At 45.2% G+C, this 288,358-nt stretch overlaps 1 protein-coding gene across 3 annotated transcripts; it reads left to right on the top strand.

Annotated features, from left to right (window-relative positions):
- Positions 1-47,899: 47,899 nt before the first annotated feature.
- On the top strand, positions 47,900-285,130 carry LTK (leukocyte receptor tyrosine kinase). Of its 3 annotated transcripts, none has more exons than XM_073638809.1 (29): positions 47,900-48,113; positions 141,087-141,206; positions 144,856-145,008; positions 170,245-170,473; positions 198,478-198,617; positions 222,365-222,493; positions 223,313-223,459; positions 226,442-226,542; positions 229,336-229,493; positions 230,777-230,871; positions 231,107-231,205; positions 239,288-239,459; positions 256,350-256,500; positions 258,861-258,992; positions 259,508-259,664; positions 262,487-262,669; positions 263,163-263,261; positions 263,612-263,761; positions 264,873-264,983; positions 268,219-268,405; positions 270,208-270,298; positions 272,871-272,935; positions 273,813-273,942; positions 275,273-275,370; positions 280,839-280,931; positions 281,262-281,363; positions 281,829-281,963; positions 282,343-282,433; positions 283,090-285,130. In XM_073638809.1, exons 1-29 carry the CDS (start codon positions 48,056-48,058, stop codon positions 283,474-283,476), a joined length of 3,963 nt encoding a protein of 1,320 aa, XP_073494910.1. In that variant the 5' UTR covers positions 47,900-48,055; the 3' UTR covers positions 283,477-285,130. The 3 variants fall into 3 exon arrangements, with proteins under 3 accessions (XP_073494910.1, XP_073494909.1, XP_073494911.1); XM_073638808.1 differs by having other exon boundaries at positions 239,285-239,459; XM_073638810.1 differs by lacking the exon at positions 47,900-48,113 and adding an exon at positions 101,992-102,093 and having other exon boundaries at positions 239,285-239,459.
- Positions 285,131-288,358: the final 3,228 nt, after the last annotated feature.

The raw sequence follows: 288,358 nt of genomic DNA, 5'->3' as shown, positions 1-288,358 counted from the left end.
CTTGTAACAAAGTCACTGGTAAAGTACTGGATGGGAGATATGTATCACAGACGTTGTTAGCTTCAGTGATATAAACCTAGGGAAAATACTCCAGCATACTAAGTGCTGAGAGGGGTTAATCGGCCATTTTAAGGGCTAGGTTTTTATCTGAATAGCTGAAGAGCAGGTGGGAGGCTGTTCACCATATCTCCACCCCAGGGTGGAGTATAGAAGGTAAATAGTCAGCCTTCGGTGTTCGGTGTGCCTGGAGGCGAGTGCTCCAGATCTCTGTTTATATGAGTCAACTATAAACCTAGTGGTCAGTGTGAAAGTTGCAAGATTTCTGGTGTTTTTTTATATATAAATAGCGATATGAAAATAAAAAAAAAACATGATCATAAATCTTTAAAAATACTTTTAAAGGGAATCTGTCATCAGGTTTTCGCCACCTAATCTGATTCCATCGATGTATCACTTACTGGGCTACTTGCTTTAGTTTTGATAAAATCCCTGTTTTATCAGCAGGAGATTATCACTAGAGGACTAGTAAACCTAATGCCATGTACTCCAATCACGCCCCCACAATTGATTGGCAGCTTTTTGGCTATACACAGTGAACACAGAAAGCTGCCAATCAGGGGTGTGGGTGGGGCTATACAGGGTTCAGCCTTTAGAGTACTGCTAGATCTGCAGCAGAGAAAAAGTGATTTTATCAAAACTACAGCAAGCTGACCAGTAAGTGATACATCATTGGAATCAGGGTCTCTGCTCCTACATCATATTGCTTTCAGATGGGAGAAAAAAAACTGTGACAAATTCCCTTTAATATATTAAAATAAAAATCCACACAGTTTCAAACAATAGGTCATTTTCTGATGACACAGAAATCAGGTGTGTATAGAGTCTTATTGGCAGTGGAGGTATTCAAACACCAATAGGTATTCTACAAATACTCTACAACAACCCCAAATCATCTTTGAACCTCCATCATATTTGACTGTAGGTACTGTGTTGTTTTCTTTGTATAGGTAAACACCAATAAACTACATCAAACTACATCAAAATCCAAACTATTTGGTGAAGATTTGATGCTACAGATGTCCTTGCTGTTTCTGGCAGGGTTTCTGCACAGCTTTTTTGGTAGCAGCTTTTCTGTGTGTGAACATACTCCTGAGGGAGAAAAAGAAGGACCTCACAATAGCTTGCTTCTTTTTTTCTAGTATGATTTGCATTAAAACTTGCACATTTAAACTATGGAATTTACCTATCATTTATCTTGGTTAGGATGACAGAAATTTCTTTGTGCTTGATTTATTTCCCAGTTGCATGAATCTACCCAGTGATCAAAGTATGTTCGAAATAGAATTTCAGCACCTGACAACAGAGACTGGGAACACATTTATTTTTGTTGAGGTTTTTTTTTTTGCATCGGGCTGTCTGTTTGGTCCATGTATGTGAATACAGATGACTGATTACTGTTGAAAAGTAGTGAAATAAAGCTCACAGATATGAGCTGCAAAATGACGGAGACACGGCCAGAAAAAAATGTCAAACTCTGGACCTAAAAAGACAAGCTGACTAAGATATATCATATCATATCATATCTGTCATGTCATATCTCATATCATATCTGTCTTACCTATTTCATACAAGGTGTGATATTCAGTTAGGATGCTCCATACTACATGCATACCATGAAATTTTTGAGACGTATGAGAAAAAACAGACTGAGTTTTATCGTGATTTTCATCAGAGTTTCATCAGTTTTTATTTACTGATCATAAAAAGAATATTTCACCACCTTATCCAATCAGTCAGGGAAAAATGGACAGAACACGGATGGCATCTGAGTTGTTAGTTTTTTTCACAGACTCATAGACTTTCATGCCAAGTTTACTCTGACACTTAGTCCACAAAAAAATCACGGACATGTAAGCAGTTCCATAGACTGTCATAGATACTAATGCTATCCATGGAAAAAACAAATAGCACTCATATTTGAAAAATGAGAAACTGACCGATTATTTTGATCAAACTTTGATCAGAGTGTGGTACGAGTGTCAGTTTTTCTGGTACGTGGAAACGAAAAAAAAGTTTCTCCACCTTCTCCATTTTGACAGTCTGTCAAAATCGGACCGCACTTGGATTTTGATCCGATGCCTGGATCAAAATTGGATGTCTCCATGATTTCCTGTGGACCTTTTGGTCTGTGAAAAATCACTAACATGTGCACAGCCCCATAGAATACTATAAGTATGAGTGCTATCCGTTTAAACCACAGATATCATTCGTACAAGAACATCGGTTGTCTGAATGAGGCCTAAGGGTTCGTTCACACGTCTGATTTTCTCATACGAGAGCTATTTGTGGTTGTCACAGATAAGCACTCTTACTTATGGTATTCTATGGGGCTGTGCACATGTCCAATTTTTTTCCTTGGACCAAGTGATCCATGGAAGATGTCGGAAGACATGTCCGATTTTGATCTGAGGGTCGGATCAAGATCGTCAATGCAAGTCTATGGGTCCATGAAAAAAATTGGACCGCACTTGGGTGACATCAGAGTGTGATCTGTTTTTCACTGACTGTCAGAAAGGAGAAAGTGGAGAAACTTTTTTTTCCTCTTCACGTAAGAGAAAAACTGATGACACTCGGACCACACTCTGATCAAAGTCTGATCAGAATAATCGGTCTGTTTTTCTGGTATGTAGAAAATACTGATGTCTGAATGAACCCTAACACATTTTTGCAGATTACTCTGACAGATAAAGGACTTACATACAAAAAGGTAGAACACTTTTAATGAAGACTTTTTAGGAAGTTACTTATCTTTGCATTTAGGAAGCAAATAATAAAAACAATTCTATGCGAAGCCTAAGGTGTATGTGACATGCAGAAGTAGTGCTTTTGCAGAGTGTGACATGCAGAAGTAGTGCTGGTGCTTTAAAAGCATCCAGCAACTAGAGGGGTCAACACAGTCACAGGAGAAGGGGAGTGTTTTAGCAGAGCCCCAGGGGATGTTGGGGAAGTTGCTTACTGTCTGACTGGAGCCAAAGAGAAAGGTGGTGTGTGTGTTCTGTATCTCAAAGAAGCGTCCCTGCAAGTGAAAAGGATTCAAGTCAGGAGTAAAGCTAAGCACAGGTCAGGTAGAGTTCCGGAACTAACAGTGCAGAGTATTGTCAGGCAGAAAGATTAGGACTGGAAGAAATGGTGTCACAGGGATCATCTCCCTCAGCAAACCCTCCCTTTCCTCCATCTCACAGTGCTGTAAAGAATGCTGTGTGCATTAATGTGCCTTTGCATTAGAACTGTGCTGTCCTGTACTACTGGGTAGACTGTGAACTGCTGTGCTGCTAAGGAAACTGTACTCTTTGTCACTGGAACCTGTTGCTCATAAGACTTAACTTGCACTGGCTGTGCGGCTTCTTATTAAATGCTACTGTTCTACCGTTTATGAGGACATATGTCAAGTGTATCTGGTCAGCAAGTGAAACAACCTACATGTCTGTGCCTGAGGGTCAATACCCCTGTGTGTCTGAGAGAAGCTGCAGAACATGGTCTATGGTCGCCCTGAGTAACGGTTCCCCCAGGATTCCAAAGAATTCATGTAACCTGTCTCACCCCTATCTGAACCTAGCGGCGTGCGCATAACATGTATTAAGCGTTTAACGTGGCATAGTTGCACCAAAATTGTTTCCATTACCTGATAGAATGCAGACGTCTTAAAAAGATGAGCAACTGAAACGTACAGAGCTTTTCATTCTCCTATAATTGCACCAACATTTACACTAACCATCATTATTACCATCAAGACCATAGAACATTCACTCTAGATTTTCCCATACAAAATTTGCAAACATCCAGAAATGAATGTGCAACTATATTATTACCATATTTTTCCACATCTGCAAATTGCCTTTTAGTTTCTAATTCTAAATACAAAAACCAGGTCATTAATCACAAAAATGTCAAATTGAAAACTTTTCAGGAAGACCTCAACATCAAGCAGACACATTTGTGGTAGACTTCTATTCATGCTATTTAATTTCAGAATAATTTAATTGAAAAATCTCAAAAATTAAAAATGATGAAATACATGAAAGCATTTCTATGAAATTATAAAAGGCACATTAAACACAAATGTGGGATAGAAAGTAGGTCGTACCATCATTAAACTACCAATATGAAACAGAGGTATTCTGTAGATCCTTTATCCCTATTAGAGATAGATACAATGGATAAAAAAAGTCTACATGCCTCTGTTAAAATGCCAGTTTTTTTTTTATGTTAAAAAAATCATACCAAGATGAATAATTTCAGAACTTTTTCGACCTTTTAATATTGCCCATAATCTATATAATTCAACTGAAAAATAAACTTTTTGAATGGAAAAAGAAAAATAAATAACTAAAATAATGTGGTAGCATAAATATGCACCCCCTTAAACAAATCCTTTGTTGAAACTGTTTGAATTTATGACAGCATTCAGTTTTTTTTGTGTATGAGTCTATCAGCATGGCACATCTAGAATTGACAATCTTTGCCCACTTTTCCTTTCAGAAGCTCCAAATCAACCAGATTGTGAGGGCATCTCCTGAGTACAGCGCCCTCTTCAGGTCACTTGCAGATTTTCACTTGAATCCAGCTCTGGCTGAGTCTTTCCAAAAATTTGATCTTCTGACAAAGCCTGTCTCTTGTTGATTTGGAGGTATGCTTCGGGTCCATGTCATACTGAAAGGGGAAATTCCTCTTCATCTTCAGGTTTTTAACAGAGACCTGAAACTTTTTTTCCAAAATTGACTGTTATTTGGAACTGTTCATAATTCCCAAAAACCTGAGTTCTAGCTACCAAAAAACAGCCCCAAAGCATAATGCTGCCTCCACCATGCTTCACCAGGGGTATTGTGTTCTTTTGGTGATGCGCATTGTTGGTTTTTCACTAAACTTACCTTTTGGAATTATGGCCAAAAAGTTCAACCTTGGTCTCATCGGACATAACATACTTTCCCACATGCTTTTCACAAACTTAATGTAGGTTTTGACAAAAAATGGCCGGCCTAGGACTTTTGCTTCTAAAGAAAAGACTTTCATCTTGCCACCCTACCCCACAGGCAAGACATATGAAGAATTGGGGAGATTGCTCTCACATGCAGTACACAACCAGTACTTGCCAGAAATTCCTGCACCTCCTTTAATGTGGCTGTAGGCCTCTTGGCAACCTCTCTAACCAATTTTCTTTTTGTCTTTTTTATCAATTTTTGAGAGATGTCTAGCTATAGGTAATGTCACTGTTGTACCAAATTTAAGCCACTTCTTGATAACCATCTTCACAGTATTATATGATATATCTAATGCGGTTATAGGAAGTTTTGCCCCCAGCAGTTCGCCCCCAGCAATTTGCCCCCAGCAGTTCGCCCCCAGGTACATTTCACCCCCGCACATTTCGCCCCCAGGAAGATTCGCCCCCGCACATTTCGCCCCCGCACGTTTCGCCCCCGGATGGGGGCGAACTGGGGGCGATATGTGCGGGGGTGAGATGTGCGGGGGCAAAACATCCAGGGGGCCAAATGCTGGGGACGAAATATGCTGGGGCGAAATGTACCCGGGGCGAATTGCTGGGCGTGAACTGCTGGGGGCGAAACATCCAATTCCCATCTAATGCACTGGAAAGTTTTTTTGTACCTTTGTCCTGACTGATAACTTTCAATAATGAGATCCCTTTGCTGTTTTGTAAGCTGTTTACAGACCATGGCTTTTACTGAAAAATGAAGCTAAGAAAATGTCGGGAAAATCCTCCTAGAAAAACTTTATATGTAATTAATCAGAATCACTATAAATGATGGCATCTGTGCACTGAATACTATGTAACAAGAGTTTATATGTGATTGGTTAATTCTGAACACAACCACGTCTCCAAATATAAGAGGGTGTTCACACTAATACAAGCACATTATGTTCATTTTGTTATTTCAATTTCCCCCCTCAGAATGATTTTAGTTTGTTTTTCAATGGATTTGTACAGAGATGAGATGCAATTGAGGTGTAAACTTTCAGGTTTAATTAAAGGGGTTGAACAAAAATATACTGTGAAACATTTATGTAATGCAACCATTTTTCTAGAAAGCCTGCACATTTCAGGGGTTCAAAAGTAATTGGACAAAATGATTTTATCATAAATAAAATGTTAATTTTTAATACTTTGCAGAGAATCCTTTGTAGGCAATAACTGCTCGAAGTCTGGAAGCCATGGATGTCACCAAACTCTAGGTTTCCTCCTTTGGGGTGCTTTGCCAGGCCTTTACTGCAGCTGACTTCAGTTGTTTCATGTTTTTGTATTTGCTCTCATGAAGTCTTAGATACTGAAACATGTACTTCCTGGAGAGTGTTCTTCACTTGGGTGGATGTTATGAAGTGGCTTTTCTTCCATGAAAAGGATTCTGCGATCATCCACCACTGTCTTTCGTGGATGTCCAAGCCTTTTTGAGTCCACAAACTCACCAGTGAGCTCTTTTTTTTTGCAGAATCTACCAAACTGTTGATTTGGCCACTCCAACATTTTTGCTATCTCTCTGATGAATTTCTTTTCTTTTTCTTTTCCAGCTAAATAATGGTCTGTTTTACTTCCATTGAGAGCTCCTTTGGCTGCATGTTGTGGGTTCACAGCAACAGCTTCCAAATGGAAATGCCATACCTGGAATCAGATCCAGACCTTTTACCTGCTCAATTGATGATGGATTAATGAGGAAAAAGCCCATGCAGCCCATTAAGGAGCTTTTGAGATAATTATTCAATTACTTTTGGTCCCTTTAAAAAGAGTTAGCTACATATTGAAGAGCTGTAATTCCTAAACCCTTACTCCAATTAGGATGTGAATACCCTCAAATTAAAGATGAGATTCTGCACTTTAAGTCCATATTGAGTATATAACTGTATCTTAAATATGTTTTGGCAAACAGCTAAAGTGCCAAAAGTTGTGTCACTGTCCAAATATTTCTGGACCTAACTGTACATGGTGAACAGCCCATTGTAATCCAATGGATCTAATCTGTAGATTTTAAGTATGAAATCCGAGTCAATAATATTCATGCTATGGATTTTAATATCTGTAGCACTATTCCATGTAGTCAGCCACGTTTGTGGAATGTCGGATTCTAGTGTCTTTGACTGTCCATTCATTTCCCTATTATATAACCCTCATCATAGTGTGCAGTTCTGTACACAGTTTTGTGGTCACAGTTGAGAAATTATAATCAAATTCATTGCCAAAAATAATAGTGGCAGCTGACCCTGGAATCTCAGCCTTAATGACCAACTTCAAAGTCCGAGTTATTACCACACATCAGAGCTGAACAATTGTATTGCCTCATCTCCTGCGTCAAAGTGTCTTCTAAGAAGGTCCAAATGACTGCAACCAATCAGATTTACGCTTATAATCTAATCAGTGGGGCCCGTCCCACAGTAATGTCCCTTATCAGATAAGCTACGTGGTTTCATTAAGTCAATTTGTAGTATTTGAAGACTAATGTCGTGTAAGAGAGATGTAAGTTCTCACGTCCGTCTTAATAAATGACACATGTTTTTAATTATTTCACGCAATATTTTAGGTTTATTTTAATGCAAAAGACATCAGAGAGGAAATATAGTTTACATTTTAAATTTTTCCCAATATTACAAGTTATACTCTACGCAGGAACTTCAAGAAAGGGGCTCTGAAGATTTTGTGACTCGGGGGGGCACCATATTGGACGGAGAGAAGGAGTTCATACTCTCCCTCTGCTCCATTCATTGTCTAGAGTACTCAGATATTTGTGGCAATCCCGTTGACAATGAATAATGTGGAGGTCAAGCATGTGCATCTCCAGTATATTCAATACTGGGCTAAAAGAGACCCGTATTCGGGGTGCTGGAGCACCATGCACAGGACCGGAGTGGAGTCCCACTGGCTAGATTCGTAGCAATCTGCAAGTTATTACTTATTTTTCAGATAGGAAATAACTTGTAATTTTGGGAAAACCCCTTCAATAAAATATGCTTGCCACTATATCGAAAACTGTCCTGCTGTGTGAGTACCCCTCCCTAAGATTCCCAGCACCCTCCAAAGTACCATGTTACTAATCAGTACGTAATATTCAATCATTCTGATTGGAGCCGTTCAATCACCTCTGAATGGAGAAAAAAAAACTCGCTTTTTTTTTTTGCACTCTGCGGCTGAACTGCAGTACTAGACAAGGCCTACGGACAAGTGTGGCACTATTTCTAAAAAAAAGGAAAAAAAATAGTTTCCTTTTTTAATATCAGATAATCTTTTTTTATGTGGATTACTGCTACAGCATATGAATTTATAGCAGATGACCCCATAAATTTATGTGATAGTTTATTTCAGGTTACAACTCACCCGCTGACGTTTCCATCTCATTATTAATTAAGGATTTTGTGTTTTACCTGGAAATGGTAAATAATTGACTGGATTTAAAAGTATGTTCGATGTGTTTCCTAGACGTTAAATGAGAGAAACTTGCTAATCCCTTGCACCCAGCTCATTTATTTTAGTTTATCTCTGCCACTCCATATTTTCTCCTTAATGACCTGCAACACTGAGGAGACGTGAAAGAAAACAGATGTCAAAAGAGAAAAATAGTGCTGGTGATGGTCCTTCATCTTCATGACCATAGGCATACATTTAATACAGCCCGATAAGTGAACTCTGTATTACCCAGATGTGTTGTAAAATATAAACTCGCACATCATACCATTATCAGGACTAGTGATCTATCGGTAATGCACCTGCAGGCTCGGCAGGAGGACTTGGAATACAGCCAGATAAAGGAAACACGTTTGTAGCTAGTCTTATACTAGAATTTAGTTGATTTTCCTGCAGGGTTCACAATGCTATGATACATACACTATATGGACAGAAGTTTTGGCGCACACCTCTTAATCAGTGAATGGTTTTTCATTCAGTCCCATTACCCCCGGTGTATAACATCCGGATCCGCGCCATGTCATCTGCCATTACAAATATTTGTGAAAAAATGGGTCATTCTAAACAGCTCACTGATACCAGCATGGTCCTGTAACAACGGTCAGTTCATTACATTTCTTCCTTCCTAAATATCCCAAAAACAACTACGAGTGGCAGACCACGTAAACTTACAAAGTGGGGTCGCCGAGTGCGGAGGAACAAAGTGCATAAAAGTCACTCTGCTGACTCCATAACTGGAAAGTCAAAAGCTCTGCTGGTATTAACAGCATAAAACTGTGAGCTGAGAGCTGCGAGGCCGAGCGGATGCATTTAAGCCTTAGGCCATGTGCCCACATAGCGTTCTTGTAGCGTTTTTGCGGTGTTTTTACGGCCTTGAAAACGCTTGTAAAAGCATCTGCCATGCAAAGCAATGTGAATTCGGATGTGCTGTGCACATGATGCGCTAATTAGCGCACTGAATTCGCATTGCGTTGCAAAACGCAGCATGACTATTTCTACCGCGATTACGCCGCAAATTCGCGGCCATTGAGGAACATTGAAACGCAGCAAACCCGCAGGTATATGTGGATTTGCTACGTTTCAATTAAATTCAATGGCCATGAATTTGCGGCATAATCACGGTGCATGTGGTACCCAGGATGAAGAGGAGACTACAACTCCTCTTCATCCCGGCTACCACGCCGTGAAAAAAAGAAATAAAAAAGTTAAAAATAAAAAAAACCTGTATACTCACCTCTCCGGTCTGCTCCCGGCCGCGTCCTCTCTCCTCAGTGTCCCGCGGTGTACTGGCAGGACCTGCGGTGACGTCATTTAATCAGCTGATGGTCACGCGACCTCTGACGTCAGCGGTCAAGTGATGGTCGCGTGACCATCAGATGACTAAATGACGTCACCGCAGGTCCTGCCAGTACACCGCGGGACGCCGAACAGAGATCATGTGGCCGGGAAGAGACAAGAGAGGTGAGTATACAGGTTTTTTTTATTTTTAACTTTTTAATTTTTTTTTTTACTATAGATGCAGCATTTAAAGCATATAAGTTGGTCACACAATATAAATCCATGCCAGTTGCATGGATTTATATTGTGTGACCAACTTGTTAAGCACTTTTCCAAGTAATGCTCAAAATCGCTTGGAAAAGTGCTTGAAAAAAGGCATGCGAAAATGCATGGAAAAACGCTTCTCTCTGTCAGAATTTACATGCGTTTTTTTCTGCCATAGAGAGGCAAAAACGCTCTGCATCAAATCTGCATCGTGGGCACTAACCCTTACATCACCAAGCGCAATGCCAAACGTCAGATGGAGTGTTTTAAAGCAGAGACCACTGGACTCTGGAGCAGTGGAAATGTGTTCTGTGGAGTGGTGAATCACACTATCTGAAATCTGATGGACGAGTCTGATTTCGACAAATGCCAGGAGACGGTTATCTGTGACAGGCGGAGGATGGATAATATGGTCTTGTTTTTCAGGGGATTGCCTATTTCCCTTAGTTCTAGAGAAGGAAAATGTTAATGCCTCTGCACAAGACATTTTGGACAGTTGTCTGCGTCTGGCTTTGTGGGAACACTTTTGGGAAGGCCGTTTTTTGCTACAGTATTATTGTACCCCAGTGCTCAAAGCAAGGTTCATAAAGACATGGTTGGGGGATTTTGAGGTGGAAGAACCTTACTGGCTGCACAGAGCCCTCACCTCAACCCTGTTCTGCCCATTAGGGCAAAAGACGAGGTTAAAATTACTATTGTCACTTTAATAAGCTGTAATAATCTGTTAGTGACATCTAATGTGATAATAGCACCATCTGGTGACGTTTAATTGTATTATTTTTTTTGTAAAGCAGTCAATTGCATTGTGGGAGAAACCAATGCATTTTGGGTGAGAAGGTCCTGGTGAAGCAGTCATTTTGTAAGAAGCAGTCTATCAGAACAGCTGTGTAAAACTTTCTCTTGCATTATGTTAATAAAACTCCATTATCCGGGACAAAGTATATCTGGTATGTGAACAATCTCTGTCCTGTGGTATTGTGTATTCAGAACTGTTGCTAAATCAGACGGTGATTGTTACTAGGTCATGTATTCACATGTACAATATCCATCTTGCTGTGTGCTTTCATTGATAATTGTAAATGTCATTGTTATGTGATATTCTAAGCTCAATACTTATACCCGTTATTTGTGTTCTTGTAGTTTTACCACACATTCAAACATTGCGATTCTATACATCCATCTGTTGACCAATAAACAAGTTAGACTGCAGAGAATGGTCTGCTTATTTTGGAAGACTAAAAAGGTTTATGCTGTTTGTCAGATTGCACATCGTGAGAACGTGTAAGAAGACAAAACAGTAAAACAGATGCTAGTCACAAATGATAGTGGATTGGACTATACAGAGCCGCCATCATCCACGCTGTACTGCGTACGGGTATTGCAGCCGTCGCCATACAACCACAAGTAACGAGAGTGTAGCCCTCCAGCAAGTGCAATACAATTCAGACCGCGCTGAAGTCTGTTACTACCTGGACGCAGATCCACATAGAGACATTCAGCAGTCCGCATACAGACACGCAATGTCTACTTGCCGGGCATCTTCTGTAAGGACAAGATCCCAAGCAAGCCACTCTAACAAGTCTTCAATAAAAGAATTTGCAGTTCTAGCTCGTGCAGAGGTGGCGAAAGTCAGATCCTCCTCCACTGCACAAGAGGGCAACTAAAGCTAAAAAACAGGCAGATCAAGAAGCAGAGCGAGCATGCCTGCAGGCGTCTCTGGAAAAAGCTTGCAGCAGAGAAAAAGGCTGCAGCCACAATAGCCAAGGCAGAGTTCCTAGAAGCCGTGGAGTTTCTTGAATCTGAGAAATGCAGCAACGTACTCAGACAAGACCTAGATCAACAAGATCCAATGCAACGCATCTCAGAGTATTTCCACCAGCATTCCAGAACAGATTACAACCCTGATCCACTACATCAATCAACCTATACAGATTACCAGAGATCCTACCTTGAACTGCAGTACTACAAGCAAGAAAGTATGCAACAAAATGACGTGGGCCTCAACTACCATTATACAGAATAGAAGGTACAGCCTCCATTCCGACTTAAAGGGACACTCTTCACGTCAGAACAATCTTATACGGACTGCCCAAAGCCAGAAGTTCCTAACAGGTATGGTGATACACCAAACTCGCAGCATAACAACAGCACATCAGCTCGTATCAGCGATGACCAAAACCACAATGAACTTTGCTAAGTTCTTTGTGCGGCGGGAGCTGGTCATTATGGGACTTGTAAGGTTCACCGATTGTGCTGAGAGCTACAGGGCATGGCGAACCTCCTTCCAGAATACCATCAGATATTTGGACCTTTCCAGTAATGAGGAGTTAGATCTCCTGGTAAAGTGGCTTGGAAGCGAGGCTGTTCAACACGCCAAAAGAATCAGAGACATTAACATAAAGTATCCAGACACGGGCCTTAGTATGGTGTGTGGGAAAGACTTGATGAATGGTATGGGTCAATAGAAGCTATAGAAAATGCTTTATATAAGAGAATTGATAATTTTCCCAAAATAGTGAGTAAGGGTTACTGGACCATTGGCGTCTCTGCCTCCTGCCGGGCAGAGACGCCTTTCCCCTCACCGCCGCGGTCCCAGTTCGGCGTCTTCCTGTTCCCCTGCTGCTAAGGCGTGCACTGCGCGCAGCATCCCGGGCACTGTGCTTAGGGGACTCTTTAGGACGGCGCGCGCGGCCCCTTTAAGAGAGAGGAAGAGCGCGCGCCGTCCTAAAGAGTCCCCGGTCAATGGCCGGAGGACTGCCCCTATATTAAGCACCTCCTCCAAAATGGAGGTGCCTGTGCAAGGTTGTTGTTTGAGTGTTAACACTCTCCTCAGCCCTCAGGTTCCTTGCCTGCCAGTCTGTCTAACAGTCCTGCCCGCTAGTATGTCTCACAGTCCTGCCCGCCAGTCTGTCTAACAGTCCTGCCCGCCAGTCTGTTTATCAGCCATGCCCACCAGCCTGCCTACCCAGAGCACCTGACAGGTACCTGCCGTACCCACCTGCCCGTTTACCCGGAGTACCTGTCTGGCTATCCACCATACCCGCCTGCCTGTCTACCCGGATCACCCATCAGCCTTCCTGCCGTGCTCATCCGCTGTACCGGTGGGCTCCTGTCATCTGACCCGTGGGAGTCACCTGCTCTCACACAAGGTCGGTCCCAGAGTGGCACCTGGTTCACCTGCCCGGTCCCTCCTTGGTTCACGGAGTCGACTAAACCGCCGTGTGACCTGGGTCGGTCCGAGTAGGCACTTAGTTATGCCCTTCTGGTCCCTCCTTGCATCAAAGTGTAGAGCCCAGGGGGGGGGGATGGGGAGTACTCGGCTCCCGGGGCCGTACCCTGGGCCTCTCTTTTAAAAGGGTGGATGATTATGTTACTAAGTTCGTGACACCACCTGTGGTGTCTGGTGAGGATCACCAGTGCTGCGGCAGCCCACTGAAGCCGGTGTTAAGGCAGCTTGCGTGGTATAGCTCCCCACAGGTGGAGCTAGGCCTCAGGGCAGCGGGGATTTAAGGATGCAGGACAGATGGGACCCAGCCGAGTAAGAACAGGGACAGACACGATAGTCACTTCAGTACCTTTTACTGATGGAAATTCAGGCATGTTGGGAGCACTGTAGGGTGAAGGGTGCATATCAGGATCCTCCCCAGTGAGCGGGTGTAGGGCCTCCTGTTTCTTGCCTTCGTGTGGTAAGTTTCTGACCTGCCTGGAGCTAGGCCTGACGTGGTTTCTGTACTGCACTGGCTGACTTTGTGGTAGGGCTTTCTCTTGGAGCACGCGCTCCCAGCTTGCGGGGCCTCCTGGCTCTGTTACTTATCAGCTCTTAGGTGATCCTGGGACTTGAAGTCTTCCAGGGATTCCGGTTATGTCCTACTGGGTCCTAGAGATCCCAGTAAGCTCGGACCCGGTGTCCGGTATATGCTTTCTGGGGTAAGCTTGTACAGCTCCTCTGCCCCCAATGCTACTCACTTTCCTCTCGCCTTCGGCCACGCTCGGGCCTTCACTAGGCTATACTCACTAGCGGCAGCTTGCCGCGCTTCACCGATCTTATGGCGCCGGCAAACCTTGAGGTCTAACTGAGTTAAAACTGCATCTGGACTGGGCTCCACTGCAGGCTGACCTCTCTCAGACTTGACTCTCTGTAGACTCCAGACTAGACTGAGCTCGACTCTGTATTCAGGTCTGTACTTGCTGAACTCTCCAGAGGAACTAACTGCCTAGCTCCACCTTCCCTATTTATATCCCTAACGGGCTCCCTCTGATGGTCTGAGGTGGAAGGTGGAGGTGTGTGTGTGCTGTGGGGGCCTCTTGTGGAGGAATCCGTTAATGCACCCCTCTAGGATCTGTGGCTCCAAGCACAGCTGGGCGCCACAAAAGCACAGAGGTTCCACCACCCGGACCCGTAACAGTTACCAAAAGCTCAAAGAAATGAGCGACTTGTTAATGGAGGTACAGGTTGCTCAGGCAGAAGGAGATCTGCCAGGTTTGGCATTCCTGGACACCACCAGGGGTGTCAACCCAATTGTTCAAAAGCTCCCTTATAACTTACAGGAGAAGTGAGTCACACATGATTCCCGTTATAAACAGATTCATAATGTACCCTTTCCTCCTTTCACGGTGTTCGTAGGCTTTGTCACTCAACAGGCGAGGATTAGAAATGACCCCAATTTTGACTTCACTCTGTCGTGTTCCTCTGCCCCTGGTATCAAACCTTGTAAAACACCGGTGGCAGGCCACAAAACTAATATTACCTCCACAGGTTTTCCTGATGGAGCGGATAAATCTTCCTAAGAAAAGACCAAACCCAAGGATCTCAGCAAGCAATGTCCCCTACATAGAAAACCTATTTCTCTGCTAAAATGCAGAGCCTACAGAGAGAAGTCTCTAGAAGACCGCAATGGTTTCCTCAAAGAAAACATCTGCTTCAGATACTGCGTTACAACATCGCACTTCATCACGAACTGTGAAGCCAGTGTGAAATGCGCAGAATGTGGTAGCATAGAAAACAACACAGCTTTACACCCTGGACCACACTCATGGGCATCGTTGCAAATGGAGGAACGTGATGGAAAGCATAATGCACACTGACAAAGACACCCCAATAGTCACCTCTCAGTGTACAGAGATCTGTAGAGGACTTATAGGAGGAAGGTCTTGCTCAAAAATCTGCCTGGTCAGAATCTATCCGGCAGGCCAGCGAGAAAAAGCAATCAAGATATACGCAATCTTAGATGATCAAAGAAACAGGTCTTCAGCTAACTCCTTGTTCTTCGACACCTTCAACATTGCAGGCCCCGGCTCTTCCTACTCCTTGAAGACAATGTACAGGTGCTGTTGAGACATCAGGGAGGAACTGGTTTCGAAGTGTAGTCTATAGATGGTCAGACCTGTTTACCCCTGCCGACCGTATTGGAGTGCAATCAGATTCCTGACAACAGGTCTGAGATACCTACACCGGAGGTAGCGACACATCACCCCCCATTTAAAGGGTATAGCCCACCTGATACCAGAACTGGACCAATAAGCTCCGATAGCCTTACTCCTCGGAAGAGACATATTACAAGTCCATAAGGCTAGTGGACAGACCAACGGCCTCCAGAACCAGGGGCGTACATAGAAATCATGGGGCCCCATAACAGAAGCTCTAATTGGGCCCCCCTCCCCCCACAAAAATAAATATATATTTGTCTGTTTCACAGAAGAGCAGATCTCACAATTTTCCAGCCTTTAAATAGTAATTTTCCTCCTGCTGAAGTCCTAGATTCCTCTTTCATTGCCCCCATAAAGTATGATGCCAATAAAAATGCCCCCCAAACACAGTATGATACCCCCATGGTGCATTCCTCCACATTAGCCTCCACATGCACAGTATAATGACCCTACTGCGCCCCACCTCAACTCCCAGAGCAAAGTATGGTGACTAGTGATGAGCGAGCATGCTCACTACTGCTTGGTGCTCGCCCGAGCATCTCACTGCTTGAGATGCTCGGCGCTCGCCGAGTATTTCCATGTTGCTAGGGCAGGAACTCGGGTCCCCTCCCTGCATGTTTGGCGCTCTTTAGAGAGCCAATGAACATGCAGGGATTGCCTACCATGCTCTGTAATGCCGTAGCCATGTTGGTTGTGGGCATTACAGTGATTGGCTGGCCGCACAGCGTCATCAGGTCTATATCAGACTTGGCGCAGCCATGCTCGTCACAGTCACTCCGGATCAGACAGTGTAGGGAGAGCTGCTGCTGTGTCAGGGAGAGATTTGATCGTGTATTATGTAGTGTAGGGAGAAAAAACGTACATTACACATATCCATCTTAACAAACAGTCCTTCTGAGGACTAATCTATCTGCAGAGATATCAGGCAGGCAGTGTATATAGGCAGGCAGGGTATATAGCAGACTACAGTGCATATAGCACAAGAGGCTCCTTTCAAATTCTGCCTTCTGCTGCTGTTAGATATTTCTATACAAAGGCCCAGGTCTCTGGGGCCAGGAATACTTTTGTTTGGATCTTAATCCTCATTATTTGCTTAAAAAGCAATCCAGAGAACACCGTTTTTTCTGCCCCATTTGCTTGTTGGCACTGCAGAATACAGCCAGGTCCTTTCCATATTAGAAATCCAGCTATTTAAAACTGTGTTTTCTCCGTCAAACGGATCACATATACGTTGTCATAAAATACTACCATTTCTGGCCTCCATTAAAAATTTCCTTCAGTGTGTCAGAGATCCCAACAGGAGACTATCCTGTCCTATCTGCGGACAGTCAACTGCCGCCTGGACACGCTGTCTACTCCGAAGGTGTCCGTCTCTAATCAAGCAGCACCCACCCCGGCGGCACCCACTCCGGCGGCACCTCAACCCTGTGGCGCTGTGGCACTCGGCTTTGGACCCTGGCTTTCTGCGCCACCACGTTTCAATGGTGACCCTGTCCTATGTCGGGGCTTCATAAATCATTGCACGTTGCACTTTGAACTCCTGGCACACCAGTTCATCTCCGACCGGGCCAAGGTGGCATTCATCATGTCTCACCTCATCGGAGAGGCGTTGGCGTGGCTTAACCCTCTGTGGGAGAGAGGGGATCCTCTGGTGTCCGATCTCCAGGCCTTCCTCGCGGCTTTCAGGAAGGTGTTCGATGAACCTGGACGGAGATCTTCTACTGCCTCCTCACTTCTCCGACTCCGTCAAGGGAGCCTTTCTGTGGGATGGTATGCCCTGCGTTTCCGCACCCTCGTATCTGAACTGGCCTGGAATAATGAGGCACTGGTGTCCACCTTTTCGGAGGGCCTTTCTGGACGGATCAAGGATGAGCTAGCCGGCCGAGACATATCTCCCACCCTGGACGACCTGGTGTCGTTAGCTACCTGGATCAACATCCGCTTTCTGGAACGTGCTAAGTAGATGACCGGGAAGAGAAGACCTCCGCGTCTCACTCCAACCTTCCAAAGGCCTGTCTTGCAACCAGCAATCCACCGGGTGTCTTCTCCGGAGCCAATGCAAATTGACCAAGCCAAGATGGTCAAGTCTCGCCTGTAGACACGCCGTGCCGAGGGGAGTTGCTTCTACTGTGACAGTATTGAGCATCTGATCCGTTCCTGCCCGGAGAGACCGGGAAACTCCAGTGTCTAGGACCGCTCGGAGAGGTCGTAGACAGCAAGAGTTCTTCCTCTCCGTCCTTGACTCTGTCCGTTTCTGTCACCAGTGGTGAGACCCGCTTCTTCGAAACTGCCTTTCTGGATTCCAGAGCCGCAGGGAATCTCATTCAACTGGCCGTTGTGGAGCATTATCACATCCTTACCATACGTCTGGCTGAACCTTTGGCAGTTTCCTCAGTGGATGGGAAGCTTCTTCCAGAAACCATGTTGCTGGTCACTGAGCCTGTAACTCTTCAGGTGGGAATGCTGCACACTGCAGATCTCCTTTCATGTGCTGTCCGGTCTCTCTCATCCCCTCTTGCTTGGTCTGCCCTGGTTACAGAGACATGAGCCCGTTCTGAATTGGAGATCTGGTGAAGTGCTCCGTTGGGGTCAGGAATGCCATGAATCCTGTCTGGTTCTGGTTCGTCTTGCTCGACCCCCGTCTACGCCGGCTAACCTACCTGGCCTGCCGGCACCCTACTTGTCCTATGTGGACGTGTTTGACAAAAAGGAAGCTGAGACACTACCACCTCATAGGCCATATGATTGCCCCATCGACCTAATACCTGGTGCTTCTCCTCCTCGTAGGCGAATCTACCCCTTGTCGTTGGCCGAGACCCGTGCAATGTCTGAGTACATTGAGGAGAATCTTGCTAGGGGATTTATCTGGAAATCCACCTCTCCAGCTAGAGCAGGATTCTTCTTCGTCAAGAAGAAAGACGGCTCGCTTCGTCCTTGTATTGACTATAGGGGTCTAAACCAGATTACCATCAACAATAAGTACCCCCTACCTCTCATCTCAGAGTTGTTTGACCGCCTAAAAGGTGCGAAGATCTTCACCAAGTTCGATCTTCGGTGGGCGTACAATCTGGCCCGGATTCGCCAGGGAGATGAGTGGAAGATGGCATTCAACACCCGGAAAGTGTCACTACGAATACCGCGTGATGCCTTTCGGTCTCTGCAATGCCCCAGCTGTCTTCCAGGAGCTAGTTAACGACATCTTCCAAGATCTCCTGTACTCCTGCGTGGTGGTATACCTGGACGACATCTTGGTGTTCTCCCCGGATCTGCCTTCACACCGGAGGGATGTTCGTCAGGTTCTTCTGAGGCTCCGGAAGAATTGCCTGTATGCTAAATACGAGAAATGCCTCTTTGAGCAGACCTTCTTGTCGTTTCTTGGTTACATCATTTCTGTGACCGGTCTGCGCATGGATCCCGAGAAGGTGTCAGCCGTCTTAAAGTGGCCCTAACTGGAGGGATTGAAGGCAATTCAATGGTTTCTGGGTTTCACGAACTATTACCGCCTCTTCATTCCTTTTTCCTCCCGGACTGCTCCCATCTCTGATCTCATCCGTAAAGGAACAAATCCCAGGGAGTGGTCTTCCGAGGCGGAGAAAGCCTTCGTCTCCCTAAAACAAGCCTTCTCCTCCGCTCCAGTGCTACACCGTCCGGATTGCAACAAGCAGTTCTTCCTGGAGGTTGATGCCTCCGGAGCCGGAGCAGTGCTCACCCAGAAATCCTCGTCCGGGAGAATGGTAACCTGCGGCTTCTTCTCCAAGCTCTTCTCCTCGTCCGAGCGCAACTACTCCATAGGAGATCGTGAGATACTGGCCATCAAATTAGCGCTGGAGGAGTTGTGCTACTTGCTGGAGGGGGCTCTGTACCCAGTGGTCACCTACACCAGAGGTCCCCAACCGCCGGTCCGCGGACCAGGACCGGGCCGTTGGGGTTTTTCAGCCGGTCCGCGGGGAGAGGGGGCCCCTCCAGCCTCCAGCAGGGCCGCCATCAGGGCATGACTGCCCTGACTGCAGTATGGGGCCCGGCCGGTAGGAGCCCCCTCGGAGCCCCCCTCTTGTGCGTCTCTCTCCTCATGGGGCCCCCGGCCGCATGCTAAGCGCCGGGTCCGGGACATCTTAGCGCTGCGCTGCTGCGGCAGCACCTTCATGATTCCCCTGACTTCCGGTCATGTGACGGCGCCGTCACATGGCCGGAAGTCAGGAGAACCTGGTGTCAGCGATTTGGACGAGCGCCAGGATTCTGCAGGGATCGCATGGGGCTAAGTATAATGTGACACCCCAGGGGTCTGGTTGCCACAGTGATAGAGATATTACGTCTGAGAGCAGGTGGGAGGTCTCTTGGTCAGGGATCCTATGCATGCCACACCTCCTGCCCAGTCCTGGGAGGGGAAGAACTTCCCCTAGATAAACCTAGGGCTGAGGCAGGGTTAGTGAGTAGAGAAGAAGTAGAGACAGAGAAAAGAAGCAAATATAGGAAAAAACAACAGGAGCTCTGTGGGAGCAGTGTTACAAAGAGTCAGGGGCTGGCAGCTGCAGAGCTCGCCCTGACTGAGAAGATTTCTTACCGGACCCGGAGTCCGAGGCTGTGGGGACTAACTCCTACCCAGCAGCAGAATCCGTCAGGCAGGGGATTTCAGGTCCTCTGGCCAAGAAACCCGAAGGCACGGTCACACGCATGGGACCAGCACCGCCGTCGTGGAGCGGAAGCTACTAGAAGGCCCCGAGTCAACGGCCATACGGGTGAGCACCACACGGTACACTCAGGGACGTGGGCTACTTATACTCGCTTCTAGCAAGGTAGCCAGAAGAGTACAGTCAGTTTGGGAGGCCTACAACTCCGCCTGGCCAGGGGAGATCCCATCTGCTCAAGGACTGACCAGGCCCCAATCGCTAGCCAGTACTCCGGGAGGGTCTATCTTTGTCACCAGTAAAGACCCTGAACTACACCGCATCGTCTCTGAGTGGTTCCTGCTACCCCCATCATCCACGTCGGCTGCCCTGAGGCCATACCCCTCCCGTTGGGGGTTATACCATCTACGCTGCACTATCCTACCACCGGCCTCAGCGGTCTGCCCTGCAGCGGCAGCTCCATAGCTGCATTCAACGGGTGGCGTAGTCGTCCATCATCTACCGCTGATACAGCGCCACTTAGTCTGACTCCCTGGGCACGGACCGGGTCACCGCCACGAGACTACAACCCTCAACAGATCCGGCTTCGGGTAAGCTCCCGCGTGCGCAACGCAGCGCGACAAAGGCCCAGGGGCGCGTCAACTTTTGGCGTAGTCGGCAGGATCTCGTGCCCGCAACCACAGGGTACTGCGTGCCTGAAAAAGACTGTTCAAACTTACCTGTGGTGAAGATTCCCGCCATCCGGCGCCATCTTCCGCTTCCTTCCCGCCATCGGTGGAGTTTTACCGCCATTGGACGCCATCTTGAGGACGCCGCGCGGGAAGAAGAGGGGCGTGGACTCCGAAAGCGCGCGAGAACTGAAGCCCCGCCTCACGTCCGGACGTTGCGTAAGGTCCTGGAAGGAGCCCAGCAGACGCTGACGTCACAGGAGCGCGACGGAAGGTCCTCAACCCTGACGATCCACTGCGGAGCCGCGGCCTACGGAAGAGGATCATCGCAAGGTAGGCCACGGTCCACTAGGGGGGAGAAGGATGTCGGATACGGAGGAGAGCTTCAGCGCTCCAACCCCCGCCAGCGCCATCGCTGTTGCGGTCATGCCTTTCACCATGCCCTATATCCCGGGGGCAGCCTGGCTACCCCAGTACTCAGGGGAGTCACATACCCTGCAGGACTTTAGAGAAAAACTGGATAGCCTCTTCCAGGTGTACCCCCTCACAGAAGAGCAAAAAGTGAGCATCCTGGTGGCCCAATTAACCGGGGCAGCCCAAAGGGATGTAAAGTCCTGGCCACCTGGGGGGAGGACTGTCGCAGGGATGCTAACCCGGCTGAGGGACACCTTTGATACCCGCACCTCAGCCGAGATCAAGCTCAGATTCTACGGGTGCAAACAGCGGGCACATGAGAGTATAAGGGACTATGCATTAAACCTACAAGAAGCCCTGAGAGCCATTAAGCAGACCGACCCTGACGGCGTGGGAGACGAGGACAGGCTGTTGACTGAACAATTTATAGAGGGTTTATATTGCAATGCCCACCGAACCCAGTTGCGGGCAATGGCCTTACAGGACCCTCATCTGGGATTTGCACAGTTCAAGGACAGAGCCATCCGGGTGCTCCGAGAACCGGCACCAGGTGGCGTTGTGACCCACAGACGCCCCACTACCACTTACCACCAGGAGGCGGCGCCCTTGTCGGCAGGGCCTGTGGGAGCTGATGCGCAGGCTTTGAACAATGACTCGGCTCCAGACCTGCACCATCGGGTCCAAGAGCTAGCTAAAAGCGTTGCTGCGCTAACCCGAACTGTGCAGTCTTTACAGGTTTCCACTCCAGGGAAGATCCAGCTGGCATCCGGACCGGAGGACATCCCGTGGCGTCGACCAAGGAGGACCCCACCGGCCAGAGGAAGACCCAGCGACCGATACAACGAGGACGGACGACCCATCTGCCGCCGCTGCAATCAACCCGGACATATGGCAAGGTACTGTCCTTTAAACTGGCACAACCTAGGGTAGAGGGCCAACCCCTAGGAAAAAGATCATCAGGCCCATCGAACTGGCACGACAAATATGTGGGAGGACGTCCAGTCTTACCCGTGGTACTGGATGGCATTCCTATGAGTGCCCTACTGGACACCGGGTCACAGGTCACCACCATCCCGTACGTGCTCTTCAAGCAGTACTGGAATGACTCGGATATCACCCGCTACCCTGACGACGATTTGAGTATCATCGCCAGCAATGGTCAGCCCGTGCCACAGATCGGATTTAAAGAGGTGACCATTAAAATTGGTAGAGTTGAACTGGCAGCACAGGGACTGATCATTGTAGACATTGACAAACACGAGAGTCACCCAAAGATAACTCTAGGAACTAATGTAATTGAAAATTGTCTTGCAGAGGTGATTTTCCTTTTACAGCAGATTGCCAAGAACGCCAGCTCCGGCGAGCAGCGAGTGCTCCAAAAAGAGATCCGGGCACTGATGCGACGGCAACAGGTGGAACTCTCCGGCGGTGAGATTGGTAGCGTGAGAATGTGTGACCCTTTCCCTATTGCCATGCCCCAAAAAAGTGAAATGATGATTTGGTGCCGGGCAGCTATTGGTCTGAGAGGTAGAGATTACCAGGCAATGGTAGAACCAGTTTACTCAGACAGTAGGCCCACCATCTTGACAGCACGGGGGGTGGTTAATGTACGCCATGGGAGGGTGCCCGTTCGCATAATCAATATCGGGAAGAGGGAAGTGTACCTGCCCCAGTATGCCACGCTAGCCAAATTATATACCATTAACCAAAATGCTATACAATCTGTGGAACCCTTGCCTCCATCTCACCCGGAGGAAGGTAACGGCTCTAAGAAAACAATGGAGGACTGGTGTCAGCAACTACATTTGGGTACTGACTCCACTCCCTCACACCAGAAACAGGGAGTCTATCGGGTGGTTCAAGAGTACGAGAGAGTGTTTAGTAAACACCCGTTAGACTTCGGGCGAGTTAAGGGGGTAGAACACCACATCCCCACGGGAGACCATCCTCCCATAAAAGAGAGGTATCGACCCGTACCCCCTGCACACTACCAACACGCCAAGGGGATGCTTAGAGACATGAAGGAGGCTGGGGTGATCAGGGATAGCTGTAGCCCCTGGGCAGCTCCACTAGTCTTAGTCAAAAAGAAAGACAACACCATGAGGATGTGTGTAGATTACCGGAAAATCAACCGTATCACACACAAGGATGCGTACCCCTTACCAAGGATAGAGGAGTCTTTGGCTGCTTTAAGATCTGCTAACTTCTTCTCTACCTTGGATCTCACTAGTGGGTACTGGCAGGTTCCTGTAGCAGAGGCGGACCGGGAGAAGACCGCATTCACCACCCCGATGGGACTTAGCGAGTTTACCTGTATGCCGTTCGGACTCTGCAACGCACCAGGAACCTTCCAACGATTAATGGAGTGCTGTCTGGGCCACAGAAACTTCGAGACGGTCCTGTTGTACCTGGACGATGTCATCGTATATTCTAAGACTTATGAGGACCACCTGAAACACCTGGCGGAAGTGTTCGAAGCTCTGGCAAGCTACGGCCTAAAGGTGAAACCCTCCAAGTGTCACCTCCTGAAACCAAAGGTGCAGTACCTGGGACACGTGGTGAGCGCTGACGGAGTGGCTCCCGACCCTGATAAGATCACCGCAATTAAGGAATGGCCAAGTCCCTCCAGTGTAAAGGAAGTGCGGCAGTTCCTCGGGTTGGTAGGCTACTACCGCAGGTTCATCCCCGGTTTCACCAAAAAGGCAGCTCCTATGCAAGACCTCCTGATAGGCCAGTCCCGGAAGGCCAAGAACCAGAAGCCGCCCTTCAGATGGGAGAAGTTGGAAGAAGAGTCCTTCCGCCAGCTGAAGATGGCCCTCACGGGGGATGAAATCCTGGCGTACCCGGATTACAGCCAGCCCTTTATCCTCTACACCGACGCAAGTAACATCGGGCTAGGAGCCGTGCTGTCCCAGATCCAGCAGGGGAAAGAGCGAGTAATCGCTTACGCCAGCCGAAAACTGCGACCCACCGAAAGAAACCCTGAGAATTACAGCTCATTTAAGCTAGAGTTCCTGGCAGTGGTGTGGGCAGTCACCGAACGCTTTAAGCACTACCTCGCTTCTTCCCGGTTCGTCGTGTACACGGATAACAACCCGTTGACACACCTGGACACGGCAAGACTCGGTGCCCTAGAGCAGAGATGGATGGCCCGCCTGTCCAACTACGAGTTCACCATCAAATACCGGGCAGGACGCTCCAATACCAACGCGGACGCCCTGTCCAGGATGCCAAACCTACCGGACGTAGGAGAAGATCCAGAGGGACTGGAAGAAGTCGAACTCCCCGCGTTTCACCGTCATGGGACTATCCAGTATTCCCATCGGGTAAGGAGCAAGCAAGGCGCTACGCTTAACCCCTTACCTCACTACAACTGGGCGGAAATGCAGGACAGTGACCCTGCCGTCCGGCTGGTGAAGGAGATGCTGACTCGGCCAGAGGCTCGCCTTGACCCAGACGCTCCGGAGGAAGCCAAGCAACTGTGGGCAGAAAAGAGTAGACTGTTCCTTTACAAGGGGAAGTTGTGCCGCAGAATGGTTAACTCCCGGACGCATGAACTAATCTGGCAAGTAGTGGTGCCACGAAGAGACGCAGCCATGGTGATGGAGGCATACCACGACGGGGCTGGACACTTCGGATGGAAGAAGCTGGAGTTCCTGCTGCGCGAGCGGTTCCACTGGGTAGGCATGAGGGGAACCATCGAGAGGTGGTGCAGAGACTGTGGCCCGTGCAACCTAAGAAGGAAGGACCGTGCCAGCCAGAAGACTCCCCTGCAGTCCATCGTCACCCGGCAGCCGTTGGAACTGGTAGCCTTGGATCATGTAAAACTGACCCCAAGCAGAAGTGGCTACGTCTACGCACTAACTATCGTGGATCACTACTCCCGGTTCTTGGTTGTCGTCCCCGTCAAGGACTTAACAGCTCGAACAGCAGCTAGAGCCTTCCAGCAGCATTTCTGCCGTCCACACGGGTACCCGGACCAAGTGTTGACAGACCAGGGACCTGCCTTTGAAGCGGAGGTCTTCCAAGAATTCTGCACTCTGTATGGCTGCCGGAAGATAAGGACGACACCCTATCATCCGCAAACTAATGGACTTTGTGAGAAAATGAACCAGGTGGTAATGGATCTTCTGAAAACGTTGCCCCTGGAAGAACGCGGTCTGTGGCCTGAGAAGCTGCCCGATCTGGTGGACCTATACAACCACATCCCGGTAGGTTCCACCAACTGTACCCCGGCTTACCTAATGAGGGCGAGACCTGGTAAGTTACCTGTTGACCTGGAAATGGGAGTCCTGACACCCGAGGACACTTCACCAGAAGCAGACTGGGACACAGAGAAGCAGCAGCAGTACCGGAGAGTACAGGAGAGCGTGGAGCGAAGTCTCTGTCAGGCTAGGGAAAGACAAGAGAAAACTTACAACCAGTATGCTCCCGCTGTTCCCCTGGTACCCGGAGAGCAGGTCTTGAAGAGAAAAAGACGGCTCCACAAGTTGGACGACCAGTGGGAGAAGGACCCGTACACCGTACTGCCCTCAAGCCACGACAACCCAAAGGTCTGTACCATCAGTAAAGACGGAGGTGAAACCACAACCATTGTATCCCGGGATCACCTGAAGAAGTGTCCCGAACAGCTACGGAACCCTGAAGAGGAACAAGAAGACCCTCGACCCGTAGAGGAAAGGGAAGACATGGTTAGTACTGTGCTCGGAGACTTCCCTCGGTCTTGGACTCAAGTCAATGGCGCAGTTGTGGTACCCGTACTCACCTTCCTCCAACCAGCATCCCAAGCACCTATGGAGCGACAGGTAGAGCTGGAAGAGCAGCCGGTCCAGGAGGCAGAAGACTCCACACAAGCAGAACAGGAGGATCAACCCTCTGCTTATAGTGAGCCTGCCGTACCCCTAGTGAGCCAAAGAGCCGGTAGACAGCTGCCCAGTTTACCCTTGACAGCTCCTACACCCTGTAGTTCAGGGCTAGACAGTCAGCTCCGTAGGTCCACTAGGGCCACTAGAGGCCAGTTACCCGCACGTTGGAGGATTTGAAATGTATAAGTTGTTTTATTTGTGGTTACCTGTTTTTCTTGTTGCTTGTGTATAATTATGTGTTTCTAGTTGTTTATAGGAGTCTTTGGTGGATTTACCGGGAATCCTGTGTACATAGTTGGAGCGTAACCCAGGACGGACTAAAGACTGTTAAGGACTCGGGGCAGAACAGACCCCTACCGGGTTACGTCTCCCTGTTTTGGTGAAATGGACACCTTGCTTTCTTCAAAGACTGCACCCGGTTACGGACATGCCGTAACCACCTTTATGTGTTTCTTTATTGTATTGTTATTGTTATACCTTGTTATGTTTTTTCAAAAATATGTTTAGTCCCGGAGTACTAAATTTCACTAGGGGGGAATGTGACACCCCAGGGGTCTGGTTGCCACAGTGATAGAGATATTACGTCTGAGAGCAGGTGGGAGGTCTCTTGGTCAGGGATCCTATGCATGCCACACCTCCTGCCCAGTCCTGGGAGGGGAAGAACTTCCCCTAGATAAACCTAGGGCTGAGGCAGGGTTAGTGAGTAGAGAAGAAGTAGAGACAGAGAAAAGAAGCAAATATAGGAAAAAACAACAGGAGCTCTGTGGGAGCAGTGTTACAAAGAGTCAGGGGCTGGCAGCTGCAGAGCTCGCCCTGACTGAGAAGATTTCTTACCGGACCCGGAGTCCGAGGCTGTGGGGACTAACTCCTACCCAGCAGCAGAATCCGTCAGGCAGGGGATTTCAGGTCCTCTGGCCAAGAAACCCGAAGGCACGGTCACACGCATGGGACCAGCACCGCCGTCGTGGAGCGGAAGCTACTAGAAGGCCCCGAGTCACCGGCCATACGGATGAGCACCACACGGTACACTCAGGGACGTGGGCTACTTATACTCGCTTCTAGCAAGGTAGCCAGAAGAGTACAGTCAGTTTGGGAGGCCTACAACTCCGCCTGGCCAGGGGAGATCCCATCTGCTCAAGGACTGACCAGGCCCCAATCGCTAGCCAGTACTCCGGGAGGGTCTATCTTTGTCACCAGTAAAGACCCTGAACTACACCGCATCGTCTCTGAGTGGTTCCTGCTACCCCCATCATCCACGTCGGCTGCCCTGAGGCCATACCCCTCCCGTTGGGGGTTATACCATCTACGCTGCACTATCCTACCACCGGCCTCAGCGGTCTGCCCTGCAGCGGCAGCTCCATAGCTGCATTCAACGGGTGGCGTAGTCGTCCATCATCTACCGTTGATACAGCGCCACTTAGTCTGACTCCCTGGGCACGGACCGGGTCACCGCCACGAGACTACAACCCTCAACAGATCCGGCTCCGGGTAAGCTCCCGCGTGCGCAACGCAGCGCGACACAGGCCCAGGGGCGCGTCAATAACAAGTTTTATTTTTTTTTAAATACAATTAACTAGGAGTGGGGGGAATGGGAGATGCACATGGGGGGAGGGGAGAGATGAGAGATGCACATGGGGGAGGGGAGAGATGAGAGATCCACATGGGGGGGAGGGGAGAGATGAGAGATGCACATGGGGGAGGGGAGAGATGAGAGATCCACATGGGGGGGAGGGGAGAGATGAGAGATGCACATGGGGGAGGGGAGAGATGAGAGATCCACATGGGGGGAGGGGAGAGATGAGAGATGCACATGGGGGGAGGGGAGAGATGAGAGATGCACATGGGGGGAGGGGAGAGATGAGAGATGCACATGGGAGGGAGGGGAGAGATGAGAGATGCACGGGGGGGTGAGAGATGCACGGGGGGGTGAGAGATGCACGGGGGGGATGAGAGATGCACGGGGGGTGGATGAGAGATGCACGGGGGGGTGAGAGATGCACGGGGGGGTGAGAGATGCACGGGGGGTGGATGAGAGATGCACGGGGGGGTGAGAGATGCACGGGGGGGATGAGAGATGCACGGAGGGGATGAGAGATGCACGGGGGGTGGATGAGAGATGCACGGAGGGGGATGAGAGATGCACGGAGGGGGATGAGAGATGCACGGGGGTGAGCTGCACATGGGGGGGTGAGAGATGCACATGGGGGGGTTATGTTTACATAACTTTGTTGCCTTATGAAGGGCGGGGGGGCCCCCAAAAATTTCTTGCACAGGGGCCCACTACAGTCTGTGTCCGCCCCTGGGATGAAGTAAATGCAGCTGAACAGCAGCTGTCAGGACAGCTGCCCTGTCCTGCTGCAGGGCGTGATGGGGCCTCAGTGATGCGGCTCCTGGCACAGCACATTATGTGGGGCTCCTGGCATAGCTCCTGGCGGGGACCTGGTCTACACTATATGATAAGTATGCACTAAACTCCAAATCCCTCCATTACCCCGCCCCCATATGACCAAAGCCCCGCCCACCCCACCCCCTCCTTGCTGGGCCATGGAAAAATGATCTTGCTTCAAGCCGGTCCCTGGTGCAAAAAAGGTTGGGGACCACTGACCTACACTGACCACAAAAACCTCGCTTATTTGCAGAATGCCCAAAAGACTAAACCAGCGTCAGGCCAGATGGTCACTATTCTTCGCTCGATTCTGCTTTACTCTTCACTACCGCCCAGTAGACAAGAACATTAAAGCCGACGCACTATCCCGTTCATTTTTGTCTACCGACCAGGAGGAGGAGCCTCTACATATCATTGACCCCTCCAAAATAATGACTGTTGCTCCAATTGACCTGTCTCATCTACCTCCCAGTAAGACCTTTGTGGCGGTTCAGGATCGGAAGAAGGTTTTACAGTGGGGTCATTCGTCCACACTTGCTGGTCACGCCGGCCAGAGGAAGACATTTCTGCTCATTGCCCGACATTATTGGTGGCCCACCCTGCGCAAGGATGTTGTGAAATTTGTCGCAGCTTGTTCCTCTTGTGCCCGTAACAAGATACCTAGGCACCTTCCAGCCGGTCGTCTTCTTCCTCTTCCCGGGCCTTTCGCCCCGTGTCAACATATCGCAATGGACTTCATCACGGATCTCCCTGTCTCTGCCGGTTGTACTGTCATTTGGGTGGTCGCTGACCTCTTTTCTAAGATGGCCCACATCATTCCCCTGGCTGGTCTTCCGTCTGCACTGATGCTGGCTAAGGACTTCATCCATCACATATTTCGTCTTCACGACTTACCCCTCCACATTGTCTCGGACTGCGGAGTTCAAATCACTTTGCGCTTCTGGAGAGCCACGTGCAAGCTGCTGGATGTCTCCTTGGATTTTTCTTCGGCTTATCATCCTCAGTCCAATGGCCAAGTGGAGTGCATCAATCAAATCCTCACCAGTTTTCTTCGACACTTTGTCAACGCTCACCATAGCGATTGGGTTGAGCTCCTGCCCTGGGCCGAGTTTTCCTATAACAACCATGAGAGCGAGTCTTCTGCTAAAACTCAGTTTTTTGTGGTCTACGGTCAACACCCCCGGATTCCGTTTCCTGTCTCCTCTTCAGTGAACAATCCTGCCGCGGAGTCGCTCGTCAGCAAATTTTCTGCAATTTGGGAAGACACTAGCTCTGTGCATCTTCAGTCCGCGGAGCAGATGAAGAAGCATGCTGATAAGAGACGTCTGAATCCGCCTCTATTCCGTCCGGGAGACAAGGTCTGGCTTTCTTCCAAATATGTTCGCCTTAAGATACCATCTTACAAGTTGGGTCCGCGGTTCATCGGTCCGTTCGAGGTTCTGAACCAAATTAATCCGGTGGCTTACAAGCTGAAACTCCCAGCCTCCTTACGGATTCCCAACTCCTTTCACGTGTCTCTCCTCAAACCGGTTGTCCTTAATTCTTTCTCTGATGATCCAGGTACCACTCCAGCTCCAGTCTCCGCTGAGGACATCTTTGAGGTACAAAACATTTTGGCCACCAAGAGGGTAAGAGGAAAGACTTTCTTGTGGATTGGAAGGAGGTCTTGGGAGCCCAGGGAGAACATTCATGCACCTCATCTTCTAGGAAAATTTCTCGCGGGCTTAAAGTAGAGGGGGCGTAAAGGGGGGGTACTGTAGCATCAGCGTCTCTGCCCCTTGCCGGGCAGAGATGCCGTTTCCCTCACCGCCTCGGTCCCGGACCAGCGTCTTCCTGTGCTCCCGCTGCTAAGGCGCGCACTGCGTGCAGCTCCCCAGGCACTGTGCTTAGGGCGCGCACTTCTCCCTCTTAAAGGGGCCGCGCGCACAGTCCTAAAGAGTCCCCGGTCAATGGCCGGAAGACTGCCCCTATATTAAGCACCTCCTCCAAAATGGAGATGCCTGTTCAAGGTTGTTGTTTGTGTGCTAACACTCTCCTCAGCCCTCAGGTTCCTTGCCCGCCAGTCTGTCTAACAGTCCTGCCCACCAGTCTGTCTAACAGTCCTGCCCAACAGTCTGTCTAACAGTCCTGCCACCAGTCTGTCTATCTGCCAGTGCTCGCCAGCCTGCCAACCCGGTGCACCTGCCAGATTACCTGCTGTGCCTGCCTACCCGGAGCACCTGCCAGTGCTCGCCAGCCTGCCAACCCGGTGCACCTGCCAGTTTACCTGCCGTGTCTGCCTGCCTGCCTACCCAGAGCACCTGCCAGTGTTCGCCAGCCTGCCAACCCGGAACACCTGCCAGTTTCCTGCCGTACCCGCCTGCTCGTTTACCCGGAGTACCAGTCTGACTATCTGCCGTACCCGCCTGCTCGTTTACCCAGATCACCCGCCAGCCTACCAGCCATGCTCATCCGCTGTACCGGTCAGCTCCTGTCATCTGACCTGTGGGAATCACCTGCTCTCACACAAGGTAGGTCCCAGACTGGCACCTGGTTCACCTGCCAGGTCCCTCCTTGGTTCATGAAGTTGACTAAGCTGACGTGTGACCTGGGTCGGTCCGAGTAGGCACTTAGTTACGCCCCTCTGGTCCCTCCTTGCATCAAAGCACAGAGGTTCCACCACCCGGACCCGTAACAACTTTCATGGAGAAAATAATCCAGAACAGCCATTCTGAAATCTAACTCGTACTTCAAAATTTCGAAGACGTGGTGGTGCTTACCCATTTCCGGTGTGTATCATCCTAAGAAACAAGGTCAGATAAGAGTAATATTTGACTCAAGCGCCATATGTCAAGGTGTCTCATTAAATGATGTCTTACTGTCCGGCCCAGACCTCAACAACAGACTTCTTGGAGTACTTCTCTGCTTCTGTAGAGATGTGATGCCATTCATGGCGGACATACAACAGATGTTTCACTGCTTTCTTGTCAAAGAAAAACACAGAAATTACTTGAGGTTCTTCTGGTACCGCGACAACGATCCCTACAAAGACATCATAGAGTCTTGAATAAGGGTGAACATCTTCGGAAACAGTCCATCTAAACACGACTCCCTTCCAATTCAACAGAGCCTTGGTTTGCTCTGGGATTTAAACGCAGACACATTCACCTTTCAAATCAACAAGGAAGAAAAGCCCTTCACGCGCAGAGGTGTCTTGTCTGTCATAAACTGCTTATATAATCCTCTAGAATTTGTAGCTGCTGTTACTATCCAAGGTAAAATGATGTTAAGAGACTTCATCCAAGAGACGTCTGATTGGGATGATCCACTTCCCATTGAGTACAAAGAGAGAGAGAGCGCAAAGACCAATAGAGTTTTACCTGTAGACATAGGAATGAAAAATAAAAAGGTGGTGCTCACCTGGTTTGGTTGTGTAAGGACACAACCACCATAACGTATAAAAAGCAGCTGCAGCGGATCTCCAATGGGTGTCCCACAGGACCAGAATAAATCCAAAGGCGGTGAAAGTAGAGATATACGTCCGCGCCGCTGAAAGATCCTCAAGTCAGGAACATGTAATAATATCCTTGTTTATTGGTAAATGCCTACGCGTTTCTGGGTGTTCCACACCCCTTCATCAGGATATATCTGTTGGTGCCCTGATGAAGGGGTGTGGAACACCCAGAAACGCGTAGGCATTTACCAATAAACAAGGATATTATTACATGTTCCTGACTTGAGGATCTTTCAGCGGCGCGGACGTATATCTCTACTTTCACCGCCTTTGGATTTACTTCCCATTGAGAAAAGAGATCCGTGGGCAGGTTGGAGGAAGGCTCTCAAAGCCTTGTCCAGCCTTCATGTGACACGACCTTATGCTTCTGTGCCATCAACAGAAGTCAAAATACATAGACTTTGTATCTTCTGCGACGCCTCATTAAAAGCAATTGCAGCAGTAGCATACCTAAAAACCATAGACATCAAAGAGTGATGCCATATAGGGTTCTTTATCAGCTGGATGAAACTGGCACCACTCCGTGAACACTCAGTACCCAGACTGGAACTTTGTCCTGCTGTGCTCTCAGTAGAGTTGGCTGAACTCATCACGACAGCAATGAACCTAGAAATCTAAGATGTAGAGTTCTACACAGAAGGCAAGGTAATACTAGGGTACACTTGTAATGAAACTCGACGCTTTTATGTCTACGTCACCAATCGGGTGCTATTGATCAGAAGATGCACTTGTCCAAAACAATGACACTATGTGTCTACACATCATACTCCTGCAGACCACGTGACTAGATCTGTCGAACCGAGCCATCTGAAGGACACAAGCTGGTTTACGGGTCCTGCATTTTTATTTCGCTCAATGACCTGCATTATCGGATCTAACACATTTGAACCCAGATGATGATGAAGAAATCTGCCCTCGAATATCCATTCTACGCATAGTGACTTTGGACAAACCGAACATCAAACATGGTGATGTTGTACTCATGAAAGACAGCCAGTCACACCGGAACGAGTGGCCACTAGGCCTCGTCACCAAAACATTCCCAAGTAAGGATGGGAATGTACGCAAATTCGAAGTCAAAGTGAGGAAGTCTGGTGAGAGTAAACTATTCCTCAGGCCAGTAGCAGAACTTGTTTTGTTGCTTTCGCCAAAGGCGCCTAGCAGTGGCATCTGTTGATGCCAAGCGGGGAGTGTTCTGTTCATTAGGGCAAAAGACAAGGTTAAAATTACTGTTGTCACTTTAATAAGCTGTAATACTCTATCAGTGACATCTAATGTGCTAATAGCACCATCTGATGACGTTTAATTGTATTATATACTGTATATTTTTTTTGTAAAGCAGTCAATTGCATTGTGGGAGAAACCAATGCATTTTGAGTAAGAAGGTTCTGGTGAAGTCAATTTCTAAGAACAGCCTAGCAGAACAGTTGTGTAAAACTTTCTCCTGCATTATGTTACTAAAACTCCATTATCCTGGACAATGTATATCTGGTAAGGGAACAATTTCTGTTCCTGTGATATTGTGTTATACAGAACTGTTAGTAAATCAGATGGTGATTGTTACTAGGTTATGTGTTCACATGTACAAGCTCTATCTTGTTTTGTGCTTTCACTGTTAATTGTAAATGTCATACTTATGTGATATTCTAAGCTCAATATTTATACCTGTTATTTGTATTCTTGTAGTTTTACCACACATTAAAACATTGCAATTCTATACATCAATCTGTTGACCAATAAGCAAGTTACACTACAAAGAACGGTCTGCTTATTTTGGAAGACAAAGAAGGTTTATGCTGTTTGTCAGATTGCACACCGTGAGAACGTGTAAGAAGACAAAACAAACACAAGCCAACACATTTGGGATGAAATAGACGGGAGACTGTGAGCCCGGACCTCTCCTCCAACATTAGTGTCTTACTTCACAAAGCAGAATACTACTCTCAACATTGTCCCTTGCTATCACTGATCGCAGCGTCGGCAGGGGACAATGATGAGGGCAGCAATCAGCACCCAGCACTTAGGAAGAGCGCTAACTGTACTGCTGATTCCCAGGCACCGGTAGATGTGATGCTGATGCAGCACACCGTTGCCAAATGTATGTCAAAATGTATCATACATACGGACACATGTACACACGGACATGGATATCACCTGTATTGTTTTTTCCATTAGCGGAAATATCTGGACGTGTGAAAGAGGCCTAAAATTGCTTGTGTGCGGATTGCACACAAATCCGCTTTTTTCATGTATTTATTAATTTATACAGTTAGGTAGTTATCATATAGTATTTATGGAGGGACTAAAAGTTTGACATTTGCAAAACACTAGACACATTGAGTAAGGAGGTAAATGTCATAACCAGGTCAGCAAGGATATCCATGACCATATAGTGACACATAAGAAGCTGGATGGTTTTTTAGTGGCATGCATTTTTCATTGAATTCAATGTAGCATAAAAAATCAGTTCATTTATCCTGCAGAGTCCAAACTTCTATTATAAACTTTCACCATATCCTGTATGCAAGGACAGATTGTAGCATCGGCGTCTCTGCCCCCTGCCAGGCAGAGACGCCGTCCCCCTTACCGCCGCGGTCCTGCTCCAATGTCTTCCGGCCTCCCTGCAGCTGCTGCTGGTGCACGCAGCTTCCCTGGCTCTGAGTTTAGGGCGCGCGCATGCGCACTCCCTCTTAAAGGGCCGCGCACGCCATCCTAAAAAGTCCCCGGCCAATCACCGGAGGGCTTTCCCTATAAGAGGCACCTCCTCCAATATGGAGGTGCCCGTGCAAGGTTGTTGCTTTGTGATTCTTACTTTGCTTCAGCCCCCAGGTCCTCTGCAAGTCAGTCCTGTTCGCCAGTTTGATCTTCTGCTCAGTCCTCTAGCCTGTATTCTCTTCAGCCCGACAGTTTGTCTACAGTCCAGTCCACCAGTCTGTCTATGGGCTCTGACCGCCTGCTTACCTGGAAGCACCTGCCTGTTACCTGCCGTGCCTGCATGCCCGCTTACCTGGAAGCACCCACCTGTTACTTGCCGTGCCTGCCAGCCCGCTTACCTGGAAGCACCAGCCAGCTATCAGTTGTGCCGCCAGCTTGCCGACCCGGAACACTCGCCTGACTATCTGCCTAATCAGCCTGCTTGTCTACCCGGACCACCCGTCAGCGTGCCAGCCGAAGCTCATCCGCTGTACCGGTCAGTTCCTGCCTTCTGACCCGTGGGAGTCACCTGCTTTCATACAAGGTCGGTCCCAGAGTGGCACCTGGTCCCTCTGCTCAGTTCCTCCCTGGTTCACGGAGTCGACTGAGCCGCCGTGTGACCTTGGTCGGACCGAGTTGATACTTAGTCACGCCCCTCTGGCCCCTCCTTGCACCGCAGCACAGAGGTTCCACCACCCGGATCCGTAACACAGATAGAGTACCTCTTTTGCACAGTACTCCTTTGGACAGTCTGCTGGGTTTCTAAAGAATGAAAGCTGGGTGCCATAACAAGCCTTTAAAGGGGTTGTACCAAGTTTGGAAGTTATCCGGATAAAGGGATAACTTTTTGATTGTTGGGGTCCAACAGCTAAAACTGCTAATGATCCCGAGAACTGGCCCTCTGAAGAACCCCGTGTGAGTGGTGCTGGGGTTGATCATGCTCACCTCTTCTTTATTCATTCTCAACGAGAGTGTCGAAAACCAGCCGAACACTGCACTCAACTATCTCTGGCCGTCCTATACAGAATGAATGGAGCAGAGTTGTGCATGATCAACCACCACTCCATTCACATGGGAGCCCTGGTACTTGGCATCAGTGTCAGAACCCAGCGATCCAAAAGACATACCCTATCCTGTGGATAAGAAGATAACCTCCAAACTGTGAACAACCCTTTTAACTTTCTCTTTTAAAATCTATACATTGGCTAAAAGGTATCTAAATGTGAGTTAAGAAACTAAGGATCGGACATCTGTATCAGTGGACAACCCTTTTAGGAAAGTAGAAAAATATTACTGAATCTCGACCCTATTACAAACCCTTGGAGTCAACTGTTGCATTTGCCAAATTCCAGACGCCCCATCCATTTCTGATGCTAGATTTTATTGTTTCTATCTTAATAGAATTTTATAGTTATGTTATACACATTTCTATTTTATGTACTGCAGTGGACTGAGTTGAGAGTAAAATGCTCCAATGCTAATTAGCAGCCTGGCCTGGGTGAAAATCAATATACTACCCACATCCTCCAGTGACTCCAGGACCCTCCCAGTGCTCCTCCTACTTTGCTGACTATTAGTCCCCCTTAGTCCCTCAATAATAAGGTGCCCATAAAGTCCATCTTGCCTCCCCCAGTGTCCTACCTGTTGACCGTGTGCACTGTGAGAATGAAGAGGGACTACATAACTAGTAAGGTGGAGATGCTGAGCAGACGTTTTACAGTCAGACTAGAAGTGCAGCAGCAGTGATAAAAAATATGCAGAAAAGGAAAATAATTTACAAAGATTCTAGTAAAAAAAAAAGATTGGAGAAGGAAAGAAAGAACTTATGGGGGGGCTGACTGCAGAGGAGGCAAAGAAGCAAATAATGTAGATCTAAGATTTAGAAGAAGGCTGAGGAGGAGAAAGTGACAAGAAAATAACTGAAAAGCTGGGATTAGGACTTCAAAGCCTTAGTGCACACTTCCGTGAGGAGGAGAAAGTGACAAGAAAAAAACTGAAAAGCTGGGCTTAGGACTTCAAAGCCTTAGTGCACACTTCCATTGGGAGACTATGTTGGAGTTTCCATCATTTCCAATGGAATAAGTACAACCAATGAGGTCCATTGTATGTAATTTCTGTGATGAATCAAATTCCTGCTTGAGTTCCCGGTTATTCTGTTCCTACATCTGAACTGAAAAACCGAACCCGTGAGGTTAGTGTGAACCGAGCCTTATTTTAACAGCCATGCCATATTTGCCAATGGTACTGATTTTGCCTGATGAACAGGCAATCCTGGTTGTTTGGGAAGGCTGTTGGGCGTAAATGTACTGATTTATACCACTTAGAAGAATGCACATTTTATATTGAATAAGTTGTCCGGTGAAAGAAACAGGATAGGTGATAAGTTATAGATTGTGGAGGCCAACCGCTGGGACTATCACCAATGTATAGATTGTGGAGGCCAACCAATGAGACCTCCACCAATTGGCAAAATGGGCATGCCTGACTGGCAAGTATAGCAGTCATGTTTTTCGACAGGCCCATAGAGAATGAGTGAAACAGTGGTCAAGATTGTGCACTGCAGTACAAACAGTCGTGGTACAGAAAGAAGAAGAGAAGTGATATATGAAAATTCACTTGGCAATTTGAGATAGCATCAATAAACCCATGGGAACTCATCTTTGATGATAATAGGAGAAAATAAATATTTTTCCCTTTTTATATTGGCTGTCATGGCCTAAGAGTACATCGACCGCAGGGAGGTTCCATCGGTGGTGTGACAAAGTCACTGGCAAAGTACTGGAGGGGAGATATTTAGCACTGAAATTGTTAGCTCCAGTAATTAAACATAGGAAAAAGGTTCCAGCACACAAAGGGGTTAATCAGCCATCTTTAGTGCTAAGATGACATGGAAGCTGGACTCTAAAGCAGGTGGGCTAACCGGCACTAATGTATGGACTTGTTATTTTATGTTTTACCTTCTGCCGGACAAAGGCTGTATTTACGTTTCCCGGTGACGTGATTTATGAGGACTGCAATAAACCAGCCGCATCTTAAATATAAACGGTTCCTGTGTCCGCCTCTTTAAGAAGCCGAGTGAGTTGATCTACCACAGTGAGAATAAAGAAAGATATGAAAAAGGGGGCAAGAGTAGGGATGGAAGGGAAGGAAAGTTGAGATGTATCATACAGTGCCAGTTTGAGGCCAGTTCTAACCCAAAAGATAAAAAAAAACAACAAAGAAATCAAAACTGGAACTTCATGAATTTCAGGGGCTATCTTATAGTACAGAGTGCGCTAACTGCAGATAAGACAACTAAAATCTTTAAGAATCACAATTTTTTCTCTGTAATCACGACAACTGAAAGCTTGCGAAATCTTAAAAAGAGACTTTAAAGTCTTATGTCAAAACAATGGGGCAGATTGATCAAACTGTCTACATAAGAAATGTGTCCTTCTTGCACATAGAGAACAGCCACAGCACATCTTTAATTTTCCAAGACCACAATAAGAGAACGTGCACACGGCTCTACTACAGACGTCGGTGTGCACACCTGGTTTCTGAAGAGACGCTTCAGGAAAACGCCGGCGGTGTTTTTTTTCGACACGCCTTATTTGTCTTCTTTTTTTGTGTTTTTGCAGCGTCTTTACTGCTGGCGTTTTTTTTTATTTTATATATAAAATAGTGGCAACTTTCTAGTGTAAGCCACCTGAAGAATAGACCGGTCATTCCTTTTAGCCTCTTCACGTTTTCTGAAGCCTTAAGCAGTTAAAAGACGATGGAACACATCTTGGAAGTCGTTTTGACACTGCAGTGAATATTGCATTGTTTTTAATGTTTATTGAGCGCTTTTTCAGGTTTCAGGCAGAATCCGCCTAAAAAAGACACTGTGTAGACATAGTCTAACAAATAAAAGCGGATTTGTGATTAGATGCTGTAGGGAACAAATATTTTTATTTTTGACAATTTCATAAATCTCCCCAAATATTTTCCAAATTAAAAAAATAAATACATCAATACAATAGTTTAGAATTTTAATGCATTTTTTTATTTTTATACAAAATTAAAAACGTATTGAATAAAGTTAACTTCTTATTTTAACTAAGTTCACATAAATGCAGTAATGCATATTATGTTTTTGCGCTTTTGTACAAAAAACAATGTTTTGTGTCAGCAGATGTTTTGTTTTTTTGTGTGGGATGAGTGTTTTTTATTGGTACTGTTTTGTGGTAGATATAATTTATTGAATAGTTTTTATCCATTTTTAGTGGGGTGGGTTTTACGACACATATTATAAAGTATCAGTATGGATAGTACATTTCTTCGTTGTTATAATTGTAGAGGTACTGTTAAATAGAGATGAGCGGTGTTCGACTAGAACTGTTCGCCAATCTCAAATTCGAGCTGTTTTGGGCGGTGTTCGAGTCGTTCAACGAACCCGAACGATTTGCAAAAAATTCGGCTGTTCGAGGTTATGTTCGATAACTGTTCGTGCACCAAAAGCGTGTCCTGCATGTCTGGCGCTATTTAGAGCACCAATCATGCAGGGATTGTCTGCCACTCACTGTAATGCCACAGCCATGGTGGTTGTGGCATTACAGTGATTGCCCAAATCGATGGGAACAGTGCTCACAGTGAAACATGAAAAGCCGGCAATTCATCAGCGGCATACACCGGTACCCGACAATTTAGAACAGAAAGAATAGAGCTTCACACATAGATTAGATAGATAGAAACATGTCAGTCACATATATATGAAGTACAGTGACAGTGTTGCTTACTGTACTTGTCATTTAGTGTAAAGGATTTATTAAAAAAAATAATTGTGTTTTCATGCACCGTCTCTTTAAAAAAGCCGGCCGGCAATTCAGCAGCGGTACCCGACAATTTATAACAGAAAGAATAGAGCATCACACATAGATTAGATAGATAGAAACATGTCAGTCACATATATATGAAGTACAGTGACAGTGTTGCTTACTGTACTTGTCATTTAGTGTAAAGGATTTATTTAAAAAAATATTAGTGTTTTCATGCACCGTCTCTTTAAAAAAGCCGGCCGGCAATTCAGCATCTGTACCCGACAATTTAGAATAGAAAGAATAGAGAATCACACATAGATTAGATAGATAGAAACATGTCAGTCACATATATATGAAGTACAGTGACAGTATTGCATACTGTACTTGTCATTTAGTGTTAAAATAAAGGATTTATTTAAAAAAAAAATTGGCGTGGGGTTCCCCATAATTTTAGTCTCTAGCGGAGGTTAAGCAGACAGCTGGGGCAGATGTTTGAAGCCTGGGAAGGGGGTAATACCCACGGAGCTTCCCAGGCTACTAATATCAGCCCCCAGCTGAATACCTAGCCTTTACTAGCTATTAAAATGGGGGACCTCCCCAAAAAATGACATGGGGTCCCCCTATTTTAATAGCTAGCAAAGGCTAGGCAGACAGCTGGGGGCTGATATTAATAGCCCAGGAAGGGTGCCATGAATATTGGCCCCCTCCCAGGCTAGAAACACCAGCCGTCAGCCGCCCCAGAAATGGCGCATCCATAGGATGCGCCAATTCTGGCACTTAGCCTCGCTCTTCCCACTGCCCTGTAGCGGTGGCAGTGGGGTAATAGGGCTGGGGTTGATGTCAGCTTATAATGCCAGCTGACATCAAGCCCAGGTTAGTAATGGAGAGGCGTCTATAAGACACCCCCATTACTAACCCCATAGTCAAAGTTAAAAAAAAACCACAAACACCCAGAATAAAGTCCTTTAATTGAAATAAAGACACAATTCTTTATTGTTCTAAATTAAACCATACTTACCATCACGCCCATTCCAGCTGAAGCCAACGATCTCCTGCAATAAAAGTAAAATAATAAAGCAACATCATCCTTACCTTTCCATGGTTCCCACGGCAGCTTCAGCTCTGCTACATCGAGATGACAGGCTGGACCGCAGCAGAACGCTGCCATCCAGCCTGTCATCCCGCTGACACTGAGAAGCGCAGGCATGCTTGCGCTCTTCAGTGTCTCACTGTGTTCGACGGTGTTCTAAGGTGTTCGACGAACAGTTCCTCGAACATCCCGGTGTTCGACGAACCGAACCCGAACACTACGGGGGTGGCTCAACACTACTGTTAAATTCCTACCTGGACCTTCTCCAGTGACATCTACTTCTGACGCCAGGTGCTGCCGTATTCACTCTGTGATGATGGAGGAGACGTCATGGCCAATATCACTGGATGGAGTATTCACTTTCCAGTAAGGGATACTGGTGTGGCTGTGGTGCTGCCCAGCCAAACAGAATAGGTATGTGTGCAATCAATCAGCAGTAATAAGCTCCCTTCAGAGGCCAACAGGGCAGTACCGCACACCCTACTTAAACTGCTAGAAGTCACCAGGTATTGTGTTAGGTTTTTCTCATACATCTCTGGAGCTGCTGATTCTGATCCAGCTTTTTCATGACCTTGACTGTTCTGTAATCCATCCTGACACTGTATACCAGACAGACTGATTTCACTTTTGGCTGACCCTCTGGTATATGACCTCAGCTATTCCTTGGACTACATTTTTGTATCATGATTCTGTCATGGCTCTATCCCTCTTCTTAATGATCCAGTGTTATGCTCGCACCTGGACTGACTGGCGTGAGCGTGATTAGTGATCCCACTGTACCATAAACCGAGGAGTGCCTGGAGGGGCGTAACTAAGTATCAACCCGATCCGACCAAGGTCACACGGTGGCTCAGTCGACTCCGTGAACCAAGGAGGAACCGAGCAGAGGGACCAGGTGCTACTCCAGGTCAGACCCAGGTCACAGTTGTTGATCCACAACGGAGAATGCAGGAACAGGCAGGTTAGACTGGCATACAGGCAGGTGGGTATTGTCAAGTACGGCTGGTATGCAGACAGGTGGGTACTGGCAAGTACGTCTGGTATGCAGACAGGTAAGCACTGGCAAGCATGGCTGGTATGCAGACTGGTGGGCACTGGCAAGCAAGGCTGGTATGCAGACAGGTGGGCACTGGCAAGCACGGCTGGTATGCAGACAGGGAGATACTGGCAAGCACGGCTGGAGTACAGACAGGGAGGTACTAGCAGGTTGGAGCGCAGGCTGGATAGGATCCAGTACAGACAGGGAGACAGGTACAGAGCCGCAGATGCGGTAGACAAGCAGAGTGAAGCGAAACCGCTGGAGCGGAGGACAAGGCAGAGCAGAGAGGAACTGCTGGTGCAGTGAGCAAGCAGAGCGGAGCGAAAACCGCAGGTGCGGTGGGCAAGGCAGAGCGGAACCGCCGGAGGGGTGGACAAGGCAGAGCAGAGAGAAACCGCAGGTGCGGTGGACAAGGCAGAGCATAGTGGAACCGCCGGAGCGGTGGGCAAGGCAGAGCAGAGAGAAGCCGCCGGAGTGGTGGGCAAGTCAGAGCAGAGAGAAACCGCTGGTGTGGTGAGCAAGGCAGAGCAGAGAGAAGCAGCCGGAGCGGTGGGCAAGTCAGAGCAGAGAGAAACCGCCGAAGCGGTGGGTAAGGCAGAGCAGAGGGAAGCCGCCGGAGCGGTGGGCAAGTCAGAGCTGAGAGAAACCGCCGGAGCGGTGGGCAAGACAGAGCGGAGCGAAACCGCAGGTGCGGTGGACAAGGCAGAGAGGACAGGGCTCTGTTCACTTGGAACAGACTGGAAAATACAGGAAGATGGCTAGAACACAGGAGGAAGATACGGAGGAAGGGAAAAGGGACAAGCAGAACCAGATACACAAAACTCACAAATAGAAATACAGAGACAACGAGTGGGAGTTAGGTGCAGGTTCACATACTGCAGGAAAAGGGAAGCTACGGACATGAGACAAACAGGTAACAGGCTAGAATACAGTTCAGACAGGAACTGCTACTGCAATGAGATACAAGAACGAGCCTGGGTATACAGCCCCCAGAGTGGCAGAAACAGACTAGAAGTCACAGGTAACAGGCCTGGGTATACAGCCCCCAGAGTGGCGGAAACAGACTAGAAGTCAGAGATAACAGGTCTGGGTATGCAGCCCCCAGAGATGGCGGAAACAGACTAGAAACAGGACAGGACCTGGCAATTCAGTAGCAAAGACTAACTGAGTGAAGGTGATGCTCAGGCACCTCCTTCTGGGTGGAGGGGGTTTAAATATCCAGTGACTCACAGCAATAGGCTGGAGACGCATTAGGGGTGCGCCCACAGCAGCTATAAGAATCAGGAAGTAACTGGGCCGCCGCCCTAAGCAGTTAGTCAAGAGACATGCACACAGCATGAACTGGAGCACGGTTTGCAGGCCGGACTGACAGGTAAGATTGCGGTCTTGCATAGTGGGAGGTGGTGCACTATGCAAGCACGCCGCCAGGGATGTTACATCCAGCTAGTTTGTCAACTCCTGCTTCAGGCTCAGGCCATCAGCTACTCCATGTATGCAACCCAGGGGGCCCTGCTATAAGTCTATATGCCTGTATAGGGGTTAAATTATGAAGGACAGGGTTTCGGTGAAGAAATCCTCTTTGTTGTTCTTCTTTAATTTCCATTTGAAGTTTCCTGCTGATTAGATTTTGGTGCACAGGGGCTGGATTGTACTCTTGGTCTTCTCCTCCCTGTCTGTGATTCCCCGGTCCCTCCGCTGCCTCCGGTCTGTGATTCCCAGCCCCTCTGCCTGCCTCCGGTCTGTGATTCCCAGCCCCTCCGCCTGCCTCCGGTCTGTGATTCCCAAGCCCCTCCGCCTGACTCCAGTCTGTGATTCCCCGGCAAATCCGCCTAACTCCAGTCTGTGATTCCCTGGCCCCTCCACTGCCTTTAACTCGCCCAGGGGGGGGATATGGGGGAGACTCGGTACCCGGGCCTTTACCTTCTTTGTAGGATGTCACGGCAGTCGGCTCCCGGGCCCGTCCTCTGGGGTCACTCTTTAAAAGGGGTTTTGTTAACAGTTTGTCTCGTGACGCCACCTGTGGCTCCTGGTAATGGGCACCAGCGCTGCTGCACACCTCCGGGGGTGATGGGATAGCAGCTGGGATGTTTCTGCTCCCAACAGGTGGAGCGGGCCCCCGGGGCAGGGTTGATGGAAGGGATGCAGGGCGTTGTAGTGTAGGAGGGATGATGGCGCAGCGGCAATAACTGACAGAGACAGTGAAGTGCAGTCCTTTGATTTTACTCACAGTTGACAAGTTCCTCAGGTTACAGTGCACAGGTTACCGCTTCCCACGTCACGCTGCATTCACCAAGCAGGGGTTCAGAAGTCTCTCTGGCAATTCGAGAGTACTTATCGGGACCCCCTTCTATATGTTCCTTTCCTCAGCCAACTTCCCGCGCTGGGTCTCTCCCTCCTGTCCTGCGCCTCATAAACTGAGTCCCAAGATGGCATCCTCGGATCCTTCAGGGTAACCTGGAATTCCTTGATCCTACACGGCTACCTTTCTTGGCTACTCGAATGCAAGTATGGCAACTGCACCATAAAGGTCAGAAGCCTCCGGTTTCCTAGCCGAGACTTGAAGTAACACGACTAGCCCAGGGACCGGTTCCCTTCTTGTGGCCTGATCCCTCTGACACTTGGCAGATTAGGGTGTACGGGTGGCTTCCTGCTCCTTCTGTACCCCTTGGACCCCGTCAGTCACTGGAGCCTTCCTCCTCTGCTCCCCTCTTCTTCTCTCCTCTGCTGGGCCTCATTCACTAGGCCCACTCTGGAGCAGAGCTCCTGCAGAGCCCCTGCTCCTCTCACTAGACTCAGAACTCGACTCTTTTAGACCCAGAACTCCCCCCTTTTTATACTCCTAACAAATGCTCCCCTAAACTCCTTCCTCCACCTACACCCACTACTTGGTTCCCCCTCACTCTGGTTCCCCCCACTCCAGCCAGGGACAGGGCTCAGCAGAACACAGTGCATCTTGCCCTTCCAGCCGGCCTGGAGCAGTGTAGTGTTGGCTGCAGGTGTTAGGGTCCTGGGCTGTACCCTTTCCTTACCAGAGAGTGAGGCACCACCAGATGCAGTACCTCTGTGGCGACTGAACCCTCAGGGGCGCCACACTTTCAGTCTGTGATTCCCGGCCCCTCTGCCTACCTCTGGTCTGTGATTCCCCGGCCTCTCCCTCTGCCTTCAGTCTGTGATTCCCCGGTCCCTCCGCCTGCCTCCAGTCTATGATTTCCCGGTCCCTCCACCTGCCTCAGTCTGTGATTCCCCAGCCCCTCCGCCTGCCTCCGGTCTGTGATTGCCCGGCCTCTCCGCCTGACTCCAGTCTGTGATTCCCAAGCCCCTCCGCCTGCCTCCGGTCTGTGATTCCCAAGCCCCTCCGCCTGCCTCCGGTCTGTGATTCCCAAGCCCCTCCGCCTGCCTCTAGTCTGAGATTCCCCGGTCCCTCCGCTGCCTCCGGTCTGTGATTCCCCAGCCCCTCCGCCTGCCTCCAGTCTATGATTCTCCACCTCCTCCGCCTGCCTCCAGTCAGCCAGTAAAGGACACTTTCTATCACATCTACACTAACACCACAATGGTGACTATTCAGCATTCTAGAACAGTCTACTTCATTGTCGGAATAGACGTATTATTGATGTGTGAGCTGCGGCCACTCAAAAAAAGCATTTTACACTTTTCGACTCAAAACTCTTTTAATCAAAAATAAAATAGAATTTCTCTAGGCTGGAAAAAAGAACCAAAAACTTCTTTAATGTATGGAGAAAGTTTATTGCTACACAGCCGTTAACTAGCTGACAAGAATTACATTCTTGCTTTCAATGTACGAATTTGTACATGAAGGAACAATTGGCTGGAGGCGCTCCGATCCCACTGGACTAAAAACCGCTATAATAAAGTGAATTCTTGCTGTAACTTTCAAACTGATTTCTTTAGTTTTATTTCACATGTGGAGTTGTGGTACATTTTGTTTGGGAATGGAAGCACTGAGATTGGGGGATGGAAGTGCGCGTATAGGTTATATGTTCAAATGGGATTATAAGTGAAAATTATTCACTAGTAGTAGGGTTCCAGAGTTGAGACCCCCAACAATTGGACATTGACCTCCTATCCTATAGACATGGGATTAATGGAATAAGTGGGAAAGGATACATTTCAAGATCGTTTTAAGAAATTTGTCAATTGCTGTAAGCAATGTCTGCTATTCACCAAATGATTCCTGTTCACATACCACAAAATCATAAAGATCAACAATTATTTTTATGTTTGCATGAACGAATATTCACACGATGAACAAATGTTTGAGTGCCAGTTGTTGACCCGCTTCACCTGTTTACATTAAGCATTTATTGTGCATGCTCGCTCATTTGTGCTGATTATCTGCGTGTAAGTGGACCCTGACATTGCATTTAGGGATTACGTTTGGCGCATATATTAGAAATAAGATGTTCAACATTTGTACTATGGGCTGTTTTTTTTAAAGTCCTGGGGAATTTGTAGTGTTTTGCACTAAATTGTCTAAAATGTCACACATAGTTAATGAATTTGCGCAAAACAAAAATCCTCTTCATTTTTACCTTTAAGCTTTTTTGCAGCTTTTTAGCACAAAAAAGTCTCATGATCTGCTAAAATGTTGGAAAAAATTGCACATTTACATACATTCACTCCAGGGAGGAAGGGACGGAGGGGAGCATGTAGTACATTTACTCAAAAACTCAAAAACTTTGCAATTTTTAAAAAAGTTACAATTGAATCGTCCGCAAACATCAGGATACCCCAAACACTGCCCACAATGACGACCACAAAAATAAAAGGCGAACACGTATAAAATTGACTTTAGAAAGGCGTAAATTAAAATAAGGCACAGGTAAAATAAAAAGGCAAAAAAAAAAACACTAAAAAGATAGACAAAAAGAAAATGCAATAATGAATTGGGCTCCATGTGTATGAAATAGTATGCATCCAGATTTATATGTGCACTGAACTCCCGCCATAACCAAAATGTATAGTGAGCGGTTTATTTATTTTTTTTGTTCTTTTGTATTTATTAGTTCAGTTGATACATTTCTATACAGTTAAGGGCTTGTACACATGGCCATGAAAAAATGTGCACATGAAAAAATTGCAGCCTGCCAGACTTTGATGCCATATTCGAATCGCACTCTGCCATGCAAGTGAATGAGTTAATGGAAAACATCAGACTGCACTCGGATGGCATCTGAGTTTCAATTTTCACAGACTGACAGAATGGAGAAGATGGAGACATTTTTTTCCTCCATCTTTTCCGCATCCGAAAGAATCGGATAACACTATAATCACACTCTGATCAAACTCTGATCAGACAAAACCTAAGATAGAAACAAAATTAGCATATACCCTGCTGTAAGTAAATAGTAATAGTACATATAAATAACATAGGGTACTTAGTAAACACAGTTTTTGATCAAAAAAGCATAAAAACCATCCCACCACGACAAGGTGTACCCAATCGGGGCGGTCCTATACTCAAAGTTGTGTCAGACGACCTCAATGTAGATTGGGGCAGATCAGGACCCTGGTTCGATTGTTCAGACACCTGGCCATATAAATGAAATGCCTAGCTTAAAAAAGGGGGCCACACTCCTGTTTGTATAAAGTACAAGAAACTACAGCAAAACCAAAGAAATGAGCCGGAGCATAAGTTGGTATACATGCAACGTATAATAGCATGTTCACACTGGCCATTTAACAGGCAAAACCTAAGGCATTTAATTTACATAGCTTTGCCTGACACTAGGTGAGCTTTTAATACTCGAGGATAGGACAGTCCCAATTGGGTCACCTTGTCGTGGTGGGATGGCTTTTACATTTTTTAAAACAGTATTTACTAAGTATCCTATGTTATTTATATGTACGATTACTATTTCCTTACTTACAGCAGAGTATATGCTCATTTTGTTTTTTTCTTAGGTTTTGTCTGTTAAATGGCCTGTGTGAACATGCTCTTATATGTTGCATGTATACCAACTTATGCTCCTGCTCATTTCTTTGGTTTTGCAAACTTTGATCAGAGTGTGATTTGCAAAATTGACCCGATTCTCTTGCAGGAGAGAATATACGCTTGTGTGACCCTAGCCTAAAAGAAAGAAATACATACTGGTTAAACATATGCTAAAAAATACTGTGTCCAGAAACAAATACTGCAATACAGTCGGGTGTGCGTAATTCCTGCATTTACATTGAGATTGCATTCATTTATTCCTATGGTGCTGAGAAATAAAAGAACCACATTTGCCTGATCTCTTCTTTTCTAAAGGCACTGACTGCCTGTTTTAACAGTAATCACATCAGTGAAATCAATTCACTTTGGTCACATGAGGGCAGTTGTTTTTATTTCTCAGCATCTACAGGGGTGGAAAACAATGAGGGCTTTAGGACCTGACAGAGGATGACAGTATAGGGAGGTGTAGATGCATCTATAAGCCTGCAAGAGTTCCCAGGCAGCAGCATCAGTCCTGCTGAGGCAGAGAGGTAAACTGACACAAAGCACTGAGGATATATACTACAAAGGGTGGGAAGGATTTACCTGGGGACTCCCTGCAAGAAGCATCTCCAGATATGGGCTTCCCTTTCTCCATCCTCATCATCCAGATGTCACTTTGGGCTCTCTTGCTTGGTAAGAAAACTATTTGCATGCAGTATTTTGTTTAGATGCATAAGAACTGCATTCACCAGGAGGAGAAAGTTGTTGCAAACATTTAAAACAAATATTGTCCTGATTGTTACATTTGTAGCAATATTTAATTGGTATTTACAAATAAATGCAAGACAAGACATTGCCTGCTGCATGTGTCTCTGGTGTTGTAGCCCCATAGACTAGTTGCCCCTTGCTTGCCCCTAGGTCAGGGCACTGCCCAGCTAGTTACACTTGGATTGATGGAGACTCCTGTTGCTTGTAACTAGAAGCAGTGAAGACTCAGCAGAAATGTGCAGTGAACACTAGTGATCCTATGCAATGTGGGATGAGATTGTCCAAACCCACCTGCATTAGTCTCCTATGTATCATATCTGCAAAATATTATAAAGTATGATGATCCCATATAGAATGAATGGATGTTGTGCTGCACTATAAAATGATAATTTTCATATAAGCGAACAGAGGAACATTGACAGGATTAGGTAAAATGGATATAACACTGCCATTCATAAAACTGGTTAATGAAGCGGGCGGTTATTAATGCTTTCATCATGTGTTTGGTTGCAGTTGACAGTTGGATTGCTATATTATTATGATTATTGCTTCCTTCAAGGCTAATCAGCAGATTAGGCAAGAAATCCATATATTATTACAGTGGTAATAGTGGAATCACTATATGGTGATCCTGCCATGCCCATTTTAATGCCATCAACTGGGGCAAGATCTGGACATAAGAACCATAATATAATATATACAGTAGGTGATAAATTATGGTCACTAACTGCGCAAAAAAAAAGTAAATATATACCTATAAATGCATAATAAAATTATATATAAATACATAATAAATATATATATATACAAATACATAATAAATATATATATGTATCTATATATATATGTGTATATATATACCAATTTATTATATATATATATATATATATATATATATATATATATATGTATTTCTGCAGGGCTCCTCGACATTGACTCATAAAGGAAGAAGAATATCTAAATGTGTATAAATTAAAGAGGAAGCCTTCATGTGAAATATTTAGCAATTTGCACTGTAATCAATGATTATACTGCTACCTGTAATAAGAAAACAAGGGGCGGGGGGGGTTATAAATGAATATCAACTTTATATGACCATTGCGTAGATTTCCAGTATTAATGGTGCGTCCATGTGCTTTTCCTTTACCATCATACAAACTAATGTCGGATTGTGTTTGCATTGGATTCTGTATTTGCTGTTAGGTAAAATGTGAAATACTGAGTTTAAGAATTGAACACGGCTGCTGCAGTACCTCTTCTGAGCACCTAGAGGAGCTATATCTTCCTTCTGATTTTCTGTAGGGCAGGCAGAATATCTTTATGGAATATATGGACTTTGACCAGATATATCAGTATCATAAACAGCTCTTGTGTTATCCTGTCCATAGAAGACATGTGTGAACACGAGCAAAGATTTGTCTTCATTTATCATTTATTTCCATTCATGAGCAAGCAGAATATTGTAGATTTTAGGACCAGATACAGTTAATGGTGTGGGACCCCTTTTTCATTATTGCATAGAGTCAGGATTACAAACTGACGAGTAACATGTACCGAGATCTATGTAATGCTCTGTATCACTGGATGTGCTTCCATCCGGTTTGGGTACTATAGAATATTAATAAATTGGTGCCCATGTGATTTTTTTTTCTTATGAGACTGATCTAAATAGACAATTTTGTACAAATACAAGACTGGAGCGACACTGACCCCATTCAGTAAAGTCTTGGTAGAACACAGCTTGTCCACTGGAAAATCTCTTGCGTCCCTGACAGCAGTACCCCCTGTAGTGCCTGGATGATGGGCTCCTGTATGATACATCTATAAATTATTATTATTAAAAAAAATAATAATTAAATTATCAAAATGCAAATCATTCGGATTCACTGAAAATCTTGAAACTTGCAAAGTAACTTTTACCAACTCAATTCATGATACATACGTTAAGTCTTAGACGCTGCGGAGAAGTGAGATTATCCAATCAATACCGAGAGGTCCGATCCATAACCTTTGCCCCCGGGTGACAATATAACGATGGTCTCCATTTAGGTTTTAATGCAACTGATTGGCTGTAAAATCAGACATGTTTCAAAACTTACATCAACTAAATAGTATCAGAGAAACTCTGGAACTGGGAAAAATTGCCATTTGCCATTGACATTTGTTAAAATTTTACACCGACAACTAAAAAATGGGGATCCAGGGCTCCAAAGTGAATTTTGTTACAGGATTCCTCACCCATCATGTGCCATTTTATGGCAGAGGGGCCTTTTGGCCACCAGAGGCACTGTGGCTCAGGAGTGGCTACTACCTGTGCCCTCTCTATTGTTACACCCCTGATCTCATATTCTCCAATGTCTCTTATCATTAATGCAACTTGCAGCCACTCAGAGGCCAAAGAGGTAAGGGGGCCACATCCACCTCCAAATCAGGTGGAATTGTGCATTATGAGGAGCTATTGGACTGTAAGGGGCCCATATATTGTTCTTGCACAGGGGCCCCTTCTGTCTGTGTCCACTAGTGCTCATACCTACATGACCTCACAACCATATTATTGATGTCATATATTTAATTTCGCATGGCCAAGAACGCGGACAGTCTCAGCATGTGCATTTGTGTTTTATACTGTATTATATATGAGTAATTGGGAAACATTGAGGTGGACAAACATCAACTTTTTTTTATTACAAAACTATTATTTTTCTTTGCAAAAATATTTCTTTCAGTAAAAAGAGCCCGTCCTCTTCCATCTCGCAAAATCAAAGTTTAGTTAGTGGGCATAGCCACAACTTTTAGGCTACGTTCCCACCATGAGCTTTTGGTGCGTTTTTGATGCTGCTTATTTTCGCTGTGCTTCTTTTTAACGCAGCGTATACTGACCTGCGGTGCGAGTTTCATAACCACAACATGGCGATTTCTCTTGTGGGTACGCTGAGTTTTTTGTGCAGCATTTCCCCATAGACTTACATTAGGTGCGGAAATTCCGCAGGTAAAAAACACATACTCTGTGGACAGGGGACAATACAGCAGCTATCAGCTGGACACTATAGCTGACAACTTGATGCATCAGCCACGATCAGTGTTGGCACCGACCATGGCCGTTTAACCCCTTACATGCTGCTGTCAATAGTGACTACAGCAGCATCTAAATGATTAACAGTGTGCTGTTTCTCTGTTTAACCTCATCGGCACCCTGAGATCTTGATCGTGTGGTCCTGGTGTTTGCCATGGCAATTCATAGCCAAATAACGGCCTTATGGTCTGCCGGCTATAGCGGCCTGTTCAGAAGTTATCAACATTTAAGTGGTAAAAATACCGGTTAGGCCACTTTGCATTAATTCCTGAAATGTATCTGAAGGGTTGAAAAACTACCTGAAATCAATATTGAATATGTTGACTGATGCAGTTTTTAAAATGGTATGACTTTTGGGTGGTTTCCAACATATAGGACCCCCAAAGTCACTTCAAGACTGAACAGGTCCCTAAAAAAAAATAAGTTTTGTAAATTTCCTTGAAAAAATGAAAAATTACTACTACATTTTTAAACCTAAAATGCTAAAAGAATAAAAGAACAGTTTACAAATGGTGTTGATGTAAAGCAGACACGAGGGAAATGTTATTTAATAATGTTTTTTTGTGGTAAGACTATTGGGATTAAAGGGATAGTCATTCAAAGTTTGAGAATTACAACATTTTTTAAATATGTCAAATTTCTGATATTTTTGTAAATAAACACAAAACATATCGTCCTAAATTTATCATAAAATCTAATGTGCCTCGAAAGAACAATCTCAAAATCACTGGGATATGTTGAAGCGTTCCCGAGTTATTACCACATAATGTGACACTGGTCAGATTTAAAAAAAATTGGCCTCGTCTTTAAGGGGTTAAACTAGCACTACAACTCCCACAATCCTTAAGAAAGTGAAAGAAATACACTTTAAAAAATTCACTATATTTGCCTTTTTTTGGACCGTGTAGAAAATATAAGTCGTTCTGCCTCAGTTTACAATGTTTATTTCCTTCTATTTATTTCTTGTAAATTAAAAAAAGCCGATTGTCATTTTTGTGACTTGGACATAAGTGATAAAAGGATCTTTAACTCTTGGTATCACTGTCAGTACATAATGGTAAGATGGTCTATAGTAAAGAAGAATCGTAATTTCAAATGATGCAATGTTGAGGCTGCAGTAATAACTCCTAATTCCCACTGCCATGTTGTCTTTCTTTTCCTTTCTTTTATATTGTGGGGTCTTTTGTTGAGCCCACACTTGTTGAGCCCAGCAGAATAAAACGTTTTTAGTTTTTTTTTATTTCACCTCTCCGTTGCGGAGATATTAGCCATCAAAGTATTTGGCACCTAATGAGTTAACTTTAGTTAAGTCGAAGTGGGCGTTATCAGATAGTTTTCACTGGGGGCGTGCACTTCTCCTTGTATCTGATAACACCCCCTTGGACTTAACTAAAGTTAATTCATTTGGTGCCAAATATTTGGATGGCTAATATCTCCGCAACAGAGAGACAAAGTTTAAAAAAGAAAAAAAAAGTTTTATTCCACTCTGCAGCCAGTATGATATTGGGTGTCCAACTCAACATGAAACATTTGGTGAAAGGTTCTCAGCTGTGTTTTTCCTGATCTTTTTTTTTCTTGAATATATTAATACCGGAAGCCGCCAGAAGAATGGTCGGGTCACTCCTTTCTTTGAAGCTATACTAGACTGAAGCGGTTAAAAAATGTTCATAAAGATGGAAGTTGTTTTTTCATTACACTCTTTTTGCTGTTTTTGTAGCTCTTTTTCAGGCGGGTTCCTGGCAGAATCTGTCTGAAAAATACATTGTGTGCATATATATTACGGGGCAGAAGAGAGATGCCACCTGATCCTTGCCATTTTGCACAAGTCATACAAGTTATATAGTCCACGGGCGCCTTTTCAAGCACTTTTTTGGCACATGTGCCAAACATATTTTTCACTCGTGATGTAACCACAGTCTCATACTCAGGCCACGTTCACACGTTCAGTATTTGGTCAGTATTTTACATCAGTATTTGTAAGCCAAAGTCAGGAGTGGAGCAAACAGAGGAAAAGTATAATAGAAACACGTCACCACTTCTGTATTTATCACCCACTCCTGGATTTGTCTTACAAATACTGATGGAAAATACTGACCAAAAACTGAAAGTGTGAACGTGGCCTCAAACTGATAGTTTGTGAAAGTTTATGATTGACAGAGCTTCAGCTTATATGGTTCTTGGAGAATCTATGTAAAATACACATTATGACCACAAATTGTCAATGCACCATTCTTCTAAAGCAGGGATGTCAAACTCAAACACACAGGGGGCCAACCAGTATAATGTGCCCCCATAGTCCTCCATACAGAATAATAGATCCCACATAGTCCTCAATACAGTATAATGACCCCCATAGTCCTCCATATAGAATAATGGATCCCACATAGTCCTCCATACAGCATAATGTGCCACCCATAGTCCTCCATACAGTATAATGTGCCCCCCATTGTCCTCCATACAATATAATGGGCCCCACATAGTCCCCCATACAGTATAATGGGCCCCACATAGTCTACCGTACAGAATAATGGACCCCACATAGTCTGCCGTACAGAATAATGGGCCCCCCATAGTCCTCCATACAGTATAATGGGCCCCCCCATAGTCCTCCATACAGTATAATAGGCCCCCAACAGTCCCACATGCAGTATAATGGGCGTCACATAGTCCTCCATACAGAATAATGGGCCCCACATAGTCCTCCATACAGAATAATGACCCCACATAGTCCTCCATACAGGATAATGGACCCCACATAGTCCTCCATACAGAATAATGGACCCCACATAGTCTGCCATACAGAATAATATGCCCCCTATAGTCCTCCATACAATATAATAGCCCCCCCATAGCCCCCCATACAGTATAATGGGCCCACATAGTCCTCCATACAGAATAATGGGCCCCACATAGTCCTCCATACAGAATAATGACCCCACATAGTCCTCCATACAGTATAATGTGCCCCCCATTGTCCTCCATACAATATAATGGGCCCCACATAGTCCCCCATACAGTATAATGGGCCCCACATAGTCTACCGTACAGAATAATGGACCCCACATAGTCTGCCGTACAGAATAATGGGCCCCCCATAGTCCTCCATACAGTATAATGGGCCCCCCCATAGTCCTCCATACAGTATAATAGGCCCCCAACAGTCCCACATGCAGTATAATGGGCGTCACATAGTCCTCCATACAGAATAATGGGCCCCACATAGTCCTCCATACAGAATAATGACCCCACATAGTCCTCCATACAGGATAATGGACCCCACATAGTCCTCCATACAGAATAATGGACCCCACATAGTCTGCCATACAGAATAATATGCCCCCTATAGTCCTCCATACAATATAATAGCCCCCCCATAGCCCCCCATACAGTATAATGGGCCCACATAGTCCTCCATACAGAATAATGGGCCCCACATAGTCCTCCATACAAAATAATGACCCCACATAGTCCTCCATACAGAATAATGGTCCCACATAGTGTTCCATGCAGAATAATGGGCGCCACATAGTCCTCCATACAGTATAATGGGCCTCAAATAGTCCCCCATACAGTATAATGGGCCCCACATAGTCCCCCATACAGTATAATGGGCCCCACATAGTTCTCTATACAGAATAATGGGCCCCACATAGTCCTCCATACAGTATAATGGGCCCCACATAGTCCTCCATACAGGATAATGAGCCACACATAGTCCGCCATACAGAATAATGGGCTCCACATAGTCCTCCGTACAGAATAATGGCCCCACATCCGTCCTCCATACAGAATAATGGGCCCCACATAGTCCTCCATACAGAATAATGGCACCACATAGTTCTCCATACAGAATAATGGGCCCCACATAGTCCTCCATACAGAATAATGGCCCCACATAGTCCTCCATACAGAATAATGGGCCCCACATAGTCCTCCATACAGAATAATGGGCCCCACATAGTCCTCCATACAGTATAATGGACCCCACATAGTCCTCCATACAGAATAATAGCCCATATAGAGGTCGTGGTTCTTGTGTCGCTGGCCAAATATAACCACCCTGCGGGCCAGATTTAGCCCATGGGCCTGAGTTTGGCATGTATGTTCTAAAGAAATTATTCTTTTTCTTTCACTTGCAAGCATCTGTTCCCTTAATGGGTTGAAAATCGAGAAACAGAAAAAAAAATAACAAACCTTTTAAGAAGTTTGTGCCTTGTAACTTTATAGGCTCATTATAAAATCACAATACAAAAAGAATCATTCAAAAAAACGTCATTGATATTTTTTAGGAAAGTATACAAAGTTCTGGAAATGTTCTGTTCTTCACACTTTTAAAGTCGGATTCCAATTGAAAAAAAAAAAAAATGCTTTGAATGATGAATTTCCAGATGTCTTAAATTCAGATCCAACCTGCATATAATGTGCAAAATATTACAATGTTAGGAAGAAATTTTGTTTTGGTTTTACAAAAATGTTTTCATGTTTTCAGAGTTCACAACTTACAGTTATCTTACAAAAATGCCTTCCCACAAAATCGTGTACATGTGCGTCAAACAATGCCTGAACTCAAAGGGGTTTTCTGAGATCAGTACAAAACAGAAATAAAGTGTTGGAAATTGTATTAAAAAAAAGGGCTCCCAGACCTTCCTTTGTTTACTTTGGTGCAGCACTAGCGTCCTGTCTTTCCACGGGATGGGAAGTAATTTCTACACCAAGGTAAATGAAGACCACCAAGGAGCACTGGAATAGCAATTGCAGAGTAGCAGCAGGTGAGTATAGGGTCCATCATTTACTCACTTTTTGCAGTTCTCTTGACCCTCCCCAAAAACTTTACTTGTTTGTGACTGCGATTGTTCAGGCACAGAAGCTTTGTCCTATGATCATAGTGGGAGCATGTCAGGATTTATGTTGACCTTCTACAGTTTGACCAATAGTGGCCACTATTGTTCACTTATTGTGCTGCAGTTTACTTCTTACCACTGGAGGCTGCTGTTGTGTTCTTTAATTTTGCCAAGATGGCGGATTCTGAATCTATGGAATCCATCTCCTTTCCTGTCTGGGCCTACTTAAAGCTGCATGGATCTCTCACTCATTGCTTGAGTATTGTGTCTAGCTGATAGCCTAGCCTCTTGAACATTCTTACCCAGGCTGTTCTATTCATCTACGGATTGTTTCCTACAACTCCTTGCTATCTCCAAGAACTTTTACTACTGCTTGCTGTTCCTGCTTGTTCTCCTTCGGCCACTGGTTTTGAGCAGTACTATGCCAGTATCGTAACAGAGCATGGTGGTGATGATGGCAATTGATCCCGACCATTTAACCCCCTTAGATGCCGCTGTCAATAGTGACCACAAGATCTTTGTGGTTCTACAGAGGGAAGAGACTCCTTCTGTTACCTCACCACCACCCAGTCATGTATTCTGACCCCTCTAATTCAGGGCTCAGAAGATAGCAGCGTTTGGCTACACGCACGCCGGCACTGGTTGGATCTGCTTTGATTTCCAGTTAACTGTGCAGATTTCCCTTATTCTTTAGTTACAAGGGTTAAACTGTTCTGTTTGTCTCCTGAAGCTTTCCGTCCAGAGTGATCTCAGCTGTTCTGATTTCTCCACTCCCCTCTGATATAAGTAATCACCTCTTAGCTTGGGTAGCTACTAGTGATAGCTTACTATATCTTGGAATTGGTTTGGAGTTGTGAGCTATGGAAAAATTAAGTAGTTTAGGAGTCGTCTCCAGAGATTTCTGTTTGGAAGTTTGTCTGGTGTCTTCCATTTCCTTATCTCTCTTTAAGTTCACACATTGCATTTTTTTTTTCTGGACATTTTTGCTGCAGAAAAAACGCAACGTTTTATAGTCCCAGCAAGGTATATGAGAGTTCTGAAATCTCATCCAAATGCTGTTTATTTTCTCCTTGCAGATTTGAGCAGTTTCATATCTGCAGCGTTTTTCACCCATTCAATTGAATGGGAAAAAGCATTAAAAACTCCAGTATTTGCCCTAGATTTTTCTGCTGCAAGTACAGAATGTGTTTATATAGTATATACCCTAAAGATAAGAAAAAACAATGGCGGAATTGCTTTTTATGCCATTCCCCTCAAAATAAAATGTTATTTTTTATATACCCACTAATGGTTTTATTTAAAAAAAAAATATGACCAAACCTGCTAAAATCAAACCCACATCCACATGAGCCACATCAATGACAAAAGTTAAAAAAAAAAAGCTGCAACTCTTTAACATAGAATACAGCAAAATAAAACTATTTTTTTTTTCTCAATAAAATATGGCAATATTGCACAAAGGTGGAAAAAAATCCATATTTAGTACTGCAGTAATAATAAAACCCAAGAATAAAAGGAACACGTATGCTTCTTGATGAATGGCGTAAACATAAACTACAAAAACACTGGTGACTTTTTTAATTTTTTTCCCATTTCACCCCTTCAAGTTAATCAATAAGTTATACGTACCCTAAAATGGTCCCATTGAAAAATACACGAAAATAAAGCCCTCATACAGCTATGTCAATGGGATATATGGGAAAATGAATTTGGTATGGCTCTTTGCCGCAAAGAAATCAAAGATATTCTTGTGGACCTTAATGCCAGGATAGGATTGGTTCCTGGGGGGTTAATAGCTTGCTAATTAATCCATTACATTGCAGAATATTAACAGCAGGGTCACCGCATCACAAGCAACAGTCATTAATCAAAAGAATCCACATTAACAGTAGGAAACGTATAGAACATCATGTACATTTCTTACATTAATCCCCCCAATCGTACATAACCTGGGATTCTTCAATCATGGAATTCTTTCGATTTCACTAATAATCATGCATGTACCAACTAAGTATATACTCCGCCAGGATAAATTTATATAGAGAGAGTGTGCCTCTAATACAACTCTTTAAAAATAATCTGTCATCAGGTTTTTGCTACCCCATGATGTAGGGGCAGAAACCCTGATTTCAGCGATGTGTCACTTACTGGGCTGATTGTAGCAGTTTTGATAAAATCCCTATTTTATCTCGTGCAGATCTAGCAGTTCTCTGAATCCTGAGCCCTGAATAACCCCGCTCACAGCTATGATTGGCAGATTTCTGTGTTCACTGTGCATAGGCAGAAATCTGCCAATCAGTGGTGTGGGTGTGGTTATAAGAGCTCAGAAATATGCATGACTACATGGCAGCAGGTTTACTAGTCCTCCAGTGATAATCTCCTGCTGATAAAACAGTGATTTTATCAAAACTGCTGAAAGCAGCCCAGCAAGTGACACATCGCTGGAATCAAGGTCTTTGTCTTTATAGGTGGCAAAAACCTGCTGACAAATTCCCTTTAAAGGGGTTTAAAGGGGTTGTTCATTAGTATGATATTGATGTCCTATCCATCCTACATCAGCACCCCTTCCGATCACCTGTTAGCAGTACTGGCAGCAGCCGGATGTAAACGGAGTATATGGAGGGAACACAACCCTCCGTACACTGTTTAGTGGCCGCTCCGGGACATTGCTGATCAGCTCCTGTTCATATGAAAAGAAATGAATGGGAGATAAACTTCAGTACCCGGAGGTGGCACCACCTATCTGATATTGATGACCTATAGATCATCAATATCCTATTAGTCGAAAACTGTGATATTGGCACTGAGCTGACTGCAGCCTGGAAGTGGGTGATTGACTGCAGGCTGCAGGTGACACTGTTGTTATGTCAGTGGTACCATACTGTGGTGTAGTCATTCACTTCCAGGGGAACAGCATGAACATACATAGGCTCCTCCAAATAAAGTGCATACAAAATATACATTAGTGAGTCTGTGTTTTTTTTACCTGAAATTTCTCCTTGAGAATGGCTTACTTTGACTAATTTTGGTGAATGCTAAGGATTTGCCCTTGTTCACACCAGCCTGCTCAGCATTCAGTGCATACCTGGCATTATTATCACGTCTTGTTTTTTGCAGCTGCTATATTCCTGCTGTTATTCCAACTTATGTGGGGAAAATTGTTCTTCAATTCCAGCGCAGTAAATAAAAGCATTGTAGAATTGTAAGTAGACGCTCACAGTGCTGTGCAATAAAAGATCAATTACAAAGAAGGAAAAATAAAGCGCGTAAAAGCAGTAACAGCATCAGCCCATTACTCCGAGAAGAGCTTCTCCCCATTTCAATGGCCGGGCGTTAGTTCGTGTCTCCACAATCAGTATTTTATATTATTATGTTGCTGTCACCTTTCTCTCGTTGCCTTATCTATTGGTAAAAATCCTTATATTGGTAAAGGGGCTGTCTGGGGACAATAAAACTTTGCACAGGGAACAGAGTATGTAAAAAATAACAAACTCAATCATACTTTCCTCCTGGCACCTAAAGTGGGGAAAATAAGTATTCGATACACTGCCGATTTTGCAAGTTTTCCAGACCTCTCCGGTGTGTAATTTTTATAGTAGGTACACTTCACCTGTGAGAAACAGAATCTAAAAATAAAAACCAGAAAATCACATTGTATGATTTTTAAATAATTAAATTGCATTTTATTGCATGAAAATAGTATTTGATCACCTACCAACCAGCAAGAATTCTGGCTCTCGCAGACCTCTTAGTTTTTCTTTAAGAAGCCCTCCTACTCTGCACTCATTACCTGTAGTAATTGCACCTGTTTGAACTCCTTACCTGTATAAAAGACACCTGTCCATACACTCAATCAATCACACTCCAACCTCTCCACAAGGGCCAAGACCAAAGAGCTGTCTAAGGACACCAGGGACAAAATTGTAGACCTGCACAAGGCTGGGATGGGCTACAGAACAATGGGCAAGCAGCTTGGACAGAAGGCAACAACTGTTGGCACAATTATCAGAAAATGGAAGAAAACAAGATGACTGGTAATCTTCATCGGTTTGGGGCTCCATGCAAGATCTCGCCTCGTGGGGCAAGGATGATTCTGACAAAGGTCAGGAATCAGCCCAGAACTACATGGGAGGACCTCATCAATGACCTGAAGAGAGCTGGGACCACAGTCTCAAACATTACCGTTAGTAACACACTTCACCGTCATAGATTAAAATCCTGCAGGACACCCTGCTCATGCCAGCACATGTCCAGGCCCATTTGAAGTTTGACAGTGACCATCTGGATGATCCAGAGCAGGCATGGGAGAAGGTAATGTGGTCAAATGAGATCAAAACAGAAATTTTTGGTATCAACTCCACTCTCCATGTTTGGAGGAAGAAGAAGGATAAGTGCAACCCCAAGAACACTGTCCCAACTGTGAAGCATGGTGGGGGAAACATCATACTTTGGGGGTGCTTTTCTGTAAAGGGGACAGGACGACTGCACCATATTGAAGGGAGAATGGATGGGGTCATGAATCGTGAGATTTTGGCCAACAACCTCCTTCCTTCAGTAAGAGCAATGAAGATGGGTCGTGGCTGGGTCTTCCAGTATGACAATGACCCGAAACACACAGCCAGGGCAACTAAGGAGTAGCTCCGTAAGAAGCATTTCAAGGTCCTGGAGTGGCCTAGCCAGTCTCCAGACCTGAACCCAATGAAAAATCTTTGGAGGGAGCTGAAACTCAATGTTGCCCAGCGACAGCCCTGAAACCTGAAATATCTGGAGAAGATCTGTATGGAGGAGGGGGCCAAAATCCCTGCTGCAGTGTGTGCAAACCTGGTCAAGAACTACAGGAAATGTCTGACCTCTAATAGCAAACAAAGGTTTCTGGACCAAATATTAAGTTCTGTTTTTCTATTGAATCAAATACTTATTTCATGCAATAAAATGCTAAATAATTATGTAAAATCATACAATGTGATTTTCTGGATTTTTATTTTTAATTTCTATCTCTCATAGGTTAAGTGTCCCTATGAAAAACATTACAGACCTCTCCATTCTTTGAAAACTTGCAAAATCATCAGTGTATCAAATACTTATTTTCCCCACTATACATGGATCCAGCACAGACCGCTCCCTAGTGTGCGCAGAGACCAAAAGGGGTGATGTCACCATCCCACCAGCCACCAGATATCTGTGGCCGTGATAGGCTGCAGCGGTCAGGTTGCTTTCATCATAAAACATCTGATGATGTGCCTGCTGCTCAAGTCACCTGAGCACTGCAGGCAAATCATGGACCACAATGGTCCAGCGGATTATTTTTTTGTCCAGACATTCCCTATAAATTTTCTTGTTTTTTGTAGGTTTCTGTATCCCCCACTCATTTTAATGGAGAATGAGCTCATGCGGCCAATATTCCAACACAAAAGGCAAATAAGATGTCTTTGTTCCCTAGACTGGGAAGGGTATACCAACTGATTGTATCCATCAATCTGAATAATATGATATATCCAGAAAAAATGTACAACCGTACTCTGTGGGGGCAGAAAGGTGGTGAATGATGAAGAATTACACCGAGACCATGAATGTAGCTGCTCTCCTGCTCTGAGGACCTCACTCTGTTAGATCAGATTATCTCTAATTAATGTGTTAATGGATTTTAAATATACAGTATCTATATATAATCTGGGGCAATTTTTGCACCTACAACCCCACTCTGACATTAGCATTTATATTATTATTATTTATTATTATTATAGCGCCATTTATTCCATGGCGCTTTACATGTGAAAAAGGGGTAGAATACAAGAACAATTACAATAATCTTGAACACAATGTGACAGCGACTGGTACAGGAGGAGCGAGGACCCTGCCCGCGAGGGCTCACAATCTACGAGGGATGGGTGAGGATACAGTAGGTGAGGGTAGAGCTAGTCGTGCAGCGGTATGGTGGAGCGGTGGTTACTGCAGATTGTAGGCTTGTTGGAAGAGGTGGGTCTTCAGGTTCCTTTTGAAGGTTCCCACGGTAGGCGAGAGTCTGATACGTTGGGGTAGAGAGTTCCAGAGTAGGGGGGAAGCACGGGAGAAATCTTGTATACGGTTGTGGGAGGAGGAGATAAGAGGGGAGTAGAGCAGGAGATCTTGTGAGGATCGGAGGTTGCGTGCAGGTATGTAACGGGAGACTAGGTCGGAGATATATGGAGGAGACAGGCTGTGAATGGCTTTGTATGTCATGGTTAGGGTTTTGAACTGGAGTCTCTGAGCAATGGGGAGCCAGTGAAGAGATTGACAGAGAGGAGAGGCCGGGGAATAGCGGGGGGACAGGTTGATTAGTCGAGCAGCAGAGTTTAGGATAGATTGGAGGGGTGCAAGAGTGTTAGAGGGGAGGCCACAGAGCAGGAGGTTGCTGTAGTCAAGGCGGGAGATGATGAGGGCATGCACTAGTGTTTTTGCAGATTCATGGTTTAGGAATGTGCTTATCCGGGAGATATTTTTGAGTTGGAGTCGGCAGGAAGTGGAAAGGGCTTGGATATGTGGTTTGAAGGAGAGTTCCGAGTCCAGGGTTACCCCAAGGCAGCGGGCTTGCAGGACTGGGGAGAGTGGGCAGCCATTGACGTTGATAGATAGGTCAGTTGGGGGGGTTGAATGAGATGGCGGAAAGATGATGAATTCTGTTTTGTCCATGTTAAGTTTTAGAAATCTGGCAGAGAAGAAGGATGAAATAGCAGACAGACATTGTGGGATTTTGGTTAGTAAGGAGGTGATATCGGGTCCAGAGAGGTAGATCTGTGTGTCATCAGCATAGAGGTGATAATGAAAGCCGTGAGACTCTATGAGCTGTCCCAGGCCGAAGGTGTAGATGGAGAAGAGCAGGGGTCCTAGAACTGAACCTTGGGGGACACCGACAGATAGGGGGCGAGATGAGGAGGTGGTGTGTGAGTGGGAGACACTGAATGTCCGGTCTGTTAGGTATGAGGATATCCAGGATAGGGCCAAGTCTGTGATGCCGATAGATGAGAGAGTCTGTAGTAAGAGGGAATGGTCCACTGTGTCAAAGGCAGATGACAGGTCTAGGAGGAGGAAGACAGAGTAGTGTCGCTTAGATTTGGTGGTTAGTAGGTCGTTGGTGACTTTAGTCATGTTGTTCCAGTAGTTTTGAGGCATAGGGGAGAAGTGATATGGGGTGATAGCTAGACACAGAGGGTGGGTCAAGGGAGGGCTTTTTGAGGATGGGTGTGATTGAGGCATGTTTGAAGCATGAGGGGAAGACACCAGTTGTTAGTGACAGGTTGAAGAGGTGGGCTAGGGCTGGGATGAAGATGGTGGTAAGGTTTGGGATGAGGTGGGACGGGATTGGGTCAAGTTTACAGGTGGTGAGGTGTGATTTGGAGAGTAAGGAGGAAAGTTGATCTTCATAAATGGTGGTGAATGTGGTTTTGGAGGAGGAGGGTTGAGTAGGTGTGGGGAGGGGCTGTGGGGGCTTTAGGCAAAAGCTTTGTCTGATGGTGTCAATCTTCTGCTTGAAGAATGAGGCAAAGTCTTCGGCTGAAATAAGAGGAGAGGGAGGAGGCACTGGGGGATGGAGGAGAGAATTGAAGGTGTTGAATATTTGTTTGGGGTTGAGAGACAGGGAGGATATGAGGGATGCGAAGTATGTTTGTTTTGCTGCAGTGAGTGTGGACTTGAAGGTAGTGAGGGACTGTTTGAATGTGATGAAGTGCTCATGGGAGTGGGACCTTTTCCATCTATGCTCAGCAACCCTGGAGGCCTGTCGCAGTTCTTTAGTTAGGCTGGTGTGCCAGGGTTGTCTGTTGATTGTGCGAGCCTTGGTTTGTGTGAGGGGGGCGACCGAATCGAGAGCTGCAGCGGTTGTGGTGTTGTATAAAGTGGCAGCAACATCTGCATCATGTAAGGAACTAATGTCTGTAAGAGGGAGGAGGGATTCAGAGAATGAGTGTAGGTCAAGGTGTTTGAGATTTCTGCGAGGGTATGCAAGTTTGTGGAGTGGGGATTGTTGCCCCGGGTAGGAGAGAGAAGAGAATGTGAGTAGGTTGTGGTCAGAAAGAGGGAGAGGTGAGTTAGAGAGGTTAGATAGGGAACAGAGGCGGGTGAAGATGAGGTCCAGCGTGTGGCCGTCTTTGTGGGTGGGTGTGGAAGACCACTGAGTAAGACCAAAGGAGGAAGTGAGGGATAGAAGCTTAGAGGCAGCTGAGAGGGAAGTGTCAATGGGGATGTTAAAGTCGCCCATGAGGATAGTAGGGATGTCAACGGAGAGGAAATTAAGTAGCTAAGTGGTGAAGTGGTCAAAGAAAGTGGTGGTTGATCCTGGGGGGCGGTAGATGACAGCCATACGATATATCTTCTTATACTATACTCTATCTATTATCTATCTATCCTCATATCTATATATTATCTATCTATCTATCTATCGCTATATATATCTACAACATATCTATCTATCTATTCAAAAAATAGGAAACAGCACAAAAAGTGTTTTGGTGCAAAAAAAGCCCCCCAGGTACATACCAGTCCTTTAAGTATCCATGCAAAAATATGGAGGCAGCACACAGAATAGAATAAAGTTATAACATTTAATAGCCCATATGGCAACGTTTCAGTCCAAGATTGTGGACCTTTCTCAAGCATGCTTGAGAAAGATCCACAATCTTGGACTGAAACCTTGCATGGATATCTATCTATCTATCTATCTATCTATCTATACAGTACAGATCAAAAGTTTGGACACACCTTCTCATTTTAAGATTTTTCTGTATTTTCATGGCTATGAAAATTGTACATTCACACTGAAGGCATCAAAACTATGAATTAAAACATGTGGAATTATATACTTAACAAAAAAAGTGTGAAACAACTGAAAATATGTCTTATATTCTAGGTTCTTCAAAGTAGCCACCTTTTGCTTTGATGACTGCTTTGCACGCTCTTGGCATTCTCTTGATGAGCTTCAAGAAGTAGTCACCGGAAATGGTCTTCCAACAATCTTGAAGGAGTTCCCAGAGATCCTTAGCACTTGTTGGCCCTTTTACCTTCACTCTGCGGTCCAGCTCACCCCAAACCATCTCGATTGGGTTCAGGTCTGGTGACTGTGGAGGCCAGGTCATCTGGCGTAGCACCCCATCACTCTCCCTCTTGGTCAAATAGCCCTTACACAGCCTGGAGGTGTGTTTGGGGTCATTGTCCTGTTGAAAAATAAATGATGGTCCAACTAAATGCAAACCAGATGGAACAGCATGCCGCTGCAAGATGCTGTGGTAGCCATGCTGGTTCAGTATGCCTTCAATTTTGAATAAATCCCACGGTGGGAACCAGGCATGTAGAGTCCATCCGTTCACCTTTTCTGCATCGCACAAAGACACGGTGGTTGGAACCAAAGATCTCAAATTTGATCTCATCAGACCAAAGCGCCAGATTTCCACTGGTCTAATGTCCATTCCTTGTGTTCTTTAGCCCAAACAAGTCTCTCCTGCTTGTTGCCTGTCCTTAGCAGTGGTTTCCTAGCAGCTATTTTACCATGAAGGCCTGCTGCACAAAGTCTCCTCTTAACAGTTTTTGTAGAGATGTTTCTGCTGCTAGAACTCTGTGTGGCATTGACCTGGTCTCTAATCTGAGCTGCTGTTAACCTGCGATTTCTGAGGCTGGTGACTCGGATAAACTTATCCTCAGAAGCAGAGGTGACTCTTGGTCTTCCTTTCCTGGGGCGGTCCTCATGTGAGCCAGTTTCTTTGTAGTGCTTGATGTTTTTTTGCAACTGCACTTGGGGGCACTTTCAAAGTTTGCCCAATTTTTCGCATTGACTGACCTTCATTTCTTAAAGTAATGATGGCCACTCGTTTTTCTTTACTTAGCTGCTTTTTTCTTGCCATAATACAAATTCTAACAGTCTATTCAGTAGGACTATCAGCTGTGTATCCACCAGACTTCTGCACAACACAACTGATGGTCCCAACCCCATTTATAAGACAAGAAATCCCACTTACTAAACCTGACAGGGCACACCTGTGAAGTGAAAACCATTTCCGGTGACTACCTCTTGAAGCTCATCAAGAGAATGCCAAGAGTGTGCAAAGCAGTCATCAAAGCAAAAGGTGGCTACTTTGAAGAACCTAGAATATAAGACATATTTTCAGTTGTTTCACACTTTTTTGTTAAGTATATAATTCCACATGTGTTAATTCATAGTTTTGATGCCTTCAGTGTGAATGTACAATTTTCATAGTCCTGAAAATACAGTAAAATCTTTAAATGTGGTGTGTCCAAACTTTTGGTCTGTACTGTATATATATATATATATATATATATATATATATATATATATATATATATATATATATACCCCATATCTATCTGTATATATATATATATATATATATATATATATATATATATATACCTACCCCATATCTATCTATCTATCTATCTATCTATCTATCTATCGCTATATCTACCTACCCCATATCTATCTATCTACGGTATTTGTCTTTTTATCTATCATCTCTTATAACCTTGTGATATACCAGTGCAGGAATTCTGCCTTTCGTTTGAGAGACGTCAGATCATCCTCGGGGAGAATAAAGGCTATTGATGCTGGATTTCAGATGTGTCTTGGGAATTTCAGAGGAAGGAGGGATCAAAGGAGTATTAGATTCTCCCTTTCACTAAAGGCTCATGACTCACTTCAGACAATCCATACTAATTAGGAGCAGGTAGAGTCCAGGATATTATTTGTAGAAGACAACTGAGGAGGACAGTGAGATGGCCGCCCGTGTAACCCTTTCTCATGCATGGAAGACGTTTCCATCTCTTTTCTTTGATGGAGCAAATATGTAAGAGCAGGTGTAATGTAGGATTTTTGTACGGCTAGCTTTGTGAAATCAGTAACCTGAGCATCTCGATATTTTATGGCGAGACGTTAGTCAGTATTTCCAAAATATTTAAAAAGTACAAAGAAGTGGAAAACATCTACCTGGATAAGAAGAAGCGCTTGAATGCTGGCATCCTGGTCGTCCCTGTGACATCATGGCACGACATCACGCAAGGCATAGTGTTGTCGCGAGGGTCTAGTAATCACAAGACGCGACCAGGATGACCGCATTCGATTTCTGTCCGAGGAAGTTTGTAGTACCCTGGTTCCCCTGCCACTGAGTACTGACGTGGATACCGGACCATGGTCCTGTGAGTACTTGTTGCTCAACTCTACAAGCAAGCAATTACAAATCTTGTCATTCTTTTAACTCCCCGTCGGCTTTATACCCTTGCCCCAAACCCACGCCTGGTAGGTGCAATGCAACCTTTCTCCATTATTCCAAGTTAGTTTTTTAGCCTTGACAGATTGCTCAGCTTAGCCTTTCTCCTGTTATTTCTTTCATTCCTCCAATGTCATAATTTGATCCCTCTTCCCTAGATCCTAATTTCCTAATATGCTGCAGGAAAATCCTACTGCTGAAATTGCAAAAACTTGTGTAAACTTTGGCCGTGAATATCAGTATTGTAGAGATATTGTCATCCTTGACATCAGTTCTTGTAATTTACACGCACTGTAGGGTGCAGATGTAAAACCTCATGTAGGGTTTGTCAACCTTTAGGGACATTTTCTTTTCTTAAGTACAACTAATTGGGTCTAATAATCATTTCTGTAAATAACTGCACCATTTTTACGGCAAGAAGTTTCTACTTACAGTATATACACGCAGATTAGCACAGCGACAACTCTGACAATAGTCAATATGCACAAAACAGAAGCAATCATATTTTCTTGCGCCGTGAGAGCCTTGAATCCAACACTTTTCTCTAAATCATATGTTGCATTTATTCAATGTGCCGTTCTGCTTATTTTAGGGTTAAAATAGTTACTAAATGGTTTGTCATTTAGAGATATAAAGCTGCGTCTGTGTAATTAAGGTATGTAAATTGCAGAGCAATTTCACATATCATTTTGCTTTCACTGAAAATAACTTTTAGCTAAAACATATGTGACGCTCACAGCCCTCCCTGGGAGATGGGGAACTCGGAGCCGGGTCAGATGTTGGGGGGGAAGCAGTCGTGGCCTGGACCCGCTCCGTGCCCAGGGCCGTCACATAAAAGTAATGGGCTTACAGGGTTGAGTGGTTCTTATCGACTACGCCACCTGTGGTACCTGGTGAAGGCCACCAACGCTGCTGCAGTCCTCTGAGGCGGGATGTTGTGGCAGCCGACATTGATACTACTCCCCACAGGCGGAGCAGGTCCTCAGGGCCGAGACGAGGATGGAGGGAGTTGTAGTGTAGGTGGTCTGGTGCTGCGTGGTTCGGTGCAGTGCAGAAATAAAGAGTCCGGAGGCCATAGGGGTTGACTTCCAGGGTTTTTACTCACGGTGGAGAGTACAGCTGCAAGGCTTCTCCCTGCTCCTCACAGAGTTCTGCGGTCACAAGGGATGGGGGTCCAACAACCTCCGAGTAATTCAAGTGCTTAATCAGGACCCCGCACCAGCGTGTTCCTAAACTTCAGACCGAGTCCTCTCCTGTCTGTGTGTGTAGATAGGCCGGGTCTCCCTCTGGACTACGCTCAAAAAAAGGGTACGGGTGGCAGCTCCGCTCCTTCCGTTACCCGGTGGGATCCTCTGGGCCTGCCGGGCTTCCCTGACTAGGACATAAAGTAGCAAAGTTGGGGGCCGGTACCCCTCTTGCAGCCGGAATCCCTCTGACTAGGCCAGAATAGCGAGGACAGGTGGCGTATACCGCTCTGTCTGCATCCCCCTGGGATCCTTTTGCGGTGGAGCTACACTCCTAAGCTCCAGGCCTTCTTGGATATGGTCCTTGACCGGGTTGAGACATACTTTAACTCCAACCTGCCCCTCGACTCAAGGCCAGGGTACGAGGGCCGTGTCTCCATCCGCTGCAGGTTTACCCAGAAGCCACGTTCAGGGATGGAGATCACAATCAAAGAACCATGAGCCCAAGATGGCTGTGTATTAAATATGGAATATTAAGTGTAAACTAAATGTGCGTCCTCCACCTTCACCCACTACATGGTTCCCCCTATCTCTTGGTTCCCCAGTCTCCGATTTTTCCCAGTAGGGCAGCACACTAGTGCCTACTAGCCCCCTCTGGTGGAGAAGTGTGGTGTTGGATGTGGAGGTGAAGTCCTGACCATTGCACCGTTCTTACCTCGAAGGAGGAACACCACACCCCATTGAAGAGGTGCAGCATCCCTGTGGCGGTCGAACCCTCAGGGGCGCCACATTCCCCCCTGGTGAAACACAGCACGTCCGCGGGCTGCAAAGAGAGCAAAACCTGGTACAGTCTTTTTATATTTTTGATAACAGTAAACAATCTTCCCAATATGGGAGGCACTTCTCCTTTAACGTTACAAACTGCACAAGTTATAAAAGTATAAAACCATCCAGAGACATTATGCATAGACAGACGGGTAAAAGTGCAAGGACGAAGAGTCAGTTCAGAAGCGCGAGGGACCTGTCTCAAACCCACAACGTAGGCCCTGGGGTGGCTGCAGGGCATGAAGATCCCGAGTTGGACCTCCATGAAAGCCACTCCAGACAGGTTTTTCTTCTGAGGTCTGAGGTAGAAATAGCCGCGGTTTTACATAAAACCAATATGGAGCACCTAAAGAGATGCAAACTATTTACAGTTAAAGAGTCTGCCTGCTGCAAGTCCGCAGGGACAAATGTCTCTAGATAAACTGGGAGGAAAACATGGCAAACATTAATATAAACATAACAACTTTAAACAGGTTACCGCCGCCGGGGCTACTCAATCCAGGGGTCCCCACCGTGGAAAAGTCTCATTCCTCCCGACGGAGGCTGACCGGTCCTCCATGGCCGAGCGCGAGGGGGCATCACTCCCGGATACCTTGTGGACATCCAGGGCGTACCACCCCCGCACCCCGTGGTGGCGAGTGTATGTGACTATGTCACCCGGAAAGAGGTTCCGGCCAGGGTCCCTTTTTCAGCCACGGCTCGACGTCCCGCCGGCTGACGAAGACGTCGTGCTCATGCTGGGAACTCCGGATGAAGCCACACCCCGCCTCATGGTGGAAGCGGACAACTTGCCCCTCCACACGGGGGCTTGGACGGGTTGCCTCCTCCTGGCGGGCCCTGGACTTTGCAGCCTTGGCGCGCACCTCGAGGCGCTCGCAGCGAACTTCCCTCTGGCGTTGCTCCCGGCCGAGCTGGAGGATCTGCTGACGGCACAGCTTGCTCCTCCTACACGCTTCAGCCCGGGTCTCCCGGGGGAAGCCCATCAGGTCCCCCCCTGGTTATCCCAGGCCCACTCTTCAGAGGCCGGCCAGGTGACTGTAGGTGCGGGCAGCGGTGACAGCAGGGGCTACTGCGGGTCCTCAAGAAGTGCGGACCAGTCCGGGTTGGGTTCGGTGGATACCCCAGCAGACTCAGGTTCTTCCGAGTCGGGAGTTGGGAGGCAGTGCAGGTCCCCGCCGATAGCAGAGGCTTCAAGCTCCGGGGCAAAGACCTGCTCCCAGGTGACCGCATCGGGCAGCAGGTACTCGGTCATGAGGTCCAGGAGAGGCACTGTTGGCTCAGCAGCCGGGACAGGGGTATCACACTCACCCGCTCCTGGGCTACACGCTTCCTCTGTTGCTGCCTCCTCCTGTGCTGCTGCTCCTTGGTGGCGGGCCCGGATGCGTTGCAGTATCTCTTCCCCCCACGCAGCGGATGCCGCTTGCTGGGCCTCAGCCACTCTCCGAGCGAGGTCCGGGGTTTCCTGGCGGAGGAACTCCATATCTCCCGCTGTCAGGGTTATGCCACTTCGCTCACTGACGGGAGAAGAACCTCGGCCGGGTTCGGAAGGCTCTGATTGACTCGCTTCAGCAGCGTCCATGTCCGCTCCTGAGGATTGCAAGTCTCCAACTGCTATAGCCGCACCTTGTTGTTTTTCCATTCTCTCCTCTTTTTGGGGCGGCTCCAGGGCGGCAGGCTGACAGGCACGCCTTCGTACATCCCATCCATTTTGACGGGCATTATCCCGCGGATAGTCTCTGATGGAAGGGGCAGTCTGCTCTTTTGGAGCCATAGTGGAGCCTGGCCCACAATAGGAGGTGGTAGGAGACTGTCTTTTTGGTGCACTATGGCGTCCGTTGTTCTTGGGCGGGCGTCATTTTAGGTAAAAACTACAGTCTAAGGTGTAAGGCGCACAGTACCCGGTAGCAATGGGCAATTTCCTTCCGTTGCTGCGGCCACGCTATCCTGCCGACTACGCCAGGTTGTGACGCTCACAGCCCTCCCTGGTAGATGGGGAACTCGGAGCCGGGTCAGATGTTGGGGGGGAAGCAGTCATGGCCTGGACCCGCTCCGTGCCCAGGGCCGTCACATAAAAGTAATGGGCTTACAGGGTTGAGTGGTTCTTATCGACTACGCCACCTGTGGTACCTGGTGAAGGCCACCAGCGCTGCTGCAGTCCTCTGAGGCGGGATGTTGTGGCAGCCGACGTTGATACTACTCCCCACAGGCGGAGCAGGGCCTCAGGGCAGAGACGAGGATGGAGGGAGTTGTAGTGTAGGTGGTCTGGTGCTGCGTGGTGCGGTGCAGTGCAGAAATAAAGAGTCCAGAGGCCATAGGGGTTGACTTCCAGGGTTTTTACTCACGGTGGAGAGTACAGCTGCAAGGCTTCTCCCTGCTCCTCACGGAGTTCTGCGGTCACCAGGGACGGGGGTCCGACAACCTCCGAGTAATTCAAGTGCTTAATCAGGACCCCGCACCAGCGTGTTCCTAAACTTCAGACCGAGTCCTCTCCTGTCTGTGTGTGTAGATAGGCCGGGTGTCCCTCTGGACTACGCTCAGAAAAAGGGTACGGGTGGCAGCTCCGCTCCTTCTGTTACCCAGTGGGATCCTCTGGGCCTGCCGGGCTTCCCTGACTAGGACATAGAGTAGCAAAGTCAGGTGCAGGGGCCGGTACCCCTCTTGCAGCCAGAATCCCTCTGACTAGGCCAGAATAGCGAGGACAGGTTGCGTATACCGCTCCGTTTGCATCCCCCTGGGATCCTTTTGCGGTGGAGCTACACTCCAAAGCTCCAGGCCTTCTTGGATATGGTCCTTGACCGGGTTGAGACATACGTTAACTCCAACCTGCCCCTCAACTCAAGGCCAGGGTACGAGGGCCATGTCTCCATCCACTGCAGGTTCACCCAGAAGCCACGTTCAGGGATGGAGATCACAATCAAAGAACCATGAGCCCAAGATGGCTGTTTATTAGATATGGAATATTAAGTGTAAACTAAATGTGCGTCTTCCACCCTCACCCACTACATGGTTCCCCCTATCTCTTGGTTCCCCAGTCTCCCATTTTTGCCAGTAGGGCAGCACACTAGTGCCTACTAGCCCCCTCTGGTGGGAGAAGTGTGGTGTTGGATGTGGAGGTGGTGTCCTGACCATTGCACCGTTCTTACTTCGAAGGAGGAACACCACACCCCATTGAAGGGGTGCAGCATCCCTGTGGCGGTCGAACCCTCAGGGGCGCCACACATAGATGGCTCCATTCAGGAAAAGCATGTTGTATCATTTCCAGGTAGATCTTAGAAATATGACGTATAGGAGTAGGAGATAATATACAGGGAGCATGCGGGAGATTACAATAAGGCACAAATTTCAATCTTTCCTGAGAAGTGAAATGTTCCTGTGAGAAGGAAAATTAACTTAAAGGTTGTACAATGTCGCAGCGAAGTCCAGTGAATTTGAAGCCAAAATGCATATTGTTTTATGAAAGTGATGTAAACCGTCTGTCGACACCTCTGTTGTGAAGTATGGGTATTGGCTGGGATTTAACACGACTCCATCTATTATCTGGGAATGTGGAGTTTTCTGCCCTCAGTGGGCAAGAGGTTTACATCATATCAAAGACCAAACCAGGCCTACATTATGGATCTTGCCACCATAACAAAAGTGCCCTTTCCCTTGGACCATTCCATACCTCCTTGTTTTCTAACGGTGCCATAAACCTCTCTCCTAGAGCCTCATAGATGCAGCTTGAGCTTCAATATGGTGCCGTACATCCTTGATGTCAGAAGAAAATATTGGATAGATAAACAGGTCCTCCGACCATTTTCCAATGCTGAGTCCTCACTCCACCCTTGCTTCATTATTAGACAACCACTTGCCTTTTTCTCTGGCCCCACGGTCAGCCACAGCCCTCTTGGCCTCACCTAGACTTCATTCCCTAATCTTGATTTTGACCCTCGATTACACAGATCTTGACCTAGTTACTGCCTCATCCTTTGGATTTTTCTCCTAGCACCTGTCTTACTCTTGGCTCTGACCATTGATTGTCTTCTTGACTAGCCTGCTGTCATGTACTATGACCAACCTCATTGTAAAGACCCTTGGCTCCATTGCTGATTACATTACTGTTTTTTTAGCACCACTGCAGCCAATCTGAGACTTTTCTTAGGAACTAGATCTCAAAACTGTCCTGGAGAAAAGTCTACACCTCTTTGCGGTGTCTAATGTGAGGTCCCTTGGATTCCGCAAACTATCGTAGGCAGTACCAAATGGATTGAGGCTTTGAGAATCAACATTACCAAGACTATAACAGGCATCATATAGTGCAAGTCTAAAGAACTACCTTTGTAATTAGGGTGGTTTTCAACCCTAAACTAGTCTTTGGAAAGGCATACCCAAAAGTATCTTCAATTCATGGTTATTCCACATGTGATCGTCAGCAATAGCTCTTTTTTTGGGGGGGTGGCGGCTTTAGAGAAAGTTAACAAGTGAGGGATCATGAACGTGCCCCACACTATGGAGCAAAAGCTTCAATAACTGTCAGTGTCGAGCTCGACCCCATCGGTGATGTAGATTAGTCTTATACAATAATAATGTTTTCCCTTATTTTCTGCAAGATATTGACGTAAGAAGGAGCACTGGGAGGAAACTAAATGTCTAAAAATGGGAGAATTAGGTTTATTGTAGTATAACTAGTCTGATAATATATTGGTAAACTGTGTTGTCTCGTTAGCACCTCTGAGACTGAATCTGACACCAGATTGTTGATATGTAATCTGAGAGCAGCATAATAAGGGACAGAGATGCTGATTACTGCAATGTGTCACTTACTGAACTGCTTGATGTCATTTTCATAAAATCCCCATTTTATCTGCTGAAGAACTAGTAGTTCTCTGAATGCTGAGCCCTGTATAACCCCGCCCACACCACTGATTGGCTGCTTCCTGTGTACACTGTGCATAGGCAGAAATCTGCCAATCAGTGGTGGAGGTGGGCTTATTCTGAGCTTATGAATATGGAGGACTACATTATAGCAGGTTTACTAGTCCTCTAGTCATAATCTTCTGCTAATGAAACAACACGAAGCAGACCAGTAATTGACACATCACTGGAATCAGGGTCTCTGCCCCTACATCATGCACATCTCAGTTTAAGTGGAAAAAACCTGGTGACAGGTTTTCTTTAAGTCAAACGCATTCTAAAAAAATCTAAATGAAGTTCACTTTAGAATCTGTGATTGTTTCTAAAATTAACTTAATTGATTTCAAAGCAGGCACGATGATTCCTTCTTACTGTTTGCTGGGGTTGCTCATGCTGTAGGGAATTGTTCTTGGCTATACTATAGGATACTGCCAGCTGTCTACATTTTAAGGCACTATGGCTGAGTTTTCTATAAGGCACTGTGGTTTCCCATGTTATTGTCTGGCTTTGCAAAAGGGTATTGCGGCTGGCTATGGCACAATGACTATTGTGTAGGACACTGTGTCTGGCTATGGCATAGACTACAGCATAATGACTGGCTCTGTTATACAGAACTGTGGATGACTGTTATAGGACTGTGTATCTGACAACATTATAGGGAACTGTAGTTGGTTACTCTATAGGATTGTGTAGCTAATTATGATATTGAGCACTGTGTCTGGCTATGGTAACTGATTCTATGTCGACCTGTGTTATAGGGTACTGGGGCATTGTGTCTTACTATGGTGTTGGGCATTATGTTTGGCTATGAGGTTGGGTATTATGTCTGGCTATGTGGTTGGGCATTATGTCTGGCTATGAGGTTGGGTATTATGTCTGGCTACGAGGTTGGGTATTATGTCTGGCTATGTGGTTGGGCATTATGTCTGGCTATGAGGTTGGGTATTATGTCTGGCTATGGGGTTGGGCATTGTGTCTGGCTATGGGCTTGGGCATTATGTCTGGCTATGAGGTTGGATGTTATGTCTGGCTATGAGGTTGGGCATTGTGTCTGGCTATGAGGTTGGGCATTATGTCTGGCTATGAGGTTGGGCGTTATGTCTGGCTATGAGGTTGGGCATTATGTCTGGCTATAGGGTTGGGTATTATGTCTGGCTATAGGGTTGGGTATTATGTCTGGCTATGAGGTTGGGTATTATGTCTGGCTATGAGGTTGGGTGTTATGTCTGGCTATGAGGTTGGGCGTTATGTCTGGCTATAGGGTTGGGTATTATGTCTGGCTATGAGGTTGGGTATTATGTCTGGCTATGAGGTTGGGCGTTATGTCTGGCTATAGGGTTGGGTGTTATGTCTGGCTATGAGGTTGGGTATTATGTCTGGCTATGAGGTTGGGCGTTATGTCTGGCTATAGGGTTGGGTATTATGTCTGGCTATGAGGTTGGGCATTGTGTCTGGCTATGAGGTTGGGCATTATGTCTGGCTATGAGGTTGGGTATTATGTCTGGCTATGAGGTTGGGTATTATGTCTGGCTACGAGGTTGGGTATTATGTCTGGCTATGAGGTTGGGCATTATATCTGGCTATGGGGTTGGGCATTTTGTCTGGCTATGGTGTTGGACATTATGTCTGGCTATGAGGTTGGGCATTGTGTCTGGCTATGAGGTTGGGCGTTATGTCTGGCTATGGGGTTGGGTATTATGTCTGGCTATGAGGTTGGGTATTATGTCTGGCTATGAGGTTGGGTGTTATGTCTGGCTATGAGGTTGGGTATTATGTCTGGCTATGAGGTTGGGTATTATGTCTGGCTATGGTGTTGGGCATTATGTCTGGCTATGGTGTTGGGCATTATGTCTGGCTATGGTGTTGGGCATTGTGTCTGACTACTGTGTTGGGCATTGTGTCTGGCTACGGGGTTGGGCATTATATCTGACTATGGAGTTGGGCATTATATCTGGCCATGGGGTTGGGCATTATGTTTGGCTATGGGGTTTGGCATTATAACTGGCTATGGTGTTGAGCATTATGTCTGGTTATGGGGTTGTGCATTATATCTGGCTATGGGGTTGGACATTGTGTCTGGCTATGGGGTTCGGCATTATGTCTGGCTATGGGGTTTGACATTGTGTCTGGCTATGGGGTTGGATAATGTGTCTGGCTATGGGGTTGGATATTGTGTCTGGTTATGGGGTTAGACATTGTGTCTGGCTATGGGGTTGGATATTGTGTCTGGTTATGGGGTTGGACATTGTGTTTGGCTATGGGGTTGAACATTGTGTTTGGCTATGGGGTTGGGCATTGTGTCTGGCTAGTGGGGTTGGGCATTGTGTCTGGCTAGTGGGGTTGGGCATTGTATCTGGCGATGGTATAGAGCTCTATGTTTGGCTATGTTAAAGTGCATAATGGTTAATTATGTTATTGGGTATTGTGCCTAGTTATGGTACTTTGTCTAGCCAAAGTATAGAGCTCTGTGATCAACTTTGGTATAGGATAGTGTGACTGGTAGCCTATAGTGCTCTTTAATGTTATGGTATAGGGCACTACAGATGGCATCATTACAGCTGGCTTTGTTGTAGGGGCTGATTTACAGTGCGTGCACCACATATCCTAACCTTAAGGTTACTTATGGACAAATTGGAAAACTATAATAAATTATTATGATTACTAGCAGCCCGAGTTCCGACACAAATATGTTTCAGAAGCTAGAAAAGTGTGCTCTACATAATAACTACTAACTCAAATTACCCATGTCTATTCACTTTCAGCCTTTTTACAAGATAAACAACAAAGTTGTCATAATTAATAAATTAGTGAAACATTACAGAAAACAAAAATAAAATTTAGAAGATTACATAGACGTTCGCCAATTCAAAAAGTGAATTGCCCAGGGCAGATGGCGTGGAAATCTCTCAGTATGCCTTATCACCTTCAGCTGATCCTGTTAAAATCTCGGCCTCAAGAACATTCCTATTCAATGATGTTACAACTAATCGTGTACCATTGCAGAGTCCTCCTTTTGTATTCAAACTTCTCAACAACATAATAATGCTGCCCACCTTAAGTCTAAGGCAATGACTTGGCATGCCTGATGGGGTTAAGCTATTTAAAAATTCAATAGGAAAATGTTCCCTTTCATCGTCGTTATCTACAACAAAATCAGCTGATGTTTTTCTCGAACTCACCTCAACATTAAGCTCTTTATGTAGTGAGATAAGTGATTCATGTCTACAGGCCATAATCTGTGTATATAGTAGGACATATTTTAATATACCTACTTTAAGCCACATGAAACATATAAATCTAATAAATAACCAACATAGAAAATTAATTTGCAGAATGTTCAGTGAAATTTACATAGATTTACATATCATTTGCATTTCAACAAAGACCATTAAGCTGTCAGTAAGCTGGTTTTACCAACCCCTGACTTTCGAAGACACGTGTGAACTTTCTACATGTTTAAAAACCGCTCCCCACTGTGATAGTAAAGTACAACTCACTGATCCAAAAAGTGATGCCCGCCAGTACTGCGTCATGTGAAAAGGAATAATTGTGTCTATATTATTAAATTATATTATCATAATGAAAATACAAAAGAAAGCAATTATCACACGGGGTGAATACAGATGACGTTTACGTTAAAATTATTAATTCCTGTGTAATGGTTCTTTTAGCCCCAAATCAAAACTGGATTTCTTAAAGGATCCAACTCCTCTTCATTTTATCTCTATAATAGTTTGATTTATCCCTCGATTTTTTGCTGCATTCAGTTTCAGCGAGACATCAGGGTGCAGTTTCTTTATATTCCCCTCACTCTCATTATATCCATAAGTTGTGGGTTAAACTGTTACCTGGCTTAGTAAATGCCCTATTTGAGCTAATAAATATGAGTCCCCCATGCAAGACTTCCATCATGGGGATTCAGATGTTGGAAGTTGTATCCGCTCTGGAATCGGAGGAGTCATACAAGAACTTAGCCCTATATAATTAGACTAAAAATGACTTGTTATAGTTAATACAGATTTTGCATTAGGTCCAAAAAACTTTAATTTTTACATCTAAACCAAAGAGTTTTTCTCCCACTCTCTCTGGAGGATGCACCATGTGCACAAAACCTTGTCTGACCTTATGTTTTGCTGCTATAATGTCTATGAAACTGCTTCGCATAACCCATTGTCCTGCTATCTAGAATTAACAATTTGGAGGATTGAGGTGGAAGTACACAGCAGAACAGAGTGGGAGTGAGAGAAAGCAACCAAGTGTTCAGGGAGGGCAGAATACACAGGCTATGAATATAAAAAGAACAAAAGTCACTGTTCAAGAGGTACACTAAGCACTGATAGAGCCATTTATGAGTATGAGACCGATGGAGTCACTTTGGATTTCGTATGGCCTCCATCCTGGCAATGTTCATCTTTTTTAGATGTGCACAAAACCTTGTCTGACCTTATGTTTTGCTGCTGTAATGTCTGTGTAACTGCTTCACGTATCCCATTGTTCTGCTACTTAGAATTAGTAGTTTGGAGGAGGGAGGTGGAAGTACACAGCCGAAAAGAGTGGGGAGAGGGAGAAAAGCATCCACATGTTCAAGGAGGGCAGATCACACAGACTGTAGATAGAAAAAGAACACATAAGTCACGGTGCAAGAGGATGACTAAGTCCTGATACAGCCATTTAGTAGTATGAGGCCGATGGAGTCCCTTTGGATTTCATATGGCCTCCATCCTGGCAGTGTTCATCTTTTTCTTAGATGGACACAAAAACTTGCCATATTTTTGTGCACATCTGAAAAAAGAAAAATATTGCCATGACGGAGTCCACATGAAGTCCAAAGTTACTCCATTGGGGTCATAGTAGTAAATGGCTCCTTTGGGGTTTCCATTGGAATTCTATTTTTCAGGAATTCTGCCGAAAAACCCTGACAGTGCTCAGCGGAGAGCACTTTATATGTGTGAATCGAGCTTTTACCTGCTGTTGAACTTTCAGGTTGTTGGTACGTTTCCTTGAAGCCTCCAGCTGATCTGAGGGGGCTCACAACAGTGAGATACCTTTTCATCTTCTTTATGTACGGATATCCTTCTAATGTAAATTGATTGTCCAAAGAGAAAAGAGAGAATGCTTGCGTTTACATAAATATTCCAATATGGTCAAAAAGGTAACAAATAAATAAATCTTAAAATTGTTTGGAAGCGTTTCTACTTCATTAATGTATGATTTCTGGGAATCCAACTATTGGGAGCCTCAGGGATCCCAAAAATTTCTGAACAGAGCAGTAGAGCGCATATGTGATCACTTCTACGGGTTTACGGAATGGTCAGTCCTATCGAAGTGAATGATGTTGTGGTTACATGAATTATAAATCTATATGAGACACCTGGTCTGAGATCAGGAGTTGCCCTAGGAAACCTAGCGATCAAAGATTAATCGCTTAGGTAATAAATGTATTTATTTGGAATCCCCTTTAAAAAAAAATAAAGAAATAAGTATATGCCTTACATTGGATAGTGGCTGAAATATCATTCTTTTACTATTGTATGCATTGATAGTTTTCCTCCTATTATGCAAAATACAAAGCCCCATTATTTCATCCGAGTTCTAATTAGTTATGCTAATTTCTCATTTAATAAGGTTATTCATGGTCCATCATGCAGGAAGTTGCTTAAGGCTCGGAGATATTAATACAAACTGCCCATGTGTTTGTAAAACTTTGATGTAAGTGTTTTATATCATTACACAGCTCGGAGGAAAGTTCTACAAACCTATAAAACATCTAGAAGACCCACTATCAACAATGGTACTAAACCGCTCTCTTAAATTCAGAAATTGGGGATTTTAGCTGACGTCATTGGAATAAATATATCCACAGCTACGTTTTCTGTTAAAAAAAGGACTTGTATTCTATAGGAGCAGAACAAAACTTCAGATCCTTAAACACATGGTCGTAACAATTTTCAAAAATTTCATCTTTGGATATTTTCTGACAATGGAAACCTATTTCTGCTTCCTATTCATGTATTTGATCTCTAAGCTTTGCACTTGGGCAAATAAAACTTCACAAATGACATATATGAGCATCCAGGGAACTAAAATGTCTTATTTAGTTTCAAGCGGAGTGGATACAGTTTTATACGGACTTAGCTAGCCATAAGACTATCGATCAAATCAATAGAAATTAATTACCGTATATTGTTCTTAGACAAAGACCATAAGAGAAATTGCAAAGAAATTAAACAAAGTCTTCACTGAATTTAAAGAGGACCTTTCACCAGGTTGATCACGATAAACTGGCCACATCGTGGAATAGTGGCTGCAGACTTGAATAAAATGCAGTTTTTATTTTTTTTAATCTCTCATCTCCGTTGCAGAGATATTATCTTGTAAAGGTTAGGCTAAAGTTTATAATAAGTCCTGAGAGTCATCTCTGGAGCGTGTACTTTTTCCCTTGCATGATGTTGGCCAGTCGTAAGAAGGAGGTTTCATGCAGGGTGTTGGACTCACCAGGTGGGATGGATTCTCTAAGCCTCAGGTCCTGGTGGGCACACGGACCACGGGAGTTGAGGCAGCGAGTGGGAAAGCACATGGTAATGAGGACTTGGCACACAGAGGAATCTCAGGAACGGCAGGACGGATGAAGAGGAACCCAGCAGCGATGAATGCAAGCAAAAACACAAAAAGCACAGATGATGGAGCACACCAAACATAGGATTAGGGTCCCAATCCCAAGACATAGGTGTGTGTCTAAATGGGCCTTAAATAGGGCTAGGAAGATGATGTAATTGATCCACTCCAGGCAACTTGTAAAACCTGATGTGGAGCACAGCAGAGGGCAGCGGACCCAGGGGAAGGAGACAGAGCCCAGGATACCTGGGACAGATGTATAGCACAGGGAAAAAGAACACACCCCTAGTTAGGCTTATGTGGAACCCCAGGGGTCTGGTTACCACAGTAATAGCAATATTACGTCTGTGAGCAGGTGGGAGGTCTCCTGGTCAGGAATCCTAAGCATGCCACACCTCCTGCCCAGTCCTGGGAGGGGAAGAACTTCCCCTATATAAACTGGGGCTGAGGTGGGGTTAGAGAAGAACACAGACAGAGACAGAGACACAGTCTGGTCTGGTGTGGAGCAGTTGCAGGGAAAGTGACAACAGGAGCTCTGTAGGAGCAGGAGTGAGTGCCAGAGGCTGGAAGCTAGATAGCTCGCCTTGGCTGAAGAGATCTCACCGGACACGAAGTCCGAGGCTGTGGGGACTGTTCCATACCCAGCAGCAGAAACCGACCGGCAGGGGATTTCAGGTCCTCTGGCCAAGAAACCCGAAGGCACGGTCACACGCAAGGGACCAGCACCGCCGTCGTGGAGCGGAGGCTACCAGAAGGCCCCGAGTCACCGGCCATACGGGTGAGCACCACACGGTACACTCAGGGACGTGGGCTACTTTTACCCGCTTCTAGCAAGGTAGCCAAGAAGAGTACAGTTAGTTGGGGAGGCCTACAACTCCGCCTGGCCAGGGGAGATCCTGTCTGCTCACGGACTGACCAGACCCCGACCGCTAGCCAGTACTCCCGGGAGGGTCTATCTTTGTCACCTGTAAAGACCCTGAACTACACCGCACCGTCTCTGAGTGGTTCCTGGAGCCTGCGTGCAAATCCGCTATCCCCATCATCCACGTCTGCTGCCCTGAGGCCATACCCCTCCCGTTGGGGGTTATACTACCCACGCTGCACAACTGTACCACCGGCCTCAGCGGTCTGCCCTGCAGCGGCGGTTTCGTAACCGCATTCAACGGGTGGCGTAGTCGAACAATATAACAACTTATACTAAAATCCGCCACTGAGTTTGACACCCTGGGCACGGACCGGGTCACCGCCACGAGGACTACTACCCCCAACAGATCCGGCTCCGGGTATTCCTCAACATGGCCCAGGGGGCGCGTCAACTTTTGGCGTAGTCGGCAGGATCTCGTGCCCGCAACCACCGGGTACTGCGTGCCTGAAAAAGACTGTTAAACTTACCTGTGGTGAAGATTTCCGCCATCCGACGCCATCTTTTGCCTTCTTCCCGCCATCCGTGGAGTTTTCCCGCCATCCGACGCCATCTTTTGCCTTCTTCCCGCCATCTGTGGAGTTTTCCCGCCATTGGACGCCATCTCGAGGACGCCGCGCGGGAAGAAGAGGGGCGTGGACTCCGAAAGCGCGCGAGAACTGAAGCCCCGCCTCACGTCCGGACGTTGCGTAAGGTCCTGGAAGGAGCCCAGCAGACGCCGACGTCACAAGAGCGCGACGGAAGGTCCTCAACGCTGACGATCGACTGCGGAGCCGCGGCCTACGGAAGAGGATCATCGCAAGGTAGGCCACGGTCCACTAGGGGGGAGGAGGATGTCGGATACGGAGGAGAGCTTCACTGCCACAGCCACCGCCAGCACCACCGCTGCTGCGGTCATGCCTTTCACCATGCCCTACATCCCGGGGGCAGCCTGGCTACCCCAGTACTCAGGGGAGTCACATACCCTAAATGACTTCAGAGAAAGGCTGGATAGCCTCTTCCAGGTGTACCCCCTCACAGAAGAGCAAAAAGTGAGCATCCTGGTGGCTCAATTAACAGGGGCAGCCCAAAGGGAGGTAAAGTCCTGGCCACTTGGGAGGAGGAGGACTGTCGCAGAGATACTAGCCCGGCTGAAGGACACCTTTGATACCCGTACCTCAGCCGAGATCAAGCTTAGATTCTACGGGTGCAAGCAGCGAGCACATGAGAATATAAGGGACTATGCACTAAACCTACAAGAGGCCCTGAGAGCCATTAAGCAGGCCGACCCTGACGGCGTGGGAAACGAAGACAAGCTGTTGACTGAACAATTTATAGAGGGTCTACATTGCAATGCCCACCGAACCCAGTTGCGGGCAATGGCCTTACAGGACCCTCATCTGGACTTTGCACAGTTCAAGGACAGAGCCATCCGGGTTCTCCGAGAACCGGCACCAGGTGGCGCTGTGACCCACAAATGCCCTGCTACCACTTACCACCAGGAGGCGGCGCCCTTGTCGGCAGGGCCTGTGGAAGCTGATGCGCAAGCTTTAAACAATGACCCGGCTACAGACCTGCACCATCAGGTCCAAGAGCTAACTAAAAGCGTTGCCGCGCTAACCCGAACTGTGCAGTCTTTACAGGTTTCTACTCCAGGGAAGATCCAGCTGGCATCCGGACCGGAGGATATCCCGTGGCGCCGACCAAGGAGGACCCCACCGGCCAGAGGAAGACCCAGCGACCGATACAACGAGGACGGACAACCCATCTGCCGCCGCTGCAATCAACCCGGACATATGGCAAGGTACTGTCCTTTAAACTGGCACAACCTGGGGTAGAGGGCCAACCCCTAGGAATAAGATCACCAGGCCCATCGAACTGGCGTGACAAATACGTGGGAGGACGTCCAGTCTTGCCTGTAGTACTGGATGGCATTCCTATGAGTGCCCTACTTGACACCGGGTCACAGGTCACCACCATCCCGTACGTGCTCTTCAAGCAGTACTGGAATGACTCGGATATAACCCGCTACCCAGACGACGACTTGAGTATCATCGCCAGCAATGGTCAGCCCGTGCCACAGATCGGATTTAAAGAGATGACCATTAAAATCGGTAAAGTCGAACTGGCAGCACAGGGACTGATCATTGTGGATATTGACAAGCGCGAGAGTCACCCAAAGATAACTCTAGGAACTAAAGTGATTGAAAATTGTCTTGCAGAGGTGATTCTCATTTTACAGCAGGTTGCCAAGAACGCCAGCTCCGGCCAGCAGCGAGTGCTCCAAAAAGAGATCCGGGCACTGATGCGACGGCAACAGGTGGAACTCTCCGGTGGTGAGATTGGTAGCGTGAGAATGTGTGACCCTTTCCCTATTGCCATGCCCCCGAAAAGTGAAATGATGATTTGGTGCCGGGCAGCTATTGGTCTGAGAGGTAGAGATTACCAGGCAATGGTAGAACCAGTCTACTCAGATAGTAGGCCCACCATTTTGACGGCACGGGGGGTGGTTGATGTACGCCATGGGAGGGTGCCCGTTCGCATAATAAATATCGGGAAGAGGGAAGTGTACCTGCCCCGGTATGCTACGCTAGCCAAATTGTATACCATCAACCAAAATTCTGTACAGTCCGTGGAACCCTTGCCTCCATCTCATCCAGAGGAAGGTAACGGCTCTAAGCAACAAATGGAGGACTGGTGTCAGCAACTGCATTTGGGTACTGACTCCACTCCTGCTCACCAAAAGCAGGGAGTCTACCGGGTGATCCAGGAATACGAGAGAGTGTTCAGTAAACACCCGCTAGACTTCGGGCGAGTGAAGGGAGTGGAACATCACATCCCCACGGGAGACCATCCTCCCATAAAGGAAAGGTATCGTCCCGTACCCCCTGCACACTACCAACACGCCAAGGGGATGCTTAGAGACATGAAGGAGGCTGGGGTAATCAGGGATAGCTGTAGCCCCTGGGCAGCTCCACTAGTCTTGGTTAAAAAGAAAGACAACACCATGAGAATGTGTGTAGATTACCGGAAAATCAACCGTATCACACACAAAGATGCGTACCCCTTACCAAGGATAGAGGAGTCTTTGGCTGCTTTAAAATCTGCTAACTTCTTCTCCACTTTGGATCTCACTAGCGGGTACTGGCAGGTTCCTGTAGCAGAGGCGGACCGGGAGAAGACCGCATTCACCACCCCGATGGGACTTAGCGAGTTTACCTGCATGCCGTTCGGACTCTGCAACGCACCAGGAACCTTCCAACGATTGATGGAATGCTGTCTGGGACACCGGAACTTTGAGACGGTCCTGCTGTACCTGGACGATGTTATAGTTTATTCCAAAACCTACGAGGACCACCTGAAACACCTGGCGGAAGTGTTTGAAGCCCTGGCAAACTACGGTCTGAAGGTGAAACCGTCGAAGTGTCACCTGCTAAAACCAAAAGTGCAGTACCTGGGACACGTGGTGAGTGCTGACGGATTGGCTCCCGACCCTGATAAGATCACCGCGATTAAGGAATGGCCAAGACCCTCCAGCGTAAAGGAAGTGCGGCAGTTCCTCGGGTTGGTAGGCTACTACCGAAGATTCATTCCCAGTTTCACCAAAAAGGCAGCTCCTATGCAGGACCTCCTGATAGGCCAGTCCAGGAAGGCCAAGAACCAGAAGCCGCCCTTCAGATGGGAGAAGCTGGAAGAAGAGTCCTTCCGCCAGCTGAAGATGGCCCTCACGGGGGATGAAATCCTGGCGTACCCGGATTACAGCCAGCCCTTTATCCTCTACACCGACGCAAGTAACATCGGGCTAGGAGCCGTACTGTCCCAGATCCAGCAGGGGAGAGAACGGGTAATTGCTTACGCCAGCCGAAAACTGCGACCCACCGAGAAAAACCCTGAGAATTACAGCTCATTCAAGCTAGAGTTCCTGGCAGTGGTGTGGGCAGTCACCGAACGCTTTAAGCACTACCTCGCCTCTTCCCGGTTCACCGTGTACACGGATAACAACCCGTTGACACACCTGGACACTGCAAGACTCGGTGCCCTGGAGCAGAGATGGATGGCCCGCCTGTCCAACTATGAGTTCACGATCAAATACCGGGCAGGACGCTCCAATACCAACGTGGATGCCTTGTCCAGAATGCCAAACCTACCGGACGTAGGGGAAGATCCAGAGGAATTGGAAGAAGTTGAACTCCCCGCGTTTCACCGTCATGGGACTACCCAGTATTCCCACCGTGTAAGGGGTAAGCAATCCACTACGTTCAACCCCTTACCTCATTACAACTGGGCGGAAACGCAGGACAGTGACCCCGCCGTCCGACTAGTGAAGGAGATGCTGACTCAGCCAGATGCCCGCCTTGACCCAGACGCTCCGGAGGAGACCAAGCAACTGTGGGCTGAGAAGAGTCGAATGTTCCTTTACAAGGGGAAGTTGTGCCGCAGAATGGTTAACTCCCGGACGCATGAACTGATCTGGCAAGTAGTGGTGCCAAGAAGAGACGCGGCTATGGTACTGGAGGCATACCACGACGGAGCTGGGCACTTCGGATGGAAGAAGCTGGAGTTCCTGCTGCGCGGGCGATTCCACTGGGTAGGCATGAGAGGAACCATCGAGAGGTGGTGCAGAGACTGTGGCCCATGCAACCTAAGAAGGAAGGACCGTGCCAGCCAGAAGACTCCCCTGCAGTCCATCGTCACCAGGCAGCCGTTGGAACTGGTAGCCTTGGACCATGTAAAACTGACCCCCAGCAGAAGTGGCTACGTCTATGCGTTAACCATCGTGGATCATTACTCCCGGTTCTTGGTTGTAGTCCCCGTCAAGGACTTAACGGCTCAAACAGCAGCTAGAGCCTTCCAGCAGCACTTCTGCCGTCCACACGGATACCCAGAGCAGGTGCTGACGGACCAAGGACCTGCCTTTGAAGCGGAAGTCTTCCAGGAGTTCTGCACCCTGTATGGCTGCCGGAAGATAAGAACAACACCCTATCATCCGCAAACCAATAGACTCTGCGAGAAGATGAACCAGGTGGTGATAGACCTTCTGAAAACATTGCCCCTGGAAGAACGCAGTCTGTGGCCTGAGAAACTGCCTGATCTGGTGGACCTATACAACCACATCCCTGTAGGTTCTACCAACTGTACCCCGGCTTACCTAATGAGAGCAAGACCTGGTAAGCTGCCTGTTGATCTGGATATGGGAGTCCTGACACCCGAGGACACTTCACCAGAAGCAGACTGGGACACAGAGAGGCAGCAGCAGTACCGGAAAGTACAGGAGAGCGTTGAGCGAAGTCTCCGTCAAGCAAGGGAAAGACAGGAGAAGACTTACAACCAGTATGCTCCCGCTGTTCCCCTGGTACCTGGAGAGCAGGTCTTGAAGAGGAAAAGACGGCTCCACAAGTTGGACGACCAGTGGGAGAAGGACCTGTACACCGTACTGCCATCAAGCCATGAAAACCCGAAAGTCTGCACAATCAGTAAGGATGGAGGAGAAACCACAGCCATTGTCTCCCGAGATCACCTGAAGAAGTGTCCCGAGCAGCTACGAAACCCTGAAGAAGATCAAGAAAACCCTCGACCCGCAGAGGAAAGGGAAGAGATGGTCAGTACTGTACTCGGAGACTTCCCTCGGTCTTGGACACAGGTAAATGGCGCTGTTGTGGTACCCGTCCTCACCTTCCTCCAGCCAGCATCCCAAGTGCCTACGGAAAAACAGGTAGAGCTGGAAGAGCAGCCGGTCCAGGAGGCAGAAGACCCCACACAAGCAGACCAGGAGAATCGACCCTCTGCTTATAGTGAGCCTGCCGTGCCCCTAGTGAGCCAAAGAGTCCGTAGACAGCTGCCCAGCTTACCTTTGACAGCTCCTACACCCTGTAGCTCAGGACCGGTCAGTAAGCTCCGTAGGTCTACTAGGGCCACTAGAGGCCAGTTTCCCGTACGTTGGAGGATCTAAAGTGTTCAGACTGTTTTATTGGTATTTACCTGTTTACTGTTGCTTGTAAATAATTATGTTTTTTCTAGTTATTTTATAGGTGTCTTTTGTGGATTAACCGGAACTCTGTTGTATATATGTTTGGAGCGTAACCCAGGAACGGACTAAAGACTGTTAAAGACTCGGGGCAGGACAGACCCCTACCTGGTTACGGCTCCCTGTTCTTTGGTGAAATGGACACCCTTTTTGCTTCAAAAATTGCACCCGGTTGCGGACACTCCGTGACCACCCTAACGTGTTTTTCCTTATTGTATTGTTCCTGTTTATACCCTGTTATGTTTTCGAAAAATATGTTTAGTCCCGGAGTACTAAATTTTACTAGGGGGGAATGTGGAACCCCAGGGGTCTGGTTACCACAGTAATAGCAATATTACGTCTGTGAGCAGGTGGGAGGTCTCCTGGTCAGGAATCCTAAGCATGCCACACCTCCTGCCCAGTCCTGGGAGGGGAAGAACTTCCCCTATATAAACTGGGGCTGAGGTGGGGTTAGAGAAGAACACAGACAGAGACAGAGACACAGTCTGGTCTGGTGTGGAGCAGTTGCAGGGAAAGTGACAACAGGAGCTCTGTAGGAGCAGGAGTGAGTGCCAGAGGCTGGAAGCTAGATAGCTCGCCTTGGCTGAAGAGATCTCACCGGACACGGAGTCCGAGGCTGTGGGGACTGTTCCATACCCAGCAGCAGAAACCGACCGGCAGGGGATTTCAGGTCCTCTGGCCAAGAAACCCGAAGGCACGGTCACACGCAAGGGACCAGCACCGCCGTCGTGGAGCGGAGGCTACCAGAAGGCCCCGAGTCACCGGCCATACGGGTGAGCACCACACGGTACACTCAGGGACGTGGGCTACTTTTACCCGCTTCTAGCAAGGTAGCCAAGAAGAGTACAGTTAGTTGGGGAGGCCTACAACTCCGCCTGGCCAGGGGAGATCCTGTCTGCTCACGGACTGACCAGACCCCGACCGCTAGCCAGTACTCCCGGGAGGGTCTATCTTTGTCACCAGTAAAGACCCTGAACTACACCGCACCGTCTCTGAGTGGTTCCTGGTGCCTGCGTGCAAATCCGCTATCCCCATCATCCACGTCTGCTGCCCTGAGGCCATACCCCTCCCGTTGGGGGTTATACTACCCACGCTGCACAACTGTACCACCGGCCTCAGCGGTCTGCCCTGCAGCGGCGGTTTCGTAACCGCATTCAACGGGTGGCGTAGTCGAACAATATAACAACTTATACTAAAATCCGCCACTGAGTTTGACACCCTGGGCACGGACCGGGTCACCGCCACGAGGACTACTACCCCCAACAGATCCGGCTCCGGGTATTCCTCAACATGGCCCAGGGGGCGCGTCACTTAGACCAGGATTTCTCTTTTGAGATGTAATAATGGCATTCATTATGGGCGTAGGGTGTGCTTACTGTCCTGAGATGAAAGCTGGAAGTGTTTAGAATCACTCAGCTCAGCTCTATTCCGCCTCCCCCCGCACTGACCGCCTGGAGAGAAGCTCTGGTGGTGTTTGTACTCACACTCAGCTGTGCTTAATGCTACACAATAGCTGCAGAGATCAGGGCTGTCTGTCATTACATCTCACACAGGAGAAAGCTTATTCTAAATTATTTTGGGGTTGTGTTCTATTTTTCCCCTGCATTACGCCTCCTACTTATAGTAGGTCAGCCTCATGAAGGGGAAGAAGTACACGCTCCCAGAGAAAAATCTCTGGTGACACCCCCTTTGATTTATTACAAATTAGAACCTAAACTTTGCAAGCTAATATTTCTGCAACTGAGAAATTAAAATATAAAAATTATGTTTTATTTAGCTCTGCAGCCATTATTCCATGATGTGGTCAGTTTAACCTGCTCAAACAGGTGAAAGGTCCTGTTTAAGGAACCCTAAGTAAAGGCAAAAGACTTTAAAGTTGTAAAATATATTGATACCGCTGCACTTTATTTTTATTTTTCATTTGTTTGCAAAATTAAGCAACTTTTCAAATAATCTTCATTAAAATTGCCTTAGGTTTTGCTGCTGTAGTGTCTACATAACTGCTTAATATAGCCCATCTCCTGCTACCTAGAATTCACAACTTGGAGGGAGGTGGACGTACACAGTAGATCAAAGTGGGGTGTGGGAGAAAAGCATTCAAGTGTTCAGGGAGGGCAGATCACACAGGCTATAGATAGAGAAAGCACACATAAGGCAGGGTTCAGGAGGAAGAGGTCTCAATGGCTGTGTAGAGAGAAATCGAAGCACACACAATAATTTCCGCAGAAGGGAAGTGTGGAATCCTACACTCCTCAGTTTCACTGTCTGTCAGGCTAAGGGAGAACAGATCCCTCATGGGCTGCAGAAGGGAGAATTAGTCCAGGAATGAAGTTGTGTTAATACATGAGAGCTAGTGCAAATGACAGTATTCTGGACACATATCATGTACTACTGAAAGAGACACAAGCGCATGAGAAAAATCTGAAACTAGCAGCTTTGCAAACTGCATATTAAGTCTGAAAATGAAGTAACAAAGACTGCAGTCTAAAACCTAATCTACTTTTTAACTCAAGGAAACCATTTACATGTAAAAATTATTTTTCTTATGGAAAATGTCTCAGAAGCCTTAAAAGGAGGAAGATTCCTTAATAGCTTATATACTGTGAAAAAATAGCTCGCTATGGGAAATGAGTTCCTTTGTATAACAAAACCCACATTAAATCTATGGAGGTAATCACTTTAGTACATGAAAATGGTCTCCTCTACACTGACAGAAACCTATGCTAAAATGTTATAAGGTCAGGAACTTTAGAGCATAGGTAGTAAGAATCTCCGCCCCTCTCTTAATGTGTAGGTATGATCTAATACTGAAAATACCAGGGGGTGCTGAGGTAAGAAGAGGCTGCTCACACTGCTGTCCATCATATCTATCTGATCTAATACTGGGGATATCAGGAGTGCTCCTGTCCTGTTTTTCTGATCTAATACTGAAGATACATACAAGGCGAGTTAGAAGAGGCTGCTCACGCTGCTAACTACCTAGCCTATCCGATCTACTACTGGAGATACCAAGGGTGCTGGTGTAAGAAGAGGCTGCTCACACTGCTATTCACCATGTCTATCTTATCTAATACTGAAGATACCAGGGGGGCTGGGGTAAGAAGAGGCTACTCACGCTGCTCTCCCAACATGACTTTCTGATCTAATACTGGTAATAACAGGAGTGTTGGGGTAAGAAGAGGCTGCTCACACTGCTGTTCACCATGTTTAGCTGACCTAATACTGGAGATACCAGCGGTGCTGACGTAAAAAGATGCTGCTCATACAGCTGTCTACACTGTCTCTCTGATGTAATACTGGAGATACCAGGGGTGCGGAGGTAAGAAGAGACTGCTCACACTGCTGTTCACCATGTCTGTCTGATCTAATACTGGAGATATCAGGGGTGCTGAGGTGAGAAGAGGCTGCTCACACTGCTGTCTACCCTGTCTCTCTGATCTAATACTGGAGATACCAGGGGGTGCTGAGGTAAGAAGAGGCTGCTCACACTGCTGTTCACCATGTCTGTCTGATCAAATACTGGAGATACCAGGGGGTGCCGAGGTAAGAAAGAGGCTGCTCACACTGCTGTCCACCATGTCTATCTGACCTAATACTGTAGATACCAGGGGTGCTGAGGTAAGAAGAGGTTGTCTACCCTGTCTCTCTAAATGCTTAGGAACTGCTTTGATCTATACCACATACTGTCAAGAGATCTCCAGATAACAGCAGTGGAGCTCACAGGCATATGCTCACAGGCTAATGTAGTATTAACATTCTAGGGCAGGTTTCTGGCATTGTAACAAGATGGTGGTCATTTGTATGTACTATAAAAATTGCCTCCTTGGACAAAACAGGTGTGATTTGCTAATTAAGGGTATTTAGGAATTTGTTTATAATAACTTTTTCTTGTTTTTTTTTCTATTCCCAGAGAACCCCATTAATCACTTACCCTGTTTAATTCTTTTTGAGTTTCGCCCGCCTTGATTATTGCCCATTATAATCAGTTTGAACTCTGCTGCTCTGATCACTTTCACAGCTGAATACAACTCTGCCCTTTGACTTAAAACAGGCTTGTCATTTGTCTCCTGTAGATTGCTACATTAGGGTGCATGACCTAGGCTTCAGTCCAACAATGTCCTTACCTCCTGCAGAAGTTGAAGGGAACAAGTCAGGAGCTTAAAGGCCACCAAAGTAATTATTTTTAATTTGCTGTGAAGAGCAGTAAGAGACAAGTTTAAACATATCTTTCTGGCCACTAATAATTTTCAATTGCTGAGAAAATTAACTTTTAATCTTTATGTAAATAAAGCTGCAAGTGCACCGAGGTTGGGCTGATACCCTGCAAGTGCACCCGTTCCCTTCATTATTCCCCAGCTAAGGCCAATCCTACTTGACTGTTATCAGTAACATCTGTTCAGCAATGCTGATAAGTGATGTAGCATTGCTGATCGGATGTCATAAACCCTGTAAGAATGGAATTGGGTGGAAAAAATTCCTTAGGATCAATGCACAAGCTAGAAACTGGCCTTATGGTCTGTATTTGCAACCTCATTTTTATCAAGATTCAAAGTTGATTTTCTCAGCATTGGAATATCTATTCACCTGTGCACACAAGGCATCCTAGAAATAACTGAAACGCAATTGCTGGAAGGAATGGTCAAAAATTTTTGCATCTACTGGTTCATTCAAGAGGTCACATACCTTTTCTCCCTGCACTGTGGATGTGCTCAATAAATACATGGACAAAACAATTATTTATCAGTTTAGGTCAACTGTGTCTGTAATTGTGACTTGGATAACAGTCAGACCTCATTTTATTAGTAATCAATGCAGAAATATTGGTAATCCTAAAGGGTTCACTTGATTTTTCGTGCCATTGAAAATGGGTGGTTTCATTCTCTATTACAAATTTTGGGTAAATTGACTAGGCATTGTCCAAATAATATATTCCAATATTGCTGATGGTTCTGTGGCCCCATCATTAGATCCTTAGCATCTTTATTCGAGCTTGATTTAAGATAGTATTGTTTACTACGGAATGAAAGCATTGAGAGCATAACTCATTATTGCCATGGGTGTAGATAAGACGCCCAATGTACGGAGTTGGCAGCGTTTCTCTAATGCCGGTTTGAATCAATATCCTACTCAAGCAGGATTGCCAACATAAAGTGCTTCTTGATCCTTGGCAAGATGTCCAGATTTTTTTCTGATTCTTCTCCTTCAGCTAAGCGTTAGAGGACACCGCGCCAAGATAGAAGAGGAAGCTTATATTGACTAACATTTAATTATTCTATCGGGTTCTGTTTATTAGGTGATATGCCAGTTGTTTAAACTGCTATGAAAGGAGTGATATGTGATAAAGTACAGCATAGTCTCAGCCCGTTGCTGATAAAACATGACGCCTAGTCTTTCTCTCTGTGTGTTCAGGTGGCATTGTCAAGCTTTAGTAAATCAAGTGTGCCAAAGGATTATGCTCAGAGTCATAGCTGGTAGCCCTTTGGCTCCAGCACAAAAACTGAAACTTCCTATACATACCCAAAGCTACTGGTGTTGTGCTACCATAATGTTGAAGATCAGTTGTCCCCAACTCCAGTCCTCAAGAGACACTAACAGGTCATGTTTTCAAGATTTCCTTCGTATTGCCCAGGAAATGGAATTATTGGCCGTGCAGGTACTGCAATTATCACCTGGTATCACGCACAGTGTGGGAAAGACTAAATGCAACACAAAGGGATGAGGGGAGGGTAGCCCAAACACTAGGGAAAGGGGGAGTGGAGACCCCTAGGCAGATCTAATATCACCCTACCTGTCCTACCATCCCTATATAGGTTCCGCACCTACAGGAAACCTAATCCCTATATATCCCTAGAACTAGGTCCTAGATAGGGAGGAGGGGTGAACACTGGTCAGTCCCCACTATAAACTAAAGACAACATGGGAGACAAACAATGGGGGGAAAACTTAGCTTGAGCAGACACCAGAGAGATAACACCAAACGTCCTCCAAGGTCATTAGAGAGGAAGCTAGCCGACTGCTATTGGTCCAAGCTTCCACAAGGGAAAATGAGAATATCACCGGTGACTCCCTAAAGCAGAAAGAGAGTTTATAAACACCCAGATCAGGGTGTGTAAATCAGAGGAGGAGGGAGGTTGCCACTGGCTCCAAGAGTAAGAAGGATTAAGAAGGCGTCTGCAATGCCAAATGCAGTGACCTTCTGCAGCCAAATCCAGAGTGACTGCCTGTTACATCTGACTCACCCGTGACACCTGGGCAATACTAAGAAAATCCTGAAAACATGACCTGTTGGTGGCTCTTGAGGACTGGAGTTGGAGAACACTGTTCTAGATCAAGACTCACTGTATGATGCAATCAAATTTGGCAGAAGCCTTACTCAATGATAGCAATATTTTACCTATGATCTTTCGTGGCCATTTCAGTAGTGTTTGGTCATTGTCCACTAACAGATGATTGGTACAATGACTATTGTAGGAGGATCCTAATAATCTGTAGATTGCTCACAGTCTGTTCCATGGTGATCAAAGAAACAGTCAAAATTTGCTACGTTATAGTTACAGAAGTCATGAAACATTAAGCATCTGGAGACTCATCGCCAGTGGTGCTTTCAGGGCCTCCTTCACTGGTATCACAATAGGCTAAGGAGTTCTTGGAAGCAGTGGAGTGAAGATCGATGGTAGTCATACTTATCAACTATGAGTGATGGCCCTCTAGGAGGTGCATGACAAAAATGTTTCTTCATGCCATGCCCCTTTTGTACAAGCCTCTGTAAGCTTTTTCACGTCCCCTTTTATGCCCCTTTTTCCACCCCTAGATCTGTGATTTGCTGTTCGACAGGAGTGTAATACCTAAGAAAACTTCTAAATGTGCTGCTCTTGGAAGGTATTGGGACGCTTTTGGTGCCATCTCTTATGAGAATCTAGAAGGTCTGCCTTTTTTTGTGTGTCTCTTGGACGTTCTAGGAGTATTAGCGAGCATGGTATGACCTGATTCCTGATTGTCTTGCATGACTGTCCGAAAGGTAGTGGATTTGAAATGTTTAGTGGTACAGGTGGGTGAGGATAAATTGTGACAACTGGTAGTCCAGAGGGAAGGAATCAAGTTGACATATGATCCTTCCACCTCGACTTTTTTAAAGCTCTAATGCTGACACCATTTTTACCCTCACTTTAGTAGGACTTGATGCCTGTCTCAAGCAATATTCTCACTGACATCAGTCTTGGCAGCTATCTCTTGAGTATGATCAAAAGAGATCATAGGGGACCTGGACTGCTCTCACTGACTCATGCTTCCTGCTGCTGGGTCTTGACGTGGCTTATATTTTTATATTTTTCATTTACATCTAAGTAATACAGTCCTGGTGCTTTATTCATCATAATACACTCCATATTTTAAAGATGTATTACCGGGAAGTCATCGGAATCCACTCCATATTTTAAAGACGGGAAGTCAACATCAGTTCCTTCGCTTCTAAAAGAAATCCCTTTTGCAATGAATTGAAGGAGATTTATAAAATGATTTATTGCCAATTTGTGATCAGTTTGGTAATCTGAATTCTTTGCTAAAGCAAGTAGTCAAATTCACTATTTTAGTTTGCAGCCTGGAAAATGGTAAATTTTTTGTGATTTTTTTTGTCTGCAAATATTTTGCTGCCCTCCTAAAAAATATATATTTTTAGGGTAAATCCCAACGTACAACTTCTGCTGCACATTTCCCACATCTGAGATGCTGCAGCGATATGTGCAGTGACATTTATTGCAGCGGGTATGATTGCAAAAAAGGTAAGGGTGAGATGAACATTTTACCATTTACGCCGCAATAATATCCACAGAATATATTGACATGCAGCAGATCGCAAATCAGCAGCATTGGTCAATTTTACACTGCAGATATTTTTTGCATCGTGGGCATGAAATTTTTTAAAAACTCATGCAAAATGCTGACGGTGTAATGTATAGGAAAAAATTCAAACAATGTATTATATGCAGTGTTTTTCCTGCTAACACTCCAGTATTTGCAGCAGAAAAAAAAACTGCTACAAATACTCAATGTGTGCACTTGGCGTCTCTGTTCCATTTGCCTGATCTAAATGGTGCAGACAGATGGAAAGGATAAACAGACTTGTGAACAGAGCCTAAAGCCGGTCATACATATTGGAAGACTGTCAGCCAAACAATGCTTTGGGCGATCTTAGCCGACAGCTGTCTTGGCCATCTTTCCCATTCACAGAAGCTCTTGCTTGGCCAAAGCGTCTGAAATCAGACATGCCCAATCAGCATTTCCCCAGACGATTAGTTGGCCAGCGCCCCCCATACACATTAAAGTGTCGGCTGAACCCTTCAATATTGGCCAAGTCTTTAAGTCAATAAACTCTTAAGTCTAAAGATGGCCATACTCATTAGATGGTTGGTTGGCGGCAGAAAGATCGTTCGGCCAACAACCATTTCAACCGACTTCCCGAACACAACAGTGCTCGGTCAGCCGAGCGTTACTGTGTTCTCTATGAGAAATCCGCCAACCGACACGTTCTCTGGCACTTATCTCAGGGAGGACAATGCAATTGTGGCGCCCCTGCGGGTTCAGTCGCAACAGTGGTACTGCATCTCACCCAGAGGTGTGGTATCTCACTCTCAGGTAAGGAAGGAGTACTGCCCGGGACCCTAACACCTGCATCCAACACTACACTACTCCAGACCAGCAGAAGGGGCAAGATGTGTCGCTTCCTGCTGAGCCCTGTCCCTGGCTGGAGTAAGGGGAACCATGTAGTGGGTGTGGGTGGAGGAAGAAGTTCAGGGGAGCACTTGTTAGGAATAGTATAAAGAGAGAAGCCATCTTGAAAGGACAGATCAGTCTGAGAGGAGACGTAGAGGGAGCAGGAGCTCTGTAGGAGCCTAGCCAGAGAGGCCCAAGACTGAAGAGAGAGAGAGAGGAGCAGGAAAGGCTCCAGGAACGTGGAAGGGACCCCAGGGGTACGGGTAGTGCTGGAGGCCACCCGTACGCCCGAATCTACCAGGAGGTGGAGGGGTCAGGTCGCAGAGAGGGAACCGGTCCCTAAACTAGCAGAGTTCTTTAAGCCTCAACTAGGAAACCGGAGGCTGCAGTATTTCAGGTACTGCAGCCACAAGCCACATCTAATCACCAGAAAGGTGGCCATAGAGGACCCAGGGGACAGAGAAGACGTCGCCCGGCAAGGTCCGCGGCCACTGGCCTGAGACACTGGGTGTGAGGTGCAGGGAGATGGCCAGAAGGAACACACAGAAGGGGTTCCCGTCACGTACTCCGGAGAGACCTGGGAGTTTGCTGAACCCCCCCCCCCGAGTAAGCACAGGACGCCGTGGGAAGTTACTCTAGCACTGGTAACTGGAAGTCTAAGAAACCATGAGTAAACCCTGAGGACTGCACCTTACTGTCTCTGTGATCATTATCTGCGCCATCCTCTGCACTACACCATAACAGCAACATCTACACTGCCCTGGAGCTAAGCTCTACCTGTGGAGAGCTATACCAACTCTGCTGCATTCACACCAGCTCCAGAGGACCTGCTCTGCAGCGGCGGCTTCCTTTAGCCGCATACCACAGGTGGCATCACGAACTGTATACAAGAACTATAAATCCCCTGTAAATATCCCCCCTTCTGATTGACCGCCCTGGGTCACGGACCGGGTCACCGCCACTGTGACATCTCCCCTAGCAACGACCGGCCCGGCACCGAGTACCCCACGGCCCAGGGGGTGCGTCACAATCAGCATTCCGAAATAGGACATGTCTGATCGACATCAGTCGGCCAAATCCGTTGATATTGGTCGGTTCGGCCAACATAAGTCTAGTGTGTATGATGGGTTTAAGACTCAAGGAAAGAGAACCATGATTACTAGAGTTTACAATTTTGACCCAAGAGAACTGCAAAATAGTACGAAGTGAGTTGTCCACTGCTACGCACCAACAATATGTGAGAAAGAGAGAATTATAAATTATTCAGAATAAATTACTTATCTAAATATATAAAACATAGTTAGATAAATAGCTCTATTAGCGTTTGGCTAATAAAGTCCCCACTTGTTGCTTTTAAATTAACTGGAGTGCTGCCTTTCTTTGTTTTTGGTTGAATATTTAATGAGGACTGTGAAGCCTGGATCCTTACGCTTGCACCCACCATTGGATTATATTGTACTGTTCCAGTTTTAATTTTTTTTTCTATGTAAAAGATAAGTTTTTAAAGCAACCCCCCACCTTCAACCACACACTTAGGCTGTGTGCCCACGATGCGTTTTTCAAGCGTTTACGCTGCGGAATATCCGCAGCGTAAACGCTTGGGAAACGCTTGGTAAACCTTCTCCCATGGTCTCCAATGCAATTCCGCACTTTCAATGCCCATGCTGCGTATTTTTCCGCAGCGTTTATGCTGCGCTCAAAAATCCGCAGCATGTCCATTAATTTTGCGGATACGCAGCGTAATCCCCGCCATTGACTTGCATTAGAACGCGCCAAAGACTGCATCTGTACTTGCGTAATTGGCGCGTTCTAATGTGCGGATGGTACCCAGGTCTGGAGGAGAGGAGACTCTCATCCAGACCTGGGTACCATAGAATCTGTAAAAAAAAGAATTTAAAATAAAAAATAAAGATTATACTCACCTTCCGATGTCCTCCTGGTGTTTTGTCCACGCCGTCCGGTCTCTTGCAATGCTCGCGCTGTTGTGAAGGACCTGCCATGACGTCACTGAGTCATGTGACCCATCACCTGACTCAATGACGTCACCGCAGGTCCTTTACACCACCGCGAGCATTGCAAGAGACCGGACGCAGCAGAGATAACACCGGGAAGACACCGGAAGGTGAGTATAATCTTTTTTTTTTTTTTTTTTTAACATTCTTATTCTTTTTTTTAACTATTACTTGGTCACTCTACATAAATCCATGCTGGTTGCATGTATTTATATTGTGTGACCAACTTGTCAAGCACTTTTCCAAGTGATGCTCAAAATCGCTTGGAAAACTGCTTGAAAAAACACATGTGAAAACGCTGAAAAAACGCTTCTCTCTGTCAGAAAAAACGCATGTAAATCTGCATGCGTTTTTTTCTGCCAGAGAGAGGCAAAAACGCTCTGCATCAAATCTGCTACGTGGGCACATAGTCTAAAGGTACTGTCACACTTAGCGACGCTACAGCGATCCCGACAACGATACGACCTGGCAGGGATCGTTGCTGCGTCGCTGTGTGGTCGCTGGTGAGATGTCAAACAGTCAGGTCTTCCCAACGACGCAGCAACAATACGGCGACCCGCAGCGACCTGTATAACGATGCAACGCAAATGCACGCCTATGTGTCTCAGTTCTGAGTCGCCAACAAAGTCGTTGGTAAAGTGTCAAACACACCGATGCATGCTACCCAGCGGGACCTCAACGATCAAAAAAAAGTCCAGGCCATTTCGACACGACCAGCGATCTCACAGCAGGGGCCTGGTCGCTGCTACGTGTCAAACGTAGCGAGATCGCTGCTGAGGTCGCTGTTGCGTCACAAAACTTGTGACTCAGCAGCGATCTCGGGGGCTTAAGAAAATTCCCATTAAATGTATAATACATAGTTAAAATAACTTCTTTTTAATCTTTCTGACACTGTTCCTCTGAATCGTAGTCCTATGTTCATGTATGTACCATGGCTGCCAACATTCACTATGGACACTGTATTCTGGAAGTCTGATATGCAAATTGTCTCTTCAGAGAGGGAGAGGACTAGAACTCTAGTGCTACCTATAGGAAGTAGCTATTCTAAAAGTCAATATCGACCCTTTAACAAGCCTTGCAATATGACTTAGGATAAAAGCCAAACCAGAATTCCAGTTTGCAGACACTGTGTTTCGGGGTATTGCTCCTCATCAGTGCAACGTATGAGATCTGATTTGGCTGGGTGAGAGGCTAAGACTGGGATCTAAGGGGTAAGGTTTCTCCTTGTGGAGAGTGACATGCCAGGTCTGGCATGCCAGTATGAGGAGACTTAAACACCTTTGCGTGCTCCTCTGGGAAATTAAATATGCAAATAGTCTCTTCTGGAATGCTAAGACACACTTTTTATTCTAGGCTAGTAGAGGGGAGTTTCTCAAGCTAAACGATGCCCACTATTTTTTGGAAGTCTAAGACACTCCGCTGTACTCTTAGATCAAACCCGGAACATGGGGAGTGTTCTAGATTTCCAGAGCACGAGCTACATAGAGGAAGCTCTTAAAGGGGTTGTCCATTACTAGGACAACCCCTGCTCAATTTGAATGTTTGCCCCTTTAAAATAAAAACACCTTTTCTCACCTCCCCCGTAGTTCCAGTGGTGTCGGCACTCGCGTTCCTGGGGCTCACGTGATCTTGTTACATCACGTGAGCCCCGAGCCCAATCAGCACTGGCGTCACTGTCCCCCACTTTGGACATATAAGTAATCAAGAAGAGGTAAGCGGCAATCTGCAGTCCTGACTACCTATTGATTACTTATATGTCTGAAGGCGGGGACAGTGACCCCAGCCCTGAATGAGTGCCGGCCCGGGCTCACATGACATAATAGCCTCAAGTGAGCCCCGGGAACATGAGCGCCGACACCACTGGGACGGCACCAGCATAGGAAGTGAGTATAAGCATTTTTATTTTAACGGGGGCAAACATTCAGATTGAGAAGGGGTTTTCCTAGTAGTGGACAACCCCTTTAAACCCTTTTTGTATACAAGAAGGGAGCACAGAAAAACTGTACCAGAAAGAATAAAAAGGAGGTCACCTGGTATTCTCACTATGCATTATACATTTATTGGATACATTTTATTGTGAGGTGGAGGGTTGCTTTTTAAGGTATGATTTTTTGTATGTAGTCTGAATGAACAAAGAATGGCATTCCAGAGTGCAGGTGAAGCACGGGAGAGATCTCAAGAGACATAAATAGGAAATGTTTATGGGAGGACGATTACAGTCATTATTGGAACTGAGAGCATGGGTGAGTTGCTAAACAGACCTGAGTAAAAAGAAAATATCTAGGGGGATAAAGAATTTAATTTGGAATTGTTTTCTGTGTTGAATAAACAGCCAATGAGATTGATTGGCATAAAGGGGCAGATGAGTTATGGTAATTTTTTTTAATACAAAAATCAATTTGGTTGCTGATGTCATGATGAATTAAAGAAGATTCAGAGATGACCCCTATGACTATTTGGCAGTCTGCTCAGGTCAGGAGACCGGCCAGTTGGACTATGTATTGCGATCAAAGAAAAGTTTGAATTTGGCCAACAAACAAACAAACAAACCAAAATCAAAGTTTTCCTTCTTTAATTTCTCAATTTTCTCATCGTTTTTTTATTGACCCTGTACTGTATGAACTCAATATCCTTTAGTAATTTAGGGAGTATGTATGCAAAAATCGTGACATGTTAATAATGAGAAGATATACAGTGAAAGCTTTTAAAATACTGCCTGTCACGTTCCCTCGTGAAGGCCTCTCCATTGACCCCACGCACTTCTCTCAAAGGCTATCATGGTGCAAAGCAACACGGCAGTGGAGGCTGGAATGGAGGTCTGTCCTCTTCAGTGATGAGTCCTGCTTTTGTCTTGGATACAATGATAGCCGGAGATTGGTCTTGAGACTATGTGGGCAGCGAAATGAAGAAGCCTTCACAAGGAAACGTCACACCGGTCCTATTCCCAGGATTATGGTGAGGGTTGAGATAATATACATTAGCTGGACCTCTCCAGTCTTCACTGCAGGTGGACTAACAGCTCGGCGTTACATTGATTTAGTGGTGAAATCAGAGGTACGGCCATTTCTCCATAGTGTCCCAGGAGCCATTTTTCCACACGTCAGCACTAGGCTGAATGTTGCTTGTCCTACTTTGAGCAGCCTATGAAGTCAAAACTTTCTACCATGGCCTGCAGAACATTCCTTAGACAACCATTAATAATCTTATTGAGTGTTAGTGCGGCGCCTTGTGCACATGGCGCTTATACTCAATATTGAATTAATCAAGATGTTTTAAAAAAATATCTTTATATTTTTTCATAATTTGCAAATCAGTAATATGTATATTGATCATGTGGTTTCCATAATACAACAACTTTTTCGTCTTTGTGTTGCAATTTCCCAGAAATGTTCTGCCACGCTGAATGCGCCTGGGCATGTAAATCATCAAGATCCACTGCTGGCAGCTTCCTTTGAAAACGCTAACCAATGATGTCCCAGATGTGCTCGATTGGAGACAAGTCCGGAGATGCTGCAGGCCATGGTGGAACGTTTAGGCCACACAGGCTGCTCACAGTAGTACAAGAAACATGTGGCCTGGTGTGGTCATATTGAAAAAAAAAATAATTTGTTCAGCATTTGCATATCATTAATATGTAATAATTCCACAATTTTTCTTCTACATATGCCAGAATACCATTTTTCACTGCAATTTTAGGTGGTTGTCTCAAGAAGGTTTCACTGTAGTATATATACCACAAAGTTTTTATTTTTAAAACTATTTCTTTAAAGGGTACTTTGCTACCAGAAGTTCTTTTAATATGGCCCTGATTTAATATCAGGCTTTGTTTCATCAAGTGATGTCAATCAATAATGCATAATTCTTATCTGACAGTGCAATCAGATTAGTGAAATGCATATATATGTGGATATATAATAAGGCTCTCCGAGCAACATAGCTCACGTCCGTATGTTTTATTGAACATTCATAGATCAGTCAAGCGGAAGCAGACCCCGGTTATATATAGACTATACTCTCCTAGTCACTTTGCTGTCTAATAACAAATCCATTTATTGTCATTATTGAAGCATATTTTTACGAGTGACATTTCCTCCTGTATGTTGCAGCCTTTTTAATTTCACCCACGCATGCTATCTTGTGTTCTTTAGTTTCTCCTGCCTACTTTGTTCCTGCGTCATCTACAGCAGGGACATTTCTTAATTTAATTTCTGCGGCCTCCAACTATATGTTTCTCTAATGGCTCATTAAGGTGAAACACAAGAGAAAGCTATCACCTCCAGCCTGGTATGGTTTTCTTTTACATGCAAACACCCCCATCCCAATCCTCCCAAAAAATACTTCTGGTGTTATCCACCACTGAATAGTGTTACTTTTTTTTGACTATTTCCTTTTATTTTTTGTATATCAGTATAATAATAATAATAGTAATTATTATTATTATTATTGAATCAATGATAATAGATTATGATTATGTATTTGTATATAAGAATAATTATATTGTTATATCTTATTATTAATTATTATTATTATTTGAATAATAACTCACCACTGAAGTATTAACTTTTTTGCCTATTTCCTTTTGTTTATTTTTGTAGATTAATAAAATAATAATGCTAATAATACTTTTTATTATCATCTTATTATAATAATAATAATACTATTATTACACCTTTTTAACTGTTATTTAAATAAAACTAATAATCCACCACTGAAGTATTAAGATTTTTTGCTTATTTCCTTTTGTTTATTTTTGTATATTAATACAACTAGTATTATTATTATTATTTATAAGAATAATTCTATTTTTATATCTTATTCATTAATTTTATTTGAATAATCATTCACTACTGACGTATTAACTTTGTTTGCTTGTTTCCTTTTGTTTATTTTTGTAGATTAATAAAATAAAAATGATAATAATAATCCTTTTTTATTATTATATCTTATTATTTAGAATAATAATTATACTATTATTATACCTTATTAACTATTATTATTTAAATAATACTTATTAGTAGTAATTATTATATCTTATTAACTATTATTATTATTTAAATAGTAATAATCCACCACTGAAGTGTTTACTTTTTTGCGTATTTCCTTTTGTTTATTTTTGTGTATTATTATTATTAGTAGTAGTATTATTAGTATTATTATTGTTTAGTTTTATTAATATACAAAAATTAACAAAGGGAAGTAGGCAAAAAAGTTAACACTTCAGCGGTGGATTATTACTATTTAAATAATAATAAGTGTTAATAACATATAATAATTACTAATAATGCTAATGTATTATTATTATTATTTATTCTTATAAAATAAACAAGAGGAAAAGAGCAAAAAAAATTAACATTTTAGTGGTGGGTTATTAGTATTATCTAAATAATAATCATAGAATTATGAATAATAATACAAACATTTTCATTGGCTGGAGACAATTACTAGTTAGATTTCAAATTTATCTGATGGTCGATTTGTTGTCAGTTTGTAGTACACAGTAATAATATAGGTAGCAGAGTCAATGATTTTTTTTATTTTAAAGGCTTTATTTTCCATTTTTTTAAACATAGTGAAAGTATTAACAGTTTCAACCATTAGAATCAATAAGTATCAACAATGTCCACTGAAGCCAGTTCAATGTCTGACTTAAGATCAATATAATGTAGTTGCATAAAACAAATTAACAACAACTAAATAATCATATCCACATACTCAATACATACAATCACATACAAAACACACAATCACCCCTCCCCCGAAATGTCATTAACACCTTATGCAGACACATGATAGAACTGAACATACAGAAAGAAGGCTCTGCTGGGAATCCTATTGGGCAATGTCCGCTATTAATGGCCACCGTCCCCAGACCTTATCAAATCTATAAGCACATCTCCTATTTGTATTGAGGACTTTATATAGTGGAATATATTTATTGACTAGTTGCAGCCAGTGGAGCATACAGGGGATTTCCATGGATTTCCATGCCATTATAATTATTTTTCTAGCACAATAAAACATAAATCTAAAAATAAGTCTATGGTAGGTGCCATCAATAAGCTTCTCTCCAATACCCAGCAGGCACACTTTAGGGGACAACACCCTCAGGAATTCAAAGTGTTCACGAAGAAACAGAAGTAGCTCAGACCAAAATGGAAGAATTTTTGGACAGGACCAAATTAAGTGCGGAAAGCAGCCCACCGCCACTTGACAATGAAAACATACATCATCCAGAGCCATCACAAACCACCTCAACCTTGCCGGAGTAAGACATAGTTTAGACATTTTTCTCTGGATCAAACAGTGCCTAGTACCCACCACTGAGAAATAAAATGTATCTTCCACCTCTCCCCATTCCTCCAAGTCCTGGATATTCGCCAAGTCCTGGATATTCGCCAAGTCCTGAATATTCGTCAAGTCCTGGATATCCGCCAAGTCCTGGATATCCGCCAAGTCCTGGATATCCGCCAAGTCCTGGATATCCGTCAAGTCCTGGATATCTGCCACCCATTTCGCATAAGCCTTATCATAAGACTTGATAACAGTTGACTAGAGAAGAGAATATGCTTGTATTAGGGATTTAGGTAAATCAGAGGTCCCCAAGAGACCCTACAGTTTTGAAAAGCCTAGAGACACTGGTGCTTTTCCAAACTGTGCTCATGATGAAGTTGTATTTATAGGAACTTAGCGGTATGAAGGAATCCCATATTTAGCTTGGAAGTCCTCAAAGGTAAGCAATTCAGAGGTATCTGAGAAAATATGAAAGGTGAATTTGACACCATTCCTCGCCCAGAGGACAACATCAGGCAGAGAATATATATGTGGAAGGTGAGTATAAAACCAAAGCGGCACCCTAGACGACACCGGTGGCGTATCCAAGACCCTCGATATATTCTGTGCTATTGCCCACACCCTAGCTACTGTCTTTACAGGGGTTGGAGCTGATGAGACTGCATTATATCTATAGAGGAGGTTAGTTAACCCTTCATAAGAACCCATCAACGCTCTTCTGCAGTGACGGCATTGCCTATGTCAATATCCATCCACCATTGGGCGTACACTAACTTCGCAGCCAGGAAGTAAAAGAATAATGATCCATGATGTTTCGGCGCTTGCAAACTAGATAAACTTATTCTAGGGGACCCCCCTTGCCAGTAAAAGATACGCACCAAACTTTTCAAGAAGCGAAAAGTTCCTCCAGCAATCATCACCGAGGAGGAATGAAATAAATCTAAGAATTTAGGCACATATATAATTTTAAAGAGATTTATGTGCCCAATAAGAGTTAGAGCAGGGATGGACAGTGACAATTTGGGGCCCCTGTGCAAGAAATGTGTCTGGGCCCCCCTCCCTACCCGGCACGCCGCTTATGATTAGGGCAATCTGGTAATGGGACCCCTGGAGCCTTGGGCTACGGGCAACAGGCCAGCTTGCCCTCATTATTACCGCCCTGCAAGCAGGGGCAAACAAAGAAATATTCGTACACATATATCGTGCATACACACGTACACATATACCATACATAGACACATATACCGTACACACACACGTACACATATACCGTACATACATACACAAATACCGTACATACACAAAGATACACATATATCGTATTTTTCGGACTATAAGACGCACCGGACCATAAGACGCACCTAGGTTTTAGAGGAGGAAAATATAAAAAAAATGTAAGCAAAATATGTGGTCATGATGGACTGTTATGGGGGAGGGGGTCTGCAGCTGACACTGGTATTGGGGTAATGTCCCCCAATTCTGTTAATATCCTCCATTCTGGTATGTATGGCCCCTCCTTCCTGGTATATGTGACCCTCATCCCCATCCTGACATACGTGGCCCTCATCCTCATCCTGGTTTACGTGGCCCTCATTCCCATTCTAGTATGCATAGCACCCCAATCCCCCATCCTGGTATGCATGGCACCCTTTGATCTCCCATCCGGACATGCATGGCACCTCTTGATCCCCCATCCTGGTGTGCATGGCACCTCTTGATCCCCCATCCTGGTATGCATGGCACCCCTTGATCCCCCATCCTGGTATGCATGGCACCCCTTGATTCTCCCATCCTGGTATGCATGGCACCCCTCTTCCTGGTATGCTTGGCCCCCTGATCCCCATCACGCTGCCCAAAAAAAAATAAAAAGTCAAACTCACCTCCTCTCTCCTCCAGCGCTGCGTCCCGCTCTGCTGCCAACACTCTCACTGTGTGAGCCGCGCATGGCAGGGCGCACATGGCATCCCTGCCATGCGCCCTCACACAGTGAAGTGCTGTGCTGGAATAGTCACTGTTCCCCACGCCGGGACTCTGTGCATGGGGAGCAGTGACCATTCACTCTCTTCAACAGCATGCACACTATAGCAGCAGCGCGGCTCCTGCTGTGCTCGGCGGTCAGTGTGCCCGCTATTAAAGACCATGAATATTCACTACAACCCATGGGAGTGAGTTGTAGCGACAGTCTGGGCACACAGACTGCCGAGCACAGCAGGAGCTGCGCTGCGGCTACAGTGTGCGCGCTATTAAGGAAAATGAATATTCATTGGTCTCCACGCCCATGGGCATGGGGAGCAGGGAATATTCATTTTCTTTAGCAGCGGGTACAGTAGGTTGCAGCAGGCAGCTGCTGCCTCCTGTTCTCCTATCATGCCCCGCTACCGCTCCCCCCAAGCTCACCCACCACCCACAGCCACAGAACATATGTTCGGACTATAAGACACACACCCCACTTTCCTCCAAAATTTTGGAGGAAAAAAGTGTGTCTTATAGTCTGAAAAAACTGGTACATACACAAATATTTACATACACATATACTGTACATACACACAAACCATACATATACATATACTGTACATGCACACACATATACCGTGCATACACACACATATATACTGTACACACACATACATATACCATATATACATACACAACATATACATACACATAACATACATACACACATATACCGTACATGCACACAAAGCAAAAGGTGGCAACTTTGAAGAACCTAGAATATAAGATATATTTTCAGTTGTTTCACACTTTTTTGTTAAGTATATAATTCCACATGTGTTAATTCATAGTTTTGATGCCTTCAGTGTGAATGTACAATTTTCAAAGTCATGAAAATACAGAAAAATCTTTAAATGAGAAGGTGTGTCCAAACTTTTGGTCTGTACTGTAGATACACACATATACCATACATACATATATCATACATGCAGGGCTGGCGTCAGCACCCGGCGCACCCAGGCAAGTGCCGGGGCCCTGAGCAGGCGGGGGGGCCCACTCACCGTCGGGCACCACGGCGTACTATGGGACCCGTGAGTGGTGCCATGCGGTGCCGGTGCCAGTCCTTGCGCCCCCCCCCCCCGGTTGCTCAGGGCCCCAGCAGCCGGCGGCACAATACTTACCTCTCCCCGTGCCTCCGCAGTAGGTCCTGTCTCCTCCGCATCTGACTGTGACGTCTCAGGTGAGAGGGCGCGGTGAAGTCTTTACACTGCGCTCTCTCCTGAGCCATCACAGCGCAGAGCGGGAAGTTGCCAGTGACGCTGGAGCCCAGAGCAGCGGCAGCAGGTGAGAAGTGAGGTGAGTATTTGATTTTTTTTTTTATATGTATGAAGGCATGGGGCATTAATTGGGGGGGCGACATCCTGCATGGGGCATTATATGGGGGGGGGGTGACATCCTGCATGGGACATTATATGGGGGGGAGAGGTGACATCCTGCATGGGGCATTATATGGGGGCCCAGGGGAGTGACATCCTGCATGGGGCACCATATGGTTGAGGAGAGGTTACATCCTGCATGGGACATTATAAAGGGGGGAAGTGACTTCCTGCATGGGGCATTTTATGGGGGGGAGTGACTTCCTGCATGGGGCATTATATGGGGGGGAAGTGACATCCTGCATGGGGCATTATGTGGGGGCACAGCCTGCATGGGACATTATGTGGGGGCCAGTATCCTCTATGGAGTGTTATATAGGGGCCAGTATCCTGTACGCAGCGTTCTAAGGGGGCCAGTATCCTCTATGGAGCGTTATAAGGGGGCCAGTATCCTCTATGGAGTGTTATATGGGGGCCAGTATCCTCTATGGAGTGTTATATGGGGGCCAGTATCCTCTATGGAGCATTATATGGGGTCCATTATTCTGTATGGAGCAATACATGGGGCCCATAATACTGTATTAAGGGCTATGTGGGGTCATTATTCTGTATGGAGCAATATATGGGGCCCATAATAATGTATGGAGGACTATGTGGTGCCCATAATACTGTATGGAGGACTATACTGTCCAGTCTGTACTGTGCGAGGATTCGCCGGTTTCTGAGCTATTGTGGAATTTACAATAGATATCACTCATGTAATGTAAGAAGTGAAATCTTTGGCCTTGTACTATATATATATTTCTCTGCGGTATCTGTGCATCATGAATCGTGGTATGTGTTAAAGGGGCCACTGAAACTCTGTCGCCCGGGGCCCAGAAAAACCTGGAGCCGGTCCTACATATGTATGTTTATGTATGTGTGTGCATGTGCTTGTATATGTTTTTATGTGTGTGTGTATCTGTGTATCTATGTGTGTATACATAGATACACAGATACTCACACACACACATAAAAACATATACAAGCACATGCACACACATACATAAACATACATATATACATACAAAAATACTACTCTTGTATGTCAGGTGCTCAGATGAGTTGTGTAGGAGGTCGGCCACATAGTGCAGAGACCAGCAGGAGAGGGCTGCAGAAACCCCTGTGGAGGGTGGGGGCACAGCAGAAAAAAGACTTGTATCATCCCCTGCTGCGGCCGTGCTGTCCTGTGCAGTGAGCCTCCTCCTCCACCTCTTCTGTATGAGATGCAGCTGGGAATGGAATAGTGGAGGGAGCATAAAACGAGCAGTAACTCCTGCTTTTCCTCCACTATTGTCCCCTGTGTGACTACAGGTTAACACTCACCACTGGGACGCGCCATGCAGGAGAACAGAGGCTGCAACCAGTGACCGCTCTTACCAGTCTGGTGAGGAAAGCGGCGTCTCTCTCCCTGCCGGACACGCCCCCTTTTTGAAGTCTTGCACTCTGCGCACCGCGCTCTCCCTGCAGGACACGCCCCCTTTTTGAAGTCCTGCACTCTGCGCGACGCTCTCTCCCTGCCGGACACGCCCCCTTTTTGAAGTCCTGCACTCTGCGCACCGCGCTCTCCCTGCAGGACACGCCCCCTTTTTGAAGTCCTGCACTCTGCGCACCGCGCTCTCCCTGCAGGACACGCCCCCTTTTTGAAGTCCTGCACTCTGCGCACCGCGCTCTCCCTGGTTCTAGGTAATGGGTATCAGAATTATTGCGGGTGGGAGTGAGAGGGGCTCCATGCTGCTTGACACCGGGCCACTTTCACTCCCGCCCATAATGTTGACTGAGTGTCTCCACAGCGGCTGTGTGGGCTGCTGCTATGGGCAGTATGCGCCTGCCTGTAAGGGCCCCCCTCCACCTCCGGGCCCGGTGCAGCTGCACCGGCGGTATGTCCGCCCCTGAGTTACAGGGAGATTTTGCTTGGACTTGAGTTGCCTATCTGTCTCTGCTATTAGAGGATCAACATTTAATGCAATAATTCTCCCTTTTGAGAAACAATAACCCCCAAATACTTAAAATTATCAGTAACTGGTGCACAAACATGTTACTTCTGCGCCAATGAATTTTAAAGGAGTTTTCCATTGAAGAAAGAGATGTAATATCCCTTCACAGGTTTTTCCCTATAGATCGTTGCTCCTGTGCAGCCCCATTGACTTGTATTGATTTCCCTGCACTGTGGGCGGCCAGGAGCATCACCGCGGGAAATACCTGGGACTAAGAATCCAAAAACCAAAATTCTTTAACCCCTTCATGCTCAGAGGACCCAAAGGCCAGACCCATCTGATAAGAAAGTTATGGCATAATCTAGTAATATGATGGGATTTAAGATTTGCTACAGTTGAAAAAATCCCACAAATGTACAGTGATTTTCCAGAGAACGTCATCTCGCTTTGTAGTCATAGGCTTAGTAAGTAGCATAAAGCATTGCAAATGGCCATAGTCACGTTACATTTTTTTTTTTTAGTTATTGAGTTCTTTTTAGTACTGTATGTTTGATACTTGCATATTATTTTATATGAAATATATATTTTTTATTATATTACAAAATATTTATATAACTACATTACAAGAAATGCTACACTGCAAAATAATTAAATTGTATCCTTTTATACAAAGCGTGCCTTATATCATGTCTCGGATAATAACTTTGCTTAATGGAAATGATTTTTTTATGCTGTTATGATTATTAGAATTGTAAATTAGCTAAAGGGACCGTGTCAAAAAAACAGTTTATTGAAAAATATGCTCTTGTCAATTAAGTTTATTGACATAGCAGTGCAGAAGAAGCCATTCTCAATGTTTGTAAGACATAGTGTTTAACTCTGCGGTCCCCGACTATAAGTCCTGCTTCATTGTTCTTTGCACAAAAAACTACAGACAATAAATTTACAGACATTTTATTATCTATGGGCAAACTCCATGTTCACAAATGCAGACTTTCTGGAACTCAGAATTATTTATTAGGGCCCGTAAATAAAAATCACCGCTAATATAAAAGCCCTTGAGTTGTCATTTGCCAAGTGATTAAAATTTTAACTTTTCAAAATAATTTCTCTATTTCGGAAAACCAGGGTTTAACTATTTTGGCCTTTATTACAACTGTAACACAGGCTGTTGGTAAACTTTCCCCAAAGTTTGGCACAAGGTGTAGCTCCAGTCACATAGCAATATGTACCGAGATGTTTTAGAACTAATTTAGGACTAAGCTGTTTTAGAATTTATTTAGGACAGGGTTGGAGTAAATCTTACTTTTTTGGGATTGGACACCTTCCAACATTTCAATCTTTAATTGCAATATTTTTCAGCTTCACTACTGCCCAAAAAAACATCACCAGAGTAGTCAGGAAATGCCTATTTTTTTGCCAATTTGAGGTCCAGTCATCTGGATATTTGTCACGCAAGGTGTGGGAAAGACACAAAGGGAAGAGGGGGAGGTAGCCCAAACACTAGGAAAAGGGGGAGTGGAGACCCCTAGGCAGATCTAATAACACCCTACCAATCCTACCATCCCTATATAGGTTCTACACCTATCGCTGAGAAGGAAACCTAAGCCCTGTATATCCCTAGAGCTTGGCCCTAGATAGGGAGGGGACAGGGTTAGCACTAGTCAGGCCCCAATACAAACTAAAGCCAACAAGGTAGACAAACCAAGGGGATAAACTTAGCTTGAGCCGACACCAGAGGAGTAACGCCAACTGTCCTCCAAGGGCACCAGAGAAGAAGCTAGCCGATTGATAGAGAGCTACAAGCCTGCACTCAGGTACATAGAAATATCACCGGCGGTTCCCTTCAGCAAACTAAGAGTTTTTAACTCTCCTGCAAGTGTGTGTCAATTAATAACGGGAGGGAGGTCGCCCCTGGGTCTTAAAGCAAGAAGGATTAAGAAGGCTTCTGCAATGCGACGCACAGTGACCTTCTACAGCCAGATCCAGAGCGACAGTCTATAACACCTGACACACCCGTGACAATGTTCATGAAAAAGCAGGGCTGTTGGCAGATTTTCTACATTATTACAGGTGTAAATACTAATAGTACTGATTTTCCTTGCGGAGGTCCATCAGGTGAGTTAGAATACATTTTGGGGTGGCTGTAATCTGCTTGCTCAGTTGTGTAGGAGACACACGCGGGTGGTGTTTCTGGAGGAGAACCCTTTCCTGTAATCAGGGGCATTTTAGCACTGCTCACACATCTTTTATTTTTTTAGACTTACATTACTCATGAACTTTGTGCCTTCTGTTCTAAATTCCCACCGGCATCTTATAGATGTCTATATCTAAAGTGCTATGTCTCATGATATAAAGCAATGCTCCCTGGAAAAGTGTGAAAGCATAAAAGAGAGGAATTTTGTAAGCAGAGATACTAAAATGGGTTGGATAAAACATACAATAATTACAGCACTTCTTGTATATCTAAGCTGTTGCACCCCTAAAACACTACCAACATACAGTACAGACCAAAAGTTTGGACACACCTTCTCATTTAAAGATTTTTCTGTATTTTCATGACTATGAAAATTGTACATTCACACTGAAGGCATCAAAACTATGAATTAACACATGTGGAATTATATACTTAACAAAAAAAGTGTGAAACAACTGAAAATATGTCTTATATTCTAGGTTCTTCAAAGTAGCCAACTTTTGCTTTGATGACTGCTTTGCACACTCTTGGCATTCTCTTAATGAGCTTCAAGAGGTAGTCACCGGAAATGGTCTTCCAACAATCTTGAAGGAGTTCCCAGAGATGCTTAGCACTTGTTGGCCCTTTTGCCTTCATTCTGCGGTCCAGCTCACCCCAAACCATCTCGATTGGTTCAGGTCTGGTGACTGTGGAGGCCAGGTCATCTGGCTTAGCACCCCATCACTCTCCTTCTTGGTCAAATAGCCCTTACACAGCCTGGAGGTGTGTTTGGGGTCATTGTCCTGTTGAAAAATAAATGATGGTCCAACTAAATGCAAACCGGATGGAATAGCATGCCGCTGCAAGATGCTGTGGTAGCCATGCTGGTTTAGTATGCCTTCAATTTTGAATAAATCCCCAACAGTGTCACCAGCAAAGCACCCCCACACCATCACACCATCACACCTCCTCCTCCATGCTTCACGGTGGGAACCAGGCATGTAGCGTTCATCCGTTCACCTTTTCTGCGTCGCACAAAGACACGGTGGTTGGAACCAAAGATCTCAAATTTGGACTCATCAGACCAAAGCACAGATTTCCACTGGTCTAATGTCCATTCCTTGTGTTCTTTAGCCCAAACATGTCTCTTCTGCTTGTTGCCTGTCCTTAGCCGTGGTTTCCTAGCAGCTATTTTACCATGAAGGCCTGCTGCACAAAGTCTCCTCTTAACAGTTGTTGAAGAGATGTGTCTGCTGCTAGAACTCTGTGTGGCATTGACCTGGTCTCTAATCTGAGCTGCTGTTAACCTGCGATTTCTGAGGCTGATGACTTGGATAAACTTATCTTCAGAAGCAGAGGTGACTCTCGGTCTTCCTTTCCTGGGGCGGTCCTCATGTGAGCCAGTTTCTTTGCAGCGCTTGATGGTTTTTGCAACTGCACTTGGGGACACTTTCAAAGTTTTCCCAATTTTTCGCACTGACTGACCTTCATTTCTTAAAGTAATGATGGCCACTCGTTTTTCTTTACTTCGCTGCTTTTTTCTTGCCATAATACAAATTCTAACAGTCTATTCAGTAGGACTATCAGCTGTGTATCCACCAGACTTCTGCCCAACACAACTGATGGTCCCAACCCTATTTAGGGTCACCTTGCCGCTGGTGGGACGGCTTGTATACTTTTTTTGATCAAAAATAGTTCACTAAGTACCCTATATTTATTATGCAACTTTGCTTTACATTTATATATAATTATTGTAGGGTATGAGATATATTTTTGTCTTGCTTCTTTTTTGCTAGTGTGAACATGCCTCTGTTTCTTGTATGTCTGCCATCTTAGACCTCAGTTCACATTGTCTGGTTTTTTGACTTGTTTGCATTCTGTGCAATTTAAGGGTGTGGCATGCCCTTTGTTGAGCTGATTGGTATATATGTAGCTTACCACAGGCCTAGGTGGTCTGGAGTTGGGACCCGGTCCTATTTGTCTACCCTTTTATATGCATTACTTCAACTTTGATATACAGTAAGGTTTTTAATATAGGCAGTATAGGTACCGTCCCAATTTAGGGTCACCTTGCCGCTGGTGGGACGGCTTGTATACTTTTTTTGATCAAAAATAGTTCACTAAGTACCCTATATTTATTATGCAACTTTGCTTTACATTTATATATAATTATTGTAGGGTATGAGATATATTTTTGTCTTGCTTCTTTTTTGCTAGTGTGAACATGCCTCTGTTTCTTGTATGTCTGCCATCTTAGACCTCAGTTCACATTGTCTGGTTTTTTGACTTGTTTGCATTCTGTGCAATTTAAGGGTGTGGCATGCCCTTTGTTGAGCTGATTGGTATATATGTAGCTTACCACAGGCCTAGGTGGTCTGGAGTTGGGACCCGGTCCTATTTGTCTACCCTTTTATATGCATTACTTCAACTTTGATATACAGTAAGGTTTTTAATATAGGCAGTATAGGTACCGTCCCAATTTAGGGTCACCTTGCCGCTGGTGGGACGGCTTGTATACTTTTTTTGATCAAAAATAGTTCACTAAGTACCCTATATTTATTATGCAACTTTGCTTTACATTTATATATAATTATTGTAGGGTATGAGATATATTTTTGTCTTGCTTCTTTTTTGCTAGTGTGAACATGCCTCTGTTTCTTGTATGTCTGCCATCTTAGACCTCAGTTCACATTGTCTGGTTTTTTGACTTGTTTGCATTCTGTGCAATTTAAGGGTGTGGCATGCCCTTTGTTGAGCTGATTGGTATATATGTAGCTTACCACAGGCCTAGGTGGTCTGGAGTTGGGACCCGGTCCTATTTGTCTACCCTTTTATATGCATTACTTCAACTTTGATATACAGTAAGGTTTTTAATATAGGCAGTATAGGTACCGTCCCAATTTAGGGTCACCTTGCCGCTGGTGGGACGGCTTGTATACTTTTTTTGATCAAAAATAGTTCACTAAGTACCCTATATTTATTATGCAACTTTGCTTTACATTTATATATAATTATTGTAGGGTATGAGATATATTTTTGTCTTGCTTCTTTTTTGCTAGTGTGAACATGCCTCTGTTTCTTGTATGTCTGCCATCTTAGACCTCAGTTCACATTGTCTGGTTTTTTGACTTGTTTGCATTCTGTGCAATTTAAGGGTGTGGCATGCCCTTTGTTGAGCTGATTGGTATATATGTAGCTTACCACAGGCCTAGGTGGTCTGGAGTTGGGACCCGGTCCTATTTGTCTACCCTTTTATATGCATTACTTCAACTTTGATATACAGTAAGGTTTTTAATATAGGCAGTATAGGTACCGTCCCAATTTAGGGTCACCTTGCCGCTGGTGGGACGGCTTGTATACTTTTTTTGATCAAAAATAGTTCACTAAGTACCCTATATTTATTATGCAACTTTGCTTTACATTTATATATAATTATTGTAGGGTATGAGATATGTTTTTGTCTTGCTTCTTTTTTGCTAGTGTGAACATGCCTCTGTTTCTTGTATGTCTGCCATCTTAGACCTCAGTTCACATTGTCTGGTTTTTTGACTTGTTTGCATTCTGTGCAATTTAAGGGTGTGGCATGCCCTTTGTTGAGCTGATTGGTATATATGTAGCTTACCACAGGCCTAGGTGGTCTGGAGTTGGGACCCGGTCCTATTTGTCTACCCTTTTATATGCATTACTTCAACTTTGATATACAGTAAGGTTTTTAATATAGGCAGTATAGGTACCGTCCCAATTTAGGGTCACCTTGCCGCTGGTGGGACGGCTTGTATACTTTTTTTGATCAAAAATAGTTCACTAAGTACCCTATATTTATTATGCAACTTTGCTTTACATTTATATATAATTATTGTAGGGTATGAGATATATTTTTGTCTTGCTTCTTTTTTCCTATTTATAAGGCAAGAAATCCCACTTATTAAACCTGACAGGGCACACCTGTGAAGTGAAAACCATTTCCGGTGACTACCTCTTGAAGCTCATCAAGAGAATGCCAAGAGTGTGCAAAGCAGTCATCAAAGCAAAAGGTGGCTACTTTGAAGAACCTAGAATATAAGACATATTTTCAGTTGTTTCACACTTTTTTGTTAAGTATATAATTCCACATGTGTTAATTCATAGTTTTGATGCCTTCAGTGTGAATGTACAATTTTCATGGTCATGAAAATACAGAAAAATCTTTAAATGAGAAGGTGTGTCCAAACTTTTGGTCTGTACTGTACATTACATTGTGCTGCCCTACTCCATGTAACCCTCCATGCATCACTGCCACTGTGCCCGCAACTGCACCATAAATGTATACAACTTATAGAATTATGCAAGGTTTCAACCAATGCCACCCAAAGTGTCTGCTATTACCAACAGTGCATTTGCCAAACTTGTTGCCAAATTCCAAGACACAGATTTGGTCACTAATACAAAAAGCTGGAAGCCCAAAAACCTCTACAGCAACCACACTTTTAGCCTCATTCAACAAGAGCCCACAATGTGGTATTCATCGTCTGTCTCAGGAATCTGGGGTTATCTGAGCCTCAATTCATCAAACATTGTCTATCCATCAATAGCATCCTTGCAAAATTCAGCCCAAGGACGACCTGGCCTGTCACCTAAAATTTCCAGAATGGGGGACACAGCAACTTCAAATAACCCTTAAACTGTCTAGTCCAAATTGTATTGAGCGAGACCACGCCTCTTCTAGGGATGCGGCCATCCAGTGGGAGTGGCCAACTAGAGGGTGCGGCCTCTCTTCATACAAGTGTATAGAGCGAGGCCACGCCCACTATCCAGGAATATATATAACTCATACATACCCTCCTGTCCCGGGTCTGAAACCGGCAAATCCTGGCAGCGCACAGTGCGTGCACTGGGGGGATTCATAAGTCTGCAATCATTTTGCACAGTGTCACAACTTTTTTGGAATTGGGGTGGTATTATTATTTTTTCATCTTTGATCAACCCTGCTTTTTGCTTTAATTGTTTGCAATCGCTTTATGCTACGCATCAGTTCTTTTCCTGGGGTTTTTGTTTCCAGTATGCTACTAAAACATTGGAGGGAAACTGATGTGGAAACCGATCCCATGGATTTCTGTAGGATCGTTCACAATCGTCACCTTTGTTCAAGGAACTGTATCAGCTATTTCTGATCTGAGGGTGAACATGGACCTGTGCACAACTTTGTATCCATTGTGTCCAGCTGCTCTGTCGACTGGGCATGACTGCCGAAATCATGCTGATTGACAGCTGGCTCCCCGCAGTTAGGCAGCGGGGAGCTGGCTGCCAATTGATATGACTTCAGCAGCAACAGAGCAGAGCGGAAGAGATGCCACTGCTCTGTCGATGTGATGTTAGCGTAAGCTGCTGAATCGCCGTCTGTGACAGCTCTGTGCCGGCAAAGATAGGCGATGGGCACAACAGGCAGGTGGTTAGCAACTACTTGCCTGTTAATTTTTGGGCCCGTAGCAAAAAAAATTAAATAGACCTGGATAACCTCTTTAACCCTTTACTGGCCCAGGGCGTATTAGTATGCCCCAGGCCAGTACCCCCGGTTCAGTGAGGGCTCCGGCGCTGAGCCCGCACTGAACCGGGCACATGTCACCTAATTATTACAGCTGACATGTGCCCGCAACAGCCGCGGGTGGAATCGCGATCCACCCGCGGCTGTTACCATGTTAATTGCTGCTGTCAATCTCTGAAAGCGGCATTTAACATCGCCGCACGGGAAGCGTGGCATTAGCCCCGCCCATCGGTGACCCCGTCATGTGATCGCGGGTCACCGATGGGTGGTCATGACGCCCCTGGGTCTGCAGCAGACACCAGTGGTTGTCATGTAAAGATTACTATGAGCGCCACCTAGTGGTCAGCGCTCATAGCACAGGAGCATTTCTGCTCCATACAGGTGATCTGCTGATCACCTATATGTAGCAGAGGCGATCGGACAGTTGCTGCTTCTAGTCTCCTATGGAGACTATAGAAGCAAGCAAAAAGTAAAAAAAAAATGTTTTTAAAAATATTAAAAAAATTAAAAGAAATATAAAAGTTTAAATCACCCCCCTTTTGCCCCATTCAAAATAAAATAATAAAAAATAAACCCCACATACACATATTTGGTATCGCTGCGTTCAGAATCGCCCGATCTATCAATATAAAAAAGAATTAATCTGATTGGTAAACGGTGTAATGAGAAAAAAATTCTAAACGCCAGAATTACGTTTTTTTGGTCGCAGCAACATTGCAATAAAATGCAATAACGGGCGAACAAAACATCGGATCTACCCGAAAATGGTATCAATAAAAACTTCAGCTCGGCGCACAAAAAATAATCCCTGACCCGGCCCCAGATCCTGAAAAGTGGAGACGCTATGGGTCTCGGAAAATGGAGACTTTTTTTTTTTTTTTTTTTTAGCAAACTATGGATTTTTTTCCCCCACTTAAATAAAAAAGAACCTATACATGTTTAGTGTCTACGGACTCATAATGACCTGGAGAATAACAATGGCAGGTCAGTTTTAGCATTCAGTGAACGTGGTAAAAAAAATAAAAAAAAAACATCTGTGGTATTGCACTTTTTTTGCAATTTCACCGCACTTGGAATTTTTTTCCCGTTTTGCAGTACACGATATGGTAAAACTAGTAATGGCGTTTAAAAGTACAACTCGTCCCGCAAAAAATAAGCCCTCACATGGCCATATTGACCAAAAAATAAAAACGCTATTGCTCTGGGAACAAGGGGAGCAAAAAACGAAAATGCAAAAACGGAAAATCCCAAGGTCGCGAAGGGGTTAAGTGAATCCTTTTGGTAAGACCACCAATATTCAGATATAGGTTGCAGTTGAGTCAAGCAAGAAGTCTTTAAAGAGGTTATCCAGCTAGATAAATAAAGTTATTTTATTGTGCTTCAAATTAACATAGATCCAATATACTAATTTCCCACAGAGGAAATCCAGCATTACATGGTTTACATGAAAATCTATAGAGCATTAGTGTAATGTAATGGCGTCTGGGTCCTCCAAAGTGAAGGACATTCCTCGTAGCCACTTACAATTACCTAATTAGGGACTACTATTAAAAAATCATAATGCTGTAATTTGGCTTTTTGAGTTTTTAAACCCAACATTTAAAAAGGCTGATCATTTATAAAAAAAATGAAGTTATAAATGCAGAATCAAGATCAGTTCAGTAATAATCAGCTTGTGACCCTAAGACCCATTGTCCTCCACACTGGCAGCACCGAATGTTCAGCTATGTGCCTTAGTATGCCGATGAGCACCAGGCACCGAATATTACACTCATTTTCTTCTAAAGTAAGGCAATGTAACTCTAAGCATTTGACATTTCTGACTCATTGAAGCAAAAGTGTTAGGATGACTTCTAATGTAAAACGAATCCCAAACTGTTCTTTAACTATATAAACAGTACAAGGATTAAAACTGATGGAGTTGGCCCATTGAAAAATAACCTGGGTAAAATCATAGAGGGCGATGAGGGTAAAGCAAACCTACTCAATAGCTTCTTCTCCACTGTTTTCACAAAAGAAAACAATTTATCGGAGGAAATGCAGAGTGATAAAGTAAACCCTCCGCTAAATATCACCCACCTAACCCAGGAGGAAGTTCAGAAACGCCTAACTAATATCAAAATAGACAAGTCACCAGGCCCAGATGACATACACCCCCGGGTACTAAAAGAATTAAGTAATGTGATAGACAGACCGCTGTATCTTATATTCAAGCACTCTTTATGGACAGGGACTGTCCCACTAGACTGGCGCCAAGCAAATGTGGTACCAATATTCAAAAAGGGGTCTAAAAGTGACCCTGGGAACTATAGACCAGTCAGCTTAACGTCTGTTGTGGGTAAATTGTTTGAAGGATTTCTTAAAGATGCTATTGTAGAATATCTTAATGATAATAACTGTCTAACTCCATATCAACATGGATTCATGAGGGATCGCTCCTGCCAAACAAACCTGATGGCCTTCTACGAGGAGGTGAGCTCACAGCTGGACCGGGGAGAGTCAGTGGATGTTGTATACCTTGACTTCTCCAAAGCGTTTGATACCGTGCCACACAAAAGGTTGGTATATAAAATGAGAATGCTTGGTCTGGGGGATAATGTGTGCAAGTGGGTAAATAGCTGGCTGAGTGATAGAAAGCAGAGGGTGGTTATCAATGGAGTAAGCTCAGGGGGTGTCAGGGTTACTAGCGGGGTGCCTCAAGGGTCTGTCTTGGGCCCTATATTATTTAATATATTTATTAATGATCTAGTGGAAGGGTTGCATAGTAAAATAGCAATATTTGCAGATGATACTAAACTTTGTAAAGTAGTTAATACAGATGAGGATAGGGCACAGCTACAGGAGGATTTAGATAAATTGGGGAGTTGGGCCAAAAAATGGCAAATGGGGTTCAATGCCGATAAATGTAAGGTCATGCACATGGGAAAGAAAAACAGCAGTCACCCATACATATTAAATGGGAAACCGTTGGGGAAATCTGACATGGAGAAGGACCTGGGCGTCTTGGTTAATAGCAAATTAAATTGGAGTGCCCAGTGTCAGGCAGCAGCTGCGAAGGCAAATAGAGTCATGGCATGCATCAGAAGAGGAATAGGGGCATATGATGAGAACATTGTTCTTCCTCTGTATAAAGCGCTGGTAAGGCCGCACTTAGAATATTGTGCACAGTTCTGGGCTCCTGTGCTCAGGAAAGACATATTGGAGCTAGAGAGGGTACAAAGGAGGGCGACTAAGGTAATAAAGGGAATGGAGGGACTAGAATACCCTGAGAGGTTGTCAAAATTAGGCCTATTTACATTGGAAAAGAGAAGGCTTAGGGGAGACCTCATAAACATGTATAAATACATCAGGGGGCAGTACAGAGATCTCTCCCATGACCTGTTTATACCAAGGATGGTGACAAAGACGAGGGGGCACACTATGCGTCTGGAGGAAAGGAGGTTCCTGCACCATCATAGAAGGGGATTCTTTACGGTCAGAGCCGTGAGACTCTGGAACTCTCTGGGAGAGGAAGTGGTGATGTCCAACTCACTTAAAGAGTTCAAGAGAGGCCTGGACGCCTTTCTTGAGAACAATAAAATTACATCTTATGCTTAGTTAATTAATCCAGTGATTTAATCTGACTGCCAGATTGGTGTCGGGAAGTGAATTTTTCCTCAATGATGTAAATTGGCCTATGCCGCATGTTTTTTTGTTGCCTTTCCCTGGATCAATGCTGCGGAATAGCTGCAGTGCACAAGAAATAGGCTGAACTGGATGGACGCTTGTCTTTTTTCGGCCTTATAAACTATGTAACTATGTAATGTCATCATTCCAGAAGAAAAACGCGGTACAATGTATTATTCACAAGCTTTTAGAACAAGTCAAGGCTTTCAGTTAATTATGGAAATTAGGTGGTGTACACAACCCCAAAGCCATCATCTATCCAACCACTTATAGACGGAAGTGTAATCTGAAGCTTCAGGGCCCCAATGCACAATCTGTAATAAGGCCTCCACATGCCATAGTTAATATTGGTGTTTTCTTATGTAGCAAAGGCTATTGACAGGGCCGGCGTCAACACCCGGGAAAGTGCCGGGGCACTGAGTAGGCGGGGGGCCCACTCGCCATCGGGCACCCTGGCGCGCTATGGGGCCCGTGAGCGGAGGAGTGCGACTGGCCCCCCTTCCCCGCTTGCTCAGGGCCCCGCCACAATACTTACTTCTCCTCGTGCCTCCGCAGGTCCTGTCTTCCTGTCTTCCGCGTCTCCTGACTGTGACTTAGGTCAGAGGGCGCCATGATGTCTTTCCAGCGCGCCCTCTGCTGAGCAGTCATAGCGCAGAGCGGGAAGACGGTGACGCTGAGTAGTCCGGAGCAGAGCAGCGGCAACAGGAGAGGTATTTGATTTTTTTATTTTTTTATGTATGGAGGTATGGGGCATTATATAGGCCCATTATAAAGGGAACATTTATATAGGGCCATCCTGCATGGAACATTTATGTGGGGCCCATACAGCATGGAACATTTATATGGGGCCATCCTGCATAGAACATTTATGTGTGGCCCATACAGCATGGAACATTTATATGAGGCCATCCTGCATGAAAAAATGTATATGGGGCCCATCCTGCATGGAACATTTATATGGGGGCCGTTATTCTGTATGGAGGACTATGTGGGGCCCATAATACTGTATGGAGGACTATGTGGGGCCATTATTCTGTATGGAGGACTATGTGGGGCCCATTGTTCAGTATGGAAGACTAGGTGGGGCCATTATTCTGTATGGAGGACTATGTGAGGCCCATTATACTGTATGGAGGACTATGTGGGGCCATTATACTGTATGGAGCACTATGTGGTGCACATTATTCTGTATGGATGACTATGTGGGGCCCATTATTCTGTATGGAGCCCATTCTACTAGATGCCGGTTGGCCCACGACTTTATCCAAGTTTTTCATTTTGGCCCTCTGTGTGTTTGAGTTTGACATCCCTATGTTAGATGTAAGAATGCACCAAATACCATGCAACGTTATGATTGGAAGGAGGATTATACTGTCCGCTGCGAGGATTTGCTGGTTTCTGAGCTATTGTAGAATTTACAATAGATATCACTCATGTAATTCATTTTACTAACTTACATAGCACCATTAATTCCACAGCGCTTTACAGACATCATCATCATTGTCTCCATTGGGGCTCACAATCTACATTCCCTATCAGTATGGCTTTGGAGTGTGGGAGGAAACCAGAGAACCCGGAGGAAACCCACGCAAACACGGGGAGAACATACAAACTCCTTGCGGATGTTGTGCTTGGTGGGATTTGAACCCAGGACCCCAGTGCTGCAAGGCTGCAGTGCTAACCACTGAGCCACCGTGCTGTAATGTAGGAAATCAGTGAAATCGTTGGCATTGTACTATATATATATATATTTCACTGAGGTATCTGTGCATCATGAATCGTGGTATGTGTTAAGGGGCCCACTGAGACTCTTTCGCCGGGGCCCAGAAAAACCTGGAGCCGGCCTTGGCTATTGAAGCACAGCTATTTGTGTGTTTGGTCTCCAACAATTAAAAACACTTTGTGCCAAGTGGTGTCTTGATGGATGAATGATCTGTAGGAAGCTCGATCTTGTGCAAGCCTAGATAGATTCACCAGGGTCTTCTCCACCGTTATCTTGACAGTATCAAGCCATCTGGTTGCTGGTCTTCCTCTTCGCAGTGTTCCTTCTATTCTTTGAGCATGATGTCCTTCGCCAGTGACTGCTATACTATTGGCTACACCATATAAACTCTGGTTGAGGTGCAATACCTCTGTAGCGACCGAACCCTCGGGGCGCTACACACTTAAAGGGAATTTATCATCAGGTTTTTGCTATGTAATCTGAGGACATCATAAGGTAGGGGTTGACACACAGATTTCAGTGATGTGTCACTTATTAGGCTCTGTGCTGTTGTTTCAATACAATGAATGTTTTATTACCAGGAGATTACCACTGCTTTGACTACAGCTTGCATGCACACCGATCTGACAACGCCCCCTCCGCTGATCATCAGCTCACTGTCAATAGACTTTTTACACAGAGAGCTGTGCTGGGGGCGGTGTTAGCTTTCTGAGCTCTGCTACATGCTACATCTAAGAACTCAGATTGTGTCACAACTTCTGCACCCAGTAAACTAAGTGATACATCGTTGGAATCAGGGTCTCTGTCCCTACATTACGCTGCTCTCAGGTGAGGTAGCAAAACCCTGCTGACAGATTCCCTTTAAGCAATTTTTAACCACTTCCCGACCGCCCACTGTGCATAAACGTCGTCGCTGCCTGGGCTCTGTGCAGCGCCGACGTTTATGAACGGTTGGTGGTCCCGCAGCCCTCAGGACCCCCAGGGTCCTGCAAGTGCTGCGGTTGCGGTTCAGAGCGACAGCTCTGACAGGGGACATCATCGGGACCTGATTGGATCAGGTCCCAATGATGTTAACCCTTTGCTATCTTCTATATGCCGTGATCTATAGTGATCGCGGCATTTAGAAGATAGTGAGAAGAGAGGGGGTCGTCCACTTACCTCTCCGACGGCCCCCTGATGTCTTCCAGGACCTGCCGTTGTTATGGCAGCCGGAGGTCACATGACCGCCTCCGGATCTGCCATATATGGTGTCCTGATAGGCTCTGCCTGCAGCTCAGTCTAGCAGGAGATAATAACAGTTTTACGCTGTCAGCAGAGCTCTCATGCAATGCAATACATGTCTATTGCATTGCATGAGAACAGTGATTAGAAAAATAAAAATTAATGTCCCATACAGGGACTAAGTAAAAATGTAAAAAAAAAGTCTAAAAAATGTTTTCAAACTGTTAAAAAAAATCACAAAATAAATAAAAATAAATAAATAAAATATTAAACCAATAAATCCGTATATTTATGCAAAAAAAAAAAAAAGTACACATATTTGGTATCGCCGCGTCCAAAACAACCCGATCTATAAACCTGTCACACTAATTAACTCCTTCTGTGTACACCGTAATAAAAATAAATAAAAAACGGAGCAAAAAACTATACCTTTTCATCATATCGCCAAACAAAAAGTGGAAAAAAATGCGATCAAAAAGCAAAATGGAAATAAAAATGGTACCGCTGAAAACATCATCTTGCTACGCAAAAAAAAGCCACCATACAGCTGCATCAGCTGAAAAATAAAAAAGTTATAGCTCTCAGAATAAAGCGATGCAAAAAAAATATTTTTTCTATAAAATTTTTTATTGTGTAAAAGCGCCAAAACATAAGAAAAATACAGTAAGTGTAGTATCGCTGTAAACGTACTGACCCGAAGAATAATGCTGCCTTATCACTTTTACCACATGCAGAACGGCATAAAAAAAAACTCAAAAAACAATTCCTGAATTGTTGGTTTTTGTTAATTTTACCTCCCAAAAAACGGAATAGAAAGCGATCAAAAAATGTCACGTACCCAAAAATGGTACCAATAAAAATGTCAACTCGTCCTGCAAAAAACAAGCCATCACATGACTCTGTCGGCCGAAATATGGAAAAATTATAGCTCTCAAAATATGGCGATGCAAAAACTAGATTTTGCAAAAAAAAGTGTCTTTAGTGAGTGACAGCTGTCAGTCATAAAAACCCTATATAAATCTGGTATCTCTGTAATCGCACTGACCCGAAGAATAAAGTAATCTCACCACTTATACCACACGAGGAACGGTGTAAAAAATAAATAAAACCAATTCTTCGCCTGCTACTGATTTGTTTATTATGTCTCCCAAAGATGGCAGTAAGGCTCTGCTCACATTTATCCTGCGCTCTGTGCTGAGCACTTACACCAGAGTTTCCGTGTTAATCTCTGAAATACGTGATTCAGACGGAACCCATGACAGAAGATTCCCTGTAATGAGGCAGATATAGGCCACTGTGGATGCCCTCTGGCCTGTGATCCCACGGTGTCAGTTTTTTTAGGCGTGCATAAAAGTGCGGTTGGCCACAGTTTTGTGCACTTCTGAAAAAAAGGACACCGCTAAACAGAGGCCAGACGGAGTCCAGAGTAACTCTGCTGCCTCATTACAGTGAATGGATCCCGCAGGGGTTTCATCTGAATTACATCACTTGGAAATTTAGATGGAAACCCCGGTGTAAGTGCTCAGCCTCGAGCGCCGGATAAATGTTACGTAAAATGTTCCCAATAAAAGCTTCAACTCAGTCCTCAAAAAAAGCTAGTCCCCACTCAGGTCCGTCATCTGTTAAAAATATAAGGGACTTCCAAGTTACTGGTAGCAGAAAGGCTCTGGAAAAGCGAAATGGCCCTTGCCCCCCAAAAGAAATTCAGAAAATTTTGTGCTCCCAAATCCAAATGCCTAATCTACAATAATTTGTTCTCCAATTGTCAAATAGCGCTCCGTCCCCACCAGACCTCGCCGTATGGCTGAGTGGTACGATACAGCCACATATGGGGTATTAACACTTTTAGAAGAAATTGTGTGACACATTTCGGCACCATTTTTACCCTTTGCCCTGTGTGAAAATGTAAAATCTGAGGGCAAAACATTTTTTTGTGGTAAAAATATAATTATGCTTTTTTCACTGCCCAATGGTATAAATTTAAAAATTTAAAAATACTCACTACTTCCCTAGATGAATTCCTTGAGAGGTGTAGTTTACAAAATGGGGTCACTTGTGGGGGTTTCTGCTGTTTCGGCATGTCAGCGACTCTTCAAATGTGACATGGTGTCTGCTGCCTATCCCAGCCAACATAGCGCTCCTTTCTCTTCCGAACCCTGCCGTACACCAAACCAGTGGTTTTCCCCCACATATGGGGTATCAGCGTACTCAGGAGAAATTGCACAACAAAATTCATGGTGCAATTTCTCCTGTTACCCTTATGATAATGCAAAATTAGGGGATGAAAAACATTTTTTGTGGGAAAAATGTGAAAATTTTATTTTTACGGCTCAATATTATAAACTTCTGTGAAGCACCTGGGGGTGCAAGGTGCTCACCACAGATCTAGATAAGTTCCCTAAGGGGTCTAGTTTCCAAAATGGTGTCACTTGTGGGGGGTTTCCACTGTTTAGGCACATCAGGGGCTCCCCAAATGCAACATGGCGTCCGCTAATTATTCAAGCAAATTTTACATTCAAAAAGTCAAATAGCGCTCCTTCCCTTCCAAACCCTGCCATTCCCCCAAACAGTGGTTTTCCCCCACATATGGGGTATCGGCGTGTTCAGGAGAAATTGCACAACAAATTTCATGGTGCAATTTATCCTATTACCCTTATGATAATGCAAAATTAAGGATGAAAAAATGTTTTTGTGGGAAAAATGTGAAAATTTTATTTTTACGGCTCAATGTTATAAACTTTTGTGAAGCACCTGGGGGTGCAAGGTGCTCACCACACATCTAGATAAGTTCCCTAAGGAACTTTAACTTTATCAGCATTTTGCCATTACTATTGGAGCTTGAACTTCCTCCTTCAATTAGCTATTGTCCAATGGCTTACCTGCCCTGAACGGAAAGCCCATCTCTCCCTGTTATGCCGTGTGCTATCTGACACCCAGGAGCAGAGACCTAGACCCAAACTCACATCCTGCAAGTCATCATAGCTTTCTCTGCTGCTAGAGCTGGATTACACTTGACAACATGGAGTTGACAGAAGGTTAAATTAATGGGGGCCTGGCGTGATTTTTAGTGGTAACACAACATAATTTTGAAATAAAGTGATTTGCAGTTTATTTTATTTACATTATCTATATAATTGAATCAAGTTTTATGAAAATGAAATGATCATTTAAAGGGAAACTATCATTGGAAAATGCCCTATTGTTTAAAACAGGGTTTTATGGTAAGTGTATATTTTTTTAATTTTGGCAATTTTTTTTCCGTATCACAATCTGTATTAAAAATAAGTAATAGAAATCTTGCAATTTTGAAACTATCCACTGGAACTTTATTAGATTCTAGCTAACAACAAATGTACATTAGCTACAATGCACAGACTCTGACCCTATCTTTTGTGCGTGTGCAAAGGTGATTGTGAAGGGAGGGAGAAGAGGTGAGCTATGATATTGCCTATTGTAATTGATGGATCCTATGTTATTAGCTGTGTATCGAGGAATTACTTGCAATCCTGATGATAAGGAGCCCGCAGAAAACTCCTCCCGAATGGATAGAAAGTATGAGTCCAAAATAGCCCCAGTGGCCAGTGTGAAAATTGCAAGATTACTAATTTTTATAAAATTTTTTCAATAAAGGATATGGCAAAAAACATTGCAAAAAATGTAAAAATACATCTAACTCAAAAAGCTATTAACAATATGTCATTTTCTGATGCTAGCTTCACTTTAATAAACTTTTGCTAAACATATTTGTATTGAATATTTTGAAATAGACAAAATATTAGGTTATAGATTTCTGTACTGTACGCACCAAATAGTTTTGAAACAAAATGTGACATATACATAAAGAGCAGGTATTACTTTTCTACAACTTCATTTAACATAAAAGGTAACTTTTACTGATTGGCATTATTCATTTATTTATTTTACTCATTTATATAGCGCCAGCATATCCCGTAGCACTTTACAGATATCATAACTGTCCCCATTGGGGCTCACAATCTACATTCCCTATCAGTATGGCTTTATCACTGAGTGAATGTTCATGTTGAGATGAGAGCTTGGGTACTATTCATACCTGACAGATGACGTCCTCACTATTCTTCCCTTCTGTTTAGAAGCTGTTTCCTGAGATATGATTATTACATTGATTATAATAGTATTTGCTTTTACTGGAAACTGCAAATAATTAGTAAATATATTTAGAAAAGTAGAAATCTGGGAGACACCATTTACATGACAGTACAGTGTTCACTGGTCCGCATAGTGTAGAAGATTTCATACTCACTATTGCATGATAGTAGAGATTTTAGCAATATGATTTGGCGTCCATTACTGCTAAAGGGGAAAGTACTTTAGCGAAGTCGTCACGCCGTCATTATTCATATGTTTGAGCATTTACGCTATGAATACAGCATTGCTTACATAATCATACATGGCACATTATTGATTTTGGAGTCACACAATCTTCCTGTATATTTATGGATATCATCTCACTGTCCCAGGTCATTAAACTTGCTTCTAACATTTACTTTTTGAAGTGCTCCTTGAAAATGTTACTTCTTCAAAAGGGTTGTCTACAGCTTTTAGATTCATGACCTACCTGAAGGATCAGTCGTCAATATCAGATCGTTGGGTGGACGACACCCAGCACCCCCACACTATCAGCTCTTTTTAGCTACAGTGACAGACTGATATAAAAAATGGAAGAAAATATGGAGTTGATCTGCAGTCCTTGGCAGCGACCACTACACAGTTTGATGTTCTGCTCCATATAGTGTTTACTTTTGACCACCGCCGGAGCTGATAACAACTGATTAGTGGGAGTGCCGTGTGTCGGACCCCCATCAATTTGATATTGATGACCTATCCTACAGAATAAGAAACGGTCCCCCGAATATCACCTACCCCATAAGTCAGGGTCCAACCTTATAAAGGGGTTGTTATGACTGAGCCCTAACACTCACACGGGGATGAACAAAGCAGGGGAGATGTTCAACCTGCTCACCCAGGTTCCTGTACAGACTAGGAAATCACTAACTTGACCCTCATTTGTCCCTACCTGACTGGGGAGGATGGCATCCTAAAATTATGCAATGGCGCCCCCACTCAATGTCGGCTGACCCTCAGTGTCCTTAACTGTGCCCTCAACTATACACAGAGTGTAGCCCAAAACAACAACAACAGAACATGGTGCACACAGACAAAGGGTGTCTCACAGGACTAAGGACGTGTTCACACAGTCATTCATGAAAGACGGAAGAAAAAGAAGGGAACCCAAATAGACCCTCAGTATACATGAAAACCCCCAGACCCTAAATGTAGCAAAATGGGAAGGGGAATACGCAAACAAACCGCAGGAGAAGCAAGAGAGATTACCTTAGCAAGATAATCCTTGACTGGGGAACTGGGACTCCGAACATCCATCTAACTTGGAATATAGCCAGTAGCGAGTGCATGTGACAGGAGAGTATAAATACCCCCTCCCAAGATGTGATAGAACAAACCAAAATGAGGAACTGAAAACACCTGCATAGAAACAACACCACAAAGCAAAGACGAGAGCACTATCAGAAGTTGGATAGAGACACCACAGGCTGTGGTTAAACAGAGAGGGAAACTAACCCACAGCCAGTGGTCACAGGATGGAGCCCCGGAGCCGAGCCATGACAGGGGTTGTCTGGTCTTTGCCTACAAGTCTGCAGTCACTTTATGTGTTCTGTGAGGATTCTCCGGTGCCGGCAGTGGGTGGTCAAAATTTGCACCGTGCAGCGAATCGCTTTATCACTTTGTAAGATCTTATGGACAGGAACATCTCCGCTTATGTCTATCGTTCTTTAGTTATGATCAGTTGTCATTTTATATGCTTCTTTTTCCCTAATTGTATAGTGCCGCAGCATACGTTGGCACTACAGAAATAAAGATTATTTTTAATGTTAACAATCTGTACAAAGACCTTCCACACTGCAAAAAGTTCAACTTTTATGTATTGAAAAGTCCTTTAAGATGAGTATTAGAATTAGAAATAATTAGAAATCATCTGGTGCTTTTATTTTTGTATCTGTAGTTTTTTGCAAAAAAGTTTGGGGTAATTAGTTAGTCATTTAGATTGTAACAATATATTATGATATCTATGAGGCTGAAGGAGGAATATCCTAGTATTGTTGTCTATTCGATCTATGTTTTTGCATTTAAAGTTTACCTTTCTTTTCAGATGACTGTTTGAATAGGTGTCATGTATGTGTACATGAGCAGTAGCACTATTTCTGGCCATTGTATGACCTATATTCTGCATTTTCTGCATTTTCCCCGTAGTAGGCTCTGTCAGGAATTCCAACCCACACTGAGGGACAACACTGGGGAGATCACGCAATATCTCGCCGTTGCCGTCACGCCGTCTGCCTTTCGTCCGGAGTCGCAAGCACGCGATCCAGACCACTCACTACGTGTATATCGGCAAGCGACCAGTGAGCTCTCTGTAAGAAAATACAGGTGCAGCACCTGGTATCAAGTTCGTATCACCCACAGACCAATGGGTTGTGTGAACGATTCAATGGTACCCTTAAGGAGATGCTTAAGATGCTGGTTGAGTCCCATGGGTGCGACTGGGAGCGGTACCTCCCACACCTTCGAGCTCCTGTATGGCAGACGAGTCTGGGGGCCCTCTGGTCTGGTAAGAGAATCCTGGGAAGGGGAACTGAACTCACCCGAAGTGTCCGTCATAGAGTATGTCATGCTTCTCCGTGACGAAATGCAGGCAATGACGCAGCTGGTGCATGAGAATATGGTGCAGGCCCAGGCCAGTCAGAAGCTGTGGTATGACCGGAACGCCCGGGAGCGGGTGTATGAAGTGGGTCAGAAGGTGTGGGTCCTAGTCCCCATGACCCAGAACAAGCTTCAGGCGGCCTGGGAAGGCCCATACCCCATATGCCAGCGCCTCAATGATGTGAACTACGTGGTCACCATTGACCATGCCAGGAAGAGGCAGAAGGTCTTCCACGTCAACATGATGAAAGCTCATCATGACAGGGAGGCCTGTGCCTTTCCTGTATGTAGCGTCCACGAAGAAGGCGAGATAGAAGTCCTGGTGGACTTACTGGCCGCCGCCCAGGACGGAGGGTCTATTGAGGACGCGGAATTCAACCCGCAGCTATCCACGGACCAGAAGTCCCAGCTGCGAGAGGTGTTCCGGCCTTACTTGACCTTCTTCACGGGTGTCCCCAGGAGGACGCAGCTAGCTGTCCACCAGGTGGACACAGGGAGTCACCCCCCCCAGTTCGTCAATTCGCTTACCGTGTCTCTCTAGAGGTTCAGAAAGACATGAAGATGGAGATAGGTGAGATGTTGGACCTAGGGGTGATCCAACGGTCAAAAAGTGCATGGGCCTCGCCTGTAGTCCTGGTCCCAAAAAAGGACCGGACCACCCGGTTCTGCGTGGGCTGCAGGAGGCTGAATGCCATCACAGCTCCCGATGCGTACCCGATGCCACGCATCTATGAGCTGCTGGATCGCTTAGCCAGGGCCCAGTACTTGACAATTATGGACCTGAGTTGAGGATACTGGCAGATTCCTCTGTCTCAGGAGGCCCAGGAGAGGTCCACCTTCATTACACCGTTTGGGCTGTATGAATCCCTCGTCATGCCCTTTGGCATGAGGAATGCTCCTGCCACTTTCCAGTGATTAGTCAACCAGCTGCTCGAGGGACTGGAGGGGTTCGCAGTTGCATACCTGGATGACATTGCTGTCTTCAGTCCCACCTGGGAGGAACACCAGGTGCACCAGGTGCTCAGGCGGGTCCAAGGCGCTGGGTTGACTATCAAGCCTGCAAAGTGTCAGGTAGGCATGACGGAGGTGCAGTACCTCAGACACTGAGTGGGTGGCGGAACTCTGAAGCCCGAGCCCGGGAAGGTTGATGCCATCACCTCCTGGCCCTCCCCCAAAACCAAGAAGCAGGTGATGTCCTTTTTGGGTACGGCAGGGTACTATAGGAAGTTTGTTCCCAACTATAGTGACCTTGCTAAGCCTCTGACGGACCTCACGAAAAAGAAGCTGCCGCAGACAGTCGACTGGACAGCTGACTGTGAATGGTCCTTCACGGCGCCCACGGTGAAAGCTGCCCTGACCAGTTCCCCAGTTCTGCAGGCCCCGGACTTCACCCGGTGGTTTGTAGTCCAAACGGACGCCAGTGCGTTTGGCCTGGGTGCTGTGCTCAGCCAGGTAAATGGGCAGGGGGAAGAGCATCCGGTGATATTCCTCAGCTGCAAGCTCTTACCCAGGGAAGTGGCATACGCTACTGTGGAGAAGGAGTGCCTCGCTATAGTGTGGGCCCTGCGAAAGCTGCAGCCCTATCTATATGGGCGCAACTTCACCATAGTGACTGACCACAACCCCCTCAGCTGGCTGCATCGGGTGTCCAGTGACAATGGTAAACTACTGCGATGGAGCCTGGCTCTACAGCAGTACGATTTTACCATTCAGCACAAGAAGGGTAGTGAACATGGCAATGTAGACGGGCTGTCCCATCAAGGAGAGACCGAGGAGGTAGTCTTAAAGGGGCAATCTGTAAATCACCCCTTACACTACCTCAAAGAGGGGGAGGTGTCAGGAAAATATTAATGTCAGTAAAATGTTCTTCCATATTTGCCTGACATAGATGTTAACCCCCCTCCCTTACTCCCCTCACCTCTTGTCAGCACCAAGCTTTTCCATTTTCCTCAGCACAAAAGCCCCAATTAGCACACGCCTGGGAAATAGCTTATGCAAACAATGCCAGGCAAGGAGTGTTATAACATCATTAGGAAGCAAGCATCTTGTCTCTGAAAGACACAGGAGGTAATTAAAACGCAGGCTTGCACTAATTTGCGTGTAACCGTGAGGCTGCTTCCCGAGCCTCAAAGGGAAATTTGCAGACGCATTGACTCCGATATGAACTATGAAATATTATGAGTTCCATACGTCCGACAGTAACGGGACCCATATGTTTAGTGACCAAATCAGCCCAGGAATGTATAGGTAGCTTTCCAGGGCTGTAGGCAAAATCAGGGACCTGTAGCGCAAAAAACCCAGAATAGCAGACTGCAGCTATGTGATGTATGGTCTCTAAATAAAGATAAAATCATAAGGGAAAAAATGGCGCAGTTTGCAAGCTTCTGCGATCAACGAGCGATAAGTTATTGCAGAAGTTAGCATTTTTAATAAAAATGTACAGGCTGGAGACCAGCCCACATGATGTCACCACAAGGGGCGTGTGGCCAGATCTCCCCTTAGGTATAAGAGAACCCATGGAGAAGACAGGAGCACTCATTGCCAGGGGGGAATAAGAATTATAAGCAACGGGTCCTGTTCAATAACAGCATAATCCATCTGGGGAGCCCCTCATCAACTTATATTGAATCGTCTCCGTGATTGTATAGTGTAAGTTATCTTCTTTCATCCTGTTTATTTTATGTAACTGCGTATGTATTTTAACCCCTTTACAACCCAAGGTGGTTTGCACGTTAATGACCAGGCCAATTTTTACAATTCTGACCACTGTCACTTTATGAGGTAATTACTCTGGAACGCTTCAACGGATCCCCCTGTTTCTGAGACTGTTTTTTCGTGACATATTGTACTTCATGATTGTGGTAAAATTTCTTCGATATCACTTGCGTTTATTTGTGAAAAAAAACGGAAATTTGGCGAAAATTTTGAAAATTTTGCAATTTTCAAAATTTGAATTTTTATGTCCTTAAATCAGAGAGATATGTCACACAAAATAGTTAATAAATAAAATTTCCCACATGTTTACTTTACATCAGCACAGTTTTGGAACCAAAATTTTTTTTTGTTATGGAGCTATAAGGGTTAAAAGTTGACCAGCGATTTCTCATTTTTCCAACAAAATTTACAAAACCATTTTTCTAGGGACCACATCACATTTGAAGTCACTTTGAGAGGTCTTTATGACAGAAAATACCCAAAAGTGACACCATTCTAAAAACTGCACCCCTCAAGGTGCTCAAAACCACATTCAAGAACTTTATTAACCCTTCAGGTGCTTCACAGGAATTTTTGGAATGTGGAAAAAAAAAATGAACATTTAATTTTTTTCACAAAAATGTTACTTTTCTGGTGTTTTTACGCTACAGCTCCCTGATTTTGCCTACAGCCGTGGAAAGCTACCTATACATTCCTGGGCTGATTTGGTCACTAAACATATGGGTCCCTTTACTGTCGGACGTATGGGACTCGTAATATTTCATAGTTCATATCGGAGTCAACGCATCTGCAAATTTCCCTTTGAGGCTCGGGAAGCAGCCTCACGGTTACACGCAAATTAGTGCAAGCCTGCGTTTTAATTACCTCCTGTGTCTTTCAGAGACAAGATGCTTGCTTCCTAATGATGTTATAACACTCCTTGCCTGGCATTGTTTGCATAAGCTATTTCCCAGGCGTGTGCTAATTGGGGCTTTTGTGCTGAGGAAAATTGGACATCTCTGTGCTGACAAGTGGTGATAATTTGCAGTAAGACACTGTATAATTGTCATCTCTGGACAAACACTACAGCAGAGGGCATTGGAGAAGGGGCTAATATTCTGTTAATATGTCCCTAACATTAATATGTTCCTGACAGGCTCTATGTCTCGTTTTCAGTTATCACTGACCTGACTGTGGGTGGGAACTAGCTGCTGTGATATCTGCTATACATGACACACGCAGGCATGAGAGATTCTTGCACTCTCGCTCCTTATCTCTATATGGCGCTTCGTCAGAAGCAGCTGCAGCATGGAAGAAATTATACAACAAGACTGAGTAGTGTAGATGGGAATCCAGCACTTAAGTCAGATAAAACACTTACTAGAAAGCATCAGCACTGATTTGTGAGTATATGCATGGATTTTATCCTCTCTACTGTATACATCAGTTAGTGTGTGTGGCGTGGGCTCAGGAGCTGTGTCTGCTCCATACAGAGCAAGTGCTGGATTTGTTAAAGGCAGATGCTGGATATATAACAATAGCGACCATTTAAATCCTGCTGTCAACTTCTAACAGTGGTATTTAAATGGACATTTGGGCTGCCATTGCACCCCCCGCAACCAGATCGCAAGATGTCAATAGGCTACCATGCCAGCTAGGGGCTACTGAAAGCCAACATTGCTATCATCTTTGCAAAATAAAATGTTCAATAAAAAAAAAAGTTTTAAAAATCTAGAAAAATTTAGAAAACATAAAAATTCTAAACTTTTGCCAAGTTAAAAATATATGAGAAAAATTATATAACTTATTTTTCTCCCTGTAGTTTCTAATCCAGTGGAACGGCTACACAGGTTTTAAGCTTTATTAAGGGCTCATTCACAAGTCTGTTGTTCTTGTACGAGTGCTATCCGTGGGGTATATCAGTTATATCACTCTTAACCTGTGATAGTCTATGGGGCCATTCACATGTACTTTATTCTTCGCGGACCGAGCGGTCTGCAGAAAATCGCAGCGAGATGTCCTATCTTGATCAAAGTTAGCAATGCAAGTCTATGGGTCCGTGGAAAAATCAGACCACACTCGGATGACATCCTTGTCCTGTCCGATTTTCACCACTGTCACATGAACGAAGGTGTTTTTTTTCTCCACGTACGAGAAAACTGATGACACTCAGACCAATCTCTGATCAAAGTAATCGGTCCATTTTTTTTTTTCGTTTGTGAGATAAACTGTCGTCGGAAATTAGGCTTCACCCCTATATTAACAAGTAAATTTAATTTCTGGAAGTGACAAGTTCCCTTAAAGTGAATGCAACAATTAACATCTCTATGTATCATTATCTTGTATATTTCGGCTAGGTACACTTTTTTCAGTAAGTCTATTTTTTTATGCTAAGTGACAACTGGCCTCCCACTGATCAAACAATGTGCTGAGACCTTGCATTGTCCTGTGAAATGATAGGATATGTTAATTATTAATATTACCACCATCGTGTTCAATTATAGTCATTATAGTAGCATCATGCGAATGACTTATTGCTCCCCTGATAGCAGATTTCTCTGAATCATAGTCCACACTGCATTAACCAGGTGACCATTTTCTACCTCTACTCACTCCTTACCTTTTAGTCATACCTGTCAAATTAATGATACTGTGAAACCAACTCTTAATTCCCCACTTGTTCAGAAACCTGAAAATGCCAATTTAATTAACTCGTACAGTTCACATCATCATTGTACAGGGGATCGATATAAAACAAGAAAAGAAAAATCAATTTGGAACGGAAGATAAAATCTTAAATTTCCTAAGATAATAATAATCTTTTTATTTATATACAGACATTATGGGCACTGTCTCCATTGGGGCTCACAGTCTACATTCCCTATCATTATGTCTATAGTGTGGGAGGAAACCGGAGAACCCGGAGGAAACCCACGCAAACACGGGGAGAACATACAAACTCCTTGCAGATGTTGTCCTTGGTGGGATTTTAATCAAGGACCCCAGGTTGCAGTCCTAACCACTGAGTCAGCGTGCTGCCCAAGATGATATTCTGTGGTGTGAAGGGATATAGACGTGTCCAGGTTTCCTGTCATTTGTAATCTGTTACATGGTCATTTCTTCCAATCTGTGGTTCTCAGTAAACGAGATAGTCCTTTCATTGAATTAATGACCACAAATGTGGCAAATAAATAAAAAAAAAGTTTAAAGTTTTTTCAAATCCTTTCTAATAATACCTATTGTATTCAGTAGAGGTTATAAAAAAAAGAGTATTTATTCCAGTTTGAGAATTTTTCTTTGACTTCTTCCGACTTTAGCACAGTTGGTGGATGGTTTGGCACGCTTTTGTGCCAATACTCACTACTATGTAACTTGGGTCAAAAGACTGGAATTAATGTGATCCTTAGTCCGAAAAAAAACAAAAAGTAATTCCACCCTTACTTTCCTACAATATTTTGTTTTTGATGCATCTCAAACATGTACAGTTATATGAAAAAGTTTGGGCACCCCTATTAATCTTAAGCTTAATGTTTTATAAAAATTGGTGTTTTTGCAACAGCTATTTCAGTTTGATATATGTAATAACTGTTGGACACAGTAATGTTTCTGCCTTGAAATGAGGTTTGTTGTACTAACAGAAAATGTGCAATCTGCATTCAAACAAAATTTGACAGGTGCATAAGTATGGGCACCTCACCAGAAAAGTGACATTAATATTTAGTAGATCCTCCTCTTGCAAAAATAACAGCCTCTAGTCGCTTCCTGTAGCTTTTAATGAGTTCCTGGATCCTGGATGAAGGTATTTTTGACCATTCCTCTTTACAAAACAATTCCAGTTCAGTTAAGTTTGATGGTCGCCAAGCATGGACAGCCCTCTTCAAATGATCCCACAGATGTTCAATGATATTCAGGTCTGGGGACTGGGATGGCCATTCCAGAACATTGTAATTGTTCCTCTGCATGAATGCCTGAGTAGATTTGGAGCGGTGTTTTGGATCATTGTCTTGCTGAAAGATCCATCCCCTGCGTAACTTCAACTTTGTCACTGATTCTTGAACATTAATGTCAAGAATCTGCTGATACTGAGTGGAATCCATGCGTCCCTCAACTTTAACAAGATTCCCGGTGCCGGCATTGGCCACACAGCCCCAAAGCATGATGGAACCTCCACCAAATTTTACTGTGGGTAGCAAGTGTTTTTCTTGGAATGCTGTGTTTTTTTGCCGCCATGCATAACGCCTTTTTGTATGACCAAGCAACTCAATCTTGGTTTCATCAGTCCACAGGTCCTTCTTCCAAAAAGAAATTGGCTTCTCAAAATGTGCTGTTGCATACCTCAGCCGACTCTGTTTGTGGCGTGCTTGCAGAAACGGCTTCTTTCGCATCACTCTCTCATACAGCTTCTCCTTGTGCAAAGTGCGTTGTATAGTTGACCGATGCACAGTGACACCATCTGCAGCAAGTTGATGCTGCAGCTCTCTGGAGGTGGTCTGAGGATTGTCCTTGACTGATCTCACCATTCTTCTTCTCTGCCTTTCTGAAGTTTTTCTTGGCCTGCCACTTCTGGCCTTAACAAGAACTGTCCCTGTGTTCTTCCATTTCCTTACTATGTTCCTCACAGTGGAAACTGACAGGTTAAATCTTTGAGACAGCTTTTTGTATCCTTCCCCTGAACAACTATGTTGAATAATCTTTGTTTTCAGATCATTTGACAGTTGTTTTGAGGAGCCCATGATGCCACTCATCAGAGGAGATTCAAACAGGAGAATAACTTGCAAGTGGCCACTTTAAGTAGTTTTTCTCATGATTGCATACACCTGGCTATGAAGTTCAAAGCTCAATGAGGTTACAAAACAAAAAAAAGTGCTTTAGTAAGTCAGTAAAAAGTAGGTAGGAGTATTTAAAACAAGAAAATGATAAGGGTGCCGATACTTATGCACCTGTCAAATTTTGTTTGAATGCAGATTGCACATTTTCTGTTAGTACAATAAACCTCATTTCAAGGCAGAAACATTACTGTGTCCAACAGTTATTACATATATCAAACTGAAATAGCTGTTGCAATAACACCAATTTTAAGAAAACATTAAGCTTAAGATTAATAGGGGTGCCCAAACTTTTTCATATAACTGTATTTAAAAAATGTAATAACAAATAGTATATCATCAATGTAAGACCTCGTTTCCACTTATCCAGTCATCCGTCTTATTTTTTTTTTTTTCACCCAGTGTGGCAGTGATATGTCAGGGAGAAAATAACTGAGTTGATCCCATTGTTTACTATGGGATTATTCACATTCACGCAGTTTATCTGTTGTTGCACCTGAACCTTCAAGAAGCCAAATCAGACAATGCTATATGATGTTTTTTTTCTAGCTCTCTCACTAGATTTATACTAAAAACTGGTGAAAAAGCTGGATGACAACTAATGCCATTTTGATATCAGTTGATGCTCAAGAAAATTGATCCGGATAGCATGAATATTTGGAAACCTAGCCTTATTCCGGATTCACTCATCCGTGTTTCTGTCACGCAAGGTGTGGTAAAGGCTAAGTGCAACACGAAGGGAAGAGGGGGAGGAAGCCCAAACCCTAGGGAAAGGGGGGAGTGGAGACCCCTAGGCAGATCTAATAACACCCTGCCAACCCTACCATCCCTATATAGGTTCAACACCTATCGCCGAGCAGGACCCTAAACCCTGGATGTCCCTAGAGCTTGACCCTAGATAGGGAGGGGAGGAGTGAGCACTGGTCAGGCCCCAATACAAACTAAAGACAACAAGGTAGACAAACAAAGGGGATAAACTTAGCTTGAGCAGATACCAGAGGTGTAACACCAACTGTCTTCCAAGGGCAACAGAGAAGAAGCTAGCCGACTGCTAGTGCTCTAAGCTTGCACAGAGGTATATAGAAGTATCACCGGCGATTCCCTGCAGCAAACTGAGTGTTTTTAACTCCCAGTCATGGGTGTGTCAATCAGCAGCAGGAGGGAGGTCGCTGCTGGGTCCTAAAGGAAGAAGGATTAAGAAGGCGTCTGCAATGCCAAGCGCAGTGACCTTCTACAGCCAGATCCAGATTACCCCTGACACACCCATGACAGTTTCGCTGGCTGAGTATGGACCATGATGCCTCGTCTGGCCGCAGCTCTCCTAACCCAAACTTGATAACTTCCCATACAGCTATGAGGCTGTTGATTTCGAGTCTGGTGACCTGTGGCTGATCCGTAAATCGATGTGTGATGGCAGAGTAAAAGAGATAACGTACAATTAAACAACAGCTTGAATGCGTGTTTTCCTTACATCAGTGGTCATTGATGGAATGGCATTTTTTTCTTTTTCGCTTTTGATTCCTCTTTCTCCTGAATTTTGCATAATTTTTTGTCAATGATAATAAATATATTAAACTATCTGAAATTGAAGGGCTGTCTATTAGAGAATTCGGAGTTAACAGAGAATCCTCCATTTAGTCTTTTGCTCTGGAGGACCCTACATTGTTGTTTATCAGCAGGTGCTGTGTAATGGTTCATTTTTACTGTAGGGGCGCTGCAGGGAAATTGACTATTTGCCATCAGATTCGTGAAAGATTGATATACATGTCAAAAACTGTATGTACTGGTAAAGCCACGTTCACACGTTCAGTATTTGGTCTGCATTTTACATCAGTATTTATAAGCCAAAACCAGGAGTGGAACAATCAGAGGAAAAGTGTAATAGAAACACATCACCACTTCTGTATTTATCACCCACTCCTGGTTTTGGCTTACAGATACTGATGTAAAATACTGACCAAATACTGAACGTGTGAACGTGGCCTAAAGCTCATTATCAGCTTTGTGCTCTCAAATTAGAGACGATCATTAGTGGACATGTTGGGTATAGAAGGTGCAGATCTTCCTAAACACTTGCCTATAGCTCATAGTTATCTGACTCTTGGGGCAGAAAAGCAGCATTTTAAGACCTTCTAGAAAGCCTCATCGGTTGTGGGATCACCTAATCATCTTGATATAGGATGCTTATTCTATATCAGGTAATCCTATATGCCCATTACAATTCCCACTGTGAGCTCTGCGTTTCCAGTTTTTATATAATGTCTTGTACATGAGCAGAACCGCAGTTAATATTAGTATTCACTCTGGTAACATGAAGCAGATGCTGCTATCGGAGCGGGATGAGAATTTATATGACTTGTTAGTGATATGTTTTCTTTGCCATCTACAGTTGCTGACTGGTGCTCAGGTCTCCATGCTGAATCCATCTTAACGCCTGGTTTACCCATTACTAGTGTATCTCGGAGTGATGAGGAGGAGGTGGTCTTGTCATCTCGGCCTAAACATGCAGGTAAGAAAAAAAAAACGTAATAGTGACATATTGTTTAAAAAAAATAATTAGAAAAACCAGAAACTATATTGGACAATAAAAGGCTCATGCACTAGGTCATATTAACCCTCGGACTCCCAATTGGGGTATTATTAGTACCAATTGATACTAAAAGATATCCCACTTGGAGTCCGAGGGTTAAAAGTGTATTCCTTTGGAGATGCCATAAATATGTCTGATAGGTGTGAGTCTCACCTCTGTGACTTGCACCTATTTCAGAAAGAGGGTCTCGACTCACACTTGTTCTGCAATTTTTCGGAATTCCCATTGAAGTGAATAGACATTCAGTATCAGCCGGCTCTCTGTACAGTGATGCAAAACGGGGCTCCCTTCCTTTGATAGATGTGGGTTCCACCTCTGGGAACTGCACCTGTTTCCAAAAGGGGGTTTCAACCCATGTTCACACTTGCTCTGCAGTTTTTGGAATGGCATAGAAGTGAAGAGACAAAGTAGCTCATGTTCAGCTAGCTCTCTATACCGGTGGTGCGAGGTGGTGCCCCCTTTCCAAGATAGATGTGGGTTCCACCTCTAGGACCTGCTCCTATTTCTGAAAGGGGGTCTCAATTAATGTTTACAGTTGCTCTGCAATTTTTGGAATTCCCTTAGAAGTGAATAGACAAAGTATCACATGAGCAGCCGGCTTGTTATACCGGTGGTGTGAAACAGTGCACCCTTTCTGAGATAGATGTAAGTTCCACCTCTTTGATGTTCCACCTGTCTGTTTGACAGTTTCAATACTTGGGAGGATTGTCTATTTCTTACACATTCCTCACATGTAGTAAAACTGTCAAACAGTCGCAAATCATGCACACGGGAGCGATTCACCCATATCACCGAGCAGCTATAAATACTCGGAGCTCGGCCCGAGCATACTCGGACAGAACATACTCGCTCAACACTAATAGAGATCCATTAATATAAAATAGTCAATTTTATTTCATCAATCAATAAAAATATAACAAACAAAATTTCAAAAAAATACATATAGCTAAAAAACAGAGTCCCTAGTATGGGGCACTAGCTCCTGCCAAGGAATATAATATCAATGGAGGCTGATAAATAACTATCATAATATAGTATTGCTAAAGACTCCCCTTAGAGTAAATATTTCTGCATGATATATATAGTAGAATTAATGGCTGGCTACCCATAATATAGTGGGTATGGTCCAATGAAGGGACACCAATTAACCCTTTCATTCGATCCAAATAAATAAGGCCCAATTATTAGAGGAAGCCAAAATGACAATACATGCAAAAGGAGCCATATACCTGATAAAGGTTATGCCAGGAGATGAGCCAAGATAAGGAGTAGCCAGAACCAGGGCAGGACGCTGTCCCCCTTCACCCCGACGAGCGTTTTGCCCGCTTTCTTGTTCCGGGGGCACTTTTGAAACGTTATGACACCCCCCAAGTGTTGTTGATTTCTCTGCTTAGACAGTGGACTGATTTTATTAGTCTGAGATGATCCTGAGCTCAGGACCTTGGGATGTCTTTGTCCTGAAAGTGTCTATGTACTCGTACATTGCACTCTTTGGTATCTCGGTTTCAAAAAGCTAAAGAAAAGCTGAAACTAAGAAAATTGAAGTGGAAGAATCAAGCCAACCAAGCTATTAAATTAACCCTTTCCAATGCAGTTCCCTACAGAGACACCAAATTTTGGCAAGTGAAGTACCTTGATTTACTCCTGTCTAGATCTATGGTGACTTCATGTTCTGCCATACAAGGTCCTTGACTTACATGTGTCCATGAGCCCTGAAGACTATTGACCCTGTTTGTATAGACTAGTCCACAATTTGATCAATGAATAATATGAAGTTGATAATCATGGCAAGTCATAATGTGAATCAGTAGTCTGTATGGCTCCCAGGTGCCTGTATGTGCTCCCAACAAAGTCTAGGCATGCCACCAATGAGATAAAGGATGAACTTCTGAGGAACCTCCTCTCAGACCTGTCCAGGGCATTAGTGGCTCCTGGATAGCGGAGCTACTTAGTGGCATTGAATGCACATAATGTCCCAAAAGTTCTAAAATTGATTCAGGTCTGGGAACGCGAGGGCCATGCATTGGCATCAATGTCTTCATCATCTAGGAGCTGTCTACACTCTTTGGCCACATGAGGTTGGGCATTGTCCTGCACCAGAAGGAACCATGGTCCATTGCATCAGTATAAAATCTGACAATGGCTCTTGGGTTTTCATCCGCAGTCAGGGTACCATTGGCATCATGTAGAAGTTTGAGTCTCTCCAAGGATCTGTCTACCCAGTCTATCGCTGACTCACCACTCAGATGTGCTCAGTATCAACCTGCTCTCATCTGGGGCACCAGTCGTGGACCTGCCAATTTTGGTGTTCCCTGGTAAATGCTAGTCAAACGGTACGGTGTGGTACATTGATCTTAGGTCCCATTACTGATCCGTCACATCACCCTCATGGATTCTGTTTATGCCAACTTGGTTGGAAACATGCACACCAGTAATTTTGTAGGGCTCTTGTTCTTATGATGGGTGCATGCACCTTACCTGCTGGCCGCGTACGCATCACCAACCTCATTAACCTCCTGATCGGAAATGAGTAGAACCAAATTACTACGTGAAATGTTCCCTTCGTTTTTTTTTTTTTTTTTTTTTAATATTCTTTTTATTTGGTGATTTTAAAAATATAGGGTAAAGGGAAAATAAAATATAATATACTGTTACATCAACCTCAAGAAAAGAAACTTGTAACATGAAAGAAACGAAGAAGAGAACATGGGAAGAGATTCAGAGGGGAAGGAGGGAAGGAAAAGGTGGACAAAAAAAGGGGAGAAAGGGAAAGAGAAATGTAAATAGGGAAAGAAGGATGAAGGGAAATAAAAAAAGTTATAATCATAGTTATAACTTCCCAAGTTTTCAATTTAGTATATGTATTGAAATAAAGAAATCTATATATTTTCTGGCTAAAAATAATAATATTTATGTAGAGAGGTTATTCCTGCCTGGGGAGAAGTATTTATTCCAGGAAGACAATCTAGAATAATATTTTTTAATAGAGTTGTTTCTTAAAGCAAAAGAGTATTCAAAAGAATTATGAGTATACATTTTTTCTATAATATCTGAAATAGTAGGAACATCAATTGACTTTCATTTAGATGCAATAAGTAGTTTCACTATAGCAAATATATTAATTTAAATATATTTTATCTTCTGGGGGAGCAAGTTTGAATTGAGAGAAAGAAGAAATAGTTGAGAAGGGATTCTAATTGAAGAGTTATTGACTTTGTTTAGTAATTTAGAGAGTTCTTTCCATAATTGTTATCATTTTAGGACATGTCCAGAAGATACGTATGTAGAAGATTTGTCGGAATGTTCCGTGAAGGCTTTAAGTCTAACTGGCGTGAAAAACCAGCGCGATAGTATTTTAAAGTAATTTTCTTGGAGATTAGCATTGACGTTGGATCTGTATGTTACGTCAATCGCTTCCCTCCACATTTCAGGAGAGAAATGAAGGTTTAAGTCGTTTTCCCATTTTTAAAACAATGTACATATCTGAATTTCATAACTGATAGTCACTAGTATTTCCTTTGATCTGTTACTTTCTGTCACTCAGATTTCTTTCTTTTTCATATCACAGGTGAATCCTGCGACTTTGAAACACATTGTCCTTGGATATCATCCACAAGTACGGATGGAAAACCACACTGGGTGCAAATGGTAGTCAGGGAATTAACACCACAGCAACAGACCCGTCTATCAGAGAACAATCCTACCGCCGGAAATCTTGATGGTAGGCAAGAATATGATTTTTTTTATTTTTTTTTAGATATTTTTTCTCGCATTTCAAAATGTTATTGAGATTTAGATTTTCTTTTTTTTTTTTTTTTTCTGTTTTCAATTGATTTTCCTTGTCGATTATGAGAAGCATGAGTCTGCACGGTTTGGTTGCCAAGAATATAATGCATGACAATGTAAGAGACAGCAAGTGAATCTTCACCATGCAAAAATATGTAGACAGGGTGAAAGTGGATTTCAGTATTAACATATTTATTGCATTGTTGTGTATATGCAGAAAAGAGAAGACTGTCGGTAAAAGGAAATGATTACTTATTACAAAATCTCATTATGTGTAATGAATATCTTCTAAACTCAGTCGTGGGGGGTGGGATAGGAAATAAATATATAATCTCTGAAGTTCAGTTGCTGGGACCCTCACCAATCCCAAGAACAGGGGTCACATTGTCCATTGACTCTACATTCTTTTCTATGGGATGAACAGAATGACTATATCACATAGAGATTGCACACCACCACTCCATTCACACTTTGGGACCCTAACACTTGTTTTCATTGAGGGGCCCAGTAGTCGCATCTCTAGTATTCATACATTTATGACTTACCCTATAGAACAAACCTGGTCAAATTACAGCCTACAGGCCTTATCTGGACCTTTTGGAGGAGGAAAGCATATGAAGAGGAAATGTGCAGGATAGAAGCTGTGCTGATATATGAGCTGATGAAGATAGCAGCACTCTGTATACTGACAGTCCTCACATCCAGCCTTTATTACATGGAAGGACACTCCCACTAGAGAAAAATCTGAAACTTGGATCTAAGTGCACACAGATTGCCTAAAAATAAAAGAATTATGATTGCAAACTGAAATTACTGAAACGTAGTGTAATTTTATTGGATTGTAGGTTTTCCGCCACATCTGGATGCAGGGGCGGACACAGACTGTAGTGGGCCCCTGTGCAAGATTTTTTTGGGGGCCTCCCCCCTGCTCTTCATAGGGGGCATGAAGGCCCCCCCGTGCATCTCTCATCCCCCTGTGCATCTCTGATTCCCCCCACTCCTAGTTAATTAATTGTATTTAAAAAAAATAAAACTTGTTATACTTACCCCCAGGGTCGGCTCCAGGTTTTTGTGGGCCCTGGGCGACAGAGTTTCAGTGGGCCCCTTTAACACATACCATGATTCATGATGCACAGATACCACAGAGAAATATATATATATATAGTACAAGGCCAAGGATTTCACTTACTACATTACATGAGCGATATCTATTGTAAATTCTACAATAGCTCAGAAACCGGCGAATCCTCACAGCGCACAGTGCAGACCGGACAATATAGTCCTCCATACAGTATTATGGGCACCATATAATGCTCCATACAGTATTATGGGCCCCACATAGTCCTCCATACAGGATACTCGTCCCCATATAATGCTCCATACAGGATACTGGCCCCCATATTACGCTCCATACAGAATACTGTCCCCCATATAACGCTCCATACAGAATACTGACCCCCATATAATGCTCCATACAGAATATTGGTTCCCATATAACGCTCCATGCAGGCTGTCCCCCCCTTATAATGCCCCATTACACGAGCGTTATCTATTGTAAATTCTACAATAGCTCAGAAACCGGCGAATCCTCACAGCGCACAGTGCAGACCGGACAATATAGTCCTCCATACAGTATTATGGGCACCATATAATGCTCCATACAGGATACTGACCCCCTTATAATGCTCCATACAGGATACTGGTCCCCATATAATGCTCCATACAGGATACTGGTCCCCATATAACACTGCATACACAATACTGGCCCCCATATAACGCTCCATACAGAATACTGTCCCCCATATAACGCTCCATACAGAATACTGACCCCCATATAACGCTCTATACAGAATATTGGCCCCCATATAACGCTCCATGCAGGCTGTTCCCCCCTTATAATGCCCCATTACACGAGTGATATCTATTGTAAATTCTACAATAGCTCAGAAACCGGCGAATCCTCACAGCGCACAGTGCAGACCGGACAGTATAGTCCTCCATACAGTATTATGGGCACCATATAATGCTCCATACAGGATACTGATCCCTTATAATGCTCCATACAGGATACTGGTCCCCATATAATGCTCCATACAGGATACTGGTCCCCTTATAACGCTCCATACAGGATACTGTCCCCCATATAACACTCCATACAGAATATTGGCCCCCATGTAATGCTCCATGCAGGCTGTTCCCCCCTTATAATGCCCCATGCAGGATGACACACCCCTTTTAATGCCTATGCAGGATGTCACCTCTACCCCCCATAAAATGCCCCATGCAGGATGTCACCTCTCCCCCCCCATATAATGCCCCTTGCAGGATGTCACTTCCCCCCTTTTCAATGCCCCATGCAGTATGTCAGACCACGCCCTCCCTTATAATGCCCCATGCAGGAGGTCACCCCCCCTCCTTATAATGCCCCATGCAGTATGTCACACACCCACCCTCCTTATAATGTCCCATGCAGGATGTCAATTCCCCCCTCCCCCTCTTATAATGCCCCATGCAGGATGTCACTTTCCCCCTTCCCCTCTTATAATGCCCCATGCAGGATGTCACACTCCCCCCCACCCCCGTATAATGCCCCATGCAGGATGTCAATTCCCCCCTCCCCCTCTTATAATGCCCCAGGCAGGATGTCACACTCCCCCCCACCCCCATAGAATGCCCCATGCAGGATGTCAATTCCCCCCTCTTATAATGCCCCATGCAGGATGTCACACTCCTCCCCACCCCCAGATAATGCCCCATGCAGGATGTCAATTCCCCCTCCCCCTCTTATAATACCCATGCAGGATGTCACTTCCCCCCTTCCCCTCTTATGATGCCCCATGCAGGATGTCACACTCCCCCCCACCCCCATATAATGCCCCATGCAGGATGTCAATTCCCCCCTCCCATTCTTATAATGCCCCATGCAGGATGTCACACTCCTCCCCACCCCCATATAATGCCCCATGCAGGATGTCAATTCCCCCCTCCCCCTCTTATAATGCCCCATGCAGGATGTCACACACACTCCACCCCCAAATAATGCCCCATGCCGGATGTCAAGTCCCCCCTCCCCCATATAAAGCCCCATGCAGGATGTCAATTCCCCCCTCCCCCTCTTATAATGCCCCATACAGGATGTCACACTCTTCCCCACCCCCATATAATGCCTCATGCAGGATGTCACTTCCCCCCTTCCCCTCTTATAATGCCCCATGCAGGATGTCACAACCCCCCACCCCCAAATAATGCCCTATGCAGGATGTCAAGTCCCCCCTCCCCCATATAAAGCCCCATGCAGGATGTCAATTCTCCCCTCCCCCTCTTATAATGCCCCATGCAGGATGTCACACCCCCACCCCCAAATAATGCCCCATGCAGGATGTCAATTCCCCCCTTCCCCATATAAAGCCCCATGCAGGATGTCAATTCCCCCCTCCCCCTCTTATAATGCCCCATGCAGGATGTCACACCCCCTCCCTTATAATGCCCCATGCAGGATGTCACTTCCCCCCTTATAATGCCCCATGCAGTATGTCACCCCCCCACCCCATATAATGCCCCATGCGGTATCTCACTCCCCCATATAATGCCCCATGCAGGATGTCACGCCCACTCTCCCCCCACCATATAATGCACCATGCCCCCATACATAAAAAAAAAAAATCAAATACTCACCTCACTTCTCACCTGATGCTGATCCGGACTCCACAGCGTCGCCCGCGTCCTCTGGCAGTGACAGGTCAGGAGAGAGCGCGCGCGGTGTAAAGACATCACCGCGCCCTCTGACCTGAGACATCACAGTCAGAAGACGCTGCGGAGGCACGGGGAGGGGTAAGTATTGTGCCGGCTCCGTCACATGACTGGAGATGTCCCTGTGCTCAGCCTGGGGCCGGGGGCCCATGCTGAGCGCAGGGACATCTCCGGTCATGTGACAGCGGGGGGTCCTGAGGGGGGGCCCCATGAGGAGACGCACAAGAGGGGGGCCCCAACGGGGCTCCGAGGGGGCCCCGACAGCCCGTGCCCCATGCTGGAGTCAGGGCAGTCATGCCCTGATGGCGGCCCTGCTGGAGGCTGCACGGGCAGTAGGTCCGCCCCTGTCTGGATGTTGCTTAAAGGTTTTGTAACTCTTTGGTTTTCAAAAGTGGAAAAGGACAGTGACAGCCAAGGTTAGGGACAGTCAAAAGGCGAGAAAACAAATGTGATGAGCTGTGGCGGTTTTAGGGTTAGAGTGCATCTAGATATGCAGGTCAGTGGCACAAGCTACACTGCACACTGTGCGCGCTTGGCAGCCGGCACTCCTTCAAGTGTGCACACCTGATAGCAGCTCACTGCAGCGCCATTTGAGTAGCACACTTAATCATTTCCCAGCCATGCTGCCTGAGAAGCATATAGTGACATCCCCACCGAATCCATAGTAAACAGCCATCTAAATATAGTGATGTTTCATTGAATGAAATTTATAATATATCTTATCCGAGAAATCTGCTTCTTTCTCCACCAGGACTTATCATTTATTCTCAAAATCCTCAAGTCATAGGAAAAATCTGCCTTCAGTGAATACAGATTTTTTCATTACTGAGATAGGAAATGACAGTTGGTGCTCATAAAATTCAGTGGAGGACTGTAACTGTCATTTCATGACAACTTGCAGCAGAATGTCTCTGTTTGCCTCTAGCTCCTCCTTCCTCCTTTCTCCATAGAATTTTAAAAGCACAAATTGTCATCTACAGTGGTGGCCAAAAGTATTGGCACCCCTGCAATTCTGTCAGATAATACTCAGTTTCTTCCTGAAAATGATTGAAATCACAAATTCTTTGGTATTATTATCTTCATTTAATTTGTCTTCAATGAAAAAAACACAAAAAGAATTGTCCTAAAGCCAAATTGGATATAATTCCACACCAAACCTAAAAAAGGGGGTGGACAAAAGTATTGGCACTGTTTGAAAAATCATGTGATGCTTCTCTAATTCGTGTAATTAACAGCACCTGTAACTTACCTGTGGCACCTAACAGGTGTTGGCAATAACTAAATCACACTTGCAGCCAGTTAACATGGATTAAAGTTGACTCAACCTCTGTCCTGTGTCCTTGTGTGTACCACATTGAGCATGGAGAAAAGAAAGAAGACCAAAGAACTGTCTGAGGACTTGAGAAACCAAATTGTGAGGAAGCATGAGCAATCTCAAGGCTACAAGTCCATCTCCAAAGACCTGAATGTTCCTGTGTCTTCCATGCGCAGTGTCATCAAGAAGTTTAAAGCCCATGGCACTGTGGCTAACCTCCCTAGATGTGGACGGAAAAGAAAAATTGACGAGAGATTTCAACGCAAGATTGTGCGGATGGTGGATAAAGAACCTCGACTAACATCCAAACAAGTTCAAGCTGCCCTGCAGTCCGAGGGTACAACCGTGTCAACCCGTACTATCCGTCGGTGTCTGCATGAAAAGGGACTGTATGGTAGGATACCCAGGAAGACCCCACTTCTTACCCCGAGACATAAAAAAGCCAGGCTGGAGTTTGCCAAAACTTACCTGAGAAAGCCTAAAATGTTTTGGAAGAATGTTCTCTGGTCAGATGAGACAAAAGTAGATGGCAAAAAGCATCAACATAGAGTGTACAGGAAAAAAAAAGAGGCATTCAAAGAAAAGAACACGGTCCCTACAGTCAAACATGGCGGAGATTCCCTGATGTTTTGGGGTTGCTTTGCTGCCTCTGGCACTGGACTGCTTGACCGTGTGCATGGCATTATGAAGTCTGAAGACTACCAACAAATTTTGCAGCATAATGTAGGGCCCAGTGTGAGAAAGCTGGGTCTCCCTCAGAGATCATGGGTCTTCCAGCAGGACAATGACCCAAAACACACTTCCAAAAGCACTATAAAATGGTTTTAGAGAAAGCACTGGAGACTTCTAAGGTGGCCAGCAATGAGTCCAGACCTGAATCCCATAGAACACCTGTGGAGAGATCTCAAAATGGCAGTTTGGAGAAGGCACCCTTCAAATATCAGGGACCTGGAGCAGTTTGCCAAAGAAGAATGGTCTACAATTACAGCAGAGCATTGTAAGAAACTCATTGATGGTTACCGGAAGCGGTTGTTCGCAGTTATTTTGGCTAAAGGTTGTGCAACCAAGTATTAGGCTGAGGGTGCCAATACTTTTGTCTGGCCCATTTTTGGAGTTTTGTGTGAAATGATCAATGATTTGATTTTTGCTTCATTCTCTTTTGTGTTTTTTCCTTGCAAGCAAATTAAATGAAAATAATAAGACCAAAGAATTTGTGATTGCAATCATTTTCAGGAAGAAACGGAGTATTATCTGACAGAATTGCAGGGGTGCCAATACTTTTGGCCACCACTGTATCTCAGTTATGGGAAAATCTTTCATCACTGAATACAGATGTTACAGATTTTAACCATGAATTGAGAATGAAAAATCAATTCTTGAAGTGAAAGAAGCAAATAATAATATGTAAGATATATTACAGAGTTGCTTATTTTCATGTGTACTATTCTCATGTGTACCCCATGCTGTAGGTCTGTGCTCATTAGATGCTCATGGGACCACATTTTAACAATCTACTATATAATCGGCTTATCCCGTCTGTCTGTCCGTCCAGGAAATCCCACGTCGCTGATTGGTCCGGCCGTGGCCAATCAGCGACGCGGGATTTCAGAACAATATGGCGGCCGTTAGCGGCTCATCTACCGCACGGAGGTCAGCAGCGATGCAGCCGGGAGATGACCGGCGCCATCTCCCAGCTGCTCGCAGCAGAAGTACCCCGACCGGCGACCTAGGCGGCGCCGCTCCCCGGTCCTCCCTTCACACTTGCCGTCGGGAGATCAACTGCCCTAGCCGCAGATCTCCCGACGGTAGCCACATGGAGGTCAGCGACGATGCAGCCGGGAGATGACCGGCGCTAGCGGCCGCCACCAATCAGCAACGAGCGCAGTCCGGCCGCGAATTGGCGCCGGATTTGAAACACGCTTTGCTGATTGGTCGCACCCACCCGGCCGCGACCAATCAGCGATATTGGCGCAAAATTTAAAACACCGCTTCTCTGATTGGTCGCGGCCGGGCGCGACCAATCAGCGACTGGCGCAGCCCGGCCGTGAATTGGCGCCGGATTTGAAAAACGCAGGCCACCGTCGGGAGATCAGCGGCGACGCAGCCGGGAGATGACCGGTGCTAGCCAGTCATCTCCCGGCTGCTCGCAACAGAAGTACCCCGACCGGCGGCCTCACTCCCCGGTCCTCCCTTCACACTTGCCGTCGGGAGATCAGCGGCCCTAGCCGCTGATCTCCCGACGGTAGCCGCATGGAGCTCAGTGGCGATGCAGCCGGGAGATGACTGGCGCTAGCCGGTCATCTCCCGGCTGCTCGCAGCGGAAGTACCCGCACAGGCAGCGCCGCTCTCCGGTCCTCACTAACACGTTTCGCTGATTGGTCACGGCCGGCGGCTGCGACCAATCAGCGATATCGGCGCCAAATTTAAACAAAGTAGTGAACAACCCATTTAAACACTGCTTCGCTGATTAGTCGCGCCCGGTCGGCCGCATACATATTCTAGAATACACGATGCGTTAGAATCGGGCCACCATCTAGTGAGTATATAATACAGTTAAAGGATATGGACACCTTTGACGTGCAAAAATGTCAAATATTAGTGGTTCTCTTTAGTTAATAAAATGTCACAATGTTTCAGTCTATAATCTTCATTCCTTTATTCATTTTAGATCCCCTGATATGCAGATTGCACCCAAATACAAGTTCCAGATTTTTTTTCTTCTGGGAGTGCCTCTCCCAGTAATACAGGCTGGATGTGATGTCAGTGTATCCTAGATGCCACTGTGTTCACTAGTGTATATATTAACACAGCTTCTATCTTGCACTTATTTCCTTTTCATGTGCTTTTCTTCTTATCTATAGCCTGCTTTCTCTGCCCTCCCAGAGACTGTAAAAGCTTTTTGCTATCTCTATCACTTAGGGGAAGAGCAGGGAGCATCAGCTTTGATGGAATTGTAACATTTTTGCAGAGCAGTTGGGTAGATAAAGGCTTTATAGACACTCTCCAGCAGCAGAATAGTTAAAAATGTCTGAATGTTGCCTAAGGATTTCATAACTCTATGGTCTTCAAAAGGGGAAAAAATATGGCAGCCCTTACACTCCTATAGAAGTTGTCACTTGTTCTAGATATCTAGATTTAATTCTACATTTAATCCCTGGGATGATAACTGGTGCCCCTGCTTTTTCCGTTCTGAGCTTAAAGGGATGGTCCCACGTTGACTGTTCAAAAGCGCACCACTCCCTAGCCAATCTCACCGGTCACGCAGCCCAAAGTTTTATTAGTTTTTATTCTGTTCTCCTCACTGAAGTCAGTGTATTGGTCGGGGACTCATCTGAAAAACAATTTTTGCCTTTTCTAACGGACGCACCCAATAGAGTTCTGAGCAAGGAAGTCCCAGCCCAGTGACCCTGCCTCACTTACCATATATTGGGTACGACTGGTTTCACATAGACTCATTATTTGCAATAACCATGGAGATAGAATACCATTTTGAGTGACTCATAAGTAATAATATAACAACACATTAGTACTATTTTCTTGTAAAATTGCATGCTTTTTAAGCTAAAATCACACACAACAAAAGAATATCAAAAGAGTTATTACCAAAAGCAGTCGAATGGAGAAAAGTATTCGCTGGAAGAATCGTCTGATAATGTAAAAGGACTTCAAACTCCAAGTGCCTAAGGCCTCATTCTGATGTCGGTTGTTCTATCCTCCCGCCCCAGGACTTTGATTGACAGCTCGTGGGCCAGCTCATCTGTGCAGAGTCGGCTGTCAATCAAAATGTTGGGGAGTGCTGGCAATACCTATTGTGACAGGTAGATCCTGTGTTATGAGTCATTGTACAGGAGGTAGGAGGAGGGGAGCTGTGACATCACCTATTATGAATGGTGAATCCTGCTTATCAGTCATTATACAGGAGGGAGGAGGCAGTGAGCTGTGGCATCGCCCATTGTGAAAGGTGGATCCTGTATTATGTGCTGTATATTGAGATGTTATCAGTCATTATATAGGACGAGGAGTAGGTAAGGTGTGCCATCACCTATTGTAAATGGTGGATCCTGTGTTAACACCTCTACAGTCATGGCCAAAAGTTTTGAGAATGACACCAAAATTATATTTTCACATGATCTGCTGGCCTCTGGTTTTTATTAGTGTTTGTCTGATGTTTATATCACATACAGAAATATAATTGCAATCATATTATGAGTACCAATACGTTATATTGACAGTTAGAATGAGTTAATGCAGCAAGTCAATATTTGCAGTGTTGCCCCTTCTTCTTCAAGACCTCTGTAATTCTCCCTGGCATGCTCTTGTAGCACCCTGAGGATTCGGCTGCTACAGGGGTATTGCACCTCAACCCAGAGGTGTGATATTCCACTCCCGGGTAAGGAAGGAGTGTGGAACTGAGCTCAGTCAGCTGCATGCACTACACACATCCCATTTCCGAGGAACAGGCCGACGGTACTCCCACTTAGAAATGTGCAGGTACGACCGAGTCTGTTCCTGGCTGGAGTGGGAGGGGGGTGGTACATCCCAAGTAGTGTAGGGGCAGATAGGGGGAGCAGCCTGGGTAAAGTTAGGAGCTCATTGGGTGCTGGTCACCTGAGCTCACACATAGAGGGTGTATATAAGGTGGGCACCAACTAGAATCAGGGTCAGACGCAGAGAGTCAGATGCAGAGAGGATCAGCTGCAGAAAACAAGTTAGGAGAGGAGAGAAGAAAGACCAAGACCCAGAGTGAGAGAGGAGAAAAGAGAAAGACCCAGAGCACAGAAGAGAAGGGACCCAAGAACCCAAATCAGAGCACCGGGTGAGGAGTCAGCATCAGGGTACCGGAACCCAAGCTGGTGGGGGTAAAAACAATCCCCAGCCAGAGACCGGAGACCGTGGGCAGTGTCTGTCACGGTCACCCACCACATTCACCCCGAAGGCACACCACATGAAGGGTCAGGGAACCCAGGGCCAAGGGTGTCCCAACAGAAGGCCCGAGGGAGCTGGACCTAGGTGGATCACTGGTGGGGACGGCTGAAGAAAGGACAGAGGGAGAGCTCAGGGCCACGCTCCGGACTTGTTTGGGGGTTGGCTGGATCCAGGACCTGGTGGACGCAGCACGGCTCGGGTGGTCACTAGCAGCTGGAGTGACCAGTACAACATCTGCAGTAAGTAAACACCCTTAACTGCACAACCCGACTCTGTCTTCACTGCCGTCTGCACTACACCACCACAACCCCCATCCTCTGCGCCTGTCCCCTCTGAGGCTATACCCCTCCCGTTGGGGGTTATCCCACCAAGCTGCGCACCCACCATCAGCCTCAGCGGACCCTGCTGCAGCGGCGGCCACAGTGACCGCATCACAACGGGTGGCGTAGTCGACACAAAAGAACTTTAGTAACATCTGTAGAACTGCCACATCACACTGAGCTTGACGCCCTGGGCACGGGACCGGGTCACAGCCGCTCGGAGACTACAACCCCCCATCTGATCCGGTGCCGGGTATTCCCCTCAAAAAGGAATATGTCCCAGGGGGCGCGTTTACTTTGGCGTAGTCGGCAGGATTACGTGCCCGCAACACCCGGGTACTGCGTGCCTGAAGAAAAGTGCAAGTTTACCTCAGAAAGAAGTCTCCCGCCGGTTCCGGAGGGTCCCCGCCATCGGACTCCATCACCAGTCGTTTCCCGCCGATTGTCCGCCATTTCCAACTTGTTCCCGCCATCTGCAGAGTTTCCCGCCACTGGGCGACGCTTCCCGCCAAAACCGCAGATTTCCCGCCTTGGAAGAGCAGCGGACGCCATTATGGGCGTGCCAAAGGAGGGCAAGAGGCCACCTCCCATCGTGGGCCAGGACAGAAAATGGCGCCAAAAGTGGAAACCGCCCCCACCAACAGAGACTGTGATGCTGGAGGTGTCTGTCAGCGTGAAAGAACTCCCCCTGGAGCTGACAGTCACCGAGTTGCCCCGGGACCGCCCTCGAAGTGGGAGGAGACGAAAGAGAAGAGAAAAGATGGGTGTCGCTTGGAGCAGTCTGGAGCGAGCGCACCCGGAGGCAAGAGGTCTAACGTGGAGTAGCGGAAGAGCTTACCCGGAGATGGAGAGAAAGCAGAACAGCACCGGCCCGCTGGCCAGGAGTCTGCTAGAGACCGAGGAAGGAGGGCAGAGCAGCACCGGCCCGCTGGCCAGGAGCCTGCCGGAAGAAGAGCAGAGCAGCACCGACCCGATGGTCAGGAGCCTGCTAGAGTCCACAACCCCGCTAGGTCTAGCGGAGATCTTAGCGCAGCTCCCCCGAGACCGGGAGTGTGCACAAACTGCCTTGGAGGGCCTCGCACGGAGGATGGCCCGGGTACAGCGCGAGATATTGGCGGAATGGAGCCGGGAGATGACCCAGCAAGCTGAGACCAGTCAACGGAGCACGCTACCCTGGAAGAGGAAGCAGACCGCCTCTGAGGATGGCGCGGGAGGACCCAAGGCCGGAGACGGCGCCGAGGAGGGAGCCGAACGCATGGAGGCAGGTAAAGGGGACGCCTATACCCCAAGCCGTGACACCGCTTACCTGCCCCAGCTCCCCGTCGCAGAGCCCGAAAGTCCCCCTGCTGTGCCCGAAAACGCCATGTCACCGACGCAGACTAGGCCCCAACCGGAAGCCGCCGCCGCGACCCCTGTGACGTCACACGCCTCGACCCCGAGCGTGACCAAGCAGGAAGTACCACCAGCCTGGTCGCAGGGCCTAGAATTCCCGGGCGCCGCAACACCAACAGCGCCCCCTACCTCTGCGGAGCCTCCGGCCTGGTCGCAAGGCCAGGTAGCCCAGGGCGCCGCCGTATTAACGGTGCCCTTCACCTTCCAGGTGCCCCAGGCCTGGCCGCAAGGCCTGGGCAACCCGGGCGCCACCACCACCGCGCCCGCACCCGTAAAACCAAGAGTGCCGCATCTGGGAGAGGACCTGTTCGCCCAGCATACGTGCCTGGACGGGTCTGAAGTTACAACCAGCTATAAGCAAAGAGCAGGAGGAAGACGCCGTTGAGTGCGGCAGAGCAAGTGATGTAAATAGTTACCCGACCGGGTACCAAAGAAACTGTTGATACTTATATATAGTCCCCGTTGGGACCAGCTGAGTGAACTGTTTACCCGTTAACCCCTTAATCCCACAGGCTGAGGACTGTGAGCAGCCATTCCCTTCCCTCTACCTGGCCGAGGACTGAGAGCGGCCAACTTCCCCTGTATATAGTTGCGCTTCCTAAAGCGCCCCCTACCGGTTTTATAGAAAACCAGTTTTTCTAAGAGACTGTCGCACTTTTCCCGGACACACGGTGCACAGTGTCCGGAGGAGGAACCTGAAACAAGAGACGACGAGAATGTTTATATGAAAAGTTTTATATGATGTTTTATATGTTTATGTTTATAAAAAAAAAATGTATGTTTGGTGTTTTATGTCTTGCAGCCCGAGGACGTGCTGTGGTTTACCAGGGGGGAATGTAGCACCCTGAGGATTCGGCTGCTACAGGGGTATTGCACCTCAACCCAGAGGTGTGATATTCCACTCCCGGGTAAGGAAGGAGTGTGGAACTGAGCTCAGTCAGCTGCATGCACTACACACATCCCATTTCCGAGGAACAGGCCGACGGTACTCCCACTTAGAAATGTGCAGGTACGACCGAGTCTGTTCCTGGCTGGAGTGGGAGGGGGGTGGTACATCCCAAGTAGTGTAGGGGCAGATAGGGGGAGCAGCCTGGGTAAAGTTAGGAGCTCATTGGGTGCTGGTCACCTGAGCTCACACATAGAGGGTGTATATAAGGTGGGCACCAACTAGAATCAGGGTCAGACGCAGAGAGTCAGATGCAGAGAGGATCAGCTGCAGAAAACAAGTTAGGAGAGGAGAGAAGAAAGACCAAGACCCAGAGTGAGAGAGGAGAAAAGAGAAAGACCCAGAGCACAGAAGAGAAGGGACCCAAGAACCCAAATCAGAGCACCGGGTGAGGAGTCAGCATCAGGGTACCGGAACCCAAGCTGGTGGGGGTAAAAACAATCCCCAGCCAGAGACCGGAGACCGTGGGCAGTGTCTGTCACGGTCACCCACCACATTCACCCCGAAGGCACACCACATGAAGGGTCAGGGAACCCAGGGCCAAGGGTGTCCCAACAGAAGGCCCGAGGGAGCTGGACCTAGGTGGATCACTGGTGGGGACGGCTGAAGAAAGGACAGAGGGAGAGCTCAGGGCCACGCTCCGGACTTGTTTGGGGGTTGGCTGGATCCAGGACCTGGTGGACGCAGCACGGCTCGGGTGGTCACTAGCAGCTGGAGTGACCAGTACAACATCTGCAGTAAGTAAACACCCTTAACTGCACAACCCGACTCTGTCTTCACTGCCGTCTGCACTACACCACCACAACCCCCATCCTCTGCGCCTGTCCCCTCTGAGGCTATACCCCTCCCGTTGGGGGTTATCCCACCAAGCTGCGCACCCACCATCAGCCTCAGCGGACCCTGCTGCAGCGGCGGCCACAGTGACCGCATCACAACGGGTGGCGTAGTCGACACAAAAGAACTTTAGTAACATCTGTAGAACTGCCACATCACACTGAGCTTGACGCCCTGGGCACGGGACCGGGTCACAGCCGCTCGGAGACTACAACCCCCCATCTGATCCGGTGCCGGGTATTCCCCTCAAAAAGGAATATGTCCCAGGGGGCGCGTCACTCTCAATCAACTTTTGGACCAAATCCTGACTGATAGCAGTCCATTCTTGCATAATCAATGCTTGCATTTTGCCAGAATTTGTTGGTTTTTGTTTGTCCACCCGTCTCTTGATGATTGACCACAAGTTCTCAATGGGATTAAGATCTGGGGAGTTTCCAGGCCATGGACCTAAAATCTCTATGTTTTGTTCCATGAGCCATTTAGTTATCACCTTTGCTTTATGGCAAGGTGCTCCATCATGCTGGAAAAGGCATTTTTGGGCGCCAAACTGCTCTTGGACGGTTGGGAGAAGTTGCTCTTGGAGGACATTCTGGTACCATTCTTTATTCATGGCTGTGTTTTTAGGCAAGACTGTGAGTGAGCCGATTCCCTTGGCTGAGAAGCAACCCCACACATGAATGGTTTCAGGATGCTTTACAGTTGGCATGAGACAAGACTGGTGGTAACGCTCACCTCTTCTTCTCCGAATAAGCTGTTTTCCAGATGTCCCAAACAATCAAAAAGGGGATTCATCAGAGAAAATGACTTTGCCCCAGTCCTCAGCAGTCCACTCCCTGTACCTTTTGCAGAATATCAGTCGGTCCCTGATGTTTTTTCTGGAGAGAAGTGGCTTCTTTGCTGCCCTCCTTGAAACCAGCCCTTGCTCAAAGAGTCTCCGCCTCACAGTGCGTGCAGAAGCACTCACACCAGCCTGCTGCCATTCCTGAGCAAGCTCGGCACTGCTGGTAGTCCGATCCCGCAGCTGAAACAGTTTTAAGATACGGTCCTGGCGCTTGCTGGTCTTTCTTGGGCGCCCTGGAGCCTTTTTGACAACAATGGAAGCTCTCTCCTTGAAGTTCTTGATGATGCGATAGATTGTTGACTGAGGTGCAATCTTTGTAGCTGCGATACTCTTCCCTGTTAGGCCATTTTTGTGCAGTGCAATGATGGCTGCACGTGTTTCTTTAGAGATAACCATGGTTAACTGAAGAGAAACAATGATACCAAGAACCAGCCTCCTTTTAAAGTGTCCAGTGATGTCATTCTTACTTAATCATGACTGATTGATCGCCAGCCCTGTCCTCATCAACACCCACACCTGTGTTAATGGATCAATCACTGAAACGATGTTAGGTGCTCCTTTTAAGGCAGGACTGCAATGATGTTAAAATGTGTTTTGGGGGTTAAAGTTCATTTTCTGGGCAAATATTGACTTTGCAAGTACAGTAATTGCTGTTAAGCTGATCACTCTTTGACATTCAGGAGTATATGCAAATTGCCATTACAAAAAATGAAGCAGTAAACTTTGGAAAAATTACTATTTGTCTCATTCTCAATACTTTTGGCCATGACTGTATATAAAGTAGATAACACAGGATCCACCATTTACAATAGATGATGTCACAGCTCACCTCATCCCCTTCAAGTTCAATGACTGATAACACCTCTACATACAGTAGATAACACAGGATCCACCATTCACAATAGATGATGTCACAGCTCACCTCCTCCTCCTGTACAATGACTGATAGCATCTCTACATACAGTAGATAACACAGGATCCACCATTCACAATAGATGATGTCACAGCTCACCTCCTCCTCCTGTACAATGACTGATAACACCTCTATATACAGTAGATAGCACAGAATCCACCGTTCATGTCGTGCCCCCGGGGGCCTTACTGTTTGGGGGACAGTATATATATATATCATGGTGGCTGGCCCAGGGCGGACAGTGCACAAAAGGGGGTAGCGATTACTATTAAAGTTCAGAGAAATTTGTGACGCCACCTGTGGTGTCTGGTGAAGGTCACCAGCGCTGCAGCAGTCCTCTGAGGCAGGTGACAAGGCAGCTAAAGATGGTACAGCTCCCCACAGGTGGAGCGGGCCTCAGGGCAGTGTAGATAGATAGATGGTGGAATGGTGTGCTGGGCGTTGTTGTGCAGGTAGAGAACGCAGCAGGAGTAACGGAGACAGGGGATTTTGCTTCGTTACCTTTACTGGTACAGCTGGTAGATACGGTCCAGGGAACTCTAGGTGAAGGGCGCACTTTGGACTTCTCCTCAGGGAGCGGGTATAAGACTTCCTGATCCGTGTCTGCCTCTGTGTAAGCTTCTGGCCAGCCTGCAACTGTGCCTAGCTTATGTGTTTGGCTTTTTCTATTCCACCTGTTGCTCTGAAGTAGGACCTCCGGTTGGTAACCACTTTCCCTGGACGTCGGGGCCTTCGTGGTTCCTGGTCCTGTATGTGTCTAGCTTCAGGTTTGCCAGGGACTTGTAGTCCTCTTGGGGTTCCGGTTAACCCTACTGGGTGTAAAGGGTCCCTGTAGGCTCGGACCCGGTGTCCGGTGTATATACTGGGGTGAGCCTGGTATGCTCTTCTGCCCCCTTTTATCACTTCTTCCTTCCTCTCGCCTTCGGCCACGCTCGGGGCCCTCACTAGGCTTCAGGGCTGCTGGAGGCCTAGCTTGCCTCACACAGCAGCCTGCGTGCTCCTCTCACTCTGTAGACTAACTAAGAACTCCCTTCCTGGCTCCACCTTCCCTTTATATATCCCTAACCGGGCTCCCTCTGCTGGTATGAGGTGGAAGGTGGAGGTGTTTGCATGTAGTGAGGGCCTCTTGTGGAGAAATCTGTCCGTGTACCCCTCTGGGTTCTGTGGCACCATGCGCAGCAGGGCGTCACATTCCCCCCTAGTAAAACTCAGTACTCCTGGACTGAAGCATTTTTGCAAAAACAAGTTAAACAATAACATTAATATTTACAATAATAACAATATGGTTACAGCAAGTCCCGTAACCTGGTGTCCTTTTCACCAAAAGTAGATAAGTAGCATGAGGGACCCGTCCGCAAACCCTCCACGTAGGCCCTGGGCATGGCTGCAGGGCATAGGTGATCCAGGTGATGGACCACGTCTTCCGCCACGCCAAACGGGTTTTTGTTCAGTGGTCAGTAACAAGGCACTCCAGGGAGTGCAATTATGTACATGAATAGTTTTTCGGCTGCTCACAGTCCTCAGCCACAGAGTTTTTATATATATACCCTTACGGGTAACTAAATATAATAGAAAAGTGCCCATATCACCTAAATTGTCCATCAGCAAGACAAAACAAAACAATGATTAAATACATGGCAATTTCACAATTATAACATACCCCAGGGGCAACTATTTATACTGTAGGTTTTTCTTTCTGCTTAGTCGCTAAACCTAACAGGGGCCTGGCCTTTGGTGCTACGTGTGGATCTACGTAGTACGGGAGTGTGGGTGGTATCTGTGTTTGTTACCCTGTCAGTTCTATGTGTGGGTAGGTTATAATACTGCCTTAACCTCTCCATGGGACTGGCAAGTGTACCATTGGCTGGGCCTTCTTGCTCTGCTCCAACCGGAGATCCTTCTTCCGGGGATTCTTCTTGAGCAGGCTCTTCTGGAGCACTTATAGGTTCTTCTTGCTGTGGAGGGTCTTTTGGCTGTTAGAAGATGGGGATCACAGGTATTATCACTGCTCCTCCTATTTGAAGCCAATCTGTCGGGAAATCTCCTAATTCAGTGTGGAGTACTTCTTCCTCAGGCTCCTCCGGGACGGTGAGAGACTCTTCTTCCTGGGGCTTTAGCAGGTGTGGACACAACTTCAGGTGGTCCCTCGATACCATTGCAGTTGTCTTTCCTCCGTCTCTACTAATTAGGCAGGTCTTCCTATTATCGAATCTTGACTTTAACACAGTGTAAGGTTCTCTCTCCCACTGGTCATCAAGTGTGTGGTTTCTCCTTTTCCTCTTTAACACCACTTCTGGTGTGAAGGGTTCTGCTGGTGCACTTTTATTGTAGTGGGCTTCCTGCTTATCTCTTACCCTATTCTGACTGTCTTCGACACAGGCTTGTACCCTCCTGTACTGTTCCTGTCTGGTCTTGTCCCAGTCCTCAGTGGACATATCTGCTTCAGGTTCTACTGCACCAAGCTCCAGGTCCGGGTCTTGCTCGCATGAGGTATGCTGGAGTACAATTGGTGGAACTCACAGGTATGTGGTTGTACAGATCTACCAGGTCAGGTAGTAGGTCTTGCCATTGATTTCTCTCCTCTAGTGGTAAGGTCTTCAGCAGGTCGATGACGATGTTATTCATCTTTTCACAGAGACCGTTGGTTTGGGGATGGTACGGTGTAGTCTGGATCTTTTTACACCCGTACAGATGACAGAACTCCTTGAACAATTCGGCTTCAAAGGCTGAGCCTTGATCTGTCAGCACCTGCTCCGGGTATCCATGGGGCCTGCAGAAGTATGCCTGAAATGTCTTCGCCGCAGTTTCTGCCGTCAGATCCTTGACGGGGGCGACCACCAGGAACCGGGAGTAGTGATCCACCATGGTCAGGGCATAGGAGTATCCTGACCTGCTGGGTGACAGCTTGACATGATCCAGGGCCACGATCTCCAAGGGCCGAGTTGTCTTGATGGGTTGCAGGGGTGCCTTCTGGCTGCTGTAGTCTTTCCTTCTGAGGCTACAGCGTCCACAGTCTCGGCACCATCTCTCTATGGAGCTCTGCATTCCAACCCAGTAAAACCGACCTTTTAGCAGGGTTTCTAGCTTCTTCCAGCCAAAGTGCCCCGCTTGATCGTGGTAGGCCTCCAACACCATCTGGATGTCCGTCCTAGGCACTACAATCTGCCACACCATCTCATGGGTCCTCGGGTTGACGTACCTTCGGCACAGCTTCTCCCTATAGATGAACAGCCGGCTTCTCTCATTCCACAATTGCTTGGCTTGTAGAGACGCTTCCTTCTCCAGGGAGGAACCTTCCTGGGTTATCAATTCTTTAATACGGCTAACAACCGGGTCGCTGTCCTGGGTCTCTTTCCAGTTGTGAGGCAGAGGGTTTAGCTTCTTACCGCGATGCTTCCTGGAGGCTCGTTGCTCGTGGACCATTCCATTATGGTGGAAGGTAGGTAGCTCAATCTCTTCCAAGTCATCCACTTCTTCTTCAGTGTCCGACTGATGAGGCATCCTGGACAGGGCATCGGCGTTGGCATTCTTGCGGCCTGCCCGGTACTTTATGGTGAACTGGTAGTTTGACAGCCGAGCCATCCATCATTGTTCCATGGCTCCTAACTTGGCTGTTTCCAGATGAGTCAAGGGGTTATTGTCTGTGTAGGCAGTGAACTTACTGGAGGCTAAGTAGTGCTTGAACCACTCGGTGATGGCCCAGACCAGGGCCAGGAACTCCAACTTGAAGCTGCTATAGTTCTCTGGGTTCCTCTCGGTCGGGCGGAGCTTCCTGCTTGCATAGGCGATCACCTTCTCTTGGCCATTCTGCTTCTGACTTAACACAGCTCCTAATCCCTCGTTGCTGGCATCTGTGTACAGCAGGAATGGTTGGCTGTTGTCAGGGTAGGCTAGGATCTCTTCGCCAGTCAGGATCTCCTTCATCACCTTAAAGTATTCAGCTTGCTCCGTACCCCACTGGAACGGGGGGTTTCTGCCTCTCCCGGACTGTCTTACCAGGAGATCTTGTAAAGGCGCCGCTTTCTTGGTATAGTCCTTCACAAACCTCCGGTAATACCCGACTAGTCCCAGGAACTGACGTAAATCCTTGAGGCTCTTCGGCTCCGGCCATTTCTGGATGGCAGTGACCTTCTCCAGGTCTGGTGCTACTCCCCCTGGACTAACGATGTGCCCCAGGTACTGTACCTTCCGCTTGAGCAGGTGGCACTTTGAGGGCTTCAGCTTCATCCCATACCGGGACAGCGACTCAAATACCTCTGCCAGGTGCTTCAAGTGCTCCTCATACGTTCTGGAGTACACTATCACGTGATCCAGGTATAGTAGTACAGTCTCGAAGTTGCGGTGTCCCAGGCAGCACTCCATCAACCTCTGGAACGTTCCGGGGGCGTTGCAGAGTCCGAACGGCATACTGTTGAACTCGCAGAGTCCCATCGGGGTGGTGAAGGCCGTCTTCTCCCGATCCTCCTCAGCAACAGCTACTTGCCAGTACCCACTAGTGAGGTCAAGGGTGGAGAAGTAATTTGCAGACTTTAAGGCAGCCAGGGATTCCTCTATACATGGTAAAGGGTATGCATCTTTATGTGTAATGCGATTTACTTGTCTGTAACCTACACACATTCTCATGCTTCTGTCCTTTTACCTGACTAGAACTAGGGGAGCTGCCCAGGGACTACAACTATCCCTTACTACCCCTGCCTTCTTCATGTCGTGCAACATCTCCTTCACCTTCTGGTAGTGTGCTGGTGGTATAGGCCTGTAACGTTCTTTGATGGGTGGATGGTCACCTGTGGGTATATGGTGTTGTACCCCTTTAATCCTCCCAAAGTCAAGTGGGTGTTTACTGAATACCTGCTCGTATTCCTGAACCACCCGGTGAACACCCTGTTTCTGATGGACAGGAGTGGTGTCTGTCCCAACATGGAGCTGTTGACACCAATCCTCCACCTGGGTTCCCGGGTCATTATCCTCCACTTAGTCTGGTGAGGTTAAGGACTCCGCCGTGTGTATGGAGTTGTTATCCACTGTGTTCAGTTTGGCAACAGTGGCATAGCGTGGTAATCTAATCTCGTCCTCCTCGTAGTTTAGGAGGCGTACGGGCATCCTCCCATTGCGTACATCCACTACCGCTCTGGCAGTCAAGAGTGTAGGTCTATGCTCTGAGCTAAGGGGCTCTACTACCGCCTGGTAGCTCCGTCCTTTGAGACCTATTGCTGCTCTACACCAAATCAGCATTTCACTCATTGGGGGAATCACAATGGGTATCGGGTCTGTCACCCGTACATTACCAATTTCACCACCTGATAGCTGTACCTGTTGCTGGTACATAAGGGCTCGGATCTCTTTCTGGAGCACCCTCCTCTGCCCTGGTCTGGTGGTGTCAGCTATCTGTTGGAGCAAGAACAACACTTCTCCCAAACAGTAACTAACAATATTTGTGCCCAGTACCATATACAAGTCTGTATCATCAGGATTAGTCTCTACTACAATTAGTCCCTGGTCCTTCAGTTCCACTCTTCCCACCTTTACTGCCACATCCTTAACCCTGACTAGGTTAAGGGGGAGGCCATTGGAGGCATACACGGAAAGGTTTGGAGCTGGTGGCCTCAGTTCATCTATGGACCAGAACCTTTTGTAGAGGACATCAGGCATAATGGTTACCTGAGATCCTGTGTCCAGCAGGGCAGGGGTCGCGATGCTGTCCAGCACAACGGTACCAGTTTGTTGGGCCTGGTTGGTCTACTCCTGGGTGTCGGCCCTCGGCCCCAGGGTTTTCTCGTTTAAAGGACACCTCCGCGTGGTGTGGCCTGCTTTATGGCAGCAGTAGCAGATGAAGTCTTCTGGAGGGCGGTGTTGGTCGTTGGTCCTCCCACGGGGTGGCGTTGTCCCCCTCCGGGGTGGTGTTGTCCTCCTACGGGGTGGCATCGTCCTTCTTCTTCTTCTCATCCAGGGGACATCCTCAGGGCTGTCGGCTAGCAAGATCCTTCCTTCCGGCTCAGGCTCCGTCCGCAGCTGCAGTGTGCTCATGACAGTGGCCAGGGTTTTGCTTAACTGGCGCACTTCAGAGCATAGGCTGTCCAGCTCACTAGGGGGCACTGTTTGCATCCTTGTTTCAGCGGTTAGTGAAGGAGCGGTGGGTGCTGCAGGCACTGGGGTGGCCCCACCCGGGTAACGCTGGATAGCAGTTTCTGCGGCTTCCAGGGGCTGCAGGCCCTTTATAGCCATGTCCTTAAGGGTGTCAAAGGTGGCATCTGGATGGTCTAAGGCCCACCACCGTACAGTTCTGCTCTCTTCTTGGAACTTTAACCTCCGGATGAACTGTTGCGTCAGCATTTTATTTTCATCATGGATGCTGGCTGGACTAACCTGTTTCAGGGACCGCAGGGCCTCCTGTAAGCACCAGGCAGAGTCCGGGATACTGTCCTCAGGTTTTTGGACATAATGGTAGAACCTCATCCGGAGACCTGTTTCAGTGCGGTTTTCAAACGCGGTTTGCAGTCTTTTAAAGATGGTAGACACTGATTCTTGGTCTGCGGCTGGCCAGGTTTCAACTTCTCGCTCAGCGGCACCAGTCAATTGTCCTAACACTACAGCGGCTCTCTGCTTGCCAGTCATAGAGTACATGTCCAGTATGCCGCATGTCTTCCTCTTGAACCTGTACAGTGTGTCCGGTTTGCCGTTATACTGGGGGAACCACCTCGCTCCCGGGATATACGGCAGGGCCATAGGTATGACAGGGGTTACAGGCCCTGCTGGTGGAGCGGCCGCTTCAGCCTGCTCAGCGCCGAGCGCAAGTGCGACATCAGGGCCGTTAACCGGTATTCCGGCACTCTGCTGGGCTTCGGACATCGTTGCACCCCCCTAGTGAACCGGAGCCTACCTTCTGAACTTTTCTTTTAGGTAGGCCGCAGCTCCGCGGGCGACGGTCTTCTTTCAGGACTTTGCGTCGCTCGCTTCTGACGTCAGAGCGTCCTTCCTGCTCCTTCCAGGACCTGACGCTTCCTGGTTCCACGTCAGGGGTGGGGCGTGTCCTCGACTTCGCGCGCTTCCAGCGGTTACGCCCCTCTTCTTCCCCCGCGGCGACCCGAAAATGGCGGATAATGGCGGGAAACAGCGGCAATTGGCGGGAAAAAACTTCATCGCAGTAAGATTTACAATCTTTTAAGGCGCACAGTACCCGGTGGCAACGGGCACGCAATCCTGTTCGTGACGCCAGTTGGGATTTCGCGCCCCCAGGGGCCTTACTGTTTGGGGGACAGTATATATATATATCACGGTGGCTGGCCCAGGGCGGACAGTGCACAAAAGTGGGTAGCGATTACTATTAAAGTTCAGAGAAATTCGTGACGCCACCTGTGGTGTCTGGTGAAGGTCACCAGCGCTGCAGCAGTCCTCCTAGGCAGGTGACAAGGCAGCTAAAGATGGTACAGCTCCCCACAGGTGGAGCGGGCCTCAGGGCAGTGTAGATAGATAGATGGTGGAATGGTGTGCTGGGCGTTGTTGTGCAGGTAGAGAACGCAGCAGGAGTAACGGACAGAGACAGGGGGTTTTGCTTCGTTACCTTTACTGGTACAGCTGGTAGATACGGTCCAGGGTACTCTAGGTGAAGGGCGCACTTTGGACTTCTCCCCAGGGAGCTGGTATAAGGCCTCTGTGTAAGCTTCCGGCCAGCCTGCAACTGTGCCTAGCTTATGTGTTTGGCTTTTTCTATTCCACCTGTTGCTCTGAAGTAGGACCTCCGGTTGGTAACCACTTTCCCTGGACGTCGGGGCCTTCGTGGTTCCTGGTCCTGTATGTGTCTAGCTTCAGGTTTGCCAGGGACTTGTAGTCCTCCTGGGGTTCCGGTTAACCCTACTGGGTGTAAAGGGTCCCTGTAGGCTCGGACCCGGTGTCCGGTGTATATACTGGGGTGAGCCTGTTATGCTCCTCTGCCCCCTTTTATCACTTCTTCCTTCCTCTCGCCTTCGGCCACGCTCGGGGCCCTCACTAGGCTTCAGGGCTGCTGGAGGCCTAGCTTGCCTCACACAGCAGCCTGCGTGCTCCTCTCACTCTATAGACTAACTAAGAACTCCCCTCCTGGCTCCACCTTCCCTTTATATATCCCTAACCGGGCTCCCTCTGCTGGTATGAGGTGGAAGGTGGAGGTGTTTCCATGTAGTGAGGGCCTCTTGTGGAGAAATCCATCCGTGCACCCCTCTGGGTTCTGTGGCACCATGCGCAGCAGGGCGCCACATTCACAATTGGTGATGTCACAGCTCACCTCCTCCTCCTGTACAATGACTGATAACATCTCTACATACAGTAGATAACACAGGATCCACCATTCACAATAGGTGATGTCACAGCTCACCTCTTCCTCCTGTACAATGACTGATAACATCTCTACATACAGTAGATAACACAGGATCCACCATTCACAATAGGTGATGTCACAGCTCACCTCCTCCTCCTCCTGTACAGTGACTGATAACAACTCTATACACAGTAGATATCACAAAACACAAAAAAACACAATTTACAAAACACTCTGGCACTTTACAGATAAGGGGTGTCCAAGTCCCAGTGTGCTGTAGGGTGTGGGGTGCATCACACTCACTTGTAGGCCACAGGCCTCCGCTGCCTCCAGGCTTTCATCCTCAGGAGCCGCCGCACACAATGCATGGGACACCAAGTTCTTTGTAACAGTCAAACATTTACTAAACAGTCCAAGTTCATCAGGTAGTGACAGGCGGGATAGGGCACAGAAACTCACATTTTTTCCTCTTTAGCACAACTCCTCTTCAGTCCTGTAGGTAGTTCATCCTGGACTACCCCCAAGCCCACGGGTTAGTCTCAGGGATTTCTCGTCCACCTCGGCTGTGCACCTGACACCGACCATCGCCTTTTGTCTATGTGGGACTCTGTCCATTTTCTACTGTACGCCAGAGGACACGATGTGTCTGGCAGCCCCTATGCCAGACCTTAGGCTCAGGAAGTGACAGGAGCGACCGCTCGGGATCCCAGTAAAGTCTCCCACCCTGGAACAAGCGACACATGCTGCCCCTAGCAGTCCACCGCACCTGAACTTGACCTTCACTATGCACTTCACTAACTCTCTCTGAACTCACTCTATCAGGAAGTGCCCCCCTTATTATTATCACTAGTGCCCCCCACTGGGCTAGTTCTATCATTAACCATTTCGTTATGTCATATGCTATTATTAAACCACTTACTGTATAAGCCGTACTTATGCTATCCTAAGCTTATCCTATACTATACCCTACTCACATTATGCATTAACACTTCACATGCTGTATATTACCACAATATATTAGATGACATATAAAACCGCACAACAGTATTCACATAACACGTTTGTTGTCTTCGGGGGCAGGAACAGAGTAAAACAGTCCACATCCCTACATAATCCTGTCTGTGAATAGAATGAAACTGCTGAAAAGACAAAACAGGAAGTATGAGTCTAGTATAAGGCTTGGTAGCCAGTGTGAATATTACAAGCTTCTAGATTTTGTCATATGGTGATATAAAGAATAAAAAAAAACATTATGAAAAAATAAATTTAACAAAAAACATGATTTAAACAATAGGTAATTTTATAATGACACATTCCCTTTAAGAAGACAGTCCTTGTCCATATACAGTGTTAGGTCATATGGACATCAAAGAGAAGGTCAACCACATTGGACCCCCTTCTATTTGCCACAATTTTCTTGGACTTTTTAGATAGTTTCCAATCCATGTGAATTGACGTCCTTTGTTGCAATAAGTGATTGTGGTCTTGAGACAACTCCCAGTCATCCTTAAACTTTATTTTTACAATTTTGCAAAGGGGATCCTTACTGTCTATGTCCACCCCTACAGCAAATGTCTAAAGACTTCCCATTCTACACTCTCCAGCATTAATTATTATCTTTTTCTGTATTGCTTTGTTTTGCAGATGGAATCCTTTTTCTGAACACAAGTCAAACGCAGTTACAAGACCCTTGTGTTGTGTCTCGACTGCTCAGTCCCTTGTTTCCCAGAAGTTGTAGGACCTGCCAGCTGGAATTGTCCCTGCACTCAATGGAAGAGTCCACGATGCGATCATTAATGGTTACAGTGCATGAGGAGAAGTCTAATCTCAGCGTATTATTGCCACCCCTCAAGGAGGCAACGGTTGGCAACAGGTGGGTCACACCTCAAGAACATCCCAGGTTCCATACTTCAAGCCTAGTGAGAAAGGTAGATGGAGGCAATTATGGAGTTCCTTTGGAAATAATGTATCTTTCATGGGTACAAACAACTCATGTGTTTTAGAGATTGATAGGCAGTCAGAAAAGAACAGAGCAGCACCCGGTAAGCACTTAGATGTATGCAAACATTGAACATATAACATTTGGACTACATCACTGTTATATAGTATATACCTATAAAATGATTTGTGCTCTAAGTGCCTTCATTTTATAAGTATATTCTTCATATAGCAGTGATGCTGTCCAAATTTCATATATTCATTGTTTGCATACATCTCAGTGCTTACAGAGTGCTGCTGTATGCTTTTTTAAGTATATTATGCAGTCATAACAGTTTGCACCTGTTCTCATTTGCTTTATCCTGTTCGTAGGTGCTGGTTAGTTGTTTTCTTTTAATAGATAGATAGATAGATAATGTGAATGCCCCAGAACCTACGGTAATGTACTCATGTAACGGATTCTACATTACTAGACAATGTGGATGTTTAATATTAATGCCTGCATGTGAGTCTTGGGATGCAAGCACATTGATGTCAATGTCATACTTGCCAACAGTCCTTATTCTCCCTGGGCGGTCCTGTGGTCCACCACACAAAAAGGGTAGGGCTTACAATAATCCATATGATGGGTGTTTTCAGCTTAAAGCTCTTGATCTTGGGCATCAAAATGTTCGTAAATTTTTAAGCATCAGCCCATCAGCCAGCCGTCAGGTGTGATACAGCAGGGCCACCAGTGTCAGGTGCTACATATCCAAGTAACCAATAGTATATATATATATATACATATACACAAGTGCATCTCACTAAATTAGAATATCATCAAAAAGTTAATTTATTTCAGTTTTTCAATACAAAAGGTTAAACTCATATATTATATAGAGTCATTACTGTTACATCAGTTGTGCAAACAGAGGCAGTGTGGGGTTTATTTGGTGTATGTTTTTTTTGAATGGCTGAAAAGTCCTGCATGCAGAAAATTTTCCATTTTTTTTCCATTCTAAAATCTGGAACCCAGAGTTAGCCCATAATATTCAATGGGGCACATCTGCTTCCATTTGCATTACTGATGCAATGATGTTGTAATGGCCAATTAAATGGTTTTACTTGTGAAAAATGTGGCTTGAGAAATGTTCAAATTTTTAAACAAACCATTGTCAGATTGGCCATTAAAACCACTATTTTTTCACCATTTATGGTGTGGTGCATACAGTTACAGTTGTCTTTTTGTGTATAGAGATAGATAGATAGATAGATAGATAGATAGATAGATAGATAGATAGATAGATAGATAGATAGATAGATAGATAGATAGATAGATAGATAGATAGATAGATAGATAGATAGATAGATAGATAGATAGATAGATAGATAGAAACAAAGAATGGCAACACCTGTCCCTAGTTGGGAGAGCAATATTCCTCCTAAGATTTTCGAATAAAAAAAAAAGGTCTTGGAAAAGGCTTCATGGTGGAAGCTGAAATGTATATGGGAGATTAAAACCTCTTTTTCTTCACTTGGATCCGTTAGATAATCAGATAAATAGATACAAAACATATAAGATAGGTAGATAGATAGATAGATAGATAGATAGATAGATAGAGGTATAGATGATACATAGATAGATAGATAGATAGATAGATAGATAGATAGATAGATAGATAGATAGATAGATAGATAGATAGATAGATTTGCTAACCATGAAACTTTAAAAAATCAGGGTGACCATTTTTAAGTTTAGATATAAGTACAGCATTACCCGTAACATGGCCATAATGGTCAATTGGATATTGAGTAGTAAACCTAGATCTAATTCAGCGTCCTCCATTCACAAGTAGAATATTGTTAACCACTTTACATAAATCAGACAGAAAATCAATCAGGAGTCATGGCAGGACGGTCCTTTCTCCGGCGTTCAGAGCAGTATTGCTGCAGTGTGATACGTCTTGGCCGCTTATGTAAGGGACAAAGCTTCTGATTCCATTAATAAAATTGAATTGGCTCGGAGGAGGCGCGGAGCAGTGACTGCAGTGCAGGCTCTGTGCTGCATTAGCTTTGATCCGAGTGTAATTTTAATTGGCACATCTGAGAACATCGTGACCAAAACAGTTGGACATAAGCGGCAGCATGGCGTCATCTCTTACTCATCGCAGTCAATCAATTAGGACGCAAATAGGACTATTTTTATCATACAGTTATTCCCAACCCAGTCACCATCAATATACTGTACATACATATTATATCACTCTGCTGTAGATATTCTGCAGAAATGTTTTGTCAGCTCTTTCTACTCGAAAGAAGGATAAGGTTTATATACTCAGAAAGTAAGGTTTATATTCTGGCTCAAACACCGCACCAAGAGAGTAGTGCTGGATGACTTATTCTCTGAATGGTGTCTCATTGTAAGTGACGTACCCCCAATGTTCAGTGCTGGATCAGCTATTATGCAACTTATTTATTAATGATATTGAAGAGGGGATTAATAGTGTTGTTTCTATCTTTGTAGGTGACACCAAGCTATGTAGTATAGTGCAGTCTATGGAAGATGTTCATAAGTTTCAAGTTGACTTGGACAAACTGAGGCTCAATGACTGCTGATTGGCAAACATGTAGTGTAAACCTACCCTTACTTTTGAGAAGAGATGTCTAAAGAGGGACATGATAAGTAACCCCCTTAAAAGACAAAAGAGCACTCCCTCTGTCTGAAGAAAGCAAGGTTCAATCTCCAGAGGAGACTAGACTTCTTTTACAATGAGAACTATTAATCTGTGGAATAGTCTACCCGAGGAGCTGGTCACAAGGGGAATTGTCAATGATTTCAATCAAGTATTATATTTTTTTTTTTAGAATTAATATCATATATACTTATGTACATGTGTAAAATTATCGTCCTGACTGTTGATCCAGTTCGATCAACACTTGAGATCCGGAGGGAAAAATCTGCTTTTTAGGGCAGGCTAGATAATTTACAATGAGAACTATTAATCTGTAGAATAAAGAAAAAAAAAGTATTTAAAAAAGACAATAATTGAAAGAAATATAACCTCTTCATTAAGAATAATAATAACTTTATTAAACATAAGGACACCATGAAAAAATCAAAAAAGACAAAAGTTAAAAAAAATCAAGGTGAAGGAAGAATAGACCAACTAATTAACGTACATAATATACTAATGAAAAGGAAGAGGTCTGAAGTCAGTTGATTGGGAGTGTCACTCCCTGAGGAAGCTGATGCGAAACGTGCATTGAAGTGGGTAGTGGAGGAATAGTTAATTTTCAATTATGCAGTCTAGTCTGTATTATTAATTATCTACACACTTATTTGGCTTTTTCTTTATTTCTTCACATTCAAGGTTGTCATTATTTCTGCCTTTTATACGGCGGCATGGCAATCACTATTATCATTTGAACATAGTTCAATATCTTTATTTAATGTTTAATATAATTATATTGTCAGCAATTCATGATACTGTTTCATTGATTCTTTATTATATATGCATTCCTCCTTTCTAAAATCTTCCATAACACTTGATTTTTTCCTTTTTAATTTGATCATGCACTCCCAATTAATTGACTGCAGACCTCTTGCATTTTATTAATATATTACGTACATTAATTATTGGTCTATTCTTCCCACATCTTGTTTTTTTTTGTCTTTTAATTGTCTTTTGTGATTTATGTTTTTTTAATAGTGGCCATATGTTTAATTAAGTAATAGTTATTCTCAATGAAGTGGTTATATTTCTTTCAATTTTTGCATTTTTTTAATACTTACCTTCAGTTTATATACAGTGGGCACAGAAAGTATTCAGACCCCTTTAAATTTTTCACTCTTTGTTTCATTGCAGCCATTTGGTAAATTCTAAAAAGTTTTTTTTTTCTCATTAAAGTACACTGTGCACCCCATCTTGACTGAAAAAAAAACAGAAATGTAGACATTTCTGCAAATTTATTAAAACAGAAAAACTGAAATATCACATGGTCATAAGTATTCAGACCCTTTGCTCAGTATTGAGTAGAAGCCCCCTTTTGAGCTAGTACAGCCATGAGTCTTCTTGGGAATGATGCAACAAGTTTTTCACACCTGGATTTGGGGATCCTCTGCCATTCTTCCTTGCAGATCCTCTCCAGTTCCGTCAGGTTGGATGGTGAACGTTGGTGGACAGCCATTTTCAGGTCTCTCCAGAGATGCTCAATTGGGTTTAGGTCAGGGCTCTGGCTGGGCCAGTCAAGAATGGTCACAGAGTTGTTCTGAAGGCACTCCTTTGTTATTTTAGCTGTGTGCTTAAGGTCATTGTCTTGTTGAAAGGTGGTGAACCTTCGGCCAAGTCTGAGGTCCAGAGCACTCTGGAAGAGGTTTTCATCCAGAATATCTCTGTACTTGGCCGCATTCATATTCCCTTCAATTGCAACCAGTCGTCCTGTCCCTGCACCTGAAAAACACCCCCATAGCATGATGCTGCCACCACCATGTTTCACTGTTGGGATTGTATTGGGCAGTTGATGAGTATTGCCTGATTTTCTCCACACATACCGCTTAGAATTATCACCAAAAAATTCTATCTTCATTTCATCAGACCAGAGAATCTTATTTCTCGTAGTCTGGGAGTCCTTCATGTGTTTTTGAGCAAACTCTATGCAGGCTTTTATATGTCTTTCACTGAGGAGAGGCTTCCGTCGGGCCACTCTGCCATAAAGGCCCGACTGGTGGAAGGCTGCAGTGATAGTTGACTTTGTGGAACTTTCTCCCATCTCCCTACTACGTCTCTGAAGCTCAGCCACGGTGATTTTGGGGTTCTTCTTTACCTATCTCACCAAGGCTTTTCTCCTACGATTGCTCAGTTTGGCTGGACGGCCAGGTCTAGGAAGACTTCTGGTGGTCCCAAACTTCTTCCATTTAAGGATTATGGAGGCCACTGTGCTCTTAGGAACCTTGAGTAATGCAGAAATTCTTTTGTAACCTTGGCCAGATCTGTGCCTTGCCACAAGTCTGTCTCTGAGCTTCTTGGGCAGTTCCTTTTGAGCTCATGATTCTCATTTGGTCTGACATGCACTGTGAGCTGTGAGGTCTTATATAGACAGGTGTGTGCCTTTCCAAATCAAGTCCTATCAGTTTAATTAAACACAACTGGACTCCAATGAAGGAGTAGAACCATCTCAAGGAGGATCACAAGGAAATAGGCAGCATGTGACTTAAATATGAGTGTGTGAGCAAAGGGTCTGAATACTTATGACCATGTGATATTTCAGTTTTTCTTTCTTAATAAATTTGATAAAATTTCTACATTTCTGTTTTTTTTTCAATCAAGATGGGGTGCAGAGTGTACTTTAATGAGAAAAAAAATGAACTTTTTAGAATTTACCAAATGACTGCAATGAAACAAAGTGTGAAAAATGTAAAGGGGTCTGAATACTTTCCGTACCCACTGTAGTTTGCTAGTATTTATTGGATTACATGCTTCTATTGTAGATTGACACTTCCTTCTAATATCAGGTTTCATAATCTGTGTAATATACTTCCTCAGGAGCTGATCACAAAGGGAACCATCAATGGTTTCAATAAAGGCTTATATGCTTTTTTAGAAGAGAATAACATGAATACTTACATGTGTAACATTCTTGTCCTGAATGTTGATCCAGTTCGATCAACATTTGGGATCCGGAGGGAAAATCTGCACTTTAGATCATGCATTATACTTAGATGCGCTTAAACCCCATTCTTATTATCTTTTCCCATCCCTCGGTTGAACATGATGGACGTGGGTCTTTTTTCAGCCACACTAACTATATAACTATATATATATCCGGTGATGTTTAAAGAACATCCATTCTTAATTAGGCTGATTGTTCTTTTCTAGCACTTGTAACCTGTAGAGTTTCCGCTTGACATTGCTCATTTAAATGACTGAAGATAGTTTAGTTCTCAAAATGAGATTCCTGCAGCTTCATATTTTATCCACTCAAAGTGCTGGCTGAGCTCAGGAGGCATCCTGCAGGGAAAGGATCATACTGTAGTTATGCTGCAGATCAATTGCAATCACCAGCGAATCTTAAAAATCACTACCCATTGATTGTGCCAAGCATCCCTCTGTGTTCAGCCTCATCGTCACAGTGGCTGCTTTGACCATAAGTTGGTCCAAAGTGTCAGGGAACTTTTCTCAACATATGGAAACAGTCCAGTGCCAGTGTATTAAAACAGCGCCGGCGCCCCTGCATGAATCCTCTTCACCCTCCCGGCAGGGACGCCGGCGTGTTCACATACCCGTCCGCGCTCCCTCGGCATCTGCTTCCTCGCAGGACCTGTGTACAGCATGCTGGTCTCCCGGGAGTGTGCATAGGGTGCGCGCGCTCCCTGCCTCTTAAAGGGCCAGCACACACGCTTCTGAAAACGTCCCCAGCCAATAGCTGGGAGACGTATGATATTTAAGGCACCCTCCCCTATTAGGAGGTGCCTTAGCAACTTCAGTATTCAGTCTGTTTTCTGCTACCAAGTTGTAAAGTCCCTGTACCTGTGTTCTGTCCGAACCTAACCCGGTCCATCCTGCTTGCCCTGTCTGAACCTTACCCTGTCCATCCTTCCCTATCCAGTACGAACCTGAGCCTGTCCGTCCTGCCTGCATCCGATTCTACCTGCCATGTCTGAACTGGTACTGGTCCGTCCTGCAGTATCCTGTTACTGAGTCTGTCCTCCCTCTACCAAGTCCTGAGCCTGATGCTTCTTGTCCGCACCTACACCGCTACCCTCACTGGTTCTGTCTGGACCTGCAACTGTGATCCCATACCTGAGGCCGTCCTGTGTTCCTGAACTCATCCTGTCCGTTCCTGATCCTATACCTGTCTTGTCTACCAGCTGCTCGTTCCCCTGTGTTCTAGTTCCGGGACGGTCCTGCTTCTCTGCCCCTTTAGGAGTCAGCCGGCTCCGGAGTCTGTCCTGGAGTAGCACCTGGCATCCTCCTGGGCACAAGTCTAACCACACTATCAGGGGCTCTATTGAAGAACCAGGTGTTCGCTTAGTTATGCCCCTCCATGGCACAGTGGTTCTACAACCACGTGTGTAACACAGTGTAGTAACATTTTGGGCTTGTAAACTCTTACACTCATTTTCCTAAGACTGGTTAAACAAGTCTGACATTCACAGCTCGAGTACAGACCACGAAGCACAGACGGGTCATGGATTTCCTGAACCTGAACTCAACAGCATCATATATGCCTATAAAGCTGTTGAGGTCAGGTCAAGAGACCCACGGCCCATCAGGACATTTTAGTCCTTACTCGGTCCATAAATGTCAGACATGTGAAAGCAATCTAAGGCTTATAAAATGTTTATTACCTGCACGCCCCAAACAATCTACTTCTGTCATCAAAATGATCAATCAGTGCAGAAAGACACAAGAATCTTGAATAATTCAAAACTGGTTTAGTCTATTAAGACCTGGCTCCAGGAAAACAGGTATAGTCTGAGGTTTCGACCTGCTTGGAGGTCTTTATAGACCTGTATAGTGTGAGCCGGGCAGGAGAGGAGTGGTGGAGTCCTGGGCTATTGAACACCGCACGGTCGGACCTACCATAGGTGCAACCTGTGCCAAGAGGTAAGAGAGCCACTACCATCTGCAAAACAGGTGGAATTGTGCATTATGATTAGATATTACACTGAAAAGGATCTATAGGCTGTTCTTGAACAGGGGTCCTCGTTTGTCTGTGTCCACCACTGGCGCACCATGTGAAGTCATCAAAATTAGGCATAATATAGTAGATGGCCAGCAGCTTGAAGTAAGATTCCCCACCATTGCTTGGCCTTTGTCATGGTCAAGTCACTGGACAGAGAGTGGATATGCTACGTCACTATTCGATTTATCCCCACATGGAGGCAGAGTTTAAAGGATTGTACAATCACTTTAAAAGACTAACTTTGGTGTGGTCCAAAATTAGCACTGTGCGTTACATTTTGCTCTTCCGTCTGATGATTGATGACATGTTTACGCCAGCTAATAGTCGGGAACGAGCGCTCTTAGGAACCCCTTTAGACTGATGCCCCAATATTCGAGGCTAGCGGACACAACCTGGAGACCATTTACAGATTGTAAGAGGCTGAAAAAGAGCAATGATGAAAATTTGATCTCTCTCATGATTCGGTATCAGTTGTATTTTAGGAAATTGTCATTTATGCAACTTTAAAAAGTATCATTTATAAAGTATCTTGTAAAAATCTGACATATTAAAAATTAAAAAAAAACTTTTTTTAATCTACCATCTACTTAACTTGATTCTTCTAGTTCAGTGCGGAGAAAAATAGGAGCAGTAGATGCATTTTGGATATTGGTTCCTTGTCTTAAATATTGTCTAAGTGCTTTTCAATGTTGCCAGTGGCCTTTCCAGTAAAAATTCATCATCTTGTTGTTGCTGTATTAACAGAACCGATAGGGCTGTAAGCACTTGAAATCCATCTTTTGTCTTCTGGGCATCAGCTGAAAAGGGTCACAGTGAGCAGGGCATAGCACTTAAGAGGTCTTCAGTGCCGAGCCGGTCTGTGGTGCTGGGTCGGTGTAAGATGATTCTCAGGCTGCTTTTAATGTAATTTATTAGAATGTGAAAAGTCGACAAAAGTGTGGCCACTGCTAATTCATTTCATACATTATGGCGCAAAGTTAGTTTAGTACAGAACAACAATTATTTCTTTGGGTTATATATATTAAAAAGAAGAATATTTTATATGACATATTTACCCATTATTTTAAGTAGCCGCTGAGCAATACTACACTGTCTCTGTAGGGTTTCAATGTGATGAAGTAACTATGTACCTAGTGTAGGGTTTTTACTCACTTGGGTGCGATGGGTGGCAAACAGGAAGCGTGTTCGTTTAAAAGTCCATGTCGGTTCATTACTTCATAAACCAAAAAGCAAAAAGGAAACAAACCGCCTTTAGTTCAGGCAAACAAAGTAAGGTATCCTTTAAGCAAGTCTCTGCTTAACCAGTCCTGTGGGCACACAGCCCGGGTAGCATCCAGTATCCTGGCTCGGTCTGGAGACAACAACACACAGGAGGCCATCTCCCTCCAAGCACACAGACCATGTGCCAAAAAACAGCCTTCATTTTATAGGTCGTTAACCACACCCAGAGGTGAGGTATGTGGGTAGTTGGACCCACTCCCAACTCTCCAAACTACCCATAACCCGATCCCAGGTGCACCAAACAGCCTCTTAGTGCTTACGTGCACTAGAGCAACACTCCGGGTTACATCACAGAGGACAGCCATCTCTGTGATACATACAGTACAGACCAAAAGTTTGGACACACCTTCTCATTTAAAGATTTTTCTGTATTTTCATGACTATGAAAATTGTACATTCACACTGAAGGCGTCAAAACTATGAATTAACACATGTGGAATTATATACTTAACAAAAAAGTGTCAAACAACTGAAAATATGTCTTATATTCTAGGTTCTTCAAAGTAGCCACCTTTTGCTTTGATGACTGCTTTGCACACTCTTGGCATTCTGTTGATGAGCTTCAAGAGGTAGTCACCGGAAATGGTCTTCCAACAATCTTGAAGGAGTTCCCAGAGATGCTTAGCACTTGTTGGCCCTTTTGCCTTCACTCTGCAGTCCAGCTCACCCCAAACCATCTCAATTGGATTCAGGTCTGGTGACTGTGGAGGCCAGGTCATCTGGCGTAGCACCCCATCACTCTCCTCCTTGGTCAAATAGCCCTTACACAGCCTGGAGGTGTGTTTGGGGTCATTGTCCTGTTGAAAAATAAATGATGGTCTAACTAAACACAAACCGGATGGAATAGCATGCCGCTGCAAGATGCTGTGGTAGCCATGCTGGTTCAGTATGCCTTCAATTTTGAATAAATCCCCAACAGTGTCACCAGCAAAGCACCCTCACACCATCACACCTCCTCCTCCATGCTTCACGGTGGGAATCAGGCATGTAGAGTCCATCCGTTCACCTTTTCTGCGTCACACAAAGACACAGTGGTTGGAACCAAAGATCTCAAATTTGGACTCATCAGACGAAAGCACAGATTTCCACTGGTCTAATTTCCATTCCTTGTGTTCTTTAGCCCAAACAAGTCTCTTCTGCTTGTTGCCTGTCCTTAGTAGTGGTTTCCTAGCAGCTACTTTACCATGAAGGCCTGCTGCACAAAGTCTCCTCTTAACAGTTGTTGTAGAGATGTGTCTGCTGCTAGAACTCTGTGTGGCATTGACCCGGTCTCTAATCTGAGCTGCTGTTAACCTGCGATTTCTGAGGCTGGTGACTCGGATAAACTTATCCTCAGAAGCAGAGGTGACTCTTGGTCTTCCTTTCCTGGGGCGGTCCTCATGTGAGCCAGTTTCTTTGTAGCGCTTGATGGTTTTTGCAACTGCACTTGGGGACACTTTCAAAGTTTTCCCAATTTTTCGCACTGACTGACCTTCATTTCTTAAAGTAATGATGGCCACTCATTTTTCTTTACTTAGCTGCTTTTTTCTTGCCATAATACAAATTCTAACAGTCTATTCAGTAGGACTATCAGCTGTGTATCCAACTGACTTCTGCACAACACAACTGATGGTCCCAACCCCATTTATAAGGCAAGAGATCCCACTTATTAAACCTAACAGGGCACACCTGTGAAGTGAAAACCATTTCTGGTGACTACCTCTTGAAGCTCATCAAGAGAATGCCAAGAGTGTGCAAAGCAGTCATCAAAGCAAAAGGTGGCTACTTTGAAGAACCAAGAATATAAGACATATTTTCACTTGTTTCACACTTTTTTGTTAAGTATATAATTCCACATGTGTTAATTCATAGTTTTGATGCCTTCAGTATGAATGTACAATTTTCACAGTCTTGAAAATACAGAAAAGTGTTTAAATGAGGTGTGTCCAAACTTTTGGTCTGTAGTGTACCTCCCATTGATTATGCGACTGTTAGCCACCTTACACTAGGAAAAATGTACAGCACATATACACAAAGAGGTACACAACATTCAGTACTTATTAAACACATTTGTCAGAGATAATAATGTGTGTAGCTCTTCAAAATAGATAGTATATCACACACCTGAGGTCCTCATTCTCAGGTTAAGAAGCCATTGAACGCCCCAGAGAAGAAACGTGGCAAAACGGCGGCGGCGGGGTGGTGCAGATTCCCTTCCCCCATAGCTGTAAGTAAGCACATGCCTAAAACCATTAATTCTAAAACTGTAATCATGTGCATAGTGATCTCTAAATATACTTAGCTTTAGGTGAGAATAATCTTAGGACTAGCACTTTAAACCTAATTGATCTTATCCATTGGTATACAGGATTACAGTTAGTCTGTTTTAAACAGCTTTGGTTCATACTTGCACTGACACTTTATTGTCTATGTTGTGACAGAGTCACTGGTATGATATATGAGGGGAGGTATGTGTCATGCAGATTGCTAGCCTGTGTGAACTGAAACCAATAAACTTTCTGCCAGCATGTTATATGCTGGGGGTTAACTATTTTAAAGGGTATGGTTTTATGGGAATGACATCGAGATGGGAGGGAAGTCATTCCCCATACCTACACCTCAGGGTGTGGCTGAGCAAGGTTTAAATGTTCAGTCCTGTTTTTTTTTCCTGTGTTGTGGTTTGGAGAGGCAAGGTCTCCAGACTGGGAGAGCTTCAGCTCAGGACAGAGCTGAAGGCTGGGACTACAACCTGTGTGGGCAAATCCCATACTCATATGGACTTTGCTACAGTTTATCTTTTGTTTTGTCGTTTTGCCAGTAAGGCCGTGTTTATTTTGCTGGAGTGCAGAGCTTTATGCCGTTTAATAAAGCCTGCAGAGAAAACCCGGGTTCCTGAGTCTACTTCCGGAAGCGGCCGAGCGAGTCGTCTTGCTCCAGTTCGTGGAGAATGCGGGCAAGATTCCAAGAATATGTGTACCTGCCACAGAGACCGGTGGATGTCCTAGGTGAAGGCAGCCAGCCAGCCAGAGAAGTCCGGCAACCAGCCATAGAAATTTGGCAGCATGGAGGAGCTCATTAAGCACCTGGTGCAGAGCCAACAACAGATGCACCATCAGCACTTGCAGAGCCAGCAGCAGCACCAGGAGATGACCAAACTGTTGCTTCAACAGATCCAGTTGCAGAAAAAGGCGCAGAAGCAGCACCAGCAGGAGCAGCAACAGCAGATAAAACTTCTGGCGGACACCATCCAGGGCAATGCAACCGCCCCACCCTAGGGCCGACTGATGACTCCCACGTTAGGAAGGCCGTAAGACGAGCCATGCAGAAGATGACCCCTGGGGATGATGTGGAAGCATTTCTGACAGTCTTTGAGAGGATGACTGATCGGGAGAGACTTCCACCAGAACAGTGGGCAGAGGTTCTGGCGCCATATTTGTCTGATGAACCCCAAAAGGCATATTATGACTTGGCACTGCAAGATGCCAAGGAATACGCCAAGGAAAAAACAGAGATCTTAGCACGCCTGGGAGTGAATATGGCGGTGAGAGACCAACGAGTCCACCACTGGGCATATACCAGCTACAAACCCCCTTGCTCACTGATGTTTGACTTACTGCATCTCGTTCAGAAGTGGTTGCAGCCAGAGTCCTCCACTCCGGCCCAGATGGTCGAGCAGGTGGTGATTGATAGATTCATGCACTCCCTTCCCAAATCAGTACAGAGTTGGGTTGCCCAGGGCGATCCACAGAACGCAGATGACTTCATTGGCCTGGTAGAGAGGTACCAAGTGGTTGAGAAATTCCTCGGGAAACCAGATATAGTCACTTCTCCGTACTGTGATACCCAAAAGGGGGTGGGTTCACCACGGGAGGGGTCTAGAGCAACCACTGGAGGCGTCCCACTCCCACTGAAGGTGCCACAAGGACTGTTAGTAAACATTTAGTCTGTTGGCGGTGTCACAACCCTGGACACGTAGCCGCCAGGTGTCATATGTCCCCTGAGCCCATGGACTGCAGCCTAGGCAGACGGGTCTCCTATTATGCTTATCCAACCTGCAGTGTGGACTTTCGACCCGGCAAGGGGCTGCAGGCATGTGCCATGTCTGTTAATTGGGTGATGGTGCTTGGACTGTTGAATTCAGGGAGTTTAGTAACCCTAATCAGTGCCAACCTTCCCCACCAGCTGATCTCTGCCAAGACTGTGGGCGTTCGCTGCATACATGGGGACACCAAGGACTACCCTGTGGCCAGAGTTACAGTTGGAACAGACTGCGGTGCCCAATCCCATGAGGTCGGGCTGGTTAATACATCCCATCATATTGGGGTGCGATTTCCCGTTATTCTGGGACTTGTGGGGGAAAAGGAACCAGACTGAGTCGCGTGGACAAAATCCAGGTCCCTACGGAAATACCCCCGTCGACATCTGAAGGGGATGAGTTCCCATTGTGTGTCCTTGCCGGCGATGAGGACGAGACTGTGACCGAGGAGGCCGACCTCCCTGAGTTAGAGGTGACAGGAGAGAACTTTGGGTCTGCTCAAGTTTGGAACTTGACCTTGAAGGGGGCATGGAACAATGTTACTGTCTGTAATTGGGGTTGCTCAAGAGCCGGGGGCAGACACCAGGTACCCACACTTCGCAGTTCAGGGGAAGTTACTGTATCGGGTGACCAAACCAAGGGGTGATGAGATAGTGGAGCAGCTATTTGTTCCAGGGTCATACCGACAAAGGGTATTAGATATGGCCCATTCACATATTCTGGGGGGACATCTGGGGGTCGAGAAGACTCAGGAGAGGATATTGAGGAGGTTTTATTGACCAGGGCGTTACCGGGAGATCCTGAACTATTGCAGGTCCTGTGCCACCTGCCAGATAACCGCCCCCTCTTCCCACTTCCATAGTCCTTTAAACCCCCTACCTGTAATAGAAATCCCCTTTGAGAGGATTACCATGGACTTAGTGGGGCCCTTAGTCAAATCGGCCTGGGGCCACGAATACATCCTGGAGGTCATGGACTATGTGACCTGGTACCCGGAAGCAGTACCACTGAGGAACTCGTCGAGTAGGAGCATAGCCCGAAAACTTGTCCATATATTTGCCAGGACCGGACTGCCGAAGGAGATTCTAACGGACCAAGGAACCCCGTTCATAAGCAAGGTAATAAAGGAGCTGTGTAAAGTCCTTCAGATTACCCAGCTGCGAACCTCCGTTTACCATCCGCAGAGCGACAGCCTGGTGGAGTGCTTTAATAAAACCTTAAAAGCAATGCTCAAAAAGGTCATAGAGAAGGATGGTCGTGACTGGGACTACTTGATACCATACCTGCTGTTCTCGGTAAGAGAGGTCCCACGAGCCAGGTTTCTCCCCATTAGAGCTAGTGTATGGACAACATCCGCGAGGGCTCCTGGATATTGCCAAGGAAACCTGGGAACTCGAGGTTACGCCCCACCGGAGCATCATAGAACATGTCACCCAGATGCAGGAGAGAATGGCGAAAGTAATGCCTATCGTGAAGGCTCATCTCCTCCAGGCACAAGAGACCCAAGCAAGGGTCTATAACTGGTCAGCGAGGCTGAGACAGTTCCAGCCTGGGGATCGCGCTCTGGTGGTTATTCCCACCTTCGAGAGCAAGTTCCTGGCCAAGTGGCACAGCCCGTATGGGGTGGTGGAGAAACTCAGCGAAGTGAACTACAAAGTTCACCAGCCTAGCCGAAGAAAGCCGCACCAAGTGTACCATGTGAACTTGCTTAAGCCATGGCAAGATCGGGAAACTTTGGGGGATTCTGGTTTGAGAGCCAGTCCGAAAGCCAAAGTTAAGGACATCACAATAGCGGAGACTCTATCGCCGGCACAGAAGCAACAATGTAGAGAGCTGCTGCAGTGTAACCGTGACCTGTTCTCGGAGTTGCCGGGGTGTACGCAGGTGGTCGAGCATGACATGCTGACAGAATCGCATGTTAGGGTAAACCTCAAACACTATAGGATTCCTGAAGCCGGCCGTGAGTTAATCTCAGCCTAGGTGAAGAGGATACTGGACCTCCGTGTGATAGAGGAATCAAAGAGCGGATGGTCGAGTCCCATCGTTCTTGTGACGAAGCCCGACGGGGAGTGGAAAATTTGTAGCCACTACTGCATGCTGAATGACGTATCCAAGTGTGATGCATACCCGATGCCCCGCATCAATGAACTCATCGAGAGGCTTGCACCTGCGAGATATATTACCACCCTCTAATTGACGAAGGGCTACTGACAGATCCCCATGTCCCACAGGGCCAAGGAGAAAACAGCTTTCTCAACACCTGCCTGATGGGTGCTTCCAGTACACCCGAATGCCTTTCGGTCTGCAGGGTTCACCAGCCACCTTCCAGAGGGCCATGGATTGGATCCTCGGCCCACATAAGAAGTATGCCGCAGCTTACCTTGATGACATTGTTGTCTTTAGTCTGGACTGGGCTAGTCATCTGCCGACGGTACATACAATTCTGGGTGCTCTAAGGAAGGCAGGATTTACGATAAATCCGAGAAAATGTGCAACTGGGAAGGAGGAGGCCAAGTACTTAGGCTACGTTGTCAGGAGAGGCGAAATTAAGCCACAGTTAAATAAGATCAAGGCAATTCAGAACTGGTCGCAACCGCTCTCCAAGAAGCAGGTGAGAGCGTTTCCTGGAATCGTGGGATATTACTGGCTGTTTATCCCAAATTTTGCCGTGATTGCCGCACCACTGACGGACCTTCTGAAAGGCACCAAATCAACGATCGCGAAATGGACGGTTGAAACTGAGATGTCGTTCCAACAGCTGAAGCTGGCACTCTGTAAGCAGCCTGTCCTGGTTGCACCAGACTTTACTAAAGAGTTTGTGCTCCAGACAGATGCCTCAGAAGTTTGCCTAGCAGCTGTGCTGTCGCAGGAGATTGATGGGTAAGAGAGTCTCATCCTGTATATGAGCCAGAAGCTTTCGTCCTGCAAGAAAAATTATGCCATTGTGGAGAAAGAATGCTGGGCCATAGACACGCTAACATATTACCTATTTGGCCGAAAGTTTAAATTGGTGTCAGGCCATGCCCCTTTGAGAGCGTTGAGGGAAAACAAGGGTAAGAATGCCTGAGTAACTAGGTGGTTCTTAGGTCTCCAAGACTTAAATTGTCACGTGGAGCATAGACCCGGGAAGTTACACGCTAATGCTGATGCCCTCTCCAGAATTCCCTGCTTGGTGTCTGAAGGTGCCCAAACCCATGAGTCACTGGTAAGATATATGAGGGGAGGTATGTGTCATGCAGATTGCTAGCCTGTGTGAACTGAAAGCAATAAACTTTCTGCCAGCATGTTATATGCTGGGGGTTAACTCTTTTAAAGGGTGTGGTTTTATGGGAATGACATAGAGATGGGAGGGAAGTCATTCCCCATACCTCCACCTCAGGGTGTGGCTGAGCAAGGTTTAAATGTTCAGTCGTGTTTTTTTTTTCCTGTGTTGTGGTTTGGAGAGGTAAGGTCTCCAGACTGGGAGAGCTTCAGCTCAGGACAGAGCTGAAGGCTGGGACTACAACCCGTGTGGGCAAATCCCATACTCATATGCACTTTGCTACAGTTTATCTTTTGTTTTGTCGTTTTGCCAGTAAGGCCGTGTTTATTTTGCTGGAGTGCAGAGCTTTATGCCGTTTAATAAAGCCTGCAGAGAAAACTGGGGGTTCCTGAGTCTATTTCCGGAAGCGGCCGAGCGAGTCGTCTTGCCACAATATTTACTTTTATATTTGTACTCAATTATAAGTATAATTTGTATAATCTATCTATGCATTCTCTGTACTATTCATGTTTGCTTCATTTGGGTAATCCCTGCTCATTTTAATGATTTTTTTGAACACATGTTTAAATAAAAATGGTATATTTTAATTATAATTAAGGCATGTATCTCTTCTTAACCTGAGACTGAGGACCTCAAGTAATGTGATATACTAGCATTCAGTACTTGTTATAATTTATATACAGTACAGACCAAAAGTTTGGACACACCTTCTCATTTAAAGATTTTTCTGTATTTTCATGACTTTGAAAATTGTACATTCACACTGAAGGCATCAAAACTATGAATTAACACATGTGGAATTATATACTTAACAAAAAAGTGTGAAACAACTGAAAATATGTCTTATATTCTAGGTTCTTCAAAGTAGCCACCTTTTGCTTTGATGACTGCTTTGCACACTCTTGGCATTCTCTTGATGAGCTTCAAGAGGTAGTCACCGGAAATGGTTTTCAATTCACAGGTGTGCCCTGTCAGGTTTAATAAGTGGGATTTCTTGCCTTATAAATGGGGTTGGGACCATCAGTTGTGTTGTGCAGAAATCTGGTGGATACTCAGCTGATAGTCCTACTGAATAGACTGTTAGAATTTGTATTATGGCAAGAAAAAAGCAGCTAAGTAAAGAAAAATGAGTGGCCATCATTACTTTAAGAAATGAAGGTCAGTCAGTACGAAAAGTTGGGCAAACTTTGAAAGTGTCCCCAAGTGCAGTTGCAAAAACCATCAAGCACTACAAAGAAACTGGCTCACATGAGGACCGCCCCAGGAAAGGAAGACCAAGAGTCACCTCTGCTTCTGAGGATAAGTTTATCCGAGTCACCAGCCTCAGAAATCGCAGGTTAACAGCAGCTCAGATTAGAGACCAGGTCAATGCCACACAGAGTTCTAGCAGCAGACACATCTCTTCAACAACTGTTAAGAGGAGACTTTATGTAGCAAGCCTTCATGGTACAATAGCTGCTAGGAAACCACTGCTAAGGACAGGCAACAAGCAGAAGAGGCTTGTTTGGTCTAAAGAACACAAGGAATGGACATTAGACCAGTGGAAATCTGTGCTTTGGTCTGATGAGTCCAAATTTGAGATCTTTGGTTCCAACCACCGTGTCTTTGTGCGACGCAGAAAAGGTGAACGGATGGACTCTACATGCCTGGTTCCCACCGTGAAGCATGGAGGAGGAGGTGTGATGGTGTGGGCGCGCTTTGCTGGTGACACTGTGGGGATTTATTCAAAATTGAAGGCATACTGAACCAGCATGGCTACCACAGCATCTTGCAGCGGCATGCTATTCCATCCGGTTTGCATTTAGTTGGACCATCATTTATTTTTCAACAGGACAATGACCCCAAACACACCTCCAGGCTGTGTAAGGGCTATTTGACCAAGGAGGAGAGTGATGGGGTGCTATGCCAGATGACCTGGCCTCCACAGTCACCAGACCTGAACCCAATCGAGATGGTTTGGGGTGAGCTGGACCGCAGAGTGAAGGCAAAAGGGCCAACAAGTGCTAAGCATCTCTGGGAACTCCTTCAAGATTGTTGGAAGACCATTTCCGGTGACTACCTCTTGAAGCTCATCAAGAGAATGCCAAGAGTGTGCAAAGCAGTCATCAAAGCAAAAGGTGGCTACTTTGAAGAACCTAGAATATAAGACATATTTTCAGTTGTTTGACACTTTTTTGTTAAGTATATAATTCCACATGTGTTAATTCATAGTTTTGATGCCTTCAGTGTGAATGTACAATTTTCATAGTCATGAAAATACAGAAAAATCTTTAAATGAGAAGGTGTGTCCAAACTTTTGGACTGTACTGTATCCATAAAAGAGCAATAAAATCAGGTAGGACACTATAGCACAATCAGAAGGTAACACACTATAGTTGGGACATGAATAGTTTTGCAAGCACAATATGTGCAACAATTAGGCACAATTATGTAAATGTATAAATATAACAATATGCACAATAATAGTAGAAGTGAAATACTGACCCCTACAAGTAGATATGTTGCACTTCTAATGCACGTTTCGCCTGATGCTTTTTCAAAGGCACTGTCTGTTTATGCTATAGTGTCCTCCCTGTTTTTATTGCTCTTTTACCAGTATATTGTTTATTAAAGGATTTGTAACAAGTACTGAATGTTTTATACCTCTTTGTGTACTTGTGCACTACACTTTCCTAATAGGGGCTGCATTGCAAATATTGAAACAGTGACACGATGGAAACCACTGCAGAAATATCCTATCCTAGATGGTTTTGGAAATGGGGTTCAGCACGTAAGGAAAAATATTGCCTTCTTATATCCTAGGTTTCATTGCAGTGCTATATTATGGTTGGTCCTGATGAAGAAGTATGTTTACTTCGAAACGCGTTGTCTAATAAAACTGCATTTTTACCATTCCGATCTCATACTCCTTTGGGAGCGCAGACTTGTACCTACTTATTTCCAGCCTTACAATTCCTCTATAGCAAGAAGCATAAGGGGGGCTTGGTGAAAAACACTTATGAGTGAAAAAATTTAAAAGAAAAAAAAAGTACCAATGGCGTCTCAAGTGGTGAAGATCCGGAGCAGTGTCAGTCCACATACCTCTGACTTCTGGTCACATACCCTAGAGCACCACCTTAAACTGTATCAGCATCAATATCATGCCAGAATAATTAGATCCTTTGGTAGTGACCCTTTGGACTGCATGTTGTTTTAGGCCTATAGCCTATAAGATTTCAATGTCTCGTCAAAGGCGAAGCAATGGCGTCACTGTATTGCGCTGCCTATGCCGACCCTCTCTGCATGCAGGGGAGAAGATAACTTTGTCCCTCAGATTAGGTGAGTATAAATTGTTTTTTTTTCTGGGGGGTGCCCTAGTGGTACCTTCATAACTTTTTAAGGTAGCACTAAGAGCGCATAAATACTAAAGAGGGCACTGAGGCTATGTTCACACATTGCAATTTTGCAGCCTTTTTTCAGCATTTTTTAATGCAAATTGGTGCTTTTTGCAAATTTGCAGTAGGTTTCAGATTTCAGAAATCTCATGACGTTAAAAGAAAAAAAGTGGTTTTGTACCGTGTTAGCCAGTTGAAAAAAGATTGATCCCAGTGGGAAAAACAAGATAATCTTGTAGTTATGATACCTTTTTAATGGCTAAAAAAATAAAATAAATGATGTTACAAGGCAAGCTTTCGGGACAAATTAGGGGGACAATTTAGGTCCCTTCCTCAGGCATGGTATGGTATAACATGATATATGAAGAAACACAAATATATGCACATATATATATATATATATATATATATATATATATATATATATATATATATACAGTACAGACCAAAAGTTTGGACACACCTTCTCATTTAAAGATTTTTCTGTATTTTCATGACTATGAAAATTGTACATTCACACTGAAGGCATCAAAACTATGAATTAACACATGTGGAATTATATACTTAACAAAAAAGTGTGAAATAACTGAAAATATGTGTTATATTCGAGGTTCTTCAAAGTGGCCACCTTTTGCTTTGATGACTGCTTTGCACACTCTCGGCATTCTCTTGATGAGCTTCAAGAGGTAGTCATCGGAAATGGTTTTCACTTCACAGGTGTGCCCTGTCAGGTTTAATAAGTGGGATTTCTTGCCTTATAAATGGGGTCGGGAACATCAGTTGTGTTGTGCAGAACTTTGGTGGATACACAGCTGATAGTCCTACTGAATAGGCTGTTAAAATTTTTATTATGGCAAGAAAAAAGCAGCTAAGTAAAGAAAAACGAGCGGCCATCATTACTTTAAGAAATGAAGGTCAGTCAGTCCGAAAAATTGGGAAAACTTTGAAAGTGTCCCCAAGTGCAGTTGCAAAAAAAATCAATCGCTACAAAGAAACTGGCTCACATGAGGACCGCCCCAGGAAAGGAAGACCAAGAGTCACCTCTGCTTCTGAGGATAAGTTTATCTGAGTCACCAGCCTCAGAAATAGCAGGTTAACAGCAGCTCAGATTAGAGACCAGGGCAATGCCACACAGAGTTCTAGCAGCAGACACATCTCTTCAAAAACTATTAAAAGGAGACTTTGTGCAGCAGGCCTTCATGGTAAAATAGCTGCTAGGAAACCACTGCTAAGAACAGGCAACAAGCAGAAGCGACTTGTTTGGGCTAAAGAACACAAGAAATGGACATTAGACCAGTGGAAATCTGTGCTTAGGTCTGATGAGTCCAAATTTGAGATCTTTAGTTCCAACCACCGTGTTTTTGTGCGATGCAGAAAAGGTGAACGGATGGACTCTACATGCCTGGTTCCCACTATGAGGCATGGAGGAGGAGGTGTGATGGTGTGGGGGTGGTTTTCTGGTGACACTGTTGGGGATTTATTCAAAATTGAAGGCATACTGAACCAGCATGGCTACCACAGCATCTTGCAGCGGCATGCTATTCCATCCGGTTTGCGTTTAGTTGGACCATCATTTATTTTTCAACAGGACAATGACCCGAAACACACCTCCAGGCTGTGTAAGGGCTATTTGACCAAGAAAGAGAGTGATGGGGTGCTACGCCAGATGACCTGGCCTCCACAGTCACCAGACCTGAACCCAATCGAGATGGTTTGGGGTGAGCTGGACCACAGAGTGAAGGCAAAAGGGCCAACAAGTGCTAAGCATCTCTGGGAACTCCTTCAAGATTGTTGGAAGACCATTTCCGGTGACTACCTCTTGAAGCTCATCAAGAGAATGCTAAGAGTGTGCAAAGCAGTCATCAAAGCCAAAGGTGGCTACTTTGAAGAGCCAAGAATATAAGACATATTTTCAGTTGTTTCACACTTTTTAGTTAAGTATATAATTCCACATGTGTTAATTCATAGTTTTGATGCCTTCAGTGTGAATGTACAATTTCCATAGTCAAGAAAATACAGAAAAATCTTTAAATGAGAAGGTGTGTCCAAACTTTTGGTCTGTACTGTATATATATATATATATATATATATATATATATATATATATATATACCTTTTTTCCTTTGTGTGCATATATTTGTGTTTCTTCATGTATCATAGTATACCATACCTAAGGAAGGGACCTAAGTTGTCCCAAAAGCTTGCCTTGTAACATCATTTATTTTATTTTTGTTAGCAAATAAAAGGTATCATAACTACAAGATTATCTTGTTTTTCCCACTGAGAGCTATCAGAAGTCTCATGCACACGCTTGTTTTTTTTTGTTTTTTTTTTTACTGAATTGGAAAACTGCTGCGTTTTTAACTCTGCAGCATGTCAATTTTATCAGTGTTTTTTCAACATTTTTTTAACTCATAGAAAGCAATGAGAAAGTGCAAAAAATGCAGCCATGCATCTTTGCCCTTTTTAATGACTAAAACTAATGTTATTATTCATGTACTGTAAACAAATGACACATTTAATTTTCACCAAAAAAAAATGCAACAAAAAAGTTCCAAAAAAGCAGCAAAAACTGCTTCTTATTAGCAGCTTCTTTACTGCCAAGAAAGCAAAGATTTTGCCTGCAGAAAAAAAGGATTCAAAAACGCATTGTGTGAACATCGATTGAGGGGGCATTATTTGTTTTTAAAGGGCATTATTACTGGATTAGGAAGTGCCTTGCCCTGGACCCTGGCAGCCCACGCTATGTCACTGGGTACATGTGATCAGAGCCAAATATATTGCAACCAATACAAAAGTTATGCTAAAATTCAATTAGCTTGATAAGTGATAATATAAACTTATATACTGTGCTTCTTGATGAAAAGAAAGTTTCGGGACAAAGTGATACAGGGACCATGAGTGTCATGATTATCAGGAGTTTGTCCTGACCTGGCAATGCACTTTAGTTTAGGGAACAGCGCCAATAAAGAAGTGTGAATAGGAGGACGCATCTAATGAATATGGAAGAGGAGAGGATATTGGCTGTATCTCTAAACTAATTGTACAATGTAGCAGCGAAGTGAAGCAGGACTGGATCTAAAATGATAAGATATAAATATAAATTGTAGGATGACATAAACAGTGAGGCAAGAAAAATAAACTATATGTTACTATGTAAGAAGCCCAAAAACTGAGGTTGGTGCTCGGCAGCTTTTTCAAGGAGTCTGGCTTGCCTGGATGGAGCACTGTCTGCAGAGAAAGCTCAGGTCCTCCCAGGCTGTCCATCACCAGCGAGGGAGGAGGAGACATGCAAAATCAGTGGGTGGAACAGTGCACTCTGCCTCTTGGCCACACCCTGAGTGCACTGAGCACCCTAATTAGCATATTTGATTAAACTTCAGTTTTTCCAGAACGGAGGCAGTGATTAGAGCACTAAAGGTGATTTTTATTGGGCCATATCCCCTACAATGCTATGTGCTTTTTTTATACTGTTAGTTTGGGCTGAGAGACTCCCTTTAAAGTAAAAATCGAAAATCTTTTAATGTCATTCATGTGCATGAAAAATGTTTCTACAGGGTATGGGAAGTACCGTAGAATTGCTATATACACCCAGTGACTCAGAGTTCACATCTGTACTGATTGTTCAATTTCCTTGTCTTTTACATCTGGCCCAGACAAGCCATGAAGACGTCTTCTGGCTTTAATACACAGAGCTTACCACTCAGGAATCTGTGTCTCATCCCACACACGCCACTCACAGATGGCACGCCTGAGCACCATTCATTCACCACTCACACACAAGGTGCATACTAAACACTGACCACGTGCACTACACATTGAACGCTACGGTCACACCAGCGTATTTTCTCTCATCTGGTCGATTATGCAAACTCTGATCACAGTTTGGTCATAGTGTGATCCGATTCTCATGGATGAGGAGAAGATGGAGAAAAAAAATTCTCCCGTCTTCTCCATTTTGTCAGTCTGTGAAAATCGGGCTGCACTCTGATATCATCCAAGTTCAGCCCAATGGTTTCCATGCACTCATTGATTTGCATGGCTGAGTGCGATCCAAATATCGAACCAAACTCGGGCATGCTGTGAGATATTTTCCTTGGGACCGGGCCAGAAAAAAATCTGACAAGTGCACAGCCCTATACTTGGTCCAAGTACAATCCGATGTTTTGTTGGTTTGCACTTGGACCGAAAATATGAGCCCTTACCAGTAGAGAAGAGCGAACTTGAACTGTAAAGTTCGGGGTTCATACTGGACACCTAGTCCTGACCTTTGAGCACGCACTTCTCCTGGGAGTCCTTTTTCCAGTTCAGGAGTTCTGGTACCTGAACCGAACTTTGGATTGAAGTTTGGTCAAATCTGCCGAACCCAAACTTCCACAGGTCCGCTCATCCCTACTCACCAGGTCTCATTTAACTAATTGCTGAACCTCAGTAAAAAAAACAAAACAACTGTTTTATTGTGACTAAGAAGACCCTCCCGGCCCTCTAGGTACTTGTAAACGGGACCCATTATAGTCTATGGATCTGATCACGTGTCGGTGCTTTTTGTTGGCATAAAAAATTACAGACGTGTCCATTTTTTTTTTATCCGCGTCATGAAGTCAAAATCACCCATGTAAGCCGACGGGACAATTATTTTTTATGGCATCAGTATGCTGTCTGTGATTAACATTGCGATGGATAGGGGAAGCTTTGCAAATCTTTTAGTTTTTTTTTTATCTTTTGCATACGAGAAAATCACCAATGAAATACTGATGGTAAAAACTGAAACATTGATCAAACACTGGTGAAAAATTGGAGGTGTAAATGATGCCATACCTAAGGAGCTCTTTCAGACACTTTCTAAGTGTTCTCCGATTGTTTGATGAAGTTTTATTTTATTTCAATATTTCAGTAGAATCTCCATGCGTGTAGCTCAGGGGTAGACTCTACTCTCCTCTTCCCTGCAAGCTTTTGACACTGTTGTTCAGTGCATTGAGGATTTCAAGTTAAGTGATATTCACGCCTGTATGGGGATGTCACTCATTCTTGCCTGGAGCCCTGAGACCACTCAGTGTTACCCCCACCCCCCAGCTTAGCAAACAAGATTTTCTAAGAAATAAAATCTCCTTTGACATTCACTATCAGAAAGTTTAACCTCTCCTAAAAAAGTAAAAAACAAACCATCTACATTGTTTTCAAGCTCAAAAGGAAAATGTTTGTTTGCGTTCTCAACATTCTGGTGCAAACTAATATACTTTAACGTAGTTTCATTGAATTGGATTTTTGCAAGGACTTACTGTTGCAGAATTTATAAGAATATAACACTTAACAATCCTTTTCTGTCTGGTTCTTGTCCCTAGAAACACAGGTCTCAATCCCCATTTCACTTTCCGCTAGGTTTCAAGTGATTATTTTGTTTGCCCTGATCCTGTTTTCCAGAGCTGTGTCGCAATTTGCTCAAACTCTTCTGCTAGCCAAAGATCTTGCTCCTCTTCATTCACACACTGTTGTTAAACCCCCTTAAGTCTGACGTCCAGCTTACCAGGCCTCTTATACAGTCCTCACATAACTGGCCTGTCTCAAAGCCCTGACTGGACCCAATTATAGCCTACCCCAAGTTTGACCCCAGCCATGCTTACCCTTCCCTGGCTTCCTCCAGGTCAACATTATCTCCAGACATAGAAGGCTCCACCACCCTAACCTATTCTGACAGTACACTCAACATATCCCATTTTAACAGCCTGGATAGATTGTAAAAACATTCCCCCACCAGGTCAGCCATCATGGTCAGCCTCCGGAATCACTGTCTTATAAGTGGTCACTTGTTAGGTCATCATCAGCTCCCCTGCCAAACTGGCCTTATTTAATAAAGAAGCTGACCTACTCCCCTATAGAGACTTCCACCGATACGTCAAGTGACCTTCTCTCCACGGGTCCTGCATCATATTCTCCAGCTTTTAGCCCACCTCCATTTCTCAGCAGGCAAGCTGCTCCTGGCCTTTAGTTCACCACTACTCCAAGATAGCATCAACCTCCAGCACACCACAATCATCCCAGATTGCACTCACGTCAAGCCTAATAACAGAACTGGCCAATAATATATCAATTGGTGTCATCACCTGCATTATCTTGGCAACTCCAGGTCCTTCTTGACCCTACCCCAATATGTACCTCTGACAAGCGAAGAAGACCATCATTCCTGCACCCAGTCATAGAAGCTTGGGAAACGACAGCAGTGAGCATCAGGACCCACCTGCAAAAAAGCAACATATAGACAGTATATACAGTGGTGTGATAAAGTGTTTGCCCCCTTCCTGATTTCTTATTAGATAACAAAACAAATTTAAATATTAGACAAAGATAACGCAAGTAAACTAAAAATTCAGTTTTTAAATGAAGGTCTTTATTATTAAGGGAAAAAGAAATCCAAACCTACAGGGTCCTGTGTGAAAAGTGATTGCCCCTAAACCTAATAACTGGTTCGGTCACCCTTAGCAGCAACAACTGCAATCAAGAGTTTGTGATAACTGGCAATGAGTCTTTAACAACACTCTGGAGGAATTTTGGCCACTCATCTTTACAAAATTGTTGTAATTCAGCCACATTGGAGGGTTTCCGAGCATAAACCGCCTTTTAAGACCATGCCACAGCATCTTATCGGATTAAGGTCAGGTCTTTGACTAGGCCATTTCAAAGTCTTAACCTTGTTTTTCTTAAGCCATTCAAAGATGGACTTGCTGGTGTGTTTTGGATCATTGTCCTGCTGCATAACCCAAGTGCGCTTCAGCTTGAGGTCACGAACAGATGGCTGGACATTATCCTTCAGGATTTTTTGGTAGACAGCAGAATTCATGGTTCCATTTGCTACAGCAAATCTTCCAAGTCCTGAAGCAGTAAAACAGCCCCAGACCGTCACACTTCCACCACCATATTTTACTGTTGGTATGATGTTCCTTTTCTGAAATGCTGTGTTACCTCTACGCCAGATGTAATGGGACATACACCTTCCAAAAAGTTCAACTTTTGTCTCATCAGTCCACAGAGTATTCTCCCAAAAGTCTTGGCGATCATCAAGATGTTTTCTGGCAAAACTGAGATGAGCCTTTATGTTCTTTTTGCTCGGCAGTGGTTTTTGTCTTGGAACTCTGCCATGCATGCCATTTTTACCCAGTCTCTTTCTTATGTTGGAGTCATGAACACTGACCTTAACTGAGGCAACTGAGGCCTGCAGTTCTTTGGATGTTGTTATGGAATCTTTTGTGACCTCTTGGATGAGTCATTGCTGCGCTCTTGGGGTAATTTTGCTTGGCCGGCCACTCCTGGGAAGGTTCACCACTGTACCAAGTTTTCGCCATTTGTGGATAATGGCTCTCACTGTGGTTCGCTAAAGTTCCAAGTCTTTAGAAATGGCTTTATAACCTTTTCCAGATGGATAGATCTTAATTACTTTGTTTCTCATTTGTTCCTGAATTTCTTTGGATCGTAGCATGATTTGTAGCTTTTGAGGATCATTTGGGTCTACTTCACTTTGTCAGGCAGGTCCTATTTAAGTGATTTCTTGATTGAGAACAGTTGTGGCAGTAATCAGGCCTGTGTGTGACTAGGGAAATTGAACTCAGCTTCCCAAAGATGTGATAACCCACAGTTAATTTATGTCTTAACGGGGTGGGGGGCAATCACTTTTTCACACAGGGCCCTGTAGGTTTGGATTTCTTTTTCCCTTAATAATAAAGACCTTTACTTAAAAAAATGATTTTGTGTTTACCTGTGTTATTCTTTGTCTAATATTTAAATTTGATTTGTGATCTGAAACATTTAAGTGTGACAAACATGTAAAAGAATAAGAAATCAGGAAGGGGGCAAACACTTTTTCATACCATTGTACATACTATAACACAAGAACAATTTCCCACTGTTAGAGGGAGTATAGGTTTGTCCCCCTTACTTTTGCCACCCAAGGTTCTTTGGAAGACAGCAATAACCAGAAATCTCACTTTTGAGTAGCAGGCATTGGATAAGTAGAGGTTCCTCAGAAAGGCCACTTTTTTCTTAGAGGTTCCTTAGTGGTATAGGTTATAAGAAGAGATTACAACATAATAAGATGTTTTTGTCATTTCCGGTGTGATTGTTCTATTGTGGAGGACTCCACAGCGTGGAAATCCATTTCTTTAGAAGTTCAGTAGCACAGTGACAAGAGCCTCTAGCCACCATGCAGAACTGCTATCTGACAAGCCTCACATTGTGAAGGACAGAGAGATCTCATCGCATCTCATACTGTGTCTGATTCCTTCTGAAAATATGAACATTTAGCTTTGAGACTGAATATAACAGTTTATTTTGTGTTTTGGATGGCGCGTTAGGTCTCACTGGAAGCTGCTGAGCATGGAAATTGGTGAAATAGATGGACCCTTTCACGTCGCTCTGAGTCATACCTCTTGTACTTTGAAGACTGAAAGCTTCATCATTCTGGACAGTGTCGGCCTCAGAAACTGCTTTGATGGTAAGATAATTATCCTGTTAAACTCTACATCTGTGTAAATTTGACCAGAGATAGAGCATCTTCTCTGATCACTCCATGTGTTCCAAGAGAAAAAAAAGAAAACAGAAATATAGGGACATGGAGAACATAGGAAAGCTAGGAAAGCTCTGATGATCCCATTCTTGTTCACTAATGAAGAGCATGCGGCATATGGCTATATTAACCATGGGAAAGAAAACAACAAGTCATTTGGCAGTTTTGATGGTTTAGGATAAGCCAAAGATGGTGGGTAGGCGAAGTAGGTGGTCGCCTAAGGTGTTATTAAACTGAACATAAATGCATCAGACCTTAGTACAGAAAATAAGTTTCATGTGTCATGGCCTTGTTATTAATATTTTTCACTAACTGCCCTATAAATATTTTATACATGTGGTGGAATAGGGGTGCAGAAGTTTACATTTTTGGAGGCTGCTGCAGTTTTGGTATCAGGGTCCAGAAACTTTGTCTCTGTGATGCCATCTACAGTGGTATTGAAACCAAAAAGTATGTATTATTCCTCACCTACAATATGTAATTATTATTATTAATATTATTAATTATTATAGCGCCATTACTTCCATAGCGCTTTACATGTTTAAAAGGGGTATACATAGCAAACAACAAGTACAATAATTTGAACAAAACGAGTGGGCGACTGGTACAGGAGGAGAGAGGACCCTGCCCACGAGGGCTCACAATCTACAAGGGATGAGTGAGGATACAGTAGGTGAGGATAGAGTTGGTCGTGCAGTGGCATAGTGGAGCGAGGGTGTAGCGTCGGCATCTCTGCCTCCTCCCGGTCCGGCGTCCTCCGGCTCCCATCCTGCGTCTGCCCGCGATGCGCGCACCGCACGCAGTTCCCCGGGCACTGTGCTTAGGGCACGCGTGCTCCCTCCCTCTTAAAGGGGCCGCACGCGCCGTCCTAAAGAGTCTCCGGCCAATGGCTGGAGGACTTCCCTTATATAAGGCACCTCCTCCAAAATGGAGGTGCCTGTGCAAGATTGTCGTTTGTGTGCTAACACTCTCCTCAGTCCTCAGGTTCCAGTGCCCGCCAGCCTGTCTATCAGCCGTGCCCGCCAGCCTGTCTATCAGCCGTGCCTGCCTGCCTTTCAGCCATGCCTGCCAGCTTGTCTATCAGCCGTGCCCGCCAGCCTGTCTATCAGCCTTACCCGCCTGCCTGTCTATCTGCCGTGCCCGCCTGCCTGCCTATCGGCCGTGTATGTCTACCCACATCACCTGCCTGTTTATCAGCCGTGCTCATCTGCTGTGTCTGTCGGCCTCGGCCATCAGTCCTGTGGGAGTCGCCTGCTCTCACACAAGGTCGGTCCCAGAATGGCACCTGGTTCACCTTCCAGGTCCCTCCTTGGTTCACGGAGTCGACTAAGCCGCCGTGTCGCCAGGGTCGGTCCGGGTAAGCACTTAGTTACGCCCCTCTGGTCCCTCCTTGTATCACAGCACAGAGGTTCCACCACCTGGATTCGTAACAGTTTGCACAGGCCATGGAATCCGGTGGCTCCCAGGCTCCTTCGCTCTCAGACCTGTACCAAGAGGTCTCTCGCCAGAGATCCCAACAGGATACTATTCTGTCCTACCTGCGAACAGTCAACTCCCGCCTGGACACGCTGTCCACCCTGACTGTGTCCGCCTCTAACCGAGCGGCATCCGTTCCGGCGGCACCTCAACCCAGTGGGGCTGTGGCATCCGGCTTTGGACCCCGGCTTTCTGCGCCTCCACGTTTTGGTGGTGACCCTGCCCTATGTCGAGGCTTCATAAATCAGTGTACGCTGCACTTTGAGCTCCTGGCACACCAGTTCACCTACGACCGGGCCAAGGTGGCATTCATCAAGTCTCATCTCACCGGAGAGGCGTTGGCGTGGCTTAACCCTCTGTGGGATAGAGGGGATCCTCTGGTGTCTGATGTCCAGGCCTTCCTCGCGGCTTTCCGGAAGGTGTTCGATGAGCCTGGACAAAAGTCTTCGACTGCCTCCTCTCTTCTCCGACTCAGCCAAGGGAGTCTCTCTGTGGGACAATATGCTGTGCTTTTCCGCACCCTTGCATCTGAACTTGCCTGAAACAATGAGGCTCTGGTGTCCACCTTTCGGGAGGGCCTTTCCGGACTTATCAAGGATGAGCTAGCCGGTCGTGACATACCTCCCTCTCTGGACGACCTGGTGTCATTAGCTACATGGATTGACATCCATTCTCAAGAGCGTTCTAAGGAGGCGACCCGTGAGAGATGACCCCTGCGCCTCGCACCAACCTTCCAAAGGCCAGTGTCGCAACCAGCATTCCCTCCTGTGTCTTCTCCAGAGTCTACACAAATAGGCCAAGTTAAGATGGTCAAGTTTCGCCAGGAGATCCGCCGTGCCAAGGGGAGTTGCTTCTACTGTGGCAGTACAGAGCATCTTATCCGCTCCTGTCCGGTGAGACCGGGAAACTCCAGTGTCTAGGACCGCTCGGAGAGGTCGTCCTAGGCAAAAGTTCTTCCTCTCTGCCCTTGACTCTGTACATTTCGGTTACCTGTGGTGAAATCCGCTTCTTCGAGACTGCCTATCTGGATTCCGGAGCCGCTGTGAACCTCATTCAACAGGCTGTTCTTACCATACGCCTGGCTGATGCTTTAGCGGTTTCCTCTGTGGATGGAAAGCTTCTCTCTGAGACTATCTTGTTTGTCACTGAGCCTGTCACTCTTCGGGTGGGAATGCTACATTCGGAGAGGATCTCCTTTTACGTACTGTCTGGTCTCTCTCATCCCCTTTTGCTTGGCCTGCCTTGGTTACAGATACATGAGCCCGTTCTGAATTGAAGCTCAGGTGAGGTGCTCCGTTGGGGTCAGGAATGTTATAAGTTCAGTCTGGTTCCGGTTCGTCCTGCTTGACCTCCGTCTACTCCAGCTAGCCTACCTGGCCTGCCGGAAGCCTTCTGGTCATATGCGGATGTCTTTGATAAAAAGGAGGCAGAGACACTACCACCTCATAGGCCGTATTATTGCCCCATCGACCTAATACCTGGTGCTTCACCTCCTCGAGGGCGACTCTACCCCTTGTCGCTGGCCGAGACCCGTGCTATGTCTGAGTACATAGAAGAGACTCTTGCTAGGGGATTTATCCAGAAATCTACCTCTCCGGCTGGAGCAGGATTCTTCTTCGTCAAAAAGAAAGACGGCTCTCTTCGTCCATGTATTGACTATAGAGGCCTAACCCAGATTACCATAAAAATAAGTACCCCCTGCCTCTCATCTCGGAGTTGTTTGACCGCCTAAAAGGAGCAAAGATCTTCACTAAGCTCGATCTTAATGGGGCATACAATCTGGTCCGGATTCGCCAGGGAGATGAGTGGAAGACGGGATGGTCACTACGAGTACCGCGTGATGCCCTTCGGTCTCTGTAATGCTCCAGCCATCTTCCAGGAGTTAGTGAACGACATCTTCCGAGATCTCCTGTATTCCTGCGTGGTGGTGTACCTATCTTGGTGTTCTCCCCGATCTGCCCTCTCACCGGAGGGATGTTCGTCAGGTACTGCTAAGGCTCCGGAAGAATCGCCTGTATGCCAAGTACGAGAAATGCCTGTTTGAGCAGACCACCCTGCCATTTTTGAGGTATATCATCTCTGAGACTGGACTGCGGAGAAGATGTCTGCCATCTTACAGTGGCCCCGACCTGAGGGGTGGAAGCCTATTGTTATGCACACGCCCGGACTGACTGGCGTGTGCGTGTTTATGTAGTGATTCCACTGTGCCATGAACCGGAGAGTGCCTGGAGGGGCGTAACTAAGTATCTGCCCGATCCGACCAAGGTCGCACGACGGCATACGACGCCAGTGCACCAGGGAGGAACCGAGCAGAGGAACCAGGGTCTACTCCAGGTCAGACTCCGGACACGGCTGTTGACCCACACCGGGGAATACAGGAACAGGCAGACTAGAGCACAGGCTGGGTAGGGTCCAGTACAGACTGGGAGACAAATTCGAAACCGCAGACGCGGTAGACAGAGCTGAGCAAAGCGAAAACCGCAGACGCGGTGGACAGAGCTGAGCAAAGCGAAAAACGCAGACGCGGCGGACAGAGCTGAGCAAAGCGAAAACCGCAGACGCGGCGGACAGAGCTGAGCAAAGCGAAAACCGCAGACGCGGCGGACAGAGCTGAGCAAAGCGAAAACCGCAGACGCGGCGACAGAGCTGAGCAAAGCGAAAACCGCAGACGCGGCGGACAGAGCTGAGCAAAGCGAAAACCGCAGACGCGGCGGACAGAGCTGAGCAAAGCGAAAACCGCAGACGCGGCGGACAGAGCTGAGCAAAGCGAAAACCGCAGACGCGGCGGACAGAGCTGAGCAAAGCGAAAACCGCAGACGCGGCGGACAGAGCAGAGCAAAGCGAAAACCGCAGACGCGGCGGACAGAGCAGAGCAAAGCGAAAACCGCAGACGCGGCGGACAGAGCAGAGCAAAGCGAAAACCGCAGACGCGGCGGACAGAGCAGAGCAAAGCGAAAACCGCAGACGCGGCGGACAGAGCAGAGCAAAGCGAAAACCGCAGACGGGGCGGACAGAGCTGAGCAAAGCGAAAACCGCAGACGCGGCGGACAGAGCTGAGCAAAGCGAAAACCGCAGACGCGGCGGACAGAGCTGAGCAAAGCGAAAACCGCAGACGCGGCGGACAGAGCTGAGCAAAGCGAAAACCGCAGACGCGGCGGACAGAGCTGAGCAAAACGAAAACCGCAGACGCGGTGGGAACAGGGCTCTGTTCACACGGAACAGACTAGAAGGGAAATGCAGAACCAGATACCCACAGGGTACTTGCAGAGAAGTAGCGAGTGGACCTCAAACTCACAAACGGAAGTACAGTGACAACGAGCAGGAGTTAGGTACGAGTTCAGACTCTGCAGAAAAAGGAATGGAACGGACATAGAGGCAAAACAGGTAAAGGATAGGAGAGAGTTCAGACAGTAACTGAGTGTACGGAGGAGACCGACACTGCAGCGGGATACAGGAGCGGGTCTGGGAATACGGCCCCCAGAGAGGCAGGACGAACAGGCAAGGAGCGTGTTCAGACTGGCCTGGAAATACAGCCTCCAGGAAGGCGGAACGAACAGGCAAGGAACGAGTACAGACTGCAGGTTAAGGTACACAGATAGGACACAGTACAGACACGGGAACTGATACCGCAAGGCAGGAGAGATAGACAGGACTCAGTTCAGACAAGGGAACTGATACCGCAAGGCAGGAGACAAAGACAGGACTCAGTTCAGACACGGGAACTGATACCGCAAGGCAGGAGACATAGACAGGACTCAGTTCAGACACGGGAACTGATACCGCAAGGCAGGAGACAAAGAACGGGACCTGGCACCTTCAGAGTGCAAGCACACACTGAATGAAACACTATGCTCAGGCAGGGATAGATGGGAGCAGCTGAGCTATATACCAGGTGACAGACAGCAATAGGCTGAGGACGCACAAGGGGTGTGACCCACAGCAGGTACAAAAAGCAGGAAGTGATCGGGCGCCACCCTTAAGCAGCAGAAACAGACACAAACAGACAGCATGGAGGGAAGCCAGAGAGACATTCTGGACTGGAGATCAAGTGCGCGCTCCTGCACAGTGGGAGATGGACCACCATGCAAGGACGCCGCCAGGTATGTTACAGTACCCCCCCCCTTACGCCCCCTCTTCTTCAGGCCTGCCAGAATCTTCCGCAGGGAATTCGAGGACCAGTCGTTCACTTCAAGGAGATCACTTCCACTGTCCACAGAAAAAATTGATCCCATCTGGTTAGCTAGGATGCTACCTCCTATCCTGCCATCCTTAGCAACAGACGAAACGGGTGGAGTACCAGGAACAGCACACAAAGAAGTCTCTCTCCACATATTTTCAGGTGGCACCCCAGAGGGTACAGGAGACAACTGGAAGTCCTTCACCGGGTTTGAGGGGGACAGAGACTTGGGGGTAATCTCTGCTTCGAGGTACATCTTGTCAAGCTCACAGGAAGAAATAGACAGGTTATCAGGTACATAATGAGGAAAAGTCACTGTCTCTTTGTTATCTGGTGGTACCCCGGAGAATTCAGGAAACAACTGGAGGTCCTCCGCCGGGTCAGAAGAGTGCAGAGGCTCAGAGAAAACATCTGCTTCAGAGTACACTAGGTCGGACTCACTGGAGGAAGCAGGCGAGGTATCGGGTACCGAGTATAGAAAAGTCTCTGTCCATTCACCACCAGGTGGCACCCCAAAGGGTTCTGGAGACAACTGGGGGTACTCCGCCTGGTCAGAGGAGTGTAGAGACTCATGGGTAACCTCTGCTTCAGAGTACACAAGGTCGAACTCACTGAACGAAGCAGGCGAGGTATCAGATCCAGGATATAGGAAAGTCTCTGTCCATTCACCACCAGGTGGCACCCCGAAGGGTTCTGGAGACAACTGGAGGTCCTCTGCCTGGTCGGAGGGGTGTAGAGACTCAGGAGTGACCTCTGCTTCGGAGTACACTAGGTTGGACTCACTGGACGAAGCGAGCGAGGTATCAGGTACAGAGTATAGGAGAGTCTCTGTCCTTTCGCTACCAGGTAGCACCCCGTAGGGTTCTGGAGACGACTGGAGGTCCTCCGCCTGGTCAGAGGGGTGTAGAGACTCGGGAGTAACCTCTGCTTCGGAGTACACTAGGTTGGACTCACTGGACGAAGCGAGCGAGGTATCAGGTACAAAGTATAGGAGAGTCTCTGTCCTTTCGCTACCAGGTAGCACCCCGAAGGGTTATGGAGACAACTGGAGGTCCTCCGCCTGGTCGGAGGGGTGTAGAGACTCGGGGGTAACTACCACTTTGGGGTACCCATTGTCAGGCTCACAGGACGAAGCGGACAAAGTATCGAGTACCGAGTGTAGAGAAGTCTCTCTCCATTTGTCATCGAGTGGTATCCCGGAGGATTCAGGAGGCAACAGGGGGTCCTCCGCCAGGTAGTAGAGGTGCACAGACTCAGAGGTAACCACAGTTTTGGAGCATCCTTGGACATGCACACCGGTTAAAGTGGGTGAAGCATCTGATGCCGGGTGCAGAAAGTTCTCCTGTGTGGAGTCTGGATGGGCAGAAGTCTCTTCGGGCAGGAGAACCGGTGCACTACCCACGCACATTACCCGTTGGGGCTTCTGCGGGATACAGGGAGATGAAGCTTCAGTAGGGACTTCAAGGTTGGGGTCAGGAGGTCTCAGGGAGGACAGACCCTGGCGTGACGGCTTGCCTCTACGTCTAGCACATCTGGACTGCCTCTTGAGGTTGGGAGAAGTCTTCCGGGAAGCGTAGTCACCCTGTGAGGATTCTGGGTGGGCAGTAGTCTCATTGGGCTGGAGGACTATTGCGCTACCCACACACATTACCCATCGGGGCTGCTCCGGGATATTGGGAGGTGAAGCTTCAGCAGGAGCCTCCGGGTTAGGATCATCGAAGACCATTAGAAAGGCCACCAGGAAGGCCATTAGGTCCAGGAGGATCGGATCCTGTGTTTCATATAGGGGGTTGATCCATTCCAAGGCATCACCCGCCAGGTAAGACATAATGAATGCCACCTTAACCCGATCGGTGGGAAAACATAGAGGGTAGAACTTGAAGTGTAGCATGCATTGCTCCACAAATGCACGACTTTGTCTTGGATCCCCATAGTAACGTGGCGGATCCGCAGGAACGAGAGCAGATAGATCCATCTGGACGGGTGCGTAATTCGCCTGGAACTCAGCTGAGAAAAAAAAATATATATATATTTATTTATTTTTAATGCATGTATTCGCTGGAAAACTTCTCAGAGAGCGAAGGCCGTGGGGCTCAACGGGAACCATGGCCTGAGCATGCTGTTATGCACACGCCCGGACTGACTGGCGTGTGCGTGTTTATGTAGTGATTCCACTGTGCCATGAACCGGAGAGTGCCTGGAGGGGCGTAACTAAGTATCTGCCCGATCCGACCAAGGTCGCACGACGGCGTACGATGCCAGTGCACCAGGGAGGAACCGAGCAGAGGAACCAGGGTCTACTCCAGGTCAGACTCCGGACACGGCTGTTGACCCACACCGGGGAATACAGGAACAGGCAGACTAGAGCACAGGCTGGGTAGGGTCCAGTACAGACTGGGAGACAAATTCGAAACCACAGACGCGGTAGACAGAGCTGAGCAAAGCGAAAACCGCAGACGCGGCAGACAGAGCTGAGCAAAGCGAAAACCACAGACGCGGCGGACAGAGCTGAGCAAAGCGAAAACCGCAGACGCGGCGGACAGAGCTGAGCAAAGCGAAAACCGCAGACGCGGCGGACAGAGCTGAGCAAAGCGAAAACCGCAGACGCGGCGGACAGAGCTGAGCAAAGCGAAAACCGCAGACGCGGCGGACAGAGCTGAGCAAAGCGAAAACCACAGACGCGGCGGACAGAGCTGAGCAAAGCGAAAACCGCAGACGCGGCGGATAGAGCTGAGCAAAGCGAAAACCGCAGACGCGGCGGACAGAGCTGAGCAAAGCGAAAACCGCAGACGCGGCGGACAGAGCTGAGCAAAGCGAAAACCGCAGACGCGGCGGACAGAGCAGAGCAAAGCGAAAACCGCAGACGCGGCGGACAGAGCAGAGCAAAGCGAAAACCGCAGACGCGGCGGACAGAGCAGAGCAAAGCGAAAACCGCAGACGCGGCGGACAGAGCAGAGCAAAGCGAAAACCGCAGACGCGGCGGACAGAGCAGAGTAAAGCGAAAACCGCAGACGGGGCGGACAGAGCTGAGCAAAGCGAAAACCGCAGACGCGGCGGACAGAGCTGAGCAAAGCGAAAACCGCAGACGCGGCGACAGAGCTGAGCAAAGCGAAAACCGCAGACGCGGCGGACAGAGCTGAGCAAAGCGAAAACCGCAGACGCGGCTGACAGAGCTGAGCAAAACGAAAACCGCAGACGCGGTGGGAACAGGGCTCTGTTCACACGGAACAGACTAGAAGGGAAAGGCAGAACCAGATACCCACAGGGTACTTGCAGAGAAGTAGCGAGTGGACCACAAACTCACAAACGGAAGTACAGTGACAACGAGCAGGAGTTAGGTACGAGTTCAGACTCTGCAGAAAAAGGAATGGAACGGACATAGAGGCAAAACAGGTAAAGGATAGGAGAGAGTTCAGACAGTAACTGAGTGTACGGAGGAGACCGACACTGCAGCGGGATACAGGAGCGGGTCTGGGAATACGGCCCCCAGAGAGGCAGGACGAACAGGCAAGGAGCGTGTTCAGACTGGCCTGGAAATACAGCCTCCAGGAAGGCGGAACGAACAGGCAAGGAACGAGTACAGACTGCAGGTTAAGGTACACAGATAGGACACAGTACAGACACGGGAACTGATACCGCAAGGCAGGAGAGATAGACAGGACTCAGTTCAGACAAGGGAACTGATACCGCAAGGCAGGAGACAAAGACAGGACTCAGTTCAGACACGGGAACTGATACCGCAAGGCAGGAGACATAGACAGGACTCAGTTCAGACACGGGAACTGATACCGCAAGGCAGGAGACAAAGAACGGGACCTGGCACCTTCAGAGTGCAAGCACACACTGAATGAAACACTATGCTCAGGCAGGGATAGATGGGAGCAGCTGAGCTATATACCAGGTGACAGACAGCAATAGGCTGAGGACGCACAAGGGGTGTGACCCACAGCAGGTACAAAAAGCAGGAAGTGATCGGGCGCCACCCTTAAGCAGCAGAAACAGACACAAACAGACAGCATGGAGGGAAGCCAGAGAGACATTCTGGACTGGAGATCAAGTGCGCGCTCCTGCACAGTGGGAGATGGACCACCATGCAAGGACGCCGCCAGGTATGTTACACCTATTCAGTGGTTTCTGGGATTCAACAACTATTACCGCCTCTTCATTCCTCATTTCTCCTCCCGGAGTGCTCCCATCTCTGCTCTCACCCGTAAAGGAGCAAATCCCAGGGAATGGACTTCCGAGGCGGAAAGTGCCTTTGCCTCTCTTAAACAAGCCTTTCCTGTCTACCGACCAAGAGGAGGAGCCTCTACACATCATTGACCCCTCCAGAATAATGACTGTTGCTCTGTTTGACCTGTCTCATCTACCTTCTGGTAAGACCTTGGTAGCGGTTCAGGATCAGAAGAGGGTCTTACTCTGAGGTTATTCGTCCAAACTGGCTGGTCATGCCGGCCAGAGGAAGACGCTTCTGCTCATTGCCCGACATTATTGGTGGCCCACTCTGCGCAAGGATGTTGCGGATTTTGTCGCGGCTTGTTCCTCCGGTGCCCTTAACAAGATACCTAGGCACTTTTCAGATGGTCGTCTTCTTCCTCACCCCGTGCCTATGGACTTCATCACTGATCTTCCGGTATCTGCCGGTTCTACCGTTATATGGATGGTCGCTGACCGTTTCTCCAAGATGGCTCACTTCATTCCTTTGCCTGGTCTTCCGTCCGCACCTGTGCTGGCTGAGGACTTCATCTGTCACATCTTTCGTCTCCACAGCTTACCCCTCCACATTGTCTCGGACAGAGGAGTTCAGTTCACTTCTCGCTTCTGGAGAGCCACGTGCAAGCTGCTGGATGTCTCTTTGGTTTTTTCTTCTGCCTATCATCCTCAGTCCAATGATCAGTTGGAACGTATTAATCAGATCCTTACCAGTTTTCTTCGGCACTTTGTCATCGCTCACCAAAGCGATTGGGCAGAACTTCTGCCTTGGGCCTAGTTTTCTTATAACAACCATGTGAGTGAGTCCTCTGCTAAGTCTCCGTTCTTTGTGGTTTACGGTCGACACCCCCGAATTCCGTTTCCCGTCTTTTCTTCAGTGGACCATCCTGCCGCGGAGTCTCTCGTCAGTGACTTTTCGGTGATTTGGGAAGACACTAGACCTGCGCTTCTTCAGTCCTCCGAGTGGATGAAGAAGCATGCTGATAAGAGACGTCTGGATCTGCCTCTGTTTCGTCCGGGAGACAAGGTCTGGCTTTCCTCCAAATATGTTCGTCTCAAGATACCATCTTACAAGTTGGGCCCGTGGTTCATCGGTCCTTTCGAGATTTTGAACCAAATTAATCCAGTGGCGTACAAGCTGAAACTCCCTGCCTCTTTACGGATTCCCAATTCTTTTCATTAGGATAGATTGGAGGGGTGCAAGAGTGTTAGAAGGGAGGCCACAGAGTAGGAGGATGCAGTAGTTGAGACGAGAGATGATGAGGGCGTGCACTAGGGTTTTGTAATATCAAATCACAGATTGATTGAATATTGGCAGACATGCATTGGTGATGGTTATGTGCCTAAAGGGCGTCTGTAGACCCAAAATGACTGTTCCAACCCAGCACAGGAGCTCAGTGCATTCTTGACGCAGTTAAACAGTTTAGTACAGCTTCCCACCTACTTGTTTTCCACCTATCTCCGCTCTTCTATGGCTCCTGTAAAACCTGAGCTGTCAATCAAAAAGAAGGGTGGAGATAGATAGAAAACAAGAAGGTGGTAAGGTGCACCGAGCACCTGTGCTTTGTTTGAACAGTTATTTTGGGCTGGCAGACTCCCTTTAATTTTTTAATTAATTTGCTTTCAAATGTTCAGTCTAAACAATGAAATGAATATGAACTTTTCTTGAACTTCTGCATTTGACATACAGTTTGTCTCTAATCTAGAGATTTATTTTTAAGTCCTCCCTACAAATATATTGTCAGAATGAGGTTGACTGGGTCTACAATAGACAATGAGGGTCAACCTTTCATCCATACAGAACATATGCACCTCTACATGCACTTTCATTGGAATCAGACACATGGATGATACAAGCCGGTGGCACAACTTAAAGCATGGTTGTTAAATATACTTATTTTGTATATTTATTTATTCAGGACTTCTTACCAAATGCGATACTCCAAAGAAAATGTCACAATAGAAAAATGTAGTGTTTTTTTGGATTGTCCGTCAAAAAGAATCATTGCAGCAAAACATAAAATAAGTGAAGTAGTTACAAGAGATTGCCCATTTGTCCATAATTAGCTCATTAGATTAAACCTTGTTCCTCTTTTTTCCCTGGCTCCTGAATGGTAGTTTGCATCTGTCTGTATCAATATCATGACCGAAGATGTTGCAGGACTGTGGGCATGTGGGTTAGTCCTTTAGAAGTACATGTCAGCTGCTCAGCATACAGACCCTCTAATGAATGAAGTGAGGGAAGAGAGACCCTCCTCTGTTTGTCACATGGTTTATATTATTATTATAATTTATTATTATAGTGTGATTCATTCCATGGCGCTTTACATGTGAAAGCGATATACATAGCACAAACGATTACAATAAATTTTGAACAATACAAGTCGGCGATTGGTACAGGAGGAGCAAGGACCCTGCCCGCGAGGGCTCACAATCTACAGGGGATGGCTGAGGATATAGTAGGTGAGGTTAGAGCTGGTCGTGCAGCGAATGGTGGAGCGAGGGTTACTGCAGGTTGAAGGCTTGTCGGAAGAGGTGGGTCTTCAGCTTCCTTTTGAAGGTTTCCACTTTAGGCAAGAGTCTAATGTGTTGGGGTAGAGAGTTCCAGAGTAGGGGGGGATGAACGGGAGAAATCTTGTATGCGATTGTGGGAAGAGGAGATAAGAGGAGAGTAGAGAAGGAGATCCTGTGAGGATCGGAGGTTACGTGTAGGTAAGTATTAGGTCACAGATGTATGGAGGAGACAGGTTGTGGATGGCTTTGTATGCCATGGTTAGGGTTTGAACTGGAGTCTCTGGGCAATGTGGAGCCAATGAAGGGATTGACAGATATGAGAGGCTGGGGAATAGTGGGGGGACAGGTGGATTAGTCGGGCAGCAGAGTTTAGGATAGGTTGGAGGGGTGCGAGAGTGGTAGAAGGGAGGCCACAGAGCAAGAGGTTGCAGTAGTCGAGACAGGAAATGATGAGGGCGTGCACTAGTGTTCTTGCAGATTCGTGGTTGAGGAATGTGCGAATCCGGGAGATATTTTTTGAGTTGGAGTCAGCAGGAAGTGGAAAGATCTTGGATATGTGGTTTAAAGGAGAGGTTAGAGTCCAGGGTTACCCCGAGGCAGCGAGCTTGCGGGACTGGGGAGAGTGGGCAGCCATTGACTTTGATGGATAGGTCAGTTGGGGGGGTTGAGTGAGACGGTGGAAAGATGATGAATTCAGTTTTACCAATGTTAGGTTTTAGAAATCTGTCAGTGAAGAAGGATGAGATAGCGGACAGACATTGTGGGATTTTGGTTAGTAGGGAGGAGATATGTCCCACATAGCACCTGTTTTATATATATGGTTCTACCATCTGCCCTAAACTAAGTGTACAGAAATAACCTAAGTGTCATGTCTGCAAACCTTCCGATACCGAACTGAGAGTAAAAATGATTAACCATAATAAATATTTAACAATGGTCTCTGTCTCCAATGGAAGATCTCTAATAGATCCCTCACTCCCTCACAGGTTTTTATTAGTATTGATCTTCTTATATTGATAAAAGGGACATAGCCAGGGTGCGACTGCAACCCCTGCACCTGCTATAGTTACTCCCTGGAGTACGCGTCCTGGGAGATAGAGTATGTGGAGATGCACCTGATGTGGAAGTGAGCAGAATTGGACATCCCCTTTAAGGAACATGTGACCACATTCCTATCACTTGTGTTATTTATCTGTCCATAAGTAGTGATGAGCGAGCACTAAAATGCTCGGGTGTTCGTTGCTTGGGTCGAGCAAATCGTAATACTCGGGTGCTTGACCCGAGCAACGAGCCCAATGTAAGTCAATGGGAAACTCGAGCATTTTCATTTTTCCTGCGCTCTTTCCCCCCCCTCCCCCGGTGGTCTGCAGGAGGCCTAAAAATTGCCCAAATCGATGGGAACAGTGCTGAAATTACATGGGAACAGCATGGGAAGACTCCTGAAAGCATCTCTGACTCCCAGGTCACTGCTGTGAACAATGTTGTCAGAGTATTACGCCACTTTTACGAACTCAAAATAAAACATACAAAAACAAAACCAAAATGGATTTTCCTGGAAAAATGTTAAGGAACATTCTTTACAGGGTAATGACTTTCATGTAAGTCAAAATAAATAACCCCCCAAAAAATGCTCCTCCACACCTTGAGCTATGTTCACATGTAGCGTTTTGATGCGTTTTTGCATTCCTGTCAACGGTGAAAAATAAATTTACCGGTAAATATAATAACATTTTACTACCTTATCTGCCCATATGGTGTGTGCGACGTGATCAGACACATCCTGTTTCATTTATGAAGGGGGGACTCTGAAAGTCACAAAGCCTATTTTTATAGGGCCATCAGGCAGCCCTTACTATTGTTAAAGGGCCAGCTGGCGGCCCTCACTATTGTTAGAGGGCCATCAGCTGGCTATGCTTTGTTGTTCCTATTATTAAGGAGCGGGTTCCCTATACTGTTATTGCATATGCAGTGACTGCAAGGCCTGCCCAAAATTTGGAAAAACCCCAACACCCTTTTGAAGAGACATAGAGGAGGGCCTCAGTTAAAAAAAAATGTTCCCATTATTAAGGAGCGGGTCTCCTATGCTGTTATTGCGCATACAGTGTCTGCAAGACCTGCCCAAAATTTGGAAAAACTCCTATACCACTTTGAAGAGATATAAAGGAGGGCCTCAGTTAAAAAAATGTTCCCATTATAAAGGAGCTGGAATCCTATTCTGTTATTGCGCATTCAGTGACTTCAAGGCCTGCCCAAAATTTGGAAAAACCTCAATACCCCTTTGAAGAGACATAGAGGAGGGCCTCAGTTAAAAAAATGTTCCCATTATTAAGGAGCAGGTCTCATATACTGTTATTGCGTATGCAGTGACTGCAAGGACTGCCAAACATTTGGACGCACTCTAATACCCCTTTGAAGAGATGTAGAGGAGGTCCTCGTTAAAAAAAAGTTACCATTGTTAAGGAGTGGGTCTCCTATAGTGGTAATGCCCATGCAGTGTCTGCAAGGGCTGGCAAAAAATTGAACGCACTCCAATACCCCTTTGAAGAGACGTAGAGGAGGTCCTCATTAAAAAAAATTGTTACTATTGTTAAGGAATGGGTCTCCTATACTCGTAATGCCCCTGCACTAAGTGTATGGGCTGAAAAACATTTACTCCTGGGGAGTATACATGAACATACTGTATAACATACAGAATTGTAGAGGTAGGCCTCTAAAAAAAATTCCTACGGACATCACACCCTTTAAAAAATTATGTGGGTGTTGTATCACGGTCACCCTGTTGATATGGTGGTGGAGGATGAGGAGAAGGAGGAGGACAACAGAAAATAGAAAAAGCAGGAAGCGTATACCCATGTCTGGGTGTGAAAAGGTGCATGGGAATAAACCCCCCCAAAAAAGCCACTGGAGTTGACTTTATGTTTCGCTGCTATCATCCGGTGGTGATGAGAAGTCTGGCCCAATCCAGCCCTTGTTCATTTTGATAAGAGTCAGCCTGTCAGCATTTTCAGTTGAAAGGTGGATGCGCCTATCAGTTATAATACCCTCGGCAGTACTAAAAACGCTCTGACTAAACCCTAGCAGCAGGGCAGGCCAGGACCTCCAAGGCGTAGAGAGACAGTTCTTTTCACGTGTCCAGCTTGGATACCCAATAATTATAAGGCACAGAGGAATCACGGAGTACGTTGGTACGGTTGGCAAGGTACTTGTAACATCCCTGGCGGCGTGCTTGCTTGCATAGTGCACCACCTCCCACTATGCAAGACCGCAATCTTACCTGACAGTCCAGCCTGCAAACCTTGCTCCAGTTCATGCTGTGTGCATATCTCTTGACTGACTGCTTAGGGCGGCGGCCCGGTTACTTCCTGATTCTTATAGCTGCTGTGGGCGCACCCCTAATGCTTGAGCACCACCTTCACTCAGTTAGTCTTTGCTACTGTATTGCCAGGTCCTGTCCTGTTTCTAGTTTGTTTCCGCCTCTCTGGGGGCTGCATACCCAGACCTGTTATCTCTGACTTCTAGTCTGTTTCCGCCACTCTGGGGGCTGTATACCCAGGCCTGTTACCTGTGACTTCTAGTCTGTTTCCGCCACTCTGGGGGCTGTATACCCAGGCTCGTTCTTGTATCTCATTGCAGTAGCAGTTCCTGTCTGAACTGTATCCTAGCCTGTTACCTGTTTGTCTCATGTCCGTACCTTCCCTTTTCCTGCAGTATCTGAACCTGCACCTAACTCCAACTTGTTGTCTCTGTACTTCTGTTTGTGAGTTTTGTGTCCACTCGCTACTTCATAGGAAGTACCTTATGTGTATCTGGTTCTGCTTGTCCCTTTTCCCTTCCTCCGTATCTTCCTCCTGTGTTCTAGCCGTCTTCCTGTATTTTCCAGTCTGTTCCATGTGAACAGAGCCCTGTCCTCTCTGCCTTGTCCACCGCACCTGCGGTTTTGCTCCGCTCTGTCTTGCCCACCGCTCCGGCGGTTTCTCTCTGCTCTGACTTGCCCACCGCTCCGGCGGCTTCCCTCTGCCTTGCCCACCGCTTCGGCGGTTTCTCTCTTCTCTGACTTGCCCACCGCTCCAGCGGCTTCCCTCTGCTCTGCCTTACCCACCACTCCGGCGGCTTCTCTCTGCTCTGACTTGTCCACCGCTCCGGCGGCTTCTCTCTGCTCTGCCTTGTTCACCGCACCAGTGGTTTCTCTCTGCTCTGACTTGCCCACCGCTCCGGCGGCTTCTCTCAGCTCTGCCTTGCCCACCGCTCCGGCGGCCTCTCTCTGCTCTGCCTTTCCCACCGCTCTGGCGGTTCCGCTCTGCTCTGCCTTGTCCACCGCACCTGCGGTTTCTCTCTGCCTTGTCCACCTTTCCGGCGGTTCCGCTCTGCTCTGCCTTGCCCACCGCACCTGCGGTTTTCGCTCTGCTCTGCTTGCTCACCGCACCAGCAGTTCCTCTCTGCTCTGCCTTGTCCTCTGCTCCGGCGGTTTCGCTTTACTCTGCTTGTCTACCGAATCTGCGGCTCTGTACCTGTCTGCCAGTCTGTACTGGACCCTATCCAGCCTGCGCTCCAACCTGCTAGTACCTCCCTGTCTGTACTCCAGCCGTGCTTGCCAGTATCTCCCTGTCTGCATACCAGCCGTGCTTGCCAGTGCCCACCTGTCTGCATACCACCCGTGCTTGCCAGTGCCCACCTGTCTGCAAACCAGCCGTGCTTGCCAGTACCCACCTGTCTGCATACCAGCCGTACTTGCCAGTACCCACCTGTCTGCATACCAGCCGTACTTGCCAATACCCACCTGCCTGTATGCCAGTCTAACCTGCCTGTTCCTGCATTCCCCGGTGTGGGTGAACAACTGTGACCGGGGTCTGACCTGGAGTCGCACCTGGTCCCTCTGATCGTTTCCTTCTTGGTCCACAGAGTCGACTAAGCCGCCGTGCGACCTTGGTCGGATCGGGTTGATACTTAGTTACGCCCCTCCAGGCATTCCTCGGTTCATGGTACAGTGGGATCACTAATCACGCTCATGCCAGTCAGTCCGGGCGCGAGCGTAACAGTACTCCTTCAGCATCTTCCAAAACTTTTCCCTCCTTGTCAGAGTACCCCGCACATCAGGGCCTGGGCGCTGGGAGGATCTGAGAAAACTGTCCCACACCTTTGACAGCGTTCCCCTGCCTTTGCTGCATCATATTTGTGTCTTCCTCACCTGTACTCCTTCGTTGTCCAAGGAACTGTGACCTCTGCCGCCAGCGTTTTCACATGGGAATTTTTTTAATAATTCCACAACAAGGGCCTTCTGGCACTACAATATTTTACTAGACCTCTCCGCCGCGGGAAGGAGAGATAGAAATTTCTCCTTGTAGCGTAGGTCTAGAAGTGTGACCAACCAGTAATTACTGTCGGCCAAAAGTCGTACAAGGCGAGGGTCACGGGAAAGTCAGAGGAACCATGTGCCATGTGTGCCAGACTGGTAACAGCCAAGTCTTCCCTGTCCTGACCAAGAGGACGACTGTCTATGCTCTCCTCCTCATTCTCCTCCTCGTTCTCCCTCTCCTCTGGCCATCCACGCTGAACAGATAGTATGACAGACGGTTGTGTGGGTAGTATCATCTGTAGCACAGGAAAACAGCTCTCGTTCCTCTTCCTCCTCCTCATTATCACCCAATCCGTGTTGGGATGAGACGAGGCTGGGCTGTGTGGCATCACCCTGTATGGTTCCTTGCTCCATCTCATTGTGCTGCGCCTGCAATGCCTCCTCTTTAATTGTGAGCAGCGAGCATTTCAGAAGACTGAGAAGCGGGATGGTGTCACTAATTATGGCGTCATCACCACTAACCATCTTGGTGGAGTCATCAAAGTTTTGGAGGATGGCACAGATGTCTGACATTCATGCCCACTCATCAGTTCTTATGTGCGGAGGCTGACCTGAATAACGACGGGCCTGTTGAAGCTGGTACTCAAGAACTGCCCTCTGCTGCTAACAAATCCTTCCCAACATCTGCAACATTAAGTTCCAATGCGTGGCGACATCGCACACCAGCCGGTGAGCTGGAAGCTGCAAATGCTCCTGAAGCACGGCGAGGGCGGCGGAAGCTGTAGGTGACTTTTGAAAATGTGCACACACGCGGGGAACTTTGACAAGCAGCTCAGGCAGATCCGGGAAGGTTTTGAGTAGCCTCTGAACCACTAGGTTGAGCACATGAGCCAGGCATGGTATGTGTGTGAGGTTGCCTAGCTTCAGAGCCGCCACCCGGTTCCAGCCATTGCCACACATGACCATGCCTGGCTGTAGGTTCAGTGGTGAAAGCCACAGATCTGCCTCCTCTGTTACAGCTTTCATCAACTCTTCAGAGGTGTGCGGTTTGTCCCGTAAGCATATTAGATTCAGCAGTGCCTGTTGCTGCTTGGCTGAGGCTGTGCTGCAGTGCTTCCAGCTTCCGACTGATGTGGTCATTTCAGAGATTGAGGCTGAGGAGGAGGAGGTGATGTAGTAGCTGTAGAATGTGGGGGCAACCCTGATTGACCCAGGGCCCGCAATCTTCGGCATCGGGGGGACGTGTTCCGTCCCAGGGTCCAAGTACCGAGGACGGCCACCACCAACAGGTTGCGGACAGATTCAGTCTCCATGAGCCTAAAAGGCTACATTTCAAGTGCAAGTATTTGAGAAATGTGTGAGTTTAGGTAGTGTGGTCTGTGGGGCATTGGCTGCGTATTTGCGCTTGCGTTCAAAGGACTGGGGTAGGGACAACTGAACGCTGCACGGGGACAAGGACGTGGACGGTGATGGTTGTAAGTGTGGCATCTTCGCCTGCGCCATGGACAGGGGATTGGCATGCATGCACAATAGCGGAACAGGCAGTGGTGTCACCTGCAGACACTGATGGTGGTCAGGCTGTTAGTTTTGCTGCCCCTGCTGATCCTGGCCTGGCAGATGTTGCAAATGGCCTTTAGGTCTCTGGAAGACCTAACAGTTGGACTGGCAACTTTCCTCGTGTTGGTGTTCTGGGGAACGGTTGCCTGCATTGTGTCTGTGGCCACCCCACTGCCTGTTCCTGCCTGTTGTGGTGCTACGCCTCCCTCCCCCTGTGTGCTGCTGTCCTCACTATGCATGTCACCTTGCCAGGTTGAGTCAGTGACTTCATTGTCCACCACCTTGTCTTCCACGTACGCACCCTGGTCCTCCTCCTGACTTGCTGGCAATTGTGTCTCATCATCATCAACATCCATCTCTTGCGACAGTAATTGCACTTTCCCACCGTCGCCTTCGTGTGACCGTGGCTGCTCAAATATTTGGGCATCACTACATGTGATCTCCTCTTGCCCCGCTTGAAGCGGGCTAGGCAAGAGGCCCTAATCTATAAATGGAAAAGTGAACAGCTCTTCGGAGTGTCCAAGTGTGGGATCACTTGTCTCCGGGCACTTGGCATGGTGGGAGGAAGGAGGATCAGGGTGAGGAATATTGGTCCAGACTCATGGCTACTGAGACTTGACCGTGTGGAAGACAGGGTGGTGGTGGTGGCAAACTGACTGGAAGCATCATCTTCTATCCAACCAATAACCTTTTCACACTGCTCTGGCTTCAAGAGTGGTGTTCCGCGGCCCCCTAGTAATTGGGACAGGAAGGTAGTTCGACATGATGTGGGTGTTTGTTGTGCTCCCTAAGCAGGCACAGTTTCATCTTGCCCACGGCCTCGACCTCTGCATGCACCATCACCATCATGTCCACTTCCCTGTCCCTTGCCACTTGTCCTTACCATTTTAAGTGGAGTGTAATATTTGGCCTGCTCCACAAAATGTCTGTATTATTACCGCAGTAATATGGGATCACATCTGATGACCACGGTTTTAGGAAGTGGCCTTATAGATGTGGTATTGGTCAGCGACCAAGTGTGAATAGATTCAACAAAACACAGCTGGCTGACTTTAAATGAAGGGTAATATTTGGCACACTCCAAAAAATGTCACAATTATTACCGCAGTAACATGGGATCACGTCTGATGACCACGGTTTTAGGAAGTGGCCTTATAGATGTTGCATTGGTCAGCGACCAAGTGTGAATAGGTTCAACAAAACACAGCTGGCTGACTTTAAATGGACAGTAATATTTGGCGCGCTCCAAAAAATGTCACAATTATTACCACAGTAATATGGGATCACGTCTGATGACCACGGTTTTAGGAAATGGCCTTATAGATGTGGTATTGGTCAGTGACCAAGTGTGAATAGGTTCAACAAAACACAGCTGTCTGATTTTAAATGGAGGGTAATATTTGGCACGCTCCACAAAATGTCTGTATTATTACTGCAGTAATATGGGATCACGTCTGATGATGGAAAAGTTTCTCAGCTTCAACAATACAGCAATGCGAATAAAATAAAAAAAATCTGCCTGTATTCTGCTAACAAGCAAATGGAGCAGTAAGATGGTGTACTGTATTGCTTTTTAAGCAAATAATCAGGATTAAGAGAAAAAAAAATAGTCCTGATATGTAGGGCTATGGATATCTGTACCAGCAGCAGCAGACAGAACGTGCAATGGACCCTATTGTGCTGTATACACCATCCACAAACTCTGCCTGCCTAACTCCGGCTATCACCAGTAATAAAAGTTGCTGGATTAGTCCTTAGAAGGACTGTTAGTTTAGATGTATATATAGGTGTGGTATACCTCACTAAAACAACCACTAACTCTGTCCCTCACTCAGCAGCACCTCTCCCTACTTTGCCTGATTCTGGGGTACACTGTGACGAGCATAGCGGTGCCAGGTCTTATATAGACCCGATGACACAATGCGGCCAGCCAATCACTGTAACGCCACAACCAGCATGGCTGCGCCATTACAGTGAGTGGCAGGCAATCCCTGCATGTTAATTGGCTCTGTAAAGAGCGCCAAACGTGCAGGGAGGAGACCCGAGCTCCCGCCGAGCAACCCGGAAATACTCGCCAAGCATCTCGAGCAGTGAGATGCTCAGGCGAGTACCAAGCAGTGGCGAGCATGCTCACTCATTACTATTCTTAAGCATTACATTACAACATAAAGCTGCTTTATAAAGCAAAATAACACGGACCCCACAACAGCAGAAAATGCAGAATAGAATGTGAAAAAATACTGTAATATATGCATCATACATATCCAATACACATACACAGATGTCTATAAAATAAATTGTCTGCTTGAGTTTTGCTTTATTAGATGTCAATAACATCCCATGAAGCATCCCGAGATCCAGTAGCTCTGTTCTTAATTCTAAGCATCTGTCCCTGTTCTGGGCTGTGTTGTACATTAGCCCCAGCATTCATCCAGGTTTCATGAATTAAATGACACTATATATTATTTAAAGGGGAAAGATGCTAATAGAATACTGATTTTTACAATGTGTCCTGAAGCTTGGGGCATTTTATTATTATTAGATGATTATTGTTCCCTACTGAAGAACAGAACAGGATGAACTTACTTTATTGGATTTACATGACGGCGGAAAATCAGAATCTGCTTGAGGGGGTAAAGCTGAAAAGGAGGACAGATATAGAGAAAGCTATGTATGTCACCAAGGAGTCCCAGCTATGCAAAAGGATATAAGGCATTTTTTTCACTTAAATACATTGTTGCAATAGGATTTCATTACAAATGTTTGGCTTCTGTAGCCTCTGTGTATCACTATACATAGCAGACTGCAGAATGAGTTAACATTGCATCTGTTTGTGAGCTTGTTGGGTATGTTAACCTTATCTCTCTTCTCCTGAATGATCTTCTTAGCTGATTTTGGACCACCTCAAAATGAAACCAACTTAGAAGATTTTCAGTGTTGTGAGATAAGCACTGATGAGATCAGTCACAAATTTACTGTTAAAATATTTGTCCTGTTGTCACGTAAGCTGTGGAAAAGACTAAGTGCAACATGAAGGGATGAGGGGGAGAAAGCCCAAACACTAGGGAAAGGGAGACCCCTAGGCAGATCTAATATCACCCTGCCTACCCTACCGTCCCTGTATAGGTTTCACACCTATCGCCGAGCAGAACCCTAAACCCTGGATGACCGTAGAGCTTGGCCCTAGATAGGGAGGGGGAGGGGTGAGCACTGGTCAGGCCCCACTACAAACTAAAGCCAACAAGGTAGACAAACAAAGGGGATAAACTTAGCTTGAGCAGATACCAGAGGAGTAATGCCAACTATCCTCCAAGGGCACCAGAGAAGACGCTAGCTGACTGCTAGTGCTCCAAGCCTGAACATAGAAGTATCACAGGCGATTCCCTAGAGCAAACTAAGTGTTTTAAACCCCAGGCAAGGGTGTGTCAATCAGCAGCAGGAGGGAGGTCGCTGCTGGATACTAAAGGCAGAAGGATTAAGAAGGCGTCTGTAATGCTAAGCGCAGTGACCTTCTACAGCCAGATCCAGAGCGACTATCTATTACACCTGACACACCCATGACACCTGTCCTGTTTGTTCATGAGCACAGCGCTGCCCAGTCAGCCGACTTCCTGATTGCTTGGGGTGAATGCTCGTGTTTGATTTACAGATCAGACCAGTGGCATCATATACACCCTCTCTGATAGGCGCGCAGGGACACTGAGACTGGTCAAGAACGGGAACTAACAGTGCGCTTCAGCGATCAGGCCAGCTTTACAATAGTTCTTACAAGCTGTATTGGAAAGAGCTTGCAAGCACTGCACATGTTCAGCCACCTCGACTAGACAATATCCATTAAAAAATATAAGAAGAGCCCTATTTAACCTATTCTACTTCCAGCTTTGTACTGCATACGTAATGGCTGTAAAATCTAAACAGTGCAAAATTTTTAACAAAAATGATTTTTTTAACCAATAACACTAGAATTTAAGTGCCAATCATGTGGACTTATCCTATTGTCATGCCTTTATCTGACATAGGTTTGTGTAGAGGTGTTTTTGTACATTTTCTGGCATACTGACCAATACTCATCATGCCATGCATCACTGGATTCTGTATGGGTGCAGATTTTCTTCTAAAAGTCAATAGAGACTGAAAAATTACATTGCAAAAACTTCAGAACTCCTACCATAACACCATACCTGTACAGTGCCCCAGGGGCAGAAATATCATTGGTGCAGCCTGTGCAGCCGCACAGGGGCCCAGGAGATAGGGGGTCACTACCACCTCCAAATCCAGTGGAATTGGGCATTATATTGGACTGCAAAGGGCCCATATATTGTTCTTGCACAGGGGCCCTTTTTTGTCTGTGTCCACCAGTGCGGTGTCCCATCTGCGACTCGGACTCTCAACAGTCAATCATTGTGTTCAATATAGAATTGAAGCTGGACATGTGTTATCCCTCAGGTGATAGAGAAGAAGATTTATCGACCTGTACATCGTTCCTTTGTGGTAATGGGGAATGTATTGGTCAAGTAAAGGTGTGTGACTTTCAGCCAGACTGCCCAGGAGGGGACGATGAAGGGTCGATATGTGGTAAGTGTTTTTCCCTTATGAGTTATGAAATATTGTAACGTAAGACCATAACTTTATGGAAAATCATTCATTTCCTTCAAAACATTCAAAAAGCCACCCAAAAGAAAGAAAAAAGAACATTAAGCTGATAAGTAATACGGATGATGCAAGTCATTGCGTATCAAAGCCTAAAATATCTCTATAAGTTACTTTCTGTGTAGATGACAGGAGTTCCTTCAGGGTCCCATACAGTCCACACAATGTCCTAGAAAGAAAAAGACGCCATCCTCTTCTGATGATGAAAGAAATAATTCATTGTGGCTCAAAAAAAGATCAGTATAGTAGATGTAATACCGCACTGTACTGTAGAGAGGCGCTGCTAGACAACCAATCAGTAATACAGGGGCTCCACCAGTTAAAAGAAGCATATTATTTATATTTTACTTTACTGTCAAAGTCATGATTTCTCAAACAAGTTTGTCCCCATCAGGCTTGGACTGGCCCACAGGAGAGCAGGAGAATCCTCCGGTGGGCCGTCACTCTCTCATATGAGCAGTACTTGGCACTATATAGTGAATCACTATGTACAGACAAAGGCGGCATCTTATTCATTGAACAAACTACCCAGTTCATTGTTATATAACTTTGTGAATGAGGGTAAAGTCACATTTGCAAGTAGCTGAAAGTGGGGCCCTGGAGTTGGTTACTGGTGGGCCCTTAGCACCCCAGTCCGACACTGAATTCCCCATAATTCCATAATAATCCACTTGGCCTTAGCCAGAGATTGTTCTATGAGATCTGTAACGCCCTAATCTCTAATGCTTTTTTTTTATTTTTCAGAAAAACTTCTTCCCAGAGGTGCCCACTGCACTTTTGAAAAAGGCTTGTGTGGCTGGACCGCTAACATCACAGGGGACAAACATTGGAAATACACAAACTCTGCGCTGATAAGTTATGGAGACAATGCACATGTAGTGGATATTGAAGGTAATAAAAACCAAGATATATTCCAATTACAGAAAGTTCTGGCACACTAGAGGACTAAACCTACTGGGACACCACACCTCTATATCATTGAATTCAGGTTTTTCATTGAGTCCCATTTTCCCCGATGTATAACATCCGGACCCTTGCCCCTGGTGTATAACATTTGCCCCTGGTGTATAATATCTGGCCCCTCACCACCCGGTGTATAACATCCAGCCCCTCGTCTCCCAGTGTATAACATCCGGCCTCTTGCCCCCTGGTGTATGTCATTCGACCCCTTGCCCCCTGAGTATAACATCCGGCTCCTTGCCTCCCAGTGTATAATACCTGGCCCCTAACCCCCCGGTATATAACATCCGGCCCCTTGCCCCTGGTGTATAACATCTGGTCCCTGGTGTATAATATCTGGCCCCTCGTCCCCCAGTGTATAACATCCGACCGCTTGCCTCCTAGTGTATATCATTCGACCCCTTGCCTCCCGGTGTATAATATCTGGCCACTTGCCCCCGGTGTATAACATTGAGCCCCTCGCCCCCTGAGTATAACATCCAGCACCTTGCCCCCCAGGGTATAACATCCAGCCCCTTGCCCCTGGTGTATAACATCTGTCCCCTGGTGTATAATATCTGGCCCTTCGCCCCCCCGGTGTATAACATCCGGCCCCTCTTCCCCCGGTGTATAACATCTGGCCCCCCCGGTGTATAACATCCGGCCCCTCACCCCCCGGTGTATAACATCCGGCCCCTCACCCCCCAGTGTATAACATCTGGCCCCTCGCCCCCTGGTGTATAACATCCGGCCCCTCACTCCCCCGGTGTATAACATCCGGCCCCTCTTCCCCAGTATATAACATTCGGCCCCTCACCCCCCGGTGTATAACATCTGGCCCCTCGCCCCCTGGCCCTCACCCCCCAGTATATAACATCTGGCCCTTCACCCCTCGGTCTATAACATCCGGCCCCTCTCCCCCCAGTATATAACATTTGGCCCCTCACCCCCCCCGCTGTATAACATCCGGCCCCTCACCCCCCGGTATATAACATCCGGCCCCTCATCCCCTGGTGTATAACATCCGGCCCCTCTCCCCCCAGTATATAACATTCGGCCCCTCACCCCCCCCCGCTGTATAACATCCGGCCCCTCATCCCCCGGTGTATAACATCCGGCCCCTTACCCTCCGGGGTATAACATCTGGCCCCTCACCCTCTGGGGTATAACATCTGGCCCCTTACCCCCCAGTGTATATCATGTGGACCTTTGCCCCACCGGTGTATAACATCCGGCCACTTGCCCCCCAGTGTATAACATCCAGCCCCGCGCCCCCCGGTGTTTAACATCCAGTATCTCGTCTCTGGTTTATAACATTTTGCCCCTGCCATGCCGTCTGCCTTTACTAACATGTGACAGAATGGCTGGTGCTGGTAAAACGTTCACTGATAACAGCGCGGCCCTGTAATAGGAGTCACCGGGGTAACAAGTCCGTTCATGACATTTCTTCTTTGTAAATCCTCCCCCATCACCTGTGAGTGATATTATTGAGAAGTGGAAGGAACCACAGTAACTCAGCCACAAAGTGGAGACCCCGTAACGTTACAGAGCGGGGGGCTGAGTGCTGAGGGCGGAAAAGTCACCACCGCTCTGCTAACCTCAGAACTGCTGAGTCCAGGCCTCCTCTGGTAATAACATCAGCACATACACTGCGCCCCCGCCAGGAGCTTCATTGCCGAGCAGCTGCATGCAGCCGTACATCACCAAGCACAATGCAAAGGTGTCCTCATATTTTTGTCTATATAGTGTAGATTACTGGGTTATACCTTGACTTTAATGATAAAACTGCTTGAACCTTTGTGCATTAGTGACTGTTCCTCTAAGTTATCTTCCTAAAAAGTGGAGCAGCCATATTGTAATAGAAAAATAACCTTGATAGGACTAGAAAACAAGGATAATGGATAATTAGCCTTTATGAATAGATGTGGTCAAGTAGTAGAGAAGAGAAGCTTCAGGTTCCCCCGTTACCATTTAAGACCTTCATCAGAATACAGACTACAGTAGTGCAGCCAGTATTGTGCTTGTGAAGTATAATCTGTGTCTGATGGACTTCTTTACCCTTTTGAATTTTCTGATCTCTCCTTCACATAAAAGGAGTAATTCTGATCAGAGTAAAATATTAGGAACTTGTTGTATATACAGTAGTCTAACATACAAGGGTATTCACAACTGACGCCTGCTGATAACATGTGCCGACTATCAGTTCTCTATAAACTGTTAAATTAAAGGGACTGTCTGTCTTGGGCAATACATTTTGGCGAGAAAATTCCCTTAAAGGGGATTTCAAATAACTTTCTCCCATTGACTTAGCTACCTGAGAAAAAAAACATGTGCTTTATGTACCCTCCCCAGGTCTATTGTGGTGTCTCTGCCACTGCACCGGTCTTTGTTGTTTAGATTCAGTGGTGACCTCACATTGACATTGCTGCAGTCAATCACTGTGCTCAACAGCATGTGCCCTGTACATTGGCAGAACTGCTAAGCTCCATTATTAACTGCAGCACTGTCAACGTGATGCCAACGCTGATGTCAAACAAGAGATACCAGGGCAGCGGAATAGAGAAAACCTGGGACCTGGGGAGAGTAACTTTTTTTCACAGGCAGCTGAACCTATGAGAAAAAATTATTTTTGAAAGGGGGCAACTCCTTTAACGATGATCTATTTACAGGGTTTCTGTCGCTAAATCCTATAGCGATCACCTAGGAGTGTTGCAGCGCCACCACAGTGGAAAATGAAGCATTGCACAGATTTTATTGGAATTAATTAATTATCCATGTAATGAATAGACATAGTGATTCCTACAGAGCAAGAGGCTCATTTCAATGCCATTCTTAATTAAGGATAACAGACACTGTGCCATTGGTAAGTCTATGGGATGGACACTTGCAAGTTTAAAAAACTTTTTAAATAACTTTTTTTTACATTTTTTTAAGGAAACTTTCTCTACTTACTAATAGAGAATGAGTATAATGATAATGCTGCAAGTGTATACAGTGGAAGTCTACCCCCTGTGGTTGCAGAAAAATCCTGCCAGGTAAGGATGACTTTTGACAACCTCTTAAATTTCCCACCTGGGCTGTAAATGCTTCTGTGCACCTAGAACGCAGATGTCAAACTCAAACACACAGAGGGCCAAAATGAAAAACTTGGACAAAGTTGCGGGCCAACCTGAATAATGGGACCCACATAGTCCTCCATACAGAATAATGGGCCTCACATAGTCCTCCATACAGAATAATGGGCCTCACATAGTCCTCCATACAGAATAATGGGCCCCACATAGTCCTCCATACAGTATAATGGGCCTCACATAGTCCTCCATACAGAATAATGGGCCTCACATAGTCCTCCATACAGAATAATGGGCCCCACATAGTCCTCCATACAGTATAATGGGCCCCACATAGTCCTCCATACAGTATAATGGGCCCCACATAGTCCTCCATACAGTATAATGGGCCTCACATAGTCCTCCATACAGAATAATGGGCCCCACATAGTTCTCCATACAGTATAATGGGCCCCACATAGTCCTCCATACAGTATAATGGGCCCCACATAGTCCTCCATACAGTATAATGGGCCTCACATAGTCCTCCATACAGAATAATGGGCCTCACATAGTCCTCCATACAGAATAATGGGCCCCACATAGTCCTCCATACAGTATAATGGGCCCCACATAGTCCTCCATACAGTATAATGGGCCACACATAGTCCTCCATACAGTATAATGGGCCCAACATAGTCCTCCATACAGAATAATGGGCCCCACATAGTCCTCCATACAGTATAATGGGTCCCACATAGTCCTCCATACAGTATAATGGGCCCCACACAGTCCTCCATACAGAATAATGGCCCCACATAGACCTCCATACAGAATAATGGGCCCCACATAGTCCTCCATACAGTATAATGGGCCCCACATAGTCCTCCATACAGTATAATGGGCCCCACATAGTCCTCCATACAGAATAATGGGCCCCACATAGTCCTCCATACAGTATAATGGGCCCCACATAGTCCTCCATACAGTATAATTGGCCCCACATAGTCCTCCATACAGTATAATGGGCCTCACATAGTCCTCCATACAGAATAATGGGCCCCACATAGTTCTCCATACAGTATAATGGGCCCCACATAGTCCTCCATACAGTATAATGGGCCCCACATAGTCCTCCATACAGTATAATGGGCCTCACATAGTCCTCCATACAGAATAATGGGCCCCATATAGTCCTCCATACAGTATAATGGGCCCCACATAGTCCTCCATACAGTATAATGGGCCCCACATAGTCCTCCATACAGTATAATGGGCCTCACATAGTCCGCCATACAGAATAATGGGCCCTACATAGTCCTCCATACAGTATAATGGGTCCCACATAGTCCTCCATACAGAATAATGGGCCCCACATAGTCCTCCATACAGTATAATGGGCCTCACATAGTCCTCCATACAGAATAATGGGCCCCACATAGTCCTCCATACAGTATAATGAGCCCCACATAGTCCTCCATACAGTATAATGGGCCCCACATAGTCCTCCATACAGTATAATGGGCCCCACATATGGGTGGTGGTTCTGGTGTCGCAGGCCAAATATAACCACCCCGCGGGCCAGATTTGGCCCACGGGCCAGAGTTTGACATGTGTGACTTAAAGGCTTAGTTGAAAAAAGAAACCCGCTGTGCATGTGCCAGTGCTGGCTGTGGTGCTGTGCAATGAAGGAGTGGCGGTGTCAATCAAATAGATGTTTCTCTTGGAACTCATAAATAAACCAGACTCCTTCCTGTCCCTGGAAAGCCCACTGGACTCCTAAACCCTAATTTTCTTCCAGTGTAGAAAAAATGAAATTGTAATTATGGTAATTATTATAGGTGTGGGACTTGTCTTTATAATACTTTTTTAACCAGTTCCGGACCACCCATATAGCTTAAAAATCTGGGTGGTTCGCACTTTAATCTACACTGACATTCTAAAAGAGTAAGCTTCTTGCACAAGATCCTGCTGCTTCAGTGGGGAGCCAGCTGTCAGACACAGCCAGACTCCCCATAGAGAAGGCAGAGAAGGTTTATTACCAAATCTGACTTCCTGTTTGCTGCATACACAGCGCAGAACAAGCTCTGTGTATACAGTATAGGAAGCAATGTCAGCGCTTCCGGCACCGGAGCCAGCAATCATGTGATCACCGGGTGCTGGGAGAGAGCAGGAGATGCTAGGTTCTAGAAGACCTAGCTAGCTCTGCTATACAAAAAAAATAATGGACACATTGTGTTAAATAAATTAAAAAACTAAAATAAACTTAAAAAAGTAAGAAAAAAATAAATAGATAAATAAAACAATACTATCAAAAGACACCACCAGTCTGAATTGCTGTTTCTAGTTTTGCCTCCATCGTGGAAAAACTAATATTTCAAGTATACAAAAATAATTTAAACAGAAAGGGGAACAAAATGTATAATATTTTTTAGCGGTTCTTTGTGGACTTTAAAGTAAAATAAATAAAACAATGTGAAGAATACTCACATTTCTTGTTTCCTTTTTTCTTAAATTTCACAGTCCTTGTATGGACCACAATTTTCGGACTAGCCACTGGTTTCCTGACCTAAACTCAGCCTCCTAAGTCATAAATGAGAATGTTGAGTACGGGTCAGGAGACCACCAGCTGGTTGGGAAATTGTGATCCAAAGAACTTGGAACTTGGATATGTGAAACCATCTTAAAGGGGTTGTCCGATGAAAACAAGTTATCATCTATCCACGGGACTAACCCCTTTAAGAGGACGTTTTTAATTGCCTCTTCATTTCATTTTAGTTCACTTTCAAGTTTCTTATGTATGGAAACTTCAATGGATCGCTAGCAGTTTATGCCCAAGAAGAAAACTCTCCGAGAAGCTCTAAGTTATGGGAAGTAAATGGCACCCGCACAGCCTGGGGCACGGCAACGATGACGATTCTCCAGTGCATGAACAGGTTAGGATATTACTTCGGTGGTATTACTGTCACCGAGCTCCATGTGGTTCTAGTGATCTTGTATCCTCATCTTCTGATCACATCCATTCCCAGTTTTTGGATTGGGCTATAAATTGAGTAGTTTGTCTTTAAGCACAAATCATGATTAAATGAACTGTATGATTCATGATTAAATCTGCACGTTTGTTTAAAGGGAATGTGCCAGAAAATGACTTATTAATTAAATCAGGTAGGTTTTTTTTTTTTGGAGGGGGGGTTCACAATCATTCTAAAAAATATATATAAATCTTATTATTGTCCAATTTTCATACTTCATTCTGGGGCTATTTTTAGCTTCTACTTCCTTATTTTCAAAAGAGCTTTCAGAAGTCTCATTATCATCACAGACAGGATTACAATAACTGATAACACCGCTATACACAGCTTATAACACAGGAACCACCAATCACAATTGGCGATGTCATAGCTGATCCTGCTCCGCCTCACTTCACAGTAACCCTTGCTTGTGCACATTAGATGCTTCAGTGCAGGGGCGGTCAAATTTGTCCAATAGCCTCACCTGAGATACTCCCCTCTGCTCTTGGATGGACCAGGATTGGGCTTGTCTCAGACTACTGACACCCACTGTGAAGCTGGAAGTCATTGTCAGAAATGGAGGGTGACTACAAAAGGAAGGGCACCAAGTATTTTAACTATTCATTGTGCATTTATTGTGAAAGTTTTAAGTGAAGATGGAGGATCTCTTTTAGGGGTTGTTCACCTTTGGGGCCAATTTTTATTTTTTCACTTATACGCATGGATTTTGGGGCTTAAAATAATTTTTGCAACCAGTTTTCATAAAAAAAGTTGCACTGTTTGCCTTCAGTATCCTCTATGTTGCACTAGCTACAGAATGAGTTAACTGAGAATCCATCAGTGAGCTAATAATTGCCGGTTTGACAGGGAGTTTCTAACCCTTTCATCCTGCCTTTTTTCTGAGCTCCTTTTAGCTGATCTACGATCACAGACCACACGAAAGTTGAATGTGGCGGGATACAAAGAGCATGTAAAAGTAAAACGGTGCAAAATTTGTAATGAAACCAAATTGCAAAAATTATTCTTAGGCTCAAATACTTGCATTTTAGGGAAAGAAAAAAAAAACCTTTAAAAAACTTTTTTATTCCTTTGGCCTTATCAGTGTCAATATGTTAAATAGGTAAAATATAATTTATCGACATATTTACAGTTGTATATTACACTTCACAATTTGAAGGGTTTTTTACCATCTTTTTTTATCCAATCAGATTCCGTATACAGCTTGTGGCCACATGGGGCTGGAATTCATTCTCACACATCATGGTAGATAATGTCACTTTTTCTGCTGACTGCTTCCATTCCGGTAAGAAGTTTGGGGTTGTGACATCTGCTCGTCTGGACACTGTGTTGCTTGTACAGTAATTGCTTGGAAATGTGTTTTTTTTCATGAGATTTCTTACGCTGGTTTATCTTGTTGAGGTCCTCACATTCAATGCGCCATCTTAATGCCTTTCCTTAGAAATCCAATATCTAATACATAGAGCTCCATAATGTATTCATGTGTCAGCTTGTCCCTGTGTATTTCTGTATTGTGCCAGGAAGAATAGAAAGTAGTCCTGGAGAACAGGACGGATCTCATGAGATAGACCACTGGGAAGATGAAATTTTAAGCCCTTTGTCGGAACCTATTTACACAGGTTGGTATTCATGGTTTCAGATATTTCCTTTTTTCATTCTATTGACCATTTCTGTTTTCTCCATATTTATTTGATGTAAAAGCCGCTATCCTCCTGAATCCGGCGTTGTTTTTCTTTTGTTCCTGTGCCTCTCCATTCCTGAGATATGGCCTCCTCTTCCCTATATATATAAACCAACCTTTTTTTTTAGCCAACTGGGCGTGGTCCTCTAGAAGACTCCCACAGAGAAGCATAGAAGGCCATGCCCATTTTCCAAGAGAGCAGCTGGAACAAACAATACATTCCCTGTAAGTAAATCTTTTTTAGTCAACTGGTTGTCTATCTCAAGAAGATGTTTTTAGAGAATAGTTGATGACTACGCCCTCTTGGCTAACAAGACTATATTTATATACAGGGAAAAAGAGGCTATATCTCAGGATTGGAGAGGCATGGAAACAAAAGAAAAACAAAACCTGATTCAGGAGAACAGTGGGATTTGTGCCAGATAACAAATACATATTAATGTCAAGTGACAGGTCCTCTTTTAAGGAAATGTGTCATCAAAAATGACTTCTTGTTTAAATCGGGTTTTTGTATTAATTTTTTTTTTTCAATTGTTTTTTTTTTTTTTTTTATAGAAATTAGAAATCTTGCAATTTTTACACTGGCCACTGGAGAGATTATCTCAGCACAGGAACATTTTACTTAAACACATCCAATTGTGGAAATTATTATTATTCCAAGATCTATTGATTTAAATCAACTTTTGTTCGTGGGAAAAACCCTTTAAGTTGAGTATTATCAGCACCAGATACAATATAGGACGGCATGATGCAGCTTATACTGAATTATTCTTGTTAGAAATCAGATCACTTTGAACCCTAAGGTCCAAGGAAGAAAAAATTGACAAATGGCAGTCCAAAATGAAAGATGTGGTTCTAATTCATTCCAGATATTGATCCTTAATTGTCTATTAAAATACATCCAGCCTAAAGGCTGTTTCCGTTTCACAAGTTCTTGACACCTATGTCAGACGAATTCGCCGGCCAGTACTAAATGACCATTAATCACTCCGACGTCACCGTGTCTTTGAATCCAGCTGTAGGTACTAAATGCAGGGAAAGCCACTGAAATACAGTATTGGATCTCTATCACAATTGTCACAACTCTCTCCAAGTGACTGCTTGGAGTGATTTACGATTAAGGCTCGGCGGCTATACACATACAGATTGTATGTGGGATCTGCACAATCATGTTCCCAGGTCATTTTCACTGCACAATGAACGGCGTAAATATGAAACCCAAATAATAATGGTGGCATTGCAGGGGGGTTTTTTTTTTCATCATTTCACGTAACTTGAATTTTTTTTTTTACCAGTACATTTTATTGTTAATGGTTACACATCCGTAGAGGCACAAAACTTGAACAGTCTTTAGTTGTAATAATATACTAGGTGAGCTGTTAGTGGTGGTTTCCCCTTTAGTAACTGCAGTTTTCTGGTGTTTTTTCTCTGACTCAGGGGGTTAAAATGACATATGTAACACTTTTCAAGCTTCTCTCATACTGCCATACAGGAAGACTTCATCTACCTGGACTTTAGGGCATCTTCCCATCCAAACTACTAATTTGTACACAATTCAGTAGCCACATGTAGTACACATTGTGTCAAAGTTCCACACCACACCGGGTCCGTTCTCACTAGAAGTCATGCTCAGTAATTTCCAATAACTAGGTGTCGGGGCTTATTCTCCAATGTTACACTACTGTAATCACTGCTTAACATTGCTCGGAGACTACTGTAACCACTGCCTAATATTGCCTGAAGACCACTGGAACCAAAGCTTAACATTGCCCCGAGACCACGATAACCACCGTTTAACATTGCTCTGAGACTACTGTAACCACCACTTAACATTGTCCGGAGACTACTGTAACCACCACTTTACATTGCGCAGAGACTACAGTAACCACCACTTAACATTGCCCAGTGACTACTGTAACCACCACTCAACATTGCCCAGAGACCACGATAACCACCGTTTAACATTGCTGAAGACTACTGTAACCACCGCTTAACATTGCCCAGAGACTACTGTAATCACCACTCAACATTGCCCAGAGACTACTGTAACCACCGCTTAACATTGCCCAGAGACTGCTGTAACCACCACATAACATTGCCCAGAGACTACTATAACCACCGCATAACATTGCCCGGAGATTACTGTAATCACCACTTGACATTGCCCAGTGACTACTGTAACCACCGCTTAACATTGCCTGGAGATTACTATAACCACCGCTTAACATTGCCCAGAAACTACTGTAATCACCACTCAACATTGCCCAGAGACTACTGTAACCACCGCATAACATTGCCCAGAGACTGCTGTAAACACCGCATAACATTGCCCAGAGACTACTATAACCACCGCATAACATTGCCCAGAGACTACTGTAACCACCGCATAACATTGCCCAGAGACTACTATAACCACCGCATAACATTGCCCAGAGACTACTGTAACCACCGCATAACATTGCCCAGAGACTACTATAACCACCGCATAACATTGCCCAGAGACTGCTGTAACCACCGCATAACATTGCCCAGAGACTACTGTAACCACCGCATAACATTGCCCAGAGACTACTATAACCACCGCATAACATTGCCCAGAGACTACTGTAACCACCGCATAACATTGCCCAGAGACTACTGTAACCACCGCATAACATTGCCCAGAGACTACTGTAACCGCCGCTTAACATTGCCCAGAGACTGCTGTAACCACCGCATAACATTGCCCAGAGACTACTATAACCACCGCATAACATTGCCCAGAGACTACTATAACCACCGCATAACATTGCCCAGAGACTACTATAACCACCGCATAACATTGCCCAGAGACTACTGTAACCACCGCATAACATTGCCCAGAGACTGCTGTAACCACCGCATAACATTGCCCAGAGACTACTATAACCACCGCATAACATTGCCCAGAGACTACTATAACCACCGCATAACATTGCCCAGAGACTGCTGTAACCACCGCATAACATTGCCCAGAGATTGCTGTAACCACCGCATAACATTGCCCAGAGACTACTATAACCACCGCATAACATTGCCCAGAGACTACTATAACCACCGCATAACATTGCCCAGAGACTACTATAACCACCGCATAACATTGCCCAGAGACTACTGTAACCACCGCATAACATTGCCCAGAGACTGCTGTAACCACCGCATAACATTGCCCAGAGACTACTATAACCACCGTATAACATTGCCCAGAGACTACTATAACCACCGCATAACATTGCCCAGAGACTACTATAACCACCGCATAACATTGCCCAGAGACTACTATAACCACCGCATAACATTGCCCAGAGACTGCTGTAACCACCGCATAACATTGCCCAGAGATTGCTGTAACCACCGCATAACATTGCCCAGAGACTACTATAACCACCGCATAACATTGCCCAGAGACTACTATAACCACCGCATAACATTGCCCAGAGACTACTATAACCACCGCAAAACATTGCCCAGAGACTGCTGTAACCACCGCATAACATTGCCCAGAGATTGCTGTAACCACCGCATAACATTGCCCAGAGACTACTATAACCACCGCATAACATTGCCCAGAGACTACTATAACCACCGCATAACATTGCCCAGAGACTGCTGTAACCACCGCATAACATTGCCCGGAGACTACTACAACCACCGCATAACATTGCCCAGAGACTACTATAACCACCGCATAACATTGCCCAAAGACTACTATAACCACCGCATAACATTGCCCAGAGACTGCTATAACCACCGCATAACATTGCCCAGAGACTACTATAACCACCGCATAACATTGCCCAGAGACTGCTGTAACCACCGCATAACATTGCCCAGAGACTACTATAACCACCGCATAACATTGCCCAGAGACTACTATAACCACCGCATAACATTGCCCAGAGACTGCTGTAACCACCGCATAACATTGCCCAGAGACTGCTGTAACCACCGCATAACATTGCCCGGAGACTACTATAACCACCGCATAACATTGCCCAGAGACTGCTGTAACCACCGCATAACATTGCCCAGAGACTACTATAACCACCGCATAACATTGCCCGGAGACTACTATAACCACCGCATAACATTGCCCAGAGACTGCTGTAACCACCGCATAACATTGCCCAGAGACTGCTGTAACCACCGCATAACATTGCCCGGAGACTACTATAACCACCGCATAACATTGCCCGGAGACTACTATAACCACCGCATAACATTGCCCAGAGACTGCTGTAACCACCGCATAACATTGCCCAGAGACTGCTGTAACCACCGCATAACATTGCCCGGAGACTACTATAACCACCGCATAACATTGCCCAGAGACTGCTGTAACCACCGCATAACATTGCCCAGAGACTACTATAACCACCGCATAACATTGCCCAGAGACTACTGTAACCACCGCATAACATTGCCCAGAGACTACTATAACCACCGCATAACATTGCCCAGAGACTACTGTAACCACCGCATAACATTGCCCAGAGACTACTATAACCACCGCATAACATTGCCCAGAGACTACTATAACCACCGCATAACATTGCCCGGAGACTACTGTAACCACCGCATAACATTGCCCAGAGACTGCTGTAACCACCGCATAACATTGCCCGGAGACTACTATAACCACCGCATAACATTGCCCAGAGACTGCTGTAACCACCGCATAACATTGCCCAGAGACTACTATAACCACCGCATAACATTGCCCAGAGACTACTGTAACCACCGCATAACATTGCCCAGAGACTACTATAACCACCGCATAACATTGCCCAGAGACTACTGTAACCACCGCATAACATTGCCCAGAGACTGCTGTAACCACCGCATAACATTGCCCAGAGACTACTGTAACCACCGCATAACATTGCCCAGAGACTACTATAACCACCGCATAACATTGCCCAGAGACTACTATAACCACCGCATAACATTGCCCAGAGACTACTGTAACCACCGCATAACATTGCCCAGAGACTGCTGTAACCACCGCATAACATTGCCCAGAGACTACTATAACCACCGCATAACATTGCCCAGAGACTACTATAACCACCGCATAACATTGCCCAGAGACTGCTGTAACCACCGCATAACATTGCCCAGAGATTGCTGTAACCACCGCATAACATTGCCCAGAGACTACTATAACCACCGCATAACATTGCCCAGAGACTACTATAACCACCGCATAACATTGCCCAGAGACTACTATAACCACCGCATAACATTGCCCAGAGACTACTGTAACCACCGCATAACATTGCCCAGAGACTGCTGTAACCACCGCATAACATTGCCCAGAGACTACTATAACCACCGCATAACATTGCCCAGAGACTACTATAACCACCGCATAACATTGCCCAGAGACTACTATAACCACCGCATAACATTGCCCAGAGACTACTATAACCACCGCATAACATTGCCCAGAGACTGCTGTAACCACCGCATAACATTGCCCAGAGATTGCTGTAACCACCGCATAACATTGCCCAGAGACTACTATAACCACCGCATAACATTGCCCAGAGACTACTATAACCACCGCATAACATTGCCCAGAGACTGCTGTAACCACCGCATAACATTGCCCGGAGACTACTATAACCACCGCATAACATTGCCCAGAGACTACTATAACCACCGCATAACATTGCCCAGAGACTACTATAACCACCGCATAACATTGCCCAGAGACTGCTATAACCACCGCATAACATTGCCCAGAGACTACTATAACCACCGCATAACATTGCCCAGAGACTGCTGTAACCACCGCATAACATTGCCCAGAGACTACTATAACCACCGCATAACATTGCCCAGAGACTACTATAACCACCGCATAACATTGCCCAGAGACTGCTGTAACCACCGCATAACATTGCCCAGAGACTGCTGTAACCACCGCATAACATTGCCCGGAGACTACTATAACCACCGCATAACATTGCCCAGAGACTGCTGTAACCACCGCATAACATTGCCCAGAGACTACTATAACCACCGCATAACATTGCCCGGAGACTACTATAACCACCGCATAACATTGCCCAGAGACTGCTGTAACCACCGCATAACATTGCCCAGAGACTACTATAACCACCGCATAACATTGCCCAGAGACTACTGTAACCACCGCATAACATTGCCCAGAGACTACTATAACCACCGCATAACATTGCCCAGAGACTACTGTAACCACCGCATAACATTGCCCAGAGACTACTATAACCACCGCATAACATTGCCCAGAGACTACTATAACCACCGCATAACATTGCCCGGAGACTACTGTAACCACCGCATAACATTGCCCAGAGACTGCTGTAACCACCGCATAACATTGCCCGGAGACTACTATAACCACCGCATAACATTGCCCAGAGACTGCTGTAACCACCGCATAACATTGCCCAGAGACTACTATAACCACCGCATAACATTGCCCAGAGACTACTATAACCACCGCATAACATTGCCCAGAGACTACTGTAACCACCGCATAACATTGCCCAGAGACTACTATAACCACCGCATAACATTGCCCAGAGACTACTGTAACCACCGCATAACATTGCCCAGAGACTACTATAACCACCGCATAACATTGCCCAGAGACTACTGTAACCACCGCATAACATTGCCCAGAGACTGCTGTAACCACCGCATAACATTGCCCAGAGACTACTGTAACCACCGCATAACATTGCCCAGAGACTACTATAACCACCGCATAACATTGCCCAGAGACTACTATAACCACCGCATAACATTGCCCAGAGACTACTGTAACCATCGCATAACATTGCCCAGAGACTACTATAACCACCGCATAACATTGCCCAGAGACTGCTGTAACCACCGCATAACATTGCCCAGAGTCTGCTGTAACCACCGCATAACATTGCCCGGAGATTACTGTAATCACCACTTGACATTGCCCAGTGACTACTATAACCACCGCATAACATTGCCCAGAGACTACTATAACCACCGCATAACATTGCCCGGAGACTACTATAACCACCGCATAACATTGCCCAGAGACTACTGTAACCACCGCATAACATTGCCCGGAGATTACTGTAATCACCACTTGACATTGCCCAGTGACTACTGTAACCACCGCTTAATATTGCCTGGAGACTAATGTAAACACAACTTAAAGAGGATCTGCCACTTGCTATAAATGTAAAAAAAAATGTAATCTGCTGTAAATGCCACTGTTCTCACAGACCTTGTTTCTCTTTTGTTCCCGCATCTCTCCATTCCTGACACATGGCCTCATCTTCCCTGTACGTAAATCAAGTCTTTTTAGCTAAGTGTAAATGGTCCTCAAATCTTCTTTATGGAAATCTTGTTGAGAACCGCGACCAGTTGACTTAAAAAATTTATATGCAGGGAATTGTTTTGTTCCTGTACCTCTCTGTTCCTGAGATATGGCCTCCTCTTCTTTGTATGTAAATAGTTTTAGCGAATTTGGCATGGTGCTCAAGCAGATGCCCACAGAGAACTGTTGAGAGCCATGCCCACTTAGCTAACAAGACTAGATTTAAATATGAGGAAGAGTGGATCCCAGACCATATCTCAGGAATGGAGAGGCACAGGAACAAAAGAAAAACAATGCCAGATTCAGGAGAAGAGTGGCATATACTTCTAGTAAAAAAAAAGAAATACATATTTATTGCAAGTGATGGGTCCTCTTTAAAGGGTAAATCACCACTCACAGCAATCGGTAAAATTCAGTCTAAATACACCACTCAGGTATAACCAGTCAGCACCACATCAAGCATTTTGATAAGAAAGTATGAACAGGCAAGATGGGAGGTGGTCTTCAGTCTTTTCAATAGTAACCAATCAGATTTCATCTGATCATAGGTCACGAGATGATAAGAGATATTTATAAAACTATCACTTTTACATACATTTATATAAGTAACTTTCTCTATCTTTTTTTTTTCCTGCCTTCGCACAGAAGATGAAGAAGTGTATTGGAAATTTTCAACATGTGGCGCCAGTGGACCTATCGGGCCAACACAGGCGCAATGTAACAACGCATACCGCAACACCAACATATCCGTGGTTGTTGGAAAAGATGGTCCTCTTAAAGGGGTCCAGATGTGGAGAGTGCCATTTACCAAAGTGTACACGTGAGTAGAGACCTTGCATCAATTATCTACGACAGAACAGGTCTGCCTGTCTACAAGTTGACAATATGGCTGCTTTTACTTCTTTTAATGCATTTCCATTAATTCTTCTATATACCGTGAAAAATGTTTGCAAGCTAAGAATTGGAGAACAGATGTGAAATTTTTGCCTTGTGTGTCAGGTACCATTTGATCCTTGTTAAAGATTATCTTACAGTGATGTGAAGCCGGTGAGATATGGTCTGAAATCCATATCTTGAATTGAGCCTTGTTTGAAGTGTTTATGCCGATACAAATTTTCTAAATTGCACAAATTCCTAGTTTCAAGCTTTTTGAAATGAATTTGTGGTTGAAAGTTCCTCTTTCATCCAGGGCCATATTTACAGTTAATGCTGCCCTACCATTACATACAGGTGTAAACATGAGATACATGCATTAATACGTACACAGTATGTACATATCTAATCACATTCAGTGCAAAAAAATGTACACCCATTATCTACAGACATGCACAGATGCACCATCACAGCCAAACAGTGGCTGCCTCTGGATGCTATTATTACATATCACAGACCACTAGTGCCGAAACATCTGCTGTATTTTATTTAAATATAGGAAAAGTCAGTGATTCTGCACACATTCGGCCTCTGCTAAACATGAAGCCTCGGAGCAAACACATAAAAAGGTAGTTGAGTGTAGACGAAAGTGGGAGCAGTACTGTCGCACTGGTGTTGAGACTATGGGCGCTAGCCAGGTCCCTAGAACTAGGGGCGCCCTAGTCTATCCTTGTACCCTGGGTTACTCCAGAAGGTGGAGACGCCGGGTTCACACGCCTTGCTCTTCTCCTATATCAACCCTTATCTGTCCCCTTCCCCATCCAGGGTAGTGGGATGCTGAAGTGTATAGGAACACACTAACCAACCAAAAAATGGAAGACCGAAATGGATAAATGAAAATAACAATCATACAAAATACACTCACTAAACAGAGTGGGACACAAGGGAGTTAAAGGAAGGAGAAACCAAATAGGAGAGGATGAGGTTGTGCACACAGACAAAACTCCAATCAACAATCTCCTAAACAATCTCCAAACGCCAACTCCAACCACATACAACACCTCCAGAATCAGGCAGTTAGAACTAACACTGGCAATCCCTAAGTGCCAGAGGCCAGCATATATAGCAGAGGGGAGTGGCCAACACTGAACAGCTGAGACAATACATGTAGGAAAGCTCCAACTGAACAGATTAACCCTTGCACTGCTAGCAAGGAAAAAATCTGCACTGTTTAATACGATGATGAAGTACGGTACTTCTAACCAGTGCAGGAGTTCGTGAAACCAGACACTGCGGTCTTCTAGCCTCTCTCTGTGGCGGTATCCCCATGACAAATACGTTGTTAGGGGGTTTATATACCATAAAATACATTATTTATCACCTATTCACAGCAATTTAGAAGTAAAGAACTGATTTTCATTTGCTGAAATTACTGAAACAAATCTGCCTCATGTGAATAAACTCCTGTAAGAACAGACAGAGCTTGTTCTATCTATTTCACGACCTCAGGGGTGGGTCAGGACACAAGGACTCTCTCTTTGGTGTATATGAATTCTTGTTATGTTCCACCCCCGAGGATCGTGCACTAGTTGCTTCACCCTTGAGGATCCTGTAATATAACACAGTATCATTTTTTGCTGAAGTGTTGCTGTTATCATTTTGGATAAGAATTACAGATTAAAAAGAGGATGATCAGATTCTGTACCATATATCATTGGTATATTATAATATTACTATGTACATTTTATGAGAAGTAATATCCAAATTTTAGGCGCACAGAGTATTATAATTACTGACTCCCTGCTACATGGCTTGAAGTGCTCATCAGCCTCTAAATAGTATAAATGAACAAGTTTCAGAATTAGCTTCAGATGATGTAATAGAGACTGCATTGACATTATTTTGATGAAATGGCAGTAGGGCGCCTGCAATCTATGATTAATGTCTTGACTTGTCATGCATGCTTGATGACAAATGAAAACATAAAAAAATGAGATATTCCAGTCCTGGTAGTCATTCATCATGTGGAGCATCATTCTCAGGTCAATAAAAAATGAAAAACTTTATGAAGATATAAATAGTACTAAAGTGTAATACTGAACCTAGAGAAGACTGCAGTTATTTCACTTCATAAGATAGAATAGATCCAGTCGGTTTCTGAAGTTCGACGTTGTCAAATTCTAGTGCACTAGTGCCATTTGTTAGAGATGTGTCAGTGCTGCCTCTCCACAGCTGCCTCCAGTCTTTGCTGACTTGGTGTAATGCTGGGTAAAGGAAAGACTAAGTGCACAACGACGGGAAGAGGGGGAGGAAACCCAAACACTAGGGAAAGGGGGAGTGGAGACCCCTAGGTAGATCTGACAATCACCCTGACACCCCTAACATCCCTAAATAGGTTCCGCACCTATCGCTGAGCAGGAAACCTAATCCCTGACTGTCCCTAGCGATAGGCCCTAGATAAGGAGGGGACGGGGTGAGCACTAGTCAGCCCCCACTGCAACTAAAGACAAATAGGTAAACAGACAGGGGAAACACTTAGCTTGAGAAGACTCCAGAGAGATGATGCCAAATATCCTCCAAAGGAATTCCAAGAAGCCACTAGCCGACTACTAGTACTTCAAACCCAGACAGAGGAAAATAGAGCTATCACCGGCGACTTTCTGGAGAGACTGAAGGTATTTAAACATCCAGCAAGGGTGTGTCAATTAGCAGCAGAAGGTGAAGGTCACTTCTAGGTCCTAGAGAGAGAAGAATATCACAACACTACAGAGAAGAGAAGATCAAGAAGGTGCCTGCAGGGCCAAGCGCAATGACCTTCTGCAGCTGGATCCAGGATGACTGTCTGTCACACCTGACACACCCGTGACACTTGGCTACAGTGATGACCTCATGACTACAGCATGTAACCGCTGCAGGCAATCGCTGACCTCAGCAGTAAAACAGTATCACATCACGAGACTCCCAGTGAATGACTGCAGCAGTCACATGCTTTCGTCTTGATGTTACCTTTGCAGCCATGTCAGCAAAGATCAGGAGCAGCACCAGAGAGGCAGTGCTGGAGCAGCAGGGGGTGAGTAAAGCTGATTCTGTTATTTTTTTTAACAGAGCCCTTGGAGTTAAAAAACTGAAAGTGGCAAACACTTTTAACTAGGGATATCATATATAAAAACAACTGTTGCACAATATTGGAAAAATAAACTTTATGATTTTTAGATTCATTATCACAAAAATGTTTGTGTTGTTTTTCTTATGCAATAAAAGGCCATTATTGCTTTAAAAAACAACTATATGGCCAAAATGGTTAAGTAGAAACCCCCAATTTGTCATGAAAAACAAAAATTATTTTAATAAGCTAAAAAAATAAGTTATAGTTGTCTTACCAATATATACAGAAAGTCAGAAGAATATTGTCCACTGGGATCTGCTCCTGCGATGTCTGCTTCTGTCGTATTCATTCTGTGGACGGCGCTGGTGAAAGAAGCGACTTCGGAATCAGAGGCACTAGACAGCCACTAAGTTTAGGGTGGCTGGGACCTGGCAGTCTCACAGTGTCAGTGTGTGCTGTCCAGCTGGAGTTATCAGCTCTCTGCTCCTGCCAATTGGAAAGCGCCACACCCTACTTAAACTTCCAGCTGGAAGCTGCCAGATATAGCCTTGTGCTCCTCTGGTTTAGTCCTGTCTGTTCATCTACTGTGTAGTGTATTTGTTCCCTGGTTTGACCTGGGCTTGTTTTACTGACTATTCTTACATTTGCTGATTTTGTACTTTTTCTGCCTTCTTGGTTCTGATCCGGCTACCTGAACACTCCTGCACCATGCAACAGCAGCTTATTCTGTGGCCCCAGCCTAGGGGCCCTTGTTTAAATCTAGATCCCTGTACAGGGGTTAAAGGGTGAAGGCCAGGGCAACCCCGGGGATGTGGTAAGCGGAGTGGTTTCCGCGGCAGTTATTTTAGAGTTGTCAGGTGACCTTTGACAGAGTCCCATTACAAATATGCTCATTAAGGCCCAGGATGTTCCCAGGGGGGAGGGATTAAAGGAAACTTTTCATCCCATCCCAACCCCAAAACACAATATATGTCTGTGTAGCATGAGATGCATACTATTCATTTCCCCAGGAGTTGGCCTACAACAGAGAAATCGACTTTTGAATCAATATGCAAATGAGGCTGAAAGTGCATTGGGGCGTGATGATATATTCACACTGCCTCAGCTCCATTCTCCACCATCTTCTGCCATCCTCTAGATGATGGACACTTAGGTAGTACTGCTACATCCTTGCTCTGTTCCTGAAATCTTGCGCATGCTCCTTCCGCTTTGCTATTGCACCTCCAAGGAGTTTCCCAAAATGATGTTGTGTAAAGATGGGAAACTACTGTGCAGATGTGATAACAAAGTGGAAAGAGCATGAGCAAGATTCCAGGTGCAGAGCAGTGATACTGTTGACGGAGGGCACCAACTTCACGGTTGACCAAGTGAGTGTCAAATTATTATGTTATAAGGTTGATTGCAATCCACAGAAAACCAAACGGAGACAGTGCTCTGTATGGGAAGATTCAGAGAATCTCTCATCCCGTTTATTTCTACTTAGCATTTTATATTGTTTTGAGCTTATTAATAGCCAATCATCTACAGCCGTACTACAGTACTACAGGCTTAGGCCAATGTTAGTGCAATTATTACGGAAACGCACATATGGTCATATATCATTGTTAGTTCGGCTCATGATGGAAATTTACAAGGTTACCCATCCTGGCTCAGACTAGTCAGATAACGGGAGCAGGGTGTCTCACAGAATGTTCTTGTGAGAAAAGGTTAGTGTAGGAAAAGATGCTTGGGAAGCATGAGAAAAGAAGGAAAGAATGTATGCTATGCAAGGAGTATAATAACATGATTTTAAAGCAAGCAGACAAAATGGAGTTGCTCTAGCATGAGTGTCAATATGTCCTTTACACTTGGATAGCATGAATATTAATATGTCCTTTACATTCCCCCCTAAAAATTATGTTATTATCAACAATAGAGGTGCTTTCCCAGGGTCATGTTTTGAGCCTGAGGGACATTGGTCTTCACTCAATTAGTGCCCTTGTTACCAATTGAGGCTGTCGCGGCATGTCCATCCCCCCTTGTTTGTTGACATAATCATAAAACTCTGATTTTCAAACGTGAGGTTGGTCGGGGCATGCGGGTAAAGGTCATCATTCCCTTGTCGTCCAGGTCCTCAATGCTGGTCACATCTGGGAGGTCCGTGTATAGTAGCACTGGATGTTGGTTGACAGCGTCCTCCTTGCTCTCTGATGACTGGCAGGTTTTCCTCATGCAAAATGGGATACAATAAAAGACTAGTTTTAGTAAGACATATATTAACAAGATGCAAGCAGCAATATGCAACACCCCTTTTAATATTCCAGCAATCCATCCATCAATCCCTTTAAACCAATTAGCAGGATTTAAACAGGAAAACGTATCAGACCACCAACTGTCTTTGGTCAATTCATTATGTTTGTTATATACTTCCCTGAGTTTCCTAATGTCTTCCATTTTAGTCTTTAACCGTATGGTAGAGTCGGGGTCAATATAGTGACAACAGACTGGGCCTATAACCTGACACATCCCTCCTTGAGCTGCTGTCAAATAGTCCAGCACTAAAGTACAGTACAGACCAAAAGTTTGGACACACCTTCTCATTTTAAGATTTTTCTGTATTTTCATGACTATGAAAATTGTACATTCACACTGAAGGCATCAAAACTATGAATTAACACATGTGGAATTATATACTTAACAAAAAAGTGTGAAACAACTGAAAATATGTCTTATATTCTAGGTTCTTCAAAGTAGCCACCTTTTGCTTTGATGACTGCTTTGCACACTCTTGGCATTCTCTTGTTGAGCTTCAAGAGGTAGTCACCGGAAATGGTTTTCACTTCACAGGTGTGCCCTGTCAGGTTTAATAAGTGGGATTTCTTGCCTTATAAATGGGGTTGGGACCATCAGTTGTGTTGTGCAGAAGTCTGGTGGATACACAGCTGATAGTCCTACTGAATAGACTGTTAGAATTTGTATTATGGCAAGAAAAAAGCAGCTAAGTAAAGAAAAACGAGTGGCCATCATTACTTTAAGAAATGAAGGTCAGTCAGTCCAAAAAATTGGGAAAAATTTGAAAGTGTCCCCAAGTGCAGTTGCAAAAACCATCAAGCGCTACAAAGAAACTGGCTCACATGAGGACCGCCCCAGGAAAGGAAGACCAAGAGTCACCTCTGCTTCTGAGGATAAGTTTATCCGAGTCACCAGCCTCAGAAATCGCAGGTTAACAGCAGCTCAGATTAGAGACCAGGTCATTGCCACACAGAGTTCTAGCAGCAGACACATCTCTACAACAACTGTTAAGAGGAGAGTTTGTGCAGCAGGCCTTCATGGTAAAATAGCTGCTAGGAAACCACTGCTAAGGACAGGCAACAAGCAGAAGATACTTGTTTGGGCTAAAGAACACAAGGAATGGACATTATACCAGTGGAAATCTGTGCTTTGGCCTGATGAGTCCAAATTTAAGATCTTTGGTTCCAACCACGTCTTTGTGCGACGCAGAAAAGGTGAACGGATGGACTCTACATGACTGGTTCCCACCGTGAAGCATGGAGAAGGAGGTGTGATGGTGTGGGGGTGCTTTGCTGGTGACACTGTTGGGGATTTATTCAAAATTGAAGGCATACTGAACCAGCATGGCTACCACAGCATCTTGCAGCAGCATGCTATTCCATCCGGTTTGCGTTTAGTTGGACCATCATTTATTTTTCAACGGGACAATGACCCCAAACACACTTCCAGGCTGTGTAAGGGCAATTTGACCAAGAAGGAGAGTGATGGTGTGCTACCCCTTATGACCTGGCCTCCACAGTCACCAGACCTGAACCCAATCGAGATGGTTTGGGGTGAGCTGGACCGCAGAGTGAAGACAAAAGGGCCAACAAGTGCTAAGCATCTCTGGGAACTCCTTCAATATTGTAGGAAGACCATTGCCGGTGACTACCTCTTGAAGCTCATCAAGAGAATGCCAAGAGTGTGCAAAGCAGTCATCAAAGCAAAAGGTGGCTACTTTGAAGAACATAGAATATAAGACATATTTTCAGTTGTTTCACACTTTTTTGTTAACTATATAATTCCACATGTGTTAATTCATAGTTTTGATGCCTTCAGTGTGAATGTACAATTTTCATAGTCATGAAAATACTGAAAAATCTTAAAATGAGAAGGTGTGTCCAAACTTTTGGTCTGTACTGTATGTTGCTTGGCCACTATAATAAGTTGAATCTGCACCGCAGCAGTAGTATTAATTACTTCCAAAATATTCCAAATCTGGTCATCTAAGTAGTCAGTGACTTCCACTAATTTGTCCCACATTTGTGTAACCATAGGGTAGAGGAAGACAGTACTGGCTATCTTATTGGGTATACTCATTTGTACTAAATGAGGTCTTCCTGATGGGCGTGGGGTGTTGTCCTTAACACGTTTATAGATGGTATGAAGAGGGATGGCTCTCATATCTACTTTACTATGGGGAATAAGATAAGTGGCTGGAATTAGCCGGGCCAACGTACAAGTCCCCCCTACTCCGACTGGGAGCCATTTGTACGCATTATTCCCACAGACCCAATATGTGGCTGATGGCAGGTCCCATAAAGCAGAGTGCTGTAATACTAATTTATGTACCAAATCTATAAAAACTGTTATTTGATAGCATACACCATGAAGGCATTTGTCCCAGGGGGCTACAATATCCAACATTCGGATTGCCACATGTTAGATCACTAGGCTTATATTCAGAAAATTCATTGCAAGGGATGTTACCAGATATTTTATAACATGTGTCATTGGTACCTTTTATAAACAGATTTGCATGTACCCATGAGTGATTATGAATGTATCTTTCCAACAATGACGGTTTAAAAGCATCTGCCGTACTAGAGGTAGCATTAAAACTGATTTGTAGACCTTCAGTTGGTATGAAGCCTAAATTAGTCAAGGAAGACTTGTTTCTGGGCACCCATTTGTTTCCATTAAGGGCAAGAAATTGTAGGTATTTACTAGTGGCAGTAAGATTTCCTTGCCACCAGGGGAGATCCACCCACCCAACTACTGGTATACCTACAGTGGTGTTCCATAATCTACTAAACTTAGTAGCGTTATTAGCAAGGGCGTCACTACAATTGGGCCAGTTTAGTATTTTTTCCAGAGTGACCGGGACCGCCAGAAAAGGCATACTAGCGGCTGAAACTGGTGAGTGAGTACATATCCAACAGTCACTGGTCTGGTTGTTCTCTAATTGACTCAATTCTTGGACCAAAATTTGATGATGAGTAATGAACTTGTTATTAAAAGGGTCAGTACTCTGTTGTAGGCTATTCCAGGTATTGACTAGTCTAACCATACATATTATCATAAAACATCTCAGGATGGTTGCCGTTTGCAGTGTGAAGCATGGATCCATGTTGACTTCCCTTCAAGTTTTACTGCTGTTGGGGTTGTCAGGAGCACTTGGTATAGTCCGTCATACAATGGTTCTAGTCCGTGTTTTCGAACATGCTTCTTCACATACACATAATCTCCAGGCTTGAGGGTATGACAACCTTCTGCATCAGCTGGATCTGGAATATAAGATGATACTAACGCATGGGTGTTAGTTAGTGCTTTGGCAAGCTGAATCACATATTGCACAACATGATAACTGTTGTGGGGTAAATCGAGCTATAGCTGGTTGTGACCCAAATAGTATCTCATAGGGCGACAGTTTGCGCTTCCCTATGGGGGTGGTGCGTATGTGATATAGTGCAATGGGAAGGAGCTCAGGCCAATGGGCCGTAGTCTCCTGCATCATTTTGGTTAGTTGCCTTTTCAGTGTACCATTCAAGCTCTCTACCTTGCCACTTGACTGTGGATGGTAAGGAGTATGTAACGCCACTGTTGATCCGATCATGGTAAGTATTTCTTGATATACGCATGAGGAAAAGGCTGGTCCTTGATCACATTCAATAACTTCTGGGACTCCATACCAGCAAACAACTTCAGAGACCAGCTTCTTGGCGGTAGTCTTGGCAGTCATGTTTGGAACGGCGAATGCTTCTGGCCAACTGGAAAACATATCCACCACCACTAAGCAGTATTCATATCGTCCTGCTTTAGGGAGAGTGATATGATCAACCTATAATCGTTGGAACGGATACTCTGGTTTAGCAAGGTGTTTCATCAGTACATTCTGTAATCTGCCTGGGTTGCAGGTTTGGCATATTGTGCAACCTTTGTTCTGTGCACTCAATACGGTGGAAATTCCTGGAGCCCAATAAAGTTTCTGTACCATAGAACCTATATGTATGACACATAAACTAAATGCAGTATAAAATATAACATTTATTAATGATAATTTAAAAGTACATAATAAAAATAAAAGATGGGGAAAGGAGTTACAAAAAAGAAAGGCCACAGAGGTAAGTATCAGCAATACTAGGATAAACATGCACGAAATGAATATATCAACCAATTCTCCACATGAAGTGTTGAAATGTTATATATGCAGATAATAAAGTGAAACAGTGGTAAAGTGCAATGTGCTAGTATACTTCCCACAATATTAGATGTATATAAAAGTAACAGAACAAGGTGAGAATGGTGTGCAAGGATCGGGCATGTGTTACATATTTAGGCTGGTACTGACCCGTGAGACCTGGATCCAACGCGCGTTTTGCTGGAGCTTTCACAAGGATATCCTTGTGAAAGCTCCGGCGAAACGCGCGTTGGATCCAGGTCTCACGGGTCAGTACCAGCCTAAATATGTAACACATGCCCGATCCTTGCACACCATTCTCACCTTGTTCTGTTACTTTTATATACATCTAATATTGTGGGAAGTATACTAGCACATTGCACTTTACCACTGTTTCACTTTATTATCTGCATATATAACATTTCAACACTTCATGTGGAGAATTGGTTGATATATTCATTTCGTGCATGTTTATCCTAGTATTGCTGATACTTACCTCTGTGGCCTTTCTTTTTTGTGACTCCTTTCCCCATCTTTTATTTTTATTATGTACTTTTAAATTATCATTAATAAATGTTATATTTTATACTGCATTTAGTTTATGTGTCATACATATAGATACATATAGGTTATATGGCTAAATAGACACATCTACATATATAATTTTTTCTTACACTCCTTTCTAATTGTTGTAAAGTTTCTGTACCAGTAGCAAAGCTTGATTCTTCCCTCGATGCACCGGTCCATGGGCCCAGGCTGCAACGGCAGGATATAGGAGTCGAGGTAAACAATATAGTTGTTCCTTTTTCCATAGCCCATCTATCAATTTAGCACCCACCTCCTTCCATGACTGGCGTTCTTCTTTAGAGACTTTTTGCTGTGTGGAGCGTAATTTTGTGATTGGAGGGACCGGTTGATGCTCTTCTGCAGGTTGATCTTGAGTTGGCATGGAGTTTAGCTGTTTGGCCTGCTGCCGCGTAACAGCCATGGACATGGATGTCGGAAGAAGAGCTGCTCGCTTAGCATGGAGATTAGCAAGTGCATTACCTCTTGCTTCAGGGATAGTTGTACCGCTTCCATCAATTGTCTGACGCTTTCAGCATTTTTTACAGGAGAACCTGCAGTCGTGACAAAGCCTCTCCTTGCCCAGATCTCCCCAAAGTCATGTGCAATCCCGAAGGCGTATCTCGAGTCACACGTTTTCCTTTGGCCTGTTGACAAGCAGCAATCAGGGCTTTGAGCTCTGCTTCCTGTGCTGACATACTGGGAGGTAAGGCTGCAGCCTCTACCAATGTATCTTCAGTTGTGACAGCATATCCAGTATGAAACCTGCCAGAGGTGTCAACATATCTGGATCCATCCGTATATACCGTAAGTTCTGGATCATCCAAGGGTACTTCCCCCACTAAAACAAGTGGAGTTGACTCCGCAGTAATTTGTTCCAGACAATCATGTGGTGGAGCCTCTTTCCCCTCTCCTTCAGGTGCTGGTAGCAGGGTGGCCGGGTTGATGGTGGTGCACTGGTGTCATTTCACATTTTCTGGCAAAATCAATGAACACTGCAGCTGCAGGTGTCTCATGTGGACAGATGTTTAGGTTGCTGTAAAGCCAAAACAGCCGCAATATCGTGTGGAGCATAAATGTGAGTCTCATGCCCAAGGATGATGTCCGCCGTCTTCTCAAGTAACTGCTGTGTGGCGTGAACCGCTCGTAAACAGCTGGGAGAGGCCCTGGCTACCGGGTCCTGATGCGCTGAGTAATACCCGACTGGGCGCTGCTTTGTACAGTGTCTCTGCGTGAGTACTCTGGCTGCATGCCCTCCCGTCTCAGAGACATACAAATGGAAAGGTTGAGCATAGTCTGGATTTCCAAGGGCAGGGGCTGTCATTATCCTTGATTTTAGTTGCTCAAAGGCTTGTTGCAGCAGTTTTTGGTGGTCCTTGTTGTTTACATCAGCCAGAGTGTCTTCTTTTAATCATATAGGGGTTGCATCAGACGTGATGCGTCTGGGTTCCATTGTCTGCAATATGTACATAGTCCGAGGAACCGTTGCAGCTCTATGGGATCTTTTGGGAATGGTAGTAGGTATATGGCCGTCTTCCTTTCTTCTGTGAGATGTCTGGCACCCTGAGTAAGGCAGTGGCCTAAGAAAACCACTTGACCGAGGCAGAACTGAAATTTCGAGGCTGAGACTCGACAATTCAGTTTTGCTAGATGCTTGAGGAGGCTAACACTGGCCCTGATGGACATTTGCTCCGTGGGGGCACACAAAAGAAGATCATCCACGTATTGTAAAAGTACTACCTCAGAGTTGTCCAGCTGCCTCGGCAGCAGACAGCTGGACATGTTCTTTGCAAGCTGATTAGGGCTATTCTGCGCTCCCTGCGGCATCAACGTCCAAGTCAATTGCCAGCCCTGATATGTAAATGCAAACAGAAACTGACAGTCTTTGTGTAGTGGAATGCTGAAAAAAGCGTTTGCTAAATCAATTACTGTAAACCAGGCAGCAGTAGATGGTATTTGTGAGAGAAGTGTATGTGGGTTAGGCACCACAGGAGTTTCCAAGACTGTCGCTGCATTTACTGCCCTGAAATCCTGCACCAATCGATAAGCGGGCGGCTGCCCCGGGTGGGATTTTTTCTTTACGGGGAACAACGGCTTATTGCACGGGGAGACGCAGGGGATTAGTGCCCCTTTCTCTAACAAGGTCTGAATTTGCTGGTGTAGACCTTGTTCTTGTGTATGTGTGAGCGGGTACTGGCGAACCTTGGGAAAGGGCGCTTCAGGCTTGAGGTACACCTTTATTGGTTCTACCGGCAATCTCCCAATGTCGTCTGGGCCTTGTGACCACAGATGGGAAGGGATTTCCTCTACGTATGGAGCTAACCTGGGATCTTTTGGGAGATTTCCACTCGCATCTGATATGTTAATCATAACCGTGGGTAGCGCCCGTAAGATGCTGACCTCCTCTATGTGTGCATCAGAGTTTGGATCTTTTAAAGTAAGGATCATCTGACCATTGTCCTGGTATTGAATTCGGGATTGGAATTTAGACAAAAGGTCTGCTCCTAAAAGATTTTCCGGGCAGGTCGGGGATATGACAAATTGTGCCATTACTTCTGGAAATGGGCCAATCGGAATAGGTTTGGTGAGAGTGTGTTTGTTAGGTCTGCCATCTACACCGATCAATATTAGATTGTCATTAGAAAATTGGACTGGGAGACCCTGGGGCCGGTCAGTGGATTTTAAAATGGAGTTGGTCGCCCCAGTGTCTACCATGAACTTCACCAGATTCCCTCCTACTGAGAGAACTACAGATGAACAGAGCCCGGGGGTAGTTACGGGCATCACGATGGCAGACTCTGGTTGGCCTCCATTTCAGAATGGACGGTCCTGGGGGACATTCTCTCGTGAGTCTCGTGGGCCGGGCGTCCTATTTCTAGATAGGGGTGCTTGGGGGGTGCACTGGCTAGCAGGGGTGTGACAGTCCCTTTGGAAGTGTCCTGCCCGGCCACACCTCCAACACAGAAGACGGGAATTCACTACTGGTCTTCTCCCGGGATACATTACTCGCTGATCAGGTACTGCCATGGGGTAATAGTGGGGCTGTACGGGAGGATACTGGGGGGGCAAGGGGGGATACTGTGCTGCGGGTACTGGGGGTGCCGCAACTGCCACTGCAGCGGGTTTGGATTTAGGCTTAACCGCAGAAGCGGTCCGGGCGACACTTTTCTGGAAACTTTTTGCTACTTTTAGGGCATCTCCTGGGGTGGCTGACTCAACATCTGTCCGTACAGCCAATATCGCGTCTTTGATTTCAGTACGTAAACCCTGGATAAAGGCGGACACTAACAGCTGGCAATGAGTTTTAGTATGTAAGGAGAACCCAAGGTCCTTATAGACCTGCAAAAGGCGCCCATAAAACTTCTCAGCCGACTCTCCCTTCTCTTGAGTGACATCTGTGAGGGCAGTAGATTGATCAGCCAGCTTATCCTGAGCCCATATTTTAAGGGCTCGACAGAAGTCAATCCCACTCTCATATGTATTGGAGTCTAATGCCCTGTTATATGGGATAGCAGTCTCTATCATGGGATAATATCCTTCACCGGCTTTTACACGAAGCAGGTGTAAAAGATCTTGCCTTGTTGTTGAATATATCTCCCTATTTGCGGCCATGCCCCTGTAAAAAGCCATGGGGGAATGTTCGGGATCCGGGAGACGATTACACAGAGTATCCGTCTGTGCTGGGGTAAACGGGGTATATTTGGGTGGGCTGGTATTCTGGTCCTCTTCCTCCATTTCCTCCAACTTTGTGAGAGGGGGTGGAGGTGGAGGGAAATCAGGGGGAGGGGGGAGATCAGCATGAGTACTGATTGATGGGAGATCTCTGAGGTAGGGAAACGCTGGGGGAGACCAGATATCGGATCTGATCGTGGGTTTGAGTAGTTGAGCGGCATAATCGACTAGATCCTTGTCGATGGGCAAGAGTCTTATCTCTCTCAATTTAGTTGGATGCGTGGCAATGTATTGCTTTATAGTCCCGAGTCCGACTATTATTTTGGCCGCATCCTGTTTTGGATATCCAAAAATACCGGTGGAAATAAATGGCAGGGCTAGGGTTGGGACCGCATGAAGCTGTGATGCGTATGCTATGGTGTTCTGGATTGTTTCTGTAAGCAAGTGTTGTGACCTGGGTATATATACCTGGGTATGTAGCCATCACCTCTCCTTCTCTTAACGGACCGTTGTCACGGATGTAATCGTTGGATGCAATTTGTATTGCAGGAACCCCAAGATGACATCTCGGCAGCTAGCCCCCACCCATGCTGTAGTCTCGCATTTGCTGCATTTACAATGATCTCAACTTGCTGTTGCAGTATACTCCCTATGCCTATTCTCAGCATAGTGGAAAATTCCAAAGGACCATTCACTAAAACAGACGCCAACTCCTGGTACTCGTGTCCATGTCCTATTTCCCCAGTTTGGGAGAGGGTGAATAGGGTAGAATTCGGAGGACCCTGGGTCTCTCTGAATGGAGTGTGGACCATGGCGGGGGCAGGGGGGGCAATGGTTTATAATACCCACCGTCAGCGTTAAGTAATGGGAAGGCTGGTGCTGCAGCACCGGGTCTGCATGCTGCATGCTCCACAATTATAGCACGTCTCACACCATCCTGGATTAGTGGCCCAACAGACATTACAAAGCCAGCCATCTGGGTTATATGATGGTGGCTGGCCACCAGTGGGAAGTGCAGGGTATTTAATCTCCTTAGGTAAAAATTGCTCAGTTTCTGGATTGAGGGGCTGGGGTACGGCTACATTTGTGGGGGTATGGGATGCTTCTTTAGGGGCTTCAGATTCAGTTTGTGGACACATAAGTCGGGAAGGGGAACCTACTTCCTCCTCTATCTTGTCTCCATCAGCTTCAATTTGTAGCACAAAACAGCCAGTCTTCGTTACAGGGCTAGACAATTTTCCCTTCTCTACATAAAAATAATTGAAATAACCAGGCTTCATCTCCTCCTCTATTTCAACATATCCTTCATCACAAATCTCATGTGCAACTTTCCTGAACTTTTCAGCGTCTTCCAACAATCCACAGTCAACTAATCTACCCCTATTCTGCCGGATGCCTTCATCCCACGAAATAGGCTGAAGTCTCCCCTCCACGGGAAAATTTAACACCTTAAACACTTTTGGTGCATTCTTAAATGATCTTTTCCCCTCTCGACCGACCATGATATTCATCACATCCTCTCCCTCCTGCAGGGGAGACAATTTCTATCTGCTCCACGGAATCATTGATTTTTCACTACAACTGACAAAAGATCCCTAATTTGTGCACAGCACGAGTCCTGCCGGACATCATCTGATGTTCCACTGACTTCACTTCACCCCTCCCGTCGGGGGAGTCTCGAACGGCTCAGATGAAAGGAGGAGAACTCTCGTCCGCAGCTCTCCGGACACTAGATATATGTATATCTGTGTGCGTGTCCTACCCAATCTTCGATCACCTGCTGCGACTGAACCTAACAGTGTTCAGTCTCCTAAGGATCTTTGTCAGAAGTTAAGGAAGATTCACACAATATTCACTTGTCAATCCAAGGCGATACTGCTTTAAAAGTAAATAATATCAGACCCCTAATGGGACTACACCCCTATAGTCTCACCTTTGACTATATCCAACCAAGACGTCTGGAGATACTGCAAACAACCACACACCATGTGGAAACCACGCCAAATGGTCAGTATCACTAGTAAAGAACTCGTGCACTTACCGTGGCTTTTTGTGGGGGATGATCAGTCCCAATTCCAGTGGGGGAGGTTGAAAGCAAGTCTCTCTTTGTGGACGTCCAGGGGTGGTGGGGAATCCCTGGTTAGAGATCCGAGTCACGGCACCAAGCTGTTGAGGGAGGGCATCAACGTCCCTTCACGGTTGACCAAGTGAGTGCCAAATTATTATGTTATAAGGTTGATTGCAATCCACAGAAAACCAAACGGAGACAGTGCTCTGTATGGGAGGATTCAGAGAATCTCTCATCCCGTTTATTTCTACTTAGCATTTTATATTGTTTTGAGTTTATTAATAGCCAATCATCTACAGCTGTACTACAGTACTACAGGCTTAGGCCAATGTTAGTGCAATTATTAAGGAAACACACATATGGTCATATATCATCGTTAGTTCGGCGCATGATGGAAATTTACAAGGTTACCCATCCTGGCTCAGACTAGTCAGATAACGGGAGCAGGGTGTCTCACAGAATGGTCTTGTGAGAAAAGGTTAGTGTGGGAAAAGATGCTTGGGAAGCATGAGAAAAGAAGGAAAGAATGTATGTTATGCAAGGAGTATAATAACATGATTTTAAAGCAAGCAGACAAAATGGAGTTGCTCTAGCATGAGTATCAATATGTCCTTTACACTTGGATAGCATGAATATTAATATGTCCTTTACAATACAGCAGTGCTAAGTGTCCATCATCTAGAGGAGGGCGGTATGAGGCGGGCAATGGAATAGTGGGCTACGGCAATGGGAATGCATCGTCACGCCCCAATGCACTTCCAGCCTCATTAGCATATTGCTTTAAAAGTTGATTTCTCTGTGGTAGTGCAATGATCTGCAGAAATTAAAGTAAGCATTGATGTATTTCAATAAACTACATGGACATGCCTTCGGTTTTGCGGGGTGATGACAGGTTCTCTTTAAGTAAAAGAAAATTATGAAACTGTTTTCACTTGATTGGAAATGATTTGCAGCTCAGTGAAGTTGCAATCTCACATGGTTGCACTCTTTTTTTCAGGATTTCTGCGTACGGTGCAGCAGGAGGGAAGGGAGCCAAGAACCACAACAAACGTTCTCACGGAATCTTCATGTCCGGAGTGTTCCACCTGCAGAAAGACGAGCTGCTCTATATCCTGGTTGGCCAGCAAGGAGAAGATGCATGCCCAGGGGTGAATATTAATATTAGGGGGAGTTATAGGTAGAATAAGTCGTCAGCCTGAAGGAACCAATAGAACAGGGGTTATCCATACTTAATATTAGATCTGTCATTCAATATTAAGACTTGTCTGGCACCAGATGTATTTCATCAGTTTTGTTTATCGAGATGAATGGTAAAATGAGAAAGCTCCATCCATCAATCTCCACCATGGAAAATTCAGTAACCGAGCAAAAAGACTTGCCAAGAGCAAATCACAGTGGGGAAAAAAAGAAAAACTAAATTTGCTTTGCATTTTTTGATACAAATTACGGAAATTAGGGTTCTTAAGGTAGATAATAAATCTGGAGTAAAACATGTGCCAAGTTTCTGGAGCAAATTGCGCTTCAATCCTGCTGTATTTGACTCAGTAAATCTCCCTAAAAATATCCAATTACTAATTTTTGGGAGATCCATTTATATGTGAAGTGCTATGTATGATACTGCATTTTGGCAGCGTGGTTTCTCAGTGATTAGCATCATTGTCTTGCAGCATTATGGGGTCCTGGTTTTCCATCTGACCAAGGACAATATCTCTATGGGGTTTGTATTTTGGTTTCCTCCAAATTGAATTGTCCTTCTTGTGTCCGTCAATGTAAAGGAAAGGATTGTGAGCCATAAGTGGGGCAGAGACCACCTGCTGTTATATAGTGCTGCTATATACAGTACAGACCAAAAGTTTGGACACACCTTCTCATTTAAAGATTTTTCTGTATTTTCATGACTATTAAAATTGTATATTCACACTGAAGGCATCAAAACTATGAATTAACACATGTGGAATTATATACTTAACAAAAAAGTGTGAAACACCTGAAAATATGTCTTATATTCTAGGTTCTTCAAAGTAGCCACCTTTTGCTTTGATGACTGCTTTGCACACTCTTGGCATTCTCTTGATGAACTTCAAGTGGTAGTCACCGGAAATGGTTTTCACTTCACAGGTGTGCCCTGTCAGGTTTAGTAAGTGGAATTTCTTGCCTTATAAATGGGGTTGGGACCATCAGTTGTGTTGTGCAGAAGTCAGGTGGATACACAGATGATAGTCCTACTGAATAGACTGTTAGAATTTGTATTATGGCACGAAAAAAGCAGCTAAGTAAAGAAAAACGAGTGGCCATCATTACTCTAAGAAATGAAGGTCAGTCAGTCCGAAAATTGGGAAAACTTTGAAAGTGTCCCCAAGTGCAGTTGCATAAACCATCAAGCACTACAAAGAAACTGGCTCACATGAGGACCGCCCCAGGAAAGGAAGACCAAGAGTCACCTCTGCTTCTGAGGATAAGTTTATCCGAGTCACCAGCCTCAGAAATCGCAGGTTAACAGCAGCTCAGATTAGAGACCAGGTCAATGCCACACAGAGTTCTAGCAGCAGACACCTCTCTTCAACAACTGTTAAGAGGAGAATTTGTGCAGCAGGCCTTCATGGTAAAATAGCTGCTAGGAAACCACTGCTAAGGACAAGCAACAAGCAGAAGATACTTGTTTGGGCTAAAGAACACAAGGAATGGACATTAGACCAGTGGAAATCAGTGCTTTGGTCTGATGAGTCCAAATTTAAGATCTTTGGTTCCAACCACCGTGTCTTTGTGCGACACAGAAAAGGTGAACGGATGGATTCTACATGCCTGGTTCCCACCGTGAAGCATGGAGGAGGAGGTGTGATGGTGTGGGGGTGCTTTGCTGGTGACACAGTTCGGGATTTATTCAAAATTGAAGGCATACTGAACCAGCATGGCTACCACAGCATCTTGCAGCGGCATGCTATTCCATCTGGTTTGCGTTTAGTTGGACCATCATTTATTTTTCAATAGGACAATGACCCCAAACACACCTCCAGGCTGTGTAAGGGCTATTTGACCAATAAGGAGAGTGATGGGGTGCTACGCCAGATGACCTGGCCTCCACAGTCACCAGACCTGAACCCAATCGAGATGGTTTGGGGTGAGCTGGACCGCAGAGTGAAGGCAAAAGGGCCAACAAGTGCTAAGCATCTCTGGGAACTCCTTCAAGATTGTTGGAAGACCATTTCTGGTGACTACCTCTTGAAGCTCATCAAGAGAATGCCAAGAGTGTGCAAAGCAGTCATCAAAGCAAAAGGTGGCTACTTTGAAGAACCTGGAATATAAGACATATTTTCAGTTGTTTCACACTTTTTGTTAAGTATATAATTCCACGTGTGTTAATTCATAGTTTTGATGCCTTTAGTGTGAATGTACAATTTTCATAGTCATGAAAATACAGAAAAATCTTTAAATGAGAAGGTGTGTCCAAAATTTTTGTCTTTACTGTAGGTGGCAAGTAAAGTAATGTCAATCACCTTCAATGTCCTAGAAAAATAATAAGACCCAAGAAATCTGCATAGGAGAGTCGGCCATCATTGAGGATGAATACAGAGAAAAGGAATTGCTCTCAGACTGGGCTGGAGGAGGAGGCGGCGGCGGGGGAGCTACTTACATATTTAAGGTGCAAGATCAAATTCATCTATATATATATATATATACACACAAGTTTTAAAGGGGTTGTCCAGTTATGACTTATTGATCAGTGGGGGACCAACCACTGGGACTCGCACCGATTGGCAAAATGGGGAGTGACAGTGCACATACCCATTCATTCTCTATGTGGTTGCGGGAACAAATTGAGTGTAGCGCTCGGCAGCCCTGTAGAGAATGAATGGAGCGGAGGTCAGCCATGCGCACTGCCACTACATTCTAAAAGGGATAAAAGTTTCTCATTTTGCCTTGTCGGTGCAGAGGTCAGACGCCTACTGATCAGTAGGTTATCACCAATCCATTGGATAGGTAGTAACTTGTTTTCATAGGAGAACCCATAAATGTACAGCTTTAATACAGCTGTTGTAAGGCCTAACATTTTTGATGGAAGTCTATTGAGTATGTGCACGGTGGCCATAAGAGGAGTTAGCTTGCTAAGACATTTTATTGAATTTGCTCCATTTATGCTCTTTTTTTCCATTAAAGGAAGTAAATGGGGTGTTTATACCACTACTGGTCGGCGCAGGTGGAGGGGGAAAAGCTTACTTAGAAGATCCAGAGGATTCATCAGACTTTGAACAACTAGAGACATTTGAAACAAACATGACAGTCCTTGGGCTGAATGGGAAAAGTGGAGCAGCAGGTACTGGAAAACTGTGAACAATGACAAAATAGTGTGTTAGTACCTCCATTATATTAATTAGTAATATTAATTAATTTATATTAATAAAAGATCAAATATTCACCATATTCACATTTTACGTCTCGTTTGGGCTGAATTAAATAATCCATTTTATTCTTTTAACTGAAATCTAAAATTCTGTGCTGAAGCTATCATCAGAAAATGACCCATTATTTAAATCAGGTTTTTGTGTTAATTGCATTTTTTTATTTTTCGTTAATATTTTTATTTCCACATCACAATCTTAATTTAAAAAAAATAAATAAAAATCTTGCAATTTTCAAACTGGCCACTGGGGCTTTTTTAGACTCTAACTTCCTGTTGTTTCAGGAAACAACATATGTACATGGCCACAATGGTCAAATCCTGACCCTATCTGTTGTAGTGAAGCATGTAATGAGTGTGTGCAAAGGTCATTGTGAAGGAAGGGGGAGCAAAGTGAGCTGTGATATCGCTTATTGTGATTGGTGGATCCCCTCCTATTAGCTGTGTATAAAGGTATTAACAGTTATTGTATTTCTGCCTCTGCTGATAAGGAGCTTGCTGAAAACCCTTCTTGAAAGAACAGAAAATATGAGTCCCAGTGGGCAGTTTGAAAATTGCAAGATTACATGTTTTGTGTTTTTTTTATCAAAGATGGTGATATAAAAAATTGCCAACATTAAAAAAAATAGATGTGACACAAAATCTGATTTAAACATTAGTTCATTTTCTGATGACAGCTTCCAATTAAGTTGACATATTTTATAGCAGTCAGAGCTCTGCTTATTTAATAGAGGGTTCCATATAACCTGTATAGACCTTAAGCAATAACATTTTACTTGTGTGCAGTCACCACTAGAGGGAGCCTAGGAGCTCACTGCATACAGCTTATACATTGAACTCAACAATAACACAGTATACAGTAAGCTCCTCAGCTCCCCCTAGTGGTGACTGATGGCAGCCAGCAAATTATCTTTCAATCCTGTCCATACAGAGGATTTTAAGCTCTGTATCAGAAAAAAACTGAATTCTTCCCACCAAAAGTACATATTAGAATATTAATCAATACATCATTTTGGATATAAAAGCTTCACTTTAAAGATTCACTTTAAAACTACCCAATAATGAAAAGCCATTCTTCCATAGAGATTAATTTTTGTGTTCACACATTATATTATTTTTTTTAATAGTTGCTGCATTCAGCTCATAAATATTGGAAGTGACAAGCGCTTACTATAAAGTGTAAATTCTCCACAGATGTTATACAGAGTGCGTTTAATTTAATATACGTACATCTGGGTTACAACATGGTTCTGTTCCACTGCACGGAAAGAGTGAATTGTTACAGGGCATCTGTCTCAAACTACACACCCCCATGTGCTAATCATACTGAGAACAGAGAAAATCACATCTTAAGGATTCATTTGCCATGTGATAATAATAAGTTGTCTACCTTTGGGGCCAATTTCTTTTTTTTACTTAAATGCAGTTTAAATAGTTCTGTGACCGAGCTCTTACCTCAATTTGCTCTTATATCAAATTAAATTCCCCTATTAAAATGAATTGAAATGTTATTAATCCGTCCCAGCCCCCCCAAAAAAACACACCAATTTTTTTTATTAGGTGTTTTTAAATAAGAAAAATTAACTTTATTAATAACAAATGCAGTAATGTACAGTATGAAAAACAATTAAACGTGTAATAAACTATTGTACTGTACTTTTTTTCATTTTATTTTTTTCAATAACTTCACTTCATCATCTTCACATACAAATATAGCAAATATTGAACCCTAAAACCAACACTCCGAAGAATCAGAGAGTGTACATAATAGTGCAGTAGACTGTACCTTGCTGCACATGTGAAATAACACACAGTACTGCTGTAGAAAAAATAGCAGAAGAATAAAGCAAAAAATAACCATTATCCTATGTACAGCCCCATGTCAAATGCATGCAGTGCTAAAAATAGAGTCCACCACAGGAAAATGATTCACAAGAAAAAGTCAAAAGTGCAACAGCAAAGACAGAGATGCTTGCATGGCATGATAACCATGTCACTGGTAACTCAGATCTTTTGTCACAGGATAAAACAATAAATCAACTGAGCGACGGCTCGTATCTCAAAACATTTGAACTAGATGCACTGGTTAGTCAAGGTATCACTGGATTTGGGGCTAAAATACATTTTTGCTATTTGGTTTTGTTAAAATTGTTGCATCATTTGGCTTTTATTGGCTTTTTGTTTCCCTGGACACTCAACTTTGATGTGGTCTGTGTTCATCTGGTGTGCAACTCCTCCTCTTTATTCTTGATTGATATCTCTAAGGATGTCTGGCATCATACAATGTCATATCCAAATTCAGCGCATGCGCCGTGGTGTGGGGAGTGGATAGGACGTCATTGAAGTCCAGAGACCCCTGACGTTGTCAATCAAGTACATAGAGGAATGTTATATGTTCATAGGACTTCCCCAATTGATGAACGGCCATCGGACTCCTCATTTGCATACGGCGTGCGAGTCACTAAAATTTGATTACCTCATAATTTCCAAACTGCTCTAATTAGGTGTAAGATAAAGGGGACTTTTCATAGTTTTTAAGGTTGAAGTTAGACCTTAGTCCATTGGGTTCAACCAACGTCAACCTTCACATGTTTTATTACATAATAGTTTTATATATTTTCATTCCGCACACAGATGCGTCTGCATTGTTAGGCGTCATTTTGCATTTTCAGACCGAGCTACGTCATTTTGCATTGTTGATGGTTCATACAAATGTTTCATCGTTTCCCCGATTACAGGTGGTGGGGGCGGCTGGAATGACATTACTCATCTCCCATGGGCTGGGAAATCTCTTCTTGAAGGGGCAGAAGGGGGGCAGTCATGCTATCAGGCACGAGCCAGCCTTCAGTGGGACACTTTTGGCGGTTTCGGTGGCGGAGGAGGACCATGTAGCTCTGGAGGAGGAGGAGGAGGATACCAAGGTAATAACATAGTATGAAGTGTGTCCTGATAGTTATATATTGCTCCTTAGAGGGTTATTCCCAAAAAATAACAGGTTACACTCTATGTGCTTGAAAAGGGATAACTTGCTGATTGCTGAGGACCACCAGTGATCTCAAGAATTGGGCGCTGGAGAGCCCCATCTGGAATGAAACGCAGGTGCACATGCCTAACCTCCGCTCCATTCATTGTCTATGGGACTGCTGGAAATGGCTCATCATGGTCTCATGAATGGAGTGTAGGCTGAGCCTGCGCACCTCCACTTCATTTAAGATGGAGCTCTCTAGACCCTCAGTCTCTGAGGCTTCCATAGCCTTGTTCTTGGGGTCGCTGCAGGTTCCAGCAGTAAGACCCCCATAGATTAGCAAGTTTTCCTCTATCGTAAAGATAGAGGAAATTAACTATTTTGGGAATAACCCAACATACATGGAACGTATTGTGCATCTTTGGAACTATAGTTCTTTGTATTTCCAGGAGGTAACACTTCCCAGCTGGATGATATTTCTGCCGACGGCCAGGATGGCGTTTCCTTTAGAAACCCGTCTGGAGAGATGTTTCTGCAGCCCTTAGCTGGTGAGATCACACAAACAGACATCAGTAATAATTCAACAAAACTCGTGACTTTGAGTGTCTGGACCCATGATGTGTTTTGGATTTTCTTAGATATTTGTGAGTGACAGGGGAATAGATGCAATAATCAGGATGTCAGCATTTGCTATAACTCCATCTCTGGGGGGAAATAACATCAGTAATTAATAGAGTTGCCTGCTTTATCTTAAAGACACTACTGGCCTTTCAGAATGGGGGCAGTCATGCCACCAGACACCCTAAAGTATGTAGGAATGGGGGTACCCGGAGTGTTTCGCTTGTTGAGAAGTAGAAAAATACCTGTCTAACAAACTCTTCTCTTTTAATTCATACAGCAATGGAGAATGGCGGGGAAGTGAATATCGAGTTATACTTGAACTGCAGTCATTGTAAATCTGGAAATTGTAAGAAAGACATCAAGCGGAGAGTTGTGTGTCTCTGTGAGCAAGGCACCATGCTGGGAAGTGATAATGTCACGTGTATAGGTACAAGATGTATATCTAGAACCATAATATCTTATTTTCAAGAAAATTACCTTTTAAGTCTAAAGGCGTCCATACACATTAGAGAAAACTCTACTTAACTCACTGATATTGGCCGACAGTCTAATGTGAATAGGGCCTCTCCTCTGTCAGATGATGTTGTGGGAGAGAAGGATCTGACTTGTTGAATTTCAGCAGCTGAACCTTTTCTTCTCCTTGGAGATAAGCCACTGTCGGAGCAGTCCATCAGCTGCTTTCTCATAGAGAGCACAAGATTGCTCCCCAGCGTGGTGGGAAACTGTCAGCCGAATGGTCGATGGCCAACTGCTTTCTAATGTGTATGGAGACCTCCTGACTCACCTCTTACAGATGAGAGAAGGATCCGGCCGGTTGAATTTCAGCAGCTGAACCTTTTGATCTCCTTGGAGATAAGCCACTGTCAGAGAAGTCCATCAGCTGCTTTCTCATAGAGAGTACAAGAGGACTCGGCTGTGCATGATGGGACACTGTCAACCAAATGATCAATGACTAACTGCTATCTAATGTGTATGGAGGCCTTTTGAATATCCTCTTACAGATGTCAGGAGAGAGAAGGATCCAAGCGGTTGAATTTCAGCGGCTAGACCTTTTGTTCTCCATTGTGATAAGCCTCTCATAGAGAGCACAAGAGCGCTCCCCTACATGGGGGGAAACTGTCAGCTGAATGATCGATGGCCAACCGCTTTCTAATGTGTTTGGGGGCCTCCTGAATTTCCTCTTACAGATGATGTCAGGAAAAAGAAGGAGCCGGTCGGTTGAATTTCAGCAGCTGATCCTTTTTTATTTCCTTGGAAATAAGCTGCTGCCAAAGGAGCCTGGCAGCTGATTTCTCATAGAGAACACATGAGCACCCATCCGATAATGATCTGATTTAAGACATATATTAGGATCACTGTGTAGGAGAACATATGGTTCAGGGTGTTTAAAAGTTCTTTCCATCAATGCACAAAGTTTTGTAGTTTATCTAAAAATGTATGAAAAACATACTATATTCATGTTAGAAAATACTGTATACAAACTAATAAAATAGATACTATAATGAAGATTAAAAGTAATTATTGTTTTTCTTTTTTAGAACCCAAAGGGCCCATTCCAGAACAACAGCTCTCGCTGCCACTCATTCTGGCTGTTCTGATTGCCACAGTGATTCTCGGGGTGATCTTTGCCTGTGGAGGCCTGTCATTTGGTATGTCTTTAGTTAAACATGGACAGTTTGATTTCCGGGGTTTAATAATTAGCAATTCATTTTTAAAAAATGTGGCTGTCAATGCTTCCTAAAAAGATATAAAATGGATCTGTAGGCAGATTTGACCATTCAAACTGCATACGTTATTAAATTGATCTCTTGGACCTGTTGAGGCTGGTCTGCTTACGTTAAAAATCCATGACCGAATGGCTGTATAATCCGTCTGAAAAGTTTTCTGCTTAAAATTAAAATGAGCATTTTAATGCTCATTCCAAGAAAACTTTCAAAAAGAATGAGGCAGCTATTTTGACACTGATTTTCAAAGCAAGTACACCAGTCTCATTGGGTCTAAGAGATCTGTTTAACCCCTTACTGATGTTGATTTACATGTATGTCGGATGCCGGATGCAGGTGTGTGAAGCAGGCTCAGAAGCTGAGCCTGAATTATAGCCGGCAGTTGCCAGCTGTGTTATAGAGCAGGCATCTGCCGCTAACAGCAGAGACCGGAGCTAGCTCCAGTTGCTAATGTTTAGCCCCTTAAATGCCGGCCAGTCTCTGACAACTGCATCTAGGGCAGATAATTTGAGGGCCCTGCTGTTTCTGGCCCCCATTCTCCGAGAGGTAATTTTTTGGTGCAGATAAGTTGCTATTGCGACCGAGTCCTGCTGAGTGCCATGATTTTACTCCTGAGAGGCCCAGCAACAGCCTTGGCTTCATGGTAGACTGTGCTTTTAGCTATAATATTAAAATACAGAGTTATTGCGATATATGGATGATCGCAGGTTCAATTCCCCTAATGGGACTGAAAAAGTAAAAAAAAAAAAGTAGAATCAGCCCTCTTTTCCCCCTTTAAAAATAAAGATATTAAAAAATATATATATTTGATATTGCCACATCCATAAAAGGCCAATCTTTCAAAATGCAAAATGATTTAAACACTGCAAAGCAAAAAAAAAATTCAAAATGCAATATAAAGACAGATTTTCCCATTACTGAGAGAGGAGATGACAGTTGGTGTTCATAAAGTTCTATGAAAAACTGTAACTGTCATTTCAGAAGAACATGAAGCAGAATGTTGTCTGTGTTTGCTTGCCTCTAGCCCCTCCCCCTTTCCCGCCATAGAATTTTATGAGCACCAACTGTCATCTATATTAGTAATAGGAAAATCTGTCTTCACTGAATACAGATTTTACCTGTGAACTGAGAGTGAAAAATCAGTCATGGAGGAGGAAGAAGCAGATTTGTCTGATAAGATAGATATATTACAAAATTCCTTACTTTCATTTGTACTATTGATTTATGAAATAAAAATTAAAACAACAGTTACCCTTTAAGCATTTCCTCTAGTTCTAATACCAGAGAGAAGTTGCTTTAGAGTTGATGAATGTGATGACGAATGCAGGAATTGTATTGGATAATGTAATAATACATCATTAATGTGAGTGGTAAGAGGTTAGATGAATGGTGCTTGGTATGATAGATCTGTGCTAGCTGTGACAGGCTCCCCCCATCCACGTACATATCGACATATACTCTCTGGTGATATTGACTGTGAGCCGAGCTCATTGATTGCTTTCTGTATTCCCCACCGATCATTCCTGACATTTAGTCTGTAAGTTTCATCGCATGGATCCCAGAGCATTTCCTTTATTCACTGCTGAATTGAAATGTAGCAAAAGAAATCCATCACTTGTATCCCTTTAGGTGAAAATCAATTCGACATCGATGCTAAAAATTAGGGACGATGTTCACGTAAATAGGAAATGAGTATGTCAGAATCACAAATAAGCGTCAGTGTCTTACATGACATTTGCCCAAGAGGTCAACAAACACTTCTGAATCAGTTATACTTAATGGGGTAATCCAGGCTTGGGGTACAAATCTGCAGTCACTCTATGTGACTGCAGACTCGTGAATCCTTACAGCGTGTACAGTGCGCACTGTCAAGATTTTCCAAAGCCGAGAGCGGGCAGTCATGTGGCCGCAAGTACTGTATGTGATTTGCATACTTCCTGCCACATTCTGACTAGACATGTCCAGCCTTGCTCAGTACACTTGTATTGAGCGAGGCTGCGCACGGCTAGTCGGCATGTGATCCCATGTATGTAAATTGCATACTTGTAGTCACTTGCCTGCTACTGGCGCCAGAAAATCCTGACAGTGCACACGGTGTGGGTCCACGAGTCTGCAGTCACATTGACTAACTGCAGACTTGAACCCCAAGCCTGGACAACCCATATAGACATGAGCAAATTGATTCGCAGGACCCTGGTTCAGCAGCCATGCCGGTAGTCCGTCCCCGCTGGACAGGAGTTCTGTTAACTGCCTCCTACCTGCCAGTGTCCTCTTCTCCTCTTCTGATTAGTAGGCATGGTGCAAAGTCATGTGTGCATCACGCCGCAACGATGACGTCCGATCTGCGGTGATTCCGATAGGTAGGAAGCAGTTTGCAGGGCTCCTGTTAGGCGGGGCACAGACTACTGATGTGGCAGCTGGACCAATGTCCTGTGAATCGATTTGTTTATTTGTAATATGATAAAATGAATTGAGGTATAATATGGATTCAAAGTCAGTCCCAATGTTAGGGATTAAAATGAATGTACTTCTATGTAATCACCAATCTGCAGAATCAATGATAAATGTGTGATCGTTCAGGGTGGTCTCAAAGCAGGACTAATGCTCCTTGTACTTCTATGGGGCCTGACGGAGAAAACTCCATTCACAGGGGGGACTTTGCGGCACCCCCACCTTCCCCCCGGTCTCATACTCAGGCCACGTTCACACGTTCAGTATTTGGTCAGTATTTTACATCAGTTTTTGTAAGCTAAAATCTGGAGTGGAACAATCAGAGGAAAAATATAATAGAAGCACGTCACCACTTCTGTATTTATCACCCACTCCTGGTTTTGGCTTATAAATACTGATGTAAAATACTGATTAAATACTAAAGGTGTGAACGTGGCCTTGGTGAGGGTCCCGGCAGTAGTTGTAATATAGAAATGACAAACCTTCTGTGTATATTTTATCCTCTAAGTGTCGAGATCTTAATTTCTGTAATGTGGAGATTCTCTGCAACAAATGGAGCCTGCGTCGGGGTCATCAGTACATGAAAAAGTCTTGATAAAATATTGGGGGGGTTAATTATTTAGCGTAATATCTTGTATGCCATATTGAATTGTTTACATGGAGTTTTGCGCTGTCTTAGTTTGGTATCTTCCCTGTTTTATCGTCTCAGTTTACTACCGTAAGAAGAAGCAGCTGGAGGGCGCCCGGGTGAGATTACAGAGCACCGAGTACAAGCTCAGCAAGATCCGCAGTTCCATTATCATGACGGACTACAACCCCAACTATTGCTTTGCTGGGAAAGGAGCCGGCTTAAGCGAACTGAAGGAAGTTCCTCGGAAAAATATCACCTTGCTCAGGTATGACAGTCATCAACAAGAAATCAACAACTCTTTAAATAGTTCTGGATAAAAGAGTTGTGATAATGTTGGAAAATTAAAACTTGTGCTAAGACCTAAAATCGAAAACGAATGGAATAAACCGCCCTGGTGATTTTTCATTTTTGTGCTTTTTTTTACCTCCCTTTCTTCTAAAAGCCATCATTTTTTATTTTTTAGCCTTATTAGGGCTTGACTAGGTGTAGTTTTGAATGACACAATTCATTTTAACATATAACTTGCCGACATACGTGGAAATAAAAAATCAGGTAGAAGTCAGGGAGACATCCAGCAAGCGCAATAGAAAGGACTATAAACACATTATTCACTAGTAACCATGAAAATATCAAAAGGTAAAAAAATACACAATAGGCCTACGCGTATCGAGCACTAAGAGCTTGAAACGCATAGGCCTAGAGTGTTGCAGTTGCTGTATGTCTTCCTGCCTTATTCCTGATCATTGTCATCCGGGAGCCGCCGGTGGTCTCTGTCTGTGCACCACACCTTTATTAGACTGAACGACCCCTGGGCAGTGTGACATGATGTGATATATTTTCTTTGCCTTTAGAAGAAGAAAACCCCAAGCGGATTGACATGGTGAAAAAAAAATGCAATTCCTCTATTGTTTTTTGGGTTTCTTTTTTTTTTTTAACGATGCTCATTGTGCGGTAAAAATGATCTGTCAACGTGATTCTTAAGGTCATTGAGATTACGGCTATACTAAACTTGTATTTTTTTAATATAATTTGGTAGTCAAAAAAAATCAGGACTTTGTAAAAAAAAAAATAAAATGTAATTTTTTTTGTTGCCATATTTCGAGGCTCATAACTTTTTTATTTTTCTATAGATAGAGCTGTGTAAGGGCTTGTTAGTTGTGTGGCGAGTTGACGTTTTTACTGGTAGCATTTTGGGTTATTTGAGGTTTTTATCACTTTCTGATGCAATTTTTGGAAAGAGGTGCAGTGACTGACAATGGCAATTCTGGCTTTTCAATGATTATTTATTTTCTACACCTTTTACCATATAGGTTAATTCATTTTAGATTTTCATAGATCGGACTTCATTTTTTTACTTTTTCTTACGTGTCACTTATTTATTTAGTCTGTATCGGGGATGTGAATCTGCGATCGTTTGTTCCATTTACGGCAATAGCACAGTATAGCAGCATACAGTAAAAAATCACAATCTCCTATGAAGCCCAGGCACAGGCTTTGCTTCATGGAAGTACTAAGATGGAGGCAGTTGGGACCTTCAGCAGGGCCCTAGTCGGCAAACCATTGGCACCTCGCTAACATGTCACTGGGGATGGGAAAGGGGGGGATGGGCACTTTAATGGATGCCCCACTGGCGCAAAGCTACTGGCATCTAAGTGGTTGAACAGAAGTGACTGCAGCTAGCTCCAGTTGCTGCTGTTAAAGGCAGGTGCTGGCTGTTTAAAACAGCTGTCACTTGCCTTGTATGGCTCAACTAGTACGTCCTATGTCTGGAAGGGGATAAAGGGGCATTAACATATAAATGTTTTTTTTTTCTTCCAATAGTAAAAAATATATAATATTCCTACTTTCGTCTAAATACTCCAGGCATTTTAAGATCTGTACTTGCTCTCATTTACTTGAAACCTTCATTGTATCCAGTGGATATAAAGCTGCCCTGTTCATGTGATGGATGCACAGATACACAGTACAGTTATATGTCCACAGACAATCCTTTTCTATAAATATCTGTTTTCAGCATACCCCTTTTACATATTTCAGGTCTACCTTGTTTTTATTTCTTCTCATTAGGGCCCTTGGCCATGGTGCCTTTGGTGAAGTTTATGAAGGGCTTGTGGTTGGCATTTCTGGAGACCCCAATCCTCTGCAAGTAGCTATCAAGGTCAGTATAAATTGTTGTACTTTTATATTAAACCTCTGCTGATCAGTGCAAGTCCCAGCAGTCGGACCCCCACGATCATTAAGTTATCATCTATCCAGTGGGTAGGTGATAACTTCTTTCACTGGACAATCCCCTTAATGGGTCGCCATGTTATACTACATTTTCCCTGCATGACGTCCTGTCATGGGTGATGCGGTGATATCAATAAAACCTAAAAGGGGCCTATTATTGATCTTTTCTATGTAGCCCCCTGTTCTCTGTGGATGTCACTACTTTACAGCAGTCGTTCTGGTAAATGATCTGCAGTAAAAATTAAATTCAGACATCACAAGGCTATTGACACGCTGTACGCTATAACGTATGGTGAATGTGACACGGTCCCAGGCACAACAGACGACTTGTATGTGATTAGTTATATCCCATGATATATATTCCTATATACAGCACAAAATATTTAAAGGGCGTCTATCACCCCCAAAATGCCTATTGAACAAGCTGTACAGTGATAGCGGAGACTTAGCCCCCCTTAGCCCCATTTTAGTGAATCAGTGCCTGTGAAAATGTACTTTTAATTTAAGTATAAATGAGGGGCTTCCCTTCCTTTACGCCCCTCAGTTTGCATTTTGGGGACTTCCCCTGCTTCTAATTGACAGTGCTCACTTGCCCGTAGTGAGTGCGACCTGAACTCAGCCCACGTGTCTGCCTGTGTGCACTGATACTGCCTCAGCCTGGGCGCATGCACATGGTGTCAGTGTCGGCGCATACACGGTGTGGGCAGGTGCGTTCTCCTCTCTGGGTTTTTTCTGCTTGCTACACTTCTAGGGTGTATCACTAAAGCAAACAGCAGCCACAGAGAGGAGAGAGCGCCGGCCCCTGCTGTGTACGGCACTAACACTGTGTGCAGGGCCAGGCTGAGGCAGTGTTGGTGCGCACATGCTGACACGTGGGCTGAGTTCAGACAGTGCTTGCTCTAGGCAAGCGAGTGCGGTCAATCAGAAGTGAGGGAAGTCCCACTTTGCATTTTAATTCAAAGTAATTTTCTCAGCCAATGTACTATTAAAATGTGCAGTGCTGGCATGATTCATAGAGAATAAGTTGCGTATATAACTGTACAGCTAGTTTAGTATGCATTTTGGGAGGTGACCAACTCCCTGAATTTTTTGCAGTATTTTTTTTTACATCTGCTTTTGGAGTTTAGTAGATGAGATAATTGGTAGAATCTCTAAATCATGGCTGAGCCCATCTTTGAATTTCAGGGATCTTATGTCACACGCCCCGGTCCCCCTCCAGTCAGACCCTCTCCATGTGACACTTAATTGGCCTGTGTGGAACAAATAACCTTTATATAGAGAAGGTCAGTGAACTGGACAATGTGACTGCAGCGTCTGTCCAGATAAACATCTGCCTTCCAGTAATGGCCATCAAGGCTTGTTTCCTACTGGCAGAACGGGGGTGTGGATATACTGAAAAGCAAATTGGGTTACGATGTGTTCAGTAAAATGTAGAAAGCTAATGGTTGTGTCATTTAATGATAATGAAGAGCTGCTCTGCCCGGTCAGGATGTGAGAGGTGAAAATGACTCTGACTTGTAGAGAGCGGAGGGTCATGTCCCAGGCTTTCTTATCTTTAGGTCCTGGAGGCCTCCTTATTTTTGGGTCCTATGGGGCCTCCTTATCTTTGGGTCTTGGGGGCCTTCTCATCTTTAGGTCCTGGAGTCCTTCTTATCTTTAGGTCCTGGAGTCCTTCTTATCTTTAGGTCCTGGAGGCCTCCTGATCTTTGGGTCCTGGGGACCGCCTTATTTTTGGGTCCTATGGGGCCTCCTTATCTTTGGGTCTTAGGGGCCTCCTTATCTTTTGGTCCTGGGGGTCTGCTCATCTTTCGGTCTTGGGGGGCCTCTTTATCTTTGGGTCTTGGGGGCCTTCTTATCTTGGGGCCATGGAGGCCTCATTATCTTGGGATCTTGGGGGTTTCCTTATCTTTGTGTCTTGGGGGCCTTCTTATCTTTGGTTCCTGGGAGCCTTCTTATCTTGGGGTCTCTGGAGCCTCCCTATCTTTGGGCCCTGGGGGCCTCATTATCTTTGGGTCCTGGGGGCCACTACTTCCTTCCTCAGCTCTATATAGTATCTCTTTCTATCTAGCAGCATTTTCTAGTTGCGCCGCTGGTGGCTACCAAGGCATGAGTAGTGCAGACTGTCTGTAATTGTAGACTTTTCTAAGACAAAAATGGGCTAACGAACCATCAATCATTGGTCCATCGAGTGATACATCACTGAAATCAGTGTCTCTGTCTCTACATTGTGCTGATCTCAGATAGGGAAGCATAAACTTGGTGATAAATTCCCATTCATATCAAATCTAGACCAAACCCGCTAAAATAATTGCAGACCTCCTATATTAATAAAAGATCCCAGACCAGGCACCATTACAGCTGAATAAGAAGGGTAAGTACATTGCCTGTTATCTGCTAGATTAATTCAAAAAAAGATAATAGAAGCTTTTTTTTTTGCTGCACCCTCATCCTCACAATCTAGTAAGACATGGTACACACGGAATATTTTCTTCTTTTTGTAGACTCTGCCAGAAATCTGCTCTGAGCAGGATGAAATGGACTTTCTTATGGAGGCTCTGATAATCAGGTAACCATGTCATTGGTGATACAACTCTAGATATAGTGAATTATGGACACCGCAGCCTTCCTGGTGGACAGGACATGTGACTGCCTATATTTGGATGTGCTGGGTCTCTTGGGCTCTGTTCACATGTCCATTTTTTATCTGTTTGTAATTGGTCCAGTAGTTAAAAAAATATATATGTGACTTTCCCCTTCTCATCTTTCTGCAAAACCTGATATCATTGCCTTATACTGGATACTGAGTGCCACCTAGTGGCTAAATCACTGTATAACTCCTCTGATAATAGCAGTTCTATAGTTGATGCAGTTTCACAATGTACATATTTTGCAGAATAAAGGAAACGTGTCAGCTGATTTATGCTCCTGAACTACGGGCAGCATTAATCAGAGCCTGGTGGCACAATTGAGGCCAGATATGGTTTTTTTTTCAACGCTCCACCTTTTTAGAGAAAATATACTTTGATAATCCGGCTCATAGCCACAGATGAAACAAGTCCGGCTCCACCGCTGGCCGGCTCTTCCCAGCACCGCTCTGGGTGATTGACAAGTCTCTTGCTATGGAAGACACCTGTCAATCACCTGCAGCGGCGCAGGGAAAACCCAGCCAGGGGCACTGCTGGACTTGTCTAGTTTCCTGCCGTGATCCTTCTTTAAAGTATATCATCTCTGAAACGCCAGAGAATTTCAGAGAAAAATATTCCTGGCTGCAATCGTGCCACCAGGCTCTGATTCATGCTGCCCGTGGTTTGAGAGCATGAGTCAGGAGACAGGTGCCCTTTAAATGCTCTTTAACAATGAGTGTTCCCGACATCTGTATTAGTCTCAGCATGTCTGTGAAGCAAACCTAACACTCCTGTCATTGTCCTGTTGTCTGCACACAGTAAATTCAGTCACCAGAACATTGTGCGCTGTATTGGAGTGAGCCTGCAGACTCTGCCGCGCTTCATCCTACTAGAGCTCATGTCTGGCGGAGATATGAAGACCTTCCTCAGGCAAAACCGGCCCCTGGTGGTGAGTGCCCACTAACACCGACTATTGTTTAATCCGTAGAAAAGCATGAATGAGGCTATAGCATGGTATTGCTTAAAGGGTTATTCCGAAAATAGTTAGGGGATAAATTACTGATCACTTGTAGTCCAACCTCTGGGACCCCCTATGATCCCAAGAATGGGTTTCTAGAAATGCAGGAACTCCTTATTGCATGGAGCGGACCTGAGCATGCTCGGCCCCCTCTCTATTCATTGTCTATCCTATCGGACTTTTGGAGAAAGCTGAGCGGTGCACTCTACTTGCTCCCACAGTCCCATTGACAATGAATAGTGTGGAGGTCAAGTGCACCCAGCTCAACAGTGGCTCAGTGGTTAGCACTGGGGTCCAGGGTTCAAATCTCACCAAGGACAACATCTAGAAGGAGTTTGTATGTTCTCCCCATGCTTGCATGGGTTTCCTCTGGGTTCTTGATTTTCCTCCCACACTCCAAAGACATCCTGATAGGGAATTTAGATTGTGAGCCCCAATGGGGACAGTGCTGATGATGTCTGTAAAATGCTGTGAGATATGGTGGTGCTATATAAAAAAAGTTAAAAAAATAAACTCCATTTCAAGAAGGGGCTGCGGACCCCCTTGTAGACAGGAAATAACTTACTATTTTCGGTTTAGCCCTTTAACTGTTGTGAACATAATCGTTGATTTTGCTGTCAACATAAACAGCTTTACATACCCTCTGATGCTCCCACGTTGCTTCTCCGCTGCTGCACCGGGCTTTGTTGACACAGAGGTGATGTCACTAATAGAGCATGTGACCGCTGCAGCCAATCACTGGTCTCAGATATGATGCGGAAATTAATAACACCAGACTTTTGAGCCTAATAATTACCTGCAGTGGTCACTTGCTGTAGTTGGGATGTTAAGATTATGGATGAAAAAAAATTAAACATGGAAAGCTCCTTTAAATTCTAATAAAAACTGACTTATAGGTGAAATCTGGATAAAGCAATAGTGTTAATAACCACACGGGACCAAATCTGGCCCTCCAAGAGAATAAGGGGGGCAGGAAAACCTAAACATTTTTCAAGAGTGTGAATTCAGCTTGAACTCTGAAGGACATAACCTGTCATCATAACGTGATGAACATAGCCATACGACTACCAGGCGATGCTAGAATCTGCTCCGGGACAACTTCCCATACATTGTCCTGGAAAAATAATAAAAACTGCACAAGAAAAAAAAAATGAAACAATGAAGTCTGTGCATACAGCCTAAGTGCAGTAATGAATTCTGGATGATGTCGCCTTTTAAATAGATTTTAATGTAATTCCCTTTTTTTTTTGTCTTTTTTCAGAATCAACCATCGTCCCTAACAATGACAGACCTGCTGAATATGGCCAGGGATATCGCCTGTGGATGCAAGTATCTAGAAGAGAACCATTTCATTCACAGGTATGTGGGGCAGAGAACCCGGGGGTATATCATTATCCGCCAACTCGTCCCTTATAGGGGTTAGAAAATTAGTAAAATTTTTGTAAAGTTATTGCCAAAATATCAAAATTGTATCTACTATTTGTAGAAGTTTTTACAAGTTTTGAAGTGGCAAAATATCAGGAAGGAGTCTAGGATGGGGCAGGACCCATACCCACATGGTTCCTTTAAAGGGGTTATCCGATGCCATCCAGAGCAATTCACTTCTGCATTGGACGTGCGCTGTGCGGATGAACTTACAGCGCAAGCACTTTTGGCAGGAACCGTGCACATGTCCTGTTCAATACAATAAGAGGCGTGCAGGATACTTGATGGTTGTGAACGTCTCTGTGTGGGATTGTAACGTCATCGGCACCGCTCACTTTTGATACAGAAGTGAGTGGCTCTGGACAGCACCAAATAATCCCTTTAAAGAGGCCATCCAGTTTGAAAAATCAAGTTAACTGTCCCTATAATAGCAAATACAACATACAAATATGCTTCAGTTATCAATAGTGCCCCAATCTTCAGATATTCACTCCGATCCTGGGCAAATCGACTTCCTACTTGTGCTTGACACAGGACAGTGTTTTAAACGTGTGTCGGCACGTCATCAGTGCTGTATGTGAAGGGGAATGTCACGCTAGGTAACGGAAGAAACAAGTGTACAACAACGGGAAGAGGGGGAAGGGAACCCAACAACTAGGGGAAGGGGGAGTGGAGACCCCTAGGCAGATCTAATATCACCCTGACTTCCCTATTGTTCCTAAATAGATTCCGCACCTATCGCCGAGCAGGAAACCTAATCCCTGAATGTCCCTAGAGCTAGGACCTAGGTAGGGGGGTGACGGGGTGAATACTAGTCAGGCCCCACTGTAACTAAAGACAACAAGGTAAACAAACAAAGGGGATACACTTAGCTTGAGAAGATGCCAGAGAGATAACGCCAACTGTCCTCCAAGGGAAGTCCAAGAAGAAACTAGCCAACTACTTGTTATGTTCTGCTACCAAAGCTAAGGAAAGAGAGGAGATCTGTCCCTACTATAAGACTCAGCTGAATCCCTACGATGTAACAGGGAACCTGATCCTGCGATCAGACCTGCTAAAGTCCTAAGCTAGTCTGTACGGAGACCTATAGATGTGAGGAGGGAATCCCTACAAGTACTAAGGACTGGGAGGAATATGGGACACCTCCTAACAGAAATAGTAGCAGACAGACGAACAAACAAAATATATAGAACATAGAGGTCAGTAGACCAAGCAAACTAACAGAGTTAGATACAGAGCACAGGCTAGCTAGAAAGTAGATATACAATGAAGTCCAGCAAAGCCAGAAGGGCGGAGCAGGATTAAATAGGCCAACAAGGTCATGTGACCAGCAAAGGAAAAAAAACCTAACAGCAAGGTTCTAACAGTACCCCCCCTTCTAAGAGGATCCTCCGGATCCCCTAGGACCAGGCTTATCAGGAAATCTCCTGTGAAACGCTCTGATAAGTCTGGACGCGGAAACATCATCTGACCTCACCCAAGAGTTATCCTCGGGTCCGAAACCTTTCCAGGCCACAAGATACTGCAAACTACCTCTATACCGTCTAGAGTCAAGGATGCGAGAAATTTCATATTCCCCGTCCTCCACCACCGGAGGAACAGAGGCAGAGGCGTCACCATCCGACACAACAGCTTTTTTTAACAGAGAGACATGAAAGACCGGATTAATTCTCCAGGAGGTAGGAACCTCCAACCTAACAGCAGATTGGTTGACAACCTGAAGCACCTTAAAGGGCCCTACAAACTTGGGACCCAATTTCTTAGAAGGAATCCTCAACCGCAGATTCCTAGAGGACAACCAAACCATGTCACCAACAGCGAACAAAACCTCCTGTCGTTTCCTATCAAAGTAGTCTTTAGATTTTCTGTTGGCCTCCTGAAGATTACCACGCACATCCGTCCAAACTCTTTCCAAATCACCGGAAAAATTCTCCTCCTCAGGCACGGCAGATCCCAACTTGGAGAACGACCCAAACGACGGATGTCTCCCAGAACAACAAAAAAAAGGCGAACAACCAGCAGAAGAAGATGTATGATTGTTCAGAGCAAATTCGGCAAGTGGCAGAAACTCAGACCACCCCTCTTGATTGTCTGCCACAAAACAACGCAAGAACTGCTCAACATCCTGGTTTTTCCTTTCTGTCTGGCCATTAGATTCAGGATGATATCCGGACGAAAACGACAAATGAATTCCCAACCTGTCACAAAAGGCACGCCAAAAACGAGCCACGAACTGAGGACCCCTATCAGAAACAATGTCAGTAGGAACGCCATGAAGTCTGACAATTTCCTTGACAAAGGCCTTAGCGAGAGTTTTAGCGCAGGGCAGTTTGACGAAGGGAACCAAGTGACACATCTTGCTAAAACGGTCCACGACCACCCAGATGACAGTAAAACCCTCAGAGGAGGGAAGGTCAGTTATAAAGTCCATAGCCAAATGTGTCCAAGGAGCACTGGGGACCTCCAAAGGACAAAGCAACCCCGCAGCAGGAGTATGTGAGGACTTAGATCTAGCACATATAGTACATTGGCGCACCCACTTAATGACTTCCTTCTGCCATCCAGGCCACCAAAAACTGCGACCCACCAGTCTCTTGGTCTCAGAGATTCCGGGATGACCTGCCAACCGAGATTCGTGACACTCAACAAACAAATCTCTCCTAAAGGTCCCAGGCACAAACAACCTCCCATGAGGAGTGTTAGATGGGGCATTCTCCTGAGCTTTAAGAATCTCATCTTCCAAAACGGAGTCTAAAGCAGCTATCACAACACCTTCTTGTAAAATGTTTTCCTCTTTCTCAGCACCGACTATGGGAGAAAAACTGCGAGACAAGGCATCCGCCTTAACATTCTTAGTACCAGGGATGTAAGTAACGGAGAAATTAAACCGCGAGAAAAACAGTGCCCACCTAGCCTGACGGGCATTCAGGCGCTTGGCAGCATCAAGATATATCAGATTTTTATGATCCGTAAGAACCTGAACGGGAAATTCCGCACCTTCCAAGAAGTGGCGCCAGTGTTCAAATGCGAGTTTAATAGCCAATAATTCCCGATTACCAATATCGTAATTCAGTTCAGTCTCCGAAAATTTTTTTGAAAAAAAGGCACAGGGATGTAATCCATCCCCGTTATCCTGAGACAATACTGCGCCAACCCCCACAGAGGAAGCACCACCCTGAACACGCCCGATCTCGTCTGATCTTGGAAGCTAAGCAGGGCTGGACTTACTGTTATGTTCTGCTACCAAAGCTAAGGAAAGAGAGGAGATCTGTCCCTACTATAAGACTCAGCTGAATCCCTACGATGTAACAGGGAACCTGATCCTGCGATCAGACCTGCTAAAGTCCTAATCTAGTCTGTACGGAGACCTATAGATGTGAGGAGGGAATCCCTACAAGTACTAAGGACTGGGAGGAATATGGGACACCTCCTAACAGAAATAGTAGCAGACAGACGAACAAACAAAATAGATAGAACATAGAGGTCCGTAGACCAAGCAAACTAACAGAGTTAGATACAGAGCACAGGCTAGCTAGAAAGTAGATATACAATGAAGTCCAGCAAAGCCAGAAGGGCGGAGCAGGATTAAATAGGCCAACAAGGTCATGTGACCAGCAAAGGAAAAAAAAACTAACAGCAAGGTTCTAACACTACTAGTACTCCAGGCATGGACAGAGGAACATAGAACTATCACCAGTGACACTGAGAGTTTTTAACTACCAAGCAAGGGTGTGTCAATTAGCAGCAGAAGGTGGAGGTCACTGCTGGGTTCTAAAGGAAGAAGGATATCACTGCACTTTTAAGAGATGAGAGAATCAAGAAGGCGTCTGCAATGCCAAGCGCAGTGACCTTCTATAGCCGGATCCAGAGCGACTGTCTGTCACACTAGATACACCCGTGACAGGGAATGGCTGTTTGACTCATCGCAATTGCAAAACCAGCCCCCTTCTCCGTCTACACATCAATTGTAGCTTAGCTATTGAAATATGCCAGTCAGCCAGCCCTCTTCTCCCACAATATTGATGCTGTGCTGACAGAGGAAATGCTGTCATTTATCGAACAAAATCTAGAAGCGTATCTGCTGGCACCAGATATCGGAAGATGAAGGCACCTTTGGTAATTAAAGCATAATAGTAAGTTAAGAAAAAAGAATTAAACCTGCTCACCCTCCAGCAGTCTTGGTCAGTCCAGGAGCATGCAATCAAGCGCTCTGCCAGCGCATGGATACCGAGATATAGGAGAAGTTGGTCCAGCTCACCAAACGTCCCATATTTAAAAAATCTAAATTTTAATAGATAAATTTAAAAATCCATTCTTGTGGTTACAAAATGTAGACAATCAAAAATCCATATATAGGATAACGGGAAACATGGGATAAAGTGCTGATTACCAGACACATTTCGAACAACACTTGTTCTTAAACTTGGTATAAAATAATAGATATAAATAATAGATATAAAATTTAGATTGTGAGCCCCAATGGGGACAGCGCCCATTATGTCTGTAAAGCACTGTGGAATTAATGGCGCTATATAAGTGAGTAAAATAAAAGAAATAAATAATAGTAAGTTGTATGACTTCTTGTGTTATGTATTTTATTTTTTAAATGGAAACCTCTTTAAAGGGATATTCTCAAGTTGTCTGTTGAGCAGCTCAGAGTAGTACAGACTCCGCACTTCCTGGTTTCTGGCAGGGCGGGCTCTCCTCCTTGAGTGACAGTTCTGGTGAGTAGCAAAGCTGTGGTATTAGTAGAACTATGAAGCTCAGCACACATTCTTCTGTAACACATTCTGCTATCACTGGTTAGTTCTGGAGTGTATACTGTTATCACTATTTTAACACATAAAGGTAACAGAGCACTTGAACAATCACACAACTCTGGACAGTGAGAACCATGATTAAGAGAACTGCTCTGGCAGAAGCCGATGCTGCGGGCTGCTGATTTTGCAAGATTTATAACAGCTTGTCAGCAGCTAAGAGGGGAAAGGGAGGGATGTAGGTATCTAACTGCTGTATAAAAATCAATGAGCTGGGGAGAGGTAGCTGGGATATTAAGAGTTAACTCTTATCCTGGAATCTCTACTGCGCACACTGAGCCAGGGACTGGGCAGGCACTAGTGGTTGAGATCTATGGAAACCAGCTGTACTCTATGAAAGATAAAAGCTCTCACTCATTGCAGGAGAATGGCAGCAGATAGAAAAAGCAAGTCAATTGCAAACTTGCTTATTTTCATGCAGTCTAACTAATTAAAGCAATTTAATAACTTGAGAATACCCCTTTAAGGACCTATGTTATATAAGATTTGTTGCAATTGTTCCTTCCACCATTGTTTAGGATTGTAAAGGAAAAAGTGAATACAATAAGGAATTTGTTTATCCATATCAGCACCTTCTTCCACTAGGGATATTGCGGCAAGAAATTGCCTTTTGACCTTCTCCGGTACTGGACGTGTGGCCAAGATCGGCGACTTTGGAATGGCACGAGACATTTACCGGTAAGTGCCACAATGTTTTCATAGGAAGTCATACATCCCCGCGCTCAGTGTCTCCCCCTCTGTCCGATGCGGCTGTCAAATAGAGGAGACCTGGCGGAGATACTACATGGATATATTTTACATTGTCGTTACAAGTAAATTAGCAGTAACAGAAAGGGCAATCTCCACTGGATGCAATGATGATCCTTATGACGGTCCATTTTATCATTACTGGTTTATACTGGTGTCAGGAAGATGGGAAACATGCTCTGATTTACTTGCTTTATATGTTATACTGGTGTCAGATGCGCGGCGCAAAAGTTCTTATTGATATGTCGCACTGTTTTACAGAGCAAGCTATTACCGTAAAGGAGGGAGAGCTATGCTGCCTGTAAAGTGGATGCCCCCTGAGGCTTTCCTAGAGGGAATCTTCACTTCTAAGACGGATACATGGTAATATAACATATAACAATGAGGTTATGATTTTTTTACTGTAATCTTTAGATCGACCAGTTTGTATTTGTATTGTTTTTCCGCTGCTCCCATGAGTTTTCCACTTTTGATTTTTTTTAAATCCGCCATATGGTTCCAGAGATATAGGCCTTTTTATTTAGTGTTAACTTTCATGTTCTTCACAAAGGGGTGGTGCTTACAGGGTGATAAGGCAGAGCAGCCTAAAGACACGCCCCCGAGGATCCTGTGAGACACGCCCCCTTAGTAAAAACCATAAAAAGTAGCACTAAATAAAAAGGTTTGTATCTCTGGAACCGTATGGCGGATTTAAAAAAACAAACAAAACAGAATACTCAGGAGAGCAGCGGGAATAAAATAAAAGTAAAAACTGGCCACTTTTGAAGTGGCGATAGGTCCCCTTTAAAAAGTAATCAAAGCCTTTCACATCAATCTATGTTTTCGTAGGTCTTTTGGCGTGTTACTGTGGGAGATCTTCTCATTAGGTTACATGCCATACCCATGTAAAACTAACCAAGAGGTACTGGAGTTTGTCACAAGTGGTGGTCGAATGGATCCTCCGAAGAATTGTCCTGGACCTGTGTGAGTTATGTCTTGTAGAAATAATAGGCTAAGTCATATGTCCTTGAAGCTAAAACTGGAGCCATGTGGACCATAGGACCATGGACCACTAGTTCTGGATGGGTCTCTTATTTGGATGTCTCATAGTTTCACTGGATTCCGAAGATTTTAGCTTTCTAGTAAATTGAGTTCCCATTTTTAAATTTGTAATTCAATGTGACTATGTGGGACATGATGGACTTCAGCATAGAAAAACTATCCGTATTTACTAAGAAGCTCATAACCAAACATGTCCGTTTATTCTGAGGGTTAAAAGAACGTTTTGGTCATTCATTTTCCCAGCATGGCTGATGAAAAATGCACCTTGCTTGTCAATATCTGTATTTTCTTCTTATTTCAGCTATCGGATAATGACACAGTGCTGGCAGCACACACCGGATCACCGGCCCAACTTCTCTACCATCCTGGAGAGGATAAGCTACTGCACGCAGGTATAAAGAAATCGTCAAGCAGCCACTTGTGTGCTTAATTTTGACTTCTGACATCTACTTACAGGCAGAGGATTTATCAATACCCATGCAAAATAAAAGTGATGCAAATGCCCATAGTAGCTAGGGAACAGGACCTGCCAGGGCTGCCCCCTCTCTCGCTCTGCAGTGAATTGGGTTGAGTTGCAGTACCAGGCAAAGCCACTACAAAATTATCGGCGCTGTAACTGATAACAATGAGACACCGGATCAATCAGATGATCGGTGAAGGCGCTTCAAGCCGGTCCATACCGTTTGTTATTAGCATCTTATCCCATCCTTTTTTTTTACACACTTACCCCGCGTGGTGTAAAAATAAAAAAGATCACATACTCTTCACCGATCCACTGTTGTTTTTTCATTCCACTGCCCATGTTTCCCTACCGGTCTCCTCTCCTTGAAGCTAGTCAGTTTGTCGGTGGGGTAGTATATTTTCTTTTTTATTATTTTTAGAACATGATGGCCTAGTTTGTAAAGTAAAAATAAAATATGTGACTCACTTCTCTTGAAGTTTCTCTTGAAGTTTCTCTTGAAGTTTCTCTTGAAGTTTCTGCTAGAACATATGTCCATGTGACCTCTTGGGTAGTCAGGTTTTAATCACCAGTGTTCCCATATTACAGGATCCTGATGTCACCAATACTGAGCTCCCGGTAGAAAGCGGGCCACCTCCAGAAGATGAGGGGAGCACAATAATGCGACCGAGTGGCTGTAACGGTATGTCGCCCCTAGTGGGAAACACATCTCTTCCTCCTTTGTTGGACACGCAGACCATGGAAAACAAACTGGGAGATCTTCCTCAGGAGTTGCTGGTTGAAAACCTGGTGGGCTGGAACATCTCACCACCAGGCTTACCATGTGTTACAGAAACCCCAGAAGGTTCATGGGTCCAGCCAAACCCAAACTCAACAACAGAGACAAAACCCCAGATGTCCCACAAACTAAAAAACAAATCTAAAAATCTTTGGAACCCAACGTACGGTTCCTGGGTGATGGAAAGCAACTGCTGACTTTCTTTCACCGTCCTAGTGGACCTGCTGGGATGTGAAGACTCAGGTTTGAACCTTGGGACTGTGGGACTTGTTCCTCCACAAGTTAGATTAATTTTCAGCATTTCCAAAGAAAACTCATTGCACCCTCAAACCACGTTCACACATGTTGGATGGAAGAAGAGACACTCAGACGTTCCCAGTGATCACTGTGAATTACCTTTGTAAAGAGAGATGCCAAAACTTTATCCGAGGCCAGTAGACTGGACCTTGACCTCACATCTCATATTATATATATATGTTTGTTCCCATATTTTGGGAGGGAGTAATTGTGATATGAATAGTTTAATTGTACAGAAAATTAGCTGGTAAAAATGCAACAATTTCCTATAAATGTCTGATAGGTGGGTGTCTCACCTCCGGGACCCTACCTTCTAGGAGGGCATTTGTAACGGACCATAGAGAGGTTGACATATAGGACTTTAGAGCTTCCCTCGAGTCAGATCGGACCTCTACACATGGCTTCTCACTGGACAAGGCACCTCAAACCTGTAAAATATGCAAGGCGCTTCATGATCTCTGCACAGCTGCCACCTGCACAGAAGTAGAGGAACTTTTTCTCCTTATAGGAACTATTTAGCATGATATCTGGAGTAAATGCAAGCTCTGACCAAGGGCTTCGTCAATGCTCCTCTGGCAGCCAGCCACACTGCTGCTTATGGAGGCAAAGCTATTTTTTTACAAACTTTATTTCACTCCCAACTGCTTGTACTCCCATCCCATCACTGCCATACTTGCCGGGAGCTACTACTCTTTATACTGGAGTATTTTTCTGAGCTCAGAGGACTTAGGAGAGAGCAGAAGAGGATCCGGGAAATCCACTCAGTATTTTCAAATTTTCTCTTGGCACAGATGTGAATATTTTTGTTGTTTCTAGAATTGCCAGGACTCAGGGTATAAGACTTACAGGTGAGACATGGCTGTTTTTTCCATTAGGTCATGCCAATGTTTATTTTACACAAGCCTCATTTAAACGGACTCAAACCAAGCATAGGAGCTCGGTGCACCTCGGCGTGACCGAACAGTTCAGTGCACAACTTGATTTAACATGTCCCTTTTGTCACATTATTTTCAGGGGTACCATCATTTCTGTCCAGGCCTATCTCATGAGTTTAATTTTTTTTAAAAATTCTGTGGAAACAGGGTTGAAAAGCAATGTCTGACTTTCATTTGTTCATTTCCATAGATTTTTAATTTATTATTACTTTTGTCAGATTCAAGTTATTTCTGTGACCATTGTGGGTTTTTCTTTCATTAAACGAGGGGTGCCAACAATTTTGACCACGTGTGTCTATGTTTTTCACCTCTTCTTCCTTGATTGACATCTCAGGCTTTACAGGAGTCAGAAAAGGGCAGGGATAGATGGAAAACAAGTAGGTGAGTAGGTGCACTGAGCTGCTCGGCCACACCAAGGGTGCACCAAGAACCTGTGCTGGGTTTGCACAGTCATTTTTTGCTGACAGATTCCTTTTAATGTCACTATTAGATGAAATGGATCTGGCTGGCAGCAATGGGAAGACACACGGCAATGAAGCCCAGCAGTACGGACTGCTGATCACATTGATAGAAAGAACTATCATAGCAAAGAATATAATAAAGTTATTTATCAAATACATGTGGATTATTTTGTGTTGTTTGAATGATTCCGCACCAATTACTGTATGTACTGGGGAAATGTTGGAGAAAAAATGGTTCTTAAAGGGGTTCTCCTATCTTAAACATTTATAGCATAGCCAAAAGACTTTCTGTAGGCTTCAGTCTCATACAGTACAGACCAAAAGTTTGGACACACCTTCTCATTTAAAGATTTTTCTGTATTTTCATGGCTATGAAAATTGTACATTCACACTGAAGGCATCAAAACTATGAATTAACACATGTGGAATTATATACTTAACAAAAAAGTGTGAAACAACTGAAAATATGTCTTATATTCTAGGGTCTTCAAAGTAGCCACCTTTTGCTTTCATGACTGCTTTGCCCACTCTTGGCATTCTCTTGATGAGCTTCAAGAGGTAGTCACCGGAAATGGTCTTCCAACAATCTTGAAGGAGTTCCCAGAGATGCTTAGCACTTGTTGGCCCTTTTGCCTTCACTCTGCGGTCCAGCTCACCCCAAACCATCTCGATTGGGTTCAGGTCTGGTGACTGTGGAGGCCAGGTCATCTGGCGTAGCACCCCATCACTCTCCTTCTCGGTCAAATAGCCCTTACACAGCCTGGAGGTGTGCTTGGGGTCATTGTCCTGTTGAAAAATAAATGATGGTCCAACTAAACGCAAACCGGATGGAATAGCATGCCGCGCTGCAAGATGCTGTGGTAGCCATGCTGGTTCAGTATGCCTTCAATTTTGAATAAATCCCCAAAATGTCACCAGCAAAGCACCCCCACACCATCACACCTCCTCCTCCATGCTTCACGGTGGGAACCAGGCATGTAGAGTCCATCCGTTCACCTTTTCTGCGTCGCACAAAGACACAGTGGTTGGAACCAAAGATCTCAAATTTGGACTCATCAGACCAAAGCACAGATTTCCACTGGTCTAATGTCCATTCCTTGTGTTCTTTAGCCCAAACAAGTCTCTTCTGCTTGTTGCCTGTCCTTAGCAGTGGTTTCCTAGCAGCTATTTTACCATGAAGGCCTGCTGCACAAAGTCTCCTCTTAACAGTTGTTGTAGAGATGTGTCTGCTGCTAGAACTCTGTGTGGCATTGACCTAGTCTCTAATCTGAGCTGCTGTTAACCTGCGATTTCTGAGGCTGGTGACTCGGATAAACTTATCCTCAGAAGCAGAGGTGATTCTTGGTCTTCCTTTCCTAGGGCGGTCCTCATGTGAGCCAGTTTCTTTGTAGCGCTTGATGTTTTTTGCAACTGCACTTGGGGTCACTTTCAAAGTTTTCCCAATTTTTCTCACTGACTGACCTTCATTTCTTAAAGTAATGCTGGCCACTCATTTTTCTATACTTAGAATTTGTATTATTGCAAGAAAAAAGCAGCTAACAGTCTATTCAGTAGGACTATCAGCTGTGTATCCACCAGACTCCTGCACAACACAACTGATGGTCCCAACCCCATTTATAAGGCAAGAAATCCCACTTATTAAACCTGACAGGGCACACCTGTGAAGTGAAAACCATTTCCGGTGACTACCTCTTGAAGCTCATCGAGAGAATGCCAAGAGTGTGCAAAGCAGTCATCAAAGCAAAAGGTGGCTACTTTGAAGAACCTAGAATATAAGACATATTTTCAGTTGTTTCAGACTTTTTTGTTAAGCATATAATTCCACATGTGTTAATTCATAGTTTTGATGCCTTCAGTGTGAATGTACAATTTTCATAGTCATGAAAATACAGAAAAGTCTTTAAATGAGAAGGTGTGTCCAAACTTTTGGTCTGTACTGTACATTTCTCCATTCAGCTTCTGTGTGGATGCGGCTGCTTCCTCTGCCAGTCTAGGGCTAAAAATGGTCTAACACTCAAAGTGAACCCATCAGCACATTTTTATGTATATCTATAGTGTTATAGCTCTGGAGGCGATTGTCCCCCAATAAAAATATCTTTTTGTAGAGATCTCATGTGCTTGTCAAGAGAAATCTAGGGAAGACATTTTATGCAAATCAAGCTGGAAGTGCACCGGGGGCGTGTCAGTGCACCTGGATAGCATTGACACGCCCCAGTGCACTTCGGCATATGGCTTCTACACTCGTTTTTTCAGGACTGGTACAACGGATCTCTACAAAAAATGTATAATTTTTTTATTGGGGGACAAGCGCCTTCAGTGCTTCACCAGTACTTACTTATGTAAAAACATTATTTTATTTATTGCACTCATTTAATAGAACCGTTAATTCTGCACCACTTTACAAACATCATCAACGCTGTCCCCACTGGGTCTCACCATCTACATTCCCTATCAGTATGTGTGACACTGAGTCACTTCTCATAGACAAGCCGTGAGTCAGGATAGTCAAGGAATCCAAGGTCAATAGCCAGAAGGGAACGTCATAAAAAGAGGGAAGAGACAAAGTCGTAGTCAGGTAATGGTCTGAGGTCAAAATACCAGGAGGATAGTGGCTCAGAGCAATGGGGTTAAACAAACGGATGGTCAGAAAGAGGTCCAAGGCCAGGCAGCGACAGATCAATAAGCAAAACACAAGGCACAGGTTAAACCAACCACACTTAGCTGAAGCTACGGCTGACAACTATACGGGACTGCCAGCTCAGTTAAATAGCTGAGCAATAATGAGAACTGAGAGCAACTGACGAGAGCTCAGCACCTCCTAGTCTCAGATTGGACGGCCAAGCTGTCAATCAAAACACAGACAGCTCAGCATGCCCCTGCCCCAGACTGGACAACTGAGCTGTCAATCACTGGACAGACAGCTCAGCACGCCCCTGCACCAGACTGGACAACAGAGCTATCAATCACTGCACAGACATCTCAGCACCAGACTGGACAATGGACAACTGAGCTGTCAGTAACTGCACAGAAAGCTCAGCATGCTCCTGCACCACACTGGACAACTGAGCTGTCAGTAACTGCACAGACAGTTCAGCACTTAGGGGTAGAATAATTACAATATGTCTTTGGAGTGTGGGAGGAAACCCACTCAAGCACAGAGAGAACATACAAACTCCTTGCATATGTTGTCCTTGATAAGATTTGAACCCAGGACCCCAGTGCTGCAAAGCAACAGTGCTAACCACTGAGCCACCATGCTGAAAGGTTCTCTTTAACGTATTGTCCAATTATGACACACATTGTTTTTATGGAAAGATAGAGTCCAGCTCACCCGCATGCACTGTTTGAAGATCCGGAGCAAAGGAAGCGTCCCTCCCGTGGATGAT

Source organism: Phyllobates terribilis, unplaced genomic scaffold (assembly GCF_046119375.1).
Source record: "Phyllobates terribilis strain yellow unplaced genomic scaffold, ASM4611937v1 Scaffold_7__3_contigs__length_470593459, whole genome shotgun sequence".
Lineage (NCBI taxonomy): Eukaryota > Metazoa > Chordata > Amphibia > Anura > Dendrobatidae > Phyllobates > Phyllobates terribilis.
The sequence above is the reverse complement of the archived record's forward strand: the minus strand, read 5'-3'. Positions and strand labels throughout refer to the sequence as shown.

Excerpts from the sequence above, each read along its gene's own strand:
- LTK (XM_073638808.1), top strand. The coding sequence starts at position 48,056 with ATGGGCTTCCCTTTCTCCATCCTCATCATCCAGATGTCACTTTGGGCT. Across the intron at positions 226,543-229,335 it reads TTGCAGAAAAATCCTGCCAG|TTCACTTTCAAGTTTCTTAT; the intron begins GTAAGGATGACT and ends ATTTCATTTTAG. Across the intron at positions 270,299-272,870 it reads CTCTGCAAGTAGCTATCAAG|ACTCTGCCAGAAATCTGCTC; the intron begins GTCAGTATAAAT and ends TTCTTTTTGTAG.